Source organism: Manis pentadactyla, chromosome 14, assembly GCF_030020395.1.
Source record: "Manis pentadactyla isolate mManPen7 chromosome 14, mManPen7.hap1, whole genome shotgun sequence".
Classification (NCBI taxonomy): Eukaryota; Metazoa; Chordata; class Mammalia; order Pholidota; family Manidae; genus Manis; species Manis pentadactyla.
This window is the reverse complement of record NC_080032.1, coordinates 76,889,501-77,093,140: the sequence shown is the minus strand read 5'-3', so window position 1 is coordinate 77,093,140 and position 203,640 is coordinate 76,889,501. Positions and strand designations below refer to the sequence as shown.

Here is a 203,640-nt window from a genome sequence, read left to right as displayed (position 1 = left end):
TACATTTCAGGAAACTTACTGTGATTTAACTTCCCCTTGTTATGTACTGACTCCCATTTTCCACATAATTTTGGTCATTGAGTATATTGGTTCCATGTAGTTTTTATTTTAGATTTAAAAAGTTTGCTTTTAAAATTATCAAAATTATGTAGGCAAATGTCAATACTTTTATAAGATTTGCAACAAAAATAAGAGACTTCACTTTTTCCCATTTCCAAACTCCTCTCATCAGAGGCAACTATTTAATACATTTCACTGTTTTTTTTTTCTGTTATCACTTTTTTTTAAACTAAGTAATTGGCTTTCCCCTTTTAAGTACTTCCTCCAATGGAAGATGTAATTCTCTTAAATAACCCACTCAACATATTTCCACATACAGCTACATATAAAATACATTTTTGATAGCATCCCAATAAAGTTAATAGTTTTGATTGAATAAGTAGTCGGTGTTTATATAGTTAAGACTGTGTAAATGTTATTCACAGCTGATACTGGCTATGATTGCATTTATTTTCTTATACACCTTTTTTGTTTCCCCTGGAGTTAATAATTGCCTTGTGTTTTTATTTACTTAGTTTTTTTTTGTTTCTATCACTAATTCTTCCCGAACTGTTCAAAAATAGAAGGAATGATAGGAATATAGAAAAATTAACATGTTGGGTATCTATTATGTGCTACTTACTGTCCTCACTGTGCTTACATTCTACATCAGCAAGTGTGAACACTTAATATACCAGCTTAACTTCAAACACAATGTACTGGTTTTGTTTTTCCTTGGAAACTTCCTCCCTGGAACTATTCCTTCTCCTGATCCCTTAAATTGTTGCTCCCCATTCTTGATGCACAGGCATTTCTCTTCATCATCATCACAGAAATTTCACCCACATGAGTTGGACCACTTGTTTCCTAAATCTAAGGACTTGCAGGGCATGATGCCAAGCATGAGGGCCCACTGAGCCTGAGGCCCTGCATGACTGAGAGACCACATACCCACGGGGCTGCCTCTGTCCTGGGTTTAGGGAATTATAACTGAAAGAATATCTCCTCCTAATGCTCTTTCTACCTGAGGAACAAATAATAGAAACCTGGCCTCAAGAGTTATTTTGGAGGAAGAGACGATTTATTGTGTGTGTGTGTGTGTGTGTGTGTGTGTGTGTGTGTGTGTGTGTGTCTGGGATTCCATATCCAAGGGTACATCTTTTCCACCTCTGATTTAATTTTGGCTGATAAAAAATGAGATCTGGACTTCCCTGCATTGCCTGACAAATTAGCCAGTATCTCCAGAGTCAAATGAGGGCTTAGGCACAAATTACATGGTGTTTGAGAGCAGAAACATTTGTAAAGAGAAACAACAGATTGTTTTAGAGACAAACAGTAGGAGAATATGAGAACAGATATGGAAAAAATTTAAGTTTCATCATAAATATAAAACGATAAAGGATGATTATTAACAATGTGAAAAAAAGAACCCAAAAACTCACGAAAAGGACAGAGAAAGAACATTATGTATAAAAAATAACTGGCATAATGAATACAGCTGAATGGATAAAACTTGAGGAATAAAGTAATGAAAGAGAAAATCAGATTGAGGAAGTCCTCCATAAGTAAGTAAAAGACAAAAAAGAAATTGGGAAAATACAAAGAAAGCGCCAATAGAAAGGAAGACTAGAAGTACTGATCATTCTAAGAAAAGTCACCCAGTTTTTCCTCCTGTATCTTTCTTTCCTGTGTGTCAAATTTCCTTTCATGTTGTTACCACACTTACAACACTTCTGAGACGAGATGTGTGTGTGGAGGGGGTGTCTCTCTCTCTGACATGAGCTGTGAGTCCTACAATTCAACATAATTCTGATACTGTCTGCCTAGAGAGAGCATCAGATCCCACACGGTAAGGTCTCAGTCCTACGAGACTGCTCCTACCCTCTTCTGGTGCCAATTGCAAGTTCAGGTTATTACCTGGGCTTCAGACCCACTGGCTAAAGATCATAGGTTTCAACAACTCCACCTTGGGTTTAACTAATTTGCTAGAGAGGCTCACAGAGCTCAGAGAAACACTTACTTACATTTACCAGTTTGTTAAACGGTATGACAGAGGATGTAGATGAACAGCCAGATGAAGAGACAGGTAGGGGAGGTCTGGGAGGGTCCCCAGTGCAGTAGTTTCTGCCCCTGTGGAGTTGGGTGTGATACCCTCCTGGTGTGGATGTGTCTGCCAACCTGGAAGCTCCCCAGACCCACCACTATAGGGATTTTATGGAGGCTCCCTCACATTGGCATGATCAATTATTAAGGCCATTTCCATCCCCCTTGCCACAATGGAGAGTGAGGGTGAAGCTGGAAATGCCAAGCTTCTAAACATGGCCTGGTTTTTCTGGTGACCAGCCCCCATCCGAGAGCTTACCTAGAATCACCTCAATAGAATAAAACATGCTAATAGTGCTCTTCTCACTTAAGAATTTACAAGGGTTTGGGGAGCTCTGTGCCAGGAACAGGGAGCAGAGATCAATATACATTTTCTATTATTTCACAAACCCACATGCTCATCAACGGGAAAGTAGATGACTTAATTGTGGTACATTCACCCAACTGAGTTTTAGGCAACAGTAAAAACAAATTAACTACAGTGATATAGTATGCAACAAAATGGATGAATCAGAGCAATAAGTGAAAAAATTGAGTCCCCTCAAATTACAGACAACCTGAAACTCTCTTTATAAAGTCTAAAATCAGTGCTCACTGAAAGAGAAGAACTTGTGCAGTGAGGGGAAGAGAACACACATAATATGTTTGCTGTTCAGAGAGGTACAGGCAGGGTGTGCAGACTCGGAAGGAAGCACAGTACTCAGAGATTTAACTGTGGTATCAGATGTTATTTTCAAGGCAAGGATGGTAGTGGGTCACCAGCCACATACGAATTCATTCCAGCCTTTCACATTGGTGTCTGGGTGGCCCTAAGTTCCAATTTTTATCAGAATTTATGTTGACACCTCCACAAAGTGGTGCTATTGCTATCAGAAGAATTATTCCATACCAGAGGTCAGCAAATGTTTTTCTGCATAGGGCTAAATATTAAATATTTTAGACTTTGCAGTCTATAAGAGATCACTGTTGCAGCTATTCAATGCTGCCACTGTAGTTATGAAAGCAGCCATAGAGAAAAACATTTAAATGGTTGAGTGTGGCTGTGTTCTAATAAAACTTTAGTTACAAAAACAGGTGGCAGGCCATATTTGGCCCCAAACCCTTGTCTATATTATCCATCCTACAGTTGGGTCTCTATACCTTATAGTGGGAGGATATCAAAACAACACACTTGCCAACATGGTGAGATGGTATTTACATCAGAACTTAGGGTGTAATGAATCATTGCTGAACAGTTGCCACGTTGTTCAATGTGAAAGCAACAGAAATATTTTATTCAGACAATAGGAATCTTTACAATGGGATTATTTTCAAATATTCTTTCTCCAGAGTGTTTATCTCATGCAAATTTGATATGAGAATTTGAGGGAAAGCAAGAAGTATAAAGCTTAAAAGAGGCTTCTCTGTTTTCTTGGGCAGTGGGTCTTAACACTCAGAACCCAAGATGCCTCTCTGAGAGTGACCTACAAACTCTGTCTACACTTTCACTGCCTGTATATTTGTAAGTTTGCAGCTGTATGAAAATAAAAATTAGTTTTATTCCACCAGCCATTCAGAAGTTGCTCTAGGATAACTTTGGAAATCTTTGAATATAATTTTTTCCATCCTATTTTTTGGAGCAAATACCAAGCTCATCATTTCCAGAGGCTGTGCTCAGTCTTGTCTATAAGACCACCTCCCTGGATCCCCACACTCTGAAAGTTTAGCCTGCTTTCTTGATTCATACATATGGCCTTAGAGCTTTTATTTGGCAACTAACAGTACCAGTATCTTTGTCCTGATACGGACCACACTTGATTTCTGTCTGCAGAGAAGGAACTGTTCACTTCTTTAGTGAACGATTTTGGGTCTCTGGGAGATTCACCAGCAAAAAGCAGAGGAGCATATGCACATGTCTTAGGGTACAACATTACCTGTGGCAAGATAGTACTGAAAGTTAAGAAACCCCATTAAATATTGGGAGCAGTGTGAGGATCCACAGCGGCAGCTTAAAGGATTGTGTTTCACTGCTGCTGAGGGAGGGACGGTGGCCTTGGGTAGATATTTATTCAGGAAGAAGCATTGTTTCTGAATTGCGAAAAAGTTGCCAATAGTGATGAACAAAAAAAAGCTTGTGTTGTTTATGACCAAGGTGCACTTTCCCTCTGGCTTTTAAGTCACTTTGTTATATAATCACAGCTGTTTTTGTGTTTGTTGATCAGGCTTACCTAAGTCAGGGGAAAATGATTTTGTACAAAAAATTACTAGATAAGGTCCTGGAGGAAATAATCTGGTGCCTTACCTACTAGGGACCCACATCAAGGGAGTATTTCCTTCCTTCTACTGACTTTGGGCTTTGTTCTTCTTTTTCTGATTCCTGTAGTTGGAAGTTCAGAGTGTTTGAGATCTGTTCTTGAGGTAGGCCTGTAACACTGTAAACTTTCCTCTTAGAATTGTTATTGCTGTGTTTCATGGATTGTGGAATGTGTTTCCATTTCCATTCGTCTCAAGGTATCTTTTGATTTCTTCTTTGTACCTTTATTGACCCATCGTTTGTTTAGTAGCATATTGTTTAGTCTCTCTACAGGTTTGTGTTTTTATCTTTCTCTTCTAATTGATCTCTAGTTTCATATACTGTCGTCAGAAAAGATGCTTAATATGATTTTAATCTTCTCAAGTTTATTGAGACTTGTGGCCTAACGTGTGATCTATCCTGGAGATTGTTTTGTGTATACCTGTAAAGAATATATCTTCTGTTTTTGTGTGGAATCCTCTGTATATGTCTATTAAGGCCCTTTGATCTAATGTGTCACTGTTTCCTTACTGATTTTCTGTCCATATGATCTATCCATTGATGTAAGTAGGGTATTAAAGCCCTCTACTTTTATTGTATTACAATTTCCCTTCTTGTCTGTTACAATTTGCTTTATATATTTAGGTGCCCCTGTGTTGGGTCTATAGATATTTATAAGTGTTATATCCTCTTATTGGATTGATCCCTTCATCATTATGTAATGCCCTTCTTTGTCTCTTGTTATAGTCTTTGTTTTAAAGTATTTTGTCTGATATAAATATTGCTACCTCATCTTTGTATTTCCATTTGCATGGAATGTCTTTTTCCATCCCTTCACTTTTGGCCTGCATGTGGCTTTAGATCTGAAGTGAGTGTCTTATAGACAATATATATATGGGTGTTGTTTTTATATTCATTCAGCCACCCTATGTCTTTTGATTGAAGCATGTAGTCCATTTATGTTTAAAGTAATTATTGATAGATCTGTACGTGCCACTTTATTGATTGTTTTCTGGTTGTTTTGTAGATTTTTTTCTTCTCTTGCTCTCTCAATATATAAGCATTTTAGTTTACTAAGTGAATAAATTAGTAAGCAATTCTTCAAGTTGCACTTTAACAAGTCTTTTGTAAAGGAAAAAAAAAAACAGGCTCAGAGCCAATTAAGTAACATTGCTGGCAAATTGAGTATTTCTGCAGTGTATTAATACAATGTTATAGTCGAGCTACGGCCACGGAAGGGTCAATTATTTAAAGCAAACAAGCCAACAAGAGGCGGCTCTGGTTCCAAGAGCCTAATCTTTCCTACACCTTGTTTTATAGAACCCTCAGAGCCAAGGAAACCTTATCAAAGGATTAAAACTTATATAAACCAAGATCCCTTTATTTACAACTCTGGTTCTCTGGAGGACAAGAAACTGAAACACATATGAGTAGAGTGTAATTCATATTGGTTACTCAGAACGTAATTTTAAAAGACATCAGAAGATCTTACAGTACGGAAGCAGCAGCAACTAGGGGTGGTGGTGGATGCTAAGGTAAGAAGAGTTTATTTATTTGGGTTTTGTGAGTTGCACTGCAGTTACTTTTGCTTGGAAAAAATACAGATTTATTACTAATAAAAACAGCCTCTGGTTTTTCTAATTTCTTGTCTATAATTTCCTGATTGTGGCAACAAGTTTATTTAATGCAAGATGATGTAATAGTAGTAATACTGCTTGTTTGCACACACACACAAATGGATTATCCTTTGATTTTTTTTCAAATATGAAGTTTCATGTGGTTTGGAATACTTCAAGTGAATCTAAAGAATTTCAGATAATCTTTTCCTCCTGCTTTGTCCTTGGCCTCAAAAGCCCCTCAAAGTTTATCTAGTTTCCCTGAAGCCCCAGGTTCTCCATATCTCTGTCTCCCTCCCCTGAAACTTTACAGCATTAGTTGTCTGTACTACACACACACACACACACACACACACACACACACACACACACACACTCACATACTTCATTAGAGTTTTCTTTCAAATTTCAAAACTGAATTTTTTTTTTAAAGCCAAATAGCACAAAGTGTAAAAAGAAAATGTCACTCGGTGCACATCTTTTTTCCATTTCTAAGTTCATGTAAAAAAACTCCATGAAACATATCATTATATGTATTTGTATGCATACGCTCCCCCTTTTATTCACATGAGTAGGACCATCATTTCATACATGACTCGATTTGTGGCTGTATTCATTTAACCATGCTCTATGGGCATCCCTGTAGGTCAGCACATTTGTCTAAATCTTTCTTAGCCTGTATACTCTTGGAAAGAAAGATGTCTGTTTCTATAGAGAAGATTTCCAAAACTGAAATTATAGACACAATGTGCAGTGCAATTCATGCTCCCATCATTTCTCTACCCCATTCCAAGGGATGTTATAAATCTTTAAAAATTTTGTTCATTAATGACGTGGAAAAAACTGAGGCCATTTTGCTGTTCTGAAATGCATTTTCTTAATATTTTTGTCCATTTGTATTTCCTCTTTTAAGAACTTGGTTCATACCCATGTTTGGTTCTTTTCTTATTTGTAGGAGTTCTTTTTATACATTAGATACATAAACCCCTGTCTCTTAGGCATATTTAAAATATTTTTTCCATTTATTTTACCTTACCTATGACATTTATTTTTTGCCTTTTTGTGTAAGTTACATTATTACAAAGTAGACTCTGTAAGTTTTTCCCATTATAGTTTCTTGCTTTTTTGTCTTTTTGAAGTAGTTTTCCCTGATCCTAACACTTTTCTGATTTTTTTTGAAATTTTTTATATTTCTACATTAAAATCTTCAACCCATTGCTCTTCTCAAGTTTGAACAGGATAGAAGGCAGGGCTATCACACTCTCTTCTTTCCAGATGGAGATCTAATTATGATACCAATATCACTTATAAATAGGCTGTATTTTTCCTGATGGACTCTTATTGAAGTATTTACCATATATTACATTTTCATTTTTACTGAATCTAATAATGGACTCAGTTTTGTACCAGTGACTAACTTGCCTGTGTTCTGGTTTATGACTTACTGTTTTAATCTGATTAGTATTACAGAAGGGTTTAATAGCTCTTAATATCTCTCTACTGGCAGGTACCTACCATGTTTTTCAGTTTCAGGGCAGGGTGGCTGTTCTTTCTCCTGACCTCAAGCCCAGGGAGTGACTTTAAGAAGCTTGCTGAGAGGGCTTTTTATTGGTCCTCTGCAGTTTGTGGGACACAGGGGTCTATGTCTGACTCATGCTCAAGAAGTCTAAAAGGCAACAGGCTGGGGGTGGTTCCGCCTGCCAGCAGGTGGAAGGAAGAGAGGGCTGTATTTAAAAAGGCATCTCCGTCAATGGTGGGTCTCCCGGGGTTATTTTTGGGGGCTGTCTGATCTGGACTGATTTGGATTATATGGAATGGTGATGAGATCTCTGTAGAAAGAGGCTAAAGTATATGCTGCACATCTAAACTTGAGGGCACAATTGTACAGGACCGGTCAGAGGAGGTGCTTTATCCTGCCAAGGACACAGCAGGTGAGACATCACGAAGGAAGGGCAGGATGTCCAGTGACCCATAAAGTGGACATGACAGAGTCAGTGTTGAATATCTGTCCTGGCCAAAAGAGACAAGGATGACCTTTGCTTCCTTGTTAACTGCTTCCCTACAAGTTTCAACTCTGGAAGAGAGAACAGCAGCCTTGTTCCACTGTGGGGGAAGGGTTGGGCATGTGGGGGTGGGAGAGTCAGGGAGAAACTAGGAGAGAAGACGGGGAAATGAACGGGACCCTTTTTCCCCAACCGTAGGATCTGGATATATTGTAGTGGGAGGAAAGAAGCTTTAATTTAAGTGAAACTCAAAGTAAACTAGATACATTAATCCAGAACCGAACCTTTTTGTGGGACTAAATGTGACCAGAGGCTTATTTATTTTTTTCCTTTGAAAGTCAACGGAAAGTAGTGCTTTTTAAGTCTTCAAAATAGTTATTTGTATCTCACAAGACACAAATAAACAAGATTACATGCCCCATGTTTTAAATGAGGACAAAAAAAAGAAAATGTCTAAGGAGTTACTTAATACAGCTACTTAAAGACACAACAAGGACAGGACGATGATCAAGTTCAACCAGTTTTCAGTCGTTTTGTCTAGCAACAGAGGTGGCAAGAGCTATCAGTTATCGAGACTTAATACATGTCAGGCTCTCTGATAGGCACTTTACATCATTAATATCATTTTTTTTTTTGTTACATGCCTTGTGGATCTTTTTAGGATCCGGCAAGAGAGGATTTAGGTATCTTCTATTTGTGTCAGTTCTAGGAAGCCTAACAAGGGCTACCTGGATGGTCCCTTGGCAGTCAGTCCCTGAACCATCAGAAATATTTAGGTTGCTTGGATTTTAGAGCTAGAAGTAGTTGAGATGCGGCAGGAGCATCTGAACTACTTATAGCTTGTTTGTTCCAAAATGTCATCCAAATGTACTATGTAAATGTTGGTAATGCAGCACATGAATGGGAGAATGTAGCCTGGTTTCGACCTTGGTTTGGTTGGCCAATATTTTTGTCTTACAAATTAGAAATTTTTTGACAGTAATTGTCAATTTCATCGATTTTTATGAGAATAGGGTGATCTAGTAAAAACAGTATAAACTTTTTTTGCATTTTGCAAAAGTAGCATATGAAATAGGACTACAAAAAGCCCCCAGGAGGACCTTCATTTTGAAGTCCTGGTTTCTTTTATTATCTATTTTCTTTCATTCATGTCCTGTGATTTTTTTCCCTTCATTTTCTAGTGACATTTACGTCATTTGTGGTTTATGCGCTCCTATTCTTTATGCAGTAAATCTTGGTGTTGAAACCCATGCTAAATGGGGCTAATTGTTAGGGCTACCAATTTCTAAATTTAGTATGAACTATGATGTCAGAAATACACACTTGAGAGGTGAACATATCTTTCGTTTTGCTATACTATCTTTTGTCATATTTACATGGGAGAAGAAATTGTTTAGGGTAGACTGCATTCCAACTTGATGTTTTCTACTTGAGACACTGATCATCTGCTAACTTCTTAAGCCAATACTGGATGTTTGGCTTAATATCCCTGCTTCATATCCCTCTAGAAAAGTACATTCTATAATTGATAAATCCAGATAAAAATCTCACCAATCCTTGCTAATTCAGCCTACATGCCACCATCTTCAGTAAACCCTAAAAAGGAACTATAGTCAATGCCAATACATAACATAAAAATGTTTAGGTCAAGGTGACCTCATAGATTCAGAAGAAATGGGCTATGTTTTCTAATTCAAGGACATCAAATTTACACCAAAGTGTTTATGAAATTAAAAACTAATGAAGATTTAGTAATAAGAAGAGAGAGTTTAATTGATTTAGGCCATGAAGTACCACACCCTTGTCAAATACTGAAACTTATATATAATTTACTAATAGTTATTAAACATATGAAAGCAGGTAAGTTATAACAATTAATAAAAATAACAATTAAACAATGTAAAAGCATACTAGAATGTGTACTTGGATAAATCAAAGCATAGCGTGAACAAAGTACCTAGCTTATACCCAACAGATTTTATATTAAATGACCACTTTGTATTAAGGCTAGCCCCCAAATTACTAAACTCAACATAAGCAAGTTAAACACACATTTATTCAAACTTAGAAGTATAGGAGATGGAAATTTTAATGGGCACTATACAGAAAGTGTTGTAAGGGAATGATGAAAGAAATATTGAAAGTACTACTTAGTAAAGTTTGCCCCTTTTGCCATTTGCATAATGAGTTAACTAGAAAAATTTAACAAAGAGACCTTAAGGTAAATATATTCCAAAGCCAGATGAGCTATTTGTGAACAGTTTTGATAGAACAATCTTATGTTTACGGCAAAATAGTGCAAAGATTTAAAGGAGGGGTGAAAGGCCTAAGAAGCCCAGTGATAACTGATTGCCCAGAACAGTTTTTCTTCAACTTAAAATTCCCCTAAAAAAATAATAATTCTAACATAAATTTAAGTAATAGTCTAAAAAAGGTACAGCTTTTAGATACAGGGTATAGCTTTCCTTAGAGAATAAGTTTAAACAATATCATACTTGGTCTGTGAGCAGCCACCTATTAAGAAAGCATTCAAGCTCAACAATATATTTATATTAATTCCAATAAATGAAACTAACTCCTAATGTAACACTGACTAATCTATTAAATAATAGAAGCAATATTGTTAATATGAATAACAAATATGTCTCCTGGCATAAACTTTTATCAGAACAGAGGCCCACTGATAGTTAATAAGATAAAGCTAACCTAACAATCATTTATCAAATCAAATGTTAATCCAACACAAGTATGCAATTAAAGAAAGATTTAAGAAAGTACAAGGAACTCAGCAAACACAAATGTCTGTTTACCAAAAATGTTAATTCTGGCATGTCTAATATTAGAGGCCCTGCCTACCCAGTGATTTTTTTTGTTTTGGCTTATTCTATCATTATCCTGAGGTTCTTTATTTTTAATTGATGTATAGTTGATATACAATATTATATGGGTTTCAAGTATACAACAGTGTACACACATTATTGAATCCTCACCCCAACTAGTGCAGTTACTATCTGTCAACATAGAAATATGTTACAGAACCATTGACTATATTATCCATTCTGCACTCCTGTGTGACCAACTTATATTACCCCAAACCCTTCCCCGTGGTAACCACCAGTCACTTCCCAGTGTCTATGAGTCCTGCTGTTTTGTTCATTCTGTTCTGTTTTGTTGTTAGATTCCACATGTAAGTGAAATCATGGTATTTGTCCACCTGGCTTATTTCACTGAGCATAAATAATACCCTGATGAGTAGGTCCATCCATGATGCCCAGTGGTCAGTGTTTAATGGCTGTGGTATCCTGATTGTGCAGAGGTACATAAACATTTGTTCTCTGAATAAGGCCTTCTATGAATGGCCACATGAATGCTTTATTGCCTCTTTCTTTTAATCAGTGAAATTGACCTTCCTGTGAAGAGATGGTAATGACATAAGATGAGAAGACCCTGTGGAGCTTTAATTAACTAGACCAAAAAGAATAAAATTCAACTAAAACTAAGGGATAAGAGAATTTTAAGTGGACTAACAATTTTGGCTGGGGTGACCTCAGAGAATAAAACAAACTCTGAGTGATTAAAATCTAGACCAACTAGTCAGAATGATAGATCACTTAGATCCAAAATATTGATCAATGGAACAAATTACCCTAGAGATAATTTTAGAGTCTGAATTCACAATAGGGTTTATGATCTCTTTGATCAGGACATCCTGAAGACATAACTGCTATGAATGGTTTGTTTGTTTTGTGATTAAAATCCCTCATGATCGGAGGAATCCAGGTTGGTTTCTATTATACCTTTTCCCTGTTATGAAAGAAGAAGGGAAATAAAGTCAACTTTACAAAAGCGTCTTTTGTTAACGAATAGATGATACAATTTAATAGATGTTAAACTAATAGATGATATAACCTTAAGCTAATTAATTCATAATCACCCCTGCCTAAGAACAGGGTTTGTTAGAGTGATTCTAGTAATTGCATAAAACTTAAGCTTTTATTATCAGAGGTTCAATTCCTCTTCCTAACAGCATGTTCCTGATTAGTATTATCTCATTAATTATTCCCACCTTACTTGCCATGGTATTCCTCACAGTAGTTGAATGAAAAGTACTAGGCTACACACGACTTTGCAAAGAACCAAACATGGTTGGCCCTGATGGACTATTACAGCCCTCTGCTGATTATGTCAAGCTAGTCACCAAAGAACTACTATGATCACCAACATCATCAATATCTAAATTTATTATCACACCACTTCTAGCCCTTACCCTTGGTCTAAAAATATGAATCCCTTTACCCATACCATATCCACGAATTAACATAAATTTAGGAGTGCTTTTTATACTAGCCATATCAAGCCTAGTTACCTTCTCCATCCTATGATCTGGTTGAACCTCAAATTCAAAATAGGCATTAATTGGAGCCCTGCAAGTAGTAGCACAATTTCATATGAAGTAATTCCAGCAATTGTCCTACTGACATTACTATTAATGAATGGATCATTTACACTTTCAAAAGTAATTATTACCCAAGAACACCTATAACTAGTTTTTCCATCTTGAACATTAACCATAATATGATTGATCTCAACCCCAGCAGAAACTAACAGTTCCCTTGAATTGACAGGAGAGTCTGAACTAGTCTCCGGCTTGAATGTTGAATATGCAACAGATCCACTTGCACTGTTCTTCTTAGCAGAGTACACCAACATTGCTACAAAAATCTTCACAACAATCCTATTCATGGGAGCATTCCACAATCCTTACATACCAGAACTATATATAATTAACTTTATCATCAAAACCCTCTTGTTGAATGTCCTTTTTATGTATCTGAGCATCTTACCCACAATTTTGATTTGGCCAACTCATATATTTCTTATGAAAAAGTTTTCTACCACTAACACTAGCCCTCTGCATATGATGTGTATCTTTACTATATATATATATGTGTGTATGTTTATATATATGTATATATCTGATAAAAGAGTTGCTTTGATAAACTAAATGACAGAGGTTCAAACCCTCTTCTAGAATTATAGGAATGAGCTTATAAGAACTCAAAAATCTCTGTGCTACCATATTACACCATATTCCACAGTAAGGTCAGCTAAATAAGCCATTGGGCTAACTCTTAAAATGTTGGTTTATATCCTTTATGTACTCATCCCTTTATTTTTATCATCATCACAACAATTATTATTCTAGGAACCATAATCATAATAACAAACTCACATTGATTAATAGTCTGAATCAGCTTTGAAATAAACATATATAATAGCCATCATTCCAATTCTAATTTAAAAATCCAGCCCACCTACTATGGAAGCATCCACTAAATATTTTCTAACAGAAGCTACTATATCAGTACTTCTCATAATAGCTATCATTATTAGCCTGTTCTTTGATCAATGAACTGGTACCTATTTAATCCACCAGCATCCACCATCATAACCACAGCCCTCATTATTAAACTTGGACTTCTTCCTCTTCACTTTTTAGAGCCTGAAGTTACACAAAGAATTCCATTGTATTCAGACCTAATCTTATTAACATGACAAAAACACTAACCAATATCAATCCTATTTTAAATCTTATCTATTAAATTATACTATTAAATTAAATCTTATCATCTATTAAACTAAATGTATTTTTAACCATAGCCATTATATCAATTCTACTTGGAGGATAAGGGAGACTAAATCAGACCCAACTATAAAAATTTATAGCCTCTTTATCAATCACTCAAGTAGGATGAATAACAGCTATTATAATTTATAATCCAACTACGACAATCCTAAATTTACTAATCTACATTATGACACTTACTGTATTTATACTATTCATTTTCAATTCATCCACCACAAAATTGTCACTCTTACATATATTAAACAAAAACACTTTTAAAGGCTACATCCAACCTCACCAATGTGCTATTATCATTAGGGGTCTCCTACCACTATAAGGATTTCTACCCAAAAGAACAGTTACTCAAGAACTAACAAAAAATAACATCACTATTATACCAACACCAATGGCCATTGTGGCACCACTCAACCTATACTTCTACATACAATTAACTTACTCCACAACACTAACTATATTCCCATCAATTAAAAAAAATAAAATGATAATTTGAAAATACAGAACAGATAATCTTCCTATTGCCATTAATCGTATCATCAATGATGCTTCTCACCCTAACAACAACACAATGAATCCTGAACTAGGAATTTAGGTTAATGTACATGAAGGGCCTTCAAAGCCCTAAGCAAGCATAATTTACTTAATACCTGAGAACATAAGGATTGCAAGACTTGATCCTGCATCAAATGAATGCATATCAAATATTTCATTAAGCTAAATCCTTTCTAGAGTGGTTGGATTCTACCCCACAAACTTTTAGTTAACAACTAATTACCCTAGTCAACTAGCTTCGGCCTACTTCTCCCACCACGTAGTAGGAAAAGTCAGGAGAAGCCCAGAAGAACTGAAGCTGCTTCTTTGAATTTGCAATCTATGTGTTATTCACCACAGGGCTTGGCAAAATAGGGCTCAGCTTTTGTCTTTAGTTTTAAAGTCTAATGCTCATCTACCCAATTTGCCTGTGTTCATAAGCTGCTATTTTCAACTAACCGTAGACATTGGCATATTATATCTACCAACTGGCACATTAATTGGAATAATCCCTTAATCCTTTTGATCTTTGCTGAATTTAGCCAACCTGGAACTCTACTGGGAGGTGACTCAATTTACAATGTGATTGTGACTGCCCGTGCATTTGTAATAATTTTCTTTAAAGGCATACCTGTTATAATTGGGGATTTTAGAATTGGTTCGTCCCATGAATAATTGGGGCACCTGAAAGAGCATTTCCCTGAATAAGTAAATTTCTGACTACTTCGCCCATCATTTTCACTTCTGCTAGTATTGTCAGTGATCGAAGCAGGTGCAGGACTGGTCAGACTCTGCACCTGCCCCCAGCTGGCAGTTTAGCCCATGTAGGAGCATCCGTTTTTTTGCTGGGCAGTTGTTCCATCTGGGGAGGTGTCCCTGCCAATTATGTGAGACGTCGACCTAAGAGAGGGTTCTTGACTCTGGTGGAGAAAGAATTCCTGTGCAGGTCAAACACATGCAAGAAAGAATTCAAGAGCAGGTGGAGCAGATGCAAGCAAGCAGGAGTTTCTTAAGGCAAAAGTACATGTTCAAGGAGGGAGTGCAGGTGTGCTCCAGAGGTGAGCAGCACAGTGATGCTCAGGTGGGGCAATCAGAGTTGGGGTTTATGCGTGGGGTGGCATAGTCGTCGGGAGAGGTGGGATTTTCTCCGAATAAGGAGAGTTAGGGGCATGCCATCTTTTTGTCCTAATATGGTCAGCTTTGGACCTTTCATGGCACCGAGGGGTGTGATTTTTAATATGTTAAAGAGTGTATAATGAATTTTAGGGTAACTGTGGGTTACCTTTGTTCCCCATCTAGAATCTAGCTGTTTTGCTTTTGCTTAACCTGTTTTACTAGCTGGTCACATGAACTGGCCTCAAGCTACTAATATCGGTGGTTTCTTGACTCACCCAGGGCCAGTCTCTCCTAAACTACACTGCCTATGTCAGATTGATCTATGTTTTCCCTCTCCTTGCAGGTGTGTCCTCAATTCTAGGTGTTATCAACTATCACCACAATTACTAACATAAGACCCCAGACATGTCTCCGTATTGTGCACAATTATTCATTTGCTCAGTCCTACTCAAAGCTGTTCTACTATTATCATCATTCTCAGTTTTAGCATTGGAATGACTATGCTATATTCTAAACAGTGAATATACATAATATAACATGAATATAACTCTATTCTATTATGATACTGTTAAGAAATCATTACTTAAATACCATAGTCTTTGACCTTACAGGAGGAGGAGCTCCTGTTTTATATCAATATTTATTTTGATTTTTTTGGTTCTCCTGAAGTTTATAGTCTTATTTTAACAGGATTTGGAATAATTTCACACATTGCTACATATTATTCAGGGAAAAAGTAATGCTTAGGATATATAGGAATAGTTTTAGCCATAATATCTATCAGTTTCTTAGGCTTTATCATATGAGTTCACCATATGTTCCCAGTATGAAATATTGACACACAAGCATACTTCACATCTGCTACTATAATTATTGCCATCCCTACAGAAGTAAATATCCTTAGGTGACTAGCAACTCTCCATGGAGGAAACACTAAATGATCACCATCCATATTATTAGCCCTGGGCTTTATCCTCCTATTTACAGTAGGACACCTAACAGGAACCATCCTAGCTAACACATCCCTAGATATTGCCCTCCATGACACATATGTAGTAGCACACTTTCATTATGCCTTATCGATTGGTGCAGTAGCTGCCATCAGAGGAGGATTTTTCCACTGATCCCATTATTTTCAGGTTATACACTAAACTCTTCTTGGGCAAAAATTCAGTCACATTTGCTGGAATTAACATATCTTTCTTCCCACAGCACTTCCTTGGCCTTTCAGGGTCACCACAACATTACTCCAACTACCTAGAGGCATATACAACATGAATCGCCATCTCATCCATAGACTCACTTGTTTCATTAACAGCAGTAATATTATCAATTTTTGTAACATGAGAAGCCTTGCATCTAAATGAGAAGTGATAATAGTAGAACACTAATCTTGAATGACTACATGGATGTCTTCACCACATCACATATTTGAAGAAACTACTTTCACAAACTTAAAAGAAGAAAGGAATTGAACTTCCTAAGACTGGTTTCAAGCCAACATCATAACCATTTTGTCTTTCTCAATATAAAAGAGATATAGGTAAAAATAAATAATTTTGTCAAAGTTCAATTGTAAGTTCAATTTGTTCAATAAGTTTATATCTCCATGGAATATCCATTCCGACTAGGCTTTCAAGATACACCATTCCCTATTAAAGAAGAACTTCTACATTCCCATGATCATATACTAATAATTGTTTCCTAATTAGATTACTAGTTCTTTACATTATTTCATTAATATTAGCAACCAAGCTAACTCACACAAGCACTATAGTTGAGTAAGTAGTAGACAGAAGTCTGAACCTTCCTACCATCCATCATCTCAATCCTAATAGCCCTCCTATCACTATGAATTCATTGTATGATAGATTAAATCAATAACCCTTCCTTGACAGTGAAAACCATAGGTCACCAGTGATACTGAAGCTATATATGAGTATAGTGACTATGAAGACTTAAGCTTTGACTCCTATGTAATTCCTCATAGGACCTAAAACCAGGGGGAATTCTGACTACTAGAAATTGACAACAGGGTAGTCCTGCATATAGAGATAAAAGTCCAAATGTTAATCCCATCAGAAGATATCTTACATTCATGAGCTGTTCTTTCCTTAGGTCTAAAGACAGATGCTATTCTCAAGCAACAACATCAAACAGCCCTGATATCTATACAACCAGGCTTATGCTACAGATAATGTTCAGAAGTCTACAAGTCAAACCACAGTTTCAGACCAATTGTCCTTGAATTAATTCCACTAAAATATTTCAAAAAATGATCTGCATCTATACTCTAAGAAGCTAATAGCATTAAACTCTTCAGTTAAAGATTAAGAGTTTAAACCTCTCCTTAATGACATGCCACAACTGGATCCATCAACATGGTTTTATTACTATCATCTCAATGGTTATAACACTTTATTATGTTTCAACTAAACATTTCAAAACACTTCTACTCCTCAATCCCAGATATTATCACTATTCATTATATTATCACTATTTACGACAGTGATAATAATGATTCTAAATACCCACTTCATACTAGTGAGTATATCTATCGTCTTACTAGTATTTACAGCCTACTAGTATTGCAAGGCTACACTACTATTATCATTACTAGTCATAGTGTCTAATACTTATGGTACCAACTGCATACAAAACCTTAACCTTCCCCAGTGCTAAAAATCATCATTCCAACAATCACAGTGGAACCATTGACATGGCTATCAAAAAATACTATAATTGAGTTAATAATATAGCTTATAGCCTATTAACTTATTTCTTCTGAATCAACTTAATGACAACAGCCTTAATTTCTCTCTAATTTTATTCTCTGACTCCTTGTCAGCACCCTTACTGGCACTGAAAACATGGCTTCTTTCACTAATATTAAGAATTAATGTTACTTTCACTAATATTAATTCTACCTCTCCAAAGAATTCCCAACCTGAAAAAAGCTATATATTCCAACATAGGTTATACTACAAATATTATTAGTCATAGTTTTTGCCGCTACAGAACAAATCTTACCTTACGTTTTATTTGAAGCAACATTAGTCCCAACCCTAATTGCTATTACTGGGTGAGGAAACCAGACAGAACAATTAAATACAGGACTTCACTTCCTATTTTATACCTTCCTCATTGCCTTAATCTGTATGCAAAATCTTATGAGCTCATTAAATTTCCAAATAATCCAATACTGAATCCAAACAGTAACCAATTCTTGATCTAATATTTTCCTATGACTTAGCATGCATGATGGCATTCATAGTTAAAATACCTCAGTATGGCCTGTACCTCTGATTACCGAAAGCACATATAGAGCCCCCATTGCTGGCTCCATATTACTTGCAGCTGTTTTACTAAAACTAGGTGGCTACAGAATATTATGAATTACAATACTAAATCCACTTATGAATTATGTAGCATACCCCTCTTCTATGCCTTTCTCTCTGCTCCTTCTCCTTCTTGTCCTTGTAGCTCAATAACTCACCCTTCCTTTTCCCTCACCATTTTTCTTGTCTCTAGGCACCTGTCCCATTCTCCTAGGGCTTTGTTCTTACCGCCATTAACTCACTTTCACTAGGGTGTTGGTTGATAATAATAAGGATATCCCTGTCAGGAGGGACTTGTTTTTTAATAAGGGACTCTTGAACTAAAAAAGCCTTAAAATACAAAAGAATGAATTTCAAATGATAGAACATTATGAGGGTTACTTCTAGACAGAGATTCTGCTCAAGACTTGTTGCTTTTTTAGATAATTCATATTTCTGCAAATGGAGGCATATATTCAATAAAAGGAAGTGAATTATCAGACCAGAGTACAGGTATATCACAGTTAAATGTGATATGGGACACAGTTATATATGGGTGTGGCCACAGCCTCTGTAACCTCATACTAATTATTTCAGCATTTCGGTTAAACAATCCCATAATCACATGTCTATAGGATAATCAGGACATTATGCCTATGAAGATGAAAAAGAAATTTTTAAATTTAAGTCTGTAATTTTTTGATAAAATTGTTTTTCCTTTTTATAATGCTTATCCATGATTTCAATTTTAAAAGTATTGAATTTATTAATGTGTAGTTTGTTATTTATATGGTAACATTGCTGGCTACTTAAATTCCATCCTTTTAGAATTATAGTCACTCCTCTAATTGACTTACATGTAAATTCTACCAGATGTGCTGTTTCCATATTGTCTGCTATTTCCTTTTTAAGATTTATGTGCTACTAGTTACTGTTCATACACTTCATTCTAAATAGCAAAAGAAAAATTCCCACAAGGAAGGGGGTGGATTTTCAGAAACTACATCTTGAATGGCTCTGTCAAAATTTTGGAATTCTAGATGTAGTTGTGCAAGACAAGTGCCTTTGTGTCCTTGGTTATTGGAGCAGGAAAGATGTCTCGTGATACAAATCCTGGGTAGGATTTGGGTAGATTATTTTCATTATTCTATCTACCTTTTGTTTCTTTAAACCTTTTCCACATTGTTTAGAGTCCACTTTTCTTATCTACCTTTATCTTTTTTTCACCTTCTCTTTCTCTCTTTAAATCCTTTTTGTTTACTATTAATAACAAAGGTACCCACCGTAATACCAGATCATTCCTTTGTGTTCAGCTACCGTGGCTATAACAGCTACTGCAGATTTATTCCTATTCTTTAATAAAACCCTACAGTTATTAACCCTGTCTTACAAAGGGAGTGTAAGATGCCACATCCTATCAATTTTAGCTCACTGTACTAAATCATAACTTTTTATTAAATGAAATAACTTTCATTTGTTTGTTCACTATTCACAGAATACATTTATTCAACCAGGATACATTGAGTACCTGTTATGTGCAAGTAATGGGCTTAAATATTGTGGGGATTATAGAGATGACTCATACGTCCTTGATCTCAAGTGGTTTACAAGCAGGATGAGGAAATAACACCCATCCATGCAAAACCAAAAGACAAGGTAGAAACCATGAACTTTAAGGTATTTTTGAAACCCCAACCACTGAGACAGTTTCAAGTACAAAAGTGAGTTCAATAAACATGCACTGAGTGACATGGAAAATGTTTTCATAAACTGGTATCAGAGGAGTAATACAGACAAAAGTCCACGTAAATTCAGAGGAGAGCTGAAAGAAAGAGAAGAGGATCCTTGGAGGATGTGGCACTTAAGCAGAGCCTGGGTGTAGACTCCCAGAGGGTGAGGGCAGAATGCTGCCAGGTAAGCAAATTGTCTGACCAAGGGTATGGAGGTGGGTGAGCAAGAGGTATGGAATGGGTGGAAGGGTAATACATAAGCCAAGCAGGAGTAATGCAGACGACAATGCAGGCTGAAGTCACACTGGAAGGACCTGATGGACTGGCCATAGGATGTGAGCCCATTCACTCAGCAGTTTCTATTTAACCATAAAAGAAAATTTTCTTAGTTGTATACAGAACAAAGAAATAAAAGTCTCAGTAGAAAACTCAAATATCTCAGTTGGATTTGGGGTGAAATAAGGATAAGCTACTAGCAATCTTCCAGTATTAGAAATATATAAGTGTATTAGACTTTTTAAAACTTTTGATTGAAACCTTAAAAAGAAACAAAATAAAACAAGGCAGAACTGTCCCTTACTAGGGAGGATCAAGACTGTTATTCTCAACATCAAACAAGCTCTTATAACTTGAACAAATATTTTTGTACCATTGTTCTTTTGCCTGACCTGTTTGTCTAGTTGTGAGGCCACCCAGTTGGCAGTGACCTACAGAAAATAAACCATGGGTTACAGTGAAAGTAGGATAAAATATTTTTGTTTGAACATGACGTACAGAAATTTTCTTTGGAGTCTGATAAACGTGGGTTCCAGTCTTGGAATGCCCTTATCAATGTGTGATCTTGGACAAGTCAGTGCATTTTCTTTTAAAGATATAATCCCTTTATTTTGAAAGATGTGGTTGTTTTGGGAAAGCAAAGAAATGCCTGACATCCTTAACTATTGTTACAGGATGAAATTTCCGTGTCAGCTCTTGTTTAACTGCCTAGTCTCCGTTGGTAAATGCTGCATAACAAATACCTGCCTTGTAGGCTTCTGTGATGAATAAGAATAATATATATATGAAGTGCATGTAGATGGTACTTAGAAAATCGTGGCATTTTTCTCCTAATTCTGTCCTGATTTCTTATTTTCCTCAAAGTATTTATGATTAAATTTATCTAGCTGTGAAAGGAAGATGAGATTTTACAAGCCCCTTAGGTTGTGGGAAGTGGTATAACATAGTGGCAAAGAGCACAGCTTTGGTCTCCACCACCACCCCAAAACCAGAATGCAAATTCCATGAGAATGGGGGATTTTGTCTGTCTCATTCACTGAGGCCTCCCAAGTACTTCAAAGAGTGTCTGTCCTGTAGTAGGTGCTCAGCGTGTGGAATGATGAATATTTGGGTTAATATCTTGACTCCACCATAGCACTTGGTTTGTACATGGTACAAACTAAGGCAGAAGAAGGCGAAGTGATTTGCCCAAGGTCAAACAGCCTCAGTTTCTTCATCTCTAAAGTAGAGATAACAGTAGTATTGTCTATTGAGATATAATGACATATAGCATTATATTATTTTCAGCTGTACAGTATAATGATTCAATATATGTATATACTGAAAAAGGATCACCATGACATTGTCTAGTTGATATCCATCATTTTTCCTGTCATGAGAACTTTTAACATATACTCTCTTAGCAACTTTCAAATATACAATACAGTCCTAGTAAGTATAGTCACATATAGTACTTTATGTCCCCAGAACTTATTTATAACTGGAAATAACAGTATTTATTTTATAGGGTCTTATAAGGATTACATGAGATAATACAGGTGAATGAGCTTAAAACAGCATCTGGCAGTGCCATCAATGTAGCTCTAAATGGGGAGGCAATGGGTGCTTAGCAATGAATGCGTCCCAATTAAATCCTATCAAGTATACACTGAGATGGATCAACAGGGACACTCAAATGTAGGGTAGAGTATCTGTCACTGTAAACATATTAAATGCTCCTCAAGCACCTTCCTTAACTCTGCAGTGGGCAGGGACCTCTCTCTTACAAAGTGCGGCCCAGTGCCATCTGCTGTGGGCAGTGGCCCTTGTGGGAAATGTTTTCTAGGGAGAAAGAAGCTCTCTCTACAAGGGGAAAGGGAAGGAATCAGCATTAATTGCAGCACAGATTTGTAGCCAAAATCCTAGCTATTTTCATCCCCAACACATGTGCTTTTCTACTTCACTGCCAATCTCTGAGTTTTTAAAAATTATTCTTTCCATGTCATATATGAGGAAACAGAGGTTCTGAGTAACTTGATCATGGTCACCCAAGTCTACATGACTCCAGGCTGTCAGCCTCCCCGTCATGTGGTGCTAATGAGATCCGTACTCATCAGCTCTCCCCTGGTCCCTCCAAGGGGACTTGCTATGGAACAAATGTAAATCTCCCATCTTTTGCTGCATAATGACCAGCAGTAAAATGGTGTCACCCTCCTTTGAGAAAGAGAAGGGTTTCCTACCTCCTGTGCCGGGAGGAATGTATATTTCTTATCTTTTCTAAGACATACAAAAGATATTGGATAAATAATGATACATCAAATTCAAACCTCCAGCCCATACTGTAGTTTATTTTTTCACCTCAAAAGCATTTCTGCCATCATGAAGAAATAGCAGGTTTGAAATAATAAGGGATACTGTTGACTACTCCTATTCAACTAAGAAGAGGTGAAGAATTTGACTGCAATTTTTAAAGAATTTGCCATCACTTACCAACATTGGTCTGTTTCCCACCATGAGTAGATGCCCAAAGGGTCTTGGAAGCATTATGGAATATTCCACAGGACCTTGTTATCCAGTGATTTCCTTGGTAGAAGAAAAAAAAATGACACAGTATTATAAAGGCTTCCTTCCTAGGTATAATGAGAAGCCCATTTAAATCATTGCCAGATAGGCAGTAGCATTTTGCAGATGTCCAAGAGCGTATATTGACATTTCCCCAAAACTGTGCTGTGGCCTTTCACCAATGGAATTGCCTATTTAAATTCTAACATTCAACTAAAAAATAATACCCGGTCCTACCCCACTCCCCAAAAACTTCGTGATCCCCCTTGTAATCTGCAATGCTTGTATTTGTTTGCTTATTCTCACCTGGTCTTACAGAATTCTAACAGTAGGTGTTCACATAGTGGAGCACAGCAGCCAGAATGCAGAAAAGATCTCTGAATCCTCAGAGGAAAAATATTAACTGCCATATGAATAAGTGCCACAGTATAATTTAATTTAAAAAAGTTATTGAGAGTTGTCCAAATTCCAGAGATATAAAGTGTAGATTAATATAAAGATATAAATCCAGAGATTAATTACAAGCCAAATGCTACAGTTATTTTACAAATTCACATGTTGTCTTACAGGATAATATTTGGGTGTTAATATGTAAAATCTTAGCTCCTGTTTAGCTTCTAAATAAATTAACATTCTTAACACAAAACTTAACCACTTCTCTCTGATTGATGGCAGCTCTCAAGATTGATTATCAAGGACAGTTTGAGTGTTGTGGATGGATTTCTAAGTTGCTTTGTGTCTTTATTTTTTCTGTTGGAAATGCCATAGGACTAAGACTCACTATGTTCTTTGATATCTCATTATGCACTACCAATAAATGTTTCAAAGTAAAGACATTTCAGCCAGTACATTTTCCAAATAATATAGGTTACAGAGCAGCATGGAGAGGAAGGACCAATGTATACTATGTTTTCATAAAAGTGATCAAAAATAAATAATTTTCAAAGATGAATAGGCAAAGATTTGGATTTTGTTTGTGAAATTTGTTAATTAATTCAATGTATGGTCAAATCAACAATAAGGTAAATGGGAAGTAAGCTAGCATATTTGATCACTTTTCAAATGAAAGAGAATTTATCTTACAAAAAATTGAGAAACATGACCATTTGCTCCTGTCTCACTCCACCAGAAAACCCATTTTGTATGGACTTTACTTAACCCCATTTATGGAAATTTAGGATTGCTATTTCAATAATTATTTTATAAAACAAATATTTGTGTAATACTATGTTTAGTTTACTGGGAGATGGAACTCATTTCTTAAAGCATTTACTAACTTAAAGAAAAACCATAATTAATATGTTCTGGTATAATGAGGATTCATTCCATAGCAATTTATCATTTATCTTTAGTTACATGACAAAACATCCCTTAAGATAAAATGTTAGGTGCTTGTTTCTTCTGAAATCTATATATGTTTAGGTAGCACAATTGCTTAATCCATTGTTGACCATAAGATGCTGGTGGTAAATGTCAAGTTGTTTTCAAAAGATGATAAAGAATACCAAGGAGAAAAGATGGAAACTGCTTAAGTGGCCTAACTTTTCCAGAATGTGTAAATAGGCTTAAGCTCCTTGATCATGAACTAGGAAACCTGTGAAATCGAGAAGAAAGTCCTAGTCTCTGCCCTTAGGAACCTAACAATGGTGAGGAGAAATATATCCACCACACTAACAATATGACAATAACCTGGTAACATGATATTTCAATGCAAATAAAATCATGATAATACTCTAATTATGTATTTCTTTTGAACCTATAAAATATCCTTAAGTGTGATGAAGGTGGGGAAGTCATATTCAGTAAGGCAATGATGAACAATTCTGGACTTTCTCACTGAAAGATTTCAAAAGGCTGCACTGGAGACAGTTGTTTAATGTACAGAGAATGGAGGACACAGACAGACAGAGATAGAGACTGGCAAAGAAGAGAAAATGCAGTGATGTCACTTAAATCGATACAATTAAAACAATCAAAGTGTTTGGCAAAACGTAAGTATATATATAAGTGAAAGGCTGTGAACTAAAGCTGGACAAGAAGATTGGGATTGATTACGGAGGGACCTGAATGTCAGGCTAAAGAATTTGATGTTTTCTCATGGGTAACAGCAAGTCCTTTAAAAAAAATTCAGCAAAGAAGACCAATGTAGTAAGAAATGTGCATTTGGAAACTTCCAGTATTGGTATAGGGAATGTTTCCCGACCTCCTGTATTTTCTGCCTTCTGCTATATTAAATTTAGTGGCATCAGAGGGAGAATAGATTTGTTTGGTAGTATGAAACTTTGACTTTGGTTATTGTATTAATGTAGGTTGTAGATAAAAGTTACAAAAGTTTATTTCTTGGTCACACTCCATGTTCAAGACAGATTGATAAGAATGTTCTCCATGAAGTCCACGAGGAACTGCTGCAGCAAAGAGAAAGATTGAAAGATTCCAACATAGGCTGTGGAGTTTTTTACCTGCTGTGCCAGCCTGGAAGTGACCCTCATCATTTCTGCTAATATCTCCCTTGTCAGAATTAACCACATGGCCCCACTTGGATGAAAGGGGCTGAGAACTATAATCTCTTGTATACTCAGGAAGGGGACGATACTGATGAGCACTAATACATCTGCTTCAAATGCACTGAGTGTGAGATGAATTTTTCCATAGCTTTGGGTAATGTGTGTGTGTGTGTGTGTGTGTGAAAGGGAGAATAATGGATGGAAAAGAATGTTGTCTCCTGCTTTGTAAGAAAAGCTGACCTTGTGCTCAGCCAGAGGAGCTTTGGACTCATAGCCTTTTCTACTTTTAACCAAAAGGCATTCTTTAACCTTTGTGCAAGATTGCTAGATAATGATTTTCAGGCTCTAAAGAAGTAAGAGGCTCATTGTACAATGTTCTCTCATAATGCTCAAGCAGATTTCCAGAATGTGTGGCATTAGTAAATGTATTACTAAATAAATTCTTGGTTCTGACTCTGTATTGCAGTATGGAAGATAGAGGAGGAATCATTTGTGTTTCTAATTGTTCAATAAAATATAATTTGTAGCATGTATATTGGTATTTGGGAACTTCACTCACTTTAGGTTACTCAAGGGGATCTGCGGTTTCATGAACACCCGGCACAATGAGAAAGGTTGGGGGGAACTGAGCCCCCAAAACTTAATGTTGACATCTCCAATTACACCAGCCAAGCTACCCTTGTATTATTGTCACAAAGTAATTAGGAGAAACCAGGGAAAGTATTTGGTAAGTTCCACGGCAGTAAGGCATTCCCAACTTTTATGTATTTATATCCTTACCTAGCCTGCAAGTACTGACTAAGAAAATAATACTGAATTTGTTCAAATGTTTCACTTTGATAATAAATTTAATGAATATACTTGAGAATAACACCTTCTATTAATGTCATTGTGTCAATACAATAACCTCTTTTCTTCTCTAAAACCTCCCAGTTGGAATGAGTTACATAGTGACCCCAACTACATTCTACTTAGGGCCAGAGATTGTTAAGTGATTGTACATAATTCTTCTTGTCTTAGTCTTGGTAATTGTGTGCTATTATGTAAAATGTCCTTGAATATCATATGTACTCATTAAAATGTTGCTAACTCTTGGAAAATAGACTGGAGAGTTGATAGAGATGTGATACGCAATGAAATTTTATTTAAATGACAACTGTAGTACAATTTTCAAATAAGGAAATTTAAATGATTGTAATTTAATTTAAAACTTACTCAATGAAAAGAGCTGGGCTCAAATCCACTTTGAAAGAAGTGCCAATAGTTGAACATCACAAATAGGAACTTATACACACATTTATTTCAGTATGTAATTCATGACATATATACCATTTCTTGTCTCTATACACTCACAAAATAACAACCCTATTACTTGGCAACCTAAAGCACATGTCACAAGGGAAAGTTTTGATGTGTAAATCAAGTCAATGGGCCAGATTCTCACTAAGACTGAGATGCTTCTTTTTCATATAAGTTGAGCGCCTTTAGAAAGGAAGGAATACAGCGTGAGCAGTTTATATGACTTAATGCCACTTCCAAAGGTGCCTACCTCACAGTCAGGGAAAAGCAGATGGCCTGTGAGAATCGGACTTAAAGTGAAATGTTACAGTTTAGGTCCAATACTAGAGCTTCCTTTAAAAAAAGGGCATCACACAGGTAACCTCTATCACAATGTCCTATTAGTTTAACAAAGAAAATAAGCTGACATACACTACCTAGTTTCCAGAAGTTGGTAGTCTTTTAATTGAAGACCTGATTAGTAGGAACACAAGCTGCTTTGGTAACATCCTGCATAAGGACATGGAGGCTCCCGAAAGCCACTGAGGCAGAATAAAATATGCATTTAATCAAAGGTTGCCAGTGATAACACACAATGGAACTTTCATGGACAGAAATTGCTTTTATGTTTTCAAATAACCTCTTAAATAGAAGCAAGTATGATGCAGAGCATAATTCAAAAAATATTTTGTCTGAATCAGAAGCAGGATTTAATTTAATTTTTTAAACAACATTTTATCTCATTTCAGGAAATCTGATACAAAAAGGGATGGTTTGACAAGAGTACTTCCATCTGCTGGTTTTCTAACATTCAGAATCCTAACTTCACTATTTGCTCTTTATAATTTATTAGTTTCTAACTGCCATTTTCCCCTTCATTCTCAAACTCAGGTCATAAAGATATAAGCAAAAGAAGTGACTTACTAACAGTTACCAAAAGGAAAGGGACTGGGGAGGATGGGTGGGAAGGGAGGGAGAAGGGGAAAAAGGGGCATTACTATTAGCACACATAATGTAGGTACAGGGAATGGGGAGGGCAGTACAGCACAGAGAACACAAGTAGTGACTCTATAGCATCTTACTACGCTGATGGACAGTGACTGTAATGGGGTATGTGGTGGGGACTTGATAACGGGGAGAATCTAGTAACCACAGTGTTGCTCATGTAATTGTATATTAATGATACCAAAATAAAAAAATATTTTAAAAATAAAAACCTCTAGCAAGGACATTTTACTTTCAAAGACAGTGCCTTTTTCTTATGGGATCTTAATTAGTAATAAATTTGAAACAATTATTAGCATGACAATTTGTAAGGTGGCAAACACTGGACACAGAACTCCTATATTCAGGCTAGAAATGGAAAAGACAATGTTAAATTATATAGGAAATCACTAGACTATTTATACAAAGAACAATAAGCACGGTAGAGGCACACTGACCTCTAAAAGGGTAGGTAATTCAATGGTTCTCTGTTAAAAACCTCAACGGAATTCCTCTTGCCATATGTATTGGATCCCACGTTGGTAGGCGGGAGAACTGCACCAAGATTGTTGCCGGAACGAACTAAAAAATTTGCCAGGCGTTGAGTTGCACAAGTGGCCGTGTTGCAATTCCTCTTTTCCACCTGATGACTGGTAACAATGAACAGGTTAGAGAGGTTAGAGACTTAGACTCAAGACTGGATACAGCTGGGATCCACCAAATAGCATGTTGATGAAAACTAAAGGAAGCATTTTCATATAAGTAACTCGATCTTTTGGTCTGGAAACATCTGGATGATGGAATGAGGTTTTTGTGACAGTTTCAAAGATGCAGCAAAATCAGTTTTTGACTAGGAAATCATATAACAAACCTTCCACTAATGTCGAATCTCCCAGAATGATCCTTTCTTTGGGAATTCAAAATATATTCTGGGTAATAATTTTTAAGATGTGTTATATTCTTCTAAATGGTATTGATGATGAATCTATTTCCTGGTATATAAAAAGGATATAGAATGTAAAATTTATGGGTAACCTGGAGTATGTGGAATGAAAAAAATTTATATATATTCACTTCTCACATCCTTCCAACAAGAATTAAGTATTATAAGTTAATTTTGTCAAGTTCTCTGAGATCGTGAAATCAGGAGTAGTAAGAGAGAAATGTCAGGGATTATGAAGCCTTAAGAGGAATCAAATTTATCCTATTAAGCACTCTCACTATTATAGTCTGGGTGTTCAATTACTCTTAGCATAAATACATGAACATTATCATCTTTCTACTACCTGCGTGACTCCTATGCTTTCAGGAATTTTCATAACAGGATTAAGTTAAATTTAAAACCAAAAGACTTTTTATGTCAATGGTATTAATATTTGCCACACTCAGACGCCTGAAACAACTGCACCATAACATTATAGGTACCTCAGAAATGACAACTATGATTAAATAATTCATTTGAATTTTAACTTGTTTCTATTTACAGAATTTATTTACATTAGCTCTAAGTTTCTGTACCACTTTTGGTATTGCTGTACTCTCAGAACAGTGTGGGAAATACAGAATAATAACAGTGCTTCCTTTTGGCAGATTATTAGGAAAGCTAAGGAAAGGTTTTAGGTCTTGGCATCATAGAAATAAAAATACTGGTGAAACTTGAGATAAGTATGAAATGGGAAGGAGATATAGGTATGAGGCTCTATCCAGAAGTCAGCGGGAAATCCTACTTGGGGGCAAAATGCAAGGGATTTTCTCACTTTGTATTAATTTTCGGTGGAGAGGACTTCATTATCTGTTTCTCTGTACAGAGTACATGTTTTCAAATCTCATGTGAAATTTGACTCTTGTATTTCCTTCCCAATACAGACACTTTTTCTTGCAGCCTCAACTGAACTGTGTATCTATTGAGTACAAGTGCATGCCGACGAACCAATTATTTAGACAAAGGAAACACCCCTAGGGACCTAATCTATATATCAGTATTATTCATTTTATCTGTTCAAGTACTTCTCTTTGCATGTGTAGCAAGCACAGCCAATGGGCATCTGAAGACTGATTTAATATCTTTAAGAATTGAGCAAGTAATTTACTCATTGGACATTAAATTTTAAAATAATAAACTTTTTCTGAAATTCAGCACGAATTGAACTTTGACCCCAAACACCTCAAACTAATACATCTAAAGCAATAAGGGAAATTATGGGTCACACTGGGAGGGTTCAAAGGGATATATATCTGTCCCCAGATATGTTTGGCAAGTGTCTGAAGCAGAATATGAAATACTCTACATGCAAAATAGCTGAGTTGTACTTCGATAATTGGTTTCAAGGGCTGCAATAGGACTTAAAATCATTCCTACAAAATGTTACCTTATTTGAGTTAGCTAGAAGCTAGAATTTAAAAGAAATATTAAAAGCTTTTTTCATGATTGGTTTCATAATTTTGAAATTGCTTTCCCAAACAAGACTTTTTATGCAAAAACAGTAGCCAGGGTATACAAAGGTGTATCCCAAACGATCATTAAGATGGAAAAAGATGGCTGAAATGGTTAGTAAAAGAAATCACTTTTCCTCATTAGCAAGGCCTGCCTGCCTACCATTTAGTGACACACAGTAGTTTAAAGCTACTAAGCACTTACACACAGGCACAAATTCTTGGCTGTAAGAGAGTTTGAACAGTTATTTCTATGGGCCAAACTATAATTCCTCAATTATATCTTTTTGAAAACAACTCAGTTTCAAGAGTTTTAAAAACGATCTTAAAATGTGTCCCTGCTCCCAGCTCTTAATATTCATTTGTGAAGATGTGTGAGTTCCTACAGGATATTCCCAGTGACGATAGATTAAAACCCATGTAATTACACTTTGGTTTTGCATCTGATCACCTGCTAGGCACATTTTTATAACAGTGTTAAGAAGTTGGTGGGCAAGTGTAAGGTCCTTTTGCTTCAGTAATGAGCATAAAAACAACATAACTATTTCTTGATCTGTCTGGTGAAGTCAATTTGTTATTCTTAATCCCATCTCATAACTGTATAAAAGTTTAAAAAGATCTCAAATGAGATGACTGAATTTTACGTCAAAAATGACAGTGAATAATAAATCTACATCAGCTTTGTCTTTTAAAGGTGTTTACATTTTGAGACGTTTTCTACATAGGCTTTCTCAGCTTTTTTGTGAAATCTATAAACTATTACATGATTGAACAGGTCAGGATGATAAATTCGCCCCAACCCCCTTTTAAAAAATGACCAAGCATAGTGACTTTAGCAAACTCATTAAAGAACAATCTGAATAATGTTTACAAGTATTTCTCATAGAAGTTCAGAGATAGTGAGACTAGCATGAAAATAATTTGATAATAAATAATGTTATATACTATTCTGTGTGTGAGTGAAGTTTACCTCATAATAATAAACTAATACAGATAAAGACATACAGGGTAAAGGTGCTCAGCAAATGTCTATTTCTAATGAATGAAAAGATCAAGATATAGATAGAAATACAAGGTAATACTGCTAATTTTCGTGTCATCATTCAATAGTTCTGTTAGTTTACCAGAAGCTTCATGTCAGTTTCTAAGTTATATTTACTGGCAAAAAATCCAGTTGAAAATCATAGTCAATTCTGCGAAGAACATCCTGCAAACCAGATAAGCCCAGAAATGACAAAGAAAATCTTCTGGTGATGCTGATAATTCTGAGGAGAGTTCAGATATGACTTAAAGCAAACTCTTTTCAAAAGTAAGCTTTGTTCTTCTTTGTCTTAAAGTGTATTAGATTAGTCTCACAAGACTACAAGGAGTCTAACTGATTGAAATCCTCATTATATTGTTTATGCCATATGCATGAATTTGGATTTTAGAATATTTTAAATAAATGGAGAATTACAGTTTTAAAACCTTTCCCCTTGAAAGCTGTAATTACTGTTAACATTTTCACCCAAAATAGTTTTTAGACTTGCTTAAAATCACTGTTTAAATGACATGACGCTTTTCAAAAATAAGTTTTCCAAGGGAATCCTGACGCACATGCTCCTGATTGAAAACATTTTCAAGTGGTATTCATTTACATTTAGAGCAGCTATTTCATTATATGAAACAGTTTCATTAATGAAACAGTTAATGATATACAATCTCCTAAGAGCAAGGCTTTTTAAGTAGTTCTTAAAATTTTTGATTTGCCCCTTGTTTATTTCTATGATTTCAATTTCCAGAAGGAGATGTTAAATGTTTGGACATTGCCAGAGCCCCCTGAGAAAAACAAAAAGTCTATGTAAATATACAATAAAATCCCACTTGATACAAAATACATGCTTTGATTTCCTCTAGTTGATTTGAGAATAAGGGTAGTCTAGTAGAAATGACTACCTTCTGGTTCTTCCTGTGTCATGTCCTGGCTTTGACCCTCTGAGTTGCAAAAGTGTATTTCTTGACAAAACTGAACCTATCCATTCCTGTCTGTCAGAAGTTTCACCCACGACTGACATCATTCCCTGAAGAACACAGAATTCGCAGAACAGTTGAACAGCTTAATGTACTGTTCCTTAAGCATGATTTCATCAGGAATCGAATGCCATCAGGGTTTTAGTTATGCTGTAGTATTTAATTCTAACTGTATCACACTTTACAAAAGAGATGGGATTGTAAAGTTACTAACCTTTCCATGGGGGTAGCCTTCAGATGGTTTAATGCAACAGAAAGCTCAGTGAGAACTATCAGCAGCCATCAGGGCTGTTAGTTAGACTCTAGTATTTAATTCTAATGATCTCACACTTTACAAAAGAGACGGATTGTAAAGTTACTAACCTTTCCATGGGGGTAGCCTTCAGATGGTTTAATGCAACCGAGAGCACCGTGAGAACTACCGGCAGCTTCAGGATGCTCATTGCTTCGCAAGTTTTCTGAAAAGAAGAACTCAGCACTGAAATCAAGAAATGTCTTCGAGCTCTGATTTATGGCATTTGAAATTAGAGCCTACTTTAAAAAGATCTCTTTTTAAATATAATCTCCAAAGATCATAATGTTGATATAGTCCTTTCACACTATTCAAACAATTTTCAAATATTTTCAAAAATGTTCACTTTCCCAGTTTCCTTCTCTAAACAATCTGGACAATTAATGTTATAATGTGTTATCCCTTTAGCCTTTCTTTCAAATAAATCACATATTTAATTGCAAGTCTTCTCCTCCCTAAATAATCTTTCCCGTAAAAAGGAAATCGTTTACCTGTTGATGTTTCAGTGTCAGCAATATCAGAAAATGCCTCTGACAGCAAGAAAGCTGCATGAAAAGTCCCAAGCTTGCACACTAGAGTATCCACCCCTCCACTTGCTAACAAGTAATCTAGGTCTTATATACCCTTCACACCTTTCCCAACTCTGACATCAGGGAACTCAGAGAGACTGTGTCATGAGTTTCCATCCCTATAGATAGAAAGTGCCTCATAGACAAGAAGCAAATGGGTCCTTATTACATTAACACATCAGTAAATACTGACATAGCAGGTACAAAATGTCTTTGTACAGTTAATGGTGTGTCTCATGCATCAGAAGTTTGAATTTGCCATCTTTGTAAAATACCAGAGTGAGTTTTCAAGGACTAAATTTATGTTTTAGTAAGGAATTGATTTAAAAAAAAGAAGTGATTAAGAATAACAAAAAACATGTTCATGTGCAAAGACTGAAGGCAAGGACATTAAGGAGTCTAGCTAAATCAAAATGACCCCAAAGGCTTAATTCAATGAACATTCAGTAGTAGATTGAGGTATGAGGGAAGATATATAAAAAGGACACAGAAGAGAATTCAAAAGCTATTTATATGGGGGACAGAGGATTAAAGGCATTAAATTATAATTTTCAATCAAATTCATTTGTCAGTATTTAAATGGAAACACACATCTATGTAGTCAAGTAATTTTTCACTGACTTTTCCCATTATTACATAGAAATGTAACAATTATTTTTAAGGATCAAATTTAATTGGTTATTTTTCATTTTCTCCAAATTGTTCTTTTTTTCTTGTATTTCTAAGTTATGTTTAAGTTACTATTCTACATTATGACAACTTAGTATCATATACAGCAACTAAAACAAATTCCAACTGTGAGTAAAAATGTGCCTGTCTGTGTAATCTAAATACAATGGAAGTTTTCTAAGTAAAAAATTAATTTAGCTGATTTCATAAACTTTTTAAAAGCTTAGTAATATAATTTGAGGATGTTTAGTACATTTCAAGAGGAAAGAAATGTTTTTACAATCCTTATCCAAGTTTTTCGATGTTTCTGCAATTTTAATATTTCTGTGAAAGTTACTGATACTCCAAAAGGAAAGAAAACATACTAACACTCAAATGATTTGGAAGAATGATGATTTCCTGTAAGAAGATAATGTATTTAACAAAGTGTATACAGTGTTTTAGAAATAATACAGAAGTCCAGAGATGTTAAATAACTTGTCCAAAGTCACATCTAATTTGTGTTGAATCTGGCACCAAAATTTAACTTTTTGGATTTATACTCTAGTGTTCATTTAGACCAAAATGACTGCTTTGAACCTTCACATCTACTTACTTCATTTTCCTTTTTCCTCAATATTAAAGGTACCAAACATCTGTTTTCTACCTTTATCTCGTATCTACCTACCACTTCAGCATTTTATTAAAAATAATAATAATAGAGAAATGTGGTATCCACATATAAATCAAGTTTAAAAATCAAATGAATATTCATATTTGAACTGACTGTTTATACTTCATAATGCATGAACAAAACCGAAAGCTTCTGTGATGACTGCCCTTGCACAGTTCACCAGGTAACTTATTCACTATGTAAGAATTTGTTCTACATGTAAGAACTTGTATGTTATGCCTCAGAAGATTGGAGACTGACGAAAATTAGGCTTGGGGTGGATTAATGATTGTGCATTGAGTATTGACCCCCCTATACAGAAATTTATTGTTGTTAACAACTATTTGATCAATAAATATGAGAGATGCCCTCACAACAACAACAACAACAAAAAAAGTACACACTTCCAATTGTAAAATAAATAAGTAACCGGGATGTAATGTATAGCATAAGGAATATAGTCAAAATATTGTAACAACTTGGTATGGTGATAGCTGGTACCTAGAATTATCATGTATATAAATGTTGAATCACTGTGTTGTACACCTGAAACTAATGTAATGTAATACTGTGTGTCAACTATCCTTCAATAAAAAAAATAAAAAATAAAAAAAAAATAAAGGTACCAAACATAACATTCAAAAAGTGATTCTCTCTTATCCCCTATGAAATTAATGTTATAAGGAAGATGTTCTACCTAAGATAGGAATAGGAAGACTTGATATATTTTAAAGACCACGATATGCCAGGCACAGTTATTTAATTGAAACATGATACCTCACTTCATCCTCACACCCCTAAAATGATGAAAACTGAGAATCAGAGAATATAATGACTACTTAAGGTTATCCAGCTACACAGGGGGGTGATATTCAACTTCTCATTTGTCTGCCGCAGGATATTTATTTCTTTGTAATGGAGGGTTTCTATCCCTATATACTGAATTGTCAGTTGCTTCCTGTAAATTTCACATTGTATGCTTCCTAAATTTCATATTGTATTATAATACTTCAAATAATTTTGTTAAAGCCAGACATGGCTTTAAGTTAGTCTAGCATTATGTTTGGGAAGGTTGACATGTATCCAAATCTCAGAGAGTTTCAGGTCTTACATGCTTCCTATACCAGTGAAAACAGATGTGGCATGGGGAGATTTAGATCACCTACCAGATCATATGCCCCTTCCTATGGGACATATGTGACTATCATGCATCTTTGAAGCCCATCTACCCTGGCCAGTCAAAGGGAGTAAGGCAGTGTTGGCCTCACCTGAAGCACGGTAGAAAAGCAGAATTTCAGGATTCACCCCAGATCTACTGAATCAGAGGTGAATTTAAAAAAAGATTTCCCCTCAGTGATTGTATGCGCACACTAAAGTTTGAGAAAAAGTATAATAGGGTTCAATCCATGTATTCATTGATTCAATGAATATGAATTAAAGACCTGCTGTGTGACAGGGAACATTCTAGGTACTAGAGAAATGGCAGTGAGCAAAGTCCCTGCTCTCATGCAGCTTAGAGCCTGAGGAGGAAGCAAAGACTAAGCAAGTGAACAAATAAATAAGCAATTACAAATGGTAAGTGCTGTGAAAAAAATTAATATGGTGGGAAGAAAGAAAAAACTGTTGCATTTAAGTGGAATCCAAAGTAAGAGATAACCAAGGAAAGAAGGAAGGGGAAATGTTTAAGAAAAAGGAATAGTATATGCAAATTGAAGTGAATGAAGGAGACAGTGGGAGATGATGCTGGACACATAAGCAGGAGACTGAAGGTGGAGGGCTCAGAGGCTGTGTTAAGGTCCTGGGATTTATTTGGAAGGCAATGCAATCCTGTGGAAGGGGTCTAAGCTGTGGTGCAACGTGTTATGTTTTGTAGCTTTCAAACATCAGTCTGTGCTGGGAATGGAATGGACTGGAGGGTGGCAAGAGTGAAAACAGGAAATCTATGAGGAGACGGTGGCAGTGTTCCGGAGAAGACAAAATGAGGCTTTACGCCAGGTTGACGGCATTGCACATAGAGAAGTAAATGAGTTCAAATCATATTTGGGACCATAACATGATTTGGCAATGGATTAGGCATGGGGAACAAATGAAAGGAAATTCAGGGTAAAAATGAGTGCCAGGTTAGGATATAATTAATAGGAATTAATAGACTTCTGCCCATGATATTTAAAAAAAGTAAAAGATATTTTATGTATCTTTAAAAAATGATTTCTATTTTTATCGAATTTGTGTGTATTTACAATTGAAAAAACAAATGGTGTCTTATATATATTATACACAGCAGTAATAGTAGTAAACTCCATCCGGGTTACCAGACCAGATTCAAACGTGTGTAAATATGTGTCAAGGGGTCTTCCCACACATAACACCACGCAATTCTCTTAAATACCAGCAGGGTGTTGGAGAACTCGACCCAATTCTGATGCCATCTGCCTGGAGACAGCACCAGATTCCCCTGGTTAAGGACTGCCCTCCACCCCCCACCTCCAGACATCTGTCGCAAGGTCCCTACGACCTCCCCATTGGGTTCTGTTAATTTGCTAGAGCAGCTCATAGAACTCAGGACAACTTACCTTTACCAGTTTAATAAAGGATATCGTAAAGGATACAAAGTTAACAGCCAGATGAAGAGATACACAGGGCAAGGTCCCAAATAAAGGAGCTTCTGTCCTAGTGGACCTTGGGGCCCGGCTCAGTGGCACATGGAGGTGTTCTGGTTCCCCAAGCTTAGAAGCTCTCTAAGCGGTAAGCTCTTCTCAGGGGTTTCTGTGAGGGCCTCATTGCACAGTCATGATGACTAAAGTATTGGCCATGGGCCGATTCAGCCCCAAGACCCTGCTCTTGGGTGGGGGGGAGGGGTCCAAAAAATCTCTCATTAACATGACAAAACACCCATTTCACCTTTAAGACTACATATATATATATATGTATGACCAAATATGTATTTTTTATGCCTCATTGTATCACAGTATTACAAGGTTAATACTAAAAACAAAAGCCGTCTGTCTTCCTTCTGCCTATGTCTGAATTTTGTCCTCTGCAGGCAATCATTTGAACTATTTTAGCTGTTTCTCCACATTTTAAAAATAATGACTTCTCTGGACAGTCTTGATTTATCACTTTTCAGTGTAATATGTTGGTATCCTAGTCTGGAAGATGAAGATTCTGCATCTAACACCCTCACTTGTCTTTTATGCCACCTTCCTAAAATATTTTTCCTGAATGTAACTCCAGGGAAGGAAATCCTGGGGCAAAATACCAAGCTGAAACCGAAATCAGTCAAAGGGAGAAATAAAGTTTAAAACCCATTTATTGCTTACGAAGAGTGGTCCGGGGGCCATCTCTCTGCTGCTTAGGCAGAAGCAAGTGAAGCCTCCCCCCAACCTCTCTGGTTCAGATAAGCCCTCCACAGCCCAGGTAATTACCCACTGATATGGAGATGAGCTAACTCTTCACCCCTTAGGAATGCCTGTTGATATGGAGATGCACTAAAGCCAGGTGAGAGATTCTGGAAATACTGCAATTTTACCTACACTGTAACATTTGTATTATATCATTATAAAATGTGCCCTTTTTTGTATTTTCATTTTAAACTTTTGTCATGGAAACTTTCAAATGTATATAAAATTTCCACAATTATCAATATATAAGTCTATCCGATTTCCTCTACATCCACACTTACTTTCTTCCTACTCTGGATTGTTTAAAACAAATCCTACACATTATATAATTTTGTATGAAAATTTCTTTAGTGCCATAAAAGATAAGGATGCGTTATACAACATAGTTACAAAACCGTATATAACCAAAATAAAGTTTGCCGTAATTCCTTAATATCATTAAGTACTCCATTGTGTTCACATTTTCCAATTGCCTGGAAAAAGACTTTGAATTGATTTGCAAGAATTAATATCTAAACAATATTGCATTTGGTTACTCTGTCTCTTATGACTCTTTTAATATTAACATCCCCTTCTTTTTTTCTTACCACTGACTTATTAAAGAAACTAGGTTGTTTATTGTGTGAATTTCACATATCCTGGATTTTGCTGATGGTGTAATATATGTGGTATCATTTAGCATTGTTCCTTTCTCACTTGTATTTTCTCCATACTGGTTGGTCTAGAAGTTTGATCTGATTCAAGTGAGAATGCTTTACACTTGATTTTGTTTATTTCCTATTGCATCAGGGGACACACAATATATGGCTGAATATCTTTTGTGATGTTGAGATTGATCACTGGGGTCAAATGCTGTCAGCCACATTGCCCATTCTGAGTTCTCCATTAGCTCTTCAGTTACTGGTTTTAGCAACCATTGGTAATAATTGCCTGGAATCATTGTTTTATTACAGGTTGCAAGATAGTGATAATCTAATTCTATTAACCCTTCAATATTTATTAGCTAAAATTCTTTAATAATGGAGAACAGCCCTCATTAAGTATTTAGCTACCTTGAGGTACAGTTTTAAAAGAAATGCAAGATAAATGCCTTATTCTTTCTTCTTATTTGCCAGTTTTCATTACACAGTTTTGAACTAGTTCCCCAGCATCCTCCATAGATAACCAAAGAATTCTATTCTTTGTCTCATTGTGAACCCATGTATTTTAGCACATATGTGTTTTGATCCCATTTTTCTTTTGGATGTTCAAATTATCCCATTTTGGGACCCTTGTGAACTGTTGGTGGAAATATAAATTAGCTCAGACACTATGGAAAATAGTATGGAGGTTCCTTAAGAAATTAAAAATAGATATATGATCCAGCAATCCCACTTCTGGGTATTGAAGTCATCTAAATGAAATGAAAGGAAATGAAATCATTATCTCAAAGAGATATCTGTACTCCCAAGTTCTTTGCAGCATTATTTATGATAGCCATGGCATGGAAACAACCTAAGTTCTGTCAACAGATGAATGGATAAAGAAGATGTGGTACATATATATCTGTTATATATATATATATAATAGATATATATTTTATGTACATTATATATATATATTTAGTAGAATATTATTCAGCCTTAAAAAAAAGGACATCCTGTCATTTGAAACAAATGGATGGCCCTTGAGGGAATTATGCTAAATGAAATAAACCAGAGAGAGAAAGACAAATAATTCATGGTATCAGTTATATAAAGAATCTAAAAACAATTTTAAAAAGTTGGCCCAATAGAAATAGAGAGTAGAATGGTAGTTGCCAGGGGTTGGTGGATAGGGGAAATAGGGAGTGGTTGATAGAAGTGTACAAAACTTGTGGTAAGATGATATACATTATGTCTAATGTATAACATTAGATAGCACGCTGTCTATCATTGATAAGACTGTATTGTATAACTGAACCTTGCTAAGAGAGTAGAACTTAAGTGTTCTCACACACACACATACAGAAAGAATACATGAGGTGATGGATGTGTTGGTTAACATGATGGTGAAAATCTTTTCACAGTATGTATGTGTATCAAATCATCATGGTGTAATCTTTAAATGCCTTACAATTTTGGTTTTCAATTGTACCTCAATAAGACAAAAAAAAAAAAGCTGATAAAAATAATTATCCCATGTTGGGCCAATAGGTGTCCCTTCCAGGTGGCTTCTGTATCTTCGACTTTACCTTTAGCACTTTGACAGCTTTATTGCTTTCTGGTGAGGGTGCATGTTTTCATGACTACACTGTTCACTACTGAACCAAATAGTATATTATGATATTTCTCTTCTTATGCAAACTTTTGTTTTTCTTCTAATTAATATTTGCCTCATTTTTTATTGTTGAGTTTCAGATTTACAAGTTTTCTCAGAGAGTGGGAAATTGTCTCAAAGTTAACTTCGTGTGGCAATATTTTAGTTTTCCACGTCCCCTCTCCCCTCCCACTCCCACTAAGGTGTCTCTCCTAGAGCCTCGGGCTTCCTCTTCTTCTCTGGACTGGTTGCTTTCTAGGATTGCTACAGGTTGTTCATTCCCTTTGTTGTCATATTGAGAAATATTCTAGAAAAATAACCATTCTTCTGTTTTGAATATCTTCTTTTAGCTTTCTTGTATTACACCCTTATTTTGATGGAATATATCCTAAAGTAGTGTCCTGAGAATGGGTACCTGAAAGATTAAGGCTTTTTCTCTCTGAACATAATTTTATTTTAATCTTACATTTAATTGAAAATGTATCTAGATATTCAATTCTAAACAGGTTATTTTTATTCAGAATTTAAAGGCATTACTTCATTGTATTCTAACTATTGGTGTGGCTACAGAAAAAGCAATTTCTGATTCTTCATATGTGATTAAAAAATTCTCTTTGGAAGCCGTTAGGATCTTCTCTTTGTTCTTGATATATGAAATTTCATGCTAATGTGTTTTGGTACAGGTCTTTTCCATTTATTGAGCTGGAAACTCAATGTGACTTTTAATCTATAAATTTGTGTCCATTAATTTTGGGAAATATTTTTGAATTATTTCTTGATAATTTTTTCCCACCCATTTCCCACCCATTTCCCAAAAAACTCTTGAAAATCAGATTTATTAGATACCTTGTATTTGTTTTCTTGCAGTTCTCCATGTCATTAATTTTAAAAAACTTCTTGAGTATATCCTAAGGTTAATCTACTAACTTTTCCTTAAAAAATTAACTTTGACACTCATATTTTAAAAATTTTCAAGATGTCTTGCATTCTGGTGTCCTTTTCATAGCACCCTTTTTTTGTTTCACTGATACAATGTCCACCCTGAGGATACTATTTATAGCTTTCTCTTTTCTTTTTCAATTTAATATTCTCTTCCCTTTGTGTCTCCTTTTCCTTTAGGTTCTTTTCTGTTTGCTTTTGAATGTTTGCTTTGGTCCATATATTTCTTTAAGTATCTGATGATGTTTAGCCATCCATGTATTTACTCTTATGTTGTTTGACAGTTTTCTTTTTTTTGGATTAATTGATCACATTAATTAATTTTATTAAGGTATAGTTGATTTATAACAAACAGAGCATATTTATAGTGAGATAATTTTGTAAGTTTCCACACATATAGCCATTTGTAAAACCATCACTATAACCAAGGTAGCTACTGTACCTATGAATAAACTGAGACTTGGAGAAGCCTAGAAGCTTGAATTGGAACCCAGGTCTATCGAATATCGGGGTCCCTTGCTCTCAGCTCTGGAGCCTGAGTTCCAGCTGGGAAAACAATCTCTGACTATTTCTTATTTGTGTGGGAAAAGCACACAATTTCTGAGTCTAGCTACTCAGTTAATACAAGGATTGTACTAAATGAAGTTTTTGTACTTCCTGTTTCTTTTTTTCAAACTGATTTGAATCACATTTATTTTCTAATATCAGTTCAAATCATTTGTTTACTTAAACTGAGGCCTTCTTGGTTTAGCAGAGTTAGTTTCCTGTTAAGAAGAAGGCAATGTGCTTTCCTAGGCATTTGTGAATCATATCTACATTCAAGTTTTCCTAGTAGGTGACCAAGTATCATCTCTCTGATAGATTTGTTCATTTTTCCAGGTTTTATGGCTTTCTTTAGGTGCTATTGAATAAAATAACCTGCACATATTTAAAGTGCAGTTTTCCTGATTTTCATATATGCTTACATCCCTTAATCCATCACCACAATCAAGAGACATTTCCATTCTTCTAAAAAATTATCTTTTGAAATTTCTCTCTCCACCCTCCCATCCCCCTCTACTAACCTACACCCTCTCAGCAACCCATTTTTGTGCTTTTATGCCTGTAGATTTGTTTGTATTTTCTAGAATTTTATGTAAATGGAATAGCACAGCATGACTGTGTTTTGCCATTTACCTATAATTGGACTTCTGGGTTGCTTCCTGTTTGAGGCTACTAAAAATAAAGCTGCTACAGATACTCATGTAAAAGTCTTGGTGTTGACTTGTTTTTCTTTTCTCTTGATTAAATGTGTGGGAGAAGGTTTCACATGAACATGAACTAGGATGTCCATTCATTTCTATCAGTGAGATACTACAAAGCTGATCGGCAATTATATGCACAGACATGATTTACCACTTGGTGGATTTCACTGTAAAGTCACAAAAGGAACCAACACACTCACTTGAGAGACTCCCAATTTGGGCTTTTTTTTTTTTTTTCCTCTTGAGGCTTCCAGTTTTCCCAAAGAAAATATCTCTAATATCTTCCTCAAGGAGTGATTATCTTTCATGGATAGTAATTAGGGAAGGAGGCTTAGAATTTAACTGGTTTGCCCTGTTTTTAATTTGGTGTTTCAATCCTTCCTTTTGTGGTCATTGGTTCCCACAGATCCAGGATTCACCTAGTTTCATTTATTCAGAGATTAAATTGCTGTGGGGGTAAAGGGAGGGGGATACCTGGGTACTTGAAAGGAAGTATGGGGGAAGGAGGCTCTCTAAAACTCTATAAAAGACTCTAAGTGTATAAAAAATCTTATGGCTTTTAGTTCCATCTCATGCTCTTTCTTCTGAATTATCTGGGATCGAAACATTCCTGGACTTTCAGAGGCACTGCGGAGCAATTCGCCTTGCTGCTTGTTAACATTGTCCTCTTAGCGATGTGGAGACTGAAAAGTAAGTCATTATCTCTCCTCATTCTTCTTTCCCATCTTCTAAATATGTGTGACTATCTTTAGCCTGTAACTGTTTTCTCTCTCAATCGTTTTTTCCTTGTGGATCACACACTTTTTATTTGTAGCCTGGTTAAGTGCAGTCCAGCATTACAAGTTGATTCTTTCAGGAATCCATGGCTTTGGTGGATTCTTAGACTTCTGTCCTAACAAGCTTTGCTTTTTATTTTCTATGGAATTTTTTTCAGTTTTGTTCATTTCTTATTTGTAGATGTCATACTTTAAAGTTAATTTTTGATTACAAAAATTTCAAGAGTCAAAAATGAAAAACTATGAACTAGGGATAAAATATGATACAAAATTGTCTATATACAGTGGCTGAACCATAACAATAGTCGCACATTCAAATAGAACATGTAAAAACAGTAGTAGTTTTTGTTTAGAGTAATAGGTTACGGCTGACTTTCCTCTAAGCATTTTTCGTGTTGCTACATAGTTTTTAAACTATCTTGTGAATGGATGGCCACACATATGGCCTCATTGTTCTAAACATTTTCAGAGGAAAAAATGTTTTCAAATCTGTGCTGTGTGATATAAAATAATGCTTTTTCTATTCTGCTCCCCTATGCAGGCTAAAATAAGATTAATTTCTATGCAAAAAAGCTACAGTTAGCAAACTGGGTAACTTTCCAACACACACTTTCACCTATTTTTTTTTTATTAAAGTATCATTGATTTACAATTTTATGAAGGTTTCACATGAACAGCATTGTGGTGTCAGCATTCACCCATTCTGTCAAGCCCTCACTGCCCCACTGCAGTCACTGCCTATCAGCACAGTAAGATACTACAGAGTCATTACTTGTCTTCTCCAACTTTCACCTATTTGGACCAAAGAATTGTTTTGCTGGAGAACACTCTAGAATTGTCATCATTTTCACCCTACACATAGTGATTCTTTCCTGCCATCATTTTGAATACAGCTCAGGAATTCCCTAAAGTGCAGAATACTTTCTCCAACATTTTTTTCATATCTCCTCTTACCAGACTCAAAACATGTGAGCAATATTTTGAAAAGAGACAGGATCCCACCCCATTTCAATGAGATCTAGGGGAGTGTGAGCAATGCCTTCTCACTTAAAGCATCATTTTATTTTTATGCTTTTGTGAAAAGCTCTGTATTTAATGATTTGCATCTTTATATTATAAAAGCATCTCAAGAAATGACCTTAATGAAGAACATATTTGCTCTTCTTTATTATTTTAATATATTGAAAAGTGATGCAATTTCAATGACTTAAATTCCCATTACTTCAAGCATACAGATTAGGAGCTTTTGAAAGGCCTCATGTTCCCCCACCCAAAAATATAAATAAAAATAAGAACATGAACAAATGAATAAGAGTCTCTGAGTAAGAAGAGACCTGGGAGAACTTACTTAACTCTCCTTTTATGCTTAAATTCAATAGTATTTAGAGCATCTATTAGGTACTGAACTCTTGGATATAGTTGAGTTGGGGATTTGATGACTAAATGGAAAATAACAATGATGTTTCAACCTATTGGAATAAAAGTACTGCTAGCTAAGTGTCTTGCAAGCGGGAGTACATTCTCATAATTCTGGAGGTTGCAAGTCTGAGATCAAGATGCCCTGAGGACTGTGCCGTGCCCTTATCTAGCTTCTGGTGTTTTGAGGGCAATCTTTGGTGTTCCTTGGCTTGTAGAAGCATCTATCTTTGTCTTCAACCCCCCATCTTTGCCTTCATTTCCACATGGTATTCTCTGTGTGTGGTGTCTTAATGTCCACATTTTCCCTTTTTATTAAGACACCACTCATGGATTAGGGGCCCAAACTCCTTCAGGATAACCTTACTTTAACTAATTATATCTGCACTGATCCTTTCCAAATATTACATTCTGAGGTATGGGACACAATTCAACCCATAACAGTTACTTCCTAGAAATTTTGCAAGTTTTGTTTATTTTAATCTACTTTAACTCAAGTTTGTTTTTCAATATTTCTCAGTAGAGGACTATTATTATTTTGTGGTCAAACAATGTTTCTGAATTATTTTTACTTTAGACTTTAAATAATTTTTCTTTGTGACCTAATACATAATCAGTTTTAGTAAAGGTTCTATAAGTGTATTTTTAAAGCCATATTTTCTATTTCAGGTGCACAAGCTCAACATATGTCTGTATCATCTACTTTATGGAAAATATTATGTAAGTCTTCTAAATCCTTTTGTATGCTTTTCATCTTATGTCTGGGACTGGGAGGAGAAGTAAGCCTGATTTCTTGAATTTTACTGCCTGTTTACCTTTGTATCACTTGCATTTCCTGCTGTATGAAATTGCCTTACTTTCACTAGATGAGCAGAAATGCCTAACATTTATATCGTCAAAATGAATTGTCCTCTTTAGTACTTTTAAAGTACTTTTCTGTCTTTTTCATGCTCATTGTTCTGAATTTTACCTTGTTAGATGTTACTATGGTGCCTATTTTCTCTTTTTTGCTTTTGCTGTGCTTATCCATTGTTTATTTTAAACTTTCTTGATAACTTTGTATTTAGTGTGTCTCTTGTACCCAGAAGAAAGTTGGGATTTGTTTTATGAATTATCTGAAAAACTCTTTATACCAGTAGGTAAGTTAAACCCATGTATTTTTTGATATATTTGGGCTTAGTTCTGCCATACTACTAATAACATTTATTCTATGGTGCTTATTGTCAGCTTTGGTCCAAGGATTTTACATATATTATCTCATTTAATCCTTACTCAAATCCCTATTTTAAACATATGATGAAACTGAAGGAGAGAGAAGGTATTAACATACCCAAGGCTGCAGAGCTAGTTAGTAGTAGAGCTGGGACTCAAATTTAATCTGGTTCTTGAGTCTTTTATCTCCTACTTTACACTACCCCCCTTTATTTTGTGCCTTCTGTGCTAATTCTAATTTCTTGAGATCCATTTTCCAGTTCACAAAAGATCTCTTTCATCTATATCTATATACTATTATCCATTCTGTGAGTTTTTAATATCAAAGATTCATTGCTTTATTTGTAAATGTTTCTTGGTTATTTTTAATAGTCTTTTTTGGTTGATTTAAGAACAATCCATTTTTAAAGTTTTTAATCTATTCATATACAGTCAGTTAATATTAGGTATCTGATCATTTCAACATATGGATTTCTTTGGAAATTTAATCTGGATTTTGTTTCTGGTATCTCCCAGTTGTAGTAGCTTGATGTATATTTTTAAGATCATATGCTCTTTAACTCAATCTGGGGGAATCCTAAGGGCCCATATAGGGGATGGATGTTCCCTTAGAGGGGATATGGTTGCATCTGCCAATCTCCAGAATTTGCTAGAATCTGGGATCACTTTACCTCCATGGAGGGTCCACGGTAATAAGGAGACTCACATTAGCTCTGCAATCGAGGCAGACCCAAGTTTAGGACTTAAAGATCATAGGATTTCTGCCAGAATTGCTCCTGGTCAACTTTCACTTACTGCTTTACTCAAATTTCAGTTCATTGCTTCCCCCAACAATACTTTGAGGTTTCCTTTTCTTCTTGTGAGCTTAGTCATGCCTTAAAAAAATATGTTTGTCTAAATATGTCTAGGTTCTAGTTGTCTTTCAGTAGGATGGCCCTTCAGCATAACTTCATACTACGGAAGCAGAACTGTGTATGCATATTTTAAAGACTTCTGAACTATAGAGCCAAATTCCCCTGCAGAAAGATTATAATAATCCACACTCCTTTAGAGGGGTATTAGTATATCTGTTTATCCTTACATTTGCAAACACAGCATATGATTTAGAAAAAAAAGTTACTTATGAATCATATGATGATGGAAAGTAGTATCTTATATTCATTTAAATTTATTTGACTACTAATGAAGCTTAAAGTGTGTTCTTGGGTATTTATGCAATTTAGTTTTTAGTAACTTGGACATATGGATTTGGATAGCAGGATAGATCTGACCTAGAGATGTAGGAAGTTTTGTTTTGGACATGAATTATATAATCCAAGGAGAGCGTGTACAGTAACAATAAATAAAGACAAAATATATTGTAACTCCAGGGGGAAAATATGTTCCCAGCCCAGGGCAAATAACCTTTGCAGCTGAAATCAGTCAAAGGGGGAAGTAAAGTGGGAGAACCCACTTATCGCTTACAAGCAGTCATCTACTTCTGCTCACCTGTGTGTCTCTTATGAGCTGGCTGCAAAAAGGGACCCCACCCAACCTCCCCCAACCCTTGGAATCACCTATTGATATGGAGATGAACTACTTCTCTCCACCCCTTGGAAAAACCTATTAATATGGAGATGCACTAAGACCAGGCAAGAGATTCTGGAAATATTACAATTTTACCCACATGTATCTTGGGAAATATAAAAATGTATGAGTCATATCAAAGCATAGGAACAAGTGGAATCGAGGGGAGTGTTCAAACATGACTTATTGGGAAATAAAAGTAATGTCAGAAATCAAGTGAATAGAAAGTTCCAAGAAGAAACGCTTGGTATGAATGTCACATGATACAGATCACTCACAAAGGATGAAGACCGAAAAACAGAAATGGAATTTAGCAAGTTAAAATTTACTGATGACTGGAGCTAGGATGCTTTCAGTGTTGTGGTATGGACAGAGGCAGGTACTGTGGGATAGTGAGACAGTCCTGGAATGTGACATAGATCAGTGAATCTTCACATATTGAGAATCAAGGGTCCTTTTAAGACTCTGGTGGGAAGAAATGGCTTTTTTTCTTACTGGAAGATGTGTACTTGAACATATAATCTAAATTTTGAGCACAATATCCACTCATTCACAGTTCTTCTGACAAACTTCTTTATATGTATTCCCCTACTGTAGCCTCATTGAAGAGGTTTGATCACAAAGAGAAGAAAACAGACAGACCAAGAGTTTCAGGAGAGGCTAGGGTCAGGTTAAGACAACATGTAAGAAATACTTGCACTTGTTAAATACACATTCGACAAATGTTTATTGATTTTTCAGGAGCCAGAAGGTAAGGAGAATTTGGTGAAACAGGAGAGAGATAAGTCAATTATTTTTGTTGGTATAGTATCCCAAAGAGCTGGGAGGCAATGGGGCAATGAATATAGTAAATAGAGAGGTTAGTTTTATGGGGAGGAGGGAGGCAGACATTAGAAATACACGTTTATGCAGAATCTGCTTTGTATCAGGCATTGTGTTAGAATATTTTTGGACAATATCTCACATAATCTTCAAACCACCCTGTGAAGTAGGAAATGCTAAATTTTACAGATGAGCATTTGAATGTTTTGAGAGATTACATAACTTTTGAAATTCATGTTATAAACTGGCAAGAAGAGTCGAACTTAACCTGTGTCACACCGAAGCTGCAGCACTGCTAGAACCATTATACAGAAGGAAAGGAATTAATTCCAATAACTAAGATGAGAGTTTGAGCGGAGGTAAATTTGGGAATTTTGAGTCTCTATTTTCACTGTCAAATGGCAGAAAATGATCAGCTGAGAATGACCATTAGCCTGGCCTTCTCCTCTCCAGTGACTTGTTAGCAATGTCCCTTACTTACCTGAAGCCACTTATCTATAGCCACTTGGCCGGGCCTTCTACTAGGTTTGACGGCATTGGAAGATGGGATTGGACCAAAGCTCTGGGTAAGAGCCAAATTGTCCACTGGAGATTTGCAAATATGAGTGAATGAAAAGGAAGAACAAAAAAAATGTAATAGGTCCATCAGAGCAATCATGTAACATCTTCTACCAAAGCTACTGAGCATTGATTCTGTTGTTTTTTCCTGAGCACCATCTAGAAAGTGTGAGAGAGGGTGGGGCCCTTCCATGTTCTAGAAGCCTTAGGACTAATCTTTCTTTCTTCTACACAATATTACTGTCCATTCTTGGTTCCGGAGATCACTAGCTCTTTGACTACTTTCTGTGGTTTATATTTGAGTTTTACTGCAAGTTGATCTAATGCTTAGTAATTTCCCACCTAAGTAGATACATGATAAAATTAACTGGCTTCAAATAGTCATTTTAGCAGTGGTTGTTATGAATACTGTGGTTGGATCTAATTGTGGAGATGAGTTTTAAGTGATTATCTGTATAGTCAAAAGAATTCTGATTAGGATTTGATTACTTAAACAGATCCTATAGTAATATGGAAAGGATACCCTGTGATTATGTTGTAGGACTGCTCAGAGAACATGTAATTAGGTTGAAATCTAGCTATTTTATACCCACTGCTAAAAAGTTCAATAACATTCCAAAAACTGCTTTAAAGATTAGTGGTTTCACCTTAAGTGTCAGTTGATTGGTCGATAAAATTGCCAAGCTTACTAAGATATTTTTGCCAACATCCACCCCTACTCCTCCCACGGCCGCTTCCGCCGAGTCATTCACCCAACCAATGAGCCACCAGACGTGTAGAGCAACAGGAAGAGAGTATTTTATTCTAAAATGTTTCAGCATAAATGGATGGGAGGTGTTTGTTGCACTCTGCTTTGGTCTGTGGGTAGAAGAGCCACACGTACATGCTCTGAACACATGTTTTGAGTTTCAGAGGTCCACAGCAACTAAATTTTATCACTCGACAACAAATGACAGACAAAAGGAGTGTATATGTGAGCAGCCTTAAAAGGCTCATCAGTGATGGGTGTTTGCAGACACCCCCCTAGCACCCTTAACAGGAAGACCCAAATGGTGCATTTAGTAAAGCCCTCAGTCAGGTGACCGTATGGTGAGGTGAAGGTGGGCAAATAGAGCAATGATCCAGTTACTGGAAAAGTAGGATAGAGTTGATAGGGATTTTGCGCTAGGGAATTGGAGATACCAGACTAAAGCCCCTGAGGGCTTCTCACAGCTTGAATCTCTTAGAATTTTATCTAATCACTAGCATTCACCCGTCTTAGCCTTTCCTCTCTTTGCATCTCAGCAAAAACTTCAGTTTGGGGATGTAGGTCTGGACAGAGGCTCTTGGGTGAGGTGCAATTCTAACTTGTCAACCTGTGAAATAAAACAGCAGACCTTCCTTTTTTGAGGTGATCCTTAAATGCAAAAGGAAGAAAGATTAGAGGTAGAGTGGGGAGAATGGTAGTAACAGACAAAATTCTAAGAGTTTTGAGCCATTAAAAGTCCTCAGGGGCTTTTCTTTGCTAACTACATATGTGACAACATGGATGAACCTGGAGGACATCATGTGAAATAAGCCAGCACAGAGGAACAAATTCTGTATGATTCCATTTATATGAGGTAGCTAAAATAGTTAAACTTGTAGAAACAGAGTAGAATGTTGGTGGCCAGGAGCTGGGAGGAGGGGGAAATGGAGAGTTGCTGTTCAATAGGTATAAAGCTCCAGTTACATAAGATGAATACGTTGTGGGACCTGTTGCACAATATTGTGCTTATAGTGAACAATACTGTATTGTCTACTTAGAAATTTAAGAGGGTAGGTCTCATGTTAAGTGAACATTCCACAATAAAAAAATGAAATGAAATAAAAATAAAATATAGCCTACTAAAAACAAGACAAAACAAAAAACCCTAGCAGAACTTTCTCGGTAGTGTTTAAGGGGTGGATGCAATTAGAGGCCTGATATTTTCCATAAGAATAACCAGTGTCTCAAGGCATTTTGAATTCCTTTCAATCTGTCCTTCAGTTTTTGTCCCAGGATTTTATGTAGGTCACAATCTTCAAGACTTCCTTGAAACCCAGGAGAAAACCTCCAAAGGCCAATTTCAAATCAGTGCAAACTAACACACGAAGGCCCAGTGGGTGTGGCGTTTGTCTGACCTTGGATATTTGGGGATATAATAAAGCCTGGTGTTGGTACACTTCATGTATTTCCTTGATCAGTGGTTCCTTCCCAAGCTTTTAAAATTTTGCTAGTAATGCTTATAAAATTATTTATGTTCTACATATAAATTATACATATAAAAGACATATATTTTAGGTCTTACATAATAAAATGTAAGGCACCAAATGTGTGATGTGCATGGGGATAATGTGAACTCTCCTTAGCTGGGTGAGATTTTTCTTTAGCAGGTCTGAGGCTGGCCCAGGAATCTGTTCAGGTGGACTGCAGACCACACTTGGAGAAAGTACGCTAATAAAACAAGACAACTTGCTTTTTATTCTCAACACACTCTGAGCTTTGTGGCCTCTAGGCTTGTCCCTCTCATGTTTAAGGAACGTATTGTGCTGTGTCATATAGTTGTCTACATGTCTTATTTATAGCTTCAAAGTTGCTTGGAAATAAAGGCTACTAATTGCTAAGTTCTCATTTACCCAGTGCCTTTCAGTAGAGGGACTTGTACACATTTAGGAAGCAGGGCTTTCTTTGAAGGCTGACAGATTGGGGTTGGAATCCAAATTGGGTGACCCTGAGCAAAATAATCTCTAAATCTCTATTTTCTCATTTATAACACTAGATAACAACATCTATTTTTCTATGATTACGTGATAATGAAATGAAAGTACATGTAAAGAATTTTGCACAGGAGCCTGGAACATAAGCTCTCCATATATGGTAACAATTTTATGAAGAAAAATTTTAAATCACCTAGTATATGCTCATTAAAGAAATACAGAAAATATAGGTAAGCGAAAATATGAAAGTAAAAATCAACTTAATCTCACTTCCCAGAGATAATAAAACAACATTTTGATGAATATCCTCCCAACATTGATTTTTAATCTATTTATATTATATTATATGTATATTTAAAGTGACATTGTACCATTCATACCATTTTTGTAACATGCCTTTTGTTATTTACAAACATGCTATGAATACTTTTCCATTTCAATAATAGCCTTGTATTTAAATAGCCACATTTTATCCTATTGTATATATTTATAAAATAAACAATTCCCTATTGTTGGATATTTGGATTTTTTTTTGTATTTTACTGAAACAAAGCTATGGTGAACATTCCTTTGTACATTCTTCTGTCTCTATTTTTAAAAAAAATTTTTAGAAGTGAATTTGTCAGGTCAAAGACTTCACATTTCTAAAGATTGGGTACCTACTACCAAATTGCCATTGAAATATTTTGTCATTTACGCTTTCATCATCATTGAAAGAAAGATTTTGCTAGTATCAAGCATTGTAATAAAGAAAACTTAGACAATTTGAGAAGTAAAAAATGGTAACTTATTTGCATTTGAAAATTCACTCTCAATTCAGTAATACTAATGGGCATCTCTTCCGTTCCAGGCACTGAATTGGGGGATGGTGGGAAGGGAGAGGTGAGCAAGACAGATCAGGTTCTTAAATGGATGGAACTTAGAAGTCTAGTAGGCTTATAGGTATGACTGATGTGATGTCGCTTAAAGCTACATTAAACATGTAGCAATTAAAAGGTGATGAGGAAGAACATACCCAACAGAGTTTTAATTTAGGCCAGGGTATAGATTAGGTCTCTGGAAGTGACACTTACAGATGAGCAGAAGTTAGCCCAGCTGGGAAGGGAGAGCAGTGCAGGGAAGTCCAGAAGTAAGAGCTTTCCAGACCGTTGGATGCTTGAGGGACTGAAGAAAATATAGGCTGACTAGTGCATGGACTACAATAGAATGATTTAAGATGACACTTGACAGGTAGTCAAGGGTCAGCTCACAGAAGGCCTTGGAAGGCATGTTAAGATTGAAGACTTTATTTTAAGAATAGAAATTTTTGTTTTTAAAGTATAATGCTAGTTGCCTTTTGGGAATTTATTATTGGAAAGCAAGGGTGCACAAGAGATGGAAGGTGACTGTGCACCAGGGTGGCTGGCAGTACGTGTTACTCAGAATTCTTTGTTTATGAGTGGAAGGAATCTAACTCAAACCAGATTAAGTCAAAAGGGGAAATTGGTTGAGTCTTGTAACCAAAACATTAGAGGTAAAAATTTCATCTAGGCCTTTGGGACAATGGAAACTTAAACTCTAATGAAAAATTCCAATAGCCTTGTTTCCCTCTCCCTTTCATTTTCATTCTTTTTGCTGTCATTACCCATCTTTTTTCCATGCTTCTCTCTACTTCTCAGACTGACTTCTTCCACAGGGCTGAAAACAAGGCCACAGTTGGCACTTGTAATGTAAATCTTACTGCTTCATCATTCAAAAAGAGACAGACTCACGTTTTAAAACAAATTCAGTAGAGGTCCTCTGGTAACAGAAACAGTGGAAAGGGTGCTAGAAAACCAAAGCAATAGAAGTCCATTAGAGAGCAGAGATAAATCGATGGACTCAGCAGATATTTATGAAGCAGAATCAACAGGATTTAGCAACTGCTTGCCAGTGGGAGGCCAGGGAGGAATCTAGGATGACTCCAGAGTATCTGGTTTGGACAGTTTTATACAGATAAATTTGAAATGTTTGCAAAATATCCAAGAGGGCGATTATTTCAAAGAGTCTGAAATTTGGGTCTTCAGAGATCATAGTGGAGACACTAGGAGTAGGTAAAATGTCATAGGGATAAGATGGAGAAGGGGTAACAATAAATTAACAGAAGAAATAACAGAGCTTTGAAATTGTTGGCATTTATGGAGTAGGTAGATGAGGAGTATCCAACTCAGACTAAGAAGGAAACCCATGGGTGAGAGGATGGCTTCTAATACAAATAGCTGCATGGAACTGATACTAAATTCAAGTGATAAAAACATCTTCTGACCTTCCTCTCTTGTGGTTGATAAATGACTCAAAGGTCAGAGAGAGTGGGAGTGAGGGGTGGTGCAGAATGTGGTGTTGTGGAGCTAAAGAAAGAGTATATATTTTTAAAAAATATTCTCTTCCCTCTGTGTCCAATATTGCTAAGAGGTAAAGAAAGGCAGAAAGGTGGACATTGAATTTAGCAACACTGAGTTTGTTGAAGCTCCTGATGAAAAATTTTAGTGCAATGGTTTGCCGGGAAGCCACAGTGTTTGAGGGGTCAGATGAAGAAATAAAGAGAGTGATTACAAGTGATTTTGTTGAGAATGTTCTTAGAAGTTTATCATTTAAAAAATATGGTAATTGGCTTGCAGTTTACTCTTTTATGAGATCTGTTTTTATTTTTTGTCCATGTTTCTGTTGACAGTATATTTTCCTTATTGATAGGTAAGTGCTATTAACATAAGGCTATTAAAATGTGTCATATGTGCTTCAGTTTTTCCCAGATTCTTATTTGCTATTAATAGCTTTTATGTTTTCTTTGTTGTTCATGTCATTCTAAATTTTAACTTTTTAATGCAGGTATTTCATCTCTACTTTTATGTTTAGAAAGGCCTTTGCCTACAGTCATGGCCCATAAAAAAACCACAAAATTTTTTTTCTATAACTTCTTTTTCTGAATTTCATTTGGGTTATGGACTGATGTGAGAATTTAATTTTTTCTCATAGTAATCAACTATCTCAAAGAAAAGTCATAATAATAAATGAGTTGAATCAATAATTAAAATAAAGAGATAAAAGAGTTTTGTGGCTTGATCATTTATGACTTGATAAGGGACTCGGTGGGCATTCGGCCTGAAGATGGGGGATACAATAAGCAAGACTAACCATTCACCTACTTATGTTTGATTTGATTTGATTAATAGATCTTGAGTCCACATACTGTACTGCTTAGAACTGTGTATGCAGTATACATTTGAAACTCAGCCCTAAGTAGGAGTTGTGGGTGTAAAAATGTGATAAAATCATAGTGCTAGGCCACAGGGACACTTAAATATTATTGAGACATATGTATGGGAAACAATAAACATGCCTGATCAGCTTTAGTACATGTCAGAGGTGAAGTACAATTATTGCACGTGGAGTCGACAAGCTGATGAAATGGTCTGGGGCTATTACTTCACTCCAATACCCAGTGCACTGCTTTGAACCCTGTAGGTACCAAATAAATTGCACTTGGAGAAGTAGATCAGCTTGGGCTAATTCATATATACCATTGGCAAGGAAGTCTCTAGACTACTATGTTTAGATTGTAAGCATTGATGCACAGATTAATAATAGCTTAGTTTTCCTCCTGCAAGGAGGAGGAAGGTTCCATATGAATATTGTATCTTCACATATCTTTGGCCTTGATTTTCTCAGATTTAGGTGAAAAATGACCTGAATTTGGATGACAAAAAATCAGTCTTAGGAAATTCTGCAATTGTATTTAACAAAACCAAACATGAAATAAGAACAAATCAAAATCAAAGCAAATCTTCAATTAACTGAAGATTGAAAATTAATCTGCTTCTTCGAATCTGTTGTTATAGTTTTTAGCTTATTTTGTGAGAGGTACCATTTACTGTCTCCTATAGAGTGATTACTTTGTGTCTATATGAATATGGATTAGGAAAATTGTTCTGCACATATGAGCTAGGGACTTTGAAAAAAGAAAGTTTATTATCAACACTGATCTTAACAAGAAAAAGCAGAAGTGGTATTGCCATTAGTTAGTAAAGAAATAAGGGCGTGGGTTTACTCTCACCTAAATGCAGTACACCGAAAGACTCATTCTAAATCTAAAAGCTCAAACTGTTACCTTTCCTTTCAAGAAGAAAATCTTATGTGTATGTTACTTAATGAGTCAAAATCATTGAATCATTGTTAGTTTTGCATGGAGTATGACTTTAATATGTTAATTTTTTCTTATCTTTCTTTTATGCATATAATTTGCTGCTACATTCATTCAGATAAGTTACAGCATAAAATGAAGGGTCTTAAAAGGTCTTCCAGACCAAATGCATGCACTTCTTTGGCTTTTTGTGTGCTAAAATTCCTAACACGTGAGCCAATCCTTTTAATTAAAAATCTTTAACAAAAGATCCCAATTAAAATATGTATCTGCCTGAGAAGAGTATATTAAGGTCAAAATTAAAAGGTGGTAATATATTAGTGTGAATTTATTAACTAGATTAGTTTCATAGCAACCAGAAAAGAATAGAAGCAGGACAGAGAACACGGTGGACAGTGAGCCAGGTGGCACCTTATAATTTATGCCCCTGTGAGGCTCAGTGTGAAGTACATTGTGGGTTTATGGTACAGTGGATAAGGGGAGCACAGTGTTTCTTAGTTTATATCTTCTCTTAGGCTTCTTATACTGCTAAAATTTTGTGGCTTTCTCATTCTAGAAGTTGTGAAAGACAGCACAGATAATTGTGATGCCACATCAGATAGGAACTCAGTAACTAAGATTCATCTGATTTTTTGAAGATAGATGATTCAGTTATGAAAGTGCCAGTTTTCACGGTTCAGCAGTAATTTTATCAGATTTAAAGAACATTACCCAGTAGGCAAAAGGAAAGAAGATTGACCCATATTATTCCATTGCTTTTTTCCAGCCAATACTCATACCTTTTATGTAAGAACTGATCTATATATAGACAGAATAATGTATTTTGAAAGGTATTACAAAATGTTGTGTTGTTTTGTACTATATTCTTACCAATGGAAATGTCCATTACTGAAGTTTCTCCCTAGCATGAGATAAACAAGGTGAAGGCTTTCTCTTGTGTCTTATGAGCATTTTTTTTCTGGGAAAGAGGAAGAGGATAAGTTGTCTCTTAACCAGAATGGTGCCTTTGGTTAGTTTGTGTCATCTTGGAAGGCAGCAACAAGAGGTCCTCAAGGGACATGTCTGAAGAGCTAGAGGAAAGGGAGAAGAGAGAAAGGAACTGAAAAATATGTTCTCCTAGAAATTAGTCCTTGATTTAGCCTGTCATCTCTCATATAGAATAAGGAGGGACAAATGAATGACAAGGACATTTTGACTTTCAAGATGACAGGTGTGTATCACGTATGTGTGTTTCTCAGTGTGTAGGTGGTGTAGCCTGACTGGAGGAATGTGGTGCTGATTTATGATATATCAGTATATCTGTTGACCAAGTACTTCATTATGCACAAGGCAATCTGATAGTGGCTGATATAATACTGCCAATCTACACATTACAGTCTCTTTTACAAATGAAAGTACATTTTTAACAGGACCTCTCTAACACCTTTTTATGAAGGAGTATGGGAAATTTTAACCTTTTGAGAGTGATATTTTGGATTTAGTTTACATAAAATCCCATTGTATAGGCAACCATTTTTTTCTGGCCCTAAAAGCAAAGAGTTAATGGATTGCCAATAGATCCTTAATTAATTCTCTTTATATTGGTAAGACCAATGACATTTTAAACAAAAATTATGTTAGCAAATTACATCCATCAACCATTCTTCTGCTAACCAAGAACCTTTTTGCTATTGTCTGATGAATTTGACAACAGGCACATTTCTACAAACTCAGAATTATGGACTGCTGAGTAACAGAAGTAAAATGTTATTGAGTTACATAAGCCAGTGATTGATGATTCATAATGACTTTTCTTGAAACCCTTGAGAAAAATTTTTATTCAGCTTTCTCTAGTGCTAAGCAATAGTGTTTGTGCCTGACTTCATCATATCATTTTGGGGTGTAGACCACTTTTGTCAGCTCTGCTTTCTGCCTCATGGATGACAGTGTTAGTCACAACTGGGTTGCACGAATGAATTCTTTTTATTTTTAATTGAATGTATCATTGATATATAATCTTATGTTGGTTTCAAATGTACAACACAGTGGTTCAACAGTTACCCACATTATCAAATCCTCACCCCCTCTAGTGCGGTTACTATCAGCGTAGAAAGATGGCACAGGAATTCTTTGTGGTTCTACTTAGCCTAAAAAAATGCCCCTAACACCTGGCCACAAGGCCACTTCCTTTTTCTGTTGTCCTGAAGCCAATCATTCCTTTGGATTAATACAGACAAAGCTCGGGTCATTCCCTGTAGGTGTTCACATTAAAAGGCCCATTTGTCTACCTGCAAAGAGATGGGAAATAAGGTGTGTGTGTGTGTGTGTGTGTGTGTGTGTGTGTGTGTGTGTGTTGTGTATGTGCTGGGGGCTTAGAAGGACAGAACTGGGGAGACACTGAAAACGTACAGGTGGAGAACTCTTTTGGGAGTCTGCGTTGATGACAGGCTCCTGCAAAAATCTAGCTAATCTTGCAATGATTTGGGCTTCAGTTTACCCACCTGGGAAATAATGTAATCACCTCATCCCTCCCTGTCTTTTTAGACAGAGAGAAAACATCAGGTCAGAAACAGCGGGAGGGGAGCGTGTGAGAAGGGTCAAGAGGACAGGCCACCATCAGGCGTTTAGTCTCTCTCACTACCAATCTGAACCCTGAGATACTGCCTCCTGCAGGCCTGCGGTGGAAATGCAGAGCTTCTTAAAGGAGCCCTGCTTATTTCACTCCAAACTTTCGCTCTTTTGCTCTCCTGTCTGGAGTGCTGTCTCCCCTCACTTGATCTGTCTAACTTCTACCTTTCAACTTGAGTGCTGCCTAATCATGACAACTCCTTGGATTCCCTAAGTCAAATGGGATGTTTTTCTCCTTTAATAATAGCAAGTACTATTTTTTGAGTATTTTATATTTTCCAGGAATGATGCTAAGATCTCTGCACATATTAATTCACTGTAGTCTCACAACAAACCTCTGAGGTAGGTATTCCTACTGAGTATATTTTATTAATAAGGCCACTGAGGTTAGATAATTTTTCCAAGGTTACATAGCTACAAAGTTATGCCTCAGGACTGGAATCAAAGCAGTCTGTCTCCAGGCCCTACACTCTTATCCCTTTGTCTATGAATCGACATGATTTAATTTGAATTATAGTTACAGTAGGTATCTTATTTATGAGGTGATAGGCCTCATATAGACAGAAACCACATCTTCTAAAGCTACGCACTCTCTAAGCATCTAGAAAACTGACCTATGTATATTACGTGTATGGATATATAGGTATAGAATATATGTTTCTTGTACAAATCTGGTACATAGAAGAAGGATGGGGAAGAAGTATGCAATCAAATGAGGGAGAAACAACTATTTTCCACAATTATTAAATAAAAGCACTAACACTGAGACCACATGAGACAAGATGGCACATTGGACTAGAATGGTATCAAAGGAGGTGATAAAAACTGAATTGATCCAAGGACAGGAGGGAAAACAGACAGGAGTAAATAAAGCTTTTTCAATGATTTTCTCCCCCGCTGGGGGCCAGATCTCTAAACTAAGGGATGTGCCTAGTGTTTTTATCTTCCTCATTTGTGCTGGTATGAGTATCATGAGGACAAAATAAAATCTGGAGACAGCCCTCTAGTATGAAATATAAGAGATGAGGCATAGCCCATCCTGTAGCTTTCATCCTATTTTCTGATTTCCAGTTTTGTCAGAGGGAGAGCCAGATCACCGTAGATCAGAGGTAGATAAAGTGAGCATAGAGACATTAGTTTGCACCATGACTCAACTCAGTATGTTTTCATTAGCCCCAAGGAAATACAGTTTTCTCCTGACTAGAAGGAATCTGCTGGATGGTTTTGCTCGGGCAAACTTCTGCTGACTACCATCTGACATACTCCTATTGGTTAGAGTTCAGTATACTTATAGAAAGCAGCTAGCTAATAATGCCTTGCCACACGCTATTCAAGCATGCCCTTTTTATATAATTTCCACAGTCATGTTTTTCTGTGTATTAACAGCATAATTAAGAACTTGCATGACAGCTTATTTGATTTCTGCATCCTCAACTCCAAGCTAATGTGTGATTCACAATGACCTGTAGGAATGAACTTAGACTATTTGCTTAGCAATGCCTGATTTTAAAGTGGCATTTACTTAGTTAATTAGTTAATTTTTTATAGAAAGGCTCTTATAGCTCATTTATTTAATGAGGATTGATTGTTTATTAACAGAACAACACTTTTCTAGGTGCTTTAGAGCTTTTCCATGGCACACATAGAAAAATACCTATTTGTGTTTCATATCAGTGTGAATAAAAGGGACTGCTCTCACCTGGGGGTGACCCATCTAGGGACACTGGCTGTTCCAGGCCCAGACTGGCCATCTTTTGGCTGAGCTCTATCTCAGCACACCTTTAACCCATTCACTAAAGAAGTGGCACACAATTTGGGAAGCTCTTTTGCAAAGAAGAACAATGAGTAAAATATCTTCCCTCCAAGAGATTATAATCTGAGGATACAGATACATACCTATTTAAAGTGCAGAGACAATGACAGACTGAAAAACAAATTGTATGAAGGCAGATGACGATGGAATGGGGGAGTCTTCAAAGAGTGGTGCTTTTTGGGTTTGACTTATTGCAGAATAAGTGGAACAGCAGAAAAAGCAGAAACATTCTAGTAAAATGGAAGACTATGAATGAAGATGTAAGAAGCAGGTGAGCTTGAAAATGTAGCTGGCAGAGACACGTAGTTGGAGCAGAGGGTGAGCACAGAGATGAATGTGGATCTAATAATTAGGGCTACACACCTTATCAGAACCTCAGACTACGGAATATACTTCTCTACCCCACTGACACTGGCATGCCATTGGTGTGCTTTAGGCAGTAGGATGTAGTCAGAAAGATGTTGTATAAGCTCCAGGACGAGGCATTAAGGAGCACTGCAACTGCCTGATTCCACTTGCTTCACAGTCACCCCTGTGATCTGACATGAGAAAGAATATGCATCAGGGAACCCGTGTCCTAAATGAAAACTGACCTCAACCATAATAGAACTCTAGTACCCAGTCTGGCTCAGCAACGTTATGTATCTGATCCAGAGACAAATGACAGCTGCAAATGTGCAAATACTTGTTTTAATGTCATTGAGGTTTTTAAGATTGTGATGCAGCACTATGACACCGAAACCTGATAAATCCAGAAACCGGTACTGGAAATAGGGTTCTTCTGTAACAGAAACACGAGGTATACATTACTGGTTTTGGAATCAGACAGCAAGAAACTCTAATGTGAACAGGAAAAATGGTGACCCATGTGATGTGGGGGTAAAACATTTGGTCAGCTTGTTTGCAATGACTCCGAAAACAAAAAGAGTACCAGATGACCTTGTGGCGGTGGCAAGGAGGTTTTGAGGCAGAAATTCATAGGACGAGTTGGGTGTTGCGAACTGCAATTGGTATGGCACTGCCAAGAGAGAGGTGCGCTCAGAAAATGGCTTGTCGGCAAGCGGAATTGAAAGAGATTGCAGAGAACCCCCAAACCTGTGATTGTGTAATAAAATCACTTTTCATCACACTGAAGATGTCTTAGTCATTAAGGTACATCCTCGGGGCAAAAACCATATCCAAGAGCTGTTCTTTAGGGACAACTGCAGAGTGGCCTCACACAGATAGAGCTCACCTGTCTGTGGACCAAGCTCGGTCTTTTCTGCCTCTTCTGTCGGCCGGTCTTAAGGAACCATGCTGATAGTACAGATCTGACCTGATGGAGGAATGCAGGTCCAGCTCAGTTGGATGGCGGGGAGTCTGTTCCATGTGTTCATGCAGCTCTGACGTGTGCCTGGTACTGAATGCATCACTTTTATCTTACGATAGATTCTCTGCACTTACCTCACTCTCCGACTTGGCAACTCTGGCAGGACCCAGCCCATCATGGGCAGCTCCGCCCCTTGATGGCAGCCACTCTGTCATTTCCAGGGTCTGGAAGCTGCAGACAGCAAGAGCTTGCTTTAGAAACCTCGGTAGTCTCTATTGTGAGTCTCACACTGAGGCTTGCCATAACCTTCACACCTTGACTTTTCCCACATAGCTATCTCTATGAATATATACTATTTTCCCTCCCACATAAATGTAAGCAACTTCTGGTTTCTTTTTTTCTGGTAAAGATAGAAAATACTACATTTTACAGATGAATGGTTGCATGACATACTTAAGTAACTGGCACTGAGACCATGTTAATCTTCCCTAGAAAAGATACTGCATCTTGCACAGCAACTGCACACAGCGTTCCTGCTAGTTTGAGTTTGTGATGATCTACTGTCCTTCTCCGGGATTTGTGTATTTATCACAGGGACCAGAGTGGGGTGTAAATGAGGAATAGGAAACGAATCCTGCATCTTTTGGTCTTTTAGAGTAGCATTAATCTCTGCTGTTCTCCATGGATCACTAGAACGGTTCCTACCCCATAAGTCAAGGAACAAATGTGGAAGTCCTACCATTTACCATGAAATTCCATTCTAATTATTGGAGACCAAAGAAAAAAAAAATGATCATGCAGTGTCTGTGAGTCCACTGTGAGCTAGGTCCGAACTAAGACTCCATTTATTGTCTGCCCACTTATGGCCCCAGACTGATGGAAGGTCCGTAATGAGTATTATGATCTCTTAATATCAGTGTCACTCAGACCCTAGCTCCTAGTCCTTGAAACATTTGGGCATACCCCTGTCCCCAGTGTGTTGTTACCCTAATAAATGACCACACAGGTTGTTGAGGAAGGATCAAGGGAAACTATATGTACTTGTCAAGATGTCATATGACCTTGGTCCTGGGACCTGGCCTTCTCTTCAGCCAATGGGTTCCAATCTGAAAAATGGCTCAGATTGGGAAACTGAACAAGGTATGGTAGCCTCTTATCAGGGATGGCTTTTCTCAGCCTCCTAATCATCCATCCTTGATTTCTTTTGATTGTGTAAGTTGAGTAATATCTTTGTTGGTTACCTATCTATTTTGCACCTAGGGTAGTCATGTTCAGTTAACCATCCCCACAAGTTTTCTGCAGTTCATATTCCACTGGTTACTACCCAGAAGTTGATATTCATTAACATAATTATATGCACTTAGACTCTGATATTCAAATGCTACCAGCTGGCCTCTATGATTTTGGGATCTTATCTCCTTTGCTCTCAGAGAGCAGTGTTCTACAATCAATAGCATCTCTTAATGTTATCCCTGGCCCACAGAGGGCAGCCATCCCTGAGCTTCTCAACAATGCTCACCCATGAGTTCCATAGGGCTGGGGCAAATGGAACACCCTCTAAATTCTCCTCTGAAACACAGGTGGCTGGTGGGGTTTTGGGCTTTATATGATATATCTACTCTAGCATGCTTGTTTCTTTGAGATTTTTGATCCTTTCTCCTACCACCTCCCATGCAAGTCCTGTCATTTCTATTTTACTTACTGTGGGCTATCGCTTTTCTAAGCTTCCTAGAGACCTAGTAGCATGCTAGCTCAACCCTTGCCAAATATAAAACCTTGCTGAACCTTTATAGAGTAAGAGAGTGTGTCAGGAAAGGGAAGAAAAAAATATATAGATTGTTTAAAATGTTGGCTGTAGGAGTGTTTTTCAAATGTCAGAAGAACCCACAGTCTTGTCAAATATTAATTAGAAAATGTATCAGAAATTTTTAGGAACAATACATTCAACAACCTTTTTGCTTAGCCTGGGTAAATTTCACACACGCGTGGGCCCGCCACTCAAGCCTGGGCATTGCCTGAGTCCTCTTCTATGGACGTAACTTGCACCTCCATCCTTAGGTCAACAAACCATGTATCTGGCTGTTCTGTGACCTCCTCACCTCAGAAAGCTGCTCCTCACCTGACACTTTCCACCGGGAAATGCATCTTGATAAAATTTTTTTCTTTAGCAGTGCTACTGCGTTTGTCTCTCTTCTTTCACTTTGCACCTCTGTCATGGTCCTCGCGCCACGACCCTCCCTGTGGTCTCAGTCTGTTACTTCCTTTATGCTTCCCTTGCTTCTGTATTCAGACTTGACTTCATGGCCCAGCATTTCAATTCCATGTTTACCAGCCTCTTAGATTCCTTTTCTCCCTTAGCCATTGATGAATCAAAATTGCCAATTCCAAATTCTAGGTAAACACTGATATCTACTCATCTCCCTCCCTTTCTCTTTCCACTGAATGTCTCTGGTATAAAACACATAACAATACTGATAATCTTCTGTACAAATTCCTATCATCCAATTTGACTCAGTCTAAAAATCAATGGTATTCACCAATCTTTTCACTCACTTTCATCTAACTTTATGTTTTAATCTCCATGATGACTATTCTTAACTGTTTTTTGTACTGGGGTCTTCCGGCATGTCCATAACCGATTTGCTTTCTGCAGACAAACTTGCCTTCCTCAGTAAGAATATGCTAATCATATCACATATATTCTCTTCACTTTCCCTCACCTCAAAATTTCTTCAGATTTCAATCAACTTTGTATTTCCTAATGCAACCCCCATATCCTCCCTCACACAAAGAATACCCACATAAACATATAAAGACTTATACAAATGTGTATAGCCAGTCTCACTAATAAGCGAGAAAGACTTAAACAGCAAAACAATCCATTTCTGTCTCTCGGGAGGGTATTTGGTAGTGGTAGGGAGAATTAGAACAGACTCCATGTTTCTGTAAAATGGAGGGAGAATGTTTGTCTAGGATCCAATCTAGAAGCTGATCATCTAGCAAAAACCAAATAAGAAACTACAAAAAAACTACAAGACAAGCAAATAAAACAACAACAAAAAGACAAGTACAGTAAAGACTTTTCCATGGCTTGAGCTTCGTAGAGAATACAGAGGCAATTGGCCAGAGGCAAACAGTGTTCAGAACAGACAGACCAAAACCTAAGCATGAAGAAACATCAGACCAACTCATATTGGAGAGATTTTCCAAGACAACTAACATACTCTTAAAAAATGTTCAAAGTCAAAAAATAGCAAACCAAAACCAAAACCAAAAAACAGCCGAGTAACTATTCCTAAGCAAAATAAACTAAAGAGGTATGAGTGGTGTTATGTTATATTTGGCTTCAGGGAGTCATATTAAAATGCAGATCAGTGTTAAACTACTATATGTGCTAAAGTGTTATAAATAAGAAAAAGCTGGATATGATGATGCTTAAAATTTTTACACAAGTGTTAAAAAGTTTTTAAAAAATCAATAACCTAGTTTTATAATGTTTGAGTTTTCTTCAGAATGGAGAAAATAATAATCAGTTTTGTGTCACTATTTGCAGATATTTCTCTGAGAATGAGAAAGACCATCTGGTAGAATTCTCCATTCTATTATTCCTTCTCAAAAACTGGTTTTGAAACAGTGGAGCCACAAAATTAGACACAAGGTAAAATTTTTGAATAGATGAGTGAAATGTATTGATCAGATAAAAGTAATCTTGGGGGACATTTATAACATTATTATCTCTATGCTCCCTATTAGGTTATCCTTGAACACTAGACCTCTTTATGCTTCCCATTTGTATCCAATGGTCCATTAGAGGTATAAGTAAACAGCATAATTCAAATTTGTCTAATGATTCAAAAAAATTGTCTAATGATCCACACCAACATGCTGACAAATAGCGGTAAACTGAAGGAGAGGTTGGTCATGTGCTCACTCATCTGATTAACACTAGCCCTGAGCATCTCTCTTGATATTTATTTAGGGCTCTCAACTGTTCCCTTTACATAATTTAAACAATTGTTTTATTTACCAGTCCTAAAGTAGAAACTGTAATTGATACCATTGTGGCTTGAAACCCCATGCAGCCAGTTGGGAAGTTCTGAGTAGTGATTCTAGGAGTCAGCTCTCACATTCGCTGACTCGGGTCAGGAAAGCTATGGACAGAACATTTTGCAAATTTAAAGCCCAAATAAAGAAAGGAGAAAAGAAGAGGAAACTGACAAAGGCTTCTGGTAAAAGCAAAATAATTAGAGAAACCAGAAAAAAAATAGTAGTTAAGGACACAGCACTAACATGGTTTAAAATGTGCTGCATTCTTTTTTATATTTTCAAGGAATCAATTCCAGTCATGCTTGTTTTTTTTTTAATTGAAAAAATATTTTTAATTGAAAAATATTCAATTTTCTGTGGTGGAAAACAGCACAGAAATTTCCAAAGGCAAAACAAAACAAATCAATCATAATTCCATCCAGAGATAACTTCTTATAAGATTCTGGTTTCATTCCTTCAGTATTTTATCTAAGTGAATACAACAATGAACACGTACACACACACACAAATGTGACAGCAGTTGCAGCTTGTTTTCCATAATGCATTCCTCTATTGAACTACCTGTAATGGGTTCTTTTTTTCTTGTCTGGACCTCATATGATATAGAGACTATCTTTGCATGGACAGATTCAATAACATACAAAATCACATAGCTAGTTTAAAAACAGGCTTTCAAACCAGTTGTGCCTCATTTCAAAGCCCAAATGCTTAAAAAACCATCTTGCCAAAGGGTTTCAGCCCTGGGCAAGTTCACTCTCCATTCATTGAGACTATAAAATGCCAATGGAAAGTTCTTGGGCTGAAAGGGTTTAAACCCAACTTTATTCCCATGGTGGCAGGTCAAGCGCTAGAATCTCATCCACTCAGAGCGAGTCTGCACACAGCAAGCTGGTCTCCCCGTCGGGGCCTCTCTGTCCCTGCAGCTGTCTCAGGCTCTATCCTGGGCGCTGCCACAACTCCAGCCTCTGCTCTCCTGCAGCCCTGCGGCCCAGAGCCCTGGGCGGAGCTCTTTATACAGAGTCAGTAATAATGTATTGCCCATCTGTGCACAGTGAGCAAACCGACCAGGGTCAGGTGAGAATCCTGGCCACAGGAACTTTCACTTTCTTTATAACTACTATGCTATATCCAAATGATAATGCAAAGAGATATGGAAGAAACAGTTTTCATTAATTGCCTCCTCCTTTTACTTAGCTCAAATTGTCTGCATTAGGACACTAACTAGTTATTATTATCATTTAATTGTTTACCTCTCCCAGTAGCTTGTGAAACCTCTTTAAAGCACATATTTTATTTATCTTTGTATTGCCAGCACCAACTACTGTGCTTGGAATGTAGCAGAGTCTTAATAAATATTTGTGGAACGGATGAATAATAATCACTGCCACTTACAAAATGACTATTTCATGCCAGCAGCCATGCTTGGGAGTCTTATGTAAATTTTATAAATCTTCATAACAATCTTGCAAAGGTAGGCATAAATAGTCCAACATCAGAGGTAAGGAAAAATAGGCTCAAAGAGTGTAAACAATTCATAGCTAACTAGGATTAAACCCAAGCTAACTGGGTTTCAAGGTCTGACATTTTGACTGTATCTAGCTGCCTCTGTAATCATTCACATGAATAAACAAATACCTAAATAACTGGGGTGGGGAAAAAAATCTAAACAGTTTATTGGATTTTCAGTTAATTGGGGAGCTTTATAAGCAGACAAAGTCTTATATTTAAATGAATTATTTCTAAGCATATTCCAAAGTTACCTAGGCTATTCCATCTGCTAGAAAACATATTGTTCAGTCAGATTAAATGTCCTAATGTAGCAAATAAGGAGAATACAATTCAAACTAGCTTCATAGATAAAATATGAAAAGAAATAATGTGAAAATAACTCATTACCAGTCTCAAAGTTGCCATTAATAAATCCAAAAAGGAGCAGTTAGGTTTTTACTTGCAATATTAAACGAAGGAATGTTTTTTGTTTCCAAAACTGTCTATGCAAGCAAACGGAAAGAAGAGTGGGACAATAATCTGAAAAAATGAAACTGATTAAATTTTAAGTGTATAGAACCTTGGCTATGTCCATAATTCTCTAATCTTCCTCTTACTTGGCACGGGATAGAACACTGACGATATTCCCAACCATTTTTCCTAAAAACTTAGAAGTCAGGTTTCAGCTTTACTTTTCCATGTCTTGGCCTATTATCCAGAATAAATACATTATCCAAAGTAGCAGTGCTGGTGAGACAGGGACTGTGGGTGCAGTCAGAATAGGGTGAGGGCCTCCAGACAAAAAGCAGAGCAAGATAATTACAGTCAGAACAAGTAGCAATGTGCAAAGAAGTCCCTATTGAAACTCTGTGATAAGCATTACGCAAAGTCAGAGTCACACTAATTCTCTAGGGTAAAGATACAAGACTAGGAATATAGACACCTTCAGTGAGATCAGTTAAAGCTCAAAAGGCCAGCAGCAACTTGGCCTGGAATGTTTGAGTGTTCTGCAGATAAAGAGAAGTGTCTCAGCATAACCCGTGACTTCACTGTATCAATTTAAATCATGACACTGTAATATTTACCTTAGCCTGCTAAAAGGCCCAGCTTATTTTAACCAAACCTATGTGCTATATTTCCTTCTCTGATCCTAACCAAGTAATCTGCAACCTAGAAAAAGACTAATTCAGTAAGCAAGCCCAACTATAAACAGCGCAAGAAGTTAAGAAGTAAGATTCTTTTTTTTTTTTTTTTTTTTTTTAATAATTATTTTTTATTGAAGGGTAGTTGACACACAGTATTACATTACATGAGTTTCAAGTGTACAACACAGTGGTAGAACATTTATATACATAATTCTAGGTTCCAGCTATCACCCTACCAGGCTGTTACAATATCTTGACTATATTCCTTATGCTATACATTACATCCCGGTTACTGATTTATTTTACCATTGGAAGCCTGTCCTTTTTTTTTTTTTTTTTTTTTTTTGTGAGGGCATCTCTCATATTTATTGATCAAATGGTTGTTAACAACAATAAAATTCTGTATAGGGGAGTCAATGCTCAATGCACAATCATTATTCCACCCCAAGCCTAATTTTTGTCATTCTCCAATCTTCTGAGGCATAACAAACAAGTTTTTACATGTAGAACAAATTCTTACATAATGAAAAAGTTACATAGTGAACAGTACAAGGGCAGTCATCACAGAAACTTTCGGTTTTGCTCATACATTATGAACTATAAACAGTCAGTTCAAATATGAATACTGATTTGGTTTTTATACTTGATTTATATGTGGATACCACATTTCTCTCTTTATTATTATTATTTTTAATAAAATGCTGAAGTGGTAGGTAGATACAAGATAAAGGTAGAAAACATAGTTTAGTGTTGTAAGAGAGCACATGTAGATGATCAGGTGTGTGCCTGTAGACTATGTGTTAATCCAAGCTAGACCAGGGCAATAAAACATCCACGTATGCAGAAGATTTCTCTCAGAACGGGGGGGTGAGGTTCTAAGCCTCACCTCTGTTGATCCCCAATTTCTCACCTGATGGCCCCCCTGCGACTGTGCCTGTCTTAGGTTGTTCCTCCCTTGAGGAATCTTACCCGTCTCTGGCTAACCAGTCATCTTCCGGGGCCATACAGGGAAATGTGAAGTTGGTAAGTGAGAGAGAAGCCTTATTGTTTGAAAAAGTTAGCTTTTTAAAGAAGTAAGATTCTTTACTTCAGCAAACAGGCAACAACCCAGCCCACCTTGGGGGCAGGGTAGGAGGTCTTAATTGACATGCTCCCAGAGGGAAACTACTATCTTGAGAAAGGATCAGAGCAGAAAATTTCTTCTGTTGCTCAAGAATGAGCATTGTGGGACCACTCAACAAGTTGCACCCCTAACCCTTTACCCTCATTCCTAAAAATCCTCAACCGTGCATAAAACCCCTAGACAATGAGCCAACCACAGACTCTCTTGTCCCCTCCTGGCATGAGCCGGGAGCTCTGTCCTCTCACTTTATCTCTAAATAAAAGCCTGTACCTTGTTCCCCTATCTTGAGTGTTTGTGAAGCTCATTCTTCAGCTTCATGAACAAGAACCCCGGCATCATCTTTGGCGGCTCGTCCGGGATAACTTGGGAGGTGAGTATCGGCATCAGAGCCTGCCTTTTCTTTCACTGTCCTTGTAAAAGGAAGCCGTCTTTGGCGCACAAAATTGGGCGCTTGTCAGCCACTTAAATGGGACTAGCCTGGCTGCCGATCTCAAAGTCTCAAGAGACAGGTTCCCCTGCGTCTCCCTCAGTGGATCCCCCATCCCCCTTGGGAGCCGGGAAAGTCACCTGGGTGGAGGCCAGGATTCCCCTTCAGAGGCATCTCCTTGGATGCGAGGGACTGAGGAAGGCCGTGGGCAACTGCGAGAGTCTAGGCTGAGGCTACACTTCAGAGGCTTCTCAAAGGCCCACGTGTCTGGAATCAGACCCCAACAGCCCGACTGGGTATCCGTGAGGAGTGTCTCTTTCTCTGTGTCTGACTCCCAGCCTGCTTCTTCAGGCCACCCTGGCCTCAGTGAGGCAGGGGGCATGCCTAACTCCCTTCTAACTTCATCAATTTCACGGAACCCAATGCTCACCACTGCAGGGTAGGAGATCCACGGTTTGCTCTTATTCCTAACTAGATGCTATACTTTTTATCTCATAAAAATGTGTCTGGGCACCAGTTAGCCACTTAAAAGATGATTAGCCTCGGCTACCGCTCTTAAGTCTCAGGTGAAAGGTTTCCCAGTGTCTGCCGCTCCTTGATCCCCCGCCTCCAGATAGAGGAGAATGTCGGGAGAGGCTGAGCCGATTTCCTACTTTCTTCTCCTAATCTGCAGACTCCGAGGGCAGACCAGACTAGTAGACAGTGGATCTTGGCTCTGGCTGATTGATCCGAAGGCGCTGAGTGAACCTCTGGCTAGGCTGCTGCCTATGCGAGAGTCGCAGATGACCCCCGACCTCTTGTCTCAGTGATCAGATTCGTTATAGTGAGTGACTGGCTAAATAATTCTCAGGCAGTGGCAGAAACTGGTGTTTGAGTATAGACACCCCCTCTCCATAACTGTACATGTAAATGGCCCCATTTAAATTCTAGCCATAGCTCTGTTCTATTGAATGGCAAGTGTCCAGAGGAACTAACCTGAGCCCCCACTGGCTGACGGCAGCCTTCCTGGGGCTACAGCAATTCCTTATCTGCAGCCCAAGTATACTATGCTAAAGCCTGTGCAGAGAAACTAAGGTCTAGATCAAGACTCTCAGAAGGCATTAAGTAAGAGCATACTGGTGAGGTCCCCACTAGATCCAGAGCTCTGAAGCAACTCTTGCTTAGTGTGGGGAGGCAAGAAGGAAATCAAGGCAAAGTACAGGCCACGCTGGTAAGGAGTGGTTAATTCCAGTAGGCCGGCAGCGGGGGTGACTAACCACTGTCACCTAGGCTCCAAGGCGAGGGGACGCCCTTACACAGAGAGAGGCCAATGAGGTGCTAGACACCTGTCTTTCTCTCTCTTCCAGATGGGAGCAACCTCTTCAAGTCTAAAGCCAGACACGCCTCTGGCATGCATTCTGAAGAACTAAGAGCAATTCGATCCCCAGACCCTGAAGAAGTGTCTTATCTTCTTCTGTGCACAACCTGGCCTCAATACAAATTCTCTGATGGAGAGGCCTGGCCCCCTTAGGGAAGTGTACTGTATAATAAGATCATGCAGTTAGAGTTATTTTGCCGCAAGAAAGGGAAATGGTCAGAAATTCCATATGTACAAGCCTTTTTTGCCCTTAGGGAAAGTAAAGAACTATGCCAAAAGGGTGGACTAATTCCTGACCCTACTCCAAACCCTAATTTCTCCCCATTGGCCCTTCTATGCCCACCTTATCCAGATGTAAGTCCACTTGCCGAGAACCTTGAAAGTCAGACCACAGGAGAACTACCACCCCAAGCATCATTGGCCCAATCACCCCACCAGGCTTCCCAGGGGGTGAAGAAAAGACAGTTATACCCATCCTTATTGCCCTTACCGGAAGTAGCCAGTGGAGAGTGGGGACCAGCTGAGGTCCGTGTCCTCTTGTCCCTCCAAGACCTGAGGCAAGTTAAACAGGACATGGGTTAATTTTTGGATGACCCAGACAAGTACATAGAAGCCTTCCAAGAGCTTACTTTAACTTTTGAACTGGCCTGGAAAGATGTTATGCTTATACTAAATCAAACCCTTACCGGAGGGGAGAAAGAAAAAGTAATCAGAAGAGCCTTAGAGTTTGGAGATGAATGGTATACTATAACTGCAAATAGCAGATCTCCAGAGGAGCTAACCTGAGTCCCCACTGGCTGTCAGGCAGTGCCATTCACTGACCCAGAGTGGGGCCAAGATACAGACGGTGCTGATACCCGTGCCACTTTATAACTTATATTTTAAAAGGGCTGAAAAGAGCACCAGTAAAACCTATAAATTACTCTAAATTATCAGCTGTAATGCAGGAAGAAAAAGAAATCCCCTCGGCCTTTCTGGAGCTGCTTAGGGAGGACTGGTGAAGCACACACATATATGTCCCCAGAGAACCCAGAGAGGGCCAAGTCATTCTCAAGGATAAATTCATCACCCAATTGGCCCCAGATATCAGGAGGAAGTTATAAAAATTGGCATTTGGCCCAGAGCAAAATCTGGAGAGCCTCCTGAAGGTTGGCACATCAGTTTTCTGTAATAGAGACGAGGACTAAAAGAGGGACCGGGACAGGAGAGACAACCGAAAGGCAGAGGCATTAGCCATGGCCTTGCAGAGAGTCAACTTTGGGCCTCCAAGTTTGGAGAAAGGGTGACCAGCCCAAGGGACTGGGCCTTGGGTGGCTTGTTTCCTCTGTAGCAGAGAGGGGCATTTTAAGTGAGAGTGCCCTAAGGGTAGGTGCTCCAAACCGCCATCCCCCTGCCCACTCTGTCAAGGAGACCACTGGAAGCAGGACTGCCCCAGGGCGTAGACAACTGGGGTCAGACTTGCAACAATGTGGTCAGGACTGAAGGGGCCCGGGGCGGCCCATGCTGGCTCCTGTCACCATCATAACCCCACAGGAGCCCCGGGTGACTCTCTCTGTAGGAGGCCACACCATCGATTTCCTGCTCGATACAGGAGCCGCCTATTCGGTCCTCCTCCATAATCCTGGCCCTCCCTCCTCCCAGTCAGTTACTGTTAGAGGTGGATCTGGGAAGCCCGTGACCAAATACTTTACTCAGCCTTTAAGTTGTGAGTGGGACTCGGTGCTGTTCTCCCATGTCTTCCTGGTGGTCCCAGAAAGTCCGACACTGCTTCTAGGCCATGTTATACTTTCTGAAGTACAAGCCTCTGTGCATATGAACATAGAAAGAGATGAGCAATGTCTCCCCTAGTGGAAGTAGACATTAATCCTGAGGTCTGGGCAACCAACAGAATCATTGGAAGAGCAAAACCAGCACAACCAGTACAGATTCATCTTAAAAACTCTAACCACTGTCCTCATAAGAAGCAGTGTCCCTTAAAACCAGAAGCTCGTAAAGGCTTGAAACCAGTTATCAATAACCTAAAAACTCAAGTCCTCTTGATAGCCTGTAACAGCCCTTGCAACACTCCCATACTAGGAGTACAAAAGCCGGATGGAAGCTGGCGCCTTATGCAAGATCTATGAGCATTAATGAGGCAGTTGTGCCCCTGCATCCTGTAGTACCTAATCCCTATACCCTGTGACCCAGGATTCCTGAGGGAGCAGCATGGTTCACTGTGCTAGACCGGAAGGATACTTTCTTTTGCATCCTGCTTGCACCTGAATCCCAGTTTCTCTTTGCTTTTGAGGATCCTGTAAATCCCTCAGCTCAATTAACCTGGACAGTTTGGCCCCAGGGATTCAGAGGTGGCCCACATCTATCTGGGCAGGTCTTAGCCAAGGACCTGGCCTCCTTTGATCCAAGGGAGGCAAAAATCACCCAATATGTGAATGATATACTTCTCTGCACCACCACAGAGACAGAGTGTCAGGAAAGTACTCAGAGATTACTGAACTTTCTAGCTGATTGTAGCTATAAGGTCTCTCGTCAGAAAGCACAGATCTGTCAGCAGCAAGTAAAATATCTGGGCCTTAACCTCTCTCAGGGAACTAGAGCCCTGGGGGAAGCTAGAATTCAGCCCATTCTCTGCCACCCATTACCCTCTACTATCAGGCACCTGAGGGGCTTCTTGAGCATCATTGGGTATTGCAGAATTTGGGTCCCCAGATATGGAGAGTTAGCCAGACCCCTCTACCAACTCCTTAAAGAAGCCCAATGGGAAGGTAAAACTCCAGTGGGAACCTGATGCTATTAAAGCTTATGAGGCTTTGAAAAACGCCCTCCTCCAGGCCCTCGCCTTAAGCCTGCCCACTGGAAACCGGTTTAACCTATTTGTTACTGAGAGATCAGGAGTGGCTCTGGGAGTACTAACTCAACCTCGAAGAGAAATGCAGCAGCCTGCAGCCTATCTAAGCAAGGAACTAGACCCAGTAGCTAAGGGCTGGCCACACTGTCTGAGATCTGTGGCAGCAATAGCTGCTAGCAGCTGAAGCCACAAAACTGACCCTGAGAAAAGACTTGATAGTACATGCACCCCATAACATCACCAGCTTATTGAACACCTGGGGGGGCCTGTGGCTATCAGACAGCAGGCTACTAAAATATCAGTCGCTCCTCCTTGAGGGCCCTGTAACCCAGCTGTGGACATGCTCCACCCTAAATCCAGCCACCTTTCTACCTGAATCCATGAGCAAAGGACCTGAGCATGACTGCCAACAGGTCCTTGCCCTAAACTATTCTGCCAGAGAAGGCCTAAAAGACAGCCCCTTAGAGAACCCAGAGCTTGTCCTCGTCACAGATGGCAGCTCCTTTATTGAGCAAGGCCAGTGGAAATCTGGCTATGCAGTTGTCACTCTGTGGGATACTATCGAGTGTCAACCACTTCCACTGGACAAGAGTGCCCAGCTGACAGAATTAACAGCCCTCACTAGAGCCCTTGAAATAGGGAAAGGAAAGAGAGTCAATATATACACTGACTCTTAAGTATGCATACCTTGTGCTGCATGCCCATGCAGCCATATGGAAAGAAAGAGATTTTTTAAACTCTGAAGGATCCCCTATCAAATACCATAATGCCATTTTATTCATTGAGCTCATCATTATCCTGATACTAATATTTAGCCCCTGTGTACTTAACATAATAACATGATTTGTTCTATCTCACCTAGAAGCCATAAGACTGCAAATGTTATGGAAATATATCCCAGGATGGAAATGCCTATCTTCCGAAGCCCTCTTGACTGACCACTGATGGAGACCTAACTGCACCCCTTGCGGCGTCCCTTCTCAGCATGAAGCAGCCAGAGCAGTCATCACCCCCTTTCTCTAGCAGCAGCTAGGGTCTCCATCTGCAGAGGGGGGAATGAGACAGAGACCATGGGTGCAGTCAGAGTAGGGTGAGGGCCTCCAGACAAAAAGCAGAGCAAGATAATTACAGTCAGAACAAGTAGCAATGTGCAAAGAAGTCCCTATTGAAACTCTGTGATAAGCATTACGCAAAGTCAGAGTCACACTAATTCTCTAGGGTAAAGATACAAGACTAGGAATATAGACACCTTCAGTGAGATCAGTTAAAGCTCAAAAGGCCAGCAGCAACTTGGCCTGGAATGTTTGAGTGTTCTGCAGATAAAGAGAAGTGTCTCAGCATAACCCGTGACTTCACTGTATCAATTTAAATCATGACACTGTAATATTTACCTTAGCCTGCTAAAAGGCCCAGCTTATTTTAACCAAACCTATGTGCTATATTTCCTTCTCTGATCCTAACCAAGTAATCTGCAACCTAGGAAAAATACTAATTTAGTAAACAAGCCCAACTATAAACAGCGCAATAAGTTAAGAAGTAAGATTCTTGACTTACTTCAGCAAACAGGCAACAACCCAGCCCACCTTGGGGGCAGGGTAGGAGGTCTTAATTGACATGCTCCCAGAGGGAAACTACTATCTTGAGAAAGAATCAGAGCAGAAAATTTCTTCTGTTACTCATCAAGAATCAGCATTGTGGGACCACTCAACAAGTTGCACCCCTAACCCTTTACCCTCATTCCTGAAAATCCTCAACCGTGCATAAAACCCCTAGACAATGAGCCAACCACAGACTCTCTTGTCCCCTCCTGGTGTGAGCCGGGAGCTCTGTCCTCTCACTTTATCTCTAAATAAAAGCCTGTACCTTGCTCTCCTACCTTGAGTGTTTGTGAAACTCATTCTTCTGCTTCGTGAACAAGAACCCCGGCATCACTGGTAATTTTTATTGCTGGATTGCGAGTGATGGTTTTTACCTGTGTTTCTGTGTGTGCCATTCTTTGCTCTGGGTGGTGAAGTTATGTTTGTGTCTGTGGAGCAGTAGTTACGTGTCTCTCCTAGTTTTGCTTAAGGTAATGTACTCCTGGTACCTCCTCTGAACACATAAAATAAAATAATACCTCTATCTATAAGGCTGGTTTGCAGATCCATTATCTTATTCTTTGATTTCCAGTGAAAATGAACTATGAGAAGTAAAAATAATTTGGTAGGCATCATACAAAGAATTGTTATCAATTCTTCATGCGCTTCCCTGGCACATATGTGCTTCATTTGGTATTGACTGAAATTATTGCAGCTGGATACCACCAAGAGCTGATTGATCTCTTCTTGCAGACCTGGGAGCCATCAGAAGATTCTAGAAAAAAACAATGTTCATAAGATCTTTACTGGTGTGACCCTCTCTTTTTCCCCAGGGAAAGGATATTTTCCTAAGTCTTCTTCATGTATGTATCACTAGTTTTGCCATGATTAAAGAAAGCCTTTATTTTGTTAATAGTACAGAATTCTGTAAAATTAAATGTATGCATTTTCCCCAGGTGGTTTACAGTAACTAAAAACTGTGTATGAAGGAGTTAGAGGAATAAAATGCTCTTCACTTCATAAAACTTCAGCAACTGGTTTTCATTAGCAGTAATGATTGATGGGGATTTGTTGGTGAAACTGTGGTCCCAGGGGCAGAAGTCACGGTGTAAACAATACTTTGCTAACAAAAGGCAACTGTTCACATGGCTGGTACATGCAGGGCTGCCAGACTATGAACAATAGGCATATTCCCTGATTTGGGGTGGAAGTGCTCAACCGTGATTGTGACATGAACTACTGGATTTCATAAATTTTGTTAAGCAGAATAGATTTTATTCATGCATTTATTTTTCTCCAACAAAGTTTAACAAATGTGTCTGAAAAGTTAAAATGTCTTCACTGCATACTTGGGAAATTTGGGAAAGTATAGTGTTAACTGAATCACATTTAATTCTTCAAGTGTTTAGCTTCAAACACTACCTTCAAAGCCTACCTCAGGACAAGTGTTTATAAAACCTCTCTGAAGACAGTAAACACATTTTGAAACAAATCTTTGAGGCATGGTGATAAAACCTGCTCAAGATGGTAATAGTGTCACAATGCTTGGAAGGAACCACAGAATTCCCCTATGTGGTGACTTTCTGTGTCACTAACTCCACCTCCACATTCCTTGGTTACTTAGGAAAAACAGGCATTTAGAATAGCCATGTTTTTAGCCACTAAAAAGAGTAAAGACAACTTTGGCACAGAAGAGGAATAAGTTCCCTTGCTCATCTACTGCTTGGGTAACTATATTGGGCTCAGATGTTGGCAAAGAGGGATAGAAGGGGAAAAATAGAGGATCAAGACTTGGGTCCTATAACATGGGAAGGAAGAAAGAAACGAAGATGGCTAGAGAGTTTATGATAAAAGGCAGATATTATTACATATGAAGATTGAAGTTTAGCTGTTCCCATTTTGATAATATTTCCTATTCTATAGTTTTAGCAAAACTAGTGTCATGTACTTGCACTATAGTTAAGTAACTTAAGTGGGGGATTTGAGTATGAGTTCATTTGGCCATTCAGAGTTGCCAAGAATGTCTCTGATAATTTTCATCCATGACCTTTGAAACTTTTTCACTACTTACATACTGACATTTCTACATGATCATATGCTGTCTAGTTTTATGCCAATGTATTTAATTTAAAAGTTTATCTGTCCCATAAAAATAGAAGTTCCTTGGGAGGTACCTTCCAGAGAGCCTTATATTTCATTAATTAGTTTACATTGTCTATAGGACAGCTTTTCTGTCTTGTTCACTGCTGAAATCCTGGGCTTAGCACAAGGACTGGTGCATAGCAGACTTCTAACAGATACTTGTTATATCTTTGAGAGAATGAATAAAGAGAATTAAACTCGTACATAGTCATTCAGTAGCTATTTCCTCAATGTGTGTGGGCAGCAGGATTCAGCAAAATTATAGAAATAAAGCAGTTAGATTTTTCAAAAGTAAGTGCCATTCAGGATCACTTATTAAATGGATATTGTTCAGAGGGTTTTAATAAATTAACATTAGGGGTACTGTTAACATATTCTGGTAACCTGAGGTAGATTTGCTAGAATCAGTCTTGTCAGAGTGAAATACTTTGGTCTGGGTACAAAATATTGCCCTAGTTTCAAGACCCAAAATAGACAAAATCTTTGACAAGGGGTAAGTAGAATTTAATTATTAGAGCTTAAGTCATATATTTGTTTTACATATAAAAATGTGTGCCTGTATATTACATCTACATAAAGATACACATATACCTGTGTTTATTACATACGTTACACATAGAGATGTTCACTTATATGTTTGGTTCTTGTCGTAAACCTCACATCTTAACTTGCAACCATAGAGTTCTTTTACAGATCATAGAATTATTTGTTATTTTTACTTAGGCTATTTCCATGATTAAAATTCCATGTCTCCCCAGGTTTCTGTGTATCAGCAGTGCCCCAGAAAGCGTTTCCCTTTCTGAGACTCCAGGGAAGTCTTGGAACGCAAAGAACTTGAACAGGGAGCTTGGCCAAATAGAGATTTTTGAGCCTTGGTAGGCTTGCTGAAGCAGATTTTTAGCACAAACACAAATCAAAGTCTGCGTGTTCTTAAAAAGAGCGTTTTTATGTAAGTCCAACGAGCTCACTTTGCTTCTATTTGTTTTGGCTAAAGAAATGAAAAGCTTTGTTTTAACCACGCAGTCATTATTTTGCAAGGGAGCATAACAAATTATTTTAATACCTTTAATCTCACTAAAGAACAACTAAAGTTACTTGATGTAACTTTTTCAATGGAAACCCAGCAACTAAATATTCTCTAATGTCATTTTCTAGAGCTGAATCAAAAATTTCCCAGGTATTTTTGTAGTACAAGGGAATTTGATTTTGTTGCGTGTATTCAACATTTTCTTCTAAAGAAGGATGACTTATGATTTTGTCCATTTGAATTTTAACAGATTTTTGTTTTCTCTAAAAGAAAGAACTAGGAAATACCAAGATTTAAAACTGAAATACTTTGGAACACTCCGACGAACAACATGGGAAAAACTGGTAGAAGAATTGAATCTCATAGAATAAGATGTCTTTCCAGGCTGAAGGTATGGAATATTTTTTGTGTGGCTATATGTATATGTACCATTTTTTTTAAATTTCTAAGCTTAGATCTTATAGGGTTGCTCAGATCTTCCTGAAGTGATTCAATATTGTCATATGACCTGATACATTGATAATTTCTTGCTTTAATGAAGTTAGTTTTGTAAATGAGGGTATGTTTAAATAGGGTAATTGATTCAGCCAATTCAATCTTAAGTGGTTTTGAGGGATTTAAATGGAAGATTGGGTCTTTGAAAACTTCAGGCACACATTATGTTACAGTGGGATTTATTTTCCGGGATCAGAGGCCAGTTTAATGCTCACCCCTTCTGGGGCTTCTAGGCCAGAGGGGGCTTTCCTGGAAAATGGTTCACTGGACAGCAATGCTTTGTTGGTCTGTATGCACTGCTTATTTCATAATGACAAAGTAAAACAAATGTTTGTGTCCAGCTTTGGCAACATAACTGTTGTTCTCTATAGGAAAAATGCCCTTTTTGTTAACCGTTTCTGGTATACTTGACTATTTCAGAGCAAATTCTTTTTGCAGAGCTTCAAAGCTATTTTGCCTTCACACAAACTTCAAATTTATTATTTAAACCAAGGGATCTGGATTTCTCTTGGTTCTATAGCTAGTGCCTGTAAGTGGTTTCAGAATTAAGATGCAGCTGCCAATGTTCTCCCTAGTGAAAGCTTATTTTCTCTTTATGCATTTGTAGGGAAAATCTGTACATGTACATGAAAGTGGAGAATTATGATATAAATCTAGAATACTACTTTTGCCTCAGATGCCATGTTAATTGAAAAAAAAAATCCCCTTAAAATGTCCCTCAATTCTCATGTCCTCCTAATATGAGTGATTAAAAATAAGGACTGAGGACTGGGCTCCCGGAGTCCATATCTGAGTTCAACTGCTTATTTGCTGTGTGACCTTGGACAAGTTGCTTAACCTCTCATTTTTTTCTCACTTATTTTCTCATCTGAAAAGGGTAATAACAATACTCCTATCTCATAGGCTATTTTTCTTTTAACATGGTTGCCACAATGACTGGAGTATTGTAAATAGTCAGTAAATATTAGCTATTATTATTAACAGCATTTGTGGATAAATGCCAAATCTGTTGTTATTTATAAACAGTTGGTCCTTAATTTTTTTCTTTGGAGTTTGGCAAGGTTAGATATTGATGTGAATATTATGGCAAAATATTGCAAGCACTAGATTATCAGGTAAAGCAGGAAGCAATTGCTTAATAATCAGATGTTTTTAGCTTCTCTTAAAAATGTGCTCCTGAAGCAAAATTCTTTAGAAAACATCACAGGACTGTCTTCAATAAATTTGCCCCAAACTCTGGGGCACTATTGTCAAAGGTTGGTAGAACTAGCTTTACAAATATAGAGGTTATTTTGTACTAGACATAAGTCAGATGACCACTGGTGGCTTTCACTCTGTGAATGGAACTGGTTAAGCAATCCATCGACATGTTTTAGGAAAGAGTGCTGGGGTTATGACTTGTCTACTTTCTTCTCTTAAAGTGTTAAGTAAAATAAATTATTCTCCCAAATATGATTTGAACTTTACTTGGTAGACCTTGCTTTTAGATATAAAACCTGAATTAGAAAACCATGTGAAAATTCTTTACTCTCAAAACTGCTCAAAGACAAGTACCAAATGATTTCACTCATCTGTGGAGTATAAGAACAAAAGAAAACTGAAGGAACAAAACAGCAGCAGAAGCACAGAACCCAAGAATGGACTAACAGTTACCAAAGGGAAAGGGACTGGGGAGGATGGGTGGGAAGGGAGGGATAAGGATGGGAAAAAAAGAAAGGGGGCCTTACGATTAGCATGTATAGTGGGGGGGGGCACGGGGAGGGCTGTGCAACACAGAGAAGACAAGTAGTGATTTTACAGCATCTTACTATGTTGATGGACAGTGACTGTGAACGGGGATGTTGGGGGGACTTGGTGAAGGGGGAGCCTAGTAAACATAATGTCCTTCATGTAATTGTAGATTAATGATACCAAAATAAAACTTAAAAAAAAAACTGCTCTGCAAGGATTTATAGTGTGAAGAGACAGTTTCTATACACTGTGTTTACTATAAAAGAATAAGTGGCTAGAGATACAGCTGTATTATCTTGTCTAACAGTTTCAATTCATACTGAGCTTGATATTTTAGTTTCCCAGGTCTTCTTCACATAAATTTCTATGCAGATTTCCCCAAATGAATTGGTACAGCTGACTCTTGTCTTAAGGGTGTTTAATCCTATTACATTTCATCTTATATTCAGTTTACTTCCAGCTCTGACTACTTCCTAAAAATGCTTCTGAATACTTATTCTGTCTTTAATTCAGTAAACTTGTCTCAGGTGCCTAGTATTCATCAGGCACTAGACACCAAAGATGCAAAGGTAAATAATGTATGGCTCCTATGTTTGAATTGCTCATAGGATAGTGAGGAAGGATGATAAAGGCATCCAAACATATAAATAAAGTACACTGTGATAAGAGCTATAATGGAGGCAGGCCTACAGCAGGGTGGGAAAGTAAGGGGTGAGGGATCAAAGCTACCCGGGGGAACAGCGAGACAAAGAAGATTCCACAACAGAAATGATGAAGGAGTCGCTTTAAAAATTGAATCAATATTTATCAGATGTACAAGGGGAAGAAGATCATTCCAAGCAGAGAAGCATCAGCACCGAGATGTAAAATCATGGTGAAATAAAAGTAGGAGCAGACCATTATGTTAGCAGGAGATGATACTGAGATACAGATGAGCCATTGCCATCTAGAAAGGTCGGGAGTTTTGCTTGCGGGAAGACACTAAAAAGTTTAAAGAAATGGAATCACAGGCAAACACTACATTTTATGCATTCATTTGACAGATATTTTCTAAGCTCCAAATTAGTGGTAGTGGCAGGAGGAAGGGAGGCTGGAGGTGGGCAAGGCTAGAGGAGACCAAACAATGGTTGCAGGGGTCTCAGCTGAACTGGGTATACATTAGAGAGATTTCAGCATATGGGTGATAGTTAGAGCCGCGGGAATAAGTGACATTTCCTGGAGAGAGCATGTCTAGCTGAGAGTAGAGTCTCTCTCTCTCTCTCTCTCTCTCTCTCTCTCCTAAAACAAAAGTCTGAAGGGAAGGCCAAAGAAGAGAAGACTTAATACAAAGAGTTTAGTAGGTAGGTGGGGATTTTGGATACATGGGGGAGAGAATTTCAGGAAGAGAGATGAAGGGTGTAAAATGACTGAGAGATATCAAGTAAACTGAGGTCTGAGAAGTATCTATCGAATTTTGAAATCAGGAAGTTGTTTATGACCTTTTATGGAATAGGTTTCAGAGAGGCCAGATGGTAGGTGACTGAAGGGTGAAGGTTCAATCATCCAGGCAATGCATCTGGCTGAGTCTTCCAAACAGCTTGATGGTAACAGGAGTAGCTACCATCAGGGGTGAGGGAAGTTTTCTTTTTTCCATAAAGCAGAAATATCTTGAATATATTTATACGTTAGAGGGGAGAGAGGCAGTACAGTGTGAGATTGAAAATAGAGATGGGGGCAATAACTGATGAATCAGGATCTCAGAAATGGGAAGAATGGATTCGAGAGCATGGATGGAGGGATTTTATTGTATAGGAGAAGGGACATCTACCCTTCTAAGATGGGAGGGAAACTAGAGGGACAGAGAGAGAGGTAAGTTTGAAGGTGAGGTTCCTGAGATCATTTGCTGGTCATACAGCTGGGTTAGAGACTGGGAAACAGAAAATAATGTGAATCATCTTGAGGGAATGTGCAAGTCGCAATATAAATTGTGGGACTGATATGAGATTGGGAGTGTGGACGGTGGAGAGGGGAGGAATTTAGGGATATGAGTGTGGTGGCTAGACAGTAAGTTGAATGGTTTCCCAGGATGAAAGCATCATCAAAAAATATCATAAATAGGATCAAGGGAAAGACCCTATAGTATAGGATTGGAGACCACGATTCAGGCTGAAATAAATCAATTTCTCTCTAATTTATTTATTTTGAAACAGTAATTAATTTGCCTATGTACACTATAAGCCACTCAACATTTTCAAATCCCCTACTAAAATCTAAGTTTTCTAAGTGAAAATTTTAACCTTTGACATTTTTAGTAAAACTATACTAGCTCCTGGTGATAACAGTGGTTCTATTTGTTAAGTTGTCCTTGATTTTTGTAGGGTGGCATCAACCTTACTGCTGTCTGGAACTATATCAATATATAGGAAATGTTATTTGACATAAGGAAATTTATTGTATTGATATTTGTTTATTACAGCAAGTATCTTTCAGTTTAAAAACATTTTTATAATGGTTTATAATTAAAATATTGCTTTAGATAACTGGTAGTGAGCAACAATCAAATGTATAATTTGCATATTACTCTGGATGAGAGAGAAGGTGAGTGCATTTGCTACAAAAATAATGTCTGTGCAATGCTACATCCCTTTTATTTCACTAACATGTGTATTCTTTTGTAGTACAGACAATGTAGTGCTGAATAAAAAACTATTTAAATCATTAGCCATATCTTACTTAGAAAAACTATGTGCTTCTATATATGTACAAGATGTGCCTATAAAATAATGAGGTGGCAATTACCTGGAATATTGAATGGCACTAATTAATTAGTCCCACTCTGAGTTTTCAAAGACAGAATGCTTTATGAGAAACAAGAACAGACCACATTAAAAGTTTCTCACAACTTTAAGAGTTACTTAAGTTGGAGAAAATCAGTTGTGTGATAGAAGATATTTTGTCAACGGGTGGCAAATATACAATGCAAAATAAATTTTTCATGTTTTCTTATATTCTTTTCTCCCTAGATGTTTCTGTTGGCAATAACATGTGCATATGTATCCAAAACACTATCTGGATCTTATATGAATTCCATGCTCACACAAATAGAGAGACAATTCAACATCCCAACATCTCTAGTTGGATTTATTAATGGCAGCTTTGAGATTGGTAATGAGTTATTTTCGCATTATTTCTTTTCATATTTTATCATCTATGAAGCTAGTTTGAATTGTATTCTCATTATTTGCTACATTAGGACATATAATCTGACTGAACAATATATTTTCTAGACAGATGGAATAGCCTAGGTAACTTTGGAATATGCTCAGAAACAATTTGTTTAAATATTACCTCCAAATAACACTTAAATATTGCTACATACCTTACCATTGGATTTTTAATTCTGATGGGTTTTTTTTTTTGGTTATCTAACCTAAGCAGCAGAGCATTTAGAGTTTCTGTTTTACATTGAATCTATCATTTGATAATGCTTAAGGGCTCTATCGTCATATTCAGAAAATATGAGAAACAGAGGAGTCTGTTTCCAAAGGTAAAGTAAATATTTTTCTTCTATTGTTTCTGTGAGGTTAACAATTCTGAGTGCAGAGCAAAGAAGAAGCTGCTTTCCTTTCTCCCTGAATTTATCTTAGAAACAGCCTCCAGGGAAGAATGGAGTCTCTTCTCAGGCTCTGGTTGGTGTAGATGACCGGGAAGGTGTGAGGACAGAGGAAGAATGAGGGAGAAAGATTTCTCTTGTGAACAAAGCCACACTGAAACGTGACTGGCACTCCTTTACAGTTTTATAATGGCTTCTACTTTCTTCAAGGTGAAAGTTGCTTTTTAATATACTTAATCTATATCTGAAAGAAAGATCAGGATTGTGGAGAGGCAAAACTGAGTCAGGTGATGCTTGATCTTATTTCTCAGTGTTCAACTCCCTCAGACCTTACTCTGTACCACAGTGTGCTAGGTCCTGATGATGGCGTTAGGAATAACCCTTTATATAGTTCTGTGTAGACTCAGCTCACAGTCCAATGGAAGGCATAGATGCAAAATTATAATTTTAATTGAATGCGGCCAGTTTGGTAACAGAGGTATATGCAAAGTCCCATACATCACATAACCTCACATAGGGAAGACAGGCTATTAAAAGACTAAAAGTTTTCCAGGTAAAAGAAATAGGGTTAAATCCTGGAGGGAATTCCAATACAAGAAGCAGATTAAGGATGAGGCAGTATAGTAGCTTATGTGGGAAGCAAAATTTAGCCAGTATTATTGAATGGCAAAGCTTAAGGTGGAAATTGTTTACAAAGGAGCCCGGAGAAACGGATAGGGGTGAGAAATGGGCTACAGTTAGCCTTGTGTGCTTGCTGTGTAACTTACATTTTATCTTCTAAGTAATAGAGTGTCATTAAGAGATGGGCAGGAGTTATTAATATTTCTACGCCAAGCATCTCTTTGGCAATCTGATACCATGTGATCTCCATGAGAATATTTTTAACTGCACAAAATTAAAACTATGAGTACAAAGGATGCCGGTTATATTGAAATTAAATTATTAAAATATGAAAGCAATTTGTCATGTAATATTTGTGCTTATCAATCCATTAAATACAGTATCTACACTAATTTTGAGGTGACCAGTATCAATAATATTTTGAGGTACCTGCAACAACTGTCATGTCATATGCAAATGTCTTTAACTTCTATTGGTGACAATCTGTGACAACTTCATAGATTGTGCTAATACTATGGTGCCTGCTTTCACTGTCAAAGGAATGCTAACATTTGATTAAAAGCTAGTAAAAATAAAGATGTAATTTTTTTTTCTCACTCAAGTTCATGGAAACTCTGATTTCTGTCTCTGGACACCTTGAGGGCTTATACATTGCAGATTAAGAATCCCTGTTGAAAGCAAAGGTTAGATTTGCTTCTTGGCTGTGTTGGGGATAGATAGGAAGGTGGCCAACCAGACTGGGGCAGAGAATCCAAGGAGGCCAATGCCAAAGGCCAAGGGAGAGCTATCTGGGTCTAGGCGAAGATCATACCGGTGGGAATAGAGAGAAGAGGGTGACCTAAGAAATACTCAAAAGTTAAATTTCAGAAAATTCAGTGACAGATGGGATGTGGTAGAAGAGAAAAGAGGGCATCCCCAGGTTTACAAGTTGGATAATGGGGTGGCTAGCAGTGCTAAGACAGAGACTAGGGAAAAAGGGAACGAGATTATGGTGGTCACCTTGGGGAAGATGATGAGTCTGTTTAGGTAAATCGTCTGGTAGGATCTGTGAGACCTTTGGGTGGTGATGTACACATTTTAATTATATGAGTCAGAAGCATTGGGGAACTGTCTGGGTTGGAGTTTCTGATAAGTGAGTAAACAGGTTGTTAAAACTAGAGAACGGAGGAAGCTACTCAGGGCGAAGGTGTAGGGTGCTAAGTACAGTGGACAAAGACTGGATGCTTAGGTGCACCAGTGGTTAAGGCGTGGTGGAAGAAAGGAGCCCATGAAAGTGTTAAGAAAAGGAAAAGTCAGAGAATTAAGCAGGGAAAAAGGACAGATGGCATTATACATGCCGAGGGAGTAGACATTTCCAAAAGAAAAATTCATCAACAGTATTAAATGCATTGGATAAGGATAGAAAGTGATTCCCTGCGATTTATAATGAGGTGGTAATTGATGATCTCTGCCAGGGCACGTTCTGTTGAAGAGCAGATTTAGTGTCTAGAAAGCAGCGACATAACAGTGGAGACAGCAGAGAATGAAAGGGGAAGAAGTGGAATCTGCATGTAGGTGAGCATTAGTTTGGAGAGGAACTGGAGGATATCTGGGACATGCATGCAGCCAAGAGGGAGAGGTTAAAATATATGAGAGAGATGTTAATTATTGGAGGAAGTTTCTGGAGAGACTGGAAGAGCCCAGGTGGCGAGTTTGACCTTGGATGGTCGGAGGGGCTCCACAACCTCTGGAGCTGAAGCAAGGTGGTCAGGCCAGAGGGTGGGAAACCCCGATGCCTTCATGTGGGTTGCCCCCGATTCCCTGACGAGATAGAAAGTATTAACTATGGAGAGTGAGAGGTGGCAGGTGGCTTGAGGAGCCATGAAGATCCGAGATAGCTGTTGGCGAGGAGAGGTCTTTTACAGTTGCCAATAAGAGTTATCTTTGCTTATCTTTCCTGCTTAATTTTTAGAGAGCATCCTCCATACCTTTGACAACCCATCTATCCTCCTTTCCCCTCTCATGGTGATTATTTTACTGATAATTTGAAGCAAGGAAATTTGAAGGATGAACTCACCCTTATGTCAAGAGGGACATTTCCTCCTTTCTTCTTTCAAAAATGGATATGGATTTCAAAGAGAGGCCTTCTGGAGCAATACTTTCGATACAGATGGCTTTGCTGATGGGGATTTTAGCAACCTAGGCAGGCAAATTTAGATTCCATGGCTGGAGATGTAGGGCACTGTCCATATAAAATAACGTAGGGCTGCATCTCTTATACTTCCAAGGCAGACTAGAGGGAAACAGGTATGGAAAGAAAAGTCTTCAAAATATTTACCACCACTTAGAAAAATTATTAACTCCTTGAGGAAGAGTTTTTAAAGAATTTTATGATCCTCAAGCTTATCACAGAGGTTTCTCTTATAAATAGTAGGATCAATATAGGGTAAATATTGATTACTGAATTGAAAATGTGTGATTTGGGAACTTAATCATAAGGTGGCTCTTTCAACCCTTTACTGCATACTTACCAAGGAATTGTCCATCAGAATGAGGCCTCTCCAATTAGTTTCTTTATCCTAAAACTTTATCCTAAGACATAGGGATATATTTTTCATTGAGTTATTTACTTCTCAAATCCAGATTTAGTTTTAAGACCCAGCTGGAGAAGTGGGGATCCACAAGGTTTTACTTCTAAGGAAAGAAATTGAAATAAACATAGATTTATGGCTTGGTTACATTGACCAATTCAAAGAGTTACATTTGAATGGTGAGTTATAAGACATATATCTGTCTGTATTTGACTTTTGCTTCACCTCATGACATATAGTCTGTCATTTACTTTTGCAAAATCATTTCCTAAGGATAGATAATCATAAATAAAGCCTTTAAAATTTTCCAGAGCCATTCTTTAACCCCTTCCACTGGCTTCTCTTCTTTTGCCCTCCTTAAATGTTGGTGTTCTGCAGAGATCTGTTGGTGTATCCGCTGACATTGTGAAACAGAGCCCTCCCTCAGGGAAGGGATTGTGTCTTATACACTTCCTGTTTCACGCATTCCTAGCACCAATCCCAGTATTTGACATAGTTTTTATACAATAAATGCTACGTAGTAAATGATTGGATGAGGTTGTTAAGACAATGTGCTTGCTTATTGAAATATTCATTTTTCATCTCAATTTTTTTCCCCAGGAAATCTTTTGTTGATTATATTTGTGAGTTATTTTGGAATGAAACTGCATAGACCTATAATGATTGGTGTTGGCTGTATGGTTATGGGCCTAGGGTGTTTCTTACAATCTCTACCTCATTTCCTCATGGACCGGTAAGTATTGCAGTCTCTGACAACTTTTTTGACTCAACTTCCAATAGCATTAATGAAGCTTGGGATTTTCTTTCTACCAGCAATCATTCCTAAAAGCACAGAGCACTGTAATGGGAAACAGAAGAGGCAGATTCTGTCCCACAGTCTGTTTCATGCTCTTGGCTGCCTCATTTCCACTTATATAGGCAATTTAATCAATTTATGAAATGGAGATTGGGACATCTCTTTTATAAAGTCAAGTCTGATAAAAGGATTTTTTAGGACCCAGCAAAATTTGGATTACTCCTTTCTTAGGATTATTTAGACACTTCTAGCTACAATGAGACTCTGTTTAATTGTAGGTCACCAAGAGGAAGATTGGCCTGAAGGTTGATTTTTATCAAAGTAATATGTGTACAAAGTTGTAAAAATAAAATTATATTTGAAAGGCTTATGTTGAAAAAGGAGTTGTCTTCTGACACTTGGATATTGCTATATTACTGCTTTCCAGAGGCAACTATTTGCAACTATTTGCAACTATTTGCAACTATTTTAGCTCTTCTGTTTGCCTCCATCTTTCTAAGTAAATGTTTAGCCTATTCGTTTTTAAAAGTTTCATGTTATGTAATATATGTTGACTTCCTACTGTAAAATCAAATTCACTATTTCCACATGTATGACTTTGTAAATATTTTTCACCATTAAATATTCTTATTCTATTCTCATACTTGATTGATAGTTTGGCTGGTATAAAATTCTAGGTTGGAAATATTTTCCCTAGGGGTTTTAAAGACATCATTACAATGTTTTCTAGCTTCCAGTGTTGCTACTGAGAATCCTCAGCCATTCTAATTCCTATGATCAGTTTCTTTTCTATGGGAACTAGTGGGATTTTCTTTTATACTCCAGAGTCCGGATTCATGAAAACTGTCAAAGTATAAATTCTTTTACTCCATTATGCTGGGTGCCTTTAATACGGATATTTGGAAAAATTACGTGTATTATTTCTTTGATCATAACTACCCCCCTTATCTTTTTATATAATTTCTACTACTTGAATATTATACATCCTGGATAAGCTTATGTTTTTCTCATCTTTTTTCTCCAATTTTCTATCTCCTTGTCTTCCTGTTACTTTTTGGGAAATTTCTTTAGCTTTATCTTCCAACCTTTGAATGGATTTTGACTTTCCTATCCCATTTTCAATTTTCAAGGACTCTTGTGTTATTTGAATGTATCTTTTAAAGTAACCTCTTGTTCTTTTTCTGAGAATGCAATGTCTTTCCCACCTAAATTTTCTTGATCTGTCTTCATGATCTCTGTCTCTTCCAGAGATACAGTTTTTATTGTTGATCTCTGCCTTTACTATTACAGGTTTTCCTCCTAAATCAGGTGGTTCTTGGTTATCTTTTTATATCTAAGAGAGAAGAATATCAACAACAAGTCAACCGGAAGTTCTGTGTACATGTATAGGGCTTGGTTAATGGAGGACTTCTCCGTAGGGTGATTTCACAGGGACTGGCTGTTTTTAGATGGCTCAGAACTGTCCATGACCTCTCAGTTGTCTTAGTCAGGGATTCTCCAGTCCATTGCTGGGAGGTGGAGGCTTCATGACCAGTCGTGTGGGAGTGGGACTCTCACTTTTCAGTATGTAGATCTTTTTTCCTACCCCCGTTTTTAGTATGTATGTTCTTAACCGCAATGTGCCTGTTGAGATTCTCTACATCAAAGGTCATTTTCAGTTGGAATGAAAAGGATGTCTGGAATGGTTTAACTGCTCCTTATACACACAAACCAATCCTCTTTTTTGTTAAGACCATGCCTACTCCCACTTCTAGAAGCATCTTGTATCTTGCCTGAATCTTTCCAGGGATGTCTACCATGTGTTTGGTTGCTGTCTTGCAGGTACTTACTCAGATTTGCATTTCTCATATCTATGAATTTAGTGAACTCTCACTTACCTGTTTCCCTGTTTTCAAAAGCTTATTAAACTCTTTTTGTCAAATCTTCCATTCTGTTAATCCTTGTGACATTACGTCTTTTCCTTTTCCATTTAAAAATCCGTTTTCTGTCATTTTGCTGATACCTTTGAATGGATTTTGACTTTCCTATCCCATTTTCAATTTTCAAGGACTCTTGTGTTATTTGACTGTATCTTTTAAAGTAACCTCTTGTTCTTTGGAGTGAGGTATTGGATTTTGAGTGGATAAAGTAAATGAAAAAGAAAATTTTGTCAACTATTTCTTAAGGGATCAGAAGTTTCAAGCCAAATAGTTTTTACTGTCCTTTTATTTCCTATCCTATCTAAGATAATGTTGAGTAGTATTCAGCTATTGTTTACATTTCTTTTCTTTTGACAAAAGTGTTATTTCTTTGTGTGAAGCTGACATGTCTCATGGGATCATGGGTGTGGAGACAAAGGCCTTTGTCCACAACTCCCAGCCATGACTGGGCGATTGTTTTAAGGGGAAGGTGTTTTGAGCTTTTTTATTATGTTCTGTAGCATAGTAATTAAGGCCTTTCGATGACATCCAAGAAAGCAGAGCCATATTTCTTATGAGCAAACCTCAGAGAATCCAAAGTTGGAAACTTGTTTTGTGGTATTGTTTCTTCCCCCAAAAAAACCTTAATTTTCTTAATTATGCTTCTTTGGGTCTATTACTTTACTTAGTGTTTGTTCCTTATCCCACAGTAATTATTTCCAGGAAATGATCACCTAAAAACCACAGAAGGTTGATATAGATGATTTAAAAGGTATATCATCCACATGCAAATAATTGAAAGCTAGCTCTCAAGGAATTGCACAGTTATGTCAGTGTCAAGTTCTTTTTGGTGATAATAACTTAGGATTATCCAGTAGCAAAGATGAAGAGATATCTTCTTTACTGGATTTGGATGTTGTGTCTTAAGCGAAGCAAGAGTTAACAATCTGCACAATGCTCACATTATACTGACTGGGTCCTTAACATAAACCTGTTTTCTCTGTGTTCATACAGATATGAATATGAATCTACAGTTTCAGTTTCAGGCAATCTGTCCTCAAACAGTTTCTTGTGTATGGAGGATAGAATCCAGATTTTCAGACCAACAGAAGATCCATCAGGTCGTCTACTTCATTTTATTGCTTTCTGTTGAGTGAATTTGTAACTGATCACTTCTGCTGTGGGGCTTTGAGGGAGTTATTTGGTTTGGTTAAGTGAGTAAGGTAAATAAATACAAAATATTTTCTTTTTTTCAGAAATTTTGGAGAGGATTATGAAGGGGAATAGGAGTGGCTTATAATACAGAATATTAAAGCTCATATTTAAATATACTTATGAAGACTGCCTTGTATATTCTTTAAAATGGTTATTTAAATGTAAGCCAAAGGCATCTACCCAAGGAACTCTGCAAAGGAAAATGTCTTAGAAGGATGGAGTTATACTATTTAAAAATAAGAAACAGAGATAGAAACAAAGTTCAAAAGATTTGTGTTATATAACTGATCTTCTTTCCCTGATAGCAGAGAAAACAGGCAAGTGGGCTATAGGTCTGATTTACTCTGTTCTCTTTCTGTTGAACTGGGAATTTGTCTTTCTGTCCCACTTCTTTTTTACCAGGTAGCCCAACACAACAGTGGTGCATCTTGTGGCTTCCTGTAATGCCAAGCACCAACATGTCAGCATCTTCACCTTTATACGCTAAGGGGTCTATGTAATCTGGTGATATTTAGTCTGGAGGTGACCGTATTAACTTACCTCAGACCACAAGTTTTCTTCCTGTGATGGGAACATGTTTGTGCTAGATTCATATCGGTGGGAGCTACATGGTCCCCAAGGCTGGGAATGTCACTGCTGGCATGGAATCAGAGGAAACCAAAATAGTTTCAAGGAGTATAAGAATAGCTATCTCAGAAACTCTAAGTCAAAGGAATTCTCTAAAGAAACAAAGGAAAATGGTGACATCAACATTGGCCTGTATTTTCCTTTTGAGCTGGGTTTTGCTTAAGGCTGACCCAGGTCCTATTTCCTAATTTAAAAAAGAAAGAAAGAAAGAAAACTGCACTGTGGTAGATAAATTGAAACCTTCCCAGTCCAGTGAATCTCAAGGAAAATGCACTGGTTCTTTGATCACTTGATGTTTTCAGTTTTGCCCTGGAGGAAGCCTAGAGTTTGCCTATGATCTCTAGACAAAACTCTGTGATCACCGTAGAAAAAGGTGTGAATATCCAGAAATAGAGACTATGATAGTGACTGGGAATGACTGAAAGATGACCTCTTATGAAATTTCTAGACCCAACTGTGCTCAGGATCCTCACATCTGTGAGTGGTACCTGGATGGTTTATAAGAGATGAGAATACATTTTCAGTCATTTTCCTAAAAACAGGACCTCCGCAGAGAGTCCTCCTGGCATGACAGCTATTTTAGCTTAGAACAAAATTGGTTAAGTCTTCAGAGATCTGCCTATCTTCTTCCCTTTCAATTCCTTTTGGCCTAGTTTTTGTTATCTAACTAAACAGCTGCTTCTCCAAGAATTGAGGCAGATTTCTTTATTAAAAGTTATTTAGTAGTTACAGTATACAGTATGTTCTTTAGAGAAAAGGTGGTTTCTACCCAGTTAAATATTTTTAGTTTCTACAAAGTAACTGGAGCTGTAGAGAATTCAAACATCAGTGAGACTCTTATTTAAATCTTAAAAATATAGTATCAATTCTAGGGAGAGATAGTTCCCCAAAGTTAGTATAGAAATGGGGTAGCACTCATAGCATCTGTATCCAGCAGTTGTTGGTGAATTGATTCTCTGGATGGGATAAAAAGCCCTGATTTTTAGTGTCTGCCAATTTCTGTGGTATAAATACCCCCATCAAACTACCAATGGGTTGTCCCTGAACATCTAATAGGGAAGAGATGTGTATACTACTCAAGTCTCCCAACCTAGTAGGAACCGACTCCACCATACCACTTATACTTGGACGTACCTGAGTTGCTCTGTCAGAAAATGCAGGAAGGATGGCCCAGTGAGTCATTGCTGGCATAGTCATATATCAGTTGTTGACAAGGTGCCATGTCACATAAGAACTGGAAAATGCTTACCAAAAATTTAGAACTAAGTATGACTAATACTTTATCACCCAAACACTAATGCAATGCCTTTTTTTTTTTAATGCAGAATGTGTGAAGGAAGCTAAATCGTTAATGTGGGTGTATGTACTAGTAGGAAATATTATACGTGGAATTGGTGAAACTCCCATCATGCCTTTGGGTCTTTCCTACATAGAAGATTTTGCCAAATCTGAAAACTCTCCTTTCTATATTGGTGAGTTTGAAAATCTGCCTTAGCCTCTGCTCAGACAGTAAGTTCCTGGAGGGCGGCTATTAATTATTTATTTGGACTTGGTGATTCTCAGAGTGATAATCAGGGTACCTTAGCACTGCTGGTCATCTGTGAAAGTTGGTTGAATGTCACAGTTGAATGCTGACTCCAAATAAGCCACCTTGCTAAATCTGCTTTTTGCTATTGAAAATACCACCGATCTAGTGTCCCTGGAATTCCTTTTGACTCCTCCATTTCCTCTATTTACCAATATTTTCTTTAAAATGTTCCTTATATTCAAAACCTTTCTATTTTCATTACGTCTATTGTTGTTCAGGTCTCCATTACTTCATCTGTAGGTTACTGTAACTTCTTTATTGGGAATTTTATCTCTAGTATTTTCTTTTATCAATTTCTATAAACATTCTTGCAGTGTAATTTTTCTCCAAAGTTGTTTTAATCATGTTCTTTCTACAAAGTTTATGAACTGGTACTGGCTTTTTATTTGCTAAATCTGATCTCCACTTTATACTCACAGCTCTGCACTCAATTTATCTATTTAGTGTCCTATACAGTTTTCTTCAGCACAGTCTCTCCATACTTTTCAGGCTTTTTCATATTTTTCACAAATATCTGGCTGCATGTTTTTGGTTAAGTTTCTTGAAATTTCCTTTTATAAAATCCGTCAGTGTTAGACAAACAAGATCTATGTTCTTATGTTGCCTTGCAGTCTCTTGAATATTCTTTATTCATTATATATAGCTTGTTTATATTTTTTAGTTATTCCATTTGTTGTTTATAAAATGATAACTTTGAGTATAGGGACATTTTGCTATTAATAGAGACATATCTTTTAAAAACAGAAAAGTTAAAGAGGGTGAGAGAAAATAGGAATGGAACTACACATAATCAAGATAGATTGAAATATTTAGGAGTCATTACCTTAAGCAACTTTTGGCACTTTTGATGGCTCATTAATTTCACAATGATCTTTTTTAGTGTTTTTCCATTCAGTCTTTCCACATCCCTTTACATACTTACATTGAAAGAATATAAATGCTCACCTGAAATAAATTAACAAATGTTTTGTTATAATATGCTTTTCTTTATTCAGCAAAGACTAGAGTGTCATACATATAGAAATAACTGTGATAATTTATGTATTAAGATGAATAAGACATGGTCCATATAAGGGATAGTATATAAAAAAACCACACCATTATAAATCGATTAAATTTGATAAATATATGGGTAGTAACTACATTTGAAAAAATAAACTTGAAAAAATGATATAAATAAATTGTGGGTACATATGATTAAATAACTATATATCAAGAAAAGGGTTCCATGTATGGCTGTGGAAGGAGAAAACATGAAAGCTAGAAATAAAGTTTGAAGAATCATCTATACAGAGACAAAAAATGAAACTGAGAGGGAGAAATGAGTTGCCATGGGAAGCCATATATACAGCGAGAGATCCTAGGATAAAATACTAGGGAAGATGTCTACTTAGTGAGTAAGTAGTAGGAAGAAAAAGCAAAAGAGTAGGCATAAGGGGAAAAGTAACATAATAAATGTGTGCTTTTGTGAAGTTCTTACCAGGAAAATGTCAAAAGAGAAGTTAGCAATGTCAAATGACGTGGAGAGTTAGTTAGGAGGATAAGAAAGGACATTAGATGAGGGGCAAAGAGGTCACTGGTGCTACCTGAGAGTCTTTTGAGCAGAATGTGGAAGGATTTGGGTAGAGTGAGCAGAGGTGAGGAAGGAGAGGCAGAGGGTAGTGAAAGGACAGAAAGCAGGGTGAGTCTGAGGTCCTGGAATCAGTGGGTGAGGAGACGGAACAAGCACGGTGTGAGGAGTACTGGCTGAGCAAGACCTCAGAGGAGATAGAAGGAGATCAAGAAGACGGGCGTGCGTGGCTGTGGAGCTGTGGACAGGTAGAGACAATGGGCAAAGACGTATTCTGCAGTAGAAAGGAAGAAGTTGAAGCTCATGTTTGGATTTTCAGTGAGCAGGAAGGTCTGAGCATAGATTCTGAGTTGTCAACAAGTCATGAAACAACTGATGGTGAAATTCCAGAGGAGTAAGAAGTTGGGAGGACAGAGGGGCCTGATGGAAATGGAAGGTAATAATGTGGAGGATAAAAAGGAGATGGTGATAAAAGTGAAGGGACACATCAGGAATAGTGAGGATATAGCCAGAGGAAGTTTCAAGTTGGAGATCTGGGAGTGAAGATTTTCTGAGGGATGTGGCACAAGAATTTTACCATAACATGGTATTGCTTTAGAATTCGTCTAACTATGTGACTATGGAAAGCATCAAAAAACTCTTGCTCCCTATTGTGACTTTGTCCATAACAGGATCCCAGTCTAGGCTACTAAGGCAAATCTCTCCCTGTGTGGCCTGGCATGTAAAATAATGGGGAGGCCTAGAGAGAGTGGCTGTAAATTATAAGACTCTTTTTTCACCATGTACAAAAACAAAGTTCTTCAGTGTGCACCAAGTTTAATTTTCTTACAAAGTGAATATCTAAGGCAAAATAACTAAGGCAAAAACAATTCAGTCTGCAGACTTCATGGAATTAGGACACTTTATGAAGGTATATAACGATACTGTGACTTTATATTTTCCTTTTTTTTTAGGGTTAATAGAAACAGGAGCTATCATTGGTCCTTTGATTGGACTTCTGCTAGCGTCATTCTGTGCAAATGTTTATGTTGACACTGGATTTGTGGATACAGGTAATTCAATAAACCCTATTTACATAGTGCCTAGAATACACAAAGCCTCTTCAGGTATGTTATCACAGATAATCATGGCCTTATTTGACCCCCAGTTAGGTAGATTAACTCCAATTTCCCGGGGTAGAAACTGACAGGGAGGGTTTTAGATGGCTTTTTAAATATTTCAAAGCAATGAACAGGAAAGAGAGATAAAATGCTGATCTTCTGACTCCAAGTCCAGTGCTCTTTCTGTTGCCCGACCATCACATCTCTTCATTTCAAAAGATTGAAGCACATAGGTTTGAATTTCTTTGAATCAAACAATCATTTGTAGGTAATTAAAAAGACATTGTAGTTATTTAGTAGGTACCTATTTGTAAATTCCTTACGTAATAGGACAAGTAGCCAGAGTAATTTATTGCTAGATAATACTGTAATACCACAGATTGCCAGACAAATTTTGTGAATGTCTGAACTGTATACAAATGCCATACTTGGATAGAACCTGAGAATTGTAATTTTAATAATTTTCTGCAGTTCACATAGGAAGTAATGACATATAAGCTAATAAAAAATGTGTATATTTCTTTACAGATAATCTGACCATAACTCCCACTGACACTCGTTGGGTTGGTGCATGGTGGTTTGGCTTTCTGATTTGTGCAGCAGTGAATGTGCTCACTGCCATTCCTTTTTTCTTTTTGCCCAAAACGCTTCCGAAGGAAGGACTAGAGGATGATGCTGACATCATTAAAAATGACAAAAAGGAGAAACAAGAAGAGGTCAAGAAGGAAAAGGCTGGAATCACTAAAGGCAATCACACAAAAATTTTAAATACTATATAATTTACTTTTGTATTTTATGTAGATATATCTGTATTTTAGTCTGACATGATAATATGCATTAAGACAACTTGTCACTCATGGTCAGCAGTCAATAATGTCTAATTAGTCTGATTCTTCCTGTGCTACTACTTAGAAATAAACAATATAACTTGGAAGGTGAATTATCTCAGCTCAACATTTATATGAAATTTTATGTCAGTTTTGGTACTCAATACATTTATTTATTTAGTCTCATTTGCTTTAAAAAATCTATTTTACAGAGAACAAAGTCCTCATTAAAATAAAAAAGAAATTCAAACTAAGAACAAGAAGAGAAGAAAATACACTAATCCAAGACAAATGAATAGTTTTGAAACCAAAAATACTAGCTTAACTGTGAGCTTCCTGTAATTTAAGGCAGTAAAAGAAAACAGTAAAAGAAAATTCTGTATATTTGATAGAGGGAAGACTCATAATTCTTAAACAGAAATTGTTCTCCAAGTTAACACATTGTAGAAAAAGAAAAAACTATTATATGATGTGTGATACAGGTAGCACTGAACCACAGAGCTGTTTTCCAGCAAATGCAGGAGCATATTTCATATAACAGTTTGTTGTTTTTGCTTGTATAGATCCTTAATAAAAGGACAAAGTATAATATATAAAAGGTGTTTCTGTGGGAAACTAAGCTAAGGTAATCTATGTATTTAGTATTCAAGAGCACTGATTTTCAAAGTTGGCCATATACTGGAAATGTTTTTCACCTGGGAAATTTTTTAAATGACTGATGCCTGAAAATTGTGTAGTAGTCCCAGGAAGTCTAATTTAATTAGTATGAGGTGTGGCCTGGGCCTTGACATTCTTGAAAAATAGTCATTTAGAAGGTGGGGAGGTGTTCAGTTTCCTTAGATAAAGAAGGGGATAATAATAGTACTTATAGAATCACGTGTAACTAATAAGCATCTGGCACATATTACTTTTATTACTGCTGCTAATATGAGTGTTATTATTGATGTTGCCATGCTACCATCACCCATAAATTATGATATCAATTCGTACAGAATTTTTATTAACAATGACAAATTCACTTAAACCACAATTGAACATAACACTTCTCAGAGTGCTAGAAGACCATTCAGAATCTTGCAAATTCTCAGATCTGTCATGATGATATTAACAACTGTTCTCACAAGGCTGATGTAGACAGATAGTGAATTTTAGCATAGAATATCGTTTTGTGATCTGCAAGATCAATATTCAAAACTAGGAGTGATCTGAGTTTAGGATAAGACATATAGAAAAGAAATTTGAGCTACTGAGACTCATCTCTTAGGACAGAGATGTCACCAAACATGGGTGACTTGAAAAGCCCCAGAGAGCTCTGAATGCAACTCTCTTCCCTGCCATGTACTGGATGCATACGTATGAAATCTACAGCTAGACTTCTTTTCCTTGTATTAAGTTATTAAGATCTGCTTTCTCCTGTTACAATTAATTTAATAATACTTTGTTCCAGAATGGATTTTAGTCAGTTAATCAAGCAGAATATACACAGTAGGTAAAGAAATCAAGACAGAGGATATGAAGGTAGGAAAAGGGAAAACGAACTATGTGAGACTTTGACCTCAAGTGGTGACAAAATGACCTAGAGATGGACTACAGATTTGGCTCTGAGCTGTCAGTACACACAGAGGTAAAAGCTTTGGATAAATCATTTACATAGCCCTTAGCACGTACCTGATGAATCAGGATTTCAGAGAGAGGGACCTGGGGGTTGGTATTTTAAAAGATCCTCAGGTAGTTTTAATGTGTATCTTATTGTGAAATCATTGACAGAATTACTGAACTGTTCCTGCAAAGAAGCAGAAAAATACCTGGTACTTGTGAATATTTATGTCCCTTGAATGCCCATGATTATTTTCATTTTAAATGTTCAGGAATGATAACATTAACAACTGAGTGTGAACTGCTTTATCAAATTGATTTCCTTCCTGACTTTAGACAACAGAACAAGCATCTTTCTTTCTAGATGATATCTAGAGAAGAGAAGGTATTATTAGAAGGCAAAAGGATAAAAAGGAAATGGTACAAACAGGCAAGATTTTGGTTTTCACAGACAATACTGTAGTTCTTCCTTAACACACAGTAATAGCTTAGTGGAGGCAAAACTATTGTGCTCTGATCCCTACCCAGTCAGCTACAGAAGCTACCAAAAGTATATAACTTTAGCTTTCAAGAGGTAAAAATAATTAATAATCTGTTCATTATAAAACAGAAAAACATAATTTGGAGGGGAGATTGATGTTTCAGAAGTCAATCATAAGATGCAAAGCAGAGTTAGTTTGACATTGTTTTCTTTTTTCATTTCAGATTTTTTACCATTCATGAAAAGTCTTTTATGCAACCCAATTTACATGCTTTTCATAATAATAAGTGTGATACAGTTCAATGCATTTGTTAATATGCTTTCCTTCATGCCTAAATATATGGAACAGCAATATGGAAGATCAGCTTCAGAAGCAATCTTTCTAATTGGTATGTGTATTGTTCTCTACATGAGTAACCCACATTTTTTTTCCTGTGAAATAGTGAAGTGTGAAGATAGGTCTAGGAAACTTTTAAATTGAAATTGTTAGGATATTTCTGCCTCTGGTACATCTCACCCTTCCATGCTTCAGGGAAATCAATAAATAGTAGGGAAGGGAAGAAACCAGGAAATCCTGGGGTTCTCTCTTCTGCTCTTTCTCCTGTCACAATGCAAAATCATAATATTTGTGGAAATCTTGGAGCATGCACAAGTTAGATACAATTTTCAGATAGGCGATTCATTAATGTAAAAAGAAACAGTTAACTATTAGTTTTTCTCCCAGATTTTACTCTTCAGGCTCCAGTTCATGAGCTCTGTGTTCCTCCTAACTTAGTTCCATCCTTCTCCTGGTGGTTCGAGGTGTCTCTGCAGTTCACGCATTCTGCTTTTCCTGCCACCATACTAATTCCAGTGACTCTTTCCCACCCGGAGCTTCTCCGGGGCTCTTTTTACTGTTTCAAAAAATGAATTTCCTAGACAACCTGCATCCACTTGGAGTGTTTGTTTAAAGTTCAGATACGGGTGCCCACCCTAGACGTACTAAATCAGACTCTCTGGTGTGGGGATCAGGACTGGGTTGTTTAACAAGCTCTCCCAAGAATGTGATTCAGTGAGCAGGCCCTAGCATTGTAAGAATGCAACCTAGGACTGTTTTTTTCCTTTTCCTCTTTTTTTTGGGGCAGCAGTGAGGGAGGGAGAGTGCCTGTGAGTACCATCAAAACATGAGATGTAAATACGCTTCACAACCACAGGCTCAGTAAAGTGACACTTTAAAGTACCTGGAGGTAAATCAAATTCTTAACAACCAGGATGAACAAACAACTACAAAATTTATAAGTCATAAATTATATACATATATTGCCACCCTCCCCTCCAAAAATGGAAAGTAATAAATTACTGGTCAACTTTGACTTGTCACTCCTACCTAAATCTTAACAAAGAGATGATACCTGCCTACGAGACATTTATAACCTACTGCAATTAATTAAATGAATGGTAATAATACCAATCTTTAAAATATATTTGGACATTGTAGGACATTTAAAAATCTCTCTGTATGGAATATGTAATTAAATGGAGAGAAAAGTCAACTAGGCTTCTTCACTGTGAGTTGGACTTAAATGGTTTCTCATGTAAGACATTATTAGATAAAGAGTGATCATATTGGTTCCTTTGTTAAGTCACTTTGTAAATAACATTTTATTTGCATTTACAGGTGTTTATAATTTGCCTCCAATATGCATTGGATATATAGTTGGTGGTTTAATTATGAAGAAATTCAAGATCACTGTCAAACAAGCTGCCCACATAGGATGTTGGTTCTCTTTAACTGAGTACTTTCTCTATTTTTTGTCTTTTCTCATGATTTGTGATAATTCTTCCATTGCTGGCATGACCACCTCTTATAAGGGGTATGTTGTTTTCTAATGAATGTTATACTCTTTAAACAATTAATAACTTATTTTCTACAATGATTATCCATGATCAGATCATTAGCTAATTGGACGGAATACATGGTCGTTCCTCATCTTTCCTCAATCTGTCAATTATAACCAATCTATCCAGGCTCTAGACTTACTGGAGAAGTTGGGAACATATCACAGATTTAATGAGTTTGTGATTTCACATGGGTGTGTGTGTCTGTCTTTGTGATACCCTAGTAGATGGTAACGTGGTTACCAAGGAAACTACCAATAGTTTTACGTTGTATTAGGATATGTTACCCATATATTTTATATTCCCGTAAATGGGTAAAATTAAGAGTTGACTATATAGTCTCAATCACCTTTATGTTTCCACATTGGGCTTAAATTTAGCACAGCTTTACCCTAATATGTGATAACATTAATTCACATATAAATTCATGTATTTCATTTGTTTAGTTATGTCTCTGTCACTGAGTAGTTTTAGACTTGTATTTTGAGGACTATCTGGGCTTAGAGGAAGGTTTTGCTCCCAGTGGTCAAGCTCTACAGATTGTCCCAGTGATCCCCGTGAGCTGCGACTTGAGTGGGCGTCCTGGGAGTGTCACACGGTGCTGAGAGAGCTCTGCATCCGCCGTGGGCTGTCTTTCCCACTGGGAGCCTTCTCAGGGCAGTGCTGTGCCAGTCTGGAGGAGGAACAGTTAGATCACAGTGTAATTGCTACTCCTACCTTTCTAATGTGATCCTTCTGGTTTTTAGGATTCTTCTGGTTTTTAGGTGCTTTACCCTCATGCCCTGATTCTGGGATTCTCAAAATGGTGTCTTGTCTATGGATAGCTGCTAATTAGTCTTCCTTTGGGATGGACTAAGGTCAGAAACAACTCATGTTGCCATTTTGATGACCACTAGGTTATTTTAATATTGAAAGGATGTATTTGTTTACTCAAGTAGTTATGGTTCTGGCTAATATGTATTTGGTGTCTACATTATAAACTGAATTTACAGATTTTCATCTTCAAATCTTGAGTCCTTGAAATTGCTTTTATAAAATATAATCTCTCTGGTTACTTTCCACCAACTACACGGATGAGGTCATCCCCACTTTTGAGTCTCATATACCTGGAAAAATATCTTGCATATAATTAGCACTCCTCTGCTGCTTGTTTATTGGCTATTTGTTTATCGGAAAGAAATCATTGGAAAAGCAGCTATGTGGTTACTGTTGAAACAGGAATCTCTTATGCCAGAGACACGGTATCTGAGCCACACACTGATGATTGATAGATTTCTGTTTTGATTTTGGGGAGGAGAAGAAACATAATTGTGGATTGAGATGCAAAGGGGGAAAAAATGTTCTAACAGTCTTTCAATATCCAGGGCATTATTTTAAATCATTTCAGAACGCAACAAGATTTACATGCAGAAAATGCCATCCTTGCTGACTGCAACATGGATTGCAACTGCCCAACTAACATATGGGACCCTGTGTGTGGAAACAACGGTTTGTCGTATATGTCAGCTTGTCTTGCTGGTTGTGATTCATCTGTTGGACTAGGAATAAACATGGTAACACAACCTATTGGCCTGTTTTTTAACAGAACTTTGGTTTCATGCACAGCATTGGCAGTTTCCAACTACAAACAGGGACCCACATTGAGAAAGTAAAATTAGTCACTCCTCAAAACCAAATAAAGTTTTTTTTGTGTGGAAAAAATAAGTTCCTTCTTATATATGCATTTGATTTACCTTTTATTCCCAAGGCTTGTTTTAAACCTTCGCAGAGTCTAACCACTGATCCTTAATTTCATAGCAACTGATATTACTGCTCAGGTCATTTGTTTAAAAATTATTTACAATTATTATATAATTGATATAATATTTCTGGACTGAAATATTTTTATCACGGAGATAGAGTTGGCAGTTTTGATCTCAATTATTCAGCCAATTGCTTTGCTGGTTTTTCTTCTTTTGTTTTTCTCTATATACACATATGCGTATGTGTGTACTTTCTATGTTTTTCACACTCTGACAGCTTCTTGAGAAGACTTGATTAGGGAAGTTTTCTTGCCTAAAAAAACACTTATAATATTGGTTGGTGAAAACAGTAAATAATAAAATTTGATTCTTATTAAAACCTGGAAATGTATAAGAATTCAAAAAGAGTTGACTTTATTCTGTTCTTGAAATAAATTATATTCTTTTGAAACAAAGCTTTGTTTATATGTAAGTATCTAAATGTTTCAACTTAGCATTGTGAAATTTTGTTTGTCCTACTTAGTGTTGTGGCAAAATGGTGTGTATTTTTAAAAAGCATGATTACGATAGCTGAGCCATTGCAAATTCACTCTGCATACAAAGAAAGAAATATTTTTCTGAAACAACCCTTCTGTGTTTTATTTTGTGTGATAATCCTAAGAGACACCATACAAGAGATAAGAATAAAGGGAATAAATAGTCTCCATCTTGATCTAGTTGGCAATGTAGAAAACATGTGAGATTTGTTTTCAAGATTTTTCTTTCTTAATATATTATCTTTTGACAGGTGTTCCAAAATTGTAGCTGCATTCAGACATCAGGAAATTCATCTGCAGTTCTTGGGCTGTGTGATAAAGGACATGACTGTTCCATGATGTTGCAGTACTTTTTAATCTTATCTGCGATTGGCAGTTTCATTTATTCTTTATCTGCCATACCTGGATATATGGTTCTGCTAAGGTACAAAAGTTATTTCCTTTATTTAGTTTCCTTTGGGGTCATTTCATAAGGTAACTTTTTCTAGGAAAGTCACTTGGAGCACGTTGTATCTAAGAATTTAGTGCTGTAATTTATCATTTCTTAAGAGTTTCACATAAAGCCTTGAGTTTTGAAGATTTTTACAGTTAGCAATATAAATGTTCATCTGTTGGCATGTCCCTCCCTATCTATCCTTCCTTAATTCTTAGAGTTAAATCAGTGAACCTTTCATTATTTAACACAAAAAGAGACACATGTATATTTTAGTGTAGTTTACATAAAATGGTCATTTTGGTAGGTAAAGAGTGGTTGCCCAGCAGTCATTTCATGATTCAATCTGTAGCACAGCAGGGTGTAAAGCTTTCAGATGTTTTAGTTTCACCAACTACTATGTACAGTGCATTAGGCAGGTCACTTGATCTTGTTGAGCCCCATTTTTCTTTAATACAAAATGGACATAATAATAAATGCTCAGTTTTCTTCAAAGCATTGTGAGATCAATGATGAAGGCCTTTCTAACCAGGAAATGGCAGAGCTCTTTGATTTTGGGGATTCAAACAGGTATATTATTACACCTGTGTTTTTTCAGTTACAGCATTTCTCATGCCTACTCAACAATCCTAAATGTGCCTTGTAAAGGAAAGTTTGCATTTTCTCTTTTTTCATCTTTTGTTGGAACTCAGAAGCAGAATTTAGTTAATCATCATTCTCAGTCCATAGCACATCATCTCAGGTTGAGGTAAAGTTTCTCTTTTGTTTTATTGTATTTTTTTTTCATTCCATTCCCTATTTCCTCTCACCCTAAGCACCCACATTAATATTATAGATATATGTTCTTAAACATATTTTTCCTTTGCACAACATTTAGGTTTTTTTTGTATGTGTGTGTTTTCATATTCACACAAATGGTGTTTTGTCATAAATCTGTTTTGGTTCATAAGGCACATGAATATATAAACTCACCAAATATTGCTAGTATTTATGAATTATTCTCACACCATCAATACATTGGAGTTCCTACCTCTTTAGAGCCTACTAATACTTGGCATTATGTAACTTCCTGACTTTGACTATTTCAATGGCTGTAAAATGGTAGCTCTTGAATGTTTTAATACATGAATTCTTGAGTCAGTGAGTTTAACTCTCTCTTCAAACTTTTTTCTAGCAATTTTGGGCCTCTGCTTCAAGATGCTTATTGTCTTTGACCATTTTCAATTATATTTCCTGTATTCTTTCTTGTTGATTTTGTTGATTACTGTATACATTATAGATATGAATGTAATATTATTTATGTGATATAATTATCTTCTCCTAGTCCTTTTAATTTTCCCACAGTATCTTTTATAAAATTAAATCTTAGATTTTGTTGTACTGAAATCTAACCATCTTTTGGCCTTAGGGTTTGTGTGTTGGGGAGTCACAGTAGAAAGCATCTTTACATTCCTAACTTGTAAAAATATTCCCCTACATTTTATCCTACTGGCTTTACACCTTTATCTTTTACATATGGTTCTATAAACCACCTCAAGTCTGTCTTTATGTGTGGTGCAAGGGAGAGGGACATTCGCTGTAATTTTTCTCCATTAGCTAAAATAGCTTTCTCAACATCATAGCATAAATAAGGGGTCCTTTCTCTGTTAATTTGTGGTGCCGCCTTTATCACATCTTAATTTTTTTTTTTTTTAATTGAAGGGTAGTTGACAACAGCATTGCATTACATTAGTTTCAGGTGTACAACACAGCGACTCAACATTTATATACATGATATTTCTAGGTACCAGGTATCACCATACCAAGTTGTTACAATATTTTGACTATATTCCTTATGCTATACATTACATCCCGGTTACTTATTTATTTTACAATTGGAAGTGTGTTTATATATATATATATGTATATATATATATATACATATATATATATATATATATATATATAGTGAGGGCATCTCTCATATTTATTGATCAAATAGTTGTTAACCACAACAAATCTCTGTATAGGGGGGTCAGTACTCAATGCACAATCATTAATCCACCCCAAGCCCAATTTTCGTCAGTCTCCAATCTTCTGATGCATAACGAACAAATTCTTACATGGAGTACAAATTCTTACATAGTGAATAAGTTACATGGTGAACAGTGCAAGGGTAGTCATCACAGAAACTTTCGGTTTTGTTAATGCATTATGAACTATAAACAGTCAGTTCAAATATGAATACTCATTTGATTTTTAAACCTGATTTATATGTGGATACCACATTTCTCTATTATTATTATTTTTAATAAAATGCTGAAGTGGTAGGTAGATACGAGATAAAGGTAGAAAACAGAGTTTAGTGTTGTAAGAGAGCAAATGTAGATGATCAGGTGTGTGCCTGTAGACTATGTGTTAATCCGCACTAGACGAGGGCAATAAACATCCATGTATGCAGAAGATTTCTCTCAGAACATGAGGGGGGAGGTTCTAAGCCTCACCTCTGCTGCTCCCCATTTTCTCACCAGATGGCCCCCTGTGACTGTGCCTGTCTTAGGTTGTTCCTCCCTTGAGGAATCTTACCCGTCTCTGGCTAACCAGTCATCTTCCAGGGCCATACAGGGAAATGTGAAGTTGGTAAGTGAGAGAGAAGCCTTATCGTTTGAAAAGGTTAGCTTTTTACTTCTTTGCATATTTATGCCCTGTGGCTTCTATGCCCAGCATTTGTCTTGAGGTGTCTTTACCACTTGGAAGAATTATGATACTCGGTAAATTCGACATGTGGCACGAGTTCTATTTAAAGGTTGTGATTAGGTAGGAAGAAGAAAAGCTACAGAAGTAGCAGGCAGAAGAAAACCTGGGAAGATTGATTATTTCTTTGACATATCTTCTTGTAGAGTAACTTCAGCATGGATAGGTTTTAAACGACTAATTAAATTGTGCACACACATTAACATAATAGGAATATAGTTACCTAACCAAAGCATACCTGTAGTTACCAGCCATCTCCAGTGAAACCAAGAAAGCCAGTTAGGCACCTTAGGCATTTGTGAAAACTTATCTATGATATGGTGGATATTGTCCGACTGAACTTAAACAGTCTGAGAGAATTCAGATAAACTAGAACACCCCATTCCTGGGGACTGTTCATATCCCATATGTTCTTTTAACGATAAATAGTCTGTGGTTGTAAGATTTTGGAGTGCTACAATTTGCACTTCTCCTAATTCTTGGTTGAGTTCCAACAGTATAGATCCAGTCCAATTTTTGTTTTACTGTATGCACAGGCCAGCTTAGATATCTCCTTCCTCATTCCCGTGGCAAGTCCAGGAACTGGTGGGATGAGTGCATCTATACCTGTGACAGTGTGTGGATCTTTGTTGGGGTTTTTTTTTTTTTTTTTTCTTTTTTTTCTGTTCATCTTCTGTCATGAGTCTTCCCGAGAGTGCTGATGTTGGAAGTTCTTTTTCATATCGTATCTTAGTTCATTTTCGGGGTAGCCAAATTAGGCTTTGATCCTCTGTATAAACACAAACAGACCCTTTGCCTACACTTTTATATGTCCTTTATATCATTGTGTAGAACTCATTAGAGGTCACCACATAGGAACTGCATTTTTTTTTTTTAATCATTAATCTACACTTACATGACGAATACTTTGTTTACTAGGCTCTCCCCTATACCAGGTCCCCCCTATATACTCCTTTACAGTCACTGTCCATCAGCGTAGCAACCTGTTGTAGAATCACTACTTGTCTTCCCTGTGTTGTACAGCCCTCCCCTTTCTCCCACCCCGCTATGGATGCTAATCTTAATACCCCCCTACTTCTCCCACCCTTATCCCTCCCTACCCACCCATCCTCCCCAGTCCCTTTCCCTTTGGTACCTGTTAGTCCATTCTTGAGTTCTGTGATTCTGCTGCTGTTTTGTTCCTTCAGTTTTTCCTTTGTTCTTATATTCCACAGATGAGTGAAATCATTTGGTATTTCTCTTTCTCTGCTTGGCTTGTTTCACTGAGCAAAATACCCTCCAGCTCCATCCATGTTGCTGCAAATGGTTGGATTTGCCCTTTTCTTATGGCTGAGTAGTATTCCATTGTGTATATGTACCACATCTTCTTTATCCATTCATCTATCGATGGACATTTAGGTTGCTTCCAATTCTTGGCTATTGTAAATAGTGCTGTGATAAACATAGGGGTGCACTGATCTTTCTCATACTTGATTGCTGCATTCTTAGGGTAAATTCCTAGGAGTGCAATTCCTGGGTCAAATGGTAAGTCTGTTTTGAGCATTTTGATGTACCTCCATACTGCTTTCCACAATGGTTGAACTAACTTACATTCCCACCAGCAGTGTAGGAGGGTTCCGCTTTCTCCACAGCCTCGCCAACATTTGTTGTTGTTTGTCTTTTGGATGGCAGCCATCCTTACTGGTGTGAGGTGATACCTCATTGTAGTTTTAATTTGCATTTCTCTGATAATTAGCGATGTGGAGCATCTTTTCATGTGTCTGTTGGCCATCTGTATTTCTTTTTTGGAGAACCGTCTGTTCAGTTCCTTTGCCCATTTTTTAATTGGGTTATTTGTTTTTTGTTTGCTGAGGCGTGTGAGCTCTTTATATATTCTGGACGTCAAGCCTTTATCGGATGTGTCATTTTCAAAGATATTCTCCCATACTGTAGGGATCCTTCTTGTTCTATTGACGGTGTCTTTTGCTGTACAGAAGCTTTTCAGCTTAATATAGTCCCACTTGTTCATTTTTGCTGTTGTTTTCCTTGCCCGGGGAGATATGTTCAAGAAGAGGTCACTCATGTTTATGTCTAAGAGGTTTGTGCCTATGTTTTCTTCCAAGAGTTTAATGGTTTCATGACTTACATTCAGGTCTTTGATCCATTTTGAGTTTACTTTTGTATATGGGGTTAGACGATGGTCCAGTTTCATTCTCCTACATGTAGCTGTCCAGTTTTGCCAGCACCATCTGTTGAAGAGACTGTCATTTCGCCATTGTATGTCCATGGCTCCTTTATCAAATATTAATTGACCATATATGTCTGAGTTAATGTCTGGATTGTCTAGTCTGTTCCATTGGTCTGTGGCTCTGTTCTTGTGCCAGTACCAAATTGTCTTGATTACTATGGCTTTATAATAGAGCTTGAAGTTGGGGAGTGAGATCCCCCCTACTTTATTCTTCTTTCTCAGGATTGCTTTGGCTATTCAGGGTCTTTGGTGGTTCCATATGAATTTTTGAATTATTTGTTCCAGTTCATTGAAGAATGTTGCTGGTAGTTTCATAGGGATTGCATCAAATCTGTATATTGCTTTGGGCAGGATGGCCATTTTGATGATATTAATTCTTTCTAGCCATGAGCATGGGATGTGTTTCCATCTGTTAGTGTCCCCTTTAATTTCTTTTAAGAGTGACTTGTAGTTTTCAGAATATAAGTCTTTCACTTCTTTGGTTAGGTTTATTCCTAGGTATTTTATTTTTTTTGATGCAATTGTGAATGGAGTTGTTTTCCTGATTTCTCTTTCTGTTGGTTCATTGTTGGTATATAGGAAAGCCACAGATTTCTGTGTGTTGATTTTGTATCCTGCAACTTTGCTGTATTCCGATATCAGTTCTAGTAGTTCTGGGGTGGAGTCTTTAGGGTTTTTTATGTACAGTATCATGTCATCTGCAAATAGTGACAGTTTGACTTCTTCTTTGCCAATCTGGATTCCTTGTATTTTTTTGTTTTGTCTGATTGCCGTGGCTAGGACCTCCAGTACTATGTTAAATAACAGTGGAGAGAGTGGGCATCCCTGTCTAGTTCCCGATCTCAGAGGGAATGCTTTCAGCTTCTCGCTGTTCAGTATAATGTTGGCTGTGGGTTTTTCATAGATGGCCTTTATTATGTTGAGGTACTTGCCCTCTATTCCCATTTTGCTGAGAGTTTTTATCATGAATGGATGTTGAACTTTGTCAAATGCTTTTTCAGCATCTATGGAGATGATCATGTGGTTTTTGTCTTTCTTTTTGTTGATGTGGTGGATGATGTTGATGGACTTTCGAATGTTGTGCCATCCTTGCATCCCTGGGATGAATCCCACTTGGTCATGGTGTACGATGGTTTTGATGTATTTTTGAATTCGGTTTGCTAAAATTTTGTTGAGTATTTTTGCGTCTACGTTCATCAGGGATATTGGTCTGTAGTTTTCTTTTTTGGTGGTGTCTTTGCCTGGTTTTGGTATTAGGGTGATGTTAGCTTCATAGAATGAGTTTGGGAGTATCCCCTCCTCTTCTATTTCTTGGAAAACTTTAAGGAGAATGGGTATTATGTCTTCCCTGTATGTCTGATAAAATTCCGAGGTAAATCCATCTGGCCCGGGGGTTTTGTTCTTTGGTAGTTTTTTGATTACCGCTTCAATTTCGTTGCTGGTAATTGGTCTGTTTAGATTTTCTGTTTCTTTTTGGGTCAGTCTTGGAAGGTTGTATTTTTCTAGGAAGTTGTCCATTTCTCCTAGGTTTCCCAGCTTGTTAGCATATAGGTTTTCATAGTAGTCTCTAATAATTCTTTGTATTTCTGCGGGATCTGTTGTGATTTTTCCTTTCTCATTTCTGATACTGTTGATTTGTGTTGACTCTCTTTTCCTCTTAATAAGTCTGGCTAGAGGCTTATCTATTTTGTTTATTTTCTCGAAGAACCAGCTCTTGGTTTCATTGATTTTTGCTATTGTTTTATTCTTCTCAATTTTATTTATTTCTTCTCTGATCTTTATTATGTCCCTCCTTCTGCTGACCTTAGGCCTCATTTGTTCTTCTTTTTCCAATTTTGATAGTTGTGACATTAGACCGTTCATTTGGGATTGCTCTTCCTTTTTTAAATATGCTTGGAGTGCTATATACTTTCCTCTTAAGACTGCTTTTGCTGCGTCCCACAGAAGTTGGGGCTTAGTGTTGTTGTTGTCATTTGTTTCCATATATTGCTGGATCTCCATTTTGATTTGGTCATTGATCCATTGATTATTTAGGAGCGTGTTGTTTAGCCTCCATGTGTTTGTGAGCCTTTTTGCTTTCTTTGAACAGTTTATTTCTAGTTTAATGCCTTTGTGGTCTGAAAAGTTGGTTGGTAGGATTTCAATCTTTTGGAATTTACTGAGGCTCTTTTTGTGTCCTAGTATGTGGTCTATTCTGGAGAATGTTCCATGTGCACTTGAGAAGAACGTGTATCCTGTTGCTTTTGGATGTAGAGTTCTGTAGATGTCTATTAGGTCCATCTGTTCTAGTGTGTTGTTCAGTGTCTCTGTGTCCTTACTTATTTTCTGTCTGGTGGATCTGTCCTTTGGAGTGAGTGGTGTGTTGAAGTCTCCTAGAATGAATGCATTGCATTCTATTTCCTCCTTTAGTTCTGTTAATATTTGTTTCAGGTATGTTGGTGCTCCTGTATTGGATGCATATATATTTATAATGGTTATATCCTCTTGATGGACTGAGCCCTTTATCATTATGTAATGTCCTTCTTTGTCTTTTGTTACTTTCTTTATTTTGAAGTCTGTTTTGTCTGATACCAGGATTGCAACACCTGCTTTCTTCTCTCTGTTGTTTGCTTGAAATATCTTTTTCCATCCCTTGACTTTAAGTCTGTGCGCGTCTTTGGGTTTGAGGTGTGTCTCTTGTAAGCAGCATATGGATGGATCTTGCTTTTTTATCCATTCTATTACTCTGTGTCTTTTGATTGGTGCATTCAGTCCATTTACATTTAGGGTGATTATTGAAAGGTATGAATTTATTGCCATTGCAGGCTTTAAGTTTGTGGTTACCAAAGGTTTAGGGTTAGCTTCTTTACTGTCTTACTGTCTAACTTAACTCGCTTGTTGAGCTATTATAAACACAATCTGATGATTCTTTATTTCTCTCCCTTCTTATTCCTCCTCCTCCCTTCTTCATATGTTGGGTGTTTTGTTGTGTGCTCTTTTTAGGAGTGCTCCCATCTAGAGCAGTCCCTGTAGGATGCCCTGTAGAGGTGGTTTGTGGGAGGCAAATTCCCTCAACTTTTGCTTGTCTGGGAATTGTTTAATCCCTCCTTCATATTTAAATGATATTCGTGCTGGATACAGTAGTCTTGGTTCGAGGCCCTTCTGTTTCATTGCATTAAATATATCATGCCATTCTCTTCTGGCCTGTAGGGTTTCTGTTGAGAAGTCTGATGATAGCCTGATGGGTTTTCCTTTGTAGGTAACCTTTTTTTCTCTCTGGCTGCTTGTAATACTTTGTCCTTGTCTTTGATCTTTGCCATTTTAATTATTATGTGTCTTGGTGTTGCCCTCCTTGGATCCCTTGTCATGGGAGTTCTGTGTACCTCTGTGGTCTGAGAGGCCATTTCTTCCCCTAGTTTGGGGAAATTTTCAGCAATTATTTCTTCAAAGACATTTTCTATCCCCTCTTCTCTCTCTACTTCTTCTGGAATGCCTATGATTCTTATATTATTCCTTTTAGATTGATCACTCAGCTCTCTTAAAATTCTTTCATTCCTGGAGATCCTTTTATCTCTCTCTGCATCAGCTTCTCTGCGTTCCTGTTCTCTGGTTTCTAGTCCATTAATGGTCTCTTGCATCTCGTCCATTCTGTTTTGAAGTCCTTCCAGAGCTTGTTTTATTTCTGAATTCTCCTTCCTTAGTTCTTGCATATTTCTCTGCAAGTCCATCAGCATGGTTATGACTTTTGTTTTGAATTCTTTTTCAGGTAGACTGGCTAAATCTATCTCCCCAGATTCCTTCTCAGGGGAAGATGTAGCAGATGCTGAAGCTGTCTGGGTTAGTCTTGTCTGGATCATATTTTTTTGCCTTTTCATGTTGACAGGTGCTATTGACTGTCAGCTGGGAGGGCCAAAATTTTCACTTGCTACTGGCCTTTCTTTACTGGGGCAACTACGACCCCTAGTGGCTTGTGTTGGGTAATTGCGTGTAGAGTGGGTCTTTGTGTCTTGCCTGGCCGGAAGGGAGAAATTTCCCTTTCTGTGGGCGGAATTTGTCTCAGGCTGCTTCTCTGCTTTCGCAGCGCCCGGTGGGGTGATGGATGGGGGGGCTGCTTGACTGTTTGCTTCCGTGAGGGGTCTCAGAGCTGTTGCCCAGGGGGTTAGTGCACCCGGTTTTCCCTGTAGTTTCCAGCTGCTGTACTGTGACCTGGGTTGTTTCCGTCAAGCTGTTAAGTCCCTGTCCCTTTAAGACTTTCAAAAAGCCCCCGCTTTTCTTTGTCACAGGGGCATCAGCTTCAGCACCCGCTCAGAGGTCTTACTCCCTGTTCCCCCAGTATCCAGGGCCCCCTGGGCATGTACTGTGTCTGCGCTCTGGCCCGGATGGCTGGGGCTGGGTGTTCGGCAGTCCTGGGCTCCGTCTCCCTCCCGCTCTGCCTATTGTTCTCCCGCCGGGAGCTGGGGGGAGGGGCGCTCGGGTCCCGCCGGGCCGGGGCTTGTATCTCACCCCCTTTCACCAGTCGCTGGGTTCTCGCTGGTGTAGCTGCAGTCTGGCCACTGTCCTGTGTCTTCTGGTCTCTCTTTTAGGGCTAGTTGTGTTTGTTGTATTTTCAAAAGTATATATGTTTTTGGGAGGAGATTCCCACTGTCCTACTCACGCCGCCATGTTGGCTCCGCCTCCACATCTTAAGTTTTTAAAATTACATGGGCCAACTGTTCACTTTTATCCTGTTTCATAGTTTTATTTGTCTTTTCTCATACCAATGCCATATTGATTTTATTACTTTGATGTTGCAATATGTTAATATCTTCCTTACTCACCCACCACTGTCACCTTTACTATTCATTTATTCTTTTCTTCCTAAATTGCTATGTCTATTGATGTATGAATCTTTATACTCACACAGGAGTATTGACTAACTTTGTGTGTGGATGCCATAGATGAATGGGAGAAAATCTGATATCAAATATTTATGAGCATGGAATATCTTTCCATTAATTCAGATTTTCTTTTAGATACCCCACATACACACACGACACACACAAACACACACACACACAGATTGGTATCATTTACAATTACAAATATGTACATATCCATGTGTCACTATTTTCTCTTATGTTTTCTAGTTAGTTGTTGTTGATTTAAAGGAATGCTGTTGATTTTTTTAAGTTTACTTTTTAATCCAGCCGCTTCTCTTATTTGTTCTAAAAATGTGTTGATTTTGCTAGGTTTCCTATGTAGACTTATGGAAAGATAGAGAATTTTATCTCTTCATTTCTAAGCCTTACACATCTTAGGCATTTTAAATTTCCTTATAGCATCAATATGGACCTCCAAAATTGTGTTGAACTATAGTGAGTATTCTGTTCTTTTAATTTTAATGGGAACCATATACAACTTTTCCATTAAGTATGATGCTTCTGTATATGTTTAGTATTCGGTTGACCCTTGAACAATGTGTAACTGCTGACTCCCTCAAAACTTAACTATTAGTAGCTTATTGTTGACCAGAAGCCTTACCAATAACATAGTCAATTAACACATAATTTGTATATGTATTATACATTGTATTCTTACCATAAAGTAAGCTAGAGAAAAGAAAATGTTATTAAGAAAATCATATGGAAGAGAAAATGTATTTGCAGGACTATGCTGTATTTATACCATAAGTTTATATCATCTGTTTAGATGAATCAACTCTGTCAGTACTAACATCAATATTGTCTTACATGATAAAAAACACTGCAGATGTTATACATGTTACCAACACTAGATACTGAAAATGAGAAGATAATGTGGAAAAAGAAATTCCCACGTTCAGTTACAGGAATAACAATTCATACATTGATAACAAAGAAACAGCAATATGATTAGTGTAACCATATGACCAATATAATCGATACGGTTGCTTCACAGTAGCTTAGCCTATACATGAATGAATGAATCATTACAAAAATCTCATGGCAGTATTACAGCTATATTTATAATATAGTATTGGAAATATTTTTTTAAAAAGCCACTCACCTGTGATGACAGGCTGATAACATGGTTTCTCCAATTGCAAGGGAGAGAGGCCACTGTATGGTAACGAAAGCAAAGTTATCAAACAATAAGAAAATTAACTCATTATTAATGTTATGTTATATGTCACCCTATGCTTATAGAAGGATAAACAGTCCATTTCCATACAAGTCTCACACATTATGTTCTACATGAATGCTTAGGTGATGATGATGATGAGACACAAATGTGTCTCACATTTCTTGCCACACAGTTATTAGATTTTCATATGAAGACACCCATAGATGTAAACAGCGGGTAAGTTTATTAACTGTATATAATGGGGATACTTACTATTCATTAAGTGGAAGTGGACCATCATCCTGGTCATCTCCATGGTCGGTAGGCCGAGGAGAAAGCAGAAGGAGGGAACGAGAAGGCGCTGGTCTTGCTGTCTCGGATGGCAGGGCTGGAAAGGTGCAGGAGGTAGAAAGGGAAGCAGACGTGGAAGGCACACGGTGTAACTTTATGGAAATACATCGTAATTTCTGTCTGACCGTTTTGCTCTTTTATTCCTCTAAAAACGTGTCTGTACAGTAGCAGTCCTTCTTTCCCAATTGGCTGTGGTTTCAGTCCATATCACAGAAAGGCCTATGTTTTAAAAGAAGTCAAAAGCGGTCTTGAAGAACTGGAATGCTTCTGGCAGACGGTCTGATGTCACTTTGCTTTGTGGCATTGCTCCTTCTACATCTTCTTCCTCGTCTGGACTGGGCTCGGAGGCACTCATCTCCAGCAAGTTGGCTTCTGTGAATTCCTCTGGCGTGGCATCTATTCACTCTTGAATTTCTGCAAGATCTGTATCTTGGAACCTTCACTGCCCCACCTTTTTTTTTTTTTTTTTCGCTGTTTCTACAAACTCTTTCAGGACTTCTCAATTGGGTCTGTCATAAATCCTGTGATGTCAGGCAGAACATCTAGACTCAGTTTTCTCCAGCAGGAATTTGTTGTTTCAGGCTTGATATTTTCATGGCTTTTTCTATAACAACGATGGCATCTTCAATGGTAAGATGCCTTTAGACTTCACAAGGTTCTCTCTATTGAGGTCCTCTTCTATCGCACTGACAATCCTTTCCATATAGGAAATCATAAGTAAGAAGCTTTAAAGGTCCTTATGACACTGATCTAAGGGACTAATTGATGGAACCAATCCAGAAAAAGAAAAAAGGATTCTGTTGTCCAGGCCTTCTTGTACAATCAAAAGACTGGCAGCTGATGTTTGTCATTTTCCTTCAAGGGCTGGGGGTTAGCCACTTTATAAATAAGTGAGGTCCTTATTGTAAACCCAAGTGCATGTGCTCAAAAAAGTAGACTTAGTTTATGCCTTTCTGCTTTTAATCTTGATGCTTGCTTCTCCTCCTTACTAATAACTGTGCTCTGTGGCACTTATTTTTTCCAGAATAGGGCACTTTCATCTCATTAAAAATCTGTTCAAGCAGATATCCTTTCTTCTTAATCATTTTTAAAATAACATCTGGAAACTCATCTGCTGCCTTTTGGCCGGCAGGAGGGCTTCATCTGTTGTCTTGATATTTTCATAGCCAAATCTCTAAAATTATCAAGCCATCCTTCACTGGCATTAAACTCTCCAGCTTTACATCCTTCACCTCTTTGCTTTAAGTTAGCATTATAATGACTTCACTTTTTCTCAGATCACATTAGAGTTGACAGTTATGTGTTTCTTATAGCAATCCTACACCCACATGAAAGTTACATTTTCAATACGAGATGAATTTTGCAAAAAGTGCAAGGATTTGTTTCCTGCTGGTAGGCTGCAGTGATGGCTTCATGACTTGACTTTTTTTTACAATGGTCCTTATGCTGGATTATTTGTTTGGACGTACTGGGCAACTGCAGCTGTAGACCTCGATCAAACAATTTAGCTTTTTCTTGTAATGTCATGACTTTTCTGTGCTTCTTGGGATCACTTCCAGAATCACTGGTGGTGCTTCATATGGGCCCTATGGTGTTATTCAAGGTTTAGGTATTGCAGTAAATATGATTAAAAAAATACACAAGAACTGTGAGAGGTCACTTTTTATTATGATACACAATTAACTGGAAACACAAACTACTCATGCAGAGGTGCTTAGCATCACAGGACTTTTGAAGTCCATATGATATTTGAGCTCACCGCAGTAGTAACAGGATGTGGCTACAAATTGTTACAATCATACACTATGTACTGCAGGTAATTTTATGCAGTTATGATTTCATACCACATCCTTAGGTTTGCTTGCATTTCTCTCAACTGTGAAGGCACCATGCACCATCTGTGTAAGTTCTGATAAATTTCATTTTTTATTATATTATTTGTGCATATTTATGGTAGTAAATGATAAACTAGACTAGTATCTACATATAGTATATGCATTCATGACATCCCTTCTTTTTATTTTTTGATATCTCTAGGCTACTGGTTTGCCAGTTGTTTTTCAAATTTTCACAAATCTCCAAAAATGTTTCCAATATATTCACTGGAAACAATCTGTGTATAACTGGATCCATTCAGTTCAAACCCAGGTTGTTCCAGGGTCAACTGTAGTACTTTCATCTTGCTTCTGAGTTTTTAATAATAAAATAGAATTAAAGTTTATTAAATCTATTTTTCTGCATCTATGAAAAAGCCATCTGTGATTTTTCCTGTTCAGTACTTTTCATGTAGTGAAATCAAATGATGCATATTTTTATGATGAACTGTTCGCATTTCTGAGAAAAAGCATACTTAGTCATAATACATTTTTATATGTGATTTGATTTGTTTAAACAATTTATTTTAAATTGTTATATCTACCATGACAAATAAAACAGAACTATTACTTTTTATTCTATTTGTTTTGGTATCATTCTACTCTCATAAAATTAATTGGTAAATTTTCTATTCTTAAATTTCTGGAACTACTTGCATTAAAAATTTGTTTTGTAAATTTTATAAAATTCACATGTAAAACTATTTTGCTAATTTGGACAGAGATATTTGATTACTATTTCCACTTATTGCTAGTGTCTATTCACATTTTCCATATCTGCTTACACCTGTTGTATGCTTATTAGTATACAGAAATATTAGATAATATTTCTTTATTATTTTTACATTATTTGACGTATCTGGAAAGTTTTCCCTTCTGTATTTTGTTTATTTGCACTGTCTTTATTCTTGATCATTTTTTTTTTGCCATAGGCTTGTCTGTTTATTTTTTAGGGAATCAATTTTTAGTTTTGTTCATCTTTATTTCATGTATTTCTTTTCTTTATTTTTAAATTTTATTTTACTCATTTGTTTTTTGCTTTGGCATTTGTTCTGTTTTCCTTTATCCAACAGTTTGAACTTAACTCTTACATCATTTGTTCATTTTGATTGTCTAGAAAATCATACATTTCCTTCCAAATATTACTATGCCTTGACTAGTATTTCCTGTGAAGTTTATTTCTGACTATTCATAAATTTTTTTTGATTTGCCTAACCAAGTGAAAATTTATTTACTAGTGGTGTATATTTCCATATCAACAAGAACTTTCTATAGGTACTCTTTCATTATTTTCATTTTTAATATTCAAAGAACATAATCTGAAAGATATGGGTAAATATCAAGACTTTCTTTGGGCCCTAGGTCAGTTTTTCAGTGTTTCATGTGTTTTTGAAAAGAATGCCTAGCTTCTACAGTTTGGGTATACAGTTCTCCTATTTTTTTGGTTGAAGTAATTCATTGAGTTATCTAAATCTGGTAAATCTATACTGGTTTTTTGTTTGCTTAATCCATCATTTTTTCAAGATGGTTGTTAAAATCTTCAAAATTTGCTGATGTATTTCTCAGAAAATTTTAAGTTTACTTATTTGGAGTCTATTGGTCTTTAAATTTAAAGATTTGGAGGCTATATTTTAGGGAGCAAATATGCCTTTAATTGTTCTACTTCTATTTTTAGCACCACTTAATTTTCTTCTTCACTTCTCTCATTTCTTTCAGGGAATTCTCTTTTGTTTCATTTGAAAATTGCAGTTCTAGCTTTTGCTTCATTATTGCTTGTATCTTTGTCCTTTCCTTTATCTCTAGTCTTCCATTTTGCTTCACAGACAGTTTGCTACACCTGATTTTGTAATCTGAGCTGTTGAGTTTAACTCACTTACATTTCTGGACAGTTTTATTTCACATATTCTATTCATTTGACTTTCTTTTTGCTTTCCATTGTAAGTAGTCCCACCTTACCCACAAAGGGTACATTCCAAGACCTCTACTGGATTCCTGAAACTACACAGTGTACCAAACCCTATATATATATAGGATGATGTTTTTTTCCTATACACATATACCTATGATAAAGTTCAACTTATATATTAGGCAGAGTAAAAGAGTAACAACATATACGGATGATAATAATAAAAATAGACAATTATAATAATATGCTGTATTAAAAGTTATATGGGTGTTGTCTCTCAAAACATCTTTTTGTATTGTACTCACCCTTCTTCCTCCTGTGATAATATGAGATGATAAGAGACCTATGTGATAAGATGAAGTGAGGTGAATGACTCAGGCATTGTCACATGGCACTAAGCTACTGCTGGCTTTCTGACACTATGTCTGGACCACACCTGTTTCTGGACCACAGTTGACCATGAGTACTGAAACCATGGAATGTGAAACTGCATATAAAAAGGGACTACCGTAATATATTGGATTTTCTGCAGTTGCTTTGAAAGCTACGTCTTTACAATGGTTAACCTGATTATTGAATTTCTTAGCTACATTTATATTTTGCTTATCAATTTAAAAACTTTTCAGTGTTATTATCTCCTTAATAAGACAACTAATCATGCTCTTGGCTTTCACCATGTCTTTACTCTCTTCCTAAAATATTTTTAAATTTCTATTTAAAAATTTTTATTTTATTTTGCTAAAATATTGTAGAGTTTACCACCTGGACTTTTATGGATATACTTGTGCTCTTTTCTATTATGTGGAACCTCGATGGATCTCCTGCCATGAAGATAGATGCAACGTCCATACTACTCTGCCAGTTTCAAAGAACAATTTGAATTTCTCTCAGCATTTTCCATAATTTGCACTCTAATTTTTCTTTCTGATTCTTGGATTCTAGAAATTGATGTTATTACCAAAGCCAATCAATAATAGAGTTTGGAGAATAGTTTAAGTTACTTACAATTTCTTAATTATTAGAATGTCATGCTTCTATGAAGTCATAAAGTGATACTATAGAAAGACAGAAGAAAGAAAAACTCTTCAATAAAATCTGCATGACTATTTTCTGTATTAAAGGAAAATCATGGGCCCATTGGGGCCATACTAGGTCTCCTGGATTTTCTTACTTCCTTCTAAGTAAAATCATTGATGATGTTGTTTAAATAACCTATATGTCAGACAGATAACATTCAGATTATCTGTGCCTCAACCTATGAGTCTATAGAATCCAGTAAAATACTTGGACCAAGAAAATGCCAATAAAATGATGTTTTTGCTAAAAATGTATTGCATTATTTTGTGAAAAAAACTGCTTTCATTTTCTCAGCTTTGTATGAATCCAGGGGAACTCTCAAAGTGAATTCTTTGAGCAGGTAGCTACACTGATGCTGAAGTGAGTGGGACACAAATAGTGATATTGGGGAATTACATTCTTCATTTCTACTTGTAGGGATTTCAGGCAACAGTGAAAAGCTGGGGTAATTGTTGGAGAGAATGGTGGAATCTGTAGGACTCTTGAAATGATACCAAATCACTTAAAATATGTTTGCTTTGGAGTTTTTTTTAACACTTTTCTTATTTTTATTCTTGCTTTCTTCCTTACATCTACTTACACAAATGTTTGGCTTTCTGTATTTTCTGAATACAAATAAGTTAAATACAGCTAGGATTGCATTGTTCTTGTTTTAGTCTAAGAGTTGAACCATAAGAATCAAAAACTTCTGCTTGAAGAAAATACTGGAGTAGAAATCGATTGATATGAAATATTTTCTTCTTTGATACCTTTCTGATAAAAATGAATGAGCAAAAAGTGATGAGTAAAACGCTAAGGACCAGAAGTGGGGCTCCTGTGTAGGCTGTAAATTAGATAATCAGGCCTTGAATAACTAAGACCTGAGCATGCAAGAAAAAATTTCTAAAGTTTGCTGTGTTATTAGCATACAAACAGTTCTTTTAAGAGCCTATAGTAGTTTAAAAATCTCTATTTTTATTTTATTTATGAATTTACTTACCTTTTAGGTGTATCAAGCCTGAAGAGAAATCTCTCGGTGTGGGATTACATGCATTCTGCACAAGAGTATTTGGTAAAAAATCATTATTTTCCCCAACATTATTAATTATTTAATATGATTAAGTAATCATTAAAAAGACCATTATTAGATACTTAATAGCGAATATCTCTTCTGCTTTAAAATAGCAAATATCTCTTATCCTTTAAGATAGCACTTTGCAATTAGTATGAGAATGAAGTACAAGAAGAAATGGAAAACTCCCCCCTTTTACTGGAAAAAGACCTATCTGACCTTAATTCTACTTTTCAAATATTAGATTTGAAAAACAAATGAACAGGAAATACTTTGTTAATATAAAATGTACTTGACTGGCAAAAACCACTGAGGAAAAAAATAGACATAATCATTAATTCAATGGTTTTACCAATAACTCTTATGTTGCATTTATCCATCAAATTACTTATTCTTTATAATCTAGAAACTTTACAGTAAAAATAACTTCTAATTTATAAAATAAAATTTAGTTCATTAGATTTATATTTTGGTAAACTTTATTTGTTCTACAGATAGGCAAAATTGAAATGTTTCCCAATAAAACAATGTATCGTAATTTTTACCTTGTTGATAGATTTTTTTTTTGCTTCCCTTAATTGTAGCTGGAATTCCTGCACCCATATATTTTGGAGCTTTAGTGGATTATACGTGTTTACACTGGGGAACTTTGAAATGTGGTGAGTCAGGGGCATGCAGGATGTATGATTCCACCAACTTCAGGTAAATATAACAAGTTTTTTCTTGAGAGATTTACTTTCTAAGCATAGACCTGTATGTCTCAGAAAATGGCCCCATTCATTTCTAACATTTTCTTTGTCAGGTGACAAGACTACTTTTGCTGTTTCTAAAATAGATACTGATAGTGTATCTCCATTCCATATTTATATACTGGAGTTTTATTTCCTCTATATTTTCAAAGTACTTGATAAAGATAAGCATGGATGACTTCCCTGAAGGCTAGGTTAAGCCTTTCAAAATATTCTGTTAAACTGGTTGCAATTATTGAAGATAATGATGGTACTTAAGGGACCTGTCTATATTACTCTCTAAAATATTCCCATTTCATCTTACATCATTTTAGCATCTTACAAGCCTGAATCCTTACTTCCTTTCACGATCCACCTCTAATCTCCAAAATGATTTTTCTTCTCCTCATTAAATTTTGCTAACACAATATTCTTCATGTCTCTTAAAGGCTTATTTTCATTGATAATAGATCTGATTTTGAGCAAAACTCATATAATATTAACCTGTTTTTGAACAAAACTCTTCCATTTTTCTTTTTCTGTATTCATGTTCTTTTTCATTTAGAGTCCTGAATTTTGTTTAGATTTGCCTTAACGTCTCCTGATTGGGCAATAAGAAAACTCTTCCATTTACTAAAAACCAGTTTGGCATTGTTTAAAACATTTAAGGCCTTACCTTGATCTTGAGTGGCAGAGAGAGCTGATAACATGAGAAAACACGACAGCGTGTTTTCATCAGTTCCCAGTTCCTGCAAAGTTGGACAGGGGTCTGTGGAGGGGACCAAGCACCTCCTGTGTGTGCAGTGGGTTTGTATCACAGCTGAGGAACCCTGAGGACCATTAATGTAGGTTGGCCTCATTCTGCTGCTTGGATTCCTGTTGACAGTAGCCTTAATTAAATGCTATGTCAGACAAAATAATTTTATTTGGTACTATCCTCTGTCAGTCAGATTAATTAGAGTGGCTGGATGTGTACTCCTGAGAACATTCACCAGAAGCTGATACATTATAGAAACAAGAACTAGCTACTTTGGTAGACAATTCTCCATGGGTCGCTTGAATTTCTGTAGGTTTTGTTAGCACAGGCTTTTGTTCTGGACTATGTTTTCTAGGATGTTTGAACAGTAAATATGGCCTTGGAAGATACAGTATTTCCCTCTGGTGCAGAGTTTGCTATGCAGGATGACAAAGATAATATCTTCCTCTAGGGAAAAGGTTGGCAGATTTGCTTGCACCCCATTTAAAAGATTGGGATCCCCTAAACTCAGGATTTCTTAGCTATGACTGAAACCCACTGTGTGAACAGCATCCATCTGGGTCTCCTTCTGTGTCACCCTTTTGGGACATTGGGGTTAAGGAGACTCAGAATGAAGATGAAGTTTGTGCGAGTTGCTGTACTGTAAGTAAAAAAGTCCTTTGTCTCTAAGAAATCTTGTATCTTTTGCTAGCATGCATGCAGCTATGGCAGGCTAAACTATTAGCTGAAAATCCAGGTAAAATCTAAGACTCTTTTACAGTTTTTGAGAACAGAAATGTTGATTAACATTAAAGTTTCCCCAAAATGTAATAAGCATCACTTACATTAGTTCCAGTCTAATAGAAAAGGAGAAAAGCATTAAAGGAAAATTCAATGGCATTAAGAGAGTTGGAAGTAAAAGCACACAAAATAAGTTGAAAAAACCCAACTAAATATACCGTGTTTCACAATAAGTATAAACCTATTGAATTTGCTTCTTCTTGCAACTTTCATACTGGAGTTTTCAAATTCAAGCTATATGTTGTTTACAAGAGAAAGACTAAAAAAATACAGTGCCAAGAAAGGTTAAAGATAAAGGTCAGAAAAGATACCCTACACAGATATTAAATCAAGCTTCTGTGATTATGTTAATGACTGTGAAACAAAAAAAAGTTCAAAGTGAAAAGGATTAAGAGTTAAAGAAGGATATTACTTAATAATCAAAGAAAACTTTACCAAAAATATATAATAATCATGAACCCATATAAATCTATCGACATAACCTCAAATATATAAAAAAAACATTTGCAAAATCACAAGAAGAAATCTACAGAATGAAAAATTTCATAAAAGGAGAGTTATTGCAGTACTGTTGATATTAAAAACAATTTGAACAATATAAGTGTCTAATATTAAACTGGATTAATAGGTTGTGGAATATTCACACATTGGAATATGGTGAAATGGAAAGGAAGTAGAACTACATGTATGAACACAGTTTAAAATGGTGGACTAATAGAGAAATTTTCAGAAGAACACATATAGTATTATGCCAATGATTTAAAATGTAAATCATATGAGTAATTGTATATATTATGAATGTATACATACACACTTTGAAAACTATAAAAATCAGCTAGGAATGAAGTTCAGCATAGTGTTACATCTGGAGTGGGATAGAAGGTAATAGGATCAGAGGAGCATAATATAGTATAAGGTATAATTGTGTTAGAGTAGTATAAGGATTAATATATAATGTATATTACATTATAACATAAGGTATATAGTATAAGGAAAAAAGTATAGGCTGCTTTTACTTACAAAAATACATACAAAAATTCAAAATGAAAAATTAACAAATTGAATCTAATGTATAAAAACTCACTGGTAGGGTTTATTTTAGGCATGCAAGGATGGTTCAATATTAGAAAAATCTATTAATATAATATACGCTATTGACACAAAAAAGGAAGAAAAATCTTGGATGTTCTGCTAACTACAAGCAGAAAAATGATTTGGAGATACTTTACACATACATTATTAAAACTGAGCAAACTCAGAAAAGGTAAGTAACTTACTTAACCTGATTACGGTCATCTAAGAAAAAAAGAAAAAAACCCACAAGAGTAAATATAATTAATGGTGGTTCTTTGGAAGCATTCTTATTAAATACTGCATAACTAATATCATCAGTTTTAAATTCAAGTTAGAGTTTCTATTCAATGTAAAAAGATACAATGTAAAAAAAAACGATTACAAGAAATATTAGAAAAGAAGAAAATTAATTTGAATTTTCTGGATGAAACATTGTCTCCCCCAAAAATATTAACACCCATAGGAATTAGTGAGTTCAGCAAAGTTGCTTTTATAAGATCAACATGCAAAACAATGAACTAAAATATAACTAAAATATTAATTAATAAAATAATAATTCGAAATATGCAAAATTAGTTATTATTTAATGTGTTTTTATATTTTTTTGATAGATACATCTACCTCGGATTGCCAGCAGCACTACGAGGATCAAGCTATATTCCAGCTTTTTCGATCCTAATTCTTTTGAGGAAGCGTCATCTACCTGGTGAAACTGCTCCTGCAGGAACTGTGCTTGTAGAGACAAAGTTTACAGGGAAGGAAAATGAGTGCAAAGATATGCACCAAAATTCCAAAGTTTTAAATGACGATGAGTTGAAAACTAAACTGTAATGCTCTATTATATTATGCTTCCCAGAATTGGAGAACACACTAAGCCTTAACCATTTTAAAAATCAACAGAGATACTTCAGGTAATTTTTTTTTTTTTTGGTCTTTAAGACCCTCAAAAAACTTGTTTTACTCAAGATAAAACAATCTTCACTGATGGCCTTTCAGAGACATCAAAGACACCTGGGATTTTTCTGAGGGACATTTATAACAACCCTCAAAAGAGGATATTAGTTGCTTTTATTTTTGTGTTAAAACATCAATTTCTCTTATAACTGATTCCAAACAAGGGTATATTTCCCATATCTTTTCCAGATGATTGTAAAAATTTATTATTATGAAAATCTATTACATTCCACTGAATTGCTGCTTTGATATTAAAGTTACATAGAGTCTGAAATTCTCATCCTGCTTATGTGAATATTTAAGTCTTTTATTCAAATTTATCAGTTCATATGAAAGAAGCCTATAGATTCTTATTCTGTTCAGGAATTTTTCTTTAAAACTCCTTATTTAGCCCAGACATAACTCTTTTTAAATAGATTCCTCATTAATACGCCATCACTTGCTTCTACTTTGTCCCCTGGTTTATTACTCATGTTACATATTTGCTCATTTTGTTCAAAGTACTGACAAACGTAATCAGGTTATTAAAAATCATGTAGTGAAGATTGTTGGAATTTTTTTTTTCAGCATTTCAAACCTGGTGACTAAACTCTCTTTTAAAATGTCTCTGAGTCAAAGGATGAAAAGATAACGTAAGGAAAACACTAGTCCTTTAAAGCCGTTTGTATTGTCAGATATCATCAAAGGAATACTTTCCCAGATTCAGGGGGCCTCCCATATTTATGCCACCCATGCTATTCTAAGTTACAACACAAACACTAATTTCTATAAATCACCTTAGGGAATAAAGCATTTAAAAAGTAGCTTCTGTTATGAAACTGAGGTTAATGAAATTCAAGATGCGCGTTTAAAACTAAATCTAGTCACATCATTATTTTCTAACTTATGATACAAAAAAAGAATAAAAGGATTTTAGAGGTACAAGGGGCCTTAAAGTTGATATGGGGTTTCCAGTTTACGAGAGTAGAATAAACAGTCATGTTTATCTATTCCTTAATCTCCATCCCACTGAAATGACGTTCAATATACTGAACAATTATGTAAATCCTTAATAGTGAGGAAAATGCAGGAAGGGAGGGTAGGAGAAGTGGGTGTCAATATACCATGCTTATTTACATGCAATATAAAGGGAATGGGGGTGTCTCCAGGGATAGAGTGGAAGAGTGTAATCCAGAATGCATTTAGAAGGACCTGAGCATGTAGACTGGAGCCTCTAGTTGCAAGTTCAAAGAATACAAGGACAGAAAATAGACCTGTTGATTGAAGTACTGTCTATAGTTATTTTGCAGACTAACATGATGTCCTGAATGATTGGATATGTCACATGAGAAGAAACAACATAGATGAGAGAGATTGGATAGACCAGGTTTTCTGGGGGGAGGATCAAGAGTTAAATTTCGGTCTCATAAAGGTTGAGACTTAACTTCTGGGTACATTAAAAATGGCCATGATTCAAGACAGGGGTGGAGTTGAAACATGTGAATGGAGCTAAAATCCCTGGAAATGTTGCAGTGAGGTACAGTTGTGTTAGGGTCTGATGATGTGAAATTTGGTGCTGCTTTATTTGGGGGAAGAAAGAGGGGAGAATGGTCTGAAAGCGAAGAGGAGGAGTAGGGATTTGCCCTGTATCCAGAGAGTTGTAAGAAAAAGTGAATAACTACCATGTAAGAAGGGAAGCAGCATTCTCAGGAGAAAGCCAGATTTTGGTTGGGGTGCATCGGTGAGGAGAATGCTCAGTTTTGAGTTTGAGACTATGGAGGGATTTGCTTTGATGGGCTAGGAGTTCTAGAGGACAAAGTGAAAGTGGAAAGATTTCGGGAATTAGAGTCTGGGAGAAAAAATAAATAATAGGAGGCATATGGGAATTAGAAGAAGGCGAATGAGAGAGAACTTGGAATTGTGGGCTTTATAGGTGACGCACATAAGGAGATTACCCCTGACAGATTTCAAGGCAGATGGAGTTGGTGAGACTGTGTGTCCAGATTAGGAGGGGCGGGGACTGGCTCCCTTGCGACCCCTTGTCACAGGGGCAAACTGGAGAAGCAGAATCTTACCTGAGTACCGGCAGCTCCTTTTTCTATTGAGCGTTTAAGGTAATCAGAGAAAGCTGAGCCTTACCGTGTGCAAAGTTCGCCCAGTGGATGAATGCTCAGTGGAGTACGGTGGGCCAAGGAAGACATGGTTTTGGACCCACTGCCTTGGGCTCACTCTTCTGCCCTCCTGGAGGAGATGGTATTTTACTCTGAAACAGAATTCTCTTTTGACACTTCTCGGTGCAGGGAAGAAGATCAGAGAAAGTGGGCGTTCGAGTGCTTTGCAATCCATGACCTCTGTCACTGACGTCCCCGAGGCCTGGGAGGCCTGTTCTTATTCTGAGCGCTTACACTCCCCCAGGACAGGGGAAGGGTAATGGCATAGCAGACGGAAGTGGAGGAGAGAGGCAGGAGAAACACAGGGAGTGGGAAGCCTGGGGCCACGACTTTTTTTATTTCATATCACGGGGAGTCTAAATTAATGGAATTCGAATAGTGATTTGATATATCACTTATAATCCTCACTATAAGCAATATTTATAGGAACCAAAACATAAGGACTTAAGAGAACACAGAAATTGGGGAAAGGTACTAATAGGGAAAGAGAGGGAATACCCAATCTTCCTATTTTATAGCATAGAGTTAAAAAATCTTGTAAGCTTGACAAATTAAGATACAATTAGCACACCTATGTTATTAGAAGGGCTTTAAAATGGTTGTTTCTATAGCCCCAGACTATCAGAAGGAGCAAAGAACAAGGCATTTGATCTTCATTTTCATTCCTTTTACACTCTCATTTTTTCACCCATGCGTGTTAAACATGATAAACAATATTTTTTTCCGTAAAGAATAACACATCAGCAAAACCAACAACAATAATAAAAGAAATCATGTATTTACAGAAAGGGAAGAGGTGTTGGGGTTCTCCAATAAGTGTTTATTGAGTTGTTTTCTCATTTCTATACTTGGTTCTAGAGAATATGTGTCAGTGTGTGTGCACGCAAGGGGCAGTACTAACTAAACTGCAGATTGTAGAATTCAAGTAGAATTCAGGATGGTGTCATTTATTAGGGTGAATAAATATGCACAGAAAACAATTACAGAACAACAAATAAAAGTACAAGGTAATTTCATAACACTTTGGATATATAGTGAGTTATTAAGTAATCAGAGTTTTCACATAAGCTTTCCATTCATGTCTCAGTGGAAAATGATGACTCCAGAGTGATGAGGGACAGAAACAAATCCAGTCCCAACGGAGGGACTAATAGAAGCAAATGTAAGCATAACTCCTTTTCTGTAAGCTACATTTGTAAGGAACACAGTTTTGATCAAGGAGGTATTGGCAGAAGCTTGCTAATTGGGAATTTCCTTCCAAAATAAAAAGACAAAGCTTTCTGGGAAGACATTGTGGTCTTTTTCGTCCTCCCTGAACAGTAGATATTAGGTCTGAAGAAGCAGCAATCATCTTGAAACCAAGAGGCAACAAGCCTAGTGAGGAAGGACAACATCTGGAGGTGGTAGAGCAGGAAGACAGCCGGAGCCTGACCACAGGAGGCAGCACTGAGCATTTGAACGAGCGGGTACAGGGTGGAGTTCTGTTGAGTTTTAAGTTTATACAATTTGAAAGGAGAGCCTATATAGGAAAAATTGCAAAATTATGAATACAAAATGAGGTTAAAAGTGACACTTTACTAGAACGAGAAAAATATCACAACAAATTCCTTATAATATGCTTCAGGACACAACCATGATATATTAAAAAAACAAAAGCTACTGAGAACATTATAGTTAAATGGAAAATATTAAATGCTTTCCTGCTGATGTAGGAAGTTAGAAGATAGTGCCTACTATAGCCACTTCTATTTAACATTATACTGGAAGTCCTAGCTAATGAAACAGAGGGTAAAGAATTTAAAGTTTTCAGAATAAGAAAAGCAAATGAAACAATGACATGTTGTGGATGCAGAAAATCCAAAAGTACTGCGGATAAACTGTCAAAATTTACAAGTGAATTTTCTTTTATTTTTATTGGAATTAAATTGATATGATATTGGTTTCAGATGTACAAGCAGTAACTCAATAATTATATACATTACTAGATGCTTGCCACAATAAGTGTTGTTAGCCCATTATCATACAAAAATATTACAATATTATTATTTCTCTATGCTGTAGGTCTATTCCTATGTCTAACATATTTTACAATTTGCAGTTTGTACCTCTTTATCCCCTTAACCTATTTCATTCATTCCCCCACCCCATTCCCTATGGCAACCAACAGTCTATTGTCTATATTTACAGGTATGTTTCTTTTTTATTTGTTTTGTTTCTTAGATTCCACATTTAAGTAAAATCATATGGTATTTGTTTTTCTTTGCCTGGCTTATTTCACTTAGCATGATACCTGCTAGATCCATCCACGTTGTTGCAAATGGCAAGATTTCCTTTTTTTAATGGTTGAGTAATATTCCATTGTGTATATGTACCACTTCTTTATCCTTTCACCACCTACAGATGGGCACTTGGCTTCTTTCCACATCTTTGCTATTATAAATAATGCTTCAATGAACATAGGTGTGCCCATTTTCAAATTAGGTGCCTATTTTCATATTCAGGTTTGTCATATACAGCCTTTATTATGTTGAGATATGTTCCCTCTATACCCACTTTATTTAGAGTTTTTATCATGAATAGATACTGATTTTTGTCAAATGCTTTTTAGCATCTATTGAGATGATCACATGGTTTTTATCCTTCCTTTTGTTAATATGGTGTATCACATCAATTGATCTGCAGATTTGTTTTCTTCAGGTAAATTCCCAGAAATGGACCTTCTGGGTCATACAGTATTTCTATTTTTCGTTTTTTGAGGAAACTCCATATCATTTTCCACAGCGGCTGGACAAATTTACATTTACACCAACAGTGTAGGAGGTTTCCCTTGTCTCCACATCCTTGCCAACACTCGTTACTTCTTATCTTTTAGATAGTAGCCATTTTACCTGGTGTAAGGTGATAGCTCATTGTGTTTGGTATGCATTTCTCTAATGATTGGTGATGTGGAGCATCTTTACATGTGCCTATTGACCATCTGTATGTCTTCTTTGGAAAAATGTTCAGGTCCTCTGCTCATTTTTTAATTGGATCATTATTATTTCTTGGTATTGAGTTGTATGAGCTTTATTATATATTTGGATATTAGCACCTAATTGGATAATCATTTGAAAATATATTCTCCCATACAGTAGGTTGACTTTTTGTTTTGTTGAGGGTTTCCTTTGCTGTGCAGCAGTTTTTTAGTTTGATGTAGTCCCACTTACTTATTTTTGCTTTGGTTTCTCCTGTCTGGGGAGATGTATCCAGAAAGAAAGTTCTCATGCTGATGCTCATGAGACTCTTGTCTATATTTTCTTCAAAGGGTTTTATGGTTTCATATATATATTTAGGTCTTTAATTCATTTAGAGTTTACTGTTGTGTATGGTTATACAACAGTGATCTAGTTTCATTGTTTTCTATGTAGCTGCCCAGTTTTCCCAACACCATTTATTGAAAAACTGTCTTTTCCCCATTGTATATTAACGGCTCCTGTGTCATATATCAATTGACAATATAAGTGTGGGTTTATTTCTGTGCTCTCTCTTCTGTTCCATTGATCTATGGGTCTGTTCTTATGACAGTACCATACTGTTTTAATCAGTGTAGCTTTGTAGTATAGCTTGAAGTCAAAGAGTGTAATAACCCGAGCTTTGTTCTTCTTTCTCAAGATTGCTTTGACTATTTGGTGTCTTTTATGGTTCCATATAAATTTCAGGATTCTTTGCTCTGTTTCATTGAAAAAATGCCATTACTATTTTGATCGGGATTGCACTGAATCTGTAAATTGCTTTGGGCAGGATGGCCATTTTGAGAATATTAATTCTTCCTATTCATGAGCATGAGATAGATTTCCATTCATTTGTGTTTTCTTCAATTTCTTTCATCAGTGTTTTTTAGTTTTCAAAGTACAGGTCTTTCTCCTCCTTGGGTTTATTCCTAGGTATTTTATTCTTTTTGATGCAATTGTAAATGGAATTGCTTTCTTGATTTCTCTTTCTGCTAGTTCATTGTTAATATATATAGGAATGCAACAGATTTCTGTATATTGATTTTGTATCCTGTGACTTCTCTGAATCCAGTTACTAATTCCAATAGTTTTTTGATATAGTCTTTAGGGTTTTCTGTATATAGCAACATGTCATCTGCAAATAGTGACAGTTTTAATTCCTCCTTACCAATTTGGATGCCTTTTATTTATTTTTCTTGACTGATAACCATGGCTGGAACTTCCAGTATTATGTTAAATAAGTGTGGTAAGAGGGGGCATCCTTGTCTTGTTCCTGATCTTAGAGGAAAATCTTTCATCTTTTTGCTATTGAGTGTGACATTGACTAAAGGTTTGTCATATACAGCCTTTATTATGTTAAGATATGTTCCCTCTATACTCACTTTATTTAGAGTTTTTATTATGAATGGATATTGAATTTTGTCAAATGATTTTTCAGCATCTATTGAGATGATCACATGGTTTTTATCCTTCCTTTTGTTAATATGGTGTATCACATCAATTGATTTACAAATATTGCACCATCCTTGCATTCCTGGAATAAATCCCACTTGGTCATGGTAAAGGATTCTTTTCATGTATTTTTTAATTTGACTTGCTAATATTTTGTGTATTTTTATATCTATGCTCATTTCAGATATTGGTCTGTAGTTTTCTTTTTTGTAGCATCTGTCTGGTTTTGGTATTCGAATACTGGCTTCATAGAATGAGTTTGGAAGTATTCCCTCCTCTTGCAATTTTTGGACTGTTTTAAGAAGAACAAGTATTAGCTCCTCTTTAAATGTTTGGTAGAATTCAGAAGTGTAGCCCTCTGGTCCTGGAATTTTATTTGTTGGGAGCTTTTTGATTACCAATTTCATTACTAGTAATTGGTATGTTCAGATTTTTATGTTTCTTACTGGATTAGTCTTGGAAGGTTGTATGTTTCTAGGAATTTATCCATTTCTTCTAGGTGGTCCAATTTATTGACATATAATTTTTTGTAGCAATCTCTTATAATTCTTTGAATTTTTTGGGTATTTGTTATAACTTGTTTTTCATTTCTGATTTTGTTTATTTGTGTCCTCTCTTTTTTTCTTGGTAAGTCTGGCTATTTTGTTTATCTTCTCAAAGAAAATAGCTCTTGGTTTCATTGATTTTTTTCCTATTGTTTTCTTAGTCTCTATTTTATTTATTTTCACTCTTATCTTTAGTATGTCCCTCCTTCTACTAATTTTGGGCTTTGTTCTTTTTCTTATTTTTTCTAGTTCCTTTTGTTGTAGGGTTTGATTATTTGAGATTGTTCTTGTTTCTTGAGGTAGGCCTGTATTGCTTTAAACTCCCTTCTTAGAACCACTTTTGTTGCATCCCACATATTTTGAACCATTATGTTTCTGTTTTCATCTGTCTTCATGCATTGCTTGGTTTCTTGATCTGCTCCTTGATCTATTGATTATTTAGAAGCATGTTGTTTATCCTCTACATGTTTGTATTTTTCCATTTTTTTCTTGTAATTGATTTATAGTTTCATACAATTGTGGTCTGAGGAGATGCTTAATACAATTCCAGTCTCTTAAATTTGTTGATACTTTTTTTTTGTCCTAAATATGTGATCTATTCTTGAGAATGTTCCATGTGCACTTGAGAAAATGTGTATTCTGTTGCTTTTGGGTAGACTGTTCTGTAAATATCTGTTAAGACCATCTGGCTAATGTGCCATTCAATGCCTCTATTTCCTTTTTAATTTTTGTCTACATGATCTATCTATTGATCTGAGAGGGGTGATAAAGTCCCTTACTATTATTGTATTGCTGTTAGTTTATCCTTTTAGGTCTGCTAGTGTTTGGTTTATATATTTAGGTGCACCTATATTAGGTGCATAGATGTTTACAATTGTTATATCCTGTGGACTGTCTCTTTATGTAATGTTGTTTGTTGTCTCTTGTTGCTTTGTTTTGAAGTCTATTTTGTCTAATATGAGGATTGAAACTCCATTTTTCCTAAAATTCCTATTTGCATGGTATATGTTTTTCCAGCCTTTCGGTTTCAGTCTATGTGTGTCTTTAGGTTTGAAGTGAGTCTCTTGTGGGTAGCAAATAGATGGGTATGCTTTTTAATCCATTCAGTCATCCTGTTTCTTTTGATTGGAGAAGTTAGGCTATTAACATTTAAAGTAATTACTGATACGTATGTATTTATTGTCACTTTTAAATATTTCCTGCTTGTTTGTGTTCTTCTCTTATCCTTTCTTCCTCTCTTGCTCTCTTTTCTTGTGTTTCATGACTTTCTTCAGAGTTATGAAAGAGTTCCCTTCTCTTTCTTTTTTGTGTATCTGTTATAAGTTTTTGGTTTGTGGTTACCATTGGGTTCTTTATTATAGCCTATGAATATAACAATCTATGATAAGTTGATGGTCACTTAAGTTTAAACACATTCTAACACTACATTTCTTATTTCCCCTCATCCCCATTTTTATGTATGTAACATATTCTTTTATATTTTTTAATTAAGTGATTCCCTTACCTAACTTTTAGTTGTAATTGCTTTTGTTACTTTTGTCTTTATTACTTTCATACAAGCTTTCAAGTAATTGATCTACTACCTCTGCTATGTTTGCCTTTATCAATGGAAACTTTTTCCTTTCTTAAATTTCTTGCTTCCATTTAAGGTCTTTTCTTTTCCTTTTAAAGAAGTCCCTTTAACATGATTAATATATGTATATACATGACTCATACAGAACACAATTATAGAAATCACCAAAGTAGTGCTCAGAGCTGTAATATAAACAGGGCTATTGAAATAAAGCCTGAAGTATGAATCCCTTTTGGAATTGGCCTTAAGAAAAATTTAAACAAGTGTTACTTAAAAATAAAATACAATGAAATTCAGAAAAGTCTTGTAGCACTTAGCTGTCTATACTTCCTGCTGAAGTCAGTTTCCAAACAAAGTAATTTAACTTACCCTAATGACATGTCTTGCTTGGCAGGTTCAAAAGACATCCTTCTCCAATATCATTATTGATAAGTAAAGGACAGAAGTAGAAGTTACCTGAGAACGAGAGAGAGAAATACCCTTCCCATCAGTAAAGGTATACTGAGTTAAGTTTTATACAATGGTTAATTAGGAGAAAAGATATTTAGGTGGCTTTGATATGAGTGGAAAACCTCATTCCTTTCATGAGTCTGTATGTCTCCTTAAGAGGTGGGAGAAAAATTACTTAGAGAGCTAATGTAATCTACACTACAAACTTCTAAAAAGTTTGCCATTTTTGATATTTTTTAGTAGTCACTCAAAATATCAGATGTATTTGCAAGATTACACCTTTACTTCTACCTTCATCCTTAATGACATTATTTGTTATTTTATCAATTGTGAACAGACCTCATATTAAGGAAAAGATCATATTAAGAGTATGGGAGATATTGCAGGCAGAACATCACTAGGGCTTTTTATACACAGGTACAAGAGATAAATCTTTGGGTAAAAAGTCCAGAGTAAATAAAACCAGACCCAATATATTTTTTTAAAACTTCCAGTCTTTAAAAGAAAAATCAACTGAGAAGATAGAAGGTACTTAAAGGAAACAAAATAAAAGCCTTCTTGCCACATGACTTGGGCCCATGCAGTGAGTTGCTTCAGGAAAGATATTTCAGAATGATAAATATGCTAAGAATGGTTAACCCAATAGATAATTTACTAGCTATTAAAAAAATCTACTGGCTAGGTTAAATTGAGGATGGCTAGAATAAGGTGAGGAAAAGGAAGTGACATAATCTCAAATCATCCAAATTGGTCTTGAAAATTGATAAAGTTAATTGAAACACATTTTCTTTTACATCAGAGGTAGAAAAGTGAGTCTTCTGGTTTCACCTCATAAATACAGAGACCAAGAAAGAGTGTCACATCCATACCCTTATAATAACAAAATTCTGGATAAAATGCATATTATAACTTTTCTTGAACTGATGAATGAACGAAGGTTATTGGGAAAATGGATAACTGGAAAGCCAGAGAAGGGCTTCTGTAGGGAGAAACACAATTTGAACATTCACTCACTTGGGGGCAGAAGCCATTTGGTGCCATGTCAGTTAATAAAACAATCCAGCTAGAAATTTTTAATGAGTTATTTGCTGGCCTGAGCAAGCAAAGCCCCAGGAGGCTTCAGACAGATGGGTGTTGACACTGCTTACAGGTAATTCCTCTGTGGGCCCCACCAGGCACCCTTGGGGAAGATTAGAGAGAATCTTGAGAGAGCACCGCTGGCGCTGGCTTTGGGGGGAAGAACAGCAGCTACTGCTCAGATTCCGCTCAGTCTCCCCCCTCCTCCTCTACATAATGAAAGAAAGCCTTTTTCTCCTGTGGGGAAGGGTGCCAAAAACTAGTTGGAGGATACTGGTGGAAACTCCTGCAGCTTGGATGGAAAGCAAGCAAGGAAAGTTCCACTCCTGGGAGAGGCGGTGGACCTGTCTTTGGCTTAGTGGTCTGCTATGCTCTATGGTGTTGCTGAAATCATACCACTTGTACAGTCATTTTCTCATCATGTTGGTTAATGGTTTCCAGATGTTGGAATGTAGAAGACACAGAAGAGAATAGTGACAATGGCCATTAACAAATTTGTTATGATTAATTCTCAATAATTGTGTTTTGGTAAAATCTCCAGAAGTACATATGTTGAAATTGAAAAAAAGAGATTAGTATGGTGGTCTCTATGAATGAGGCATGAGCATTTTTTAATTCAATTGTAATATTTATTATATGTATATTATCATATATTTACATGCTTATTTCTCTACTTCTTTTGTGAGCTTCCAAAGGGCATTCTGCTTCATAAATGTTTTTACCTCCTGTTTTAAGCATGGAAATGACAGTCAAAAGATGCTTTTTCAACACGTTTAAACTGATTTTTTGTTTTGAAATATTAAAGAAAATCTTCAAAACATCTGAAGCTATCAATTCCTACCCAATGACATGAATGCAGTTACTTTTATTTTTGCATGTTGTTTTCAGTTCTTATTTATAATATTCATATTTTATATGTTGGGCATTTTTGGAGCTCATTCATTCATTCAAATATAATTGATAGAGTAATTGTTATGTGTCAGGCAATGAGCTAGATGCTGGGAATTAAATAGGCAAAATGAGTTTAATTCCAACTAGGGGGAAGAACAGACAGTTAAATAAGCATAAGTAAAAGTAAAATTACCATGCTATGTTGCTATAAATATAATTGGAAGGTTTTTAAGTAGTGAAGAAGTCAGAGTCCTTGAGCTTAGTTCTGAGTTCTGGGAAGCAGTTAAATAACTGGAGAAGAGAGCATTTCAGGGGAGGAAACATCATGGCCAAAAAGCTCCTTTGCACGGAAGTGAGTGAGGGTGTGAAGACAATGTGCAAATACACATTAGTTTGTAGACTCCAGTGTTTCTTCATAGAAGGAAGGCATTCCTTCGCTAACTCTTTGACTACTATATCTTTTCCAGATTTGATTTCTTCCCCCAAAATATCAGATATCTTAGGTTGATGCTTTAGTCTGTTCTCTAAATCACCTAACTTTTTTTACAATTTTGTTCTTTATGTTTTTCTTCTTCATTTGCACAGATTTCAAATGTAACTTCATCATTGTTTTTTTTGGCCACAGTTTTCTTTTAACCTTATCCAATGCATATTTTAATTACATTCCTGCATTATTTTGTTACCTTGCAAACTTTCCTTATCTTATTGTTATCACTGTGTAATTTTCCCCCTTTCTTCCCTAGGATTTTAGTTCCTGTTTAATAAATGGCATTGAATTCAGGATTAATATTTATTCTGGATTCTTGCACTCAGAAGTAGATCATATAAAATGAGGTAGATGTTATAATGTTCCTTTCCTTCACTGTGCATACTACATTTATAAATACAAATTTATTCTTTTAATTTTTATGATTTTATAACATTTTAAAATTTAATTTTGTTATTGTTCTTCCCCTTTAAAGTATAAAGTTCCATGAGGTAGTGTCCTTGTTTTTGTTTACTATTCTGTTTAATTTGCCTGACAGATACCTGATGCTCAATAATTGGTGAATAAATAAGTATTCAAGATATTGCCTTCATTTTTTTTTTTGCAGTGTTTCAAAGAATAGCTCCATGATTTTCTTTTTTTTTAATGAGACAGTATCCAATAAGACTTATTATGTAGTAATCTAGCATGTGTGTGGTTTTTCCAAATTTCTGTTTGTGCGATTAATGAATCTTTTCTCAGATCTACAGACTGAGAATATGTTAATATGTATAACTTCCAGGCCAATTTCCAGATTCTAGCAAGCATTCACATTGGGTGACTTTGCTGTACTCAGGAAAATCTTCTCCTATCCTGCAGCTTGTTTTTCTGTAGCTCTTCATCAAGGGTTCCATATGGATTTTTTTTTAAAAGGAGATATACAGACTGCCTCAAAAATGTTTTGTCAGAATCTCTGGTATGGAAGCATGATTGATTTCTTTTTTAAAAAGTATTTCACAGGTGACACTGATGCAAAATATTTTCTTCTAACCTATTGAGAATAAAAACTCCAATTTCTAGCATTCATTATACTAAAGTTGCTGTCACTAGCAAATGCAATACTTAAACATTTGTTCTTACTCACTCTTCTTGTCCTACTTGCGTGGTTGTGAAAGCTGTCTCTGTATTCCAAAAACAAATACACAAACACAGAATAAAACCACGCAATTGAGATAAAGCTGGTGAATTATCTGGTGTGGACTCTGCTTCCTCCAGAGAGCAGACAGACACGTATTTCAAAAGGGCTTTTCTTTCTCAAGTTAACATCAGTTTTTCTTAATCCATTTCCATGGATCTGTAAGGCACTTAACACATTTTGTAGTATGTTGTCTGACAATCATAGCTTGCAAAATTTTCAATTATCTCTATGTCTTTGGCAATATTTTAATGGGAGGTTGGTAAAAGATACATCAGGGGTTGCTATTGAAAAACAATTTCAAAGTATAAGTTAATAAGATCTGTGAAATATTCAACTTAATACAGGAATGACTGATGTCAGGATAGTGTAAATCACAGTAGACTTCAGGCATGAGGCAACATGGTTCCAACTGGTTAAAACAAAATGTATTAGGTTTTTCTTCTTATTAAGGCTATTAATTTGTCTCCTTTTTCATCTCGACTTATTTTCTAGCCACTGGTTTACTGAGTTACAATTACCTAGGCAAATACTTTTTCTTCTTTTACATACTAATAATACCTCTCATTTTATGTTTGTATGGTTCATATATTTAATCTTAACCACAACCACATAGCCAGACTCTAATAATGAGTGGTATTTCCATTTCTTTTCATTTATAGTTTGTCTCATTACTATAAAGTCATAGGTGAATTCGTTGCTCCATCATAAGTAAAGAGTACAAGAATTGTCAGTGAAAAGACCAGGAACTGCTCAAAAATAATTCTGCTGAATTAATACAATGCTGGTTGGAAGTAGGGCAACAGAAGAGTATTCTTTCTCCCCTTAAATATACGTTTCCTTATCTTCTTTGACAGAGGGTAAAAAACATTCATCCTTATTTGTGGATTCTAAGTTTGTTTCTTTCATGGTCTTTTTTCCATTTTCTGATGCCTTGTTTTCTTTTCCTTGATACTTTTTCTTCATAACATAAATAAATATAATATATAAAATAAGTGCTGAGGCTTTTAAACCCACAGATAAGCCCAGGAAGGTAAATCTGTGAAAAGAGAAGAAAAGTCAGTTTTCCTTTTAACTTGTGTGGAACAATTTACAGCATTGCTCCTCAGTATGCAGAAGACCTTAGATGGGAAATTAGACATAAAACTATGATGGCAGCAATACTAGCGATTCTTTTCATTGGAGCACAAGGAGTTTTTGATTATTTTAAAAGGAATAGTAAGCCACAGAAATTAATAATTTGAGGGTCATGATCAGTCTACCCAAGTGCTGCCAGTAAGCTATAGTAAGAATGTTTAGATTTCTCAAAGACAGGTTAGTTAGGTCCTGTGAAATGGGAATCCAATATAAAGGAAATGTCTAATTGAGATAATCATATTGGATCCCTTTAGATTTAACCAGGAGCTAATGTTTAGTTTATAGGCCAAATGAAGTCTGCAAGGCCCTGCCATGTGGCCTACTGGAAGATTTTAAGAAAACCACATAAAATTACCAAGCACACATGATCTATTCCTGTGGCTCTCCACTTTGGTTGCACATTAGAATCACCCAAGGAGATTTGAAAACTCCCAAGCCCACGCCACAGCCCCTGACCAATTAAATCTAAGTCTCTGAAGATGGGACACAGACACTAATATTTTTTAAAACCCCTTGATTATCATGATCAGGGAAGGTTGCTGACCACTGACCTAGTAGGCTGGGAGACACTCACTGGCCTCATAACATTGTTAGGTAAATGTTGAGGAGCTTTATGCAAAAATACTTTGAACAATTATTTGGTTTAACTAAAGGTGAATGGAATTAATTATATCATTTTGAGCTGTTTAAGTTCAAGTTCATTAAAACTGCAATAGTGTGTCGCTGTGTGCCAATTATGATGGAAGAAATATTTTTAAAGTCTTCAAATACATTTGCCTCACACTTAGGTTCTCTGTTAAGTAGTTATACACCAATGTTAAATTTTCCAAAATATCTACTGTTATCAAGAAGAGTTAATATGGGTTTCTGGTTATGTGACTGTTGAGAAAAGTTGAATAAATTAGATTTAGATTTAGGATTGATATCATGATATAGATTTTTATTCCTTGGACTATGAATTATTGATTTTATTGGGCTATAATATCATGATATAGATTTTTATTCCTTGGACTAGGAATTATTGATTTTATTGGGCTAGATGAAATCAATGAACAATTACTTGGTTATCTCTAAACACTAAACCAAAAACTCATGACGTGACCAACTTTTTGTTTACTCATTTGTGAATTCACTACTCTTTTTAAAAATTCCCTTTTAGACAATCTTTGGGCAATTATTTCGCAGAGCACATTAGGCAATGAACACTACTGACTAAAAGGAAAGTGATAAGGACCATGAGTGAGTTCCAAAGTGCTAAGAGTTTAAAAAGGGGGCCAGTTAGTTCCAGCTGGAATGGTGCCAACTTTACGGAAGAAGATAGCAGAGGTGGAATCACACAGCTTTTCCAGACTGCCTTCTGAGCAGTGTGCTTTTAAGTTCTCACCTGGTCTTTTGGTGACTTGATAGCTCATTTCTTTTTATTGTTGAATATTTGGTTGTATGAATGTACCACAATTTACTTATCCATTCACCTTTGAAGGATATCTTGGTTGCTTCCATTTGGGGCAATTATGAATAAATCTGCTATAAACATTCATGTGTAGGTTTTTATATGGACATTAGGCTTCCAATTCATTTGGATAAATACTTCAGAGCACAATTGCTTGATCATACAGTAAACCTACATTTAGCTTTGAAAGAGACTGCCAGACTGTCTTCCAAAGAGAGGGCACTATTTTGAATCTCCACCAGCAATGAAAGGAAGTTCATGTTGTTTCACATGCTTGTCAGCACTTGGTGTTTAGTTTTGTTTTTTAAAGAGCTTTTTATATATTTAGGACATTTGCCTGTGTCTGTGTTACAAGGTACAAATTCTTTTTCCAATTTAACTTCTGCCTTCGAAATTGGCTTATGCTAAACTTTGTGATGCAGAGTTTTAAAAATATTTCATTTTTTTCTACTGTGGTTTTAGGCATTTGGGTCATACTTAGAAACAAATTCCTGCTTCCTAGGTAATTAGAAGAACTGCTGCCACAATTTCTTGTAATACTTGTAGTTTTATATTTTAAATTTATATATTTAAACTGCAATTGATTTTTTATTTAAGGTCAAGGTACTATTAGCAACTATTTTTTTTTAAATGGCCATCCAATTGTTTCCCTATGAACAGAAGAGTATAGAAACATTTTTTCCTTTTTTTTCCTATGACCAGACCTATGACCTATGACCAGAGCTGAGGTTGGTCATTCTGTATCTTCCTAAAGAAGTTAGAGGTCATTGAATACACGGATTTTGTTTTGTTTTAGTATTAGAAAAGCTTTGGGAAGCAAATTCCAAATCTATTATTATTAGCTATATGATTTTAAACAAGTTACTCTTTGAATCTTCTTTTCTTCATAGTTAAGGGAAAAGGAGAAAAATCCACCTTCTACAGTTTCTATGAGTTTTAAAATGAGATACCAGGTTGCCTGATACAGCACTGAATACAAAGTTCATTAAGTGGTGGCTATAATTATTAATATTGTTACTATACTGAAAATGACATATCATCTTTTAGGAATAAATACAGTCAAAAGACAAATCAATTAATAAATTATATTTATGACAACTTACCCATATAATGTGGAATTATATATCCTACATGACCCTTGCTTCCCAGAGCTGGTGATGGACCACTTTATACATGCTCTGTCAATCAGAGCTCCAAAATATATAGGAGCCAGAATTCCTCCTGCAAAATGAGATGTGAAGCTGTCAATCCAACAAACATGTTTCAAATGTAACTGGGTGACATTTCATATTGATACATTTTGGATGACATAAAAATTGAACATTTTGGAGGATTCTCCCATTATTTTGGCTTAAATCTACTCAAGAACCAAGTTTGTTAGGAATCTCAAAAGGCTCAAGCCATGTAAAACAGCATAGACATCTTTGATCTATCTCACTTTGCCAACATACATAGGGAAGAAAGGACATTGTACACTCTATTCTTCTTATAATGCCAGTTGACTTAAACCTGACTGGTAAGAAGGAGAATGCTGTCAGTAAAACAAGGGAATTATGTTGGTTCATACATAATTCTTCTTGGACAAGGAGAGCTGGAAGAGTGTGAATAGAATTATAACTTCACAGGGAAAGAAAAAGCTCGCAGCTCAGCTGCTGCAAAGGCAGGAGATTATTCAACTCTATTTTTAAGAAAGTTAAAAGGTGAGACCAATATTAGGACTTCTTCTCCAGCTTCACGTAATGCTGGCTTCCAGCAGGTTGTCCTTTTTTGGCTCAGAGCTCCACTTCCCCCTTTTTGGTGTCGTTGGAGCCCATAAACCTGCATTTTCTTCCCATTGATTTGTATGCATTTTTACCATCTCTTGAAGCAGCCTGGGTTGTCCACATTAGGGCCCGTGGTGTTGAATTTTTTGTGAATGTTCTGATGACAGTGATGCCAAGCTCTCCAGTGGTCTGTGCTTAACCCGATTTTTATTTGTAGTGTATGATTTTGCAGAACATAAGGCTTTTTTAGGAACACATTTGTTGTCTCAAAGCAGAAGTGCCCATCTGCTCTTATCAGTATTTCCACAAATCTGAGACTGGCTCCTAGTTCTAAGCATTGGAGATTTGACCAGAATTTTAGGGACATGCTAGTAGAGATCTATCTTTCATATGGCAGAACTGAAGCAGTCATGATTTTACTTTATTCTTTTTTGTATTTTGACAAAAGGTTTTCAAATTTAATTTTGTTACATAAAAAATGGTAGTGATTCATATCTCACAATCTTACTGATTTCATTTACATTTTAATCAGTCTCAGTTTTCTGAGAGTGAGAAATCTTAGAATGACAAGGGACTGGTGTCTGAGGCCAATAGATCTGAGGAACACTGGTACTGAGGAAATGGGTGAGAAGTTATAGATTTCCACAAATCATAGCCACCCTTTGAAAAATTAAAGATATATGCCAATAATTTATTTTCCTCATAGAATGCCACTGGTTTGATCAAACTTAATGAATTAAATATAGGTAGCAAACTTGGTCTTTTATCATTATTGGAATTTTAAAACTTCTAATAACCTATTTTCCAAATACCATTTTCCACAATTTACACATATATTATATTCAAGACAATTGTTTGTGAATCAGAAGTTTGGCATTCCATATGCGTTTTGCCCATAGAAGAGTTAGGTTTCATTGTGCCATATATTGGACATATCAAAACAAGGGGTTCACAATTAGGATGGCAAAATTCCTTTTTTTTCCTATTTTATGTTGCTAGAAGAATTCCCTCTATTCTCAGTCTCAGGAATACTAACTCCCCAGATTCCATTTCCATCTGCTGACTTGTGGCCTAGGTTCTAGGAGAGAGGCATCCCCATTGCACCCGGTGGTAGGAACTCTCAGGATGGGCAGAGAGGTGAGACTAGGGAAGCACAAAGAATGCTGAGAAGTGAACTGTAATGGAATCCTATGGCACCCCACCTTCGCCTTCTCACCCACGCCCTTTGTATTGACTCTTTTGACCTTTGAGGATCCATGGCCTTCTCTCCAAATATGCTTCTTGGACAACTTCCCCATTGAAATTTGGCCTTAGAGTTATGCTTTCTTTCTTTTATTTGCAAGGGCCCCAGGGATTAACCCCTCCTACATCCTTTCCCTTCCGCCATCAGTGGCTGCCATCATGATCCATCTTCTGCCTTAAGCCCTGGATGAATGAAGCCTGTTTCCTACTTTCCAGGAACAAGCAAATTCTGTGAATAGGTCTTACCAAGGGGTATACACAGGAGTTAGGTTAGAAGGTGTTAAGCTAACAAGAATCTGTGTGATATAAATGGCACATGGCAACAAAAGATAAAGGATGATTGCCTAAATCTGTACTAATTTCATTTGAATATTTAGAAATAGGACTTCTGGGCTTGACAGTCTACTGGGGTAAGCTTTCCCAGCTTCAGAGAACGAGGCAGCGGGAAGCAGGGAAGTGAAAGTCTCCTTTTGTTCTGTACAGTCTCAGCCCGAGCAGATGCCCGGGTTCCCAAGCTGTTATCCACCCAGGGAGGCCCTCCACTCTGCCTGTGGAAAGAAATATTCCTAAACCTGAAAGTAGAATAACTTTGGAGACTACCCATCTTTGTGTTAGAAAAGCGTAAAACAAATATGGTTGATTCCTTTTTCTAGATAAAGGTTAACTTTAACTAGAATTAACTATCAAGTTCTCTTTTAAGTCATTTGGCTTCCTTGTCTGTTTTCATTTTACTGCAAAGGTAGAAATGGCTTTTACTTATATCTTTTTTTCCACTTTCTTATAATTGGAAATTAATTACATTCAATTTTTGAGGTTCGACATGAGCTTCTATATCTTGAATTTATAATCTACGTATTTATCATACCTAGTGTTCGTATAGTTAGTGAATGGAAACCCACCGCAAGTGATTTTAGCTCAGGTTGAACATTTCTGAAATAAGATAAAGGCAAAGAAACATTAAACATCTCTAAAATACCAAGCTGAGTTCAATATTAAAACATTTCCCAGTGTGTTAGTCTTCATGATCAAACGAAAACCCTCAAGTGAGTAACTGACATAAATGTTAGGTTATGCTTTCAGTTGTTTAAAAGCAAACACCTGAATGGTAATAATAATTATTGTTCCTTTATTTATTCAATGCGTTATGATTTCAAGATGGTTTAACAAACATTTTCACATTTGATCTTTATGAAACCCTATTAGATGGTAGTTGGAGAAGACCTTATTATGTCTATGAAGAAACTGATGTCATCGTCCTATTCAGTTGACACAGGCTTTATGATAGAACAGAGATTTGTATCTAGGTCTTGGCCTGAGAAGAACTCTTTACTATCTTATTTCTGTCATTGCTCTTAACAGAAAAGCTAACTAATGTGATTGATGAACTACAAATATTTTTGACCAGAAGAGTCAAAAAAGTTATCTTTATTCTAGTGTCTAAGTGCATTTAAATGTGACTTAAATGGTAGCTAGCAAATTTGTATCTTCTCTTAGAAATTGACTCACTCTTGCATTTACCGAGTTGTATCCACAATTTCTTTTTTCTGTGTTCGCTGAGCTGTTGGCGCTATCATCCCATGATAACCTGGTGCATATCAAGTGAAATGAATTATCCAGCAGCAGAGGCAGGGTGGGAAGAGGTGACTGAGGCTCAAAACCCTCACTTTCACTGAAATATGGAATTAACTGATACATTAAGGGCCTTTTTTTTCTTTTGAGCCTTTGAATGACTATTTGTTCATAGAGATAAGTAAATTTAATCATTGAACAAACATTGGCTAAGTGCCTCCTACGAGATGCCAAACTAGCTCTTGTTCTTAGGAAGAAAGAGATAAAGCACATTTCATATCGACTAAGTGACTTATGGAAGTCATTTCACCCCTCTTAGCCTCAGGTTCCTTCTCTCTGGACCCCAGGGCCCTTACCCCCATGTGAGTTAGTACATCTTTTGATCACAATCAGTCTCGTACTCCTTTTGCAGAACTCAAACCCTTCCGTTGTGTCCCCTGGAACTCACTGTCAGTTACCAGGAAAATCCTCATATTCTACCTTATTAAAAATCCCTTCACTTTCTTGTTCTAACCATGCTGCCCCTGAAAGCTGTTTTTCCATTCAACTCTCAAGGCAAATGGTAATGTTGATCTTAGCCACTTGCTTAATAACATAAAACATAGATGTCATCAATGATGGAGCAATGATTTCTAAAACCCTCTTTTTCTTCATGAAAGCTTTTAAATTAAGTGAAGACTTGAGATGCAAGCTAATATGGAGTTTTAAGATAATTTCTTATAAGTTAATAAATCTGTAATTTGGTTAATATAGAAGACAATACTTTATATTTAAAGGTGAAGCAGTATCTGTGGAATAAGTTACTATAAATAGTTTGACATGATTTGGGGTCAGAGCAGACTATAACCAATTGTCAACTCAGTTTACAGGTCTATACTCATTTTAATAAAAGTTAATACATTTACTTTCTTTCCCTTCCATGTCATGCTGTGGTCAAGTACCTAGATATCAGAAGAATAATTAGATGTTAATCCAGGATACCATACTTATACATGTATATTTTTAAGACGTGCATGCAAGTATTTGTATGTTTTCAGTTTTACATAACTGAATGATTAACTTCACCAATAGGGGCTCATAGTATCTGCTCCCTTCCAACCTTATTTTATGCCATATCTCTTTCAGTATGTTCATACCAACAGGGTTCATTTGACCTCACACAGAAGAGCTCTTCCCTGCCTTGAAGTATTGGCATCTGGAACCTTTCCTTATAAAGTTCTTCATTTGTCTAACTTATTCCCTAGACCTTTAGAGTAAATGTCACCTTTTTTTGAGTAGTATTCTCTGAGTTCTCTTCTTCACAGTTTCAAAACTCAATCCTAAATTAGGTTCCCTTTTTAGTCCCTTTAATGTCATTTTTTTCCCTTATTAGCACTAATGCCAATTTAAATTATATGTTTATTTTTAAACTGATTTGTCTGATGTCAATTTTTCCTGTCATATCCTAGACTGTATGAAAACAGGTACATTATCTGTTTTATTCATCATGGAACATTCTTCATCAAGCTATCTAAATATTTGTCTAATGAGTGAAAAAAGGAATGAACTCTGTTCATATATTATTTTCTTGGCTATAAGAGTATTTGAGAAACTTGGTCAAAAGCCATTTGGAGAGTAAATTAAAAGATTGGACTATCATAGACTGTTTGTATTTACAGTCTAGCTCCCAAATGTTTTCTTTCAATGAAATCAGTAGGTGATTTACTCTAACACTGTAAGAATAAAGGGTGTAAGGCATATCAAAATTAGAGGTTCTTTTATGATTGAGGCAATTGTCCATCAGTCTGGATCTTAAAAATCTTAGTAAGAAGAGAAAGTATGGAATATAGATTTTGTAATGGAAGAATTAGAAGCAAATTATTATTAATTATGGCATTGGAATATCACAATAATCCTAAGAAAATGCTTTCTTAGATAATCAAAATGTAACAAAATATGAATTTGGGTTCCAAGTTTACTGTGGAAAAATATGTACATTGTAAGGTGTCTTTGTAGTATAATATACATAAAAGTGCTTTAAAAAAAGTTATACTCACTTAAAAACCAGCATGATATTTGAGGTACCTCCCAATGAAGAGGAAAAAAGAGACAAGATTTGTACCACTAAATAAATATAAAATTTTCTTGCACATTGATCATCCCTTGGACATTCACCCAAATTTGCCGAGTTACTTGTGTTCTGGAAACTGGTTGCTTCCACACAACTACAGTTATAAAACACCTAAAAGATAATTTTTGAGATATTACAGAATATATTTGCAGAATACGACTGGGCTATAAATATATTCCATTATATTTAAAGACATCTCATTCACATATGCTAAAATATTTACAGTTTTTAAAGAGTACATTCTAAAAACACAGTAGCTTAATAGTTGAAGGAAAAAATAGTTTTCTGGAATCCTTTCTGGACAAGAAATGTAATTCTCTATTAACATTTAGTTCATCCTTAATTCAGAGATTAGGAAAGAAGAGAAGAAATTAATGTCTGAAACTGTACATAATTTTCTCATGAATTTAAATTCTTTTACGTCTTTCTCTTCCACTCACTTTTGCTTTCTATAACACACCTACTGATTCTCTTTAACAATCTCTAAGAATCCGGGACAATCCCTGGGGAGGGATTATCCAGGCAATTCAGAAAATATAGTAGTTTGGGAGGGACTAAATCAGGAACTAGAGTTACCGGCTGGACTGGGGCTGGGTCCAGGGGGAACGGAATCAGGGAGGGAATGCTGGAATTCTAATTTGGCTGCAAACCCAACATCCACAGCATAATGGCAGATAACAGGATAGATGATGTTATTTCCAGAGAGGGTCAACACACAAGACTACTCTAGTGGTCAGAACACAGGGGGAAAAATTTAGCAATAAATGATTTTAGAGATTTCATTTGGCAGGCATTTTATTTTAATAAATTCTGTTCTGAGTCTAGGGTAAACTAAGATTTAAGGGAAGTTGGAACTTATTAGTGCTATATAGTAAATACTGAAGGAGGAACTGAGGAAGAATTTGGATCTATATTATCTGAGAGCCAAGCTTTACTTTTTCACTTGGAAAAATATGGCATCCTTTATGGAGCAAGTCTATTGGCCAATAAAACTAAACTTAAGTACAAAGAATATTATTTTTAGTGATTAAGAAGGGATGGTTTATTACTAAGGATTTGGTAAAAGAATTCCCCAGTAGCTCCCAATTGGTATAGTCATTGCCATTATGAAGATGGGGTCTCAAAAGTAAGCAGATATCTGTTTAGGATTCTAATATTATGTCTCTTCCAGATTTTCACTAATGGGCAAAGGTCCTTGATGGATTAAGTGGGGCATTCTCAGTGAAAGGTACTGTAGCCATGAATATGAGATGTAGGCTTTTAAGTATAGCTGGAAGGCCACATTTGCGCAAATTTATGGCCCAGCCTCAAGCAATGTAGGTGATTTATTCTTCAAAGTTCTCAGTGTCCTTCAATAATATAATTAGTAGGCCTACAGGGAAGGAAATGAGGGAAAAGGTCTGAAAATCAAAGACAGAAGGGTGTAGTAAAGAGCAATGATCATAGCTGATTATCCTGCTAATATTTATGGGAGGGAAAAGTCCAGGAAATGGATGCCCGGACTTCAGTGAGATATTCAGTGGGTTGGAGGTGGGGTAGGTAACACCATACCTGATCTCCAGCTATTATAAATTACCCAGTGTAAGAAATAAAAAGGACAAGGAAAGGAGGACGAAGCGGAAAGAGAAAAGAGGAGAAGAGAAGGCAGGGAGGGGAGGAAGGGGTTGGGGGGACCCATAGTTCGTATGGAAGGGAACCTTCCGAGTGAAGAAGGAAATGGCATTTCTGTGGGTGATGTTAGCAGGTAACTGAGTAGAAGTGGGTAGGAGAAGTGGCTGCTTTGAGGAAATCAAAATGGAAACCAAGAATTGGACAATCAAGTGAGTAAGCAGCCTTGATTAATTTCTTGGGAAGTCAAAGTGTATGAGCCTAGAGATAAACTCAACAGAATCTATATGCAAAATTGTACATAAATTGTTTTCCTGAAAAGGCAGGTAGTGTTAACGAGGGGTTGGCCTGACCTTCTCCTAGAGTCTGAAGGGTAAAGTACCTCCAGCCTAATGGAAATCATATCCTTTAATCAAATGAGGTGCTTCCTAGAAATCCTAAGTGCATTAAATTCCAAAAGGTCATATTCTTATAAACTCAAGGGAAAAAGCAGGAGTAGTTGCAAATGAGAATTCAAGCATTAGGAAAACCTGTTTTTGTCTCAAGCAGGATTTTATATGAAAGTCTCTTTATACAATGTCACAGCCATCATAATGATAGACAATACTCAGAGTCTTTTCCTTTTATCTTTTTCTTGGAAACCTTAGCTATAGAAACATTTGACAAGTAATTAAATCTGTGATTTTGATTAAGGAGAGGAAGTTCGAAAGTAAAAATTCATACTCACTATAGGCTTTTTACTGACATTTGAAGATTTGCATCCTGCTAGACAAGGTGATACGTAAGTTATTCCATTGTCCCCACAGATGGGTTCCCATTGAGTTTCATCACAATTACAGTCTGAGTTGCAATAAGAAAGTGGTACATTTACATGAGATGCCACTGGATTATTTCTGGAAATATGATAGACATATATCAAAAAGAGAGCAAGAGAGTGAGAAATAAGAACAAGGAAAGGAGGAGGGCGGGGGGAAGAGAAGAGAAAAGAGGAGAAGAGAGGGAAGGGAGACAAGGGGAGGCGAGGGGAAGGAAGGGCGGTGGAGAAATAAGAGCAAGCATTGCCCTTCAATTAGATACAGAAATTTGATGACTGATGAGTCAAAGTGGCACCTTTTCCTCTTCATGCCCATTAACTCTTCACCCTGCATCTGTACCCAGACATGATTTACAACCTAGGGAAAGTAAAATGTAAGAAAGAAACCAAAGAGTATAGGTAAGACTTCGATAAGAGGTCTTTGTGGTTCTATCAAGGAATTACTGATGAAATTTTTCTGAGACTCAGTTTCTCTTCAGTAAGGTAATGAATAGCATTAGACTAAGTTATTTCCTGTTCACTGTGAAGTTCCATGAATCTCTCTCTGAGTGTTATTTAACTAGTTTGAATTTTTAAATCTATATTTTAATTACATAAGAAAAGAATTTGATGTGGCCAAAGCAGAAGCCCTAGGAATAAATTTTTAAAAATCAGGAAGAATAGAACCAGTTGAGAAAGACTAGAAAAACTCCATATACTTTTAAAATGAAACTAAAACATACTTTATAACAATTTACTGTAAAACATGGTTATAAATGTAAAATATAACTTATAACATGGCTAAAATTACAAAATGGATGATTTATATGGCTAATTTTCTGCTTATAGATTTTTAAATTATTCTTTTGGTTTTGATAAAAAATATTGCTAATGATTAGGATAAAGTAACTTTGAATAAAAATGTAAATTACATGAAGAAAGAAAAAACTAGATTCAGAAATTTTATTATCAATAATTTTACTAAAAGTCATCTAATACCTAATTCCACTTGGGGACAGATGATGAGGAGTGGTTAAACATGATTAACTACCCTGTCCAGACATTGCAATGAGATCGTCTGTGTTCACATTAATTCTCCCACTTCACAGCAATGTGACTTTTTCTAAAATCAGTTTAGCCATTCGTAAGTCACACGTAATAACATCAACCTCATAGAAATTTGGAAGGAAAAAATTAATTGAGCAGTTCTCATGCTTTTTTGGTTTCTATAGTCCTTTCCATTCATAAGAAGTATTGAGGATCCCAGAGGTATTTGTTCCAATTGGTCATTTCTATTGGTATATACTCCATTAATAATTAGAACTAAGAAAATTTTAAGACATAAGAATACACAAGAACACATATCATCAGGCTTCAGGTTGATGTTATCACACTTCTTGTAGCCTTAGACAAAATCATGAGAAAATGAGAATGAAAAAAGGCAGATAATTATTGTAAAAATAGATAAGAATGTGTTGACTCTCTGATAAGGTCTCACAGATCTATATAAGCCCTTAGACCATAATCTGACTTCTGCACTAATTCATTCTCTAAAAACTTTATGAATGTTGAATACATTGATTCTGTCCTTTGCTGTCACTAAACATGAGGACATTGATGTATCCTATAAATCTTCTTGACCTTTATGGAGATTCTCAGTAAAATTTTTCTGAATGAAAAAGTCCTGCAGAACTCTAGCTGCCTCCTTTTGAACAGATGGCACAGTTACTGTACTTGTTTTCAGGGAACTGGTGTCAGGCAAAAGCTTGTCCTGCAGACCAGTGAGCCCTTGGCATTAATGATGTGAGGTAGTGTCAGTCTGGAGTCATTGTGTGACTTCAAACAAGGCACAAGAAGAGACCATAAGAGGGCTGGGCTGCATAATCTCTAAGGTGCTTTTATCTCTATAGTTCAATGTTCTAGGGATTCTGCATTTTGAGTTATCAGAGTGGGTGATGGTGGATAGGAATATGCAGCAATCAGGATTAGGAGGAAGTGGGGAGATAATTTAAAACTAGATTAGCAAGCCTCCAAGAATATCATAACCTTTAAGTAAGGAACAGATAGGGGAGATTTGACAAGTTGAAATTGATACCTCATAGTTTTTGGAGTCTAAAAGCTCAGAGCCAAAATAAGAAGCACGAAGAAGCAGGGTTACTGAACTGTGATCCCAGGACCTTTGTTGCTCGCATGTGAACCTTCCTAAACTTAAGGAAGCTTAAGTGAATGAGCTTGTTGATTATATTCAGGAGATAAGAAATCTGCACAGGACTCCTGCCCTTGATTGAGGGTAGAGATCATAGGACTAGTAATACTTCACATACTTGATAATAATTAAAAGAAAAGGTTTTCCAGTCCCTATTATGCAATTATATACAGGATATTTATCAATTCTACTGCTAATGAAGACAATATCAGAAGAAATACTAGTAGCTTGCAGGAAAGGAGAATTCAGCGAGGGAGGTTTTCTATAAAGATAGTTGTGAAACATCAAAATTATCTATAGATGAATATTGTTCAGTTACTTTTAGAAAATGTCATTTATATCCCTCTCATGATCAATCCAAGATTGCAGTGGTTAAGACTATGAGTTTTGGAGTCAATAATCCTAAAGTGCAGTCAGTACTAAGAATCAAAAGACTCTTAATATTGCTAGCCATGTAATTTGGGTCTCTGTCTAAGCCTTGCTTTCCCTATCTGTAAGGGGATAAAAGTAACCATCACTCCTTGTAAGCACCCCATGCATGATAACTATTATTACAACCTATGTAGCTTTTCTTTAAGGAAGGAAGAAAAGGAAAGCTTTCTGAGATTATAAGAAATGGGCATTTTAAGAATTTGCAAATTGAAATTTCTCTCAATTAAAAGAAAGTTTAGTTAAAATTGCTATCTTCACGGTTTTCCTCAGTCTTTTACATTGGATCTTTATATACTGTGCAATTGATAATATTGATAAATACGCACCCATCATAGGTCAAGGTTAGGCCAGCAACTGATTTGTTTTCACAGATAAGTGCAAAATTTAATAGGTTAAACAAGAAGCTCAACACATTGACGAGTAATGAAAATTTGGCAATTCCAAGCAAGCTAAGTTTGAATTTTCTAATGATGTATCCTCCTATAAACAGTCCAGCTGCAATAGTTGGTATGGTTATGATTCCTAAAAAAAAAGAAGACAAAAAAGTCTAATTATATAAATATGATTTATGCTGAAGTATTTTTCCATATATGAAACACAGTGTATATCAACCAGATTCTTTCAATCTTTTACTTCTTCAGTAGAAGGCTGGCAGGCCAGGAGGGAGGGGACCAGTGTTCTATATGAGAGACAAAATAATTTCTTCCTCTCAGTGCTTAGGGTTTGGGTCCCCCAGAAGCAAAAGTCAGTGACTGAGAATAATTGCATGCCTGAACAGATGGTTTCTATGGGTGTTTTTTCCTGGAAAACAGCAACACAATGTTATCTTCCTGCCTATGAGAATTTCATCCTGACCATCTAAAAACCCTTTACATCTCCTCAAAATAAAGAGCTCCAATCCTTAAAAACTCACTCCAAATTTACCCAGTACTTTAGAATTAAACACTAGAATTAATATCTCTTAATACTCATCCAAACACACATATACCCTGAGATGATAAATAAATCGAAATATGATATTTAAAATGACTGATCCTTTACAACTTTTCCATTTCATTGTCCTGCAAAAGTTATTAAAATGAAGACCCCCCCTAACAAAAACCTTATTGGGAGCCAAACTTAACTTTTACAGTTTGAGGTTTTAAGTTCAATAAGAGCATCATACATAACTATTTTCTTATTTACTTATGACTTACATACCACTTGCTAAATTCAGTTTAATTTGTCAAATATTTGTTGAGTTTCTACACTGTCCTGGGCCCTGTAGTGAGTAATATACTGCTCTTAAGAATTTTATGTTATACTAGGATGGGGGAAGATTATTATATGAAAAACCTTTCCTTCATAAGTAAGTCTCAATATGTCATTGGAAATAGATATTGTAGCAAAACTCTCTAAAATATGATATTTTCTCTGAATTATGCAGACATAATTGATAGCTTATGCTGATTTTTCTTTTTGGAAATGTCAATATCCTATTTTTTGTAAGTATCTGGGTCTTCATTCAAAGTCCATAAATTATGGAATTATGATGATTATATTACAAAAGGATTTCTCTCAGGAGCTCAGCACTAATTATAAGATCCAATTATGCAGTTGTCCTATCTAAATGTTCCATTCACACTCGACTTTTCCTTCAGAAATTCATCTAAAAAATAACATGAGATGCAACTTTAAATACAGAACAATATCACAAGATTGACAAATTTGCTAAGAGGTACAAAAGAGTCAATGGAAATTATATTTACTAAATTATGAAATTGCCTTCACAACAAAATGTCACTTGGAACTCAATTACATGCTAGTATATCACTTATCAGGCAAATATAAATAATATCTTACCCAACAAAATGTTAGCCTCAGATGCTGAGCGACCATACTGTTGTTCTATGTATTTGAAGATATAAGTAAAGCCACCAATGAAGGTGCTGACTTGTAGCAATATTGAAAACACAAATATAACATATAGGGGATTGGTAAGGATACTTTTTATGGACTGGAGAAAACCTATTAAAAAATAAAAATAAAATATAATGCACTTAAAGATATGTCAATATTTTAAATTATAGAAGATTTTAAATTATGTAAATACATAACACAGGAAGTCAGAATACTCTGCAATCCTAGTGCTGATAATTTTAAAATATATTCTTTCAATTTTTTCCTTATGTATGTTTTTATTTAGCTAACTCATTTTATCCCCAAATGGGAGCATACATACATGCTGCTTTGCAACTTTGTTCTGTTGACTTCATGCACACTTTGCTCTACCATACAACTGCATAATCATGAGTTCATTTATTCATTCACTCAACAAATATTTGGTTTTCAATTGGGTACCAGGTAATATTCTAGGTGCTCAAGAAATAAAAGTGAATAAGAAATGCAAGATCTCTTATTTATTAGCACTTTATAATATAATTATCATATAAAATACAATAATTAAGTAGAAATTTACCTTAAAGTAGTATAATCCAAATCTCACAGAAATAAGGAGACTAAGGTTCAAATATCAAAAGATCAATTTTGTGCCAGGTCAAATCTCTTGTATACCTGGTATACTACTACAAAATACTACCTTGTCACATCTGGCAGTATTATAAATCACCTTTCTCAAGGTGCAAGGAGATGAAGAAAACGATGATGTTGTATCTCAAGTAACATTATGACAATAATAGTACAACAACCTGTGCCTACAAACAGGTGTGTAACAAATTTATGACTTCTGTCCATGGCAAAATTATGTGATCTGGGTCTGTAATCGCCATGTCAACCAGTTGTAATTTGAGTTAAAAGTGGAAGGGACTATTTAGAAAAACAGTAGGAAGTATCAGAATCTAGCAGGGCAAATAAGATATGCTCATTGAAAGATGGATGATATGGACTTGGAAAGATCTCACTCTATGGATCTCTGAAGTTTTCCATTAAATAGAGTGAGAACTGAGTTTTCTATCCAATGGCAACTAAGAAATATTGTTATCTGCTTATAATAAGAAAAAAGAGGGCAAAGTGTGTAGAAGGGAAAAAAGAAGAGGTTAAGGAAATTATAGCTGGCATAAATAACATTGAAAATTGTTAGGTCAAAATGCTAAATCTCTCTCCATGGGCCTCCACAGTCAGAAAGAACAGTTAGCCTGTGAGGCATTCTAAGTGAGTTTCACATTTCATCAAAAGAAATGAATGCCCAGGTTCTCCAAATCAGTGAATTTTTGAGGTTGGGAACTTGGATGTCATATAAACTGAACTTCCACATGATCATGATCCACTACATATCCTCAATAAGTGAATCAATAAACAACTCAAGTGACATTAAGGTGACTACCTCAGAAAGGAATTCACTCCATTTTTGGACAATTCTCACTGTTTACAAACTGTTTTGTAGTCAACTGAAATATTTCTTTCTTTCTGACCAATAGTCTTATTTCTACTCAAGAACGATAGGATAAATCCAATATTGTTTTTTCTGACTAAATGGTCTTAGTTGTTTCATCCATTCCTAATAGCACAAAGGTAAGGACCTCTTTACTATTCTGATTACTATTCTCCAAACACAGTTGATAAAATAGATGATGTTTGCCCTTGCCCTATTTTTACATCTTCATTATCCTCTCCACCCTTTTAGGGCACACAGTCAACCACGTTCCTCATGAATTCAGACAATCCCCTGCTTCTTAGGGATTTGACTGGTATCCTGGAAATGGTATAAACCAAATGAAAATTTCTTGGTATGCTATTTTTATTGAGCATATTACATTTCAAAAACTCAGTGATGTACTGGTGAATGTTTGACAACTGACTCTTGGGGAAACAAAGCCTGATTTGTCATAGTTTCTATTTTCCACAATAATAAACGGTGGTAAGTTCTCCCAACATAGCCAGTTTGAAGTCACTGGTACAGCTGAAAATTTAATAATCCTTTCATGAACCAATTCAAGCTCCAGCACAACATTCTTTTTGTATTAGAGTGATAGGGAGGAGAAAGTAACATTAAAATGAATGAACAAATGAACTGATGAGACGGAGAACTTGGGCTATATCTGAGAATCTTTAATGTCACTTGAACTTCAAGTTGAAGAAGTTGCCAAGGGTTTGGACACTGCTCTGCTTTGGCTTTTACTATGCTACCATTTCTGTGCAATCTGAAAACTGCAACGTTGAAACACCTCATTGTTTCAGCCCTCTTGCTCTGACTGCTTGCTGCTGGATCATTCTCTGGATTATTGCTCCTAAATTGTTCTCCATTAGCCATCATGGCTTATGCTTGAAAGAGAAGGCGCTGTCAAATGGTGGAGAATCCTTATTCATGTTACAGACTTGGATAATCTTTACTACTGTTGCTTCTACTGCATTGTTGAATATTTAGGTAAGCAAACTGTTTTCTATATAATTACTAAGAAAATAATCTTACTCTAATTACGTAGAAAGAAACCGTCTCTGACATCCTTCTTCTGATTGCACCTTTCCACCTAAGAATAGTTAAGTTGCGCAATTCATAGTCACGCATAATTCTCTAACTTTACCATATTTACTGAACTGCCATTGTCTATATTCTTCTTGGTGTGACCCATTAGATCGTAAATTCTTGGAAAACAGAGGCAATAGTCTATCACCAGGGCATAGTATGCAGTTTGGTAGTATTTTTGAATGAATGAATGAGTGAATGAATGAATGAATAAATTAAATATTAAAGTCCTTTTAACCCTAATAGTTTATACTACAGAATTTTGAAATGAATATATACTGAATATATACTCTTTGGTTTGTAAGTAACAGATATTTTTAGCCTTTTTCTGGTTTCTCCCTGCTAAACACAACAAACCTAACTCTCTTCAAAGAGGTGGTATGTGTTCAGAAAATACTTACTTGCTTTAGTGGTAATGCTAAAATAATGCTATCTAATTTACTAGCTTAGTAGCAGTGAAAAATAATGCAGCTAAACTGAGTGAATAAGAAAGCTAACTCTAGATTACATGGAATATTCACTAAATCCTTTCACTGGGGTTAACAGTTCCAAATTGCCTCTGAATGTGGCCTACTCACCAGTTAGATGTTCAGTAACATTTTGTCGCCAGTTGGTCAAATTAGCCACTTGATTTTTTTCCTTATTTGTTTTGAGTGCATGCATAGATACTGAAACTTTCCCTTCTTTCTGTGTTCTACCCTGACTTTTTGGCAGGAAAAAGAAAGGTGTGGAAGAAATAATGGACAATAGTCCAGCCACAAGGAAACTTATCCACCAAGCACCAACCCAACGGGAGTCCTTAGGAGTTATTCGGATACTGCCTAGAATAAAGAATTTGAAGACACCAGTCAAAAATCATTTTGAAATGCAACAAATTCTGCACAATAATGGTAATGACTGCTCTCTTCCATAAATGGGGGAAATAAACAATAATTCATCAATTCTGGGGTACTCTTTTTCCTAATTTTGCTGTTTCTGAAATCAGGGTAAGTCTAACATTTAATGATATCTCACAATTCCTACTGTCCAGGAATTCAGTCATGACATTGTCTTTGTCTCAGCCTGTGTGAACTTCATAGCTTTTCTGGTGACATGACTGGACAACTGATATCACTGAATATTTCAGGCTGCAAAGCACCTAAGGACCTCTTAAAAAATGCATATGAAACTTCATTATTGTGTGGAAACTTCTGAGCTCCACCTGCTAGGGTCAAGAAAGCACAAACAATGAAAAGTGCAGCAGTTAAGAGCCAAAAGTGGTTTTTTGTTTTGTTTTGTTTTTCCCTAAACTTGCATTTCCACTGCTTTTGACACTTTGACAGCACAGTCTTCACCAAGGAAGATATACACACAATGAAAATCGGAGTTTCAAAGGGACCCAGGAGAACTGAACTCTAAATTTTAGGGATAATTTAACCATTTTTATTTCAATTATATTTTCCTTTCAAGCATGAAGAATGATATATAAATGCTATATCTAAACAAGAAAGAGGAGGGATGGCACCAAGATGGTGACATAGGTTGTTCCTGATTCACTCCCCTTCGCAAGGAGAAGTGCTAACAACTATTCAAGAGCAAGACCCCCTGGGAGGGTCCTGCAGAACGAGGGTGAGGCTGAAGCACCCCTGTGCACCACAGAAACCAAGACGGACTGCATGAGAGGGGAAAGAGGTGCTCGGCCTTGACTGCACTGTCCCTCCCCCAGGCCAGCACGGCACCACTGCCAAGAGGTCTCCCCTAAGCCTCCAGGTCCTCCGGTGGACCAACCTGGTAGGGGGTAACCAGCTACCACCCCGACCCCCAGCACTGTGGGTCACTTTTCAGGAGTCCATTCTCTGATCTGGCACCACAAAGACCGCAGGAGAATCTGTGGGGCTCAACCACTGGGAATCACACTATGACAGAATAGAGGGGAGAGGTTTGCAATGACTAGCACACACATCTTGGCAGATCAAGTTCATCCCTATAAATGCCCAAGTAGTAATCCCAACTGGAGGCTTTGCTCATCTGTAGAACAAGTTGAGAGGGCACTGTGACTAGGGAACTTGGCAGGTACATGCACATCTGCCTGATTCAGATCCTCAAATGAAACATTCTGCTGGTCCTAGAGCCTGGTTTTCCCATGCCAGGCAAAGAGCTGAATCACAGCTCCAACCACTATGGAGAATGTGTGTGGCTCCATTTGATAGAAGGGCTGGCAACGACTTCTTGAAGCTGTGTGGCCCAGGTAGAGCTGGATGCCCCCAGCAAAAATTCAGTACAAGTCACAGAGCATACCCATGCTATGCACAGGCATGGGGATGAACTCATAGCCATGGATATGAATTCATTCTCAGCCCCTCCCAACCAAAGACACTCCTTAGAAAATCGAGGGTAGCCTGGAGCAGCACATCCTCTTCTTGCCCAGGCAAGTTGCTGAATGACAGCCCCACCCACTGTGGAGAGTGTCTTCCAGCCCCATCTGACAAAGAGGGCTGGCAATTCCTATAAGCTGTGCAGCCCAGCAGCCCTTGAGCTGAGTGGTGCACAGGCAGAGCTGATAGTGTTTAGAACAGATACAGTGGCTCTGCTGAATCAGAGAACTTGGGGTGCAGATCAGCTTGAGTTAAGACAACAAGAGCTTTACCAGCTTTAGAGCTGCTTCTCCCACTGTGCCCAAGTAGGGGACCTAATTCACAGCTCCACTCACTGCTGAATACAGCCTTTACTCTTTCCAACTAGGGAACCTAGCCAGAGCACACAGGAAGCTGCAGAACCCATTCAATGGCCCCACATACAGTGGCACTTAAACAAAGGCCACAGTCCATGGCTTCCTCCATCTACAGAGCAAACCTGGGTGTCTGACCTCAGTAGTGAATGCTGTGCACATTCTTTCAGGTCCCCAAACAGTGAGCATACCTGCCTTAGGTCCTGTCCTGCTGCCCTGCCAGGCCAGGGAGGCTAAATCACAGCCCCAACTACTGTAGTGCCTGCTCCCAACCAGACTCTGCCTGACTAGAGAATCCAGGCAATCACAGAGCCCATCCTGCAGCCTCACATGGGTAGGGAATCAAGGCTGCAGTCCTGTCCAACTGCTTTCAGCCAGTGGCACACCCCACTATCCCTGTCCTCAGAGCTTAGAGTTGCCTTGCCCCAAAATGGACCATAATAGCATGATCCATCTGCCCAAGGATATTACCAGCAGACAAATCCAGAAACATAAATTGAACTGATTGGTGAAGAACTGGCAGAAAAAGACAAATACTGTATGATCTTCCCTACATGTGGAATAAAAAAAACAAAAAACCCAAAACTCCTAAGAAAAGAGATCAGACTTGTAGTTACCAGAGGCAGAAGGCAGGGGGACAGGAATTGGAATTGGAGGAAGGTGGTCAAAAGGTAGAAACTTCCAGTTATAAGATAAGTAAGTACTAGCTAATGAACAGTATGATGAGTATAGCTAACACTGCTGTGTGATATACAGGGAAGTTGGGAAGATAGAAAATCCTACGAGTTCTCATCACAGAGAACAATTTTTTTCACTTTTTTTTCTTTTCTCTTTATTGCATCTATATAAGAAAATGGTTGTAACCTATTGTAATCATTTCAGAGTATGTAAAATACCTAGGAATAAACCTAACCAAGGAAGTGAAAGACCTATACCCTGAAAACTACAAGATACTCTTAAGAGAAATTAAAGAGGACACAAACAATGGAAATTCATCCCATGCTCTTGGCTAGGAAGAATTAATATTGTCAAAATGGCCATTCTGCCTAAAGCAATCTACAGATTCAATGCAACCCCTATCAAAATACCAACAGCATTCTTCAACAAACTGGAACAAATAGTTCTAAAATTCATATGGAACTAAAAAAAGACCCTGAATAGCCAAAGCAATCCTGAGAAGGAAGAATAAAGCAGGGGTGACCTCGCTTCCCAACTTCAAGCTCTACTACAAAGCCACAGTAATCAAGAAAATTTGGTACTGGCACAAGAACAGACCCACAAACCAGTGGAACAGAATAACGAGTCCAGATATTAACCCAAGCATATATGGTCAATTAATATATGATAAAGGAGTCATAGACATACAATGGGAAATGACAGCCTCTTCAACAGCTGGTGTTGGCAAAACTGGACAGCTGCAGGTAAGAGAATAAAATTGGATCATTGTCTAACCCCATATGCCAAAGTAAATTCGAAATGGATCAAAGAACTGAATGTAAGTCATGAAACCATAAAACGCTTGGAAAAAAACATAGGCAAAAATCTCTTGGACATAAACATGAGCAACTTCTTCATGAACTTATCTCACCAGGCAAGGGAAACAAAAGCAAAAATGAACAAGTGGGACTATATCAAGCTGAAAAGCTTCTGTACAGCAAAGGACACCATCAACAGAACAAAAAGGCATCCTACAGTATGGGAGAATACATTCATAAATGACATATCTGATAAAGGGTTGACATCCAAAATATATAAAGAGCTCATGCACCTCAACAAACAAAAAGTAAATAATCCAATTAAAAAATGGGCAGAGGATCTGAACAGACAGTTCTCCAAAGAAGAAATTCAGATGGCCAACAGGCACATGAAAAGATGCTCCACATCACTAATCATCAGAGAAGTGCAAATTAAAATCACAATGAGATATTGCCTCACACCAGTAAGGATTGCCGCCATCCAAAAGACAAACAACAAAAATGTTGGCAAAGATGTGGAGAAAGGGGAACCCTCCTACACTGCTGGTGAGAATGTAAATTAGTTCAACCATTGTGGAAAGAAGTATGGAGGTTCCTCAAAAAACTAAAAATAGAAACACCATTTGACCCAGGAATTCCACACCTATGAATTTACCCTAAGAAAGCAACAGCCCAGTTTGAAAAAGACATATGCACCCCTATGTTTATTGCAGCACTATTTACAATAGCCAAGATATGGAAGCAACCTAAGTGTCCATCAGTAGATGAATGAATAAAGAAGATGTGGTACATATACACAATGGAATATTACTCAGCCATAAGAAGAAAACAAATCCGACCATTTGCAGCAATATGGATAGAGCTAGAGGGTATTATGCTCAATGAAATAAGCCAGGCAGAAAAAGGCAAGTATCAAATGATTTCACTCATATGTGGAGTATAAGAACAAAGGAAAAACTGAAGGAACAAAACAGCAGCAGACTCACAGAACCCAAGAATGGACTAACAGTTACCAAAGGGAAAGGGACTGGGGAGGATTGGTGGGAAGGGATGGATAAGGGGAAAAAAGGGGGGCATTACTATTAGCAGACATAATGTAGGGGAGGCACGGGGAGGGCTGTACAACACAGAGATGACGAGTAGTGACTCTATTGCATCTTACTACACTGATGGAGAGTGACTGTAATGGGGTATGTGGTGGGGACTTGATAATGGGGGAGTCTAGTAAACATAATGTTGCTCATGTAATTGTAGATTAATGATACCACACACAAAAAAACCTAATAAGAAGAACTCAATCTTTTCTATCTCAATAAGAAGATAGATTCAATCTTCTGTATGGGAAGTACAATTTGAGGCCAAGTACTGTATGCCTTACGGGTGTTGCGGGTAGGTGATTCACCATCACTAATTCTTTATGGTTTAACCACCACACCTGACACTCTACTCACTTACGTTACCTGTTTGTCTCTTCTAGGCATTGGATTTGCCAAAGTGTACTTCATAATACATTTCCATCATTCTTATGACTGAAGAAGAGAAAATGTATTAAGATCTAAACATTCAGTGCTAGAAATGGAATCACCATGAATTCTAAAATATTGTGAGTGGTGATTTCTGATTAGAGAAGTGAAGTTACAAAACTGTCATCCTAAAGACTTTGACTATATCTGTGTAATTAGTGATAAAAAACAATAATGAACTTGGAGGTGACTGAGTAGAAATATATGGAATACAAACTTACTCAATTCACACACCAGAAATAGAAGATATAAAGCATCTCACGAGGTACTTGCTTTAGTTTTACATGATAAAATACTTTCTAGTTTATGATTTTTGTTGGTCTATGTGATGTCTACTCCATTTTGGAAATAAGTCCTTTGATCTCCTTGGATGTCTACTTAAGTCCTGGTAGGATAGAAAATCAAATTTATTTGTTCACAAACACTAATTATCTATTAATATGAAGGCAGATACCATTCTGTTATGTTCTGAAAGAGACGGCAGGTAAGGGCGTACACTTAACGGCTTACTGTGATAAGGGCTCCAATAAAGGGATGCTCTGGTGACTAATAGGGGCCCTTAACTCTGGGTCAGTGGGAGGTGGTAAAGTAGGGCTTTTCTGGAGGCACATTTTGGAAGACACGTTAAGAACTAAGCAAGCTAAAGAGAGAAAGGAAGTTTTCCAAGGATTAATGTAGGTAAGTAAAATTACAAGGCACGTTGAGAGACCTGCAATCCGTTTGCCATTAGTCTGGGTAAAGTCATCTCAAGCAAGTTTGTTGAAATCTTCCCATTTTATAGTTATTTGTAAAAGTCTGGTGTAGCTACGAGCTGAATTTTATTTTTATTTTGGTTATTACCACATTTCCTATTTGTACCTTTTCACAAATAGTCAACAAAGGACTATTGAAAGAGTGAACTCGAATATTTGGAAGAAGGCTGTCTTGTATTTGAAAAGCATTATCATGTTACCGTCTCTGACTATACTTACTTAGATCGACGTATCCAATATCCACATACAATTTAGCAGACAGAGATCCTAGTATAAAGCCAATGACTGGACCAATCATTGCTATTGCATGCAAAGAACCTGAAAATATTATAAAACAATTTTATCAGATGCCATGAATACATGACTCTTACTCAGTATGGTTTTTAAAGTGACATTACACAATACATTTCTCCAAATAATTTTTTAATAAATAAAAAAATGAATTTAGAAACACTATTATGTCAAGCATAGACCCAGGGAAAGCAGTCATAAAATCTAATATTTTCTATTCATTACCCATATAAAAAGATGACTGCCCTTCTTCAGCAAAATCATCAATGTAAGAAATCCCCAAAGGTGCTATGGGGGTTTCCCCAATTCCACGGAGCATGTTACCCATTAGGATATATATCCACATATATGACCCAGATTCCTTTTCACAACCTATGGAGATAAGATAGAGTTTTATTTTAAACCTTAATTTTAGCATTCCTATTAGAAACTAACTATTTCAACTCATAATTATTCCATTAAGATTTTTTTTGCTTTTTTTCTAATTATAGGTAATTCAGACATTATAAAATATGAAAATACAAAAAAGGCACAAAGAAAATAAGTAAAAGTTATCTGTAATCCTACCATATATAGAGAGTCACTTCTAGTGTTCATATATATCACCCCTATTTTTAGTTCACATAAAAATATACGTGATATTCATTAGGTACATTATATAATTAAATGTCCAGTTTTTATTGCAATCTACTTTTACATTTAACACCATAATATAACAATTTCCCCATGTTATTAAGATTTCTTTTTCAGTATTTTAATGACTGATTTAATGATTGCATAGTAGTGTGCTAAATAAAAATTTCATAATTTATTTAATTAATCTTTTTTACTCATAAAATATTTCTATTTTTTCATTCTATTAAACAGACATGGGAAAACTACAAATATATTTAAATCCTGTACATTCTTATTTCCTTACAATAAATCAATAAAGTGGAATTGCTCATTTAAACATATGTGCGTATTTTTTCTCTTTACTGTATAGAAAATTAACTTCCAAAAAGAGTTAGAAATATACTCCTAGCAATGCACAAAATGTGCATTTTTTTCTCTACACATTTCTTTTCAACTTTTTCCTATCTAATAGGTAGAAAAAAATCTTTAATTAGTGTTATAATATATAATTAGGACTTATGATTTGTGTAATAATAGTAAAAAACTTAAATTGATATAATGATTGGCATTTTCATAAAGATTAATTATATTTTTATATGCTTATGCCATTTCCCTCCTCATTTTAATTGCATATACTCTGATAATTTCCTACTGAAATATTCCTCTTTTCTTATTCCTTCTAAAAGTTCTCTCTATATAATATATAGTAAACTATGTTTTGTCTTATATATGCAAATGCAAATGTTTTTCCTGTTTGTTTTAATCAATTTTGCTAATGAATATCACAAGTTTTATAGATATAATTAAGTTGATGTGTTAGAATATTTATTAGTGACATTATCAATTCTTACCTTTTTCTGCTATGTCAGATGTTGTATTGAGTAACAAGTTTTGATTAATTGAACAAGTGGTTAAGCTTGATATTGAATTCTCTGATGGATCCATAAAACTTTCTTTAGAAAACCTGTAACTGTAAAACATTACTAGATTTAAAATTATGCTTATGTGCTGAATATTTTCAGTTTTCTCAGAAATACAGAGGACTTTTCTCCTTTATATGCACCATTCTCTTCTCCAAATTATCAGAATCCTCTGTCAATTTCTCAGCCTGTTTCCTCAGTATGGTTCCCGCAATCTGTTTACCATTATTTTGGGTAAAAAAAACCATATTGAGAAATTGGTTGAGGAAATTTTAGAAAAAGTGACGAGTATTTTAGAAGTGAAATGGGAGTGCTAAGAAGTATCATTCAATAGTGCCCAGGAGAAATGGATGATCACATTGCTATCATTCTAGGAGTGTTTATATTCTGATCAAGATATGAAATACTTTGGTTTCATGCTAAAAAAATCTTCCATATCTATACACCCCTTTGAATTACCTACAAAGGTGATCACAATCTAAATTTCTGGTAACATTTAATACATTTCAGAGCGGTATTTTTCAAATCAATCTACAATGTATACCAATAACCTGCCTGATTTTCGTTCACAGATAACATGCCCCCAGCCCCCAACACACACTCAGATGCCTGACTCTTCAAAACTTAGTTAAGAAATTTTGAATCCATTTCAACTTGATGAGGGAGAACCTAATAAGAACAACAGAGATAGAGTTAGAATAGGGACAAATACTGATGTCCAAAAATACTGAGGTACCCCATGAGCTCCAAGGGCAGCCTACTGTATGCCAGGCATTATGCTCAGCTCCAAAGGACTAGACATAAAACACAGAGTTTGGTACTTAGGACATTTTACACTCTCTAAAATAAACATAAATATAGGTTTATATATATATTATACATGTACAGAAAATGTATGTTATCATATATGATAGTTTAATATACCAGGTCCTGAGTTGTCATAAATAAAGGAGAGATGAACAGATTTCCTTGGAGGTAGGGGGGGAGGGTGGATTAGAAAATACTTTACAATGAGAATGATATGTGAGGTGAATCTTGAAGATGGTTAGGAGTTTAATAGGTAAACAAAGAAGGAAAAACATTCAAGGCTATAGAAGTACAATGTAAGGTATGATACACCATGCCACATTTGGAAAACTGCAGGTCTAGGGTGTGGTCCTCAGTCACAGGAACAGTGTGAGATGAAGCTGGGAAGATAGTCAAGAACTAAATCAATGAGCAGCCTGTATATGCAGGCTTTAGACTTTAGAGATTGATCCACAGGTGAGAAGCATTCAATAGTTTTGACTGTGGTTAAGAGTAAGAAATATATTTTACATCACAACTACAATGCATACATACCCACCCCTCTACACACATACTCACAAATATATATATAACCAAAACTTCTACAGAACAGTATTTGTTCTCTTTCACAGTGTATAGTCTTCCATTTTATCCTATTAAAAACTTGTTGGTCTCAATAATCTGAATTGATTTGTTGGTCCACTAGTGGTTCAGAATCTGAAGTTCGAAAAACAATGCTCTAGAAACTGGGAGTTTTAAGCAGGAGTAAACTAATTAAATTAATGTTTTAAAATAAATACTATAGAACATGAGTTAGAATGGAGTTGAGACTGGACTTAACAAGCCCAGACCAGAAGTGAGGGAAGCCTCAACTAGGTTAGGAACAGTGCAGATAAAAGAAGGGGACAAATTTGATAACTAGGAGGTAAAGTGAGCAAGATTTAAAAAGTACTGGCCATCCATGTTGAAATAAAGAAAGAGTCTAGGATGAGGCCCTTGACCTTGGTTTGACTTCCTATGTGGCTAAATGAATTGTCACTGAAAGAATAAATGTGAAAAATTTGGGCTGGTTTTGGCATATTGATGAATTTGGTTTTGAATACATGGGTGGGATATGCTTATAGGATGTCAAGTTATAGATACCCAGGAGGTGACTGATTATATATAGATCTTGGGCATAAGAAAAAGTCACCACATATAGGGCATAGTTGCATCTAATGCACACACTCCATGCAAGTCATCTAGAATCAAGAAGACTGAAGAGAGAATTTAGGGGATACTGGCATTATGGTGTCAGCAGCAAATGAAACACATGAGCATGATGAAGAAGTCACTAAGATAGGATATAAATCAGGAGAGTGTAATACAATGACAGTTAAGAAGGAGCAATATGAGGAAGAAGAAAGTTCTTATGAGGATCAAATAAGAAAAAAAATAATAATATGGAATTAATATGGTAATCAAAGTCATGGCTGTTGGTTTTGGCAATGAGTAAGTATTTAGTGTCTTTAGCACCAAATACTTAGTGCTCTCAATATCCATTCTCCTCTCCTTCCCTTATATTAGAAGACGGGAATTTTAACTAGGAACATGGAAGCCTGGAACAAAGTGTGTTTTTCCCAATGTCTTTATATTTGAATATGGGATATAACAAAATTCTGGCCAAAGTGAAGTCAAGAGAAGTGTTATGTTTTCGAAAATATTTCTTCAGCCCCAGCCTGTATATACTCTGTTTCTTCTATTGTCATTCTTCCTTTCTTCTATCCTGTTTCCTGGGACAATCCTGCCATAGTTTGAGGCCGTGCAAGACAGAGAAATATGATAAAAATCAGTAACCTACCATCCCTGGGCTGGCTACATTAACATTTTGTATAAAAAATAAGCTTTACACCTTATTTAAATCATCGTTATTTTACATTTCCTGTCATTAATATCCGATTCTTATCATAACTACATAGTGACCTTAGGAAGAACAGTCTCCATAGAAATGACATTGGGAAAACCCAAACGTCAATGGGTTGGATGGCGAACTCTTATTAAGTATAGACAAAATAGTGTTGGCAAGGACACAAAGTATACATGTTACTAAAAATCATAAAGAGCTTATTTATTTACTAGGAAACTGTACACCTTTAGTGCTATTCATATTTCAAAGTCAGTGAAAGCCATGGAAGATAAAACAGTAAGTATATTATTCCACAGAAAATATATTTCATTTCTACACATGCGTAGTGGGTATTCTTCTCAAAAGGTGACTATTGAAATGGAAAATAAATTCCACCATTAGTTTACAATTAAATGATGATTGATGCCACAGAGCTGTTTCACACTTACTAGCCCATGAAGAAATGTGGTAAAGCGGTCAAAATACTTCCAGTTCCCATAATCAGACAACCAAGGCCAATGATCTTTGGTCTGTGTAGTTTGGATCCAAAGTAACTCACAAATACGACCACAAATAAATTTCCTAGAAAGAGACCAAAATTATTTTGATATGATTCATTATAGCAGACATTGAGTCCAGTTTTGTGGCCAGCAAAATAGTGGGCCCCAGGATGAATGCAAACAGAGCTTAAGACATGGTACTTCTCTTGAATGTCATGTGATTTAACTGAGAAGAAGAAATTCACATTAAAGTTGTATTGTAATAAAAGTATAATAGGCTTTAAAAACAAAAGAAAACACTTGAAGTACTTGGCAATCTCAGTGAATTTATTGAAGAATTTACTGAAAAGTTTTTTGAAGAATTTGGAGTTGACTGGATTGTATTGGAATGCAGAAAACTGGAGAAAATCTTTCCCACCTGAGGGAGAGGTATTTATTTGTTCACTCTTAGCATTTTTTAAATCCTGTGAAGTATCTGCCATGGTGTTAGGGGCCAGGAATATGAAAAAAAGAATAAATCATGGTATCTGTCCTCAAAGAACTTGTGTACTGATGATCAAAATAGAGGGACAGAGGTGCTATTAAGTTTCCTGGAGGAGAGACCACTTGAGATTTAATACCAAGCAAAAATTATTTAGATTAAAAAGGGGAGGAAGAGCATTTCAAGTGGAGGGAGTCACAGCCAGCTCTGACCCACCTGGAGCAACAGGCATAAGAATAAATAGACAACTACCAAGAATAGCTGAACATTTGATAGAAAAAAAATAGCATAAAATAAAAGCACCAAAATGAACAGCCAAGTAAAGTCACCCATAAAGAAACAGTTAAATAGGGAAACTAAGGAGAAGAAACTTTGAAAAAATGCAGTCAGTTTTTCTAAAGGCACAAGAATATGTCACATCCATAAAGTAAAAGGTAGCAGACTAAAAATAATAAGAGAACAATAAGGCATCGTGGTGAATTTAAAATATCATAGACAAACCTACATATGAGGACTTGACAAGATGGAAGATAGCGTCAGAGAAGATTGTTGGAAAGGAAAGGAAAAAAGGCAGAACTTTAGAAAGAAAAGCTTCAAAGAAAATGTAGTCAGAAAATAGAATATTCATCATGTATATGCTTCAGAAGAAAATAGACGGGAACACACAGATGAAAACATTGAAAACAAATTCTCTGAGCGAAGGGAAGACTTCAACCTTCAGATGAATATTTCTTCATTTCCCAGGCAGAAGGAATGGGCAAGAGACAGTCTTAGATACACACGGGTAAAATGTCTGAAATTCAGGGATAAAGAGGAGGTAACAGTCAGTGCATGACAATGACACCTATAATGATCTCTCATATATAACGCTGGGTATCATAAGATGGCAGATAAATGTATAAAGTGTTCTAAGGAGAAAAGATTCTGAACTTTTAATTCCATACTCAGACAAGTTATCGCTTGGATAACAAAATAAGTACATTCTCCAGCAAGCAAGAGCTCAGAACATATTGTTATGTGATCAATTATTTCTGCGAAAAAAAAACCTACTTGGAGATATACTCCAGACAAGCTAAAGATGAGAAGTCATAAGATTCAAGAAACAGTGGTAAGCAAGGAAACTAGTAAAACTTACAACCATGTCCAAATAATTGCCGCTATATAGACACAAAGTTTAACAAAAATACTAAGAATCAATTCCTCAGTAAAAAGAGACCTATAGCAAATTATAATGTAAAGCCAGTAACAGTCTAAAACTAAAATTCTACATGGTTTTATTAAAACTCTGGGAGGTGTAATAGCCTCTGAGTGTAGGACATTAGATACTAGGCTGTGCCAGGTAGGGTATAAAAGCCTGTGAATCATGAGAAGGCAGAACTCATAACAAAACCTTAGATGGGTCTTCCTTTATACAATGATTCAAAAAATATTTTAGAACTATTTTTTAAATATTAAGTACCTAAATATATTTTAAAGTTAAAAGGGAAGCAGCAAACTTGTAGAAAATATTTGTAATCTATGCAACAGACATAATTATTGAATCCCTTCAAGTCACTAAAAAGTGAAAAACAAAAAAAAAGGGAAAAGAGGGCTGGAGGTAATAAGGTACCAATTCATAAAATAAGGGAAAATCATGTTCAATAATTATTTATATTACTGGAGAAATACAAATTAAACTGAGGATGAAAAAGCAATACATTAAATATCCTTAAAAATATTTTCATTCTAACCAGTTAAGCATCCCAAAAAGCCCGATGTAGATGGTCCCAAAGCTGCTCCCCCCTCCTCAGATCATCAGAATCAGAACCTTCTCTACAACCATTTCCGGCACTAGGGCATCTTGAGAAAAGGGATGTGGAGCCCCCTTCCTGCAGATTATTTATTTACAAGCATGAGTCGTTGTGGAGCAGGGCTTTTCAACCAGCACTAGTGACATTCTGGATGATTCTTTTGTGAGGGGGCTGTCCTGTGTGTTGTAGGTTATTTAGAAGCACCCCTGGCCTCTAGCACCAGATGCCCGGAGCAATTCCCTCCCCTCCTTTATGACAACAAAAAATGTCTTCAGATATTGTCAACTCGCCCCTGGGAGGCAATTTTACCCTTACTTGAAAATTCAGTGTTAATGATGAACAGTTTTTATCTCTGGTTACTAAAGAATAATCAGCATAGAGATAAAACTTACCAATTTCAAAGCTTCCATCAATTAAGCCAGCAACAGAAGATGGTATGTCAAATCTCCTTTCTATCTGAATGATGGAACTTTTCATAACGATTCCACCTAGGGACTTACAAATAAAGCTAAGGGACAGGGCTGCCAAGAACATCTACGAAAAAGCACAGAGAAAGGGGCAAATGGTTACTCAAAGGGCTGCAGATGTTTACATGTGCACAGAATTGAAATAGATTTTCTTCTTTACTTAAAAAAAATTTTATCATAAAGGGCATGCATACTCAGCTTTATTCTACAACAATTGGTACTTAGTCATTTTAATACTATCATCGCTATACTGTTACAAAGCATATTTTCTAACTTGGTGACAGTATCAGATGACTAGGGAAGTAAAGTCAAAGCTATTATTTTTTCAATGAATGTCATTCACTGATTTCTAAGAAGCTAGATAATGGCGATGATAACAATCTATTCTTTATTACCAAGTGAATAACATGAGCTCACTGTGAAGGGACCAGCTAGACCTTCTCAGAGGTAGCATTTCCAGGAAGCCAGCTGAAAAATGGAACTTCTTTCATTTATAAAACTTCACCATTATTACAGAAATGAAAATGAAAACAAGCAATATATTCAATGTACTAAAAAAAAAGAAACGACTTTTAACCCCAGTGGTTATCGATGTTTTATTTTCAACTTCATTTTAACAACATTTATTGATTCATCTTTCTTACAGCCCACATTCATATCCATCAGTTAATTCTTTTTAGAGGTAGTATAAAAATATTCACCTGTTATAGACCTCATATTTGCATCCCCACTGAATTCAGCTGTTGAAGCCCTAATCTCAAGTGTGAAGATAATCTGGAGATGCGTCCTTTGGGAGGAAACCAGCTCATGAGTGTGGAGCCCTCCAAATAGGATGAATGTCCTTATATGAGCCTGCTTCTCTCTCCCTCTGCCACGTGAGGACACAAGGGAACAGCCATCTGAAAACCAGAGGGAGGCTTCTCGCCAGAACCCAACCATGCTGGTACCCTGATCTCAGACTTCCAGCCTGCAGAACTGTAAGAAATGAATTTCTGTTTTTTGAACCACCTGGTCTACGACATTCTGTCATAGCAGCCCAAGCTGACTTAGGCCCTTGTCATTACCTCACATAGTGGCCACCAGCATGTCTAGCCTGGATCATTGCCTTAGCTTCCTAACAGATCTTCTCAGCTTCTGTTCGCACACTCCTGAGTCTATTCTCAACACAGTAGCTAGAAAAATTATTTCAAAATGAAAATTATATCATTCCACCCCTCCCTGTTTTCCCATCTCACTCACTGTAATACATAGTCTTTCCAGTGGCCTAAGTAGGCCCTAAATGATCTGTCTTTGCTGAAAATTCCTTCCCCACAAATACCTTTCTTATTTTGCCTTCTGTTACTCTAGTCCTTTTTCATTCCTCTCCAGCGGCACCCGCCTTCTTGCTGTCCCTTGAGCATTCCAGGTTTATAACCCTGGGGGTCTCCGTGCTTGCTCTCCTTTCTGCAGGGAAATCTCTTTCCCATAGTCAAATGCCTATCACTCATTCACTCACTCCTACGTCCCTGAAGGTTTTGCTCAATGTAACTTTTGCAGTGAGGCTTTTTTGACCATCCTAGTTGGAAGAACAGCACTTTCCCCTCAGACTGCATTTAATTTCTTTACTTTAGGTGTATTGCCCTCAAGTATAACCTTCATCAGGGCAGAGTTTTGTTTTGGTTTGTTTTTGTCTGTTTCGCTCACTGCTATATCCCCTGTACGTAGAAGAGTGCCTGCCACAATGATGCTCAAAAAAAAGTTTGTTGAACTTCTATCTACCCAGAACCTACACAAGGGCCATGCATGCAGGAAGCAGATAAAAGGCCCAATATAGCTCTTCTGTGGCTTGCGAGATGTGTGTACTTTCCTTACTGTATAGGAAACTTTCAAAGAAGTTGAAAGGACTTGAGAAAACTTGTAACATGACACAACTTAGTAGAGATAATTAAGAATTCTTATATAACATATAGGAAGTCATCTAAGAATAAAACATAAAGGTATCAAACCAGTTTTACAAAACTGATGAAGGGAAGAACAAGACTCATAGGAGGAAAATATTAAATTTTTCCAGCAGAGTTAGAGAAAAATTACACATCTTTTCTCCAAAGAGGGTTAATCTTGACATCTTGTAGAATCCTATGCAGTCTTTACATCATAGAAGGGAATGAAAATTTCTCAGGTTCTAGTCATTTTGAATGTTATTGGCACCATGTTATTGGCACCAGAAATGAAGAAATGTGGGTGGGCATCATGTCAGGAAGATGACACTAGGAATCCCTCGACCCCTCCTCCTTCCATGGAGGCAGGGATTTAACAACAAACTGAACAAATGCCTCTGCGACAAGTCCAAAAACTAGCTGAAACATTCCTGCATCTTAAGCAGTGTGAAGCCAACCATATTTAAGCCCAGAAGGAAAACTTGCGACAGTCTCCACTCTCCTGCCAGAGGCTTTCCCCCACCAAACATGGTTGGTGCAACTGTAATGAACCCCCAGCCTCCCATCTTCTCGCTGGAGGAGGAAAGGAGTAGAATTTCTGTCCAACATTGTAACTTGTAGGGGGGCGCCGCCTGAGGGACCAGTGTATCTAAGTACTGACTGTTCCCAAGTATTGATCTGAGAGGTTTGCCAGTTGCAGGGTCTCAGAACAAAGACAATAAACCACGCACCAGAGTCTTCAGTACCCCAGAAAAACACCAGGTGGCGGGCCAGTATTGTGACTTATTACACACCACAGAGGCGACAGTATCTCAGACACCAGTAGAAACTAACAAACCTCTTCAAATAACCGAGAGGACATACAACTGGAAACAGCTTTGAGAGGTCTCCAGACGCTCTAGTGAAAGTCATTTTTGTACAGAATGAGACTACAAAGTCTGAGAGAGTTGGCTGATTCCAGAAATGGAAAATTCCAACAGAAACATAAGACATGTAAAGAAACAGGAAGCCATAATAAATGTAAAGGAACAAGTTACATCTCCTTATAGTTCCTGATTTATAGAATGTATCTCTTTTTGTTTCCCAGCAGAGTTATAAGTTGTGTTTAATGCCTGTGATGTAATGACTTATACGAAATATATATTTGGTCATTCAGATGACCAAATATATATTTCTCATGTATATTTGGTCTTCACGCACAGTTCCTGAAAATGCTTCAGAACTGTAAAGGTGAAATGGGTGTATTGTTATGTTAATGAGGAGACTTTGGGACCCCACCCAAGGGCAGGGACTGCTTGTAGGCGAATCACCTAGGTGCACAGAGGGTGGGAACTTTCAGCCGTGCAGTCTCCAACCTCTGGGTGTGGGGGGAGGGCACAGGGGCAGGAAGTTGAATCAGCCAATGGCCAATGGCTTAGTGCATCATGACTATGCAATGAAGCCCTCACAAAAGCCCATGAGAAGAGTATTCTCTCCCTTTCTGCATCATGCTTCCACATCCCAGAGAGCTTCGAAGCTTGGCACCAAGCCAGGCCCCATGCTCTAGGACAGAAGCTCCTTGATTTGGGACCTTGTCTTATATATCTCTTCATGTGGCTATTAAATTGCACCCTTTATTAAACTGGTAAACATATGTTTTCCTGAGTTCTGTGAGCCACTCTAGGAAATTAATCAAACCTAAGAGGGAGGTCATTGGAACCTCTAATCTGCAGCCTGTCAAAAGCACAGGTAATAGCCTCAGGCTTGTGAATGGTGTTAAGAGTAGCGGGTGGAGGGCAGCTTTGTGGGCTGGAGCCCTTAGCCTGGGGAGTCTGGGGCTGTTTCCAGGTAGATAGTGACAGAATTAAATTGAATTCTCAGACACCTTGCTGGTGTTCTAGAATTGCTTGGTGCTGTGGGTGGGAACCCCTCACACACTGGAATTGGGCCCAGGAACCCAAAGAGAGTACCTTTTGTATCATTTATTAAAATTGGAGGGAGTGGGACTGGTTTCTGCCTTATTATTCTAGAAGGCTTCAAGTTTTGTCTTTCCTTCTTTAATGAACAAATAGAAAAAAATATTAACCTCTCAATCAAACACAGATGCTTGACACATAATGAGTAAATAATAAATGCTTTTTGATTGTTGAAAAAATTATTTTTTCTCCCAATTCCAATTAGAAACCTGGTACAGAGCCAACATGCAGTGAAACCTCTCCTTTCTCAGTTTCCTCAGTTTTTAGACAGAAATAATTATAGTAAAGTTGTTATGAGGATTAATTGAAATAATGTATATATATAATTATTGGCACAGTGCTAGCCTATAGTAAGCATTGGTAAATGTCTGCTTTTATTATCACTGTGAGCTACGATCACCCAACTGTTGGCTGTAAATTCATTCACATAAAAACAGGACTTACAATCATTTCGCCAAACATATTTTTATGCCATTTGCACTATTATAGGCGCTGTAGAATCAGCAATGCACACACTGATGACATTTATTGATTATTGCATTGAAGAAATACAGAGACAAACTCTTACCTAAATACTGACCATCAAAGTCCTAATTGGTGAAATCAAAGCAGAGGAAATTTCATAAAGTAACAAGACATCTCATTAAAGCAGATAATAATATAACCAAATATATACCCCATCCCATATAAGAGGAGCTTTCTTAAAGTTCAGAAAAAGGTTTTCTAGAGTTCATGTCTCCAATCTTAAAAGGAAGACTAGCTCAAGACAAAAGAGAGACTCAAAAAGTCAAATTCTCACAGTATAATCCTAAATTGGTTTTATAAAGAAGAAAAAGGTAATAGATATAAATACAATGGCCACAGTAGGTTCTCTCCAGTGAGCTGGGATTTTAGAAAGATATGAAGTGAAATAGTACAGATAGATTTATAAGTATGCTTTCTTTTAATCTAACTATAACCATGTGAGATGGGCAGAGCTAAAATCTTCAGCAAACTTTATTCAAATACCAGTGCCATGAAGATAAAGAATTTAAGATTGAAAGGTTTTGAAACAGAGATACAAATGTTCACAATCATCAAGAAGACTTTAAAGTAGCACCAGCAGAAGAGAAAACTGGCATTGAGATAAGAGGTAAAGTCTCTATTTACCTGCAATTGTGGCAGGTCAGTCCTTTGTTTATTTGCCCAGAGTTCTGGGACTAAAGTCGGAAGATAGTTTCAAGTGTCCACCTTGCCACAGGTATGGCCATGGTTAACTCAGTTAACTCATCTGAACTGCAATTCATTTGCTCAGCAAACATTTATTGAGCAACTACCACATAGCAATGACTCTGCTAAACCTTGAAATTGAGAGGAGTACAGAGTAAGCAGGACACTAAAAACAAAAAAGACATAATAAATGCTCTAAAGGAACTAAATTTCCTAGGCCAATAAAAAATAAACATATATGTATATATTATAATATAATAATGCAATGAGTGCTGTCATTGCTGTAAATTTATGGGTACACAGGAAAGGCTGATCAACTCCATTTATATAGTTAAAGTTTCTGTATGTATGATGACATTTGAACTAAGTCTTTAGGGGATAATAGAAACTTAAAAATCAAAGGAAAAAACATTTAAAATAATAGGAAATACATGAAAATCCTGTGAGTAGTGAACGAACACAGACCATTTAAAAATCAAAAAGGTTATACATGTACATGGAACATAAGGACAGAGATATGCTGAACAGTGAGAGAGATCAACCTGCATTATTAAATGTGATATAAGGAGATTAAATTTTAGAGGGCTAGTTCTAGTAGCCATGAAGAAGATGGATTATGACAAAGAAATGTGTTAGAAAGCTGATTTCAGAAAAAAAAAAACAAGATGCATAGATTTGGAAAGAGGAAAATAAAAGGTTACAGACACACTTGGGAGAAGTTTAACAGGAGAATCAATAAGATGTAGGAATAATGGGAAATGAGTATCCTAAATTTGTTTTCTAGGTTTCTAGTTTGGATAACTATATGTAGCAAAACTATTGCTTGAGATGAGAAAAAGAGAAGTCTGGGGATTAAAGACAATGAAATTATCTTTTCATGAGTCATACTGGAGATGTCTAAAAATAACCATAACAAGTAGACAGAGCAGGTTTGGTGCGCAAGAGAGTTTTGTGGAGGTAGTTTTGAGATTCAGGAGGAGATAGCTATACAATTAATCCATTTTCAAGTTTATTCCAATGAAAAAACCCACCTCTTGCCCTACTTTACCCTTTGTCATAACTATCTCTCTTGTCCTTTCCAGGAAAAACAAGAGTTGACTACATTTGCATGAATCAAATCCTATTTTTTGCATCATTTCTCCCAAGTATTCCTAGCAGGCTTATGCCATTTGGCCATTCCAATTTTTTTCCCAATCTATACCTTGAACCAAGATTACTTTTGCTGAGCTTTAGATGCTTTTCCAAAATACCTCCCTTTGAGCTCCATTTTGGTGTTTCATTGTGATAGCCAGATCTCATGCCCATCTTCCTTCCTTCTCACCTTTGCCTGCGTCACCACCTTCCCCCTGCTGCCCAGGCTAGAATCTTCTGTCTCATATACCACATGCATTTAGTCCCCTAAAGCTAAGTTTAACCTTATAAATCTCCCTCTGTTCAATACACATCACTTTATAATTCCACCTCAAATGACCATCACTCTTTACCCAGATTCCCACTATTTCTAACACAAGTTTCTTTCCTCATTGTTACCTTTTTCACACTAAAGCCAGAGTGATTTTTAAATATGTGTAGCCATTTCCACTTGTAATGGAGCTAAGTTCCCATTGGACTGGTCCTCCAGGAAATAACAGTTACAAAGTCTGAGGGGGAAAAACTAAAAACACCGGAAGTCATGAGAGAGTAAATAAAAGCAGTCAGATTCTGGTGGGGAGTAGAAACTTCCAAGAAGGATATGTCTAACGTTAGTTTCTCATTCTTATGTCTTTGAGGTGATGCTACAGCTAACACCATTCAAAAGCTAAAACTTTTTTAGTCCTTTTGATCTGAAGATTGAGAAAGAGAAGTTTAGCTTAACTACAACCACCTAAAAGGAAAGAATCTCATAAAGGAGAGATCCAGGGAAGGGGATGCCCCAAATTCTATATATAAACTGTCCAAATCTTTGACCTCTGAACTACGCATACCCTGGGCAATTCAAGGTACCTGAACTGAGGATAAGAAAACTGACCTGATATTCGAGCTACTTGCTAACAGAGGTTGCAGTTTCAGGGCAAAGCTAACTGCTGTAAAACAAACAAAGGAATGAAAAATCAACACTCTTTGAGTGAGTGTAACGATGTCTTAAATGAGCAACATATGAAAAACTAGGAAAATGCGACCAATTCTCAAGAAAAATAACAATCAACCAAGGCCAACCCTAGATGACACAAATATTGGTGTTATCAGACAGGAAAACAACTAATCTGTAGTGTGTGAATAAAGGAAAATAATCTTACAATGAATAGATCAATGAAACTTCACAAAAAATAAAGCTATAAAAATGAAGAAAAAATGCATTATCTGAAATAAATATCCATAATAAAGATGTTAGCTTATACCACATCTTCTGGAGAGATAATGTGTGTATGCTCTCTTTATAATTATGCTTCCAGTGACATAGATTTTAGCACTTCTCCAAATTTTCCTAAAGAATTTTCTCACAGAAACCACTAATAAGCAATCATAGCTTTTGAAAAATGTTTGGTAATAGATAAAGAAGGATTGCATCAGACATCCCATAGAAAACAATACCTTCCCCTTCACTGGATATTTCTCTTTCCAGTTAAAACAGGAAGGACATGAATCTAAATCATGTTGCCCTGTAGAACTTAATATTTGCTAGGAAGTATTCCACGTAATCTATAAATATTATTTCTAGTGCTTACAAAATCCTTGCATGGCTTATATTATTCTCTTGATTTTACAAATAAAAATGTCTATAGATGCAAAGTTATTTAACTGTGGGAATTTAAGCTAAAAGTATAACAGAACTGGAATTTGAACACAAGTAGTTCATACCAAAAAGAGGAAAATGGTTCATAGCTCTAATACACTAATCCACCTTTTCTTCATCTCCTTACTTTCCTAAATCAGACCCCTGTTACCTCTTTCTTGGTTATTTGTAATAATCTGCCTGCTTTCCCATTTGCAGCAATGGGAATCCAGAATGAAGTTTTATTTATTTCCAGGTATAACTGACAAATAAAATTATATAAATTTAAAATGTCCTACATAATGATTTGATATATGCATATATTATGAACTAATTACCACATAAAGTTCATTAACACATCCATCACCTCATGCTTTTTTTTTTTTTTTGAAGCAGAGTCAAAGTTTTATTTAAAGTTACTTAGAGAGAAAGTGCAGGCGACCTCAGAGAGAGGAGTGCAGCACCTGAAACGTTGAAAAGAGGGAGTTTAAGTTAAAAGGTTATGCACTTAGAAAGTGCGGGTGACCTCAGAGATGGGAGCACCACCGCATGCTCTTTTATTTTTTTTGTAGTGAGAACATTTAAGACCTACTCTCTTTGGAAAGTTCAAATATATAATATAGTATTGTTAACTATAGTCATCATGCTGAACATTAGATTTCCAAAACCTGGTCATCTTATAACTGAAAGTTTGTACCCTTTGACCAACATCTCTCTATTTCCCCACTCCCTGCCCCTGGCAGCAACCATTCTACCCTCTGTTTCTTTAAGTTCAACTTTTTCATACCCAACTCAATGTACCTCTTTGGTAAAGTTTTATTTCCCCTAGCAGGAATTTGTTTTTTATCTCTCTTGTACCTAGGGTAAATATATAACTTATCATATAAACCAGAATACTTTTTAGAGCAAAATGGGTGATCGAAAATAATTTTAGGCTTAGAATATTTTTGAAATTTTACTGATCAATGAATTGGTTATTAATATTCTAATTTTTCAAATAAAAACTATATATCCAAGTAAATTAAAGAAAACATTAAAATATGTCTTTTCCTTGCTTGCTTCAGTATGAAAAATAGTACACAGTGGATTACCTTGGTAGATTTTTATGTATACCAATATGTATCCATGTATATCCATGTACTTTATTCAGATTCTTATGAGTATCTGCCCTATTTCATGTCACTTTTATTTTCCTGAAGGACATTTTCATTTGTTCTTAAACATTTTAGTTTACTAAAAAAAGTATCTGAAGTCTTCCACAAAATTGCATTTTTTGATTACTAAATTTGAAATTGTTGAAATATTCAATTGATTTTTCTCTGTAGATCATATATTTAATATTGAAAATATTCTCTTGATAAGCCAACAGCAAATTGTGCTAAATGGGAACATTCTCAAAATTAAAAAATATACTGACCTACGTATGGTATATCAACTATACTTCCATTAAAAAATTATATTGACCTATGTGCATTTTTCATTCTGAATGTCACAGATATTATCATTTTTTCCTCTCTTCAGAGTAACATTTAAAAAAAAATACTTACATAAGAAAAACTCATGTGTTACATTTATTAATTTTTTTTAACATAATCAACTTTTGTGGCTGGAAAACCATAGGTATTTTCAATTACTTTTTGTTCATATACAGAACATAAGTTTATCCAATTCATATAGTACCTGTATTAAAATAATTTTTCCATATGTCAAGATATTCTAATGCACAATTCTAGAATTTCAAAATCAATTTTGTACATTATGTGATCTCTAATCAATTAATTTGATCAGCTCTTTTCCTTTCATTCTGTTTGCAAATTTTGTTTTCAATGATTGAAATATTCTAAAATGTTAAAAATGGAAGATTTTGACTATTCATTACACACTTTGAAGAATTTCAACTTTTGTGGAAAATACAATGATAATTTATAGAAAATATTTTAATACCATATATTACAGAATATGTATTAATATTTATTAACGTACATAAATTATAGTTATATAACTACTATATTAATATATCAATTTTTAAGTATATTCAATATCATTGAAGGACACTTGTTTGTATGATCAAGAGCAGTTTCTTCCCAAATTTTATATTTTAGTTAGTCACATATATATCTGTAAATGTTGATAATGATGATATATCATTCACTTGGTAAAATAACCCACATCGGACACAACTAATATTATATGTGTATTACAATAAATTCTAAGGACATTTTGTTTCATTGGTTTTTTTTAATAACTTGGTTTCTACTACAGCACTCATGGTCCAGTAAAAGTTGTATTTGTATGAGCACCACAAGAAAACATATTTATTGCTGATGTTGAATTTTTAAGTTATACATCATATTTTCAAAAATATCAAAAGTTTCACCTTTGAAGGATAAATTTCCAAAGGCTTTGTTTTGATTCTATGAACTGAATTAAAAACAAAGTCAAATCATTATCACTTAACTGATTTTCTATTTGAAACATATAATAACACGGATATAAAACTATAGTAACTTAACTGTTTGCAAAATTTTTTCCTTCTGATAAAGCCAGCACATTAATAGCTATCACTTTAGTTATTATTCTTAGGAATGATAAGTCAGCCAATTTAGAACATAGGATGAGTGTACAGAAGTATTATATGTTTGTTGCAATTTAATTAAACCTTCATTGTTTTCACATTATTATTCTTAAAGTTCTTACTTTTAAAAACTTGTTTATTTTTCATGTCAATTTGGTGATAAGTCATTCTTTTAGCTTGTTTTACTGGTGTACAAAAATTATTTTGGCTGAATATTACAAATTGTTTTTAATCTCTCTTTAATTTCAACTACCTCTTGAAAAACGCCTCTAACACTTTTCCCACCTTTCAGGGACAAGTTATACAGTTTTAATTTCAGAATATTTATACTCTAAAATTATTGTGCTATTTGCTTTACTGAAATAAAATGATTTCTTTCTCATCTGCAAACTGTACAATTGCTTAGAATTTCTAGTTAGTGTGTTTTGTGAATATCATCTTATTAGCTCTCAAATTCCATATGTTTTAATTCTGAATTGAATGTATTGTAGGTTTAATATACTATTTCCAAATGAGACTGGAAGATAATTTACTGATGCATTTCAGAAAAACTAGGCTTTTGATACATTTTTTCCTCTCTTTACTTGGTTTTATTTCATATGTGGATTCTATATCTCACATTTTCCACCTTCTTTTTCCTTATACCTCCCATTCACTGCACTGTTATTCTTAGCAAAAGCAGAAATCCATTCATGCACTTGGTGTTCATGTAATGATATTCCATGAAATTGGTAAGCAAAAGATATTAGGAGTGGTTGCATTTAAATAAAAACAAAATAAACTTTAAAAAATATGTCAAAAGAGGCAAAAAAAAAACCCAAAACCACTATAGAATGATAAAAGGGTCAATTGACCAGGAAGATATATACATATGATATCAGAGTGCATACATATACAAAGCAAACACTGACACAGCAGAAGGAAGAACTAGACTAGCAATACAATAATAATAATGGTCTTTAAAACCTCATTTCAAGTAAGAGACATAACAAGATAGATCAATAAGGAAATGGAGAACTTGAACAACACGACAGACCAAATGATCCTAAAAGACATATACAGAAAGTACCACCCAACAACAGCAAAATATACATTCTTCTTAAGTGTATGCATATCTTTCTCTGAGATCTATCATGTTAGGTCACAAAATAAATCTTAACAAATTTAAGAAGACTGAAATCAGACCAGACCAAGCATCTTTTCTGCCCCCAACAGAATGAAACTAGAAATCAATAGCAGAAGGTAAACTCGAAAATCCATAAATATATGAAAATTAAGCAACACACTCTTGAATAACAATGGGTCAAATTAGAACTCAAAAAGGAAATTGAAAAATACTCAAAACAGACAAAAATGAAAATACAACATACCAAAACTTATGGAACACATCAAAAGCAGTATTAATAATTTCATAGCAATAAGCACCTACATAAAAAGAAGGAAATAAAGGTCTAAAATAAACCAACCAACTTTATATACCAATAAGCTACAAAAAGAAACAAAGTTAGCAGAAGGCAAGAAATAAAGATTAGAGTAGAAGTAAATGAAATAGAAAATAGATAAACAATAAGAAAAATCAATAAAACCAAAAGTTGGTGTTTTGAAAAGACAAAAATTGATAAAACCTTAGTTAGACTAAAAGAACGAGAGTATATTCAAATACAATAAGAAATGAAAGAAGAGACATTCTAATTGATGCCACAGAAACATAAGGGTGCTTTAGGACTTCTATGAAACATTTTTCAAACAAACTGGATAACTAAAAAATAGAAGAATAAATTACTAGAAACACAAACTTTACCAAGACTAAATCATGAAGAAACTGAAAAGTCTTAATAGACTTCTAACTAGTACAGATATTGAAATAGTAAACAAAGCCTCCCACCAAAGAAAATGCTAGAACTAGATGGCTTTCATTCTACTATGAGCCCAATTACCCTGATGTATCAAAGTCAGACAAACACATCACAAGAAAACTACAAACCAATATCCCTGGTAAATATTGATGTAAGAATCCTTAACTAAAATAGTAGGAAATAGAATCCAATAATGCATTAAAGGATCATACACCTTGATCAACTAGAATTTATACCTGGAATGCAAGTCTGGTTCAACATATGAAAATCAATCAATGTAATATACCACATTATCAAAATGAAGGACAAAAACACGATAATTTCAAAAGATGCAGAGAAAGCATTAGACAAAATTCAACACCCTTTCATGATAAAATCACTCAACAAACTAGGAATAGGAGAAAACTACTTCAACATAATAAAGATCATATATTTGAAAAGCTCATAGCTATCATTATAATGGTAAAACACTGAGATTGAAAGTGTAACTATATAATGGTAGTTACATATGAAAAGCTAACATATAATGGTAAAACACAAAAGACTGAAAATCTTTCAGTTTTCCTCTAAGATCAGGAGCAATGCAAGTATGCCAACTCTTGCCTTGTCTCTTCTATTCAACTTTGTACCATAAGCCCTAAATGGAGTAACTAGGCAAGTAAAATAAATACCAGGTATACAAATCACAATTGAAGAAGTAAAATTGTCCCTGTTTTCAGATGACATGATCTTATTAGAGAAAACTCTAAAGACTCTATTAGAAAGTTCAAATAAAGAAATTCCTCTCTGAGGCTGGCAGCACTCCACATTCTTTGAGTGTATCCTTTGCCTTAAATAAAGCCTTCTTTAAGCTGCTCAACTTACTGCATTTTTTTCTCTGCACTCTTCCAAGCCGTTTGGGAGATTAATAGGAAACCCTTTCCCAGTGGTAAGTGTCTTTGTTACGTCAATATTCATTCAGTTTTCTAGAATTAAGCAAAGTCTTATCTCTCCATGTTCTACTTCAGACAAGTAGGGAAGGGCTACTAATATATCTGATTTGGGTTTGCAAGTTCCTGTTGCCTGAGTGACCCAGAAGGTGCTGCAGCTGTACAATCATGCTTTTTTGTAAAACTGTCCCAAAATCTCCTTTCTTTGCTTTGGGGAAGTTCTCAGAATATAATCTTACTCCATCCAGTGCTCTGTGGGTCTCCCAAATTTGGGGTGGTTGGGACTTAGTTCCCATGATGTGCAGTTTCAAGCAGACACTGGACGCCAGGTGACTCTGGCTTTAGCAGTTAGCAAGGGATTTACTCTATGCTGAGAGAGAGTTCAATGAACTTCCCTTTTTTAACTCCGTTCTTTCTTGCTTTCTACTTCCTGCTTAGCTGCTGACACTTGCTTCTACTCTTGTTTTAGTGAATCCTTTCTTGCTAGAACTTGTTCTACCTGATCAGGAATTCTTTCCCAATCAGAGTTGAGAACCCTCCTTGTCCAGGTTGAGGTTTCACTAGTGCTCAGGGAGAGACTGCCCCCGATGCAGCTGCCCACAAAACTATACTATTCTTATCAAAAAGTATCTATTATCTATTTTTCACTTTTGTACATTTCTAATTGCCGTGTCCATACACACAGGTCACTAGCAGTATGTGTATGTGTGTGCCTGAGCACATAAACAAGTGTAAGAATCCCATGATTGCTTAATACTACATTATTTAGTCTGAAGGTGAATTTTTAGAACTATAGAATAAGGAACATGATTGAATAGTCCACTTATAAATCCCTGTTTACCAGAACGTTTTGAGGGTACTAATATTATGGAAACCCACAGTTTAGAGATACTGAGTAGAACTGAGAGCATGGGATTTGGAATCTAACCACCTGTGTTCCTACCTTAGCTCCATCACTTCCCAGGTTTGCGACCTAGAGGAAGTCATTTGCCTTCTCTGTATTTAAGTTTTTTTATCTGTAAAAGAGAGATAATAGCATCTGGCTGACAGAATTGTCATAAGGAATAAATCCACGAATAGAAGTAGAGCACAAGAACAGTGTTTGACAAATAGCAAGTGCTCAATAAATGCTAGGTACCATTGTTATTATGGCTTCTGTGGTCGTCATTATTGGCTGCAATCAACATACTTTACACACATTGCTAGGTTGCTGACTCCTAGCTCTTTTCTCCAAATATGCTGCTAGGGACCACTCTGGCAACTGGCTTCAGCTAGTTTGTTGTCACCTTGTTATTTATGTCCAAATGAAGTTATTGTAACCCTCAATGTTTAACAGCAGAAATAATCCAGCATATCACATTACCCTCAGACAACAGAATGCAATACAACTGCATCAACCAATACCTTTTCCCTGAAGACTGCCGTTCTGCTTAAATATTATTCAAATATCAGAACAGTCTTTACCAGTAATCTGAAAACAAATACATTTCATGTTCCCTGGACAGAGTTAAAATAAAAGGAACTTATTTAACATTACTGCAATGGAGCCTAAGCTCTGTGGTCTTTATTCGGCTAGATAAGATTACAACTTTGAGGAAAGCACTTAAAATATTGGTAAAAGGCAGTTGTGATTGACTTTTTAAAAATCTTTAAATTTCTCTATGGGGGTTTAAAGGCTTTGACTTGGGTTCAAGGGTGTTCAGTTTACAAGCTAATTGACTTCCGGCAAACTTCTCACTTTCCTGGTCTTGGTTTCCTCAGTGCTGTGCTCAAGGAGTATGTTTACCTGTCTGTGAAAATCCCCATAAAGTCTACATCATTTAGTGTCTCAGTTTTATGATAAAAGAAGAGACAAAATTATTATTTTTATTTACCTTCATACAGAAAAATTAAATGGCTTTCCTAAGTCTGCAACTAGGTCTTTTATCCAAGTGTATTGATGGTTGTTTTAGATCTCTTCTCCATCAGACTGTATTATTTATGTTATTAGAGTTAAAAATTCTGTTCTAATAAAAAATTAAATAGGTCAAATGATTCATAAGACTGATTCATATTTTTTATAGGTCAGTTCTGAAATATTTTTTTACCTATTATGCATTATACAAAAGACCTCTTTTATTTTAATCACATCTATAAATATTTTTTGGTCCATCAAGGACCAAAGAGAAGATAGTAAAGGTTTTCTAAATTTTCAGCATGAATAAACTGTTACCCATCAGAAATGTCACCAAATAAATACCTTTTTCAGGTATGAAGACTTACAACAAGATATGGATCATAATGATAATAATATTTTAATGTGTGCTAATTTGAAGTACAATGTTCTTTTTAAAAACTGGTTGCCTTTTCTTTAAAGAAAAAATCCCTCTTTGTTTATTTTAGTTTGGAAATAGGAAACTCATTCTACCTTGAATCCATCACAGCATCTTTTTCTCCTTTTCCTTGAAGGTTGTTCCTCTTCTGACTTATTGAAATGTTGATTTGGGTCCATTATTGAACTACAGATATGTGGATGTTTTCAACTATTGATGTTTGGTTTGAAATGATCACCTATTCAGGGAGAAAAGGAGTAATTTATTTCACATTAACACAATACAATTCATAAATAAGAAAGGTGCAAAGTCAACAGCAATCAACCCGCCAATCCACTGATTGATATCCATTCACGGCCTCTGAGTCTTTAGTTTGTACCAGGAACTGTGCTGAGCAGACTTTTTTTCCCTATCATTCGATCACATCTAAAATTATTTAGAAAACCTCATTCTTTTCCCTGAGTCAAAGTTGAGTTGAAACAAGGAAAGTAGAGTTCAGTAAGTGACTTTCAGTCACGTTCCATTTCTTGATGTCTTTCAACTAACTCTTCACCTTGATGAGGAAAATATTAAACAAGGCCGTCAAGGTCAGCAAACCGCTTTTTCCCTCCGGTTGGCAAAGCACTCCCAGCTCCCTCTCCCCTCCTCTGGGCTCCTCTTTTGCTCTGCACATGCAGAAATGCCACATATCAAAATAATATAAATTGCCCCCACCCCCTTGTTTGTGCTCAGGGCTCAGACCTTGGGAGATCACTCCCCTCTGGGCCCGCTGGTATAAAATAAACCTCAGCACTCCAAGACTCCGAGTGACGCTTGGTTCTTCATCAGCGATCCAGTCCAGGCTTTCCAGTACTTTCCGTAACAACCTCACATTATTCAGTTAAGACGGAATCAAAGAAGTAGGAAGTAAGTCTAATAATTCTATGTAGTTAGTGAAATAATTGCCTTGTAGCAATGTTTGAGAAGATAATCAGAAGTTCATTTTTTTCAGACTTGAAGTTTCACTTGTCTAGAAAGTAACAGGATTTAAGAACAGAATTTTGAACTTTACTACTAAGTTAGAAAGGTCTGATTTTCAGAGTATACAAACCTGAGACTCATCTAGTTCCAGAAGGGATACTTAATACCTTCTAAGGGCTTAGAACCTAAGTGTGTAGAAGACAAAAAGCATAAAATGTGTAAATATAGATCATGCCCATCAATTATTTTTTTCCTTGAAATTTGTTGAAGTATCTCACATAGAAGAAACACTGAAGTTAGAGAATCTCAAAGGTTCTTACCTGGACTTAGAATCCTATGGTAACAGCAACAAGGCCATCCCTTCATTTGTTGTTCAAGTTTCTCTTTAAGTTAGCTTTCTCTTATCAGTCCAATGATGATTAACTATCTTATTAGGTCATTGTCCTAGGTAATGGGAGAAAATTAACTAGCTAGTCCAACAGCCTGTACCACACTCTGGTATATTAAAGGTTCTACATTTTGTGCCGGTCTTAATCTATCAATGACCAATGTCACGGTTGGCCCCTTGTAGTTATAATGATCGCAAGTAACCCTTCAGCAATAACCATCAGGGAACTTTTAAAAAATAAAGATTTCATTCTTACAGGACCTGGAAATTACGTAGCAATCTTGGGGCCACACAGTGAGGTCATAGGTAGAGAGTGAGAAAGAGGGCAGGGGTCTGAGGTTTTGCTTTTACTGGGGTCAAGGGTCGAGTCTAGGATGTCACTGCCTCTCTCTTTATTGGCAGATTTACAACCAAATTTACAAGGATGCATGAAATTCGGTATTTAAAGCTCTGGAAGAGTTAAAAAAAAAAAAAGTGGCCCAAACAGTTACTGAAATCAACCAAAATTGCTCAAACTTAGTAGTCTCAGTAGGGCAGAGGTGGCCTGGCTCTTTACCTAGTCACGAGGCTGATAGTTTTTATTCCAGAAAGCCCTCTTTGAAGTGGATGCCTCTTTGAAACCAAAGCTCAAATCACATGCATTATAAAAAAAAAAAACAACTGTCATGACCTACACTACATTATATTAATAAGACGTCAGTTATAAATTATTTTTATGTGAAAGCTCAACTACTTTATTTCTGAGAATACCTTACATTTGTTTGCTTAATTAAGTTAGTTGTGTAAGATTTTTTTCTTTAAAAGTACAAATACAACAGATTATCCAAGGTACTTAAAACTTTTCAGAATAGAAAAGAATTCAAGGTAATTTTTTGTATGTGTCTACAGGTTACTTTTTCATTCAAAAGATAAAATATATTATTTTTGCTGGATCCTTGGGTGCAGTTCTAATATGATGTGGATGGGCTCTAGATGCCCCATATAGAAGAGTGCCAATTCATTACAAGATAATGAATGAATTTTACCTGACAATTTTAAAATCCGACAAAAAGACTATTCTGTATGAAAGATTCCTTACTCAAAGTTTGAAGAAAGAAAAGTTACATAGTTTCCTTTTATTGATTTAGTTTTTAGAGAAGGGGAGAGCTTGAACCAAATAAAAGTTTTCTTGAAGAGGGATGACATTTCATTCATTCATTTATTCATTCAAACATTTTTGACTTCCTACTATACCTCTATACCTCAACCTCTGGGCTCTGTTCTGGAGGTATACTAATGTAAATAAGATTCAAATCCATCTCCTTTCACATGAACAAATATAAATATAAACACATACATATATAGCTATTATATAGAGAACTCATATGTAATAGTATGAATTATACATTAAATATTACATATACTGCATATTGTATAGAGAACTCAACTATCGTACAATGCAAAAATATATGTTTGTATATATACATATATCAATGTAAGGATGCATATATGAAAACATTATTACTCCTTATTACTTCTGCAAGGACAATTGCTGATTCAGTTGCAACAATATACTCAGGTCTATATGCCAGTTGATAGATTAGTTTTATCCTGATTATTCTTGGAAGTATTGAAATCATGGGAAGAACCAGAGGGTGTGGAGATGGAGAAGGGCTGGGAAATCCTTATTTTCCAATTAGGGGAAACTGAGAAATGTAGACCCAGAGCCAGGAAGATTAGGGACTGGGATCCCAAGTAGTCATTGGCTGAGTCAGAATATAGCAGTCCAGGCCATCTCCTACGGCCAAAATATTCTGGTTGAGTTGACCAAGATTATGTCTTTTTATATAAAAAAATAAGCACTTTAGTTAATTTCTGTGTAACTGTAGATTTTGAAACCACTGTGGCAGACCTAGAGGACACTTTCAATTGTTTTTTGTGAACTTCTCTATCATTCAGAGTGGGAATACAATTCAGATATTCCCAAGGCAATGATTTTCTCTTCAAGTTTATATTCTATCCAAGGCACATCACCTTATTTTGAGACAACTATATAGAAGGAATGAAGGTGAAACAGTACAAATTAACTAAATTTTTGTAATCGCTAAAACTGGTGAAATTCTAGTGTCTTTCCAGAGATCAAAGACTATTTTCCATTCCCTTCTTTCCAAAAGACTGATAAGTACTAATCGTATCATTCTTCTTCTGTAGCTTGTTGAAAAATGAAAGTGGTCAGAGGCAAGAACAGTTCTTTTTAGATCAATATTATGCTAAAATTAATGGGTCCATAGAATTGTAAATTTGCCAAAAATAATCTATTGATATTTATTTCAGAGATAATCATCAAAGTTCATTTAACATATCATAGTCCTTGAAATCTGATAACCTTTGATGCCAATTTGTCTCTGCTATTTACTAGCATGAGATTAAGCAGGTTATTTAAACTTCCTGAGCACCAATATGCTCATTTGTAAAGTACAAAGACAATACTTGGGGTAAGGATTAAATCATGTATGTAAAGTGCTATATATTATATAATACCTAACATTATAGATTAATACCTAATACTGAATAAGATACATTGTATGACATTTGGGTATTATAGACATTTAAAGCGATTAATTCATATCAAATGAGTAAAAGGAAAATCTCTAAGACATGTGTCCAGAAATCTTTTCCAACAGCTTTTATTCCCAGAGTTCTCAGGTGGGAGCCACAGGCGTATTATAAGAGGGAGCCTTCAGTCTCAAAGCAAACCTGCTGCTGCCTGCCTGCCACCCCTTCCTTGGCAGGGGGCAAGAGGTGGCTCCAGCAGGCCGTGTGCTCAGGACAGAACCCCGCATCTCTTTACCACCAATGCGAGAGCCCTGGCATCACCATAATCAATCTCCTATGGCCATCAGCTCTCATATTTGTCAGCACCACAAGAAGGTAGGGATTGCTTTCATCGCCTCCTGTCTGATCCCCACATGGCTCTGAGCATCCCTGTTTGTGCCTCTCATCTCTTATCCTTCTCCCAGCCCTGAACTGAGATTCTTCTCCTGAGCTCTTTGGTCCTCATGGTAACCCCAAGTTGCCCTGATTTCTTTTTTCCTTTACCTTCTTGCTCTAACCTGAATCTGGCCTTTCCCTGAAGACACTAGCATTCTGTGACCCACGGAGCTGCACTATAATATGTGTTCCATATTGCTCCACACCAGACGGACTGGCACGTCAGTTTGCCTTACTTTGGTACTTCTTTTCCATTTCCACTCCCTCTTCCCTCAGAACGCATAGTTTTGAATCTCATCTCCAAAGATTCTGTCACTTACCCTTCTTGCTGGAATCATCTCCCATCCTTGAGTCACTCCCCCTTATTCCATGAGTTTTAGCTCTTGGTTCAAAGTCAGTCTCTTAAAATATTACCACTGTCCTAATCATTGGTGGTTTCAATGACCATGAAGAGACTCCTCCTAATACTCTGGCTTTTTGGTTTTTTAGCCTTCTTTCCTCCAACGATCTTGTTTCTCCCCACTCCAAGGGATATACCCTAGACCTCATCACACCAAAGACTATAACCTCTTCATAATGTCAGTTTCAAGGATTGAGTCACTACTGTCTATTTCTCCAGTGCACACTCTGAAGTGCCCCAGAGGCTTCCACTGGCCCAGATCTATAACTCATTGATCGATTCTACCAGAGATTTCATGGATGTCCTCATTTCCCTGCATATCCAGGTTGAATTGAACGGTCATGTTAATTTCTTTCTTCCATAGATCTTCAAGTCATCTGTGATCTTTGCATCATTTTAATTGCTGGACAAAACTGCAAGCTTGTATTAAATGACACTAAAATTAACCTTGCTTGAAGTCTCAGACCACTCTGTCCATATATCCATGCTGCTGAATGTGTTCGACTTTAAATTTGTGATCATGAAGTTCAATGAGCCTTTCATTTTGCCTTAGGTATCATGCTGTGTTTTCCTAATCCATGTTTTCTTATCTGAGTAATTATTTTTACCTTTATCCTTTCCCTCAAAATGCTACCATGTCCCCACCTTCAGCTGCTGACTATTTTACTAACAAAAATGAAGATTAAAACTTCCAAAAGCTCCTTCTACCAAATCTAGCTACCTATCGCGTTAGTACCATATATTCTGCCTTTATAAGCTATTTTTGTTCTAGCTAAGGTCAACCTTCACTTGTGTACCAGATTCTCCTCTCCTTCTGTTCCCAAGGATATCAATTTTCCCTTTCTAAAGAAATGTTCCCATCAGTGTATAAACATGTGGTCACTTTCCCATCTCAAAAATCCCTCTTTTGGTTCCATTCTTTTTCCAGGGATATTCCTATTTCTGTGCTATTTTTACAGAAAAATAATCTCATCAGGCGTATCTATAATTATTGTTTCCCATTCCTTTCCTCACATTCTCCCTTGAGTTACACTTCAATCAAGTTTTTGCCCCAAACCCTCCATCACACCACTCTTGCCTGAGTCATAAATTACCTAAATGCTACATGTAAGGGTCTTCATCTGATTTGAACTATTAGCATTTTTCAGAGGTGACTATTCTCTCCTCCTGGAAATACTTTCTAGGACACTGTCTCTGTGGTTTTCCTCTTAACTCACTATTACGTTTTCCCCTCATTTACTAAATCCTTTATATATCTTTGGCCTCCTGATCGGAGTGTCTCAGGATTCAACTTATTGAATGACACTTATTTCATGAAAATTTTAGGCATCACTCCCACTTATTCCATGACAATCGCAGGATCCAATCATTGTTATTTTGGGGATCTTATCTATTCTCATATTTCTAATACCATCTATATGTTGATAATCCCAAAACTTTTATCTCTAGCCAGGACTTTACTTGTGAGCTCTAGATTTTTTTCATTGCCTGCTTACCTTCTCCCTTTAGATACGTAGCAGGCATCTCATACTTAACATTTTCCAAACTATTCTCATCATCTTCCTTTCCCAAACTTTTCCTCCTGTAATGCTTCCCATCTCAGTAAGCTGTAATTCTATCCTTCTAGTTGTACACACACACACAATATTGGAACCATTCTTGCCACTTCTCTTACACATATCAGGCTGTAATTTCAAAATATATCCAAAATCTAACTACTTTTTACCAACTTGATGGATATTACTCTTGTCTTGAATTAGTGCAACACTTTCCAAATTGCATCTCAGTTTCTCTCCTTACATGTATACCCCTCTTCCCCAACCCCACTCCCTCATGTGAATTTCAATACAGCAACCAGCATTATCATGTCAAAACAGGTTATATCATGATATAAATTGCTACAGTTTTCTAACATAGTTGTATCACTTTACGTTCTCAACAGTGGTGTATAAGAGGTGTTCCACTCCTCACCAACAGTTGATATGAATAGTCTTTTTACTTTTAGTTCTTCTAGTAGATATGTAGTGGTATTTAATTGTGACTCTGCATTTGCATTTCCCTTATATCTAGTGACGCTGCACATCATGTACTTATCTGCTATCCATCTCTGTCTCTTTCAGAGACTCTGTCTGTCTCTCTGTGAATTATCTGCTCAATTATTCTGCCCAGTATTTACAGATGTTTGTCTTCTTACTGAGTTGTAGGTGTTTTAAAGATGTCTTTAAGTAAGAGCTTTGTTGGATATGTTTGCAGTTTCAAGCCAAAAGTTTAAAATTTTGATTAAGTCTAACTTATTGTTTTCTTTACAGTTTGTGTGTCTTTGTATTCTATGTGAGAAATCTTTGCCAAAATCAAGGTAAATAAAAGTGCCTCATTTTGTTCTAGAGGTTATATATTTTTAGCTATTACTTTTAAGTTTATATTCCACTTTGAATTACTTTTGGCCTAAGGTGTGAGACGAGGGTAAATGTTCATTATTTTGCCTACTCCTATTATCACTTGTTAAATTTATTTAGCATCATTTGTTGAAGAGATTATTCCTTCCCTATTAACTTGACTTGGGATCTTCATAAAATATCAACTAAACATAAATAGGTGGGTCTATTTTCAGACTCTTTGTTCTGTTCCATTGATTGATATGTCTGTCTATCTATCAATACTGTGGGATCTTTATTACTACAGCGTCATAGTAAGTCTTTGAATCAGACAGTGTAAGTCTTCTGACTTTGTTCTTCTTTTCCAAGAATGTTGTGCTATTCTAGGTCCTTGCCACTTCAACATAAATTTTGAATCTGTTTGCCGATTTCTGAAAAAAAAAAAAATACCTCTGCTGGAATTTAGTAAGGGTTTGCAGTGATTCTATAGGTCAGTTTGAGTATAATTGGAATCCTAGAAATATTGAGTCATACAATCCATGAACATGTTATATTTTCCCTTTGTTAAGGTCTCTTTAATTTTGGCATTCTGTCGTTTTCAGTGTACAGGTCTTTCACATATTTTGTCAAATTTGTTATGCATCTCATGTTTTTATACTATTATAAATTTTATTGTTTTAATTTCAGTTTCTGATTGTTTACTGCTAGTATAGAGAATTAAAACTTATTGTATGTATATTGAACTTGTATCCTGCAATGTCACTAAACTTACTTAATGGTTCTAGTGGATTTTTTAAAATACTTCTTTTAGGATTTTTTAAATGTAGATTACCATGTTGTGTGCAAATAAAGACAGTTGCACTTCTTCCTTTCATGTTAGGATGTTTTTTTTCCCTGCCTTATTGTATAGTCAAGGACCCCCAATGTCCTTCCTGGACGATCATATCACAAAATGGAAGTGATGGGGGTAGGCATCCTTGCCTTGTTCCCAATATTAAGGGGAAAAGTTTTCAGTATTTCCCAATTATGAATGATGTTCGTTGTAGGTTTTTGTTGATATAGGTTGAAGAAGTTCCCTTCTATTTCTAGCCTTTAGAGATTTTTTACAATCACTAATAGATCACTTAACATTCAAGCCAATCAGGGTAATTTACTCATCAGTGGAATAAAGAGAAAAAATCCTAAACTTATGTTATCATCTCAAAAGATGCAAAAAAGACATTTGATAAAATTCTTGATTCATTCATGATCAAAATATTGAGAAGACTGACTAGAACATCCTGAAGGTAATAAATATTATCTAGCAGAATACCTATATGATCATTATAATTCACTACATTTCCATTGAACATCAATGTATTAATGGATAGGGAGAAAATAAAGGGATTGACAAAGTGGACATCAACAGAATGAGTTTGGAGGATGGGTGTACTGGGAGTAATCAAGGGAATGAGATGAAGAAAAAAAGTAAAAATCTTAATTTATAATTTCAGAGCAATTCCAGATGATGGTAAATACCAGAAAATGGCTACAGGTTGGATGTCTGAAGTGGAATGGAGGAGTACATATTTCCCACTGTTCAACAAGATATAGAAATGCTCCTAATGTTGGTCTGGGTTGAATCTTCAGGGCAGTGCTATGCAGAAACACTCTCTGTGATGATGAAAATATTCTGTAAGTGCACTTTCAACTGTAGTAGTAACTAGCTACATGTGGCTATTGAGCACTTCAAGTGTGGCTCGTGTAATAAAGGAACTGAATATTTTAAGTTTAATTAATTAATTTAAATTTAAGTAGCCCATGTAGCTAAGTGGCTACCTAATTGGACAGCACAGTTTCAGGATATCAATTTGCACCATGGTTGAGGTGGAGCAGTAGAAGAATGTGCCTTTTCTCAAAAAAATCTCATTTAAACCATTCCTAAGTCTTTTACCTTTAATCTAATTTTTTTCAAGGCCTGAAATAAACCAAATCATTAGGCTACTCAGAAACAGAGGGGATACGCAATGCTGTACATGCCTAGTTTCTTACGTTATTTCTCTCTTTCCTCTTTTTTCTTTCCCCTTCATTTCTTGCTATGTCTCAGGCTCAAGCTTCAAGCACAGTCAGAAACATAATAATCACTCAATATGTGGTAGTTATTATAATAGACCTTTGCTTGTGATAAACAGTACCATAATAGATACCCTTTTATGCAAATATTTGAATGCATCTATGATTATTTCTATACTATACTATCCTAGAATCAAAAGTATTGATTCAAATAGTGTAAGCTTTTCAAAGCTCACTTTTCAAATTGCTTTCCAGAAAGATTCTACCTTCCTTTTATATTGTACCTTAGTTTGTATCATCAGCTGCATCAATGTTGGACAGTCAGCTGCAAAATGGAGTCTATTGTTTCACTTTGCATTTATTTGGTTATAACCACATTCATGCTAATTCCATTGGACCTATTGGCAGAGTCCTCTAATATATTTCATATTATAGATATCCTCAGCTCTCCCTAGTTCTCTTGGTCTCAAACTCAGAATAATATTTTTTCATACTCAAATGGCAAAAATGTGTGTTCTCTTGAATAGTACCAGTAAAACATTTGGTTTTCTGCAACAGATGTCCTGACTGGCTCTGTTTTCTGATATATACTTCACATAACAGACCACAAAATAAATATCTTTTCTCCTGGAAATTACAGCTCTCTATAGAGCATTCTCAAGTCGTTGGCTCTCATGTGACATAACAAAGACCAGTCACAATCCCCAAGATTGTTTCTGGAACAACAGAATTCTCTCTCCTCAACTACTGCTATTCAAGTGCCTCTGGAACTCCAGCTATGCTCTTACCTCCCTGGGTCGCCTTGCCCGTTGTACTCAGGCCTGTAAGGGTCTTCTGTTTCCCATGGACTTCTTCACGGCTTCAGAACTTTTCTCTAACTGTCTAACAATTTTCATAACACGACACTCTAGTTAGTTTCATCAATCATTCCAAAAGCTAGGACTAGAGAGAGAGAGCTGGTAGGTTTTGGAATAAAGAAGGGCTCCATGGACAGGAGCTGACATTATACCAACAAGTCAGAAACAAATACAAAGATCCAAGTAGAGGTCACCTGGGGAGGACTGATGACTGTGAAATTCTCCAGCCAGTAGATGGAAGCAGACTCCTATCTGTAAAGACAGAGACTGTTAAACAGGTCGCACTTCTGTCCTCATCCAGCACTTTGCATCAAAAGCAGCTTTCATTCCCCAGGAAGCAGCTCTTTCTTGGGTAATAATACTCATGCAGCCACTAATCCCTACCCAGAGGGATTTAACCCATGCCTAGGACATTACAGTAGTTTTCTATGGAACTTCAGGTTAGGTGTAGTAAACATAATGAAAGAGTAAAAAGCATCATGATCGTTTTTTTAATGGTAATAAATGAATTGTGTTACAGGTTTAAATGAATTCTGTTCTTGTCCCATCCTCCCTGAAAGACGGTACTAGTTGGCCTCAGGTCAGGAAGGCAGGACTGCCCCAGGAAGGGCAAATCCACAGCAGCAGGTAAAGGAGAAAGGGGGAAGGCATATGTGATGTAGTAAAGGAGATGATGTCGCATGTGAGCTCCGCGAGGGCAGGGATATATACGATGTTTGTTTCCAAGGCTAACACAGATACTCACTGAACAAAATCGTGAATGATTAAATACATGTTTGGTATCTCTTCTCAGGATTTGCTATCTCAGGAGTGTCTCTGGTAAAATTTATGTAATATATACATGAAGGTTGAGGGGCAGTGGGCAATAATGATGGAGGAGGCTTCCAAAGATATCCATGTCCTGATCCTTGGCACCTGTGAATGTGAATTCACATGGCGGAAAGGACTTTGCAAATGTGATTGAGTTAAAGGATCTCTAATATAGGGAAAGTATCCTGCATAATCAGGATGGGCCCTAAATGTAATAAAAAATGTCCTTTAAGAGGAAGGTAGTGGTAGTTATGCCTACAGTTAGAAGAGAAAGTGATGTGATGATAGAAGCAGAGACTGGAGCTCTATGATTTGAACATGGAGGAAGAAGCCAGAAGCCAAGGAATGCAAGAGGTTTTAGGAGCTGAAAAGAGCAGGAAGGATTTTCCCTCTGAGCCTGCACAAGGAACCAGCTCTGCGTGACACCTTGACTTTATGCAGTGAAGCCACCAAATTTGTGATACTTTCCCAGCAACAGGAAAATAACAGAGGTGGCACTGCCTTCTACACCTCTCCTCTCTTCCTCTGCTGGCCTCCACATACTGACCTCTTTCAGAGACTGTCAGTAGTGAAATGTTCAGTTAAGCGTCCTTGAATATTGTATACCCAAAGTCTCCTGTGGCTAGGGTTTTGTGGTTAAGTGTTGCAGTACCATATCCAGGATTTAAGGTTCATAGGTTGGGTTCCAGTTACCTACACATCCAATGAGCTGGCATTTCTACTATTAATAGCTACTTTAAACTCTTTCCACTTATATTATTATAGTAAATTATTATGATCTTGGTGCCTATGAGGGTGCATGGATATCTAACCATGGGAACATAACCGACCAATGGTCTCATGTACATTTCATGCCATTTGTTATTTCCTTCTTAAAGGACTAATACACATGATATCCTGAAAATAATCTTAGTTTCTTCTCTTTATGATGCCCCACTCTAGAAATGATCTTAGTTGTTGACCATCATTTCAGTTAGCCCATTCTCTTCTAAAAAATTGAATCTGCTTTATCTACTATCACCTCAGGTTGAGATCCTGTTACATACGGGGTGTGTCAACTCAATCACAATGATATCAGTCAGTCAGCCACAGATATTCTATTTTCCCACAGGTTCTGGTTGCTATTCTACCCATCTTTGATGACCCTGGAGATAAGGTCTGATGAATCTCTGTGGATGAAGGAGAAATTAGTGCAGTAGTTCAGAACACAGAGTGACTACAGTCGGCCTGGGTTTAAATTCCAGTTCTTTCAGTTAGGAACTCTGTGACCTGGTCAAATTACTAAAACATGTCTCAGTTTTTCTCATCTGTGAACTAAGAATAATACCTGGCTAATAGATAGTTGTGAAGATTAAGTGAATACTTGGGTTATTTAAAATGATTGGAGCCACAAATCTCACTTATTTTAAACTTGTATTTCTATGAAAGGTCTAGGCAAATACATACAGATAGGAAGTAGATTAGTGGTCGACAGGGAATCCGGGTTGGGGGAAGAGTAAGGAGTGACTGACTGCTATGGGGTACTGGGTTTTTTTTGGGGGGGGGGTTGGAGAGAGCATAATTCTGTGAATATAAAAAAAGCTACTGAATTGTACACCTTAAAATAATGAATTTTATAGTTTGTAAACTTTATCTCAATTAAAAAAAACAACTCTGGCACATTGTATTGGCTATTATTTTTAATTATTATTGTAATCAGTGTGTCTGGTCAGCCTCTCCAGGTGCTGTAAGTGAATTGTGACCCCCCTGCCCCCGCCAAATTCACAAGTTGAAGCCCTAACACTCAATGTAACTGTATTTGGAGATCGAATTCTTAGGAAGGAACTGAAGTTAAATGAGATCTTAAGGGTGGCGTCCTGATTCAGGGAGTGGTAGCCTTATAAGAAAAGGAAGAGGTCTCTCCCCCGACCTTATCTCTATTTCTCTCCCTCCTCTCACACTCAACTGATTCATTTGAGGTGTATTTATAGGGCAGCATTCATATGCTAAACAGCATGCTCAGTGCCAGGCATCTATACCAACAAATAAGTTATGTTCTTGTCCTCAAGAAGCTCACACACTAATTACTGATAAACTGAGTATCCTTGGGGTGGGCTGCTCCCCCAGTAATATTCTTGCTCATACCTGGACACACTATCAATCCTAAATTTCTCATAACAAAACTGAAGAGTAACGAAAATGTTTGAATTAAATGCTAGGGGATCAGGAAAAGCAGGTGCTGGGAGGGGTTTTGTGTAATAACTTACTGATCTTTGCTTTCTGTTCCTCTGGATCACTGCAGTGGTCAGCAAACTATATATTGTGGGCCAAATCTAGCCCCTTGTTGGTTTTTGAAAATAAAAGTTTATTGGAAAACAGCCACATTAATTTATGTATCGTCTCTGGCTGCTTTCACACTGCAATGTCAGAGTTAAGTGGTTGTGACCGAGATCATATGGCCTACCTTATAAGGTGTACTACGTGACCCTTTTTCAGAGAAAGGTCTCTAACCCCTGCTTTTAAGGATTTTATCTTCTTCTAGCTATTGGTCTTCCTATTCATGGTGGGCTCCATATTAAAACTTAAAACAGGTAAAAATCTACAATATCAATTATTTAATGACTAGACTCAGACCAGGCCTGAGCCTTCTCTCTCACTGACCTACATCCCACTCTCTTAGTCAAATTTTCTGTCTAAGGAACCCTTCTCTACCAGGTTAATGACATTAAGACCTACCTTATCTTTAACTAATGGTCCCATATAATTACAAGAATGAAGTCTTTTCCTTAGAGTTCTTCCCATACTCACAAAGCCACAAATACACAGAGCAATGAAGTAGTTACTTTTTTTTACAGATAAATTAAGTTTGAATATCTATGGTTAAAGTAGAAATGTGTCCAATAAGACAGCTCAAGATTAGAGATGTCACTTTTAGGAGTCATGCAAAAACATCTTATAATATAGAAGAAATTACTTGGGGAAGGATGTACGTATGAATACAAACACCATGGAAACTGGGAAGAGATGGCAGTGAAGGAAAAGCCTGAGAGGCAGCAGTCAGAGAAGCAGGAAGGAATCTAAGAAAGAATGCAGTCACATAGGCCAAGAGAGCTGCTGCCATAAGGTAAAAAGAGTTAAAGGCATTGAATGCTAAACCAAAATTTTAAAAAAATGCCTATAAGCATATTGAGTTGGAGACTTTGTCATCTGGAAATTAGAGTGTAGAGTAGAATGAACACATGTTGAGCTCTGGCAGACAGCACATCCTGGTCATCACAGGACACAGTAGCTCCTTGGTTAGAGTGTGGATTTGAACCCCGAGTTGGCTACGTACACTCTGTGACTTTGCGGAAATAAGTTAACATCTTTAAGCCTCCATGTCCTCTTCATCTGTAACACAGGGGTAATCTTATACACATCCAGAATGCTCAGATTGTTACGAGACCTGCGAAGACCAGGTTCTTGAGTTTCAGTGCCACAGAAATGAGCACTGAACTTGAAGGAAAGAGAGCAGGTATGGTTTATTAAAGACAGCTTTTATACAAGGGAGCAGACAGAGGGAGAAGTCAGGCCCCCTGGAGAGGGGATGGTGCAGGGTTTATAAAGGCAACCTTTTAAGGTCCAGGGTTTCAGAGATGTGACAACGATTGATCTTCCTTGACATTTTCACACCAATATGTCTCAGGGTAAGGCATTACTTTGACACATAACAGACATCAGTTTACAATCTCACAGTCTGTTAGCCAACAGGTGCCTAAAAAGAATGTTAATGGTAAATTGTCACTGGTCAAGTTAACCTAAAACTTTTGCTTTATCAAGTGCTATTCTAAGAATATGTTTTCAAGTTAGTTGCAGGTCCCAAGACAGAGGCTCATTCCAAAATGGGGTCCCTCTTGTTCAGTTCCTGCCTGCTTCAAGATCATTAAAGGAGGCTATATATTTAGAGAGTTAGCACAATGTCTGTTCATAGTAATTCATGAATAATCATTGAAATTCTGTAGAAATATTTATGGAAAACTGGTTATAACAAACGAAGAGGGCTAAGACAGTAGAGGGAGAGAGTAGGATCAACAAAGAGTTGTTTTTCTTTCTTTTTTCTTTAATATTTAGTAGTGGAGACAAAGGAACTTACCATTAGTGGAAATACTATATAAGAACATAGCTGAAAACTGAAACAGCACTTTATTTCAGAACTTTAATAAGTTTCCTATGTTTAGAAGTCAATGATTTGAGCATTGTTGAGCCTACAATTTGGAGAAATGGGAGGCATGGAAATAGCAGGCAGGAGAAAGGGAGCAGGCACAGGGGCCTATGGGTGTCAACTGATACCCCTGGCTATATGGGAAAGTCCTAGGGACTACAGACCGTTTAGATGATGGCTACGAAATCAGAGGGCCCCCCACCCCATCATGAGAGTGACCGGATTCCCCGAGGTGTGGTGAAGTGGGCAAGAGGGTAGGTGATGTCCAGGTACAGATATGGCACTTTGTCAACTGCCAGGCAATCCAGGCCCAGATTCAGAACGCCAAAGATTCCCTTTAGGAAAGCACAGTGACCAGCGCTCATCACTAGCAGAATTGAACTAAATGAAATACTTTCAAAATGGCCAGAGTTCGAGCAGGGTGTTTTCTTGGTTTTTTTTTCAATATGTATTTCTGAATAAGGCAAAAACAGATGCACTTGTTAGCCTCCTGAATACTTTTCTGTCTTGGAATTGGAATCTTTTACTACTTTGGATTTTGCTTATGAAGCATGGAGTATGTTCCAATCACCACTGGCCTCAGGCATGAAATAAATCAATGCCAGGATTTTAAAAATATGGACTTAATCCAAGCTGACTTGGCCCTAAAGCAGTCTATAACTGAAGATGGAGCTGAAACTGCCTTTGGAGGTTGAATGTTGGAAAATGCACTCTAGTAAAGGGTCTTGTGTGTAGATGTACCTCGGCAACCTCAGCAGTGAAGTCCAAATAATTGTAAATGATATCGTAAGAAAGCCTTTCTATACAGAGTCACTTCTGTAAACCTAAAAGTTGTTAGCTTCCCTATGTGACATCTATTTACACATTGTTTAGGGGCAAATTGATTCTTTTTTAGTTGAGAAGAAGCCTTCTACATCCCCAAATCTTTCCTCAGTTGTGTTACCTCTCTCACATCTGGGATGTTGTATTCAGCCATTGGTCCTCTTCTGTGCCAAGTTCATTACAGCAGGGAACAACAATAAGTAAATCAGCAAGAAGATGGAGATTAAGGAGGGATAGCTGCTCTAAAGAGAAGGAAGATTAATGGGAGAGGGACAGTGCGTGCTATTTCAGATAGTGCGGGCAAGGAAAGCCTCCAAGGGGCTGGCATGCTAACAAACAGGGAGTGAGGGGTCAAGTCACAGGGACTCAGGACATGCAAAGATGCCGCCAAAGGGGCTGCTTGATGTGTTGCAGAAGGGAGGCCCTAGTGGAGCCCAGGGAACAGGGGAGGAGCAGGAGCTAATGAGATGAGTGTGTTAGCTGTGCTTAGGTTATGTAAGGCCTGTAATACCCTAAGGTATGTGCTATATAAGCATGTGTGCTTCATTTACAAAGTTACCAGGGTTTCTCAGACTAGTTTTTATCCCGGGTCAGTCTACCTTGAACTCCAAAAGCCTTGATTGTCAACTCAGGTCAGTCAATGACAGTTCTTGGTGGAGAGATCACAGGACAAGTCAAGGCACCCAGGTTTTCCGTCTGTAATGGAAGGAAATCATTGATCTTGACAGTTCTACGGAATCAAGAGGAAAAAAATGTATATGCTAAAATGCTTTATAGACTGTACAGAAATATGCCAAATACAGGATTATAGAGTAATGCTGCAAGATAAAATATACATCTAAATTGAATTTGAGTCTTTCTGGGGAAAAAATGATTTGTATTGTGCACCAAATATCCTGGCTACTTAGGCAATTGAAAACAGTGCTTTTCATTATTTAGTATGTTTTTTAGAATGTTCACAATTGCTAAAAATTGGTAAAACTTTCAAAACATTTAATCCACTTCTACTTCCACACTTGCCTATCTGTTATTCTATTCTTGCCAAATTCCTTCTGAAGTGATTTCAAAAAGAGTTTAGAAATTTCAGAAAGAATTATGTAAGGTGTAATTTTATTAATATTGTTGTCAAT

At 36.5% G+C, this 203,640-nt stretch overlaps 3 protein-coding genes across 6 annotated transcripts; 1 reads left to right on the top strand and 2 right to left on the bottom strand.

The window, feature by feature from the left end:
• The first annotated feature begins 5,650 nt into the window (after positions 1–5,650).
• SLCO1A2 (solute carrier organic anion transporter family member 1A2) lies at positions 5,651–125,974 on the top strand. 4 transcript variants are annotated; one of them, XM_036889505.2, is made up of 15 exons: positions 5,651–5,949; positions 78,842–78,962; positions 83,800–83,941; positions 88,181–88,313; positions 91,289–91,395; positions 93,442–93,588; positions 96,228–96,326; positions 96,903–97,121; positions 99,503–99,667; positions 100,936–101,131; positions 102,544–102,709; positions 103,686–103,858; positions 121,082–121,146; positions 121,731–121,848; positions 125,097–125,974. In XM_036889505.2, exons 2-15 carry the CDS (start codon positions 78,903–78,905, stop codon positions 125,314–125,316), a joined length of 2,010 nt encoding a protein of 669 aa, XP_036745400.2. In that variant the 5' UTR covers positions 5,651–5,949; positions 78,842–78,902; the 3' UTR covers positions 125,317–125,974. The 4 variants fall into 4 exon arrangements, with proteins under 4 accessions (XP_036745400.2, XP_057347697.1, XP_036745399.2 ...); XM_057491714.1 differs by having other exon boundaries at positions 78,822–78,962; XM_036889504.2 differs by lacking the exon at positions 5,651–5,949 and adding an exon at positions 78,581–78,721.
• IAPP (islet amyloid polypeptide) lies at positions 28,415–33,037 on the bottom strand. The gene is made up of 2 exons (XM_036889508.2): positions 32,761–33,037; positions 28,415–28,604 (listed from the first exon to the last, which is right to left on the bottom strand). The coding sequence occupies exons 1-2, from the start codon at positions 32,838–32,840 to the stop codon at positions 28,415–28,417; spliced, it is 270 nt and encodes an 89-aa protein (XP_036745403.2). The 5' UTR covers positions 32,841–33,037.
• A 10,309-nt stretch (positions 125,975–136,283) lies between the features above and the next one.
• Positions 136,284–188,121, bottom strand: LOC118914484 (solute carrier organic anion transporter family member 1B3). The gene is made up of 15 exons (XM_036889445.2): positions 187,977–188,121; positions 186,792–186,934; positions 171,118–171,259; positions 168,404–168,536; positions 165,215–165,333; positions 163,974–164,120; positions 163,677–163,775; positions 157,579–157,821; positions 154,381–154,545; positions 152,865–153,060; positions 149,835–150,000; positions 147,426–147,610; positions 144,686–144,750; positions 141,919–142,036; positions 136,284–139,267 (listed from the first exon to the last, which is right to left on the bottom strand). The coding sequence occupies exons 2-15, from the start codon at positions 186,873–186,875 to the stop codon at positions 139,054–139,056; spliced, it is 2,076 nt and encodes a 691-aa protein (XP_036745340.2). The 5' UTR covers positions 186,876–186,934; positions 187,977–188,121; the 3' UTR covers positions 136,284–139,053.
• Between the last annotated feature and the right edge of the window lie 15,519 nt (positions 188,122–203,640).

Bases quoted from the DNA above. Each gene is read 5' to 3' on its own strand.
- IAPP (XM_036889508.2), bottom strand. From the start codon at position 32,840: ATGAGCATCCTGAAGCTGCCGGTAGTTCTCACGGTGCTCTCGGTTGCA. The intron at 28,605-32,760 runs GTTAGTAACTTT...CATTGTTACCAG, and splicing joins AAGGCTACCCCCATGGAAAG to TCATCAGGTGGAAAAGAGGA.
- SLCO1A2 (XM_036889505.2), top strand. From the start codon at position 78,903: ATGGGAAAAACTGGTAGAAGAATTGAATCTCATAGAATAAGATGTCTT. The intron at 103,859-121,081 runs GTACAAAAGTTA...CTTACCTTTTAG, and splicing joins GGATATATGGTTCTGCTAAG to GTGTATCAAGCCTGAAGAGA. The intron at 121,147-121,730 runs GTAAAAAATCAT...CCTTAATTGTAG, and splicing joins ATTCTGCACAAGAGTATTTG to CTGGAATTCCTGCACCCATA.
- LOC118914484 (XM_036889445.2), bottom strand. From the start codon at position 186,875: ATGGACCCAAATCAACATTTCAATAAGTCAGAAGAGGAACAACCTTCA. The intron at 165,334-168,403 runs GTAAGTGTGAAA...AATGTTTTACAG, and splicing joins CCACATTTCTTCATGGGCTA to TTACAGGTTTTCTAAAGAAA. The intron at 157,822-163,676 runs GTAAGTATAGTC...TCTTTATTCTAG, and splicing joins TATTGGATACGTCGATCTAA to GCAGTATCCGAATAACTCCT.